This window comes from Desmodus rotundus, chromosome 12 (assembly GCF_022682495.2).
Source record: "Desmodus rotundus isolate HL8 chromosome 12, HLdesRot8A.1, whole genome shotgun sequence".
NCBI lineage: Eukaryota > Metazoa > Chordata > Mammalia > Chiroptera > Phyllostomidae > Desmodus > Desmodus rotundus.
Window position 1 is genome coordinate 70,943,889 of NC_071398.1, and position 285,725 is coordinate 71,229,613.

The 285,725-nt window shown below is 45.3% G+C and overlaps 10 protein-coding genes and 1 long non-coding RNA gene across 26 annotated transcripts; 7 read left to right on the forward strand and 4 right to left on the reverse strand.

Annotated features, from left to right (window-relative positions):
• Positions 1-20,868: 20,868 nt before the first annotated feature.
• On the forward strand, positions 20,869-28,131 carry THEM5 (thioesterase superfamily member 5). The gene is made up of 6 exons (XM_024575577.4): positions 20,869-21,160; positions 22,073-22,274; positions 23,362-23,500; positions 27,151-27,261; positions 27,512-27,636; positions 27,950-28,131. The coding sequence occupies exons 1-6, from the start codon at positions 21,038-21,040 to the stop codon at positions 27,982-27,984; spliced, it is 735 nt and encodes a 244-aa protein (XP_024431345.2). The 5' UTR covers positions 20,869-21,037; the 3' UTR covers positions 27,985-28,131.
• A 5,494-nt stretch (positions 28,132-33,625) lies between these two features.
• On the forward strand, positions 33,626-36,245 carry C2CD4D (C2 calcium dependent domain containing 4D). Its single transcript, XM_053915463.2, has 2 exons — positions 33,626-34,050; positions 35,022-36,245. The coding sequence occupies exon 2, from the start codon at positions 35,107-35,109 to the stop codon at positions 36,160-36,162; it is 1,056 nt and encodes a 351-aa protein (XP_053771438.1). The 5' UTR covers positions 33,626-34,050; positions 35,022-35,106; the 3' UTR covers positions 36,163-36,245.
• A 5,126-nt stretch (positions 36,246-41,371) lies between these two features.
• On the forward strand, positions 41,372-63,168 carry RORC (RAR related orphan receptor C). Of its 2 annotated transcripts, XM_045183095.2 has the most exons (13): positions 41,372-41,483; positions 43,504-43,538; positions 46,139-46,296; positions 54,284-54,369; positions 54,676-54,817; positions 56,041-56,553; positions 56,784-56,905; positions 57,833-57,965; positions 58,131-58,238; positions 58,403-58,513; positions 59,673-59,782; positions 60,269-60,310; positions 62,614-63,168. In XM_045183095.2, exons 1-13 carry the CDS (start codon positions 41,403-41,405, stop codon positions 62,773-62,775), a joined length of 1,803 nt encoding a protein of 600 aa, XP_045039030.1. In that variant the 5' UTR covers positions 41,372-41,402; the 3' UTR covers positions 62,776-63,168. The 2 variants fall into 2 exon arrangements, with proteins under 2 accessions (XP_045039030.1, XP_045039036.1); XM_045183101.2 differs by lacking the exon at positions 60,269-60,310.
• Positions 63,169-63,415: 247 nt separating this feature from the next.
• LINGO4 (leucine rich repeat and Ig domain containing 4) lies at positions 63,416-69,873 on the forward strand. Its single transcript, XM_071220021.1, has 2 exons — positions 63,416-64,894; positions 67,235-69,873. Exon 2 carries the CDS (start codon positions 67,251-67,253, stop codon positions 69,099-69,101), a length of 1,851 nt encoding a protein of 616 aa, XP_071076122.1. The 5' UTR covers positions 63,416-64,894; positions 67,235-67,250; the 3' UTR covers positions 69,102-69,873.
• Positions 69,874-71,377: 1,504 nt separating this feature from the next.
• LOC112315293 (uncharacterized) lies at positions 71,378-78,389 on the reverse strand. 2 transcript variants are annotated; one of them, XR_002975879.4, is made up of 4 exons: positions 78,136-78,389; positions 73,945-74,051; positions 72,882-73,010; positions 71,378-72,184 (listed from the first exon to the last, which is right to left on the reverse strand). It is a non-coding gene; the product is annotated as an uncharacterized lncRNA (long non-coding RNA). The 2 variants fall into 2 exon arrangements; XR_008425833.2 differs by having other exon boundaries at positions 78,055-78,389.
• A 164-nt stretch (positions 78,390-78,553) lies between these two features.
• TDRKH (tudor and KH domain containing) lies at positions 78,554-99,097 on the forward strand. Its single transcript, XM_024571967.3, has 14 exons — positions 78,554-78,660; positions 90,760-90,908; positions 91,683-91,789; positions 92,403-92,592; positions 93,301-93,440; positions 93,553-93,874; positions 94,732-94,892; positions 95,286-95,458; positions 95,891-95,955; positions 96,228-96,379; positions 96,613-96,714; positions 96,960-97,056; positions 97,240-97,329; positions 97,520-99,097. Exons 2-13 carry the CDS (start codon positions 90,785-90,787, stop codon positions 97,290-97,292), a joined length of 1,686 nt encoding a protein of 561 aa, XP_024427735.3. The 5' UTR covers positions 78,554-78,660; positions 90,760-90,784; the 3' UTR covers positions 97,293-97,329; positions 97,520-99,097.
• Positions 99,098-99,589: 492 nt separating this feature from the next.
• OAZ3 (ornithine decarboxylase antizyme 3) lies at positions 99,590-105,263 on the reverse strand. The gene is given in 8 exon segments (XM_024575545.3): positions 99,590-99,838; positions 100,579-100,664; positions 101,168-101,343; positions 102,120-102,194; positions 102,196-102,256; positions 102,533-102,682; positions 103,524-103,546; positions 105,159-105,263. Coding segments are annotated over 6 exon segments (561 nt in total). The 5' UTR covers positions 102,553-102,682; positions 103,524-103,546; positions 105,159-105,263; the 3' UTR covers positions 99,590-99,695.
• A 65-nt stretch (positions 105,264-105,328) lies between these two features.
• MRPL9 (mitochondrial ribosomal protein L9) lies at positions 105,329-109,457 on the forward strand. Its single transcript, XM_024572668.3, has 7 exons — positions 105,329-105,515; positions 105,689-105,845; positions 106,308-106,432; positions 106,638-106,688; positions 107,698-107,799; positions 108,288-108,371; positions 108,486-109,457. Exons 1-7 carry the CDS (start codon positions 105,366-105,368, stop codon positions 108,618-108,620), a joined length of 804 nt encoding a protein of 267 aa, XP_024428436.3. The 5' UTR covers positions 105,329-105,365; the 3' UTR covers positions 108,621-109,457.
• Positions 109,458-121,203: 11,746 nt separating this feature from the next.
• On the reverse strand, positions 121,204-130,112 carry RIIAD1 (regulatory subunit of type II PKA R-subunit domain containing 1). Of its 4 annotated transcripts, none has more exons than XM_071219820.1 (5): positions 130,028-130,112; positions 129,497-129,573; positions 125,246-125,292; positions 123,913-124,143; positions 121,205-123,426 (listed from the first exon to the last, which is right to left on the reverse strand). In XM_071219820.1, the coding sequence occupies exons 1-4, from the start codon at positions 130,109-130,111 to the stop codon at positions 124,073-124,075; spliced, it is 279 nt and encodes a 92-aa protein (XP_071075921.1). In that variant the 5' UTR covers position 130,112; the 3' UTR covers positions 121,205-123,426; positions 123,913-124,072. The 4 variants fall into 4 exon arrangements, with proteins under 4 accessions (XP_053772041.1, XP_071075921.1, XP_071075920.1 ...); XM_071219819.1 differs by having other exon boundaries at positions 121,847-123,426; positions 124,016-124,143; XM_071219818.1 differs by lacking the exon at positions 121,205-123,426 and adding an exon at positions 128,496-128,793 and having other exon boundaries at positions 124,102-124,143.
• A 4,816-nt stretch (positions 130,113-134,928) lies between these two features.
• On the forward strand, positions 134,929-148,486 carry CELF3 (CUGBP Elav-like family member 3). Of its 11 annotated transcripts, none has more exons than XR_006653148.3 (14): positions 134,929-134,986; positions 135,760-135,865; positions 137,080-137,162; positions 142,050-142,098; positions 142,533-142,661; positions 142,785-142,864; positions 143,915-144,058; positions 144,219-144,360; positions 144,588-144,737; positions 145,076-145,141; positions 145,352-145,477; positions 145,717-145,860; positions 146,767-147,723; positions 148,396-148,486. XR_006653148.3 is itself a non-coding variant. In XM_024571701.4 (13 exons), the coding sequence occupies exons 1-12, from the start codon at positions 135,721-135,723 to the stop codon at positions 146,892-146,894; spliced, it is 1,383 nt and encodes a 460-aa protein (XP_024427469.1). In that variant the 5' UTR covers positions 135,025-135,720; the 3' UTR covers positions 146,895-146,904; positions 148,396-148,486. The 11 variants fall into 11 exon arrangements, 4 of the variants coding, with proteins under 4 accessions (XP_045039008.1, XP_045039000.1, XP_024427469.1 ...); XR_008425794.2 differs by lacking the exon at positions 134,929-134,986 and having other exon boundaries at positions 135,026-135,865; positions 146,767-146,904; positions 147,315-147,723; XR_006653140.3 differs by lacking the exon at positions 134,929-134,986 and having other exon boundaries at positions 135,026-135,865; positions 146,767-146,904; positions 147,328-147,723.
• Positions 148,487-154,551: 6,065 nt separating this feature from the next.
• On the reverse strand, positions 154,552-238,017 carry SNX27 (sorting nexin 27). The gene is made up of 12 exons (XM_024575532.4): positions 237,590-238,017; positions 205,135-205,366; positions 185,734-185,926; positions 181,181-181,245; positions 179,519-179,623; positions 175,973-176,051; positions 173,171-173,334; positions 169,286-169,375; positions 160,197-160,346; positions 159,740-159,868; positions 159,273-159,332; positions 154,552-158,375 (listed from the first exon to the last, which is right to left on the reverse strand). Exons 1-12 carry the CDS (start codon positions 237,895-237,897, stop codon positions 158,328-158,330), a joined length of 1,623 nt encoding a protein of 540 aa, XP_024431300.1. The 5' UTR covers positions 237,898-238,017; the 3' UTR covers positions 154,552-158,327.
• Between the last annotated feature and the right edge of the window lie 47,708 nt (positions 238,018-285,725).

Consider the following 285,725-nt stretch of genomic DNA (forward strand, 5'->3'; position numbering starts at 1 on the left):
ATTTGTCAGTGTATTTATATTTTGAAACAACCATCCTTCATAGGTACTGGGTTTCACTCTCTTTTAAATTTCATTACTTTTTGCACTGATTTTTAGTGTCTTTTTCTTCTTTTCATTTTGTTTGCTTTTCTTACTAGGACATTTAAATTATTTCTGTGTTTTTTTTTTTAACTCTTCTGACAGTCCTGTATAGACATAACATGATTTTTTTTTACAACTATTTATGATGTATCTCCGGTTTAGTAAGATTATTTTTCTTTTCATTGTATGAAGGAATGTTTTCATTTAAAAATTTTTCCCTCTTCTCTGATGTATTGGTTGTTTAGAAGCATGATGTATAATATTCTCATAATTTTTGTTGTTTATTTGTTTACCTATACTTGAATTTTAGTTACCACTGTGTTCAGAAACAATACTGATATAATTTCAAATGTTTTGAATTTTTCGAGTCTTGTTTTGTCACTTTGTAAGTTACCTATTTTGAAAATATTCCATCTGTGCTGAGAAAAATGTCAAAGTGCAGTTTTTGGATGAAGTGTTCTGAAACTACATATCAAGGCAAAATGATCTAACATGGCAATTAAGGCCAGTATTTTCTTGTTAATTTTTAAAACACAATATTTTAAAATAAAAATACACTTTCCACATTTAACTACAAAAAAATAACACTGTAGGATCATTGCTTTGTAGCACTGGATATGACTAATAAAGAATTCAAGAGGCAAGTTTGCTACTTTCAAGCCACATCACCTATTTGTGGCAATTCTAGATTTGACCTGAAACTGTTCCTTATCGATCCACATCATTATAAAGTTTAGAAAGAAAATTCAATGAGAGGGGGAGAAAGCTGAAAAAAACTAGGGAGCTTTTATCATGTGTTCTCACCAGGTTTTCACTACTGACTTTGTGTAGTAGAATCTCCACAGTTTGGCCTCATGTCCTCTGTATTGCATAGGTTAGTGACATTGAATTTGAGGGTGAAGGACACCAGGACAGGGCAGGCAGTTTTATTGGAAAAGAATAGAAGGTCCACACTTTAAGACAGGATTGAGTTACACTGAAATTTCTGCCAGGTCTGCCTCACCAACAACTCAAATTCTTTTTCCCCCAGACAAATTTCTGGAAATATGAGGCCTTTCTGCTGGACACAAAGGTTACACACATTTCAATGTCCGATGACTTGTCATTCTGGTCATAATTTATACAATGTTTCCAGCTGCAGAGAAGACTATAAAAATAACATCTGCAACTAAATAGAAAAGTGACTTCAAATAATTTCTAATGTGACAGTCTGACCCTCTGACTAAAACTTCATATTAGGCTTGTGTCTGCATCTTTTATTGAGTTATGCTACGTGTTACAGAAAGTAACACAGGTAGCAGGTGTTTTAAATACTAGGTACATGAATGAACTCCATCCAAAATCACTCCACGTACTCTGAGTTGGCCTGGTGTTTCTCTGCTGCTCCCAGAGATCTCTAATCTGTCACACCAAAAACCAAAACTGGGACCAAATACATGGCACCATGCACTTTGGACAGGTTTATTTCCAAGAGCTTCTCCAAAATCACAATGACCACAGGTCAGTGACCATTGAGGCTTGTCATAGGGGAAGGAAAATTCACAAGATGAACAGACACAGTGGGTCAAGCAGTATATTTTACAGTCCAAGGCCCAGAGAAGCACCTGCCATGTCTAATCCAATTACATTTACACAATCTATTCAAGGTTTCCTTTCTACCATGAACTTGTTTAGAGAATCCAAATGAATCTCAGAGAGATGAGGGCATATTTCAAAGATAGAAGCTGGAGCTGGGCAGTGTCACCTTGTGCTGAGGAGCAAAACAGTGCTCACTTAGCAACCAGTCTCTAGGAGATATTTTGGATGGTGTTGAATGTCAGAGAAGTGAACAGGTAGGTAGTCATGGAAACAATGGTTCTGCTTGAGAAGATGGTATTGTGGGCACTACAGAAAACTCTGGTTTTAGGCTTTCTGAAGGTCCTTCCAAATGCAAGCCTCAGCCAAAGCAAGTTGATGTGCTCTCCACACTAAGAGAAACAAAACAGAACTTAAGGAACACCACCAGAAACCACCGAAAGAACCAGTATCTGGTGCTCACCCTGAAATGTCCAGTTTTTGAGGGACACGAAAGCTTGAGCTAAAAAAAGAATTTGACTTAGAAAAGTACAATTTGAGATGAGTTAGTTGGGTGTACTCTTCAATTATTTCCTTCAAATCATTATATTCCCTGAGGAAAACATACCTATTTGTGACAATGTCATTACCCCTCCCTGATGGTGGCTAATTTTTTGCATGCAGCCTAATGTTGAATTGATCATTCTTTTACATTTAAACCACTCAGAAGGTGGAAGATGGCGGCGAGATAGGTGGGAACAGAGTTAACTTCCCCCTGCACCTGGGTGAAACACTTACCCATTCTACTGAGAAACAAAGCGAACAGCCAAAAGCAGCCCAGCGTTTATGAAGATAGGAGACCAAAAAGTACAGAGGACACTGAGAAAACAGAAGGTAAGGGGATTGCTTCAGGACAAAAAGGTCCCTGGGACCAACGCGGGGACCAGGGCGGCGGCAGCCCCAGGTCCGCCCCTCGCAGGGCCTGCCACAGGACTCCTGGGAGAGAGCCGGGTTAATGGCCCCCTCCCCTGACAAACAAGGCCTGAGCAACACTGTGAGAGACCTGGTTGCCTGAAGTCGCAATGAGGGGAACAAGGACGAAGTGGTAAACCCAGGGAGACTACAAGCGTGGGCACTGGCTGAGGAGAGTTGAAAGTTGGGCCACATGGGATCCTGACCAGGACAGCCCCCGGACTAGCTGGAGAGGTGGGCTGTGTGAGAGGACAAGCCCTTCCTTGCATGGAGGGAGCCACAGGATTGAGCAGGAGGATTTTTCCCAAAAAGAAAAAGACCCTCTGGGGCATTTTGGGGAATTCCCCTGCATCAACAGCTCCAGTCTCCTCTCCACCCTGCCACCCATGGGGACTGTGCATACCTCATCTCGGAGGGAGCTGAGACTACAGGCACCAGGGAGAGTGCGGATCAAGGAAGGCTCTGCACGCACACCCATATCCTGGAGAAGGTCTACCATAAAAAAAAAGAGTGGGTAGAAGTTGGGAACACCAGGATTCCTCCTGGATGAGGAAAACCACCGACAAAGGAAACACCAACAGATAAGAAGAGAAGAAGGTGAAGGAGGGAGGGGAAGCCACACTAAGTCAACCCAGGACCGATCTGAAAATACAAATAAATAGTGAAGAAATACTAAGAACAAACAACTGAATAAGAGCAAGAGAAAAGCCTCAAAACCTTGTACACACGGAAGAACCAGCTCCAACACAACATGCCCACACCTGCACAACAGAAGAGGTGGGGGACACACTGACCCTCAGATAACCAGCTGGTGGGAAAGACCCACCAAAGAAAGACCCAACAAGAACCAAAAACCAAAGACATACACAGAGCCAACATAAACCACAGCCCAAGATCAGTAAGATCGGGAGATCAAGGAGACTGTACACTAAATCTCACAGGTATTCTACCACAGAAGTTTACACCAAGAACCCAGGGGGTCAGAACAGAGCAACTTAAGAAGCAGAGGCTAACAGGAAGAGTCTCACAAACAATGGGAAGACAAAGAAACAATCCCCAAATGAAAGGAAAGGGGGAAGTCTCAGAAACAATGCTGAATGAAAAAGAGGCAAGTCAACTATCAGATACTGAGTTCAAGGAATTTGTTATGAGGAATCTTAATGAGCTCACACAGAATTACCAAAAACTGCAGGGAAACTACAATGAACTCACTGCAAACTATATCAACATGAAAAAGGAAATAGACACTATCAACAAGGGCCAAGAGGAAATGAAGGATACAATTTCGGAACTGAAGAACATAGTAGAAGGAATCAAAATTAGGCTCGATGAAGCAGAGGACTGGATCAGCGAACTGGAGGACAAGGTAGAAAAAAACACCCAGAATGAGCAAGAAAAGGAAAAGAGGCTCAGAAAGAATGAAGAGGGGTTAAGGGAAATGCAGGACAACATGAAACACAATAATATCCATATAATAGGGATACCAGAGGAGAAGAGGAAGAGCAAGGGATAGAAAACCTGTTTGAAAAAGTAATGATGGAAAATTTCCCTAATTTGATGAGAGACAAAGTCACACAAATCCAGGAATCACAGAGAGTCCCAAACAAGAGGAACCCAAAGAGGCCCACTGCAAGACACATCATAATTAAAATGGCAAAATTCCAAGACAAAGAGAAGATCTTAAAGGCAGCAAGGGAAAAAAAAGGAAGTAACATACAAGGGAGCCCCAATAAGGTTAGCAACTGACTTCTCAATGGAAATGCTCCAAGCCAGAAGAGAATGGCAAAAAATATTCCAATTAATGAGAACCAGAGGCCTGCAACCACGACTACTTTACCCAGCAAGGCTCTCAATCAAGATACAAGGCCAAATAAGGAGTTTCCCAGACAAAAGAAGTCTAAAAGAATACACCTCCACCAAACCAGCTCTGCAAGAGATGCTAAAGGGACTGCTTTAAGGAAAGGAAGGAAAAGAGAAAGAGAGAGGAACACAGGTATGAAAAAATGGCAATTAATAACTACCTATCAATATTAACCTTAAATGTAAATGGATTAAATGCTCCAATCAAAAGACATAGAATAGCTGAATGGATAAGAAAGCATGACCCACACATATGCTGCCTACAAGAGACCCACCTCAGGACAGAAGACCTACACAGACAGAAAGTGAAGGGCTGGAAACAAATATTCCAAGCAAATGGACAGGAAAAAAAAGCAGGGGTAGCAATACTCATATCAGACAAAATAGACTTCAAAAGAAGGGCCATAAAGAGAGACCCAGATGGTCACTTCATAATACTCAACGAAGAATCCACCAAGAAGACATAAACATTGTAAATATATATGCTCCCAACATAGGAGCACCCAAATACATAAAGAAAATCTTGGAGGACTTCAAGAAAGATATTGACAGCAACACAATTATAGTAGGGGATTTTAATACCCCACTGTCAAAGATGGACAGATCTTCTAAACAAAATATCAACAGATATTGTGGCATTGAACAAGGCCTTGGATGAAATGGACTTAACTGATATATATAGAGCCTTTCATCCCAAAGAAGCAAAATACACATTCTTTTCAAATGCACATGGGACATTTCAAAGATAGACCACATGATAGGACACAAAGCAAGCCTCAACAAATTCAAGAAAATTGAAATGATATCAAACATTTTCTCTGACCATAAGGGACTGAAACTAGAAACAAATCTCAAGTAAAAAAACCCAAAACACTCAAAAACATGGAGATTGAATAGCATGCTATTAAACAATGAATGGGTGAAAAATGAGATTAGGGAAGAAATCAAAAAGTTTCTGGAAACAAATGAAAATGAACTCACAACAATCCAAAACCTATGGGACACAGCAAAGGCAGTCCTGAGAGGGAAGTTTATAGCGATACAGGCAGACCTAAAAAGAATAGAAACAGCTCAAATAAACAACCTAACCATACACCTACAAGAACCCAGGGAACAACAACAAAGACAACCCAGAGCAAGTAGAAGGAAGGAAATAACCAAGATCAGAGCAGAGTTAAATGACATAGAGGTTAAAAGCACAGTTCTAAGGATCAATGAATCCAGAAGCTGGTTCTTTGAAAAGATAAACAAAATCGACAAGCCTCTAAGCAGGCTCATCAAGAAAAAAAAGAGAGAGGATCCAAATAAACACAATCAGAAATGAAAAAGAAGAGACTACAACTATACCACAGAAATACAAAGGATTGTAAGAAATTACTATGAAGAACTGTATGCCAAAAAATTTGAAAACCTAGATGAAATGGACAAATTTCTAGAAAATATAACCTTCCAAAACTCAGTGAAGAAGAAGCAGAAAGCCTGAACAGACCAGTAACGCCGGTGAAATTGAAACAATAATCAAAAACCTTCCAACACACAAAAGCCCTGGACCAGACAGTTTCACAGGAGAATTCTACAGAGCATTTAAGGGAGAGCTAACCCCCATCCTCCACAGATTATTTCAAAAAATTCAAGAAAATGGAAGACTCCCAAACTCGTTTTACGAAGCCAACATCATCCTAATCCCCAAACCAGATAAAGACATAACAAAGAAAGAAACTTCAGGCCAATATCGCTGATGAACATAGACACTAAAATTCTCAACAAAATATTGGCAAAACGCATCCAGCAATACAATAAAAAGATCATACACCATGACCAAGTGGGATTCATCCCAGGGATGCAGGGATGGTACAATATTCGCAAATCAGTAAACATAATACATCACATAAACAAAAGCAAAGACAAAAACCACTTGGTCATGTCAATAGATGTGGAAAGAGCATTTGATAAGGTGCAGCACCCATTTCTGATAAAAACACTCGCAAAGTGGGAGTAGACGGAGCATTTCTGAACATAATAAAGGCCATATATGAGAGACCTACAGCCAACATCATACTCAATGGACAAAAACTTAGAGCTTTCCCACTAAGATCAGGAACAAGACAAGGATGCCCTCTCTCACCACTCCTATTCAACATAGTATTGGAAGTCCTAGCCACAGCAATCAGACAAGAAAAAGAAATAAAAGGCATCCAAATTGGAAAGGAGGAAATGAAACTGTCACTGTTTGCAGATGACATGATAGTGTACCTGGAAAATCCTATAGACTCCACCAAAAAATTACTTGACCTAATAAATGAATTTGGCAAAACAGCTGGATACAAAGTCAATACTCAGAAATCAAAGGCATTCCTGTATACCAACAACGAAACATCAGAAACAGAAATTAGGAAAAAAATCCCATTTGATATAGCAACAAGAAAAATAAAGTACCTAGGAATCAACCTAACCAAGGAGGTAAAAGACCTGTACTCAGAAAACTACACAACACTGAAGAAAGAAATTAAGGAAGACACAAACAAATGGAAGCATGTACCATGCTCATGGATTGGAAGAATTAACATCATCAAAATGGCCATACTACCCAAAGCGATTTATAGATTCAATGCAATCCCTATTAAAGTACCCATGACATATTTCACAGATATTGAACAAACATTTCAGAAATTTATATGGAACCATAAACGATGCTGAATAGCTGCAGCAATTTTGAGAAAGAAGAACAAAGCAGGAGGGATCACAATACCTGATATCAAACTGTATTACAAGGCCACTGTAATCACAACAGCCTGGTACTGGCATAAAACCAGGCACATAGACCAATGGAATAGAACAGAGAGCCCAGAAATAAACCCAAGTCTTTACGGTCAATTAATATTTGACAAAGGAGGCAGGAGCATAAAATGGAGCAAAAATACCCTCTTCAACAAATGGTGTTGGGAGATCTGGACAGCTACATGCAAAAAAATGAAACTCGATCACCAACTTACCCCATACAGAAAAATAAACTCAAGATGGATAAAAGACTTAAATATAAGTCGTAACACCATAAAAGTCCTTGAGGAAAACATTGGCAGGAAAATCTCAGACATTGCACGCAGCAACATCCTCACAGACACATCCCCTAAAGCAAGGGACATAAAGGAAAGAATAAACAAATGGGACCTCATCAAAATAAAAAGCTTCTGCATGGCTAAAGAAAACAGCACCAAATTACAAAGAGAACCAACAGTATAGGAAAACATATTTGCCAATGATACCTCAGACAAGGGCCTGATCTCCAAAATATATAAAGAACTCACATGACTGCACTCCAGGAAGACAAACAACCCATTTAAAAAATGGGCAAAGGACTTGAACAGACACTTCTCCAAGGAAGACACACAGAGGGCCCAGAGACATATGAAAAGATGCTCAGCATCACTAGCCATCAGAGAGATGCAAATTAAAACCACAATGAGGTACCATCTCACACTGATCAGAGTGGCCAACATAAACAAATCCACAAACAAATGTTGGAGAGGATGTGGAGAAATGGGAACCCTAGTGCACTGTTGGTGGGAATGCAGACTGGTGAGGCCACTGTGGAAAACAGTATGGAATTTCCTCAGAAAACTAAAAATGGAACTGCCCTTTGACCCAGCAATTCCATTGCTGGGATTATACCCTAAAAACCCTGAAACACCCATCCAAAAGAACCTGTGCACCCCAGTGTTCATAGTAGCACAGTTTACAATAGCCAAGTATTGGAAGCGACCTAAGTGCCCATCAGTAAACGAGTGGATTCAAAAAGTATGGTATATTTACACCATGGAATTCTACTCAGCAGAGAGAAAGAAGGAGTTTATACCCTTTGCAACAGCATGGATGGAACTGGAGAGCATTATGCTAAGTGAAATAAGCCAAGCGGTGAGGGAAAAATACCATATGATCTCACCTTTAACTGGAACATAATAAATAGAAGAAAAAAAGCAAACAAAATATAGCCAGAGACATTGAAGTTAAGAACAATCTAACAACAGCCAGGGGGGTGTGGGGAGGGGACAGTGAGGAGAGGGGATTACAGTAACTACTATAAAGGACACAAGGACAAAATCAAGGGGGAGGATGGAGGTGGGGGAGGGAGGAGTGTTCGGCTGGGATGGGGTGGAGGGATGGGGAGAAAAGGCATACTACTATAATTGAATAACAATAAATTTTTTTTTAAAACATAGCATATGTATATTTTGAAGTTTCATAGATTCTAATTCAAAATAAAATATGAAATGTCAGTAAGGAAAGTGAAACCAAAGTAACAAAGCACAAACCTAACACTGAAAAATCAAAAAGCACTTTAAGCAAGTTTTTTTTATTTTTGCTTTTATTCAATTACAGTATTTAAGCAACTTTTTAAAATAAAAGAAACAGCTATAATATTTCAAAGCGGTTGAGTCTGTGGACATGGAGTAGGGTAGAGGATATACACTGTTTTTTATAAAAATTTTGCTTCCACAAGGCTTGATTCTAAACTCTGTGCAAGAAATTACTTTGATAAAATAAAAACTGATTTTTTAAAAATGTTCTTGGATCATAACTATTACAGTCAAGGGATCCTGATTTTTTTTGTTTAGATTTTTAATTTATTTTTTAGAGCAAGGACAAGGGAGGTAGAAAGAGAGGGAGCGAAACATCAATGTGGAAGAGACATCCATCACACACCCCAATTGTAGTGTTGGTCACAACCCAGACACGTGCCATGATGGAGAATTGAACCAGCAGCCTTTCTGTTTGTGGGACAACACCCAACCCACTGAACCACATGTCAAGACAAAACTGAATTTTTAAAAATAGTGAGAACCTCATAGGGATGTGGGGCATAAAAGAGGAAGTCCACATGCAACACTTGGTATAGTGCAGAGGAGGTGTGCAGTCAATATGCGACATATCCCCAGGGAGAGAGAGAAGTGATCTGCCAAGGACACCCTTGCCCTAACTGAGGAGACAAAACTCGCTGAAACTTGGCTTCTGTTGACCAGGACTAGGCTCTGTGCTCATCTAAGGAGATGCTTAATCCACAACTACAGGGTCTGGCTGGTAGCATCCTCTGCCAGCTCCTCATCTGCCCAGGCTGCCTCAAGAGGGCAGTCCTCTGGCAGCCCATGATCTGTCACAGTGAAAGGAAGTCGGAGCCTGGGCTTCGGAGCTAGATGCCCTGGGTTCAGGTCCTGTATGTTCAAGTCCTGACCTTCTGGGCAAGTTAGGTAGCCTCTGAGTGCCTCCGTTTCCTCATTTGTGAAACAGAGGTAACATGAGTCCTTATTTCCTAGGACCGCCATGGGGGTTAAGCGAGTGAATGAATGCAAAACACACGTTTTCTGTAATTGTCACTCTTACCTTTCAGTTGTGTCTGCACACTTTTGAACCCACAAGAGACAGCAATGTGTTAAGTGTTTGGAGCCCATATATTAAATAAACATAGCTATAGTCAAGGAACTTATAAGCCAATAGGAGATAAACTCAACCTAGAATCTACAGATAAGTGCCTGGTGAGTTATTACAGGAAAGCATTTTTCCAGGAAAAGTAGCCAGTTCTGGTTTATGTATCACCCACCTTTCTGTCTCCAGTAGTGGAATCTTGTCAAGCCTGCGGAGGGACAGGTAGAGCTAAATCACCCTTTTTCTACCCCTTCGCACACCTGCCCCCCTTACTAACGATTTAAGGCATCTAGAGAGTCAGTATGGAGGAGGGGGATTATCTGCATAGAATCCTGGGGGTCTAAAATTCCAAGTTTTAGAATCTTGTCTAGAAGTCCCCAGGTAGCATGTGTGGAGGTGCAGTGGGAGGGAGGAGGGCAGATAGAGGCAGGATCCGTGGGCAAGAGTAGGAAGGGGAAGAGCTTTGTGGAGTCAGGGCCATAAGTTGGCCAGACTCCATAACTAGCCCCTTTCAGCCTTTCAGGTGATGGAATCTTCATGCCCTGGGTGGTCATGTGTGTGACCACAGCTGAAGAACTGTGTCTGTAGAGCACTGTAGCAGTGGGAACCCAGCCCACTGGGTTCACAGGAGCCCCCAGAGGTGAGCCTCACTCTTGGGAGAGGAACTTGCTCTTCTGGCCCCATCCACCAGAAAGTAGTGGTGGCTCTCATCATGGAACCATGGGCGTGCCTGTATGGCCACAGTAACTGTGGAAGAAAGATCGGCTCAGCGGGGAACATGTCTCACTTGCCACAGTGAACTAAGGTTCCTCTGCAGATAGCAGGGCATCAGCCACAGAGATTGGATCCCTCAGCATTCCTCCCTGCTGTTTTTCATGTTAGGAACAGGGGTGCCCTTGGCGTCCTAGGTGGCTCCTGGCTTCTTGGACTTCCTGTAGGAGGACAGGAGGAGCAGCCCTGGGGCAGGGTAAGATATGACTCACCTGCCTGCATGGGGTTGGCTTTTGCAGGTCACCTGTCAGACTTGGGGCATGTTATTTAGAGCAGTATTCACACTCTGAATGGTGTGTGCACAATGACAGATGACGTTAGTGAAAATGAGTGTCCCAGCTGACTCCCCCTGTAACAGTGAAAGGCTCACTCTCTCTGACTCTATCTTAATTCTAGCCTGCGGTTTTCCCCTTGCCTTCATGCTAATAGCTCCTGATATAAATGTGCTAATAATCAGAGAAATTCTGCTTGAGGCTCAAGTTTTTGCAAGAACAGCTCTGCCAGGGGGTGCCTCTCCTAAGGAGGTAGGGAAATATGTACAACATAATGATTATTTATGAAAGATTTGCAGGAGCTTGAAGACCAGTCTCAGATCAGCAGAGGTCAATAGACCAGGGAACAAAGAGATTTAGAGATTTTGAGCTCTTCCTTGGATCTCAGTTGATGCTTAGAAGTCGCATGCCTGTTGCCCCACCCATTCTCCCTTCCCTTAACCTAAAGAGGCCTGAATTCTGGGCTCTCTTAAGATGTTTTTGAGGAAGCCCTAAGACCCCCATCTTCTCAAGCTTGTGCCTTCCCTTACTCTAAACTCTGACAATTTGAATATTGACCTTTGAGGTGTGGGGCACATGGACCTTGAACCAGTAACACCCCTGGGAACATATGGCCGGCCTTGACCTGTGGCAGTTCACTCACCGTCTCCTAAAGCCCTTCCATGCCCTCAGTGTTGTGCTTCCAGAACATGGCCATCTAGCCAAGTGTAGAAGGGGAGAGGGAAGGTAGAGGGCCAGAAGCTGAGGGCTGTCCACCCCCAGGGGGCAGTGATTTACACTGACCTTAAAGAACGTTCTTAATGAACAGGTGGGTGATGGATTTGAAAGCTAGCCTTTGCCCTCCTAAGCCAGTGGTGTCTTCAGTTGCCTTAGGGGAGAAGCAGCGCTAAAGATGACATGCAGAGGCTGGTTATGATGAGGCTGTATCCTTTTATGAGTGAAGCAAAGAGGAATTCACCCATAAGGCTTCTCTGGAGTGGATCACACCAACTGCAGAACAAGGATTATGAAAAAGTAATAGCTATTACTTAAAAACAGTTTTCCAGGCATTGTGTCAACATATCTGCCTTACCTTCTTAACTTTTTAGATACTATTTGATGGCCTTATTTTACAGGTGAGCAAATTGTGTGAGATTAAGTAAATTTCCCCAAATCACACAGGCACCCTAATGAAGTAGATACTCTGATTATTCCCATTTCACACATGAAGAAGCTGAGACAAATCTGGGATTTGCATCTGGGTCCTTCTGACTCTGGATCCCAGGCTTCCAACACCAGGATTTCCTGTCCGCCTGAGATTACAAGCTCAGGCGCTGGGGTGTATTCAAGTCTCGTAGAATAAGTGCTGTGCCACAGAGAGGGACCCTGGAGAAGGCAGAGGTCGAACAGACTCATTTCCTTTGTCACTGAATATTTAAACTGTCTATTTCATAAAGAACAATATCCTGATCAGGAAATTGATAAAGTTTCAATATTAAGGAAAAATTTGAGAGTGGTGTATCATTAGTGTCCATTTTAGGATCAGAAATAAAACCAACCTCTAATATAACAACAATAATAATTTTGTATATGTAAAGGACTAGAGGTGGATGTTATAAAGCAGTAGCTAATTGTCTCTAATTGTACATTATCCAAATCAGGAATACAAATGCAACGAATTTTCTAAGTAAAGAGACAATACTAGGGCTGTTGAGTCCCTCTGAATTAACTTACTGTTCTTAAGAAGATAAATCTACCACTGCAGATAAGGATAAATGTGACAAAAGGTAAAGTACTGGCAACAAGATTCAGGAACAATATCCACCCTGCCCAAATTTAAAATATGAAAAAAGATGCTTCCATAGAGTCACCCAAGTCTCAGTCCATCAGTGACATGCCCACAGACTTCCCTGAGTTTCTGAAGCACTCTGGACGAACAACTGTGAATGGTAGCACTTCAAAGACAAGTAGCAGAGAATGCTGCTTTTACTCCTCTTTTCTTTCATTTTGCTTCCATTTCATCCCTTCTCCCTCACAAACAAAATCTTCTCTCTGGGACTTGCGGCCTCAGCTGCCCCTCCCCCTCATGACTGACCTCTTTGTTCCTATTCATCTCTGGGGCAGACACTGCTGGGCTGTCGCTATGATACAGTCATGGACATCAGCTGTTTTTTTCTGTCCATCCCCTCCTCCCATCTTCTGGTAACAGAACATGCTGACAGCCCTTTCAGGTTTCATGTGATTCTAGTGGGGGAGGAGGACTGCCAGTCACACCCCCAGCACTGGGCCAGGCCCTGGACCAGCTTTAGTTAATCATAGCTCCTCATCCCGCTGACCACAGACACTGGTCCAAGGAGGGGCCACTTACCTAAGTAATCAGAGTCTTTCCCTGGGATTTTTCGTGTGGATGAGAGGTAAGGGAAGTGAACAGACTGAGGTATATTTTATAAATATCACCAATGAGGCTTGATTGAACTTGAGTTTCCTTCTCTATAAGATGAGGAACTTGGACTTGAGGCTCCTGGAGGCACCTCCAGACTCGGTCTGAGGGTTCTGTGGGGCTTCACCTATGGAGAAATCCGAATGGTCCAGCTACACCCTTTCAGAGTGAGGGTACCTGGCAAAAGTGTGCATCCGGGGACATTTCACCTCCATAATCTCAGACTGAAGGCTGTCCCCCTTCTCCTTATCAAAACCTACTTTCGGGTTCCCACTTTAACTAAGAAGTGACATAACAAATAACTGACTACATTGTGACCCTTTGAGGGAATAGTTGCACTTCAGAAGAGAAGCAAAACTTTAAACTATAATGAGTAATGCATGGCAATAACTCTCAGTATCACAATATGTAAACAAGTGTGTGTACATGTGTGAATGTATGTGCATGTGTTGTATCCATGTGGCTCAGTGTGAGTGAGCATGTATATGTGTGAATGTGTGTACCGGCGATGTGCTTCTACATGCATCTCCACCTGTGTATTTGTGCACATGTGTGTCCACATTTGTGTTTACCCCATGTGTGAGCACACCTGTGTGTACACTGTATACACATATATGAGTATGTATGCATGTGTGAGTGTATAAATGAGTGCACACAAAACCATGTGTGTGCTGTGTATATGCACATGTGTGTTTCTGAGTGTGTATGTCCACATCTGGGTGTGTGTGAGTGTGTCTGTGTGAGTGTGTGAATGCTTGTGCGTGCATATATGACTGTGTGTGGTCATGCATAGTATGTTTGTGAGTGCGTGCCTTGCACATGCCTGTGTGTGCACCCATGCACCTGTGTGTGCGTTTAAAGAGCCAGGTCACTGGAGCCGCAGCTGCCAGAGGTGGGGGCAGGGAGTAAAGCACTGTGGTTGGCCCTGGCTGGGTGACTAAGTTGGTTAGAGGGTGGCCCCAATATACCAAGGTTGCCGGTTCGATCCCTCATCAGGGCACATACAATAATCATCCATGCCACCACAACAAAAAACAAAAAATCAATGTCTGTCTCTCTCTAAAATCAATAGATTTTTTAAAAGAATTTTTAAAAAATAAAAGTTTATCTGAAAAAAAGCACCTGGACTATGGCTGGTGTGGCTCAGTGGGTTGAACGTCAGCCTGCCAACTGAAGGGTCTGGAGTTCAATTCCCAGTCAGGGTACATGTCTGGGTTGTGGGCCAAGTCCCCAGTAGGGGGCATGTGAAAGGCCACCAATCAATGTCTCTCTCTTTCTTTCTTTCTTCCTCCCTTCCCCTCTCTCTAAAAAATAAATAAAATCTTAAAAAAAAAACCACTGGGGTGCACAGTGCCCAGGAGCCAGGCTAGCTCAGACTAAGAGAGGACACCAGGGAGGGAGCAAGATTTTCTCTGCACCAGCAAACTCCACACCAGAGCAGCTATGGCATCATTCTTTTCTGAAAAGGCCACCAAGGCACAGTGACAATGCCATGTGCTCAGTGCCCAGCCATGGACAGGAGACCTCTCCCTCAAAGGAGACCACATCTCCCAATCTCCCCTCCCTGCTGAAAGCCAGGAGCCACAGCCTCAGGAAGGAAGGGCCCTCCCGATGGGTTCTTTCGCTGTCTTCATAGACAGAGCCCAAGGCAGAGCCCCAGAGCCAGCCATGCCTGAACAGCTCAGCTTCCAGGAAGGAATCCATGGTCAGGCTTTAATATGAAACTTTTTAAAAAGTTTTGTTTGTTTGTTTGTTTGTTTGTTTCTAGAACGAGGGGAAGGGATGGAGAAAGGGAGAGAAACATTGATCAGGAGAGAAACATCAATTGGTTGCCTCTCCAAACCTTAATTTTGCCAGGGCCCTCAAAGAATGGAATGCCAACGGTGCCCTGCATTCCACAGAGGTATGAAGATAGAGCCTACCAACCCCCAGGGAGGAAGAACCGGTTTTTCAGACACTAACATTTCTGGCCTGTGTTTGGGACTCTGGCAACTCTTGCGAAAGATGAGAAGAATTTGGAGAAGAAAAGTGCCCTCCCCCACACCACTAAGTGGAGGTCGGAGGACTGGCTGCGGAGATGGGAGGTGGAGAAGGGTGGCTACAGGGAGGTTAGCAAGGAAAATTGCCCCCCAAAGGAGAGGGCTCCTAGCTTGGGAGCTGGAGGTGGGAGAGCCCTGGATGGCTCCTCTGTGAGGGACAGGGTTCAGGCTCCTCCAGGAGCCACTTGGGAGCTGGATCACCTAAAGAGCATCTCCCTCCACCTGCTCCCAACACCAGGCTCTGCGCCGTCTGATTATCCTGCAGGGTGCCCCTGGCCTCCGACCTGGTTTAACAGTTATTGACACCCTCTATCAGAGTTTTCAGGAGAGAAGGGGGCTCAGGATATCATGGGGCAGGTGTTAGTCATTTAATATGCTTTTAAAAGGAATGTGACCTTACTTTGTACCCCCAGCTGGTAAAGCAGATGTGCTAGTGGCACCACGTGGCCTTCCCACCAGTTTGGAGAAGCCACCTCCTCAGTGATTGTCTGGGTTTGAGGAAAAGGGGATTTCAAACCTGGCTAGGCCTGTGGGCCCACCCTGAGTGTGCGCGTGCACACACACACAAACACACCCTTCAGGATTTGTCACTTTCTGAGCGTAGAGGTCCTGCCTCTGCTCTTAGGGGTTCACAAATAGGAACTCAGTTCCAGTTGTGGTAGGGGCTCTCCCATTTCTGGGGGCAGCTCAGGTTCCCCTCGTTCCTGGCACATTCTCTGTCCCTGTACGAACCCCTCCATCACTGCAGTAGTCACACTGGCGGTGGCACTCGAAGCCAGCACCTGCTATCAGCTCCCTGTTCCCTCCACACATGGTCCTCTGCCACAGCCCTGCCCTTCCAGGTGGGCACCCCACCAGTCCAGCCACACAGGGCCCCTTTGTGCAGGGTACTAAGCAACCACATTTTCTACCCCCATACTGTGCCCCAGGCTCGGTGAAGACAGCCTTTTCCCTATGTTGGCTATAGTCTGAAGCTCAGTTTCTGCCCTTCCCCAAGCATCCCCATTAATACTTCCCACCTTAGCAATCAAGACCCAAAACCTTAGAAACTAGATGAAGCAAAAACCCTGAGGCCGTGTACAGCAAACCGATTCACTGGCTTCAACATGTAAGAGTTATTTTCCTTTCCAAATGGCCCACCTCAGGTGTTGACGTTGTACATTGAATCTTAGGAAGGTCCCTCCCAATGTGAACCAGGAAAAGACAGCTGATCTGGGGCAGAGAGACTAGATCTGGGCACACAAGCAACAGACTTGGGAAGAGTAATGGGAGGAAAGGGAGCATGTGGCACAATCAGTAGCTTGCAGGACAAGATCCAGCTGGAGATGTTTGTTTTGGTTCATGCGATATTTTTTATAGAGCTGTTGCAACATCTAAAAGTTAGAAGGTTCACATAGAAGTCTGGATTTGGGCTGGCTCTTCTTGAAAAATTAGAGAAGCTGGCAGTAGGCCTGCCCTGCCTCATGGCAGCTCCTGAGTGAGGCTGAGCCAGGGCCGCCTGCTCTATGTACCTCCAGTTTTCCCCTCACTCTCTGTTGTGCACAGCTTCCCCCACCCAGCCTGACTCCTGACCCTTAGATCATAATATCAAGAAACTGAGTTTCCCTGAGGGCCGGGCCAGCTGGAACAGAGTCTAAAGCTCAGCCATGGACTGAGAGACAAATGAGCAGTCTGGGGGCCCTCCAACAATCACCCTGGGTGAGCCTACAGGGCCAGTCTTCAGTAGGGATTGAGTTCACAGAGGACTAAGTAGCAATAGCATCTAGGGAGGACCACCATGGAGGTTCCTTCTGGGTGGGGGCCACCCCGACAGAACCACCATGGAAGTGCAGCCCACCTCAGGGGAGCTCCACCACGTGTCCAGAACAATCTGGGAAGACTAACTGCTATAGCATAGTTGGCCTTGTGAGGAAAGGAAACTCCAAGGAAAGAAGTGGCATGACTTTAGATTTGGGAGCCCGATAAAAGGAAGAAAGGACTGGGACCAAGAAGTGGTCATTGAACCTACCAAGGCCTTGGTTACTCCTGTTGCTTCTCTCCATGCCAAGGAAGTTTCTAGTTCAGGGGTGTGCTAGAGCCAGTTCCTGTCAACTTGCAGGAGCCAATTGTGCACATCTCTTCCCAGCTTCACAGTGAGTGTCAGTGGCTCCATACTGGTAGCTTGAAGTCAGCCACTCTGGGAATATTTACACCACAGAAATTGGCAAATGCTACCAATTAGAACTTCCTCCCTGCAAAGAGTTGGTTGTTAACTATTTACCAGCACATCACTGCTGGTTCTCCTGTGCACCACCTGGCAGGTCAGATCCAGGATGTGCTTCTGGAGACGGAAAGAGAATCCCCCAGACTCAACATTGACCCATGAATCCCAAACTGGAAATGGACCAGGCAGGCAACAAGACTGGCCTCCTCTTTTCTAATTGCTTCCCCAGAGAGTCCAGGTCTGGGGAAATACTTTCTTTTCTCTGACCTGGTTTTGTTTGATCTCTTTGAGTTCACAGAAGGAGAAATGCTGGGGCCAAAGCTCATGTAATAGAAACCACTCAAGGCACTAGCCAAGCACATTCCCATCTTTCTGGGTAGCTGACCTCCCAGTCCATGTCTAGAAATGGCTCACTGTTGCAGGAAGAATCCACAAGATCTGTGAAACAGTGGGAAAAGAGTCAGAAAGGGGGGAGAGTGTTTTCTCCACAATTCTAATGTTTCTCTTCCACGATGGCCTTCACCGGCCTCTTCCACCCTTCTCCAGCTATGCTAATCAGGGCCTCATCCACGGTTTTGCCATCACCATCAGTGTTCTCTCAGATATTTTTTTTCTAATTACCTTCAATTGGCCATACTCTTGAACACATATGTCTGCTCTTCAGTACCACAGATCTGGCCAGACCTTCATTTCTTTTCCTTTCTCTCTCTTGGACTCTCTTCCCTCCCAGCTGGGAGATGATGGTTGATCATCTCAACCACTAGTCAACTCCTTCAGCTCCCCTGTATTTCCCTAGACCAGACCATCCAGCCAAACCTTGGTAATTGTCAACTCAAGGAAAATAAGAGTTACACAAGAAAGGAAATAGAACTATAATATGTGCTAAGGCCCAGAGCAAAATTTACATAACTCATAATGATGTAAATATTTGAAAGTTGATTTAACCAAAAATTGCGAAACAACTAAAGTGGGAGGGTATCTATAAGAAAAATTCTGTGTTTCTCCTTCACTCTCCATGCAACACTTCTGACACCAGATGTGGGGCTTATTCCCCCCATGGCAAGTAATTCTCTGTGATTCCGGCTGGATGAATGTCCCACATTTTAATTGTGACACTAACCAGAGTAAGTGCAGACCCCACAGGTTAAGAGCTCAGTCCCATGACACTGCCCCTCATTTCAGATGCCAACTAAGAGTAGTAGGTCCCCGGGTTACCCACAACTTCTGGCTGACTTGGCTACAAATTGGAGGTTCCCACCATCCCCCTCCTTGGATTCAATCACTTGCTAGAACAGCTCACAGAACTCAGGGAAACACTTACATAGGTTTACCAGTTTATTACATAATAAAGGTTACAATAAAGGATACACATGGACATCCAGATGGAGAGGTACCTAGACCATGGTGTGGGAGGGTCCCAGCACAGGTGCTTCTGTCTCCGAGGAGCTGAGGTTTGCCAACCTAGAAGCTCTACAAACCCCATACTTTTTGGATTTTGTGGAGGCTTCATCACAGAGGCATGATCAATTATCAACTCAATATACAGCCCCTCTCCCCTCCCTGCAGGATGGAAGTGCAACTAAAAATTCCAAGTTTCTGATCATGGCTTGGTCCTTCTGGTGATCAGCTACATTCAGGAGCCCACCCAGAGTCCTCTCATTAGAACAAAAGATGATCCTACCACCCACGGAATTCTAAGTGATCTAGGGGTTCTGTGCCAGGAACACAGGGCAAAGACCAATATATTTTCTATTATTTCCCAGAAGGTGTTACTCCTCTAGTCAGGCGACAAGAGATGGAGATCCCACTGGGATGTACAATCTGCAAAGACGGTCTGGCCATTAAAGGGTGATAACCCAGCTCCCACATGGCTCTGAGGCATGAAGTAAGAATTTCCTTTCCCAGGTACAACTGCTGACTCTTGGGAGAATAGCCCTTGCATCCATCCTGGGCAACCTTTCTGAGATCAGCTCCCAGTCTCTGAGGGCCCTGTGGAGATTTTACTCTCCTTTTCCTCAGACTCCTCTTGTCTCCTCCTCAAGTCTCACCTTCCACATCAAGAATCACACACAGAAGCAGGCAGAGGGAATGAAGAAATACCCAGTACCCTGGGGGCCCCGGGGCAAGCCAGAGGGCACAGAGCGTCAGCTCCAGCTAGCTGCTGCTGCTGCACAGGAATGAAGAAGCACCCTTGCCGGATCTTTGCACTTATCTGGAGATACTTGACCTTCTGCTTTGTATGAAACTCTCTGTTTTAAGTGTTGACAACTAATTCACATATTTTTGGTTGGACCCAGAACCTGGATAGATCAAAAAACTGGTTCCTCCAGTCCTTGAGGAAGTCTCATTCAAAGCTTCATAAGAGATGAGGAAAATATTTGTATTTTGGTCTTCTAAGGCAGCCAAATCCAGAAGGTGAGACAAAACTCTTAAATTTCCATGTTAAATCAGTTTGCTCTTTCAGAACCTGCCAAAATGTCATCACCATTATTATTCTTATAATTCTACATTTGTACAATTCTGACCTTTAGAATATGCTTTATTCTAGTGAACTAGAAACTGGGACTTTTACTTGAAAACGGGCAGTTTTAACTCAAAAGAAGAAACACCACCAGAAGAAAAAAAGTCCACAACCTTGCAAATGCTGGCTGAGCACTGCCCACCCCCACCCCAAATCAAACCTACCTCTTTTCCAGGCTTAGCAGTGACAAAGTTTTCCCTGCCCCCTATCTCTGTGCCCCCCTCACTCTCAGCACTTTCTGCTGCCATCATTCCCTCCCTGGAGTTCCCAAAGCACCAGAGTGCCCTTGCTAAGCTGCTTCCTCCCACATGATTTTCTGTCCTCCCCTCCAAGTCCTTCCCCTTCCTGTCTATCCCTGCTGGGGACCAGCAGGTAGGGGATTCCGCATGCTAATCCTTGCCTGGCTTAGGGCTCTGTGTTGGTTTTTTGAGTCCCAGAATGGTAACAAAGATTTCAGAGCACACACCAACATACACAGACACACTGCCAACACCCTATAATCAAGAGACAGCCTTCCTTTATCTTTGCGGGAATTCTTTTGGGTTCTCCCCCCCAGAACTCCAGGGAAGCCCCCCAAGCCTCCATGTACCCTATACTATTTCTCTATGCTTTTTTTTTTTTTTTTTTTTGGCTTCTTTAACAAATACTTCTTTCTGGACTCAAGCCCTGCTATGCATTCACGCCCTAGCAGCATCTGCCCCTCCCCAAACCCTGGGTGGGGCTAAGGCCCCAAGCACCTATGGGTGTTTCTCAAACCAACCTGGACTTGTCTGACTTCCTGCAGTGGAAGGTTGCTGATGAAAGCTTTGCGACAGAAAGGAGAGGCCTGGCTGACAGCAGGCTGCGCAGCCCCAAGGTGCAGCTGAAAAGTGCTGCTTCCTCAGGAGTTGGCCAGCAGCCCTGCTGCCTGGACCCCAGTGCTCAGCCATGATAAGAAGAGGCCTCCAAGGGGCAGCAAGACTCAGGCACCACAGAGCCCTTCCCGGTGCCCCTGGCATCCTGCCCAGTCTCAACCTTGCCTCAGCATTTGGATCCTCCATGGATTCCCTGGTGAGTTCCTAGCTGGGGCAATGGACAGCCCTTCTCCTGGGGGCCTAGGGCATAAGGAGCACCCCAAACCTCCTCTTCCTAGATTATGGCCAGGGCAGATGGACAGGTGTTGGGGAGCTATTTGATTTGGCAAAGGGAAGATGCTCTTGGGATACCAAGTAGCCTAGATCAAAAACTAAGACCACCAGGACACTGTCGTCCTGGCCTGAATGGTGTGTGGCCACCCAGCCAATCACTCTCTTCCTGTTGCAGCTGAGCTGGGGCATGCCCAGTGGGAGGACCCTGTGTGTGATGTTGGCCAGCCCCTGCACACGGCTTACTGCGCACGGCTGTGATTGCTGCATAAGCATGTGACGCCATAGGGGACCCCTCATCCCACAGGTTGTGTCACGCCTCTCCGCCTCTCCCAGCACTCAAAACCCATTTCAAAGGAGCTACCCTGCTGGGGCAGGCTCACAGCTATGGACAAGCGGGAGTAGTCCCTGAGGTGAGAGGTGGTAACCATGGTCCTCACCAACTGTGGTCAGCCCCTAGGGGAGACAGTCTCTCAGAAAGGGCTCTAGTCTGACCATCAGCTCTCATACTCACAAGCTTGGCAACCTTAACCATATTTCCTCAGCTTCCCCATCTCTACAGTGGAGTTCATCCTGGCGATTCACAGCCTCAAAGAACAGCTCACAGGATTTAAAACAGGATAATTGTCATGCCCAAACCACAAGCAACATGCCCCTAATTGTCAGACCCAATTCCTTTTCTCCTCTTACTTTGCACTTTAGGGTCTCCTAGCCCAGTCACCCAAACCCCCTGCAAGGAAGATGGGCATTTCCCTCAGGTCAACACTGGTGGAAGGGATTAAGGAAGCCACGAATGCAGGAGCACACTAGTCTAATCTCCCTGATTTTTCTCACTCAGGTCTCAAGATTCTGCCCAGAGAAGACAGATTTAAAGGATTATGCCCTTCCCAATGCCAGCTGGTGTCCAGACATGCTGAGCCTGTACCAGGAATTTCTGGAGAAGACTAAGGCTGATGGCTGGATCAAACTGCCTTCCTTCAAGTCCAACAGAGATCACATCCAGGGGCTCAAGCTCCCATTCGGGTTTGCAGTCAACTCGGGTAAGAACTGGCCTGTGTTCATCAGCACAGCTGTCCCAGCCCACCGGAGTCAAGTCAGCCAACACCTTCCCCTGTGTTCAAAGACGCTGGGGAAGGACACTCACAGGCTCCCGACTCTCAGCTAGAAGTTTGTTTTGCTAACTCCACCCCTGGTGCTGCAGGCCAAGGCAGGGAACGAATGCATCCTCTGGTTGTCTGGGCCCCCTCCTCCCATCTGAAAAGAGCTCACCCTAGAGGCCGCTCGGGAGAACTGCCATCTCAGCCCTCCACCCTTCGGCCTCATCCCAAATCCTCCTCCCCCAACCTAAAAGGCTTTAGGGCCCCCTACCCACTGCAGACCTGGCCCACCATCCATGCTCTGTTAGGCCCAGACCCGCTCTCCTGAAACACCCACCCACCAGACTGACAGAGCTTTCCACCTCCATCTTTCTGCTTGTACACGCGCATTGCCTGGGTGCGAGCGAGCGTGTGGCCATGTTTTCTTGTCTCTCATTCATGTGCATGTTTTTCCTGCCCAGTGATGAGTGGGTGGTACGGTACGCAGACTACCCTTGGGTTTATGGCACAAACAAGGCAAGGGCACCAAAATAATTTTTAAAAGAAGTTGGTACCCATCCAAAAAGAATATAGTTGTAGTTGTCTTGGCGGGGTGGGGGGGGGGGGGAGAATATCAGAATTTTGGTGAACTTTCCCACACTTATTTTACTGTTTAGTATTGTCATTATTTTGAATGACTTATACATGAATTACATGAGTTGCGTTTTTTAATTTTCAGTGTATAGAGTCCGTTAAAGTCTTGACCTGACCCTGACCCTGACCCTATGCCCACCCTTAGTCAGGGAACTTCCTGAATGGTTCTCCCTCCAGACCAAGGGCTCCCTGGGGACATGGCTGTGCCTCTGGTCTCTGATGGAAGACTCCTGGGTGTGAAGCCTGGGTGTCCTCTGGTTCTCTCCTTTGCCTGACCCTGTGCCTGACTCAGGCCTTGACCCCATGGTGCTGAATGACTGGCACTCCATCCTGTGCCAGCCCCTTGCCCTTGTGCGCACTCCATTCTCCAGCTGCTCTAATGCCCATCTCTCCCCAGACAAAAATGACTGGCGCATCTTCACCAGGTGCATCCCAGTGGAAGGACAAGGCTACGAGTATGTCATCTTTTTTCACCCATCCAAGAAGAAGTCGGTCTGTCTTTTCCAACCAGGCCCCTACTTGGAGGGGCCCCCCGGGTAAGACTACAGACAAGGCTGAGGTGGAATCCTTGGCTGCTTCCGGGGCTTGGCTCAGCAGGTGGATCAGGCCCTGCAACTGGACCTCTCCCTAAGGAGCTGGGTGGGGTTGCACTAGACCGCAAGGACATTTGGGTCATTTAGTCCAGTCCCATTGTGCAGTTAAGGGAGAGCCTCCTTATCTCCCTCCCAGGTGCAGGAATTCCTCCCGAGTGCAAGACTTTTCCAATAAGAAGGGGTTTGACAAACCACCACCCCTTTGAGAAGGATGTGGTGGACTTGGAAGAGGACAAGATCTGGAGTAAGGAGCCAGGCCTCCAGTCCTGTTCTGCCACTGCTGGCCTTGGAACCCCAAGCAAGCAATTTAACCTCTGGCTTTCAGTCTTCTTACCTAAAACCTGGGGCAATAATATCTACCTACCAGAGTGGCTGATAGGTATAATATCATGGGCTATGTGCTCATCAACCATAAAGCACAAAATAGCTATCACACACCATCTATCCCCACTTCGTGTTTTACCCACGGGCAAACTGATGCACACAGAGGTAAGGTAACTTAACTTGCCAAGGTAGCACAATGCAATCAAGGTCAGATTCAGGACTCTAGTCCAGGAAGTGGGGCTCCAAGTCCATTGCTCTCTCCACTGTACTCTGCTGCCTCCAAACTTGGAAGGGAGCCAGGAAAGACCTCACTCTGGACATAAATACATCCACAAGGAATATCAGGGTGGCTTTGGCTGGGTGGCTCGGTTGGAGCATTGCTCCATACACCAAAAGTTTCCGGTTCAATTCTTGGTCAGGGCACATACCTAGATTGTGGGTTCAATCCTTGGTCAGGGTACGTACAGGAGGCAATGGATCAATGTTTCTCTCTCACATCGATGTTCCTTCCTCACATCGATGTTTCTCTCTCTCTCTCTCTCTCTCTCAAGTCAATAAACATATTCTCAGGAAAGGATTTAAAAAAAAATCATTTTAAATCAGGCTGTCCATAAGCCTCTTGCCTAAGGCTAGTGAACCACCCAGTTCATAATTTTCTACCTTCTTCATCCCAGTTCCTGCTTTGGACAGTCACTGAAGGTTGTTGGGAGTGCTGGAGTTCCTGCAAGGGAGAGAGAAAGGAGAGATAAGAAGCTTCAGGGTCCCAAGGCCTGAGAAGGACCCAATTGTAGTTGGAAAGAATTCAGAGAATTTAGTGGATGTCAGCCCTCCACACGCGGTGGGTTCAGACTGCAGCCCTTGGCACCTTCCATGGAGACACTGATTCCCACACTAGTGCATGCAGACCCCAGAGGACAAGGCCGGAGCCCTGTCCAGGTCAGGGACCCCTCCCTTCTGAAGAGGAAAACCTCAAGGAGGAGGGGATGGGGATGACATGTAGCTGGCTGTTATTAGAGGACCATCCCATACTGAGGTCAGTGTACTGCGGGGATCCAGAGAAGAGATTACTACTGAATTAGAAAACCCAGTTCAGTCTACCCCCTGTACAGGGAAAAATACAGTTCTTACGTCTTTCTCTCCCCTGTGTCTCCTGTGCTACTCACACAGAACGTTCCACTTCTGGCCACCAAATGTGTGGAGGTTTCTCCCCACACCAAGCAATACTCTGGGACACCAGCGAAGTACCCCACAATTTATCTCAATTCCAACACCGTCTACCTGGATAGAGTGTCAGATCCCACAGGTTAAGGACTCAGTCCCACAGGACTGCCCCCCTTCAGACGCCAATGGCAAGTAGTAGGTCCCCAAGTTACTCATAACTTCTGATTTGGCTACAGATCTGAAGTTCCCACAATCCCTTCCTAGGGTTTGATTAATTTGCTAGAGTGACTCAGAGAACTCAGGGAAATATGTTTACCAGTTTATTAAAGGATTTGATAAAGGATACAGGTGAATATCCAGATGAAGAGATGTGTGGGGTAAGGCTTGGGAGGGTCCTGAGCACAGGAGCTTCTGTTTTTGTGGAATTGGGGTGAATCACCCTCCCAGTGTGAATGTGTTTGCCAACCTGGAGGCCTCTGAACTCCATACTTTTGGATTCTATGGAAGCTTCCTCATGTAGGCATGATTGACCATGAACTCCATTTCCAATCCTTCTCCCTTCTCAAGAGAATGGGGGGTGGGGGAAGGGGGCAGGGCAGAAAATTCCAAGCTTCTAATCATGCTTGATCTTTCTGGTGACCTGCCGCATCTAGGAGCCATCTGTCTAACAAAAGATTCCTATCCACCTGGAAATTACAAGGGTTTCAGGAATTCTGTGCCAGGAACTAGGGGCAGAGACCGATCTATAAGTTTTCTATTGTCTCACAAGTACCCATCCAGCCCCTGGCAAGGAGAGGTAGGTTGCTGGCTGGCCAAGAGCCATCCTGCAGAATCGAGGTACTTGCCAGTGGTCCCGGCCTGGCCAGTGAGGACAGGGAGGGGAGAGTGGCAGGTTTATGCTCTTTGGCACCAATTCCTATCTCCCTCTTTCAAGCAGTGTGGGGAGGGAAGTGACCAGAAGTGTATATGAGGCTTTGAAAACATTACCTCAACTAATCTGATAAGAATTTTTTTTTTTTCACAATTCATACTGGAAAACTAGGGCTCAGAAAGGTTTAGCAACTTGCTCCAGATCAAACAGGAGTCACACCAGATGGGTGTGGTTCCATGGTGAGCCTGCTGGTGGGAGGAGCAGATGGTAACCCACGTGGTACAGCCAGGATGCGCCCAGGTCCATGGAAAATTGGAACTCTGCTTTTAAATGTCAGAAACTTGAATCTGTTTTGTGTTATCTGCATTGTAGAGCCAGGTGCCTTTCTATTTTCCCCAACTTAACCAACAATGAAGTAGCATTGGCATAAAGGTCAGTTTACAGAGAGAGAATGAGAGTTTTCTGCACTTCAAATAATGAGACGCTGGCCGCACCCTGTGAAGGGGATCCTGGGCTTTCCCAGGCAGTGCTGCTCAGGAGTCCACTTTATCAGCAATTTATGTCATAAATTTGGGTCATAAGTTAGGTTTCACAGTTACCTGTCTTGAAAATGTGGGCTCAGGCCCTGGCCAGTGTGGCTCAGCTGGTTTGGCATCATCCTGCCAAGCAAAAGGTCGCCAGTCCGATTTGGGGGCGCATAAGAGAGGCAACTGATCGGATTGATGTTTTGATGTTTCTCCCCCACATGGATGTTTCTCTACCTCTACTTCTCCCTCCCTTCCCTTGTCTCTAAAAAAATAAACAAACAAATAATTTTTTTTTTAATTGTGGGCTCAGCACTGGCTATAGTGACTCGTAAGGCGGAGCTGGCCTGTTCATCAGAGACTAAGCCAAACAAGTCTGGGGTTTTCCATCCCCTCTGTGAATACACCCCTCAAATTCTGGCAATTGCTGCCAGCAATTAGGTGACGAATCAGAAAAATTTTTTCCTATTAACTCTTATCAGGAAAAAAAACCCTCTTTTGCTGGTGAAATAAAATAATTGTACCAGTGGTTGCTAACACATGCTGAAGAAACAGTTGATTTTGACTGATTTGATTAGATGGGGTCCAGCTCCATTACCTTTCTTTTCCTAAGAAAGGTAGAGGCAGGGTGGTTCTGCCTCAGGGTGGGGAAGGCCCATGAAACCAGTCCACCCAGCACTGCAGCCTGGCCTTGCTCCCCGCCCCCACCCCAGGTTTGCCCACGGCGGGTCCCTGGCAGCCATGATGGACGAGACCTTTTCTAAAACTGCCTACCTGGCTGGAGAGGGGCTATTCACACTAAACCTCAACATCAGGTTCAAAAAGTAAGTACAGATCCTCACGGTGTTGGCCAAGGTCATGGTCCTTTTAATCATGGGGGGTGGCTGTCCTTGATAGTTGGGGTACAGGAACCCCGCCTGTCTCTCACCTTCCCCAGTTCTGGGAGCTGGCAGATGGGCCCTGAGCCCAGAGCCACTTAAGTCCTTGAGGCAGGGTGGGATGAAGAGAATGATGGGGGATGACAGGGGTGAAGGGGTTCGTGTGAAGGCTAGGCTAAGACTCCTCCTCTCCCAGCTTGATCCCCTTGGGCTCTCTGGCTGTACTAAACATCGACGTGGAAAAGATTGAGGACCAGAAGCTTTACATGTCCTGCATCACCCAGAGCAGAGACCAGAAGATGATCTATGCCAAGTCCTCAGGTAAAGAGGTCCTTCAGCCCCAGGCCCTGTCCTGCCACCACCAGCCCCAGAACAAATGGAAGAAAGAATACTAAGGATCCAGTCCCAAGCTGGGGTCCTGCTTTTCAACCTGGGATTGGGCACCTGCTGTAGACAGGGTGAAGTGAGGGAAAGATCAACTAGGATTTTTTTTTTCCTTTGTGTGATTGCCCAGCTTGTACCACAGGACAGGATCTAGGTGCTGGGTGGCTGAATGCAAATGCTCAGGGCACCCCGCCAAGCTCCTGCCATCTCTGCCCTCATTCCTGCCACCCAGTTCGCCCTTCTCTTGCAGGTGTTTTCCTTCGGCTGCAGCTGGAACAGGAGTAACAGTCACTCTGCCTTCAGGAGAGCCTACCTCTGACTGTCTTACCTGCCTGGGACCCACTGCAGGGCTGGGAGGGCTCCCCAGGGAAGCCACTGATGAGGTGAGGGAGGGGGCATGTTCCTCTGAGCAAATAAAGTCTCACAGCCCCACTCTCAGCCCAAAACCCTTCTGTAGTTGGAAGTCAAAGTCCTTCCAGGGCCTCCCACACACCCACCTTCTCAGTCAGCACCAACGGAAGAGATTCACTGAGCCCCTGCCAGGCACGGGCGTTAAGTGAGGCACTGAGCACACAGCAATGAAAAGAGAGGACCCTGGCCTTGAGGTGCACAACCGTGGGCTCCATCAGTTCTCCCCTCCACCTTGGCTCCTGTCATGGGTGCAGTGTAGACACAAGGGACAGACAGTCAGTTTTACTCTATGAAAGTGATCAAAAAGGCTTTCTAGAGGAAGCTGTTCTTAAACCAAGTCTCAAAAGTTAAGTGGTGTTCTCTGGGCAGGCAGGGGACGGAGGATACTCCAGGAAGAGGGAAGAGTAAGAGCGAAGGCACAGAAGAGTGAAAGAGCACAGTGACCTTGGAAAACGGCAAGGGGTGGCATGGGGCAGGAATTTACGGAAGGAGATGCGGGCAGGGACAGAGGCAGGCCACGGAAGGCTCATAAACCCTGCCATGGTGGTTGAACTTTGTCTTGTAGGCAACAGGGAGCCTTAACTGGGTTTAGGCTAGAGAATGACAGAAAGTTTTGTTTTTGTTTTTTTAGAAAGATGATCCTGGTGGCAGTAGGAGGTCAGTGAGACTGAGGGTGGGGGCTCTTGTTAGGAGAACCTTGCAGGGCTCCAAACTAGAGAGAGTAAGGGCCTGATGGGGGTCAGAGCCATGAGATGAAAGAAATGGGAAATGTTACAGACACAGAGTGCAGGACTTGCCACGACGGTGGATCTGTGAAGGGGAGCCTTCAAGGGTGACTCCAACTTTCTGGCTTGGTGGTTCTAGGTGGCATGATTGGGAGTATAAAGGAGCAGGTTTGAGGTGGGCAGAGATAAGTTCAGTTTCACATGCATTGAGCTTGAAGTGTCCGTGGAACTTTCATCGCATGGCGAGCACCAGCAGGCACCTGGATATGGTGATTTGGCGCTCAACATTGATGACCGATTTCATTTGTAACTCATCAATATAAAAGCTGACATGGAACTCTTGGGAGTGGATTATGCAGAGTGAAAGTGAGGAAGAGGAGAGGGGAATCATAGTGAGGGGAGGAGAGAGAAAGGAAGGACAGGAAAAGGGGTTAGAAAGTTGGGGCAGAGGATGAAAGACCTGCTAAGGAGGCTGAAACAGAACAGGAGTGACAGTCCTTACAAGGGTGAGGTCAGCTGCATCAAAGGCTAAGAGAAGGCAAGACAGATGGAAAGTAAAAAGAGGTCTTTGTATTTGGCCTTGAGGAAGGTGGTGGTATCCTGTGCTAGGAGGTGGGAGCAAAATCCAGATTATGGTGGATTAAAATGCGAGTGGGAATGACAAAGTGAAACTAGATGATTCTTTCTAGGGATTTTGTTGTTGAAATCTTATTTAAAGAAAGAGGTTTGGGTGTATTTATAAGTTGCTTTGGAAGGAACCAGTGGAGAGAGGCTGAAACTCTAGGGGAGAGAGAGGTGTCATCCAACAGAACAGCCGTCTGGTCTTAGAAATGGGTCAAGGGCGCTTTGGAGACAGTAGTCATGGGAGAGCATCAGCACGATTCTGAGACCAAAAGGAAGGAGTGGGCAGGGGAGGGGCAGAACAGGATGGGAAACTGAGAGGGTTCATCCAAGAGTGCCTTGACTTCCTCAGTGAAATAGGAAGCAAGATCGTCAGAGGGGGGAAAGTTCTAGAGGAAGGATAATGAATTGGATAAGTCACTATGAGGACCAGCAAAACAAATTGGCCAAGTACATGTGGGTTGAGCATGCTGAAGGCCCAGCTGCTGGTAGAAAACAGGCACATGGAGTGGCACCAACCTGGGGTAAAAGGAAGTTGTGAGCCAGCTGGCAAGCCCCAGGAGGATTGATGGATAAGTCAGTAAGAACAGTGGTACCTGTGGAGGACAGGGGTGGGAAACAGCTTCTTCCACAGGAACAGGCAGGATTCCAATGAGGCCAGTAGGTAGAGGTGATATCCAGGAAGATGTCAAGGACTAGAGAAGTTTTAAGAAAGACTGGACGGTGGGAAGTAAGAAGTCAGGGTATTTCTCCTCTTCTCTTTGCTTTGGGAGGCAACTCAAGTAGTGGCTGTGTCTCCATGGTTGCAGATCCTGCTAAACAGCCCTCACCATCTTATTTGACTATTTAGCTCTTCCAACACCCCTATAACAAGTTCCCTGTGTTCAAGTCCCTCTGTCCAACCGCCTAGCAAGTGCTAAATTCCTGATCGGGCCCTGACTAATACAGCCAGGCTGCGGATTATCTCAGGTCGGTTTTCAATCCCATTGCTGTGCAGCACACAGATGGTGAGTGCTCTCGTGGGCACCCTTGATTGAAGGAAATGAAAGGAAAGAGGGAACAGAAAGGTAAACTGTCAAAGATTGAGCACAGTCCTGGCTAAATACAAATCTCTGCCCATTTCCCCTTGCACATTCTGCAGCTGAGCCCAGCTGGAGAAAGAACACTACCACGCTGTCCAGTCTCACTTTAAAGTCATGATCGCTACCCTCTAGTGGGACTGTGGTACTGCCCAGTGGCCATCCTACAGTTCCCTGCACCACCCACTCTCCTGCTCTCCTAGGTGACTGCTTTATTCCTGGTCCTCTCTACTCCAGCCCCTAGCACCACCTCTTCTCCGCTGATGACCTTGCTTCCTGTTTCACTGAGAAATCAGAAGCATCCAGAAAAAATAAGGTTTCACACTGTATCTCTCCACCTACAATCTCCACCCATTTATTCTACTGTCTCTCCAGTAACTGTGGGTGAACTGTTCCCACAGCAGACAAGGTCTATGTCTTATGCGTCACACCCATTTCTTCTTGTCTACTCAGGAATATTGCTCCCAAAATTCTCCTCTCTTCTGTGTTATCAATTGCCCTCTTTCTATTGGGTCTTTCCCATCTGCAGAACAAACATAGCATTATTTCTGTCACTGAAGAAGTTCTCTCTTGATTGCCCTTCCCTCTCTGGCCATTACTCCACTTCTCTCTTCTCTGTCAGCAAACTCTTCAAGATAGTTGCCTTTGCTCTCCCTCTTCCTCCTACTCTTTCTCAGAGCCACTGCAGTGTGGCTTTTGCCTCCACCACTCCACCAAATCTGCTCTTGTCAAAGTCACGGATGACTTTGCATTGCTAAATCCAGTGGTCAGTTCTCAGGCCTCATCTTACCAGACCTTGCCACAGCATCTGGCACAGCTGGTTCCTCGTCCTCCCCACCTCTAAATGTTGGAGCACCCAGGATTCAGTCCTTGGATCCTTTCTCTTTGCTACCTACACTCCATCAAGTCTTGTGACTTCAAATTCCATCTAGATTTCTCTTGGTGCCCACATTTATACTTCCTGTCTGGATCTTTTCTCTGAGCTCCAGATTCGCATATCCAACTACCTACTTACTCAGCATCCCTAGTTAGATGTCTAATGGGCATCTCAAATTTAATAAATCCAAAACTGAGCTCCTAATACTTCCCCCTCTCAGTAAATGGCGACTCCATTCTGCCAGTTGCTCAGGCCAAAAACCCTGGATCATTCTTTCCCTTTAGATAGGGATAAGGAAACATTATTGACTTAATCTTCAGAATATGTTCAGAAACTAACTGCTACAACCCTATCCATGTCCTAATCATCTCATGCAAAGATTATTTCAAAAGTCTATCTCGTCTCCCTACTTATGTCCTTATCCCCCTACTTACAGCCACCAGAGCAACCCTTCCAACACATATCAAGTCACATCATCCCTCAGCTCACCACAAGTAAAAGCTGAAATTGTTACAGTGGTTACAAACTGTACCAGTCTGGCCTCATCTTCCCCTCACTCATTCTGTTCCAGCTACGCTGGCCTCTTTGCCTCCTTGAACACTCCAGGCATGCTTCTGCCTCAGGGGCTTTGCATTTGCAGCTTTCCTGCCTAGAATGCTTTACCCTCACAGGTCCTCCCTGCCTCCTTCATGTCATTACTGAAACATTATGTTCTCCAAGTGGCCACCCTGACCACTCTATTGAAAATTGCATACTCTCCTGATACTGTCTATGAGCCTTCCCTACTTTCATTTTCTCCCCAACACTGACTTCCATCCAATATACCATTTTTACCAATTTATCTTTGTCTGTTGTCTTTCTTTCCCCACTAAAGCATAAACTCCATCTGGCCACGAGATTTATCTGTTTCCTCACTGTTGTGTCCCCAGAGTCCGGCACGGTGCCTGCCACATAGAAGGTAGTAAAGAACTATGGGTGAATAAATGAATGAATAAAGACACAGTATCAAGCTCCCTTGAATTCTACCCTACTCTGGACTTCTTATTATAGAAGCCAAAAGCGTCCTTATCGTCAGGGCAGACTGAGCTGGGGTGTCTGTGTTCTCGTACTTTACCGGAAGTCAACCTAACTGATGCCCATGTGATCTCATGGAATCATGCCAGCGCTGAGAGTTAGGTATATTTTCTCCATTTTCCAGATGGGTAAGGTGGATCCCAGAGAGATGAAGGTACCTATCAGAGGTCACACAGCACAGCTAGTGTGTCACAGAGCCCAGGTCCTAGCCTGACTAATGCCAAAGCTGTCATTCCTGGCTGCAGCAGGACACGAAGACTGCCCGCCCCAGACATGACACCAGGGCCAGGGCCGAGCTGAGTCAGGAGCCATGGGAGTGGAGGGCCTGGGGGGTTGCCATGAATCTCCACAAAAGAAATGCTTGCTCCCTCAAAACCCTCAAATACCACAAGTGAAAATAATCATCTCGTTCATTTCCGGCATTTCACACTCTTCTTTGTTGCTGTTTGCACGTTTATTGTCTGTCCCTCCCCTTAGACTCCTCTCCATCCTGTCTACCCACGGCACCTAGCACAATGAATGGAGGAAAGAGGTGACTCAAGTGCCATTCTGTTTAATATCATTAATTCATTTAACAATCTTTATTGAGCACCTACCTTGTTCTAAGCACTGTCCTCATGATGTGTACATTCTAGTAAGATATTAAATAATCACATACATAAATCACAGGGGAAAATGCGATTTCTGCCATAAAGGAAAAGTATGGGGTGCTGGGTGTCAGAGAGAGCCTCCAGGCCTGAAGCATGAAGGGGTAGGGGTCCAGGGAGGGGAAAGAGCCTATGCGAGGGTCCTAAAAAGGAAATGAGCTTGATGCCTTTCAGAGACTAAAGGATGGTGGGTATGCCTGGCCTGCAGTTGACGTCTGTGTCACATTGTCAGCAGTGGCCTGTGCTTCCCAGGCTCTGCCTATGCAGAGAAGAGGGAAGGGGGGACAACCTCCATGTTTACAATTTAACAGCCTTCTACTAAGGAAGTTGTGGACAAGCCTGACCTGGACTACTGACAGTACCGGCTCTTTCCTCAGTGTCTCTATGTTCAGAAATCGTGAGCCTCGTCACTTCTCCTCGGGCCACTGTAACTCAGAGAACTAGTCACTGCCAGTCACTCTGTCTGGGAGCTATTGGGATGGCTCCAGAACTGTGCGACGGGGCCCAAGGCAGGGTTCCAGCCAGGAGGGTTTTGCAGAAGATGTGATTGGTGTGGGCTTCACCTAGGAGGGCTGGGTGGAGCCAGCGCAGCAGAGAGCGTTGTGGGCCACCCCACGGTGAGGGCCACCTCCCTCTTCACTGAAGCCCTCTCCAACTCCCAAGGAGGCTGGGCCCAGCAGAGGAGGTGGGGGCACAGGGCGGGCATGCTGCTAGCAACCTGCCTGGAGGAAGGAGTTAAGAAGGCCGGGCTGACAGCCACAGATACAGAGCGGTGTTTATCCAGGAAAAGAGGTCGTACGTAGGCAACGGGGGCCCCTGCCAGCTCCTCCCAGAAGGACTGGGCTATGGGAGCAAGCTGCTTCCTCATACTCTCAACGCCTCCGGACCAGAGGCCAAGACCCAGCGGTGTCCCAAAGGTGAGGCCTGCACTCTGGGTGCCCGACTCAGCCCGCATGGGCCCAGGCTCCCAGGCAGACCGTCGAAACCCCACGCACGCGGGGGTGCGGTGAGGGGGTGCGGCGAGCGCAAGATGGCAGTAGCCTCCCAGAACCTGCTGGGGCGGGGGGGGGGGGGGGGGGGGGGGGGAGTGGAGAATCAATGCTGCCTTTGTGCTCAGTGGTTTCCTAGGGAGAAAGGAGTGGAGAGTGGGAGGGGCGGCCCAGGCCCACCCCGCCCAGCGGACTCTGGCTGCGGGGGGGGGGGGGGGGGGGGGGGGCCGTGCTGGGGGTGCATCTGCTTCTAGCCTGGAGAGACTCGGGAAGGCGAGGGAGGAACAAGAGGAGGAGGGGTAGGGGTGGGGTGGGGGTGGGGGTGGGGGGCTGCAGGAGGGGGCTGCGGCTGAAGGATGATGGCTCAGACTGGAGAAGCTTGTGCTGGGACAAGGAATAGCAGCCTGGGCAAGGGGGGACGGGGTTCCCAGGGGCTCCAGAGGAGACCCCGAATCTCGGGAATGAGCAGGGGAGAGTTGGAGGTGGGTGAGCCGGCCAAGGGGCACCATGTCTCTTCAGGGTGAATGTGCATATGAAGGGGGTTAAGGACCTGGGCTCCTGTTTATGACGACATACCTTTTGATAAGCAGGTGTTACTCTAGTCTCATAACAGAAGTCTAGAACTCTAGTGGGCGTGTTGGGCTTTCTAACTCTAAAGTGGATGACATTTTTAATACCAATGAGTGTGTACTCCTAAGTCCCAAGGCCTACATCTGAAAATGTGTCTAGCCCCCGGCTCCCTCCATTTCTCCCCGAGCCCCAAGACTTCGACGCCCTTGGATTTTCCTGCTCAAATAGAGGCCCCGTGCGACCCCGGGCGAGGTCGCGGCGGCGGACGGCCTGGTGTTCTTTCCAGCGTCACCCACCTCGGACTCCTCTCCTCTTCTCTCCTCGCCCAGCCAACTCCCCAGCCCGCCACTGAGACCCTGCATTTGGCGCCTCTGGCCTCTCGGAGTTCGCACTTTCATCGCCCCCATCCACCGCATGTGGCTGTTGGAGAAAGCTGGCTACAGGGTGAGGACCGCGGAGCCCGGGACCCGGTGGGCGCCCTGCAGCCTGTTCCCTAAGTGCCGCGTCCCGGGCCCTACCGCACGCGCCTGCCCCAACGTCCTCACCCCCGATCGCATCCCGCAATTCTTCATCCCACCTCGGCTCCCGGACCCCGGAGGCGCAGAACCCCAACCTGCGCGCGAGGCGAGCGGGCGCGGCCTCCCGGCGGCCTGCTCGCTGCCGCACCTGGCGGGCCGCGAAGGCTGGGCCTTCCTGCGGGAAAGCCCGCACACGCGCCGGCGCGAGTCCCTGTTCCACTCGCCGCAGCCCGCCCCCGCCGAGAGGCTTCCCCCGGCACGGGACCGGCTGCACGGCTCCGCCCCGGACCTGCGCCTCTGCTGGGCCCCTGACAGCGACGCGTCATCGCCGGAATCGTCGCCCTTCAGCTCGCCGCGGCCCGGCCCGGGCCAGGCCCGGCCGCCCAGGCCTCACTCGCTGTCCCCGGAGGAGGCAAGCTCCGCCGACACCAGCCCGTACGCGCGGCGCCGCGCGGAACCACCCCCGCCGCCGCTCTTCCACCTGGACTTCTTGTGCTGCCAGCTGCGGCCGACCAAGGAGAGCGTGCTGCGCCTCGGGCCCCGCGGCGGGCTCCTGCGGCTCTCCGCCGAGTACCAGGCCGGGCCCGGGCAACTGCGGCTGCGCCTTGTCAGCGCCGAGGGTCTGCCCCGCTCGCGAGCAGGCCCCGGGAGCGGGGGCGGCTACTTCGTAGTGCTAGGGCTGTGGCCGCGCGTCCGGCCGCGGAGCCAGCGGAGCCGCGTGGTCAGATGCAGCGCCAACCCCATCTTCAACGAGGACTTCTTCTTCGACGGGCTCGGCCCGCCAGACCTGGCCGCCCGCAGTCTGAGGGCCAAGGTGCTGGAAAGGGGCGCAGGGTTGCGCAGGGACATGCTGTTGGGGGAGTGTGAGACGCCCCTTATTGCCCTGCTGCCCCCCTTGGGTGGTGGGCTAGGTCCGGGGGCCTCCTTGGCACCTGCGCATTTCAGCCTGTAGACTGAGACCTTCTCTTCCTCGGGGTCTTTAGTTCCCATTCCTTCCATCTGCCTGGCACGTATTTATTTTTTTGCTAATAAAAAGTCTGTTTGTCTCGAGTGAAATCTATCCACTTTTTGCACCCTACAAACTCTCAGGTCTGCAGCCCACCCCCCACCTCTGCCCTAGCCATACAGGCATGGAAGGAGCCCATTCAGATGGTCTGAGTTGGAGCAGACCTGAAGTAGTTGTTCTCAAACTTGAAAGCATCAGAAAAACCAAACATCAGAAACCCTGGGGTAGCTTGTTAAACATGCAGAGTCCTGGGCTCCATTCCCCAAGAGACTCTGACACTAGTTTCAGTGGGTCTCGACTGGGGAGGACCTAGGGTCCCTGTCAAACAAGACCCCCACCCTTTCAGGGGTCCCTCCAATCACTGAATCACTCCAGAAAAAGTTCTGTGACTAAAACCAACCTAAGCCACCTTCCCCTGAGGGCTCCTAGGAGCTACACAGGGGAAATCAAAGCTCTATTACCCATCCACCTCCCTATATGAGCCACATCTGTCCTGAAGAAAGGTGAAATGTCTGTGTCTTGGGAGTGCCTTTAGGTGTCTTCTCTTTTGCCTGTCCCTTCCACACCTGTGCCACCCTCGGGGGCAAAGCCAGAGCCCAGAGCCAGAGCAGCACTTGGGTACTGAATGACCAAGATATGATGTCCCAGGAATTGAGATCCTGGGCGAGGAGGGGGTCCTACGCGAATGTGACAGCTAAAGATGTCCAGAAAAGGGCACCCCAGTGAGTCGGGGGAGGGCATGGAAGGTGGATGAATGAATGTAGGTCAGATTGTGTTTACCTCCTACCTGAATGTCTCTGACGTCAGCAGTGACCTTCGTATGTCTTTCCACCTTCCTTGGAGCTGGTTCCTCTTGGCTCAGGCCAGGCTTGGAGGAGGGTAGGAGGGAAGGAGGGAGGCACTGAGCCAGCTTCTTTTGCCTTTTCCCTTGGGCCCTTTCTCATTTTCCACAGCACCCTGATCCAAGGCCAAGCCTGCTGGATCCTGATACACCTCCGCGTGTGTAAAGCTAATACAACTCACACACCTCTCCATTCAAACAGCTCCCGAGTTTCTTCTGCTTGCCGAGGTTAGGTTCTTCTGCCCTAGCCCTAGCCATCTAGGCCAGGGACATGGCTTGCTCCAGGTGTCCACCAGGTGGTAGTATTGACCAACAAGATTATCACCAGGCAAAGAACTCTGGTTCCAACAACTTAAGTCATTTATTCTCTCAGCGACCCCCCAGGAGAGCTAAGTACTACCGGGTTCAGTGTGACCTTGGACTTATCTAGTGAGGAGTAGAATTAGGATTCCAACCCAGAGAGTCTGGCTCCAGAGTCACTTCACTATAATATCCCTCAGTGCTAGCTGCTGCCTCCCCACCAAAGGGGACTGAAAGGGGTCTCCTCCTTCCAACCATTTCAGTCTATGAAGGCCACCCCTCAGTCTAATGCTATTTCTAGTGCTGTTCTCTACTTCAGCCCCAAATCTTCCTGCAACAACCATTTGAAAATAGCTGCAAAGAAATGTCGACGTCATAACCTTTGTTCATGCATTTCTCCAACAAACACTGAAGGAGGGCCTGTGAGACAACAGGCATCGGCAACAGCAGTGGTCCAGTCAGACGTGGGGATCGGACAAGACAAAAAATAAATAAGTTAAATGTAAAAAAAATGTAACTAGGTGATATGTTATGGAGAGAAGTGAAGCAAAAAAGGGGCATAGGAAAGAAGAGTCAGATAAAGAGAAGAAAGGGAGGGAGGGAGGGAGGAGAAAGGGACCAAGTTCTTTGTACCAGGTCCTGTATTTTACCTGTGTTACCCAGCTAATTGCCACATGCTCGAATACCCATTTTACTGAGGAGCTAGATCAGAGAGGGGAAGTAAACTTACCTAGGGATCAGCCTGGCTGCAGGGAAGATTGAGGACTGTAGCTCCACCCAGACGCTCACTGCCCCCCGCCACTCAGAGGAGCCTGTGAGGTGGTACTCAAGTCTACCCTATTAAGGAGCATATCACCCAGAATTCATAGCTGTGAACTGTCCCCCGTGATGGGGGCCACAGTGTTCCTGGAGGAACTTCCTGGCTAGCTAACACCACATACACCGCCTGGGGCAGGTGAGGTCCTAAGAACACCTCCCTCAACAGACTGCTCTGGCCTCCAAGCACAAGCACTTTCACAAACACGTGTCAGACCCCATTGTATTGGGGACCAATAAGTGGCAGGACACATTCTTATCCAAGCCTTTCAGTTCCAAAATTCAGAGCTCCTGCTTTTCAACCCTTCCTGAAGTTCAGGGTCCAGGAGCTGGGGTCAAACTCCAGCTGTTCCCTCCACCCACGGTGGCCTTTGTGACAGGAAGGGGGAGGGGTGGAAGCTGTAAGGTCTATAGATGTTAATAGAGAGAGGGTTGTTCTTTTTTAATGGATGAGGGGGAGGGGGTACCGCCCTCTCCCTGAATCACTCCAGTAGGTTGAGGTCTCCCCAGGCATGGACCTCCTAGAGAGGACCCAAAGAAAGCTGGTCTCTAATCATGAGATCAGGCTTCCCAGAGGTGGTGGCCCTCAAAGGGTGGCATAGGGTGGTAGGGCATTCAGGCTGTCCAAGACCCACACACATTTCCCCTTCACAACCCCAGACCCTCCCTAGAAGGACAGGCTTGTGCTAAGCTTTAAGTGGTTTCTGTGGTTTAGGGGTGGGGAGGAAGGGAAAGAGAAGTTGGTGACTGCTCCCCAGTTCCAAGCCACCACCACCACCTCCACCCCCTCCAGGCTGCTTGCCCCCTGCTTTGAGATGCCCCAGCCTGATAAAGGAACTTGGGCATTGTAGGGGGTAAAATGATTCTCTTGATCCCTATCAGCCTCCTCCTTGCATAAGAATATAAAAGTGCATTTGAAAAGGAAACACCCTGCTTTGAAAGGACTGATTCATCCAGAAAAGGGACTGTGATTGGAGCAGAAGGGAAGGTTAGGCATGAGGGGGAACTACCCAAAAGGATGACCAAGGTCCCTTCTTGCCCTGGGGAGAAAGAGCCACAGTCATCCATGTTTAGGGAAGAAAAAGGGTAGAGACGGGAGAATATCTGAGAAGCATGTGACTCACCTAGGCCTAGAGGCCAGGACCCTGTCTTCCAACCCCCTGCCCCACCCCCTCACTTCCTCCCCATCCCACACAGTGTACAAAGTGGCCCAGCTGGGAGAGGCAGCCATACCTGTGGAATCTGGGGCAGGCAGGGCTGCCTGGCACAGTGCCACAGCCAAGTGCCCATTCCCTGCACTCTGCTTGGTCTCACTCTGTGTCCATGACTGGGAGGTCAGGAAGGGCCTGGGACCCAGAGTCACAGAGGAAGTGACACAGGTGCTTAAAGAGAAGAGACAGAGAAAGAAGATTTGGGGAGGACAGAAAACAGAAGAGCCACAGACAGGGGAAGGCTCAGGAAGAGACAGAGAATACTGAGTGGAAGCAAATCCAAGCACCAGAGGGACGGGGGAGCGGGACATCATGGCCCAGCACCCTGTCCCTCTGCCTTCAGCTAGCTCTACTCCTCTGCCAGAGGGTGCTGGGTGGGGTGGTATTTTGGAGAGCTTTGCTTCTTATTTCAAGCCTGCCTAAAGACAGAACCCCAAAACAGACCAACATCCTGTTCTGCGCAGGGAAGTGCGCAGAGATGCGTGGGCCACGCATTTACCAAAGGTGCACGGGGATAGTCAGAGGCTCAAACATACAAACACACACCCTACTCTCCATTCAAGATGGTCCCCAAAAGTTTCCACTCCGCTCTACCTCAATCTCCATCTCCTTTGTCAACCATTTGGGGAGTTGGAGACTCCTCCTCTACTTCTAACCTTTGTCCCTCAAGCTGCAGCCATTGGGAGACTCTGGGAGCTACCCAGGAACAGAGGTGCTGATGGCAGCAGAGTGTGAAGCTCCAGGGCTGGCTAGGAGTAGACTATGGCAAGATGGGAGGGCCCAGAGGGAAGGGACAGCTGCCTGCCCTCTCCACGCCAGGTGCCACGTGCACCAGGTGGGGGGGAGTGGGAAGGTCACGAGGCTGTGGCATGGCCAGCTTTTGCTCTGCTGTTTACCAGCTAGGAGGGAAAGCAGGAGGAGGTGCCAGGGAGCCTCCTCACTGCAGGCTGGCCCCTAGCCAGCTGGCCTGTTGGGTAACGAGGAGAGCCAGGCCCAGCTAATCAAACTCTGGGCCAAGGCTGTGCAGGAGAGAGTGGCATCCAGGACCTGCTGAAGCCTCATCCTGCAGCCCTACCCACCACAGAGCCCTTCTTCGGTGCAGGTACCAGTGTAGGCCCACTCAGCCTAGGGGTCTTCTTCCCCCCAACTAGTGAAGTGTAGCACCTCTCTTCTCTACTCCCCTCCCATTGTTCCTCTGCCTCCACACATTCCCCCAGGCCTTTCCCCAGGCCCCAACAGCCCAGGGGGATGTGGAGGCATCAAGGAGTCCGGGAATTCTAGGGAAGGGCAGTAAGGGAATGGGCCTAAGCAGGCAGAGGCTTCAAGGAACCAAGGGACCACTGGGATGTCTGATCACATCCTGGAGAAGAGGCACAATCCCCCCAGATAAGCCTACCTCTCCCTCCCATCTCCCTATCTCCTGTCATCTGTTGGGGAGAAAGCACTTTGTGATTTTGAAGTCACAAAGACCCGGGTTCAAATCACAGCTCAACCACTTACTGTCCTTTTGCAAGTGCGTTAAATCATTAACGCCTTTGAGCATCACTTAGCTTATGGGTAAATCTGGAGTAATTATGTTTGCCTCCTGGTGGGTGTTGTGAGGATTGAAGAAAATCATGAATTTACATAAAGTACATGGCAAAGGGCCAAGCGCACAGTAGGTGATCAGCAAATGCTAGTCCCCTTCCCTTTCCTTCACCTGTCCTGTTGCTCCTCGAAGTTCCAAAGTCTATTCCTTTGGTCCCTCCCCTTGTCCCCTCCTGGTGCCAGAACGCTCTGCCAGCCACTCCTTTCCCCTGCCTGCTGACGGGCCAGGTGCTCCCTGCCTCCACCCTCCCCCCTCCCCTGGGCCCTGCTCCCTGCCCTCCTGGGCAGCCAGGGCAGCAAGGACGGCACCCGGGGAGTTGCCCCATGGACAGGGCCCCACAGAGACACCACCGAGCCACGAGGGGTAAGAAGGCCCTACACCCTACAGGCAGGTGGAAGGGGCTGCCAGGAGGTTCAGAGAAGAGGGAGAGATGAACTGGTCAAGAAGTGAGGAGGGGAGGAAGAACAAGAGAAGAGAGGAGAGAGATGGACTGTCAGGGGAACACAGGCAGGTGAGACAGAACAAGTCTTGATAGGCGGAAGGAGGGGCTGGGGACATGACAGAGGAGGAGAAATAGGAAACGGGGAGAAACAGGAAATACATGGAGGGAAAAGAAAGGGAGAAGTGAGGAAGGAGGAGACGAGTGGGGTGGGTGGAGGAGGCAGGGGCACAGGCAGGGAAGCTAGATCGAGAGAAGGATTAGAACATGGGCAGACCACCCCAAATGTCAGCGGCCCCTGGGAGCAGTGGGGACACTGCTGTACAGGCTCAGCTGTCTGGGATCGGGGAGCAGTGGCTGGAAAGGTAGCCACTACAATTCTGTTCATTCACCAGTGGAGAAACCTGTCCTGCCCATGAGGATGACAGACAAGGCGGCGGGGAGGAAGAAAAGTGCCCATACCCACTGGCCCAGGGGCATGTGGTTTCACTTCTGCAGAGAATGTGGGGTACTGAGCCCAGGGAGGTAAGGGACAGAGAGTCAGGCAGTCTCTGGCCCTACCAGTGGTCTAACTCAGAGACCCTCTTAGAGCACATTCGATGGCCACACGCTTGGTCAGCTGTGAGCACTGAGGGGAAACTCTGAGTGCCAGGCTGCCAAGCTCTGGGGCCCCCTGGTGGAGGAAGAACGCCACTGCCAGGCATGCAAGGGGGCACTCCCCACCCCAGGACATCACTGAGGTGCAAGGCTGGAGGCCAGAGAGCAATGCCAAGGCGCCACGTCAGAGAGGAAGCTGGGTGGGGCTAGGCAGGATCAGTGGGGTAGGCAGGAGGGGCCAGATGGAACCACTTCCACCCTTAACCCAGCAGGAGCCAGGCCTTCAAGTCCACTCAGCCCAGCGGAGGAAGGCTGCCAGAGGGACAGTGTGGGGGCTGGGGGAGGGAAGTGTCCAGGATGGGACCACAGAAGAGTGCATTCAGAGGTTAGGGGAACTATGAGGGGCATAAGGCAGGGCTGTAGGGTTTTCTGGGACAAAAGACTGGCCCTGTACCCTGTGAGGAGCTGCTGTGCGGATGTAACAAAAGGACCAGGTCTGGGGTGGGGTGGGCCTTCAGGGGCTCCCTAGGTGGGTATTTAATAAATGCTAACCACGTGAATGAACAGCCCTCAGTGATGCTCTAGCTAAGGTTTTCCCCTCAGCAGCTGCCCCTCTGGAGGTCTGTGCCTCCCTACCCACCCCACATCAACCTACCTGTGCTCCCTGCCACCCACCTGCTCTCCACCCAGACAGATGCCACAGAGCAGGTGGGAAGGGAGTTCTTCCTGTGCAGCCTGGTGTGTGGAGGAGCCAGGGCCCGTGGAAGGCGGAGCGAGCTCTGTGCTTGCAGCTCCCCAGTCCTCTTCCTCCATACATCCTCACCAACCTACTCTCAACCCCCAACCTCTGGGATTCCCAGGTGCGTTCAGGCACAAATAAACACCCAAGAGACTTAATGCACATGGAGATTTAACTCTGGCTGCAGTATATTGATTGAGTACCTCTAACGGCCCATGCCAATGGAAGGTTCTGGGAAGAACAGGGTGAACAAGGCAGACACAGTCCCTGCCTCCCCATTGGGCTTACCATCTAGCAGAAAAGCCCCGGTTCACGGGTAATGACACAATTCTATCAGGTAATGCAGTGAGTGCCAGGAAATCAACTGCAAGGTGCTGAGTGTGTAAACACCAGGGCAGGGAGAGAGCACGCACAGCTTCTCCAAGGAGGAGGTGGAATGGGAGACTTGAGCACTGAGGAGAAGTTGGCTAGACTGAGTGGGTATGAGAGAAGGGCATTCCAGGCAGAAGGGATAGCTTGGGCAGCCCCAGAGTTGGTGAGGAGCCTGGTACTCCTGAGGACTGGAAAGAGGGCCAGTATGACTGCAAGGCAGAGAAAGAAGAGGAGGAGCTGTGGAGGATGGTGCCACCTTCTCCTCAGATACCAAGTTCCACTGGGAAGGAATGGTGTGGGGATGTGGGCCTGTGAGCGGGGGGAGTGTCTCTCGGTTCCTGTGGTCTTAAACTGCTGGCTCTGACCCCTCTCTTCTCTCCACAGTGGTCTTCTGCTGGCTGCAAAGAAGACCCGCACCTGTGAGTAGAGGATTGGGGCAAGGACTGGTGCTGGGGTGTGGAGAGATGGCACAGAATCCAGCAAGGGCTGTGGGAGGTTCTCGTAAAGGTATGTAGATGATACAGAGGTGGAGGAGCCATGCAGAGGTGGCCCAGCCTGAAGAGAGGTGGAGCCCAGAAAAGCAGGGAAGATGGGGAGATGAGGAAAGGAGAGAGAGGGGTGAAGAAACCTCAAGATCAGGGCAATGGGAGGAGATAAGGAAGAAGCCTGAAAAGGGGGAACATTGCAAAGAAACCAGGAGACCAATGAAAAGGGAGCTGTGGGAAAAGGCGGGAGAGGTGCTGGACAGAGACACGGGAGGTGGAAGGGCAGGGAGGCAGAGAGGCTGCACCAGGCTTTGTGGCAGTGGAGCCAGGTTTGGTGTTCATCTCTGTGGCTGACACATACTGAGGTGTGAATGAACCTGTAGCCAGGCTGTACAGGGCTAGAGAGCAGGAAAGCCTTCATCTCTGTAGAAAACACAACCGAGAGGGCCCTGGAAGACTAAGGCTACAGCATGTAAGGAGGGGCTAGAGTTCAGGAAGGACTTCCCAGTGGATACTAGGAGTAAGCAGTACGCTCTCTAGGAAACTCTCAACACATCAGATCTGCCCTCCTGGTTTGTGGGAGAAGCTACTCCCCCAGAAAATACACCCACTCCACCTCAGCCCCAGAGCTTATATCCCATCAGAGCCACGCGCACCCTTACAGCTGGAGGACACTTGGGGGAACTAAGTGGGCAGGGGTCCTTGACTTGATGAGGACAACTCTGAGGCAGGAGACACTACCTCTCTGGCCCTCCCTTGAATGGCCCACCAGTTTCTCCTGAGGGCTCGCTCCCTCCCTTTCTGCTGTCAGAATTGCCTAGAACACCCCTACTTCATGTGGAGAAACCATGGAGGGCAGCAACATCACTCTCTACCTGAGCTGGACAGACAGGGGCTGGGGGCCATCCAGGATGCTATATCCTCCTGGGTGGGGGCTTGCTTTGCTCAGCACAATCCTGATCAGTGCTTCGCCTGCCCCTAGCCACAGGGCCCCACGGAAATGCTGAGCAGGGCCCTGGGAGGAAAACGGGTCAAGGACTGACGTGTGAGCTGGGGGAGGAGAACTAGGGACCATATGTGGGTGGGGGCTGAAGGGGGAGTTTCGGAGCAGCTAGAACTGGAAGAGGCTAAACTCCATTCCTACCCTTTACCCCTTACCACAGAAACCTCAGCTAGGGCCACACACCTTTATGCCCTTCTCAACCCACTGGCCCTGAGCAGCCCTCACCCCATGAGTGTCCTCCCAAAAACCCAGGCTGGCAGCCCTTCACCCAATCCAATGCCCAGGTCCTGAAAGCTGAGGAAGGCCAGCAGGGAAAGGCCTGTACCAGGCTGAGGAGCTACTGGAGTTCCAGCAAGATCAGAGACCTCTTAGGAGACTGGACTACCTCACCGAGGCAGAGAGGCCCTGAAAAAGGGGCTCCATATTGAGACAACCCCAAGAAGGGAGAAACTCAGGAGGGACCACCAGACCAAGAGAGGGCCTGATTACTAAGGGGCCCTGAAAAGGGAACCCCCACCCCCAGACTGAGGTACCTCATAGAGCAGATATGAGCCTGAGAGGGCCTCTAAAATTGATTGGCCCCTCAGAAAGACCCCCAGGCCACAAGAAGCCCTCCCAAACTGAGACACCCACAACATCAGACTTGAACCAGAGAAGACATACCATTTCTCAAGTAATGAGGCCAAACTGCCTGAGTTTGTATCCTGACTTTACCACTTACTAGCTGTGTGACCTTGGGCAAGTTACTTAACCTCTCTGTGTCTCACTTTCGTAATCTTTGAAATGGGGATAATGGTACCTGCCTCATAAAGTATCTTATGAGGATTAGATAACCCACATAAAATATTAAAAACCATTTCTGGCACATAGTAAATACCATCATCATCATCATCATCATCATCATCCTAATTTCAAGTTTTGTTCCTAAGAAAATTCCTGATGGACTAAGCCCTCCTATAGATCGTGGGCATTTGGCTGATTATTTCTGCTACTATTATAATTTATTCCCTAGCCCAGGACATACACCGTGTCTGCAGGGAGGCCATGAGCATGGTGGGTGGTGGGGCAGCCTCCAGACTGCGCCTCAGTGGGTACGGCTGTTGGCAGTCCACAGGGTCTCAGGTGGAACATGCCACTACCCCGGGCAGACATCCTGTGACTTACCTCTAGAAACATCCCTGTCCCTGGAGTCACCTGGCAAAGAGGGTCAGGCTTGGGGGTCGTCAAAGGGAGGGGGAGTAGAAAACTGGCCTCAGGCTCATGTGAGCTCCATTCTGGCTCCCCAGCCAGAGCTACCCTGTCAGGTGGAAACAGCTTTTACCGCGTGTGGCTGTCGCATGTGGTTTTGGAATTTTCCAACGCCCCCTGTGATTGGCTGCCCCGCCCCTCACACCCTGCTCCAGGCCCAGATTGGCCACATGGGGCGCCTGTCATCCTACCCACTGCACCCCAGGGAGGGGTGGGGGGTGGCGGGGTGGGGGGGTTGTCACTTGGCCACCTGTGTGGTGCTAGCTTAAACCCCCCTGCCCAGAAGCATTGGGGGAGAGCTGGGTGCAGAGCAACGAGCAGAGGCTCTGCTGAGACGCCTCGCCCCCAACGCTGCTGCCAGCTGTGCCCCATCTCTGGACCATCCCCTGCTGAGAAGGACAGTGAGCCAAGGTGGCAAAGCCCGCAGTTCAGCCATGAGAAGTAAGTGAATGGGGCTACCTGGGAGCAGGGGAAGCCTGGATCCCATAGTCATCCCCAGGCCTTCAGGAAAGGAGGGGTGTCTTGGGAACAAAGTGATCAAAGCTGAATGCTCTCCCCAGGCAGGGTGTGTCCCGGTCAAGGCCAAGGTCTGCTGGGAGATGGGTGGAGAAGCTGAGGAGTCCGCTTCCCCAGGCAGTTCTCTTATGGCAGCGATAGTAAAGGGACTTCTCTGTCAAGAGTGCTGGAAAGGATCTTCAAGAGTAGATGAGGTGTGCTGCCCCCTCACTTTAGAGAGAGACTGAGACCCAGAGAAGCCAAGAGCTCACCTTCACTCCAGATTACACAGCTGTAGTAGACGGAGGCTGATTATTAACAGGCGTCCTGAATGCACTCCCCCGGTTCCCAGAGCGGTGTTGCTCTTTGTGTCGTCAACCTGCCTGGGAGTGGGATGGAAAGGAGGCCGGAGGAGCTGCTGTGCCCTGGAGCAGCAGGACGGTGACAGTCAGGTGAGGTCAGTAGGCAGAGGGGGACAGAACCCCAGCATCCAGGCCTCAAAGCCACCATGCTTTCTGTCTGGACCAGGGAGATGAGGACCAAGTAGAATCCAGCCAGGGTGCCGTGAGTGTGTGGGTCCCCAGGTTCAGTCACCTATTTGATGAGAGGGATCAGACAGTGGGGATGGAAGCAGAAAGCTTCCAGCTTCACTGTCTTCCTAGCTTGGAGCCATGGGCCAACAGCTGGTGGGCAGATATCTGGCCCCTGTGCCTTCTAGCAGAGCAAGGGTGGGTGAATCTGCCAGCCCCCGTGTTCAGGTAAGAGAAGCCAGAGAGCCTCTCAGAGCACTGGGCGAAGGAGAAAAAGGGAAGCTCTGTGCCCCTGTGAACTAAACCCTGAGGCGGCCCTATCCTCAACCTGGGGTCTTTCCACAAGATTCAGAAGCAAGGCCATCTTGGGACCTGGAAAACTCATGGGCTGAGAGTCTAAAGACCAGGTTCTGCCGCCACCTCTGTCACCAACTAGCCATGTAGTCTTAGGCAAGTCATTGGGCCATGGTCTCCTCATCTGCAAGGCAGGGGAGCCGAATTTAAAAATAAAACCAATTTTGAAGAGGCTCCCAGTTCTGAGGGCCCAGCACCAAGGAGAGAGCCCTGGTCCCCGAGTTAGGCACCCCAAGGGTAGTGAAGGACACTCGGCTTTCCCAGAGGGTGGACAGAGAGGAGGAAAGCAAAGGGAAGAGCTCCACATCCACACTTGGGATGGGGACCCCAGGGCAGGTATATGAGCTGGGGTGGGCCAGGAGGGGCGAGGAGAGGGGCCAAAAACTTCCGCAGGACGAAGGACCCCTTGGAGTGTCAGTTTCCCTTCTAGCTTCTTCCCACTAGCAGCAAAGGTTAGCAGACCTGTCTTCCCAGTAGTCTCAAATCAGCAAATCCACCCTAGGAACTAATGACTAAGTGTGCTTCAGTGTCCAGCAGGTGGGCAGGAGTCCCCGGGACTGGGTGGGGAAGACACTGGGGCACCTCTACATGACACCCCCGCACAGCTCCAGGAAGGAGAGGGGTTTCTGTGCCACTGGTCCTTCTCAATTGGACATCTCCGGGTATCTCATAGCCCCATCTTATCTGACTGTCCCCTCATGAGTGTCAGCCACCACCATGCCCTTGGGTAACAGCTGGGGCAAGTTGGAGCACTGAGGACTTGGGATTGTGATGAACCCAAAGACCAAGGAGCAGAAACAGACAGAAATAGAGACTCAGAGGCCCAACTCAAAGGACAGAGATTAATGTGATTAATGTAACACATGGGAGACAGCGGTGTCCTGATGGAGATCTAAATGGAGAAAAACCAGAAGAGCCAAAACCCTGTGGAACAGAACTGGAGTGCAGAAGACAGACAGGCACACAGCCTCGGGGAGACACAGCGGACAGCACGCCCGCAGGACAGGGGAGACACTGAGTACCGATGGGGTCTAGGAAGGTGGAAAGTAGGAGGCATGGACTTTACAGAGTTTTTGGAAGGATGGTTCAGGCTCCCTGCTCCTAAGTAGAGAGGACATGTCCATGAGCCAAAAAGTCCCCAGCCAGCCAGGAGGGCGGCCAGTCATCTCACTGAAGCCATGGCCAGCGTGGAGCCGATAGGCATACGGCCCTGGCGTTAGGTCTGGATGAGAGGAGGGAGGATGAGGCATACAGGTGGGCGACAGGTGCCTGCCTGTCTTCACTGTACCTGATCTTTCTCTGGTCTGGTCATGCTAATGAGGAGCATGGGCCAAAAAGATGTCCAATCCCCAGGGTGCCACAAATGTCACCCTGAGCACCAGCGCCACCTGGCTTTACAAAGGGCCCCTCCTTTCTTGCATCACTCCTGCACCTTCCCCTTTCCTCTCTTCCCATTCCTAACAAGGATCCCAAACATCCCCTACCCCCCCCACCCCCAGCTCAGGGCTCCCCAGCCTGTCCCATCACAATGAGACATGGGTGTTGGCATGGCCGCCCCTCCCAAGTGCTCCCTCCCCCTGCTCTACCTCTGTGCCCCTGACTCAAACAGGGAACAGGGACTTTCCCCTGCTGCAGAGCTCTCCAAGAAAGGCAGCCCTGGGGTCTCCTCCTATCCTCCAGGGCTAGTCCACTCCTTCTGCTGCTGTGACACTGCCCCTTCCCAGGCTTTGGACTCAGAAAGGACAGAGATGTATTTTGGGGGAGGGATGGTAACAGGGCAGGGCCTTGGGCAACGCAAGGGTCTTTTGAGTCCTCATGGCCTGGCGGAGCGGCTGAGGCCTCTGGAAAGGAGATGTAGCCCTGGAGGCAGGGGAAGGGGCAGAGTGTGCCTGTCTGGGCTCCCACTCCTCAGACCTTCCTCCTGGTGATTCATGCCCTCCCCCATTCACTGGTTGTTTTCACTCAATTCTTTTGTTTCCCCTCCTTTCTCCTGTCCCAGACTGCGGGGGTGGCGGGGGCACAAGGAGGGGGTTTCAGGTGGCTGGCTGTCTTTCGTGGCTTTTCAAAGCCCCAGACTCTCCCTCGCCCACCTGAGTTTTAGCTTCGCTACTTTCTCAGCCCTGGGATCTGGGTGTATCAGCAGAAAGTTCTCGCTATGGCTGGGGGGAGTGCTCGCCAGGTAGAACTGCTTTTCTCCTGACCCCCACCCACCCCTCCCCCTCCTTCTCCCCTGTGGTGGTACCCACCACCTGTGGTTTCCAGCTTTGCAGAAGCTGCGGGAACTGAGAGCTGAGAAAGGAGGGAGGCTGGTGACAGGCTGGGGCACACGGTGGACCACCTGTGGTCTCCGTGGGGAAGGGGACTGAGAGTTTGGGCCGCAGGGAGAGGGGTGGGTGCCTAAACTAAGAAAAGAGACACGTTCATTCATTTCTGCAGAGAGGTCTACTGAGATGTATGAAAGCCAGTCCACACCCCAACGGAGCTGTGGTCTTCAGAGGAGTCCCAGATCAGGAGCTCTGCTGGGATGGGCGAGCTGTTCCACCTGGACCTCAGAAGCCTGCCCCTGAGAAATGGGTAAAGGCAGAAGGAGGCTGACACCACAGAGGAAGAGCTGGGACAGAGGGAATATTGTCTCTGGATCTTTACACTAGGCATGAGTCGTGGCCTTAGTCCATGAATGTCCTCCTTGAGTTCTGTTCCTAGCCCACCCCCTCACTTCCCACTTTCCCCTGTAGCCAGTAAGCAACCTATCCCCTATCCCATTCTCCTCAGTGCATTTGGGCAGCTCATCCTTGTAAGGTATATAGCTAAGTTGTTGAGGACACTGGCTCTCAACTTAGAGACCGGGCTTCAAATGCCTGATCTGCCACTTCTGCCTATGTAACCTTAGTCAAGCCATTTACTCTCTCCTGGACTCAGTTTTCTCATCTGTGAAATGGGGGCAATACGAGTAGTATGTACTTCACAGGGCTGTTGTGATCATTAAGTGAAAAATGTATACAAAACCTGGCACAGAGCTACAATTCAGCCAGCACTTATTTCTATGGTTATTACTCCTCTTTAACCAACCTCCACTGGAGAAAAGGAGACAGAGAAGAGAGGGAACGCCCAGCTCCAGGCTGACAGAGCACAAAGAAGAGATGAGGACCCCAGGTTCCTCTGTCTGCATCCATTCTCCACCAGGCTGGGGGTGGTTCTGGGGTTTGAGGAGAGAGATCCCCCAGGGTTGCAGCCCCCACTTTGTGTCTACCACTTCCTCTCTGTGGCATAGGGCACCTGGACGGGGGGCCCAGTGCTGGCTTCGTAGGGTGGCACAGGACCAGCCCTGGATGCATTCAAAGAGCGGTATCAGTGAATCTCGCAGCTGTGAAAAGGGTGAGATTAGAGGAGGTTGGAGGGAGGGGCGCACAGACTACTTTGTCTCTACCAGTGTTTCCCCAAGAAGGATGTGCCCATAGGAAGTTCCCTGGTGATCCTTCAGTGTCCAAAGCAATCCCGGAGAGATGCATTTTATTTTCCTACCACTGCATCAGAATGACGTTGCTAGAGGTCACACTGGATGATGGAGAAGATACCAGAATGAGCTAGGGAAGAGACCGCCAACACCACCTTCACCCCCCAGTGGCAGCAGCCTAGCCCAAAATCAGGACGAGGGAGGAAACTCTTACCACTCAAAAGTGTAGGCTGAGGCCCAGAAAGCTTGGGCACCAACCAGGAGCTTGTTCGAACGTGGAATTGGGGTGCCCACTCAGACCTCCCAAGTCAGGCCCTGCATTTTAACAAGACCCCTAGGCGATCTTGTCTGAGACAAAAAGGGCTAGAGTCATCCAGGCACTAGCTGATTTTAGGAGACTACGGGCACGTGTAGGCATTTCTCTCTCCTTGGAATGCGAGGCTTTCCTTTGATGGGCCCTGGGACACAGTGACAGAGAGACACTCAGATCTTCCCGAAGCAGGAGTGCGGGCAGGGCTGCCGTGGGAGTCGTGCTGCAGGGCTTGCCTAGACGTTCCTGACCTTTGCTCGATTCTAGTTCCTGGCACTGTCAGGCGTTCAGATGGCAAGTTCCTGGCAGGCCAGGCTCCCAGGCAACAGTTTGAGTAATCCTGTGATTACTCAGCTCCCCCTCCCCAATCTGGGTTCCCAGCACCTGCTGCTTCAGGGCAGTGGCTCAGGGGGTAGGTTTAAAAGGTGAGGTATCCCAGGTGTTTTTCAATTCCTGCTGCCCCCACCGCCACCTCTGCCAGTCCCCTTCCCGTCCTCTGCCCTCCCCTCCCCTCCTCCACGGTCACACTCATGCACACCGGGACTTTCTCTTTGAGGTTTTGGGTAGATGGCATCAAAGGGGACACCAGTGGCAGTGGGAGGAGGGAGACGGACAAAGGGCCTGCCCACACTGACAGGGCCAGGACATGAGTGGGTTCTCTGTGGCCCTTTGGCCATCTCTCCATCTCTGGGTCTAAGTCTTAGTTAACCTGACCCTCTGGCTTGGACCCTCTGACTGTGTCTATCTAGCTGGGTACCTCTGTCTTGGACTACAGTTGGGGACATGGGAGAGTGGCTGGCCTGGTGGCTGGGGTCCTAACTCAGACATCCCCTAAACACGGTATTGTAAAGGGGGCCTGTGGCTGGCCACATTGTCCCATGAGAAGGGTGAGGTCTTGGCGACACTGTTGTGAGGTTCTTGGGACCAAGACCAGCAGTAGGTCAGGCGTCGGGCAGGGGCATGTGTCTGGGTCACCCATGTGGTCAGCACACACACGCACACGGATGTGGCTCTGGGAGAAGGGAACAGGCAGGGAGGCCTGTGGTTGACGGTAGGGCTGGAGCCTGAGTTCCCACTGTGGCTTGGCCTAATCTCCCTCCCGCTTACTTTTTTGGGTGACTCACGTTGGTTTCTCCCCTCTCTGGGCTTAAGTCCACTGAGTAGAGGGATACCACAGTGTTGGGGGGAGGTGTTGAGGAAGGGCAGACTGAATGGGGTACAAGAATGTCCACCCATCTCAGATGCCCACAGGCTTTCTTTGCCCTCAGCTCCAGTCAGAGGTAACAGGCATGCACAGTGCTTTCCACAGGTGATAGCATTTAACTGTACTACCTGCAATCACCCCAGTCACAGCCAATGGTGTTTTTATCCTGATCTTACCAACGAGGGAACTGAGGCCTAGAGAATCTAAGGGACTGGACATGCAGGTGCACCTACATTTTCTGCCCTTTTTCTAAGTACTCGAATGCCTTTTGTTCTCTCTTCCCCTCCATGCACTCCAATCTGCTCTGAATGTACTGGAAAGAACCTGAAAAGCTCACTTCCCGTCTGTCCTGGATGATCAGAGATTGCTGTGTGGGTGTTCAGCAAGCAGGTTGGGCTGGGGGGCTGGGGAATGGAGCCCTAATGGAGGGTTTCGTACACCCATCCGCCCTGTTCCCCTTGAGGAGGCAGCTGTTCACTGTGACTCACCTCAAGGCTGGCCCGAGGGGAGGATGGTTCAAGGACTATGGAAACAACGTTTCAGGGAGTGGTGTGCAAGCCCTGGTCACCCTTCCACCTCACCCTTCAGGCCCTGCACGTGACCGGGGTCTAGGTCTGGGCCAGAGAGGAGCTCACAGGAATGTGGATTTGCCCTACAGGCAGGCTGCCACTTCCTCTAACCCCCCGGGGGGAGGGTGAGTGGGAGACGTGTCAGAGATGAGTAGAGGCCTCAGTTCTAGGGCATTTTTCTGGCCCACTCTGCCCCAGGCCTCCCCTTCAGAGGGGAGGCAGCAGGCCAGCAATGGCAGAGAGGAGAACCACATGCCTCTGAGAGTGAAAAAAACCCCTGAAGTAGCAGGAGTCTCAAATCTGCGCGGCTGCCCTTGGAAGATGGACTGGAGGCAGGCCAACTGCTGGTCGCTGAAACTCAGAAGAGAGCTGTGGGCATTGACCGGGACAGGGCGAACCAGAGGCAAACACCAGTGAAGGCAGGGCAGTGGGCACAGCTTCCAGTGAGCTCAATGGGCAGGAGGGGGTCTATCTCCCAGTTAACAAACACTAACACACAAATATGCATGTGTGCAGGCTGGCTCAAGCAGACATGCCTGTTGGCTCACAAATCACATGGACTTTTCATGTGTACACAGACACACTCAAATATGCCCAGTGATATGTGTACCCCAAAAGCAGTGTACACAGAACAGCATAATGGAAAGCTCAGGGGAATTGAAATACAGACCCAGCTCTGGGACAAACTGGCTGTGTGAATCTGGTGAAGGCTGAAAGAGATGGTCTCAAGTCCCAGGCAGTGGCTAACATTCGTGATTTCTGTGCATATAGTTGAAGACAGGGGCCCTCGTGTGCACAGAAGCATACTCACTCTAACGTGCCAATACACACAGGGCCTCCCCCTCTCTGCTCAGAGGGCCAGGAGCCCAGGAGGCCCATTTGATTCTTTCCCTGGCTCTCAAGAATCTAGCAGAGGTGGCTTGTTTAGCCCCACTCTCCTGCACTCCAACTGGCCTTCCCCCTACCCTCTGTGGGCCCCACCCTGTGGAGTCTGTCCGTCCCTGAGCTTTCACTGCCCAGCTGAGTGAAGAGACAGCTGGCATCTCTACCTGGCTCCCAGGTGCCCTCTGTCTGGTTCACCACATCTTCCCACCATGCCCCATACTCTGCCCATGGGAGCCCAGCCCCAATGGGGGAGGGTGGCACAGAGGAAGCCCCCTGGGCGGGAAGCAGGTGTTTCAAAGCAGTGAAGACTCCTAGGCCTCCAGGAGGGAGGGAGGAGGCAACTGGAGCTTTTCAACTTGAAGGGCTGAGCAGGTGGCTTCTCTGCAGCTGCTTTCTCTGCCCCTGTAGAGCTAGTACAACTCCCAGCCTCCCCACAAAACAAAAAACAGCCTCCACAGACCCTTTGCCTAGCAGCATTTAGCACTTCACATCTTCCATTTTGCAAGGGGGACAGCAAGCTGGAGCCGGGGGGTGGGGAAACACCGTGCCCCTGTACCAACAGCCCAGGAACATGGGGTAGGGTCTAGTAAAGACTCCTGGGCTAACCACCTGGTCTCTCTTTTTCAGCACAAATTGAAGTGATCCCTTGCAAAATCTGTGGGGACAAGTCATCTGGGATCCATTACGGGGTTATTACCTGTGAGGGGTGCAAGGTGAGCACACATGTGTACACAATCTCCCAGAGACAAGGAGAGGGGTTGGTGGCCTCTGACCCCAGGGATGGGCTCCTGAGGCAGCTAGGGTGGTGCCTCACCTGGAGGGGCCCGCACACGGCGGGGTCTTGCCTTAAGTTGGGGAAGTGATAGCTGGGCAAATTGCAGTCATGCTAAGAAGTGGAGGAGAGAAAACTGGCCATAGGGGCTGGGAAAGCTGGGGCCAGAGCCTATGGGCCAGAGGGGCTCAGCACTGACCTGGGCCCCGCCAGGATCAGCAGCCAGGTCTCCACCTGCCTTCTCCAGGGCTTCTTCCGCCGGAGCCAGCAGTGTAATGTGGCCTACTCCTGCACCCGGCAGCAGAACTGCCCCATCGATCGCACTAGTCGGAACCGATGCCAGCACTGCCGCCTGAAGAAATGCCTGGCACTGGGCATGTCCCGAGACGGTGAGGCCATGCAGGCAGCCCCCTGAGCTTTCCCTGCAGGCTTAGGGAGCAGTACGAACGCCCTCTGGAGGTCCACTTTCTGTCCCTCTCTGACAGGCCCTATCTCTTCCACTGTCCAACATGGGGGTGGGCAGGCCACCCTCATTAGAGCTCTTTACAGTCCCCAACTTTAGGAACCGCCAGAACAACCCTCCTTTCCCCAAGGTCCCCAAGTCTTCCTTTTCTTCTCCTCGGGATGGATTCTCCTCACTCTGCTCTCCACAGCCCAGAAATCATCCAGGTTCTGCCTCTTTCCCTCCTGCCCCATCACTCTAGTCCTAGCCTATCTTCCTTCTTGGCCCCCCACCCCTATCCTTGGACACAGCACTATGACAGGAATGGTGGCCTGAGAACAACCCAGAGGCGGTGAGGATGGGGAGACCGCTGTTCTTGGTGCCTTTGTTCACCTTGCTCACCCACCACCTCCTCACGCGCCCCCCTACCCCTACCCCCTACCACAGAGGGAACCCAAGGCGGGGCTGGGGGAGGCATGAGGTGATGAGGAGCCAGAAGGAGTCTGTCAGCACTTTTCAGCGCCCAAAATAACAAAGTGAAAGGAAATACACAGGGGTGCAAGGGGCAGGCGGGGCGAGGGGCTGTGCCCCCACACCTGGGAGGGGTTGGTGGGAGTGAAAAGGCAGGAAAGAGAGAGCAGAAGAGGATGTTCAGAAACAAGCCGCGGAGCCTGGGTTGGGCTGTGGTGAGTATCTAGGTCACCAGGGAGCCTGCAGGCCTGACCACAGGGAGACCTGTGTTCTCAGCTCTCCTCTTCCTCCGACCCTCCTAGAAAGGCGAGGTGACCCCAATACAGCTTGAGGCCCCCTACTCGACCACCCCTAACCCCAATATCAGGAGGCCAGAATTCTCAGCCTAGACTCATTGCTTAAACTCTGCCACATTTCGAAGCTGGCTTCAAGCTAGGAGAGTTTGCTCAGGAGACCAAAATGTCTGGGTTGGACAGAGCCCTGAAGCAAACAGGAGAGATAGAGGTGGGGGCGGGGTGGGGGGTGTGTCTTGAACAAAAGTCCCCTGAAGGGAGGTTCTCAGGCAAGACCTGAAAATATCTGCTTGGAGTCAGCGATTCAGCTCTTCAGGGTTAATCCCACAATAATCAAAGTGCCTGTCAATTCTGCCCAGTACCTGTCCTCCTGCCTGAAAAACTCCTGATCCCCAACCTCTTTCAGCTGTCAAGTTTGGCCGCATGTCCAAGAAGCAAAGGGACAGCCTACACGCTGAGGTGCAGAAACAACTACAGCAGCAGCAACAGCAGCAACAGGAGGAAGTGGCCAGGACCCCTCCTACAGGGGCCCAAGGGGCAGACCCCCTCTCCTGCACCTTGGGGCTTCCAGACGGGCAGCTGCCTCTGGGCTCCTCACCTGACCTGCCCGAGGCCTCTGCCTGTCCCCCTGGCCTCCTGAGAGCCCCGGGCCCCAGGCCTTCCTACTCCAACAGTTTGGCCAAGGCCAGGCTCAACGGAGCCTCATACCACCTCGAATACAGCCCTGAGCGTGGCAAGGCTGATGGCAGAGAGAGTTTCTATAGCACAGGCAGCCAGCTGGCCCCTGACAGATATGGACTTCATTTTGAAGACCCCAGGCATCCTGGGCTGGAGGAACCAGGACAAGGCCCAGACAGCTACTGCAGTCCCAGTTTCCACAGCACCCCAGAGGCACCTTATGCCTCCCTGACGGAGATTGGTGAGCAGCTGAGGCGGCAGAAGGGGTGGGGAAGGTGAGGGGGGCTTCCAAGAGAAAGGCCCTAGTAGGCACCCCACGTTAACCAAACATGAGCCAAGGGAGTTGAGGGGTCTTGGAGAAGGGATTGAGGGGGAAGCAAAGCAAGGGTAGGCCAGGCAGAGGGGTGCGTTTCCTATGTGTAGGGTAGGAGCTGGCTGAGATGGAGCCCATGCCTTCTCCTCTGGCCCCAGAGCACTTGGTGCAGAATGTGTGCAAGTCCTACCGAGAGACGTGTCAGCTGCGGCTGGAGGACCTGCTACGGCAGCGCTCCAACCTCTTCTCCCGGGAGGAGGTGGCTGGCTATCAGAGGAAGGTGAGGCCAGGGGACCTGCCTGGAGGGAGGACATCCCACCACTGAGGAGTCCAGAGATGGCTACTGCCTGCACACTATGCGGGCTGGGGCAAGGCTGGGTATCACAGATACACACAAATGTGCACACGCTTCAAAGTGGGGGGTTGTGTACACCCCAGCAGATGGATGAGAGCTTTCCCTGTGACCCTGCCTAGTAACATTTTACTCGGTCTCCATTACCCCAGCTTGGCGCACTGTCCTTCCTCCTCTGTCAACCATAACAACAGCCAGAGCCCTGATTACCATTTGTTGAAAGAACACCCCTTCTCTGCCAGGCACTGTGCTAAATGATTTTTTACATTGTCCTTGACCCTTATGACAACCACCCTATGAGGCTTGCTTGTATTTCTATTTTTAACAGACCGGGAAACTGAGCTCAGAGTGGATAATAGAGTCACTCCAGGTCACAGAGTGGAGGAGCCAAAGGCAAATTCAGGTCCACTGGGCTCCAAAGCTTAGTTGTCTCTCTATCACACTCTGACAATATCACCTGCTCTAAAAACACTCATTTGGCACTGAACTGTTGCTCCTCTAGGTTATTAAAACCTTTGGGTATGTCCTTTTGGGGAGGGGGGTCAGAATGTTCTTTTTACTTCAACAAGGTGCAAACTCTTTCAGGGAAAAGCTGTATCTTAGACTTTTTATTCTCCTACAAGAGCTCACTCAGTGCCAGCAGCTGGTGGGGGCTTAGTAACTGTGACCCAATGACAAGAATTGCCCCTGAGTGCACATTTGTGCTAAGAATAGGCTAAAATGGCCAGCCGTGTTGACAGAATGAGGGACTTCAAAACCTACCTCCCGCAATTTGTCAGTCCGTGCTCCCAGGGGCTTGGAGCGGTCACCAGGTCTTAAAGAGGGCTACAGTGGGACCCTTCTCCTTCCCTGCAGTCAATGTGGGAGATGTGGGAACGCTGTGCCCACCGGCTCACCGAGGCCATTCAGTACGTGGTGGAGTTCGCCAAGAGGCTCTCAGGCTTTATGGAGCTCTGCCAGAATGACCAGATTGTGCTACTCAAAGCAGGTGCCCAGGGAGGGTGGGCAGGCCTGGAGGGAAGGGGGACAGAGTGTGGAATGCAGCCAGGCTGAGTGGAGGGAGGTGGTTAAGGAACCAGGACACTGAGGGGAACAGAGACGGATGCCTGGCTTCTTGTGACGCTGCACCTGCACCTTTCCTCCCCTCTCGCAGGAGCAATGGAAGTGGTGCTGGTGAGGATGTGCCGGGCCTACAACGCTGACAACCACACAGTCTTTTTTGAAGGCAAATACGGTGGCGTGGAGCTGTTCCGAGCCTTGGGTGAGGCTCGGGGGGAAATGAGAGAGAGGAGACGGATGGGTCCAAAGCTTCAAGGGCACCCTCTTTTCTGGGCAGATTGCCCCCTCTGCTCCAAACACCAAGAGGGTGGGCATCCTTGGGCACGTGGTCTCACCCAGCTTGCTCACTCTTTCATTTCTTCTCAGGCTGCAGCGAGCTCATCAGCTCCATCTTTGACTTCTCCCGCCTCCTGAGTGCCTTGCATCTTTCCGAGGATGAGATTGCCCTCTACACAGCCCTTGTCCTCATCAATGACAGTGAGTGTCCCTGGGCTAGGGTAAGGGACATTCAGCTACTAGGGGTACGACAATTATTGAGGAGTCTGGACCTTCCGATGTGGTTAAATCTGGGAAATTGCTTTAAAGAGCCTATGAGGCCACTAAAGCCCAAAATTGCTGTCAAATGAGTTACAATGAAGATTCAGAGGAGCCTGAGAGGGGGAAAGGGCAGCACAGGTGGAGTTGGAGAAGTGGGGAGATGTGAGGATGAGGGGAAGTGAGCCACTTCCCTGAGAGAAATGAGTCTGCTTGTGCATCCAAGTCAGTCGTGCCACCATGGCGCATGCTGGAATCACCTGGCGAGCTTTAAAAAGGATTGCTGCCTGGGTCCGATCCTGGAGACTCCAGGGTTATTAATCCGGGGAGCAGCCAGAGCACCCGAGTTTTTAACAGCCTCCTGCAGGTGGTCATAATGTGCCAGCAAGCCTGAGCTCCGTGCAGACTAACTTTAAGCCTGTACGCCATCATGGCAGGACTCCGGAGTCCCACTCCACCAGCAGGGAGTGGGCTGGGCTGGCAGAATGGTCAGCATTCAGAAAACCTGGGGAAAGGGGTCGAGCAACTATCCTGAGTTTGCAGACCAAAGTTATCAGTCTTCTGGCTCTGCCAATGAGTAGAGACCTAACAGTATTCCTTAAACTGGAAATAAAGATTTAAAAGATGACTTCCAGCTATTTTGCGGACCCAGGGCAAAAGGTGGCTTGTCTGTTTCAGTTGGCTATAGACTGATAGAGCGGCCCCAATGCTGGCCTAGGCTTCATGAAGGCCACCTCCTATCTGAAGCCATCCTTGGCCAGGGGACAGGGGCTCTCTTCCAGTCTCTTTTTTCCCCCATGGCAGAATCCTAGTGGCTAGCATTGGATGGATGATGGGAAGTATCCAGAGTACCAGAGAGAAGACAGCTTGGAGAGGGGAGACTGGATGTTCTCATCCCTTTCATCTCTCTCCCCAGTTTTCCTTGTAGCCAGCTAGCCAAGCCCGAGGCCCCAGAACTAACCATTATCAAATTGACATACACATACGCACACACACTCAGCTGAAAGACCTAGCACAGATGTCAAAAATGGTACACTGTTTTGGTGGAAGCTAATGTCCATGGTATTTCTTGTTTTCACTATGGTCCCATCCCTTCCTTCAGGTCGGCCAGGGCTCCAAGAGAAAAGGAAAATAGAACAGCTTCAGGCCAATCTGGAGGTGGCTTTTCACCATCATCTCTGCAAGACTCATCGCCAAGGCATCTTGGCAGAGGTAGGAACAGTCCCCGGGGTAGAAGAGGCCAGGCCCAGCACCAGAGCTGTGACATCAGGGCTTGTGCAGCCCAGGGTCTGAGGGTACAGAGGAACATTTGCCATGATGCATTAGAGAGATTGCAATAGCACAGGAAATAAGGGAGCAGGCAGTCACTTCTATGAGCTGCGTAAAGCTGGAAAGTTAGAGAGCCTGGAATTGGAAGGGACCTCCAGGGAGCAATTCAGTTTAATATAGCCAACACTTACCCAGCACCTGCTTGTACACGGCACTCTGGAGTGGAAAGATACAGAGATGTGTCCTTATCCCCACTACAAGTTTTCTATCTGCTGTGAAGGAGAGACTCATGCACCAATAGCTCTAACATAGAGTAGAAAGTAATATGTGATGGAATAATAATGCAACGAGCAAAGTGCCGTTGCAGAGGTGCTCTCTCATCCTCAGGGCGGCTCTGTCAATAGCACAGGTATTAATATCTTCCTGTAGGGTCACGGAGACTTAAGTGACTTATCCAAGTTCACACGATTGGTAAGTGGTAAATGCGAGATTTAATCCCATGCTCTTTCTACCATATCCCTATATCCCTATGCATTTCTCTGATAGGAAATATTGGGGAAATGTTAGAAGAGCATAGAACAGGATTGAAAATAATTTGGGGGTAAATGCAGGGAATCATAAATGCTTCCTAGAGAAGGTGGCACTTAAACTAGGCCATGAAATAGGTAAGATTTCAACATTCATGGGAGTGGGGCAGGCATTTCAAGTTTAGAGAATAATATGAACAAAAATAAGGAGACAAAATAATGCCTGTATGGAGAATATAGTTCATGGTACATTTTGACTGAAGTGTAAGATCAGAATAGATTGAAGGAGGCAGGAAAGTAGCAGAAGACAAGCTTGAAAATTAGGTCAGGGAGCAAATCAGAAAGGACTTTAAATGACATATTAAAGAGTAAAGGCTTTATTTCTAGGCAATGGCAAGCCCCAAGGGCTAGAGGGATGATATCATCAGAGCTATTATTTAGGCAATTTAATTTGAAACCAGTGTAAAGGAACCACTTATGTAAGCATTCAAGCTACGAGCCCTTGCTATGTGCCAGGCATCGTGCCCGGTGCTGAAGATACAGCAATGACTTAAACAGTCTCTGCCCTAAAGAACTTCGGGTCTGGTAGGACAGATTAGGAGGGGGAGAGGCTGGGACCTGGGAGAGCAGTTGGAAGCAAATCTAGTTAGATCCGCCTTCAGAATACATCACCTCCTACTGTCACCCCACATGCCACCTCCCTCCTCCCAGCAATCAATTTTCACTTGGCCCATTAGAGAGACCTTCTAACTGGACCCCTGCCTGCTCTGCCCTTGTCTGTGCTGTGTCGGCCACACAGCACTCTTCTCAGCACCCCTACAGGTGCTCATCAGGCTGAGAAGCAAATCTAGGGTCCGTGTCCTGGCCTACTGGCCTCGCGATACGACTCCTGACTTCTTTCCCCACCTATCTCCCTCCACTGCCCTCTCAACTACCCAGTCCACGGGCCTCCTTGCTATTCCCTGAACACGTCACACACAGTTGTTTCTCTGGGCTTTTGTACTTGCTGTTCCAGCTGCTGGAAGGTTCTTCCCGGAGCTTTCTAAATGGCTTGCTCCATCCCTTCATCCTGAAAAGGTTTTCCCATAACACCTCATACAAAAAGCCCCTCATCCTGCTTTATTGTGCTTTAAAACATTCTCTGACATATTATATATTTGTTTATTTTCTGGATCCTTCACTAGAATATACGTTTAACAAAGGCAGATATTTTATTTTATTCATTGATGTATCACCACAGCCCATCCCAGTGCCTACCTGAGTAAGTTCTTAACAACTATTTGTTGAATGAATACATGAATGAATGAAGCTATTGCAAAAGCCCAGGCAAACTCAAAGTAAAGCAGTATAAATGAAAAGACAATGAACTCAAACTCCTCCATGACTGCCCCTTTCCTGGGAAACTCAGATGGGTAGAAGGGGGTGGGGGTAGCTGTGATAGGTATTTTTAAACCTCACTTGCTTGTAGAGGAAACTGTAGAAGATAAATGTCTTTCTCAGCCTTTCTCCAGTGAGGTCTCCTTCTCTCTGTCTCGTCATGGGTCTCTGGATCTTTTTCATTCCACCTGCAGCTGAGTCCTGGCAGTGTTGGGTACCTGCTTAGAAACTGTTCAGTTCAAACAGTTATTGAGCATTTGCAGAAGGGGGGTGGGGAGGGCGGAGAGAGGGAGGAGAGAGAGATAGAGAGAGAGAGACCGAGACACTACCCAAGGAGCTTAAACCTGGGGTGAGAAGGCAGACAAATTAGATCATTTTTCTAAAATGGGATTTGAGTGCTACGCGGAGGAAGGACCCCTCACCTGGGGGGAGGGAGGGCTAGTTAGAGAAGTATTCCCATAGGAGGTAACAATCAAAAGTAAGAATTAGCCAAGCAAAGGCATTCCAGGCAAAGGGAATGGTATCAACTAAGGCAAAGAGTCATGTGGCAATATGTAAACCAGAGAGTCATGGAATTTCACTATTATAAGAGCATAAATTGTGAATTAAAGGCTTTCTTTTAAGAGTGGCAGGAATATGATCGGGGGTTTCACCCAGAAAACATGTACCTGGCCCACATGAATGTACCCTTGCCTCCACTTTCCTGACACATACCTACCCTTAGCAGTGGGGGCTGGCTGCTCCACAAGTGCCAGGTGCATAGAGAGAAAGCAAGGAGGGTTACCCTGGACCAGGAAGGGTGAGAGGACTTCGTTGCTCTGGGGAGAGCCATGAAGTACTGACCTTCCTTCCCCACTAACCCATCTCCAGCTACCACCTAAAGGGAAGCTTCGGAGCCTGTGCAGCCAGCATATGGAAAAGCTGCGAAACTTCCAGCATCTCCACCCCATTGTGGTCCAAGCTGCTTTCCCACCACTCTACAAGGAACTCTTCAGCACTGAAATCGAGTCATCTGAGGGGCTCTCCGAGTGACCTGGAAGAGAGACTCCTTTCCCTTCCCAGAGCCTGCTGAACCATCTCCCTGGACCCCCTCCCACCCTCAGCCTTTTCCTTTCCCATGCCCCCTGGAGGGTGGACCTACCTGCTCTGTGGGACTGAGCAAATGCTGAGACTGGTTTTCTGCCCACAGGCCTGCCTGGCAGTGGGCCAGAGCCAGAGGACAGGGATGGAGGAACAGCTTTGTTCCTCCAGCCTCAGCTTTGTTCTGTCCTCTTTCCCATGTCCCTCCCCCCAGTTTCTGGAGGGGGGTGGGAAAGGACCTCTAGGAGGACCACGGTGTCCTCAGGACAACAGGGGGATCCAGGACACCCTGAACGAATGGAACTCAACTCTGAGCTCAGAAACCAAGAATAAGCCTTTGAAATACCTCATTGCATTTTCCTGTGGGCTTCAGCAGAGGGAGAGGCATCAAGCTCAGAGACTGGTGGCTGGAGCCCAGAAGGACCTGCAGAGAACTTGAATCTGGATCTTTAGATTTCCTGCCTTCTCCCTTCCTCCCAGCTCATCAAGGAAATGATTAGGCACCCTGCTCTTTTCCTGGGGTCTTAAAAAAAAAAAACTGCGTACATGGACAGTGAGGGGCTGGGGTAAATTTTTTCAATGGGATTTGGGTACAGGATAGGGGCCGGGAGCATCACAGACAGAGAGAGAGTTAGAACTCAAACCTCTTAAGTGCACTTTAAAAATAGACGTTAAAGGTTAGCACAAATCTGATCAGTGCACGTCCACATACAGGTGAAACACACACTCAACCTGCAATCACACAGCTCTACAGACACACTTGATCTGACACACTCTCTGTCCTCCTTGAGGTCACGGCTCAGGAGATCTTCAGGAAGAGCGCCAATCCTAAGGGACTCAGAACATTCCCATGGTGCCCCACCCACCAGCCTTAGACCTGGGGTGCTCCAAACTCTATCCCAGCCCAGCTGTCTCCTATCACGAGAAAATCCAAGAGAAGCAGAGTTGGCTGGACACTGATCAGTCAGAAGGCCAAGGACAGACCCTGGAGGACTGTGGAGTCCCTGCTCTCTGGCCCTGCTCTGCTTAAGGAGAAAGGAAACAGACGCAGTTCTGCCACTCAGCACCGGGAACCACCAACTCCAGCAGGGAGGAGGCGCTCCTTTTGGCTTTAAAAAGAGCTGTGAGACCTCTGCTGAGGGATTAACAGCAGGTCCTGGGTGGGGGTGGGTGGGGGTTGGCTGGCAGGGGAGGGGTTAGTTGGGTAAACGTAAACCCCAACTCGTGCCATTCTTTATAAAATAATTTTAAAGGCAAGAGGTGTGCGTGTCGGGGCAGCCTCCAGTGAGATTACCTGCACACTGCTCTGCAGTCTGGTTCCTGTGTGGGGACCCAGATTCTCAGCCTAGACCCACCAGTGTCCGTAAGGAACCTAGCCCCCACTTCCATCATCCCTCCTGAAGCTTGGGAGCCAGTCCGCAGGAGCCCCCATAGAAGGAGCCTCAAACTCCTCTCCACAGCAGGTGTTCTGGGCTGAGAACTTTCCCCACAAATGATACCCACAGGCGACATTTACATTGAGAGGTTACACAGAATTATCCTGCCTCTGGGAGATTGAAAGACAACCCTAAGGAAGGTGCTTGGTCCCAGAGCTCCCCAAAAGGGAAGCAGGATGTCCAAGAGACCCTTTGGAGCTGCCCAGCCGCTTCTACTGCCCCGACCCGACCCCCGAGGGGCTCCAGAGCCGGCCCCCCTCCCTCACTCGCCATCCTCTAGTGGTGCTTGCTGCAGCCCTCCCTGGTTGCTTTATTTATTTATTTTGCACCAACAGGGTTGCTGCAGACTCATTCTCGCCTGGTTTAAAAAGAGAGAGAGGAAAAAAAGGAGAAATGCTTTCTGGCTCTTTTTCTACCTCGGTCTTGGCAGCAGCGGATGCAGCAGCGACAGAAGCAGCAGGCAGACAGGAGGACAGGAGGACAGGCGGGCAGGCGGGCAGGCGGGCAGGCGGGCAGGGGGGCAGTGGGAGTGAGCTCCCGGGGGCGGTGTGAGCCAAGGTGCAGCCTGAATGGGACGGGCCCCCAGCCCCGGACAGATGCAGCGCCCAACTTGATGCAGCTCCCCAGCTTCTCCGGTAAGTGCCCCCACCTCCTGTCCCAGCCCTGTAATTGCCCTCCTCTATAACATTCTCAGAGAAAAGGCCAGACCCGTGTGCTTGTCAAGGCTAGAGGATTTGTGGCCCCACCCCCACCCCAACCCCAGCCAACCATTGATCCTGGCCCCACAGGACTTTGATGGGAAAACTAAGATGTCCCAAGTGCCCCTGGGGTCACAGACTCCAAGGAGACCTCTCTGTATCTCCCCAGTGCTCCCTCTACCTCTGAGAAGGGTCATCTGGCCCCCAAGTCAGTGTGGATATTCCAGAAATCTTCCCTCCAAAAGCCCCCTCCCCACACAGGTCCCCATGCCTCAATCAGGGCTGCTTTAAAGAGGATATCCAGATTCAAATGTGTCTCTGGACTGCAACATAGAGACAAAAGAAACACCCTATTCCTTTAGGGGATGGTGCCCCAGACCCCAGCCGATTTAAGGAGAGAGAGAGAAGTGATTCTGACACCTATTTCTTCCTGCAAAGTGGCCGGAAGCCAGTCCTGTAGCCATGGAGATTGGCAAGGGAAGTTTGTGATTAAATTAGCCACCTTATATATAAAGAAAAGGGGTTGGGCCCAGATCCCCCAGCCCCTGGCTCAGGAGGCTTTGGGAACTAAGAAGGAAGTCACAGCAGTGGGAAGGAGGGGAGCTGGGCTACATGCTTCACTGCACTTTTCTCGAATGCAGAGCAAAAAGGTTGAGCAGGAACTGCAGCAGTGGTGATAAAGGGATAGCTGTCAGGTGGATTTCCCAGAACAGGCACAGGGGGAATGAGAGAGGCTGGGGCATTTGTCTCCCCAGAGAAATCTTAGCATGCCACAGATACCTGTTAGGTTGGGACAGGGACAGGAGGAGACTGGCCAGCAGCCTTTGTCTGCCCCACGCCATTCTCTCTCTTAAGCCTCAGAGTAGCGTCCTACATCCCTCTGCTGTTCTGGCCTCTTTCGTCAGTTTCCCAATTCCGACAGCCTCTGAAGTACTATGGGATAGCCGCTACAACAATCCTAGAGGAGGGTACAGAGTGGGAAGGAAAGGACTTCTCCTCTCCAAATCATACCACCTCTTCATCTGTCCCTCCTAAGTTCCATGTGGGAGAAAAGGAGGCAAGTAGTAGGAAGCTAAGCCTGTTAGGGCCCAGAAAGCCTGAAGCCTAAAAGCCCAAAGGTGACCAGGATCTGCAGCTGGAAAGAAACCTGGGCATCCTGCCTCCCTTTAGTCATCCCTTGCCAATTGCACACCCTCCCCTCCCTGGGGGTCCCTGTTTGCATTGAGCAGGATGAGTCACGGGGCCTCACCACCTTTCTCCTCTGTCACCTCAGTCAGTGTCCAATGGTCACTGTAGTCATAGTCTTCCTGAATTTGTCCAGGCCCCTGGCACCCAGAGACACACTTTCAGTGAACAGGCTGTGCATACAACCTGCGTCCAGGGATTTGCTGTGCCAGCCAGGGGCTACCTTGCTCCCACCCACCATGTCCAATCAGGTGCTGTCTCTCCATACCTGTCCATGCCTCCCTGGCTCACAATCGGTCTCTTGTGTATTGCTCAGGCAACCGATGCCAAAAGGGATAAGAGATTCCCTCACATTCACACACTGGACTTGAATCAAAACACTAGGAAGGAGGGACATAAGAGAAGTGTAAGTCTGAGGACCCAACAACAAAGCTCCAAACTTGGGCATCTCCTGGGTCCCTCACATACTCCAGCAGCATCTGGGGAACATCTGGAGGACATCTGGGGAGATTGGATCTTGCTAGTCCAGGCCCTCAAAATCTGAGCCAGGCTGGAGGAGGGCAGAGAGGCAGTAAGAGGAGATGGAGGGGCTAAGGCCTGCAGGGTTCCCAGCCTTGGGCAGCTGACTCACAGTGAGGCCTCTCTTCATTCAGGATCCAAGGCTATGATCCCACTGAGCATTTGACAAAGCTACAGGTAGAGAACATGAGAGGAGAAGAGAGGGACAGAGCAGAACTTGGGGAGAGCACGTATCAGGGAGAAGGGACCTGAAGCATTTCTGGATCTCATAGATGTAGGGAAAACCCCATTGCAGGGAGACTCAAAGTTACCTCCTACAGCTTCCTGTCCAAGTCCCAGGCCTACAAACCTCCCCACAGAAATCAGGCTTGACTAGGGTTCTATGAGTGAGTATCACTTGACCTGAAGGCACCTAGGGCCCAGAGGAAAGGAGAGATTCCCCAAAGAAAAGCTGCTGGAGGCCCCAGGGAGGTACACACCAGAATTCCTCCTGGTCTATGCCCCATTTCCCAGCAGTGCTGAGATGGTTTCTCTCTCTCTCTCTCCCCGCCCCCAACCTCCTCTGCTCGAAAGAAGCCCAGGGAAGTCTATGATCACCCTGAAGCCACTTTCCAAAAAGGTCCATGTCATCATCTGTTCCAGGATTGAAGAGGGAATGGCTGCAGCCACAGTAGCCCCAAAGCAAGCCTGGCCCCCATGGCCCCCTCTCCTTTTCTTGCTCCTCTTGCCTGGAGGGAGCAGTGGCAGCTGCCCTGCCGTGTGTGACTGCACCTCCCAGCCCCAGGCAGTGCTCTGTGACCACCGGAGGCTGGAGGCCGTGCCTGGGGGACTCCCAGTGGACACTCAGCTCCTGGACCTGAGTGGGAACCGCCTGTGGGCGCTTCAGCAGGGGATGCTCTCCCGCCTGGGCCTGCTCCGGGAACTGGACCTCAGTTACAACCAGCTGTCCACCCTGGAGCCAGGAGCCTTCCATGGCCTACAAAGCTTACTCACCCTAAGATTGCAGGGCAATCGGCTGCGAATCATGGGGCCAGGGGTCTTCTCAGGCCTGCCTTCCCTTACCTTGCTGGACCTCCGCCTTAACCAGATTGTCCTCTTCCTTGATGGAGCATTTGGGGAGCTGGGCAGCCTCCAGCAGCTAGAGGTTGGGGACAACCACCTGGTGTTTGTGGCTCCTGGGGCCTTTGCAGGGCTGACCAAGCTGAACGCCCTCACCCTGGAGCGCTGCAACCTCAGCACAGTGCCTGGCCTGGCCCTGGCCCGGCTCCCAGAACTAGTGGCCCTCAGGCTTCGAGAACTGGATATTGGGAGGCTGCCGGCAGGGGCACTCCGGGGACTGGGGCAGCTAAAAGAGCTGGAGATCCATCACTGGCCAGCTCTGGAGTCCCTGGAGCCTGGGAGCCTGGCTGGGCTCAATCTTAGCAGCCTGGCCATCACCCGCTGCAATCTGAGCTCTGTGCCCTTCCAGGCACTGCACCACCTGAGCTTCCTCAGGGTCCTGGATCTATCTCAGAACCCCATCTCGGCCATCCCAGCCCGAAGGCTCAGTCCCCTGGTGCGACTCCAGGAGCTTCGATTATCCGGGGCCTGCCTCACCTCCATCGCTGCCCATGCCTTCCATGGCTTGACTGCCTTCCACCTCCTGGATGTGGCGGACAACGCCCTTCAGACACTCGAGGAAACAGCATTCCCTTCTCCAGATAAACTGGTCACCCTGAAGCTGTCTGGCAACCCCCTGACCTGTGACTGCCGCCTCCTGTGGCTGCTCCGGCTTCGCAGCCGCCTGGACTTTGGCACATCCCCCCCTGCCTGTGCTGGCCCTCAGCATGTCCGGGGGAAGAGCCTGAGGGACTTCTCAGACATCCTACCTCCAGGGCACTTCACGTGCCAACCAGCCCTGATCCAAAAGTCTGGGCCACGATGGGTCATAGCAGAGGAGGGGGGACGTGCTGTTTTCTCCTGCTCTGGGGATGGAGACCCCGCCCCCACTGTCTCTTGGATGAGGCCTCCAAGGGCTTGGTTGGGAAGGGCTGGGCGAGTAAGGGTGCTAGAGGATGGAACGCTGGAGATCCGCTCAGTGCAGCTACGGGATAGAGGGGCCTATATCTGTGTGGTCAGCAATGTCGCTGGGAATGACTCCCTGAGGACCTGGCTGGAAGTAATCCAAGTTGAGGCACCAAATGGCACTCTCTTTGACCACAACATTACCATGCCAGGGGTCCCAGGGCCTTTCTTCCTGGACAGCAGAGGTGTAGCTATGGTGCTGGCAGTTGGCTTCCTCCCCTTCCTTACCTCTGTGACCCTCTGCTTTGGCCTCATTGCCCTCTGGAGCAAGGGCAAAGGACGGGTCAAGCATCATGTGACCTTTGACTTTGTGGCACCTCGGCCCTCTGGGGATAAGAACTCTGGGGGTAACCGGGTCACTGCCAAGCTCTTCTGACCTTAACTTTCATGCTGGGGACCCAGCCAAGCCAGCTTCAGATACCAAAAGGGAAGAGAACCAAGGCCACATGGACCAGAACCCCATCCCAAGCAGCACAGGCCTCCCACACCTCCTGCCTGCACTGTTAGCACAGCTCTGATGCCTCCTAATAGAGAGTCTGCCTCATGCTTTTGCAGTCTGAGGATAGCATTGTTCCCCCTTCCCAGAGGGCCCCTGGGAGCTGCAGATCTAGACCTTATAGTCAGCCCAGCCTTCCCCTCCATACACAAAGCAGGAAACACAACCAAGGCTCCAGCCTGCAAGTCTAACCATCAGGCTTCCTTTAAGTACACACACTTACACTCTGTCATAACCAGTACCAACTGCCAACCACAGCTTTAAGATTATTTCAGAGTGAAGTGCCAGTTGCTTCTTGGAATCTTTGCTCCTCAATCAGGTGCTGTCCCTCTCTTTTTGCTTTGTCCCCTTCTCCAGGCACAAGGAACTAGGGTCGAGGGCCTCAGGCTAAGGAGACGAGGGTTTAAGTGTGGAATGGGGGAAGACAGACTACACACGGGCGCTGTGTCTGCATGAGCCCCCACCACCTGCCTCTGTCACACCATTAAACCTGCTGCCCAAAGGCCATGACTGTAGCAGCCCAAACCACATGTGATTTCTGGAGTTTTCTTTACTTCAGACTTTTCGTGCCCCTCATTGCTGTCAAATCTCCCCCTTCCTGCCCTTCCTGCCTGCCCATTGAGCGTGTAGCCCAATAGCCTGGCCTGCATCTAATAAACAGGGGTTTATGCAAACGTTGGCCACCCAGGCCTGGAGAGAGCCTCACTCCTGGCCCATTTCAGTTTCCACCCCTTCCCCACACTCTCCGACTCTAGGGTTGGAGGAGCAATACTCCATATCCCAAGGGATTCCTCTGCAGAAATTCCAACCCAGGACACCCAGCTCCAACCCTCCCTTCTCATTCTTGTTGGGATCTGCCTATCATTACTGTGTCTCAGATCCCTACTGCCCTTGAGGGAAGGCAAGAGGGGAACTCTTAGGCTGGGGTGGGGTGGAGGGATGAGGAGAAAATGCAGACAATTGTAACTGAATAAAAAAAAATGAAAAAAAAAAAGAAAAGAAAATGACTAACAAAAGCAAGAATCTGCCCTTGTCAAAGGAGAGAGACCCAGAACACAGCAGGACTGGGCTTGGAGGAACAGGGGAGGAGGGGCACTGAGCGCTTTAGTGAAAATTAGAAGAGGCAGCAGCAGGAATGTCTCCTAGTTCACTTCCACTACCCTTCCCCCCTCCCTCCCTTGTTTAATGCAGCACCAGCGGGAAGCCCTCTCTGGAGAGAGGGCACTGTCTGATGGAGACCTCTGGTGCAGAGGCAGGTAGGAAGAGGAGATGCTGACTGCCTCCAAGTGTGCTTCAAATAGAGGGCAAAGCGGAGCCAGAAAAAGTAGAGATGCTGAGAGCTCAAGGGAGGGCAGCCCTGACATCATCAGAAGGGGAGGAGTGAAGGGAAAGGAAAGGAACAGGGAGGAGGGGCAGAGAAGTGGAGGCCACACAGCCCTGGAGGGCTTCTCTGCATCATCCACCCTCAAAAGCCCCCACCTAACTTTAACTAACAATCTGCAAGCATCATGACCTCCTAGCTAATTCCTGCCGCAGAGATTTTGGTCCTGAAAGACCACTCATTACTACCCCCAACAAGTGGGAGGACCCGGCACCAGGAGGACACAGCAAGACTTCCCCGCCAGGCTAGTTTCTCAGTAGGGGAAGGTGGGAAGCTGTGGGTGGGGCCAGAGGTGAAAGTGAGAACCCTGGGTTTAAAGACTTGAGGCTGGAGAATCAATCTTGAGAAATAGGTGTCCCTGAGCCTCCAACCCTACCCCCACCATGCACACACAATTCTCCTTGTATCCCAGCCACCCCCCTCTCCAGTTTATGAGACACCAGAAAGCCTTCCCTGGTGGGCACAGCCCTCCCCCTCCTCTCCAGATTCTCCACCAGCAGTTTATTAGGTTGGGACTTGGGGGTGCTCGTGTCTCTCACTCTAGCTGTCTACTCTGCAATGCAGAAAAGAGCGGAAGCCGCGCCGCTGTTCAGAGAAATCTCAGAGAAGCCCCCTGAGGCGGCGGGGAACAGATGACACAGATGGTGTGTGTCTGGAGCAGGAGATGCTGCCGCCTGAGTCCCAGAGTCTCCGGGGCAGCGCTGCCCAATAGAAATAGAATGCAAGTTCAAATGGCCTAGTATCACATTAAAAAAGCAACAAGAAACAGATACAATTCATTTTAATACTATATATTTTATTTACCTTAACCCAATGTACCCAGGCTATTACCATTTCAACACAGCAATATAAAAATTAGTAATGAAATATTTCACACTGTTTCATCATATTAGGCCTTTGAAATCCACTGTGTATATTACACTCACAGCCCATTCCAATTTGCTCACTACATTTTCACCAGAAATATCTTTTCGGTATTTAGGTTTCATAAAATTCAGTGTTGAAAAAGTTGACTCACACATCCGAGCTGTTCCAAACATATTAAAAGTTTTCCAATAACTCAATCAAGGGCTGGGGTTCACATTGACATTAATTATAATGAAATCAATGTAAAAGGCCACTCCTCAACTGCACTAGCCATCTTTCAAGTGCTCAATAGCCACAAGTGGCCAGTGGCTGCTGTATCGGGCAGCACAGCTCCAGACACTGCACCGGGGCATAGACGAGGACCTCCTCGGTGGAGATGGGCAGAGTATCGCTGCAGAAACACACTCAAGCTAGGGGAAGTGCCTGGGAAGCTGCGCCCCGCTGCCGCCCCGCATCCTCCTCCTCACACAGCTTCTCCAGAGGCGGTCAGTGAAGCCACACTGCTCTGAGGAGCACTTCCGCAGCCGGTACAATCAGCAAGCCAGTCCTCGTGGCACCTGTCTGGGAAGGCTGCCCTTAGTTCAGGTGCAGTTGTCCAGGCTGGTGCGTGTGTACCAAGTGTGTGAATGCAACCAGGGCCATGCGCAGCTGTGTGCATGCGTGAGCACATGCAGGGACGTTATGGTCTGCATCTTTGCGGCAATCCAACAGAGCTCTCCCGGGGGTGAGACGGAGGTGGAGAAAGGAGAAAAATAACATTGATTGAGGGCCTATTCTATGTCAGTGGCTTTATCTTTGTTTTCTTATTTAATCCTCACATCAACCCCATAAAATAGGGCATCTTAGCTGATAGAACTAACAGTCAAATAAGGTAAGTAAATGCTGGCGTATACAGGGCTAGTTAGTAAGGGAGCTGCATTCGAACTCAGGGCTGACTCAAAAGTCAAATGCCTCCACCATACTGCTCTTCTGTTCTGGTCACTGCATGTTCTTATGACCCCTCCCCCGTGGCCTCTCAGGGGCTGGACCTGCCCAGGGAGCAAGGTAAAATCCAGGGGTCACCATCCACCCCACTAGCTCAGAACAACTTTTTTAGGGAGACTGGGGTCAGTTGTTAATCCTCAACTTCCTTCAGTAACTTGAATGCAACTGATTCAAGAAGCTGAGGGTTGGTTGGTTTTTACTCTCAGTCCTCTCACTCAATGTCCTTGCTGCCTCTGTCCCAGGGACCAGCAGAATGCAGCAGAAATTCCAGGGATCAGATGGACTGAACTGAAATGCCTGGCTGCCAGCAACAGAGGTTCTCATAATTAAAAACAGAGGTTGCAGTCCTGGCTGGTGTGGCTCAGTTGGTTGGAACATTGACCTGTAACTGAAAGGTTGCAAGTTTGATTCCTGGTAAGGGCACATACCTAGGCTGCAGGTTAGATCCCTGGTCCAGGGGGGTTGGATCCCTGGTCCAGGCACAGATCCACAGTCTGGGAGTGTGTGGGAGGCAACAATTGATGTTTTTCTCCCTTCCTCTTTCCTTTCCTCTCTTGCTAAAAAGCAATGAAAAGAAAATGTTCTCGGGTGAGGATTAAAAACAAAAACTAAAACCCAAAAAACCCCAGAGGTTTCAGATTTCCTAGGTCCCTTTCTGGGTTCTAACCTCAACAACCTCTTAGTTACTGAGAGGCTGCTCAGGAATTTCTCATATGGTGGAACAATCTGTGAACTGTGTCAGATTTGAGGGAGATTTGACTCTGCCCACCTCCTGCCTACCTCTGCTGGACAGAACCTTCCGGAGGTCATTCCATCCACCCTCCATCTACCCACCCCCTTCCATTTCAGATACGGTGTGCCCTAAGGTGAGAGAAGTTTGGACCCAAGATACTCTGGCAGCATTTCAGCACTCCCCATGATGATCCCTGATATTTTCGTTTCTCAATTTCCTTTGCTGTGCTGGGTCCCTGATTCAAGGGATGAGAAGCCTGCAGGCAATGACCGTCAGCTTATTTTGAATCAGGAACCCCTCTGAGAATACCTGGTACAAGCTATGAACAAAAACGTTTATACATTGTCTACTGTCATCCTGAAGTCATCAAAGAGTCCACAGAATGCAGGTAAAGAACTTCTGCTGTGAGAAGCCTCAGGTAGCAGGAGAAAAGCTGAGGACGTAGGCTGCCTGTGCTCCCCGGAGTCCATTAGCGGCAAGGAGAAAAGGCTGGGAAGGACTATGGTGTGAAGTAGGTAACAGCACAGGTAAGAACAGATGGTAGGATGGACTCTGTAAGAAAACACTGTTACCTCCAGCTGCTCCCCTCTCTGTCCCCCTTTTCCCACCAGCATCCATCTCTCAGAGAGAGGCAGGCAACTTTGGGTGGGACTTTTGCTCTAAGAAGTGGGTGTGGCCCTGGCTGGTGTGGTTCGGTTGGTGGGAGCATCATCCAGTAACTGAAAGGTGAGGGTTTGATTCCCAGTCAAGGCACATACCTAGGCTGCAGGCTTGGTCCTCAGTTGGGTTGTGTACAATCCCTGGTCCTAGCAACAAATCAGTGTTTCTCTCTCACATCAATGTTTCTCTCACTCCCTTCCTCTCTCTAAAAAGCAAGGGGAAAAATATTCACAGATGAGGATTAAAAAAAAAGAAGAAGTGGTGATTAGGCTAGAGAGCACTGAGACCAGGGACTGCTGAATCCTGGTCCTCCAGACTCCTCTGTAAGAGGAATTAAGTAGGAAGACAGCTGGATGGTGGTGCCTGGAAAGGCTGAGGAGAGCGTCTCTCTCCTAGGACACCTGCCACAATTCATCAATCTGATCTAAAGACTGAAGAGTAGCGCCAGCATAATTTCTGATACTATGGCCCATGCTCCCAGTTGCCGGTTTCTAGTGAAGAGCCTTGAGTAAATGGGGAGAAAAGGCAGATGCCTATAATGGGCAAAGGGAGTGTTCTGTTTTCCAAAAACTCAGACAACTGAATATCACTTGAACAGATTGTTTGTATGTTGTCCAGGAAGGGAACTCTGATCATTCAAGGCTCTGGAACCAGGGTACTGTGTTTGAGAACCCCTCACTGCCCAGCCCTCTAGCTAAAGTTTCACAGTTTGGCTTGTTGAGTGGAAACACCTGCCCATGGAACTCTCTAGGCAACCCAGACTTTCCTAACTAGTTCCACCTACTGCCTCCTGTGTTCTGTTCAAAACACCCTTCAAGGAAAGAGAATGGACTCTTTGAAACTGGAGATGAAAATTTAAAAATTATAATTCTCCCAATGCCAGCCTTTCACAGTTTAATCTTTCAATCCTGATTTGGGCTCTTAGAGGGGGAATTACCATATTTTGCAGACTATATGACACAGTGGACCATAAGACAGACCTAGGTTTTAGAGGAGGAAAATAGGAAAAATTTTTTGAAGTAAAAAATGCGGTCCTGCTCCTGCCTCCTGTGACCCCACTCCACCACTGCTCCCCCCTACAGAGAGCCAGGTAAGCTACATTCAGACCATAAGACGCACCCCTATCCCCTCCCAAATCGGGGGGGGGGGGAGTCTTATAGTCTGAAAAATACGGTAGATGACAAATCCCAAATACACAGAGACTGGAAGTCTGGAATCATCTCACCTAAAGTTATCCCTTCTACTCCTCAACCTCCCTATGCAACCAATTATTTGAAGTTAACCTTCCCTCAAAAAATTTCCAGGAAAACTGATTATACCTGCTTTATACTACTCTGATTAAGAAAATCCCCCTGTGGTTTAATTTTTAATTTTTAATCCCTCTTTTTGGACTCCCATTTCATTTCCTGTTTTCTGCCTGCCACCTCCCACTGGAGCTGGAAGATGACGGGCCCATAAAGTAGGTCCGTACTTTTTACAGCAACAGTGGACATTCTTCCTTGGGTCTGAACGAGTCTTTTTTAACGATAAAAACAGCTATAGCAATTAAGGCACTCAAGAACCTAGGAATAATTTAAGAAATATGTAAATTTTATATGACAAAAAATTCAAGACACTGACGAAGGGACATCAATGACTTAAACATGTATACAGGAATATTCTGCACAGTAATTCTCCCTTAGGAAATCTAAAAATATGTGTTCTGATCAAAATAGCATTAACAGTGCACTGAAAAGTAAACTGTGCGATATTCCCACAATACGCTACTACAGAGTAATGAGAATGAATGAACTAAAACTACACACAACAATATGGCCGAATCTCACACCAATAATGTGGCACAAAAGCAGCCAGACACACAGAATACACACTATATGATTCTCGTCATATACAAAAACAAAAACAGGAAGAACTAGTTTCTGCTAGTGGGAGTCAGGGAGTCAGTAGGGTGGCTGTCCTTAAGGGGAACAGTAGTAACTGGGAAGGGACAAGAGGGTGACTCCAGGCATGCTGTACTGTTCTGTTTCTTAATCTGGACATTGGTTACACAAACGTATTTCACTTGTGAAAATTCATCAAGGTATACACTTTTCACTTGTGCACTTTTCTATATGTATATTGTGTATCAATTTTTTAATTATGGTAATAATACATAATGTACATCCATTCTTAAAAACAGTAAGAAACAGTGGAACCTTGGTTCTTGAACTTAATTCATTCTACAAAACTGTTCAAGGAGCTATTTGTTCGAAAACTGAATCTCCTTTGTTCCCTGACAGACACATGACTGATTGTACAGGTATCATCGTGAAAGGGCTGTCGGGTAGAGAATTAATACCTTTTTTGTGTGAAAAACTTGGTCGAGAACAGAATTGGTCAAGAACCAAATTGTTCAAGAACCAAGTTGTTGGAGAGCCAAGGTTTGACTGTGCTAGAATATGAATGAAGAGATCAATGAACATGAAAAACTCCAAAATAGGCCAAAATTCATATGGCTGCTTGAGTTTTATAAAGGTAGCATTCAAAAACAAGGGAAGAAGTATGGGTTATTCAATAAGCAGGGTCAAGTAAAACAAACAAAATAAAGTTAGATTTTTCTATCTCCCACCAAAATAAATTCCAGGTGAATTCAGTATTAAAATATATAAAAAGACACTATGAATGTACTTATGAAAAAACAGAGTAATTTAAAAATAATCTTAGGTAATAGGAGGCTTTTCTAAATATGATATGAAACCCAGAAGTTATCAAAGAAAATGATGACAAATTCAACTACATAAAAATAAAAAAATATTTACATAGCAAAAAGTCACCATAAACAAGGTAAAAATACATAGGACAAACTGGGAAAAGAAAAATATATTTATAACTTACACAAAGATAAAATATTAATATATGAACAGAATTTACAGAAAAATAAAATACAATTGCCACTTAAACATATTAAAAGATGCTCAACTGTATAATAAGAGAAATTAAAATTACAATGAGATACCATTTACACCATCAGACTGTCAAAAATCAAAAGTTTAATAACACACGGTATAAGCATGTTGATGGGAGAGAAAATTAGTAAAACTTCCGTGGAAGGCAATTTGTCAATACCATCTATACTTACCAAAATCCTTTAAAATGCTGCTGGTGGAAAGAAATGAGAAAAAATCTTCGTGGGAGGAGGGAATTTACAAAATTGCATGTATCCAGATAAAAAAAAACAACACACAATGCTCTGACCTAGCATTTGCAGTTCTAAGTATTTATTATACAGATATGCAAAAGCCAAATGAAATATACTTGGGTATCAATATTAATGGTAACGTGTGGTTATATATATTAGTATATCCCTCAGGCTTACTATGAAACTTACTATATGAGGCAGATACATCTGTACTGCTATGGAAAGACATCTAAACTACATAAAAAGGAAACTGTAAAATAGTTTATTATCGACTAGGTAAAAATACATATGCATGTTTACTATAGAATATCTTGTGAGAAGTCACAAAAATTTGATAATATTGGTTGCTTCCGAGGGAAGTAAGACATTCATTGTAATAACCTTTTTCCTTTTGAATTTTGTAGAATGTACACGTGTTACTTCTTCAAAACATATATATTTTCAGTTAATACAAAACGAGAAACTGATCACCAAAGGCCTCTCTCTAAAGATACAATCTTGCGGTCATTCAACGTTCACTGAGTATCACGCGCCAGAAATTGTGATAGAAGCTGGTGGAGGCGCCCCACCCCTGGTCCCAAGCTTAGCCCTTAGCGCTGGGCGGGGCATGGAGCCCGAGAAGGGGCGCGGACCCGCTCGCTGTGCTACCAGGGGCGCAGAGGCCGAGACCTGGCCCAACCGTCCCTAACGTTCCGTGACAAACGGCGGCTGGAATGCACTCTTCCAAAGCAAACCGCCGCTTTCGAAAAACCACCCCCTTTTTCGTCCCCCACAGAAACGGACCCCTGAGCCTGTCGCCGGACCCGTTTCCCTCAGTCCCCAGGGAAGGGCAGGCCCGCAGCTCCCTTACCACCCGGCGCTCAGAATTCGGGTCCTTCATCTTTCCTGTGGTCACCTCCCTCATCGTGTTCCTTCACAGCAGGCCCTGGCTCTCTGCTGAGCAACAACTTCCCCTTGACATTCTCTTCATCTCTACGAAGCCTATTTTTATGTACAAGCCCCCGCACCCCCCCAAAAGTTTTCTTGTCACCTGATCCCCTGTCGCGGTATGGGGACCGATCGAGGCAAAAGATAGCAGAGCAAACAAGTAACGGAGCATGGCCCATCATACTTTTTTCCCAACGGTCACTGGGTTGTGGGGTGACACTGGCTTTGTACAAATTTTGACACGAAGGAGTGGGTCAAGCCCCTATCTCGCACCTCGACCCCAGCCACGGAAGCGCAGGTGTTTTCCCCCAAGGCTTAAGAGAAGGAAGCCTCTACGGTAATTGGCGTAGAGGCGGGCAAGGAGGACTCCGTGAAACCTCTAATTGGCTGTTTAATTCTCAGCAGGTGCACTCCTCAATGAACACAGTCTGCTTTCGGTGGACCGGCCTTGAATCCCATCCGGGTAATTGGGTTTCAGCCCTCCGCCGGCGTCGCTCAGGGGCAGCCCGCTGCGGGATTGGTTGTAGCTGGGAATGCCATTGGTCGGGCTGCGAGTCGGACCTTGATTGGTGCGCGTGGGCTGCGGAGGCGGGGAAGTGGCGGCCGGAGCGAAGTCCGCGGGGCAGCGAGCGGGCGTGCGAGTGGGAGGAGGCGAAGGCAGCTGGGCGGAGGTGCGAGGAGGAGGGCGTGACGGCCGACTCGGAGAGCGGTAAGGGCGGCTAGCGGGAGCGGAGGTTGGGGTTTTGGAAGAGCCCGTCTGGGGGCGTCCTGGCACCGAGGAGCCGAAAATGTGTGTGGGGCTGAGGAAGGGAGGTGTCCGAGGGCCCTGGGCGAGGGGCGGCAGTGCGAGCGCCGGGTGGTGAGGCGCTGCGGGGACAACTTTATCCATTGGAGACCAATCGGCTCCAGAGAAGATGCTCTGGCCCAGGGGTAAGCCGCAGCGACCCGGTACGAGAGGTTTTGCCAGTTCTGACTCTTCCATGGATTGGGCCTTTTTTGAGAACCTCCATCAGTTGCTTTTTATTAAAAGCAGCTTTTTATTTTGCCCAGCCTTTTCTTTGATTATCTCCAATAGAATGACTGCAGTCAGAATAATAAATGGAGAGTGGTGGTGGCGGTGGAGTATTTGTTTCGCCGGTTTCCCTCCTTACTCCGTAATGCAGATACCACCGTGGGTTTTGGCTGAAGACTCCTGTGCCAAAGTTACATTTTTATAGGCTCTTTTCTCAGCTTCAGAGAAATGGATTGAGGCTTTTTCACTCACTGATTTAAAAATAAATGTAGCAAGGATGAGGACATTGAATGAGGTACTTAAATTCAACAGGCCTATTGACACGTTTTAGGTACTTTGTGGGTTCTGGTTATTAGGAGATACACTGGAATGAGAGTACTGGAACTCACAGTGTGATTTGACTTCTATGTTTTTGAAATGATAATATGGAAGTAAGCCTTAGTTATTCATATCAGATGGTTGTTAGCAGCTGTTTAATACAAATGTCGGGAAACTTCGAAGTTTCTGCCTCTACTAACACCCATCATCTAGCTACAGTTCCCACCTCGAAATGATCCAAGGGTCTCCTCTTCACCCACTTCCCCCAGGAACTATGGCCTTAAATTCTGATCTGCTCTTCACATTCAGTTTGAAGTAATAAAATCAAACACAAGCCAGCAGTCAGCATTATACAATTTTCCCCATTTCCATCATATTTTTCCCATTTTTGTTTCCTTTTCCTGAAAAGAAACAACAGTGTGAAAGAATGTCAATTGTAAAAGAAAAAGAAAACTACTTGATCAATCATTATGTGAGACGCCAGCTGATAACTTAATTAACAAAAACTTCACTTGTAATATCCGGAGAGGAGTTAGTAAAATTTAGCTTTTTGTTCAAATAGAAGTCACCCAATAAGTGTATTCTTGTCACAGGTATTCATCTTTCTAACACACATACCCCCCACCACCAAATCATCAATATTCTCTGCCTCAAATACCACTGTCTACTAGGTGCTCAAATCAGAAACTTGGTAGCCAGCTTCTTGGCTCACCCTGTAATGCTTCCATAAATCAATTGCTAAGTCTTAATGTATTCTACCTATTAAAACTTGCTAATCCATCTACTTTTCTCCATCTTTATCACTGATACCTGGGCTGGCTTCTGAATTAGTCTCCCTACCCCCACTGTAGCTGTCTTCAATTCATTTTCACTACAGACACAGCCTTCAGTCAAAACTTTCAAGCAATGCATGTGTTCTGGAGGAGTATTTGGAGTACTCTGGAAGCCCATGACAGTGAGACCTAATGTAGTATAAGGGTCAGGACTGAGGATTTGATTGCAGAGCCAGAGGAATATCAGATACTGTTTTGCCCTGATCCTGACAGTTTCCGAACTGGAAAAAACAATACTGTTAGTTCTGTGAGTCTCCTTCAAGAGGTGCCATTGGTGACTGGTCTTCAAACCACATTGCACACCACATTGTGTGGAAATCACTTATTTGTGTGATCCTTAGGGAAATTTCTGTCTCCCTGGGCTTCAGTTTTCCCAGTTGTACCATTATTAGTGGAATCAGATAATCTCTGTGGTCCCTTTCAGTTCTGAAGTTTTATAGTTTCTTCATCCCATAAACGAATTATGGCCAGAAACGTGATATTAAAGGCAGACAACACTGGAGTCCTGATGAGTTACTGCTCTTGTTTGCAGGGCTAGATTTCTTTCAGTTTCCCTAACCTTTTGACACCTACAGACTGTTGTCTGTCAAGATAGGACTTTCTTTGCTTGATAGGAAGCTTAATAAAGGCAGCTACCAAGTCCTCTGAGCTGTTTTATCTCCAGGGCCAAGCACACAGTGGATAGTGTATATTTATTGGTTTGAATGCACAAGATAAATAATTTGTATTTTAATGGGGTGGTTTTCACCTGTGTACCATCTAAGAAATAAACCTCTTAAGTTCTAGTTCCAGCTGTTGCATTAACCTATAATTGTTGTATTAATCAAAAATTTATAGCCTCTGCATTACATGTAATTTGTTGTTTTGGTGTTGACCTTTCCTACTAGGCTGAGTATTTCAGGGCAGGAGTTCTTGTGTCCTCAGCATGCTCAGCCCACAACAGAGAGCTAACACTGTTTAACTGGGGCATATTAATAGTGAAGACAAGCTTTGCATTTTAGGGACCATATGAGAAAATATATGAAGTAACCAGTAGATAAAAGAACTGAAATCTTTCCTAGAGACCCTGAATAAGCCATTTCTTAACATAGGAAATTGGCAGTTCTTGTGGCTCAAGAGTTATTTAAGCAAAAAGTGGCCTTTATGAAACTGAGCTTGTTTCCTTTCATTTGGTATTGGGTTGGGCACAAAGTTTGTTTAGTTTTTTCCATATGATGGCTCTAGTAGTGCTTAGTTGTTTTTAACTTCATTCAAAAACAGTTTTGTTACATTGTGTTGTGACAGCTCTCATATCAGCATGCATTTAAAAAAACTAATCAAAAATGGTGAATATTTGTGCAGCCATTTAAATATTGAAGATGGAAGGAAATACACAACATTTTCAGTGTATTATGCTTTATTATTTCAAGAAATGTAAAAACGCAACTGAAATGCAAAAAAAGGTTTGTGCAGTGTATGGAGAAGCTGCTGTGACTGATCGAACATGTCAAAAGTGGTTTGAGAAGTTTCTTGGCACTCTTGACATTTTGGCCAAATAAATCTTATGTATTGGAAGATGCTTAGCAGCACCCCTGGCCTCTACCCAGTAGAAGGCAACAGTGGGAGATAGCCAACATACTCAAAATATCCAAATTAATAAAGTTATTGGTGAAAATGAAAAATGTGCCTCTTATTTTATGGAAAAAACCATACAGACTTTTTGGCCAACCCAATATATAAAAAGATGTTTACATACTACTACCCAAACTTTCACAGAAAGTTGTTGAAAGGTTTTATTTGCAGCTTAGTTGGGGGAGGGGAGGAGAGAGTACAGTAACTGATTTTTATCCAGTTAGGGTAGGGAAGGAACCTCATACCTCAAGCAAATAATCCTACATTAAAACTCAACCTTTTTCTTCCTACCCACTAAAAGGTGGCTGGGTGAGGGGGTAGAGCAGCCACACTTTCTCCAGTAGGTTTATACTCAGTCTCTAAAAGTGATGTAGTATACTGGATCTACTTACTGAGTGAGTAATTGCCTAGAATAACAAGACACTTGTAAAGAGTCCCTCACCAAGCTGATAAAACGAGGTTTTGTTTTTATCTTTAGGCCATGAGTTGAGCAAGAGAGTGGATTAAACTTGGTTAAAACTATTGACTAGAAAAAATAGATTTGGGAAACTTCTGGTAGTTCTCTGATGACCTTCATTCATTTCTGCTGGTCAGTAAAGCTCTGAGGCCAGATGCAAAACTGGGCCCTCTGACTGACAGTAGTTAGAAATTCACCTGTCGTTCCTTATGTGGTTTTTATGTGCTCCTCAGAATGAGATTTCTGTGCTAGGTTGTCTCCTTTTTCTCATCACCCTTCCTGGGAGACATTCAGGAAAAGCACTAACAGAACCGAAGTTTTATTCTTAAGTAGGTCCTTTATTAATAAATATGTTTTTAGGCTTACTAGGATACAGTCTTTTTTTTTTCTGGGATATCATAATTATGTGGGTTGAATTTTTGTACCTGGAGGCAAATTGTAGCATCAATTACATTTTCTAGCTCATTTTAAAGCAAAGCTTGTTAAAAGCCACATTGTGTTTTGTTCTACTAGATTGTAATATCTGGAAATAGACACTGTCTGTAGTCTTTGTTTTGTTTTGTTTTTTTACCACCTACAGTGTTTTCCAACAGTATTTATTCATTTTTAACTGAATGTGTTGACCAAAATAAAAAATAAAGATACCAGAACTGTTTTGCTGATAGTTTAAAAGGAGGGGTGGGGATGCTTCCAGAGTCACTTTAAAAGGTTGATACTATGCAAATAACCCAGACTCTGGGTAAGAGGTCAGGTGAGCTTTTTAATCATGTGTACTCTTCTGCAAAACTGGGATTAATGTTTCCTGTTTTACAGGGCTATATGAAGATTGAATAAAGTAATGTTTGTGAAATGCCTGGTGGCATAGTATCTACTTAATATATATGTCTTTTCATCTTCGTGTCCTTAAGTGCCACAGTAGCATCTAGCACATCTACGTAGTAAATGTGGTTGAACTGCATTGGTGAAGCCAGTGGTTTAGAGACAACAGATAAACCATTGAGCTAAGGAGAAACTCACCCGATATTGGTTTAGCTAAGGGAAACCCCAGAGACTGCAAAGCGGAGACTGGCAGAGCTGAGACTTAAAGGAGGAATAGGATTTTGCCAGGAGTTCCAGATGGGCTAAGGAGTAAGACTAGGAAGACAAGTGATACATGTCAGAGGAAGGATACATAAGAGAGCACGTCATATTCCTGTAGTGGAGATGGGTTTAGAATATAATGGTAGGCAGAGATCCAATTACAAAGAACTTTTATGCCACTAATAAGTTCACATGCAGGCAACAAAGTTGCTAAGAGGAAGTTTATTCATTCATTGAACAAATGATTTTTTAAAATTTTATTTGTTGTTTGACTTGAGAGAGAGAGAGACATCGACATCGATTTGTTGTTCCATTTATTTATGCATTCATTGGTTGATCCTTGTATGTGCTCTGAACGGGGATTGGACCCACAACCTTGGTGTATCAGATGACACTCAAACCAACTGAGCTACCCAGTCAGGGCTCAAAAAATGGTCATTGAGTGGCTACTGATTGGTAAGCACTGAGGAAGGAAAAAACATACTCCTGCCCTTGTGGAGTTTACATTCTAATGGGGAGATAACCAAAATGAAGACCTCACAGGTCATTATAATGACTTTGGCTTGTAATCATAGGGACATGGGAAGCCACTGGAAGGTTTTGAGCAGATGAATGATGTTATTTGATACTAATTTTTTAATGCTGTGTTGAAAATAAACTGAATGGGAGACTCCTGATCAAGATGGCAGCATAGGTAAACACAAACAACCACATCACAATTACAACTAATATATAGAACAACCATCACTCAGAACTGTCAGAAATCAAGTTGAATGGAAATCTGACAACTACTAAATTAAAGAAACCACATCCATCCAGACTGATAGGAGGGACAGAGATGTGGTATGGTGGATAAAAATTCAGGAGGGATATCTCAGGAGCAAGAGGTCCGAACCCATACCAGACACCCCAGCCCAGGGCTCCAGTGCCAGGAAGCTAAGTCCCCATAACTTCTGGTTGCAAAATCCAGTGCAAATTAAGTCAGTGGAAGAAAGATCAGGAGTCCCAAGCAGTTCCCCTTAAAGAACCCAAACACAGACTTGCTCAGACTCACTCCCTCTGAGCTCCCGCACTGGGATAGCAGCTTGAAAGGCACCAGTGGCATATAGGGAGGAACTGAAGCAAAACAGGAGCTGGAGGATAGCTTCCTCCCAGACAGAATGGTGAGCAGAGGCCATTGTCCTTTTTCTGAGCCCTCCCTGCAAAGAGCTACAGAGCCAGCAGGATAGTATCATATCTGAGATTCCATCAACCTGGCTAACACTGTTTGTCCCACCCTGGAGATCCCTTGAGACTCTATCCCACCTGACTTAATGGCCCACCCAAACTGTTAACTATGACTATTCCATTTGACTGGTGGTCTTGTCTCATGCTTCACAACTTCCTAAATCTTATCAAACAAATGACAGCCAGCCCCCAGCCCCCATACCTCTTGCTAAGTGGCCCCAGGCCTGCCACTAGCAGCAACGAACCTAGATAGCTTGGCTTTGCCTGGGAATCTCCAAGCCAAGCACAAGTAGCAGCCATCTCAGATTGCTTTATAGCTCATGCAGGGTGGCCCTGGGCAGAACACAGGTGGGGACTGAACTTGGCCTGCACCACTTAGGAAACCCCAGAGTCTGCACACCCAGTCAACAGCTACAGACCATGTCAGAGCACCACCACCCTGCCCCTGCACAGCTGATCCTCCACAAATGGCAGAGGTTGATGGTCTATGGACACAGTCAGTCATTATAGCTGACTGGCCTGGGTAAATCCCTCCCATTAACCTGCCAACAGCAGTTGACACTCAACTACAAGGGGAGGCTATACTCAGCCCACAAGAAGGGTGTACCTAGAGTATCCAAATAGGCTGATAGGGGAGGCTGTGCCACTGCCCTACAGAACACCTACTACATTAGGCCACACTACCAAGACCGGGAGTCATACCAGCTCTACCTAATACACAGAAACAAACACAGGGAGGCTGCCAAAGTGAGGAGACAAAGAAACATGGCCCAAATGAAAGAACAGATCAAAACTCCAGAAAAAGAGCTAAATGAAATAGAGATGAGCATTCTATCAGATGCAGAGTTCAAAACACTGGCTATAAGGATGCTCAAGGAACTTAGTGAGGACCTCAACAGCTTGAAACTATCCAGTCTGAAATGCAGGATACATTAATTGAAATAACAATTTACAGGGAAACAACAGTGGAGTGGATAAAGCCAAGAGTCAAATTAGTGATTTGGAACGTAAGGAAGAAAAAAAACATTCAGTCAGAACAGCATGAGGAAAAAATTATCCAAAAATATATAAGGATAGTGTAAGCAGCCTGTGGGACAACTTCAAGCTTTCCAACATTCTCATCATAGAGATGCCAGAAGGAGAAGAGAAACAGCAAGAAATTGAAAACTCATTCGACAAAATGATGAAAGAAAACTTCCCTAATTTGGTGAAGGAAATAGACATGCAAGTCCAGGAAGAAGAGAGAGTCCCAAACAAGATGCACCCAAAGAGGCCCACTCTAAAACACATCATAATTAAAATGCCAAAGCTTAAAGATAAAGAGACAACCTTTAAAGCAGCAAGAGGAAAGCAGTTAGTTACCTACAGGGGAGTTCCCATGAGACTGTCAGCTGATTTCTCAAGAGAAACTTTGCAGGCTAGAAGGGACTGGCAAGAAGTATTCCAAGTCATGAAAAGCAAGGACCTACAACCAAGACTGCTCTATCCAGCAAAGCTATCACTTAAAATGGAAGGGCTGAAAAAGTGCCTCCTAGACAAGGTAAAGATAAAGGAGTTCATCATCACCAAGCCACTATTATAAGAAATGTTAAAGGGACTTACTTAAGAAAAAGAAAAGATCAAAACTATGAACATTAAATGGCAATAAATACATATCTATCAATAATTGAATCTAAAAAACAAACTAAGCAAACAAGAAGAACAAAGATGTACTCATGGATACAGAGAGCGTTTTGATGGTTGCCAGATGGGAGGGAGGTGTGGAGGAATGGGTGAAGAGGTGAGAGTATTAAGAACTAAGAATAGCCCTGGCTGGTGTGGCTCAGTAGATTGAGCACTGGCTTGTGAATCAAAGGGTTACTAGTTTGATTCCCAGTCTAGGGCACATTCCTGGGTTGCAGGCCAGGTCCCCATTAGGGGGCGTGGGAGAGGCAACCACACATTGATGTTTCTCTCTTTCTCCATCCCCCTCTCTAAAAAGAAATAATAAAATCTTTTTTTTTTTTTTTAAAGAAGTAAAAACAAGTAGTTTAGAATATCCATGGGGTTGTAAAGTACAGTACAGGAGGTGGAGTAGCCAAAGAACTTATATGCATGACCCATGGACATGAACAGTGGTGTGGGGAATTCTTGAGTGAATGCAGGGTACTTTGTGGAGGGGGACAAAGAGGGAAAAATTGGGACAACTGTAATAGTATAATCAATAAAATATAATTAAAGAAAAACTTAATGGATGGGAGTTACCATTTACTGAGGTGGCAAAGACAAAATACAGAAAGAAGATGAGATCAGGAACTCAGTGTTGTACCTGTGAAGTTTAAGGTACCTAAGAAACACCAAATAGAGATGTTTCATATGCAGGTGGATAAAACCATTGTTCAAGAGAATGGTCCTACTGGATCTATGAATTTGGGAGTTTTCAGCATATACGTAGGATTTAAAGCCAAACCGTGCATGAGACTTGATGAGATTACCAAGGAAATGAAGTGGAGAGCAGAGGGCAAAGGATGGAGCCCCAGGGCACTCTGGTGCTTAGAGATTAGAAAAAAGAGAAGGAACCCAAACATGACACTGTTGGAGCAGCCAGAAAGTGAGAAGGAAAGCAAAGAAAGTGTGCTGTTGTGGAAGCCAAGAAAATGTTTCAGAGAAGAGGCAATCACCAGCTATGCCAGCCACTGGGATAAAATGAGGACTGAGAATTGATCGTTGGATTTAGCAATGTGAAATCATTTACTTCAATAGGCACTATGAGAGTGTATTCAAGGAGAGAAATATGGAAGTATTAGCACTCTTGAGTTTTCCTATCACAGGAAGGAAAGAAATGAGAAGTATTTGGAGGAAGAGTTGGAATCAAGAAAGTGTTGTCTTTAAGAAAGAAATAATAGCATGTTTAGCATGTTTGTCTTCTGATGGAAAAATCCATTAGAGAGGAAAACAGTGATGCAGGAGAAGGAAGGAGAGCAGTGTTGGTGTAGTAACACTTTTATGAGGGACTTCAGTGCTAAGAGCAGAGACAGTTCATACATGGCTACAGAAGAGAAGATAGAATGTTTAGGCACAGATGGAGGTAGGTGGGTAACGTGGTGGAAGTTTATTTTCTCTGAATGCTCTACTTTCTCAGTAAAATAGGAAGCAAGGACATCAGCTGAGAGGATGGAGAAGGTGGTACTAGAGATTTGAGAAGGGATGGTCTGGAAAGGTGAGAATGTATATAGAATAAGGAAACATAGTGAGGGATGTTAAGATTTGCTTGGCAGCAGAATGAAGATACAGTGTCAGTATTTGACTCAGTCACTTCTTTTTTTAGTATATATTATTATACTATTACAGTTGTCCCAATTTTTTCTCCTTTGCTCCCCTCCACCTAGCTCCCCCAACTCCCTCAGGCAATCCCTACCCCCCACTTAGTTCATGTCCATGGGGCATGCATATAAATTCTTTGGCTACTCCATTTCCTATACTGTTCTTAACATTCCCCTGTCTACCTTGTTCCTACCATTTGTACTTCTTAATCCCTACACGTTTTCCCCATTCCCTCCTTCCCCCTCCCAAATGATAACCCTCCAAATGATCTCCATATCTATGATTCTGTTGCTGTTCTGCTTGTTTGCTTAGCTTGTTTTTTAGATTTAATTATTGATAGTTCTGAATTTATTGCCATTTAATGTTCATAGTTTTGATCTTTTTCTTTTTCTTAAGTAAGTCCCTTTAACATTTCTTATAATAGTGGCTTGGTGATGATGAACTCCTTTATCTTTACCTTGTCTAGGAGGCACTTTTTCAGCCCTTCCATTTTAAGTGATAGCTTTGCTGGATAGAGCAGTCTTGGTTGTAGGTCCTTGCTTTTCATGACTTGGAATACTTCTTGCCAGTCCCTTCTAGCCTGCAAAGTTTCTCTTGAGAAATCAGCTGACAGTCTCATGGGAACTCCCCTGTAGGTAACTAACTGCTTTCCTCTTGCTGCTTTAAAGGTTGTCTCTTTATCTTTAAGCTTTGGCATTTTAATTATGATGTGTTTTAGAGTGGGCCTCTTTGGGTGCATCTTGTTTGGGACTCTCTCTTCTTCCTGGACTTGCATGTCTATTTCCTTCACCAAATTAGGGAAGTTTTCTTTCATCATTTTGTCGAATGAGTTTTCAATTTCTTGCTGTTTCTCTTCTCCTTCTGGCATCTCTATGATGAGAATGTTGGAAAGCTTGAAGTTGTCCCACAGGCTGCTTACACTATCCTTATATATTTTTGGATAATTTTTTCCTCATGCTGTTCTGACTGAATGTTTTTTTTCTTCCTTACGTTCCAAATCACTAATTTGACTCTTGGCTTTATCCACTCCACTGTTGTTTCCCTGTAAATTTTTCTTTACTTCACTTAGTGTAACCTTCATTTCTGCATGGGTCTTTTTTGTGATGTTGAAGTAGCCAAATGAGTTCCTTGACATCCTTATAGCCAGTGTTTTGAAGTCTGCATCTGATAGATTGCTTATCTCCATTTTGTTTAGTTCTTTTCTGGAGTTTTGTTCTTTTCTTTCATCTGGGCCATATTTATTTGTCTCCTCTTTTTGGCAGCCTCCCTGTGTTTGTTTCTGTGTATTAGGTAGAGCTGCTTTGACTCCCTATCATAGTAGTATGGCCTACTATAGAAAAGCACACTGGTAAGGTGGGTGGGACAGAGCTTTAGGTAACTGCCGGGGCAGGGCAACCCATGTGGCTCTGTGTGGGGGAGGGCTCAGAGTGGGGACAGTGCCCCTGCCGGGCCGTTAGCATTTTGTCTGGGAGGAAGCTGTGTCCCGGCACTAGACCTGATGCCAGACATTTCCATTTCTCCCCTTTGATGCTGGTGCCCATCCAGCTGTTGCCCTGGTGCTGAATCCCAGAGGAAGTGAGTCTGCCGAAGCCCTAAGTTTGTTACACACCCTTTAGGAGGAGACTCCTGAGAATCCCATAGTTTCTTCCACTGCCCCAACCCCTACTGGATTTTACAGCCAGAGTCATGGGGACTTACCTTCCTGGTGCTGGAACCCTTGGCTGAGTGGTCTGGTGTGGGGCTGGGATCCCTTGCTCCTGAGGTATCCCTCCCAATTTTTATCCACTACAGGTTGGTGAGGGACCACCCATCCCACATTCCTCCGTGCTTCTCTGCACCACGTGTCTATGCCTCTCTGTGTCTCCACCCCTCCTACCCATCTAGATGACTATGGCTTCTTTAATTCCTTGGTTGTCAGATTTCCATACAGCTTGATTTTCTGATGATTCTGAGTGATACTGTTTTGTAACCTAGTTGTATTTTTCCTGTGGTTGTGTGAGGAGGTGAGCCATGTTTTACCTAATGCCTCCATCTTGACCAGAAGTGACCCTATGACTTCTTACTCGCCATTGTAAGAAGGCCAGTAAGAAGACCATTACAATGGTCTAAATGAGATTTGATAAGCTTCTGAATCAGTCCAAGTGCAGTGTTTTAGTGTCATTAGCCAGTAAGGAATAACTGAAGCTGCAGGTGTGTGTGAAATCACCCAAAGAGAGCAGAGTGACAATAGCAGTGGATAGAGGACACAGGAAGACAAGCCCAGGACTCAGAAGGCCCCTCCAGTGAAATAGGAGAAACCCATTTCAAAAAAAAAGAAGGAACAGAGGTAAAATTAGATAAGGCTTATACATGCCATCTAGGTTGATTATCTGGGAAGTTGTATTTTTGGTGGAGCAGGGCAGAACTCCCCTTACACTATTCATTGAGTAGCAAATAGAAATCAGGAGTATAGATAGTGAACAAACACTCTACTTCCAAGAAAGATAAGTAGAAGTAGCAAAGCCCACAACTAAGCCTGGAAAGCCACTCCCAGCAGAGACAACAGGTTCAGGAAAGGCCTGGAGGCATAGAAGGGATCATACATGAATTTTAATCAGTGTGATATAAAAATCTAAATATATATTTTAAAATATTTAATAATTTTTTTGTTTCTTTGTCTTTGAAAACCGTGATCAATGTGTAGTTCTACTTGGGTGTGGGGGAATGAAGTATGCCTCTATTTAGCTATATGTGTGTGTGTGTCCCTTAGCTAACTTAAAAAAAAAAAAAAACCTAAGACCTTTTATGTGATAAAGATTTTGAGACTGCTCAGTCTCTTAAAGTGGAAAAGTAGGCAGAAGTATTCTCTTTAATAATAATAATAATAATAATAATAATAATAATAATAGAATGTGTTCCTGTGTCTCTCTGCCAGTTACAAAGGAATTGGACGAAAGTTCCTTATTTTCCCTCATTTGCTTATTTCAGGATGTAAGTCAGAGTACAGCAGAAAATGTCCACTGAACGGTCTTCTTGGACAAATTTGTCCACTGTTCAGAAGATAGCACTGGGCCTCGGGATCCCAGCAGGTGCAACAGTTGCCTATATCCTATACCGCAGATACAGGGAAAGCAGAGGTATGTGAATCCCACAGCACATACAGAAATGTTCAGACTGTGTTCCAGCTTTGTTGAATTGAAATGAAAATTGTCCTTGCCAGACCAGGGATCATTTGTTGGGATGTAATTGGCTTTCTCTGAGGGGTCTTTGAGACTATGGAAACTATATAGTTTCTTCTTTTCTATATTCTTAATGTGAAGCTATCATCACTTATATGAAACTATCATTTCTATGAAATGAAGAATTCATTTTATAATTCTATTGATCTGTTCCCTTCAGAAATTCACGTTGCAGTGGGTTCTTTTTCTTTTTTAAAATATCCATACTATTCTCATCTTTTTTTATATGTTCCTTCTATTTTGTTGTTAGGAGAATGCTAACTGTGGGGTTTGATTTCCCCCAGAGGCTGAACATAGAGAAGACGACCTAGAGAAATGATTTATGTACAAACAAGAGAAGTTCTGAGCCTAATGGACTCCTTGGGCAATTTCTAGCCTTTCATTCTTCTCCAAAAGAAATAGTTTGCCTAAAATCCAATACTTCTTGGTTACGGAGCCAAATGTGTTTCCCACTTTAACATCTGAAACAGTATCCCAGAGAGAATGCTCATCCTCTGGTCTTTGGGGGGGTCCTTTAATTCCCACTCAGATGCTCCTTCTCCTTGTCATTGTGCTTAAGATCCTCAGTGTATCTCTTAGATCAGCATGTCTGTGACGGCTAGATTCAGGGGAGGGCTGGCATTAGCTTTAGGTGTTATCTAAGTTTGATCTGATGAGCCATGATCTGTGCAGAAGAGCGTCTGACGTTTGTTGGGGAGGATGACATCGAGATAGAGATGCGAGTGCCCCAGGAGGCTGTGAAGCTCATCATTGGCCGGCAAGGAGCCAATATTAAACAGGTAAGTGTATGAGCCAGCAGTCTGCTTTCCCAGAAATTGGTTCTACTTTTCCTTCTCTGCCCCCATCCCATAAAACCCACCCACAGTATGTATATTTTAAAAAGAAAAAATACAGGAACTTTTTAACTAATATGCTGTTTACCTTCTAGAAATAAGTACTTCTGCTCCCTAGAGAATGGATGACTTAGCTTGAAATGGGGGTTTTTGATTGGATGTATCTCAGCTTGGTATAGCTTGAACCATTCTTTTCTACTATGGAATTAACAAATTCTCATTAATTGACATTAAATATTGAATTGCTGCCTGATTCTTACCATCTTTCATTGTTCAGGTGGGGTGTCAAAAAAGAAAAATACTTGATTCTCTAACCCAAATAACATTAGGAAGAAAGAGGGTTCTAAACACAAAGAGAAACTATTTTAAATTAACTGCTATTGGGGGTTGCCTTTGTCACTAATTTCCTTCCATAAGTACCTATGAGGAATGTGTATAACATCCTGATTTTGCTGATAATTGTGTCCATTTCCATCTACCTTCCACGGGTAGGTTTAGGGTGTCCTTAGCTAAAGGGGAGCTCTTCCAGAGCATATTGTATGTATCCTTTTCTCTGCAGCTGCGGAAACAGACAGGTGCTCGGATTGATGTGGACACAGAGGATGTAGGCGATGAGCGGGTGCTGCTTATCAGTGGTTTTCCTGTTCAGGTGTGCAAAGCCAAAGCAGCAATCCATCAGATCCTGACAGAGAATGCTCCAGTGTCTGAGCAACTCTCAGTTCCCCAGAGATCTGTGGGCAGAATCATAGGTACCACTGGACAGCTTCCTTCTTTTTTTTCTCTACCTTTCCCTTTCTTTCACACCTTTACAAGGGTTTTTCTTGGCCTACTTCCCCTTCACTTTGCTGAGGGGAAAAAAGAAGGACATGGAGACCAGAGTTTTATTTTTTTACAGAGCTGTTGGTAAAGCAAAATCCACTACTTTAAGAAGTTGTATGATCTGAACTTTACAAATAGGTTCCAAAAGGGTTTGGGTAAAGTTACTGACCTCATAATAGATTTTAAAGGGACTCAGGATGTTCCTGTTTTCCCAAATCTTTCAAGATAGTGCTCTAGAGAGCACCTGCCATGCTTTCCTCTAGAGCGTTCCTTATGCTGCTGTTAGAAGCAGAGAAATGTCCTGTCCTTGGTCCAATGGTTCACACACCACAACTTGTAGGATCTCTTCTAATGAAATGGATGTAAAGTATGCTGAGTGGTCAGAAAATGGAAATAATATGAAGAAGTTAACCTAGCTAATGTTAGAGTTTAAATAAAATGGATAGAGCAAATAATCCAGAATTATTCTTCTTACAGTAGGGATTTCAGTAGCTCCTGCTTTCCATTCAATATTTTGCATTCTGTTCAGTTTGAAAATAGGAACTGACTCTCTTCTAGTGTATGCAAAATAGTGATTTCTCTGGCAGTTAAAGTTGGCTAGGACAGAAGGACAGGACTTTATGTATTGTTCAATGTAGGGAGAGGTGGCGAGACGATTCGTTCTATCTGCAAGGCCTCTGGAGCCAAAATTACCTGTGACAAAGAATCAGAGGGGACATTACTACTATCAAGACTTGTAAAAATCTCAGGAACACAGAAGGAAGTGGCAGCAGCCAAGGCAAGTAGCTGGTAGACTTAAATCATACCGAAGAGTGAAAAGAACCCTTTATTCCACCCTTGGTCAAGATATCTGGCCACATAGCCATCATTCCTTCTCTTATTTTCCACAGCATCTGATACTAGAGAAAGTTTCAGAAGATGAAGAGCTTCGGAAGAGAATTACTCATTCTGCAGAAACCAGAGTTCCACGCAAGCAGCCAATCAGTGTAAGAAGAGAGGAAGTGAGAGAGTCAGGTGCAGCTGGAGAGCCAGCTCTATGGAAAAGCTCTGGTACTAGCAAGGAGCAGGCTTCACCACTGGCAGTTCCTCCCTGCAAAGGAGGTGGTGACATGGTTGCTATAGGGCCAGAAGAAGGTTCCTGGGAGAAACCTAATGGTGACAGCTTTCAGAAGCCTGGAGCCCAGAGCAGTCCAGAGATGTCCATGTTTGAAAGTATGTAACAGAGGGAACCCATAGCTGTATGAAAGATAGAAATACTAGCTTAGATAACCCAAGATTGGAAGCAATAAAAAATAATTTCTATTTTCTTGACTAATAAGTTTCACCATAGATACACCTTTCTGGTAATATTTTACTTGGATTAGTACTGAAGATAATATTCTTCTGAGTACAAACCAGCTAATTATGGAAAACAATGTGGGACTATGCTAGTTCACAGGAAACTAGCCTGTGAGTAATATCAAATAATTAATTTACATTATATTTTCTCCTAACATACTCATTAAACAGGTAAAATAGTCCGCCCAATTTTTTTTTTTTGCTTGTCTCGTTGTTTTTTAAACTCATCACTATTCAAGAAGAATTAAAAGGCTGTGAGCTCTCTTTTTCATGCATAGGTATGGGACAGGCAGGGGCAACCAGGGCCCCTGAGAGGTTCACAGACTTGTCCAGGGTCACATAATGAGTCAGTGGAAGAATGAAATCTGGACAAGCCCACATCAGTCCATGTGTCTTTGCTGGGCCATGCTGCAGCTAGCATATGGAGGATTTACCGTCATTTTACTTGGTGACTGATTTGAATACATGGCAGATGACTAAGAATGTAAACTCTCTTATTACTCAGTTACATAGGAAGGTACAGAACATAGCTTAGTACTTCTCTTCAGGATGTTCTTGTGTGGTTCATCCAGTTGTTCCTCCAGCCACTTTTAAAATGGTAATAGCCACTTGGTGTTTGTCCCTCTCACCCCTGATACAGTCTCCTCATTCTGACCAGAGATGATTCTGATATTGTTACCATATTAGATGGTGATAATTCTGCAGCTTAACTTGCTTATCCCTGTGTTTAGTCCCCAGTCCTGACTTCAGTTTCCATGCTGATGAATTCCTGGAAGTCTACGTCTCTGCTTCTGAACATCCTAACCACTTCTGGATTCAAATCATTGGCTCTCGAAGCCTGCAATTGGATAAGCTTGTCAATGAGATGACCCAGCACTATGAGAATAGTCTGGTGAGGGACAGGACTGAATTTGATGAAAAGGGGCTTATCCTTTTCATTTGTGGTATATTCTCTTCCTTTCCTGTGGAGCAACAACTCATTCTTTCTTCCTTCTGATATTGCCTGTTTATGTTTTAGCCTTCCCCCCTTTTTAAAAAAGATTTTATTTATTTATTTTTAAGGAAAGGGTAAGGGAAGGAGAAAGAGAGGGAGAGAAACATCAATGTGTGGTTGCCTGTCATGAGCCCCCCCACTGGGGACCTGGCCCTCAACCCAGGCATGTCGCCTGACTGGAAATCGAACTAGCAACCTTCTGGTTTGCACGCCCACACTCAATCCATTGAGCTACACCAGCCAGGGCTAGCCTACCCCTTTCTAACTACCCTCTTCCTGACTCGTGTGTAGCCTGAAGACTTGACCGTGCATGTGGGAGACATTGTAGCAGCACCTTTATCTACAAATGGTTCCTGGTATCGAGCCCGGGTGCTTGGCACCCTGGAGAATGGGAACCTAGACCTCTACTTTGTTGACTTTGGAGATAATGGAGATTGCCCACTGAAGGACCTCAGGGCACTCAGGTCAGTGTGGAGGCTGGAGTGCCAAGTTTTTTTTTTTTTAAGATGGGGAGGGAGGTAGGAAGAGAGGGCGAGAAACATCGTTATTAGAAACAACAATTAGTTGCCTTCCATACATGCCCCAGAGGACTACACCTGCAACCCAGGCATGTGCCCTGACCAGGAATCAAATTGATGACCTTTCAGTTCATGGGACAATGCCCAACCAACTGAGCCACTCTGGCCAGGGCAGGAGTGCCAACTATTGACTCTACCCTGGCCACAGGGTGTTGAGCTAGCTGTTAGCGCTTATCATGGGGGGGGGGGTGTTGGTTGGGAGAGCCTATTTACATAGAGCAGATTATCTTCTCCCACTGAGGTAGTGCTGTCTGGAACAAGGAATGTAAGAAGGCCCTTCTGGCACTAGGAGTCTAATTTCAATTTCTTTCACTTTAGGAGTGACTTCCTAAGTCTTCCATTTCAAGCAATAGAGTGTAGTCTGGCACGGATCGCCCCCTCAGGTAAATTGGTCACGACACCTATTGACCTTGCCTCCAAATAGAATAACTTTAATACAATACATGGGAGTTCTCACATTCCAAGGCTTTTTGAGTTCAAGGGGCTCGGGTGTCTTTTCCTCACCAGAACTAGAAATCAACAGCCAGAAACTTGCGTAGCCGTCAGACATAGGTGCCTTCTGGAGTAGAAAGAGGTAGTTCTAATTCCAGCCAGGGTATAATCCCTCCCGTCAGCACTGTCCCCTTCTTAGGCTTTCCCTACAATCTTTTGCTAGGTGAACAATGGGAGGAGGAAGCTTTGGATGAATTTGACAGACTTACTCACTGTGCTGACTGGAAGCCTCTGGTGGCCAAGATCTCTAGCTATGTCCAGACTGGTATCTCAACTTGGCCCAAGATCTACTTATATGATACTAGCAATGGGGAGGTAAGATTGAAGTTCAACTCATTGCTCACTGGCTCTTTAGTATATTTATAGCCTCATTTACTTTTTCTTTCCCAGAAACCCTATCTGATGTTACTTCTACTTCATCAGATCCTGTTTACCATCCCAGCAAAGGAATGTCCTTCAAGTATCAATCCTAGCTCTTCTGCCCTGTTTCCTCAGATATGCCCTTCCTTACGGAGAGAACATCATTCCCTTTTTATTTTTCTCCTCAGAAACTTGATATTGGATTAGAATTAGTTCGTAAAGGATATGCAGTTGAGCTTCCTGAAGACATGGAAGAAAACAGAACTGTCCCAGACGTGTTGCATGATGAGGTAAGTGAGCTATTGCAGTCATTGAGGGTGTCTCTTTGGGGCAAATCTCGTGCCTTAAGAGACATGAGGACTTCTAGTCATGAGACATTTTGTAGAGCTTTTCTGGCTTATCAGAGGAGGCACTGTGTCTCCCTTCAGCAACCAAACTCAACTACCTAGACCAGATCTTGTGAGCAAAACGACAGAGTGGCCACTTCTTTCCCACTAGCCAACACATTCTTTTTCTCTTGTTTACATCCTCTCAGGACACAGAAACAGATGTTTCTCTCAGCAGCATGCTCACTGAGACCAAAAAGAGCTCTGGAGAGATAGCAAATACCCTTTCCTGCCTCAGCTTATCAGGTACAAACAGCCTTTCTTCCCTTAGAGCATCTTTGGAAATTACCATTTTTCAGTCAGTCTCTCCAGACTGGGGAGCTCGTTAAAGCTTACCTCGAGCAAGGTGATCATTGAGCATCCCTGAGCCTCAGTGGCAATGCCTGCCAGATCCGGGCAGTGTCTAACTTTCTCATTTCTGCTATGTAGAAGCTGCCTCTGTGTCTGGTGACGACAACCCTGAGGATGACTACTTAATCTGAAGTCTGCTTCAGCTGCCTCAGCCATCTGCTCTGCTGTGTGAGTGGCGCTATCATCTCTCTGTAGCAACAGGAAAAGGAACAAGGGTGACAATGGGGGCCTTGCTTTACTCTCTTCCCCCTGGCCTCTCTAAATAGTTCTTCTCTGCAGCTGTTTTCCTATAACTTAACTTGCTTTCAGACCAAGCCCTTTCAAGCTTTTTTTGTCTTTGTGTGTTTGTTTTTGACAGGATTTGGTGCCTGGAGAGAGGAGCCTATGATGAAGAGATCTATGCAGTTCTTCCTTTATTACACAATATGGTTTGCTGTGGACCAAATGCATTTTCTCCTTCCAAGGGATGACCAGAAAGAGTGTGGGGTAGAGGGAGATACTCCACCCCACACCAACCTTCCTTCCAGTGTTTGAATACTGCTGCATTATGTCCAGGCTGCTCGACATCTGGCTTGTTCCCCTCAGCCAGTCCAAATGCATACTCCTGCTAGGCTGTGTCCTCTTTGAGGCTGGGAAGCTGCCAAAGTTTGGTTGTTGGAAGTGATGATTCTGCACACTTCTGACTCACCTTCTCAGGTGACTCTGGTGAAGGGAAGTTTTTGAGTGATAAATTCAAAGACTGCAGTTGAGTCAGGAGGCAAAGGCAAAAATCAGCATATTTGTATTAAAAACCCTTAGGAAATGGGAAGGAGAGGATGCTGCCTCTCATCCTCAATTGCTGATGCTATTGGAGACAAGTGTTTTGAAAACAGTGTTCTGTCTATTTTTCTATACACTTTGGTTAAAATATAAGGAAGGGGAGAGGCAGCTCAGGAAATATTCTAAATTGCTAGTATAGCATCTATAAAAAAAAAAAAAATATATATATATATATATATACACACACATATACACATACCCCTGGAGAGAGAGAATGCGTATAGTTGTTTAAAGTGTTTGGGAGATTCTTTGCTGAATAAAGTTCTCAAAAAATTATCTAAAACTAAATACTGGTTGAATCACAAAGTGGAAGCAGGCCTATGGGTGTCTTCTGATCCTAAATCTCGTGCTAATTGCGAATACCTCACATGGAGGGGCCCATCTATGAACAAGCGTTCCTCCCACATATTCTTTCCCTAAAGTTTCCAGGAACAACTTAGGTTTGCGCTATGTGGATAGGACCCCACCTAAAGTTTGGAAGAAAATGCCTGGATTAGTATTCTAGAAACCTGGGTGTACAAATAGATCTCTGGACTTTAAGGAGCCTGTTTCTCTACAGCCTCTCTCCACTTCTGACAGTATGGTGAGGATCCAGGGAAAACTGTAAAGGTACTTGAAAGTAAATGTAAATATAATATGGGGGGTAAAACAATGACAAATGAACATTTTTTAAAGGATCGGCAAAGTAAACTGGAAAACTTGAAGTTAGCACATTAGAATACCTTTTTTGAAAAATCTGGGAATGAGTGATCTAGGTCTGTCCATATACTACATGGCACCTCTATATTGCCATTGCGACAATTTTCAAAATTTATTTTCTCAGAAAAATCTCAGTACCAGTTAGCAGACACACTCCCATGGAGAAGCAGCTCTAATGAGCAGTCTTAGAAAAATCAATGAAGGGCTGCCATTGACCTTTCAGACCTTGGCTCAGCCCTGGAATTGGAGCCATTCTACAGCAAGGTCACGAGGTCATTTAACCCCATTTCCTCAGCTCCTCAGCCTTTACTGTTAAGTAAAGAGGACCCGTAATATAAATCATAAGACTTACTGCTGTGGAAAATGACTGCTGTCTCATTCCTAGCTACAGTTTACTCCTATGTATAAAAGTTTGTTCCTTTAATGTGGCCTTTAAGTCTTGTCAGTTTACATCCCATTCTGATGGGTTCCTCCTCCTTCAATACAACCCTGTACTTTCCTGCTGCCAGGAAAGCCCTCTTTTGTGCTTCCTACTTGTTATTATCTCTGTTGAAATCCCTGAGTCAAAGCTGTGGGACCCATGTGCCTTCTCTTTTCTCCACATCCAAAAAGAGAAGGGATTAGCACTTGTCTCCAATTTGAACTGAAATACATCAGTGAAAGTCTCCCAATAAGGCTCAGTTCTTGCTCCTGGCAGGTGCTCAGTAAATGGTTAGAATAAATGGGAAAATGAGTTTGGGGTGAGGGGAAGGTAAAAGGACCCTAAAATCCTTGGGTTCCTTTCCTCTTTATTCAGGTCCCTCTGATCTTTTCAGTCATTAAACATTTCCTACAGTGAATTCAGCTCTGAGGGCCCGTGTTCCACTCCAGCTGATCCCACCTTCCCCCCAAGAAACAGTGAATACTTGAGGATTGCACTACCCTTTATTCCTAGGATAGAAGAAGGTGTCTCGAATCACATCCTGGGTCTCATGTATCAAGGCCCCCAGCCCCTCACAGAGCAGGAATAAGCGTGTTCAGGGAGGTTCACTGGGCAGGTGGTCCAAGTCCCTTTCAAGGGGATACACCATAAAGATGGCATTGTTCCAGGGAGGGAGGGCAGGGTGACCTGGTCTGACCAGCTCAAAGCCCATGTAGCTGAAGGCCCGTAGTAGGGCACCTGTGAAAGAAGAGAACAGATTGGACACTCTGAAACTCAGTACCACTGTTCCCCCAGAGATTGGATTTTTCCATTAGGGGAAGGCTGTGGGGAGAGCAGTGTAATGCAGGCATCAGGATGATGTGCTTTGGAGTCAGACTTTAAGACTCTAACCCTGGCTTTAACATTTGCTTTGCTTTGTGACATCCTATGAACTAGCCCTTCTGAACTTACCCTCATTTGTCCAATGGGGATTACAGAACCTTCTTCACAGAATTTAAACAAGATGTTTACGAAGTGCCTAACACAATGATGATACTGTAAACTCTTCATGTTTTGACTTATATCCAACAGAGTATCAAGTCCTTGAGGGACAAGGTTGTAGTTTCTGTAACTTGTGCTTCAGCATCTAGTTAAATATATTCCTGTCCTGGCCTTATGGGCCTTATGCCTCACCCTTTCATAATGTTGGTGTTGAATATTTGAAATCCTTTCTGTCCTACCAGACAAATTCCTTGAATGGATTCTGTGTAATTTCACTCGTGCTCTTTTAGTCTGGCTTCTGAAATCTATCTGCAGGGACTTCCTAATAGTCCCTTCGTACCTTGAACAGAATGCTATGTACTTTCATTTCCTTGGTGGGGGTAGCCTGGAATACTTGAGCATGCCTTTTTAAAAAGGGACAAGAGGGTCTCTTAAAAAGCAAAAGTCACTATTGGCTGCTGTTTCAGCACAAAGGACCAAGGACAGCAGAACTTCACCTCTGTCATTCCGGTTGTTTTGGAAGTTTACAAACACGGAGTCCACATTGGTCTTTTCCTCCACGTACTCCAGTGTGGCAGTCAAACTAGGAGCCAGGGAGAAAAATCACGGTTAATGAAATGTTTAGCGAACTCAGAATCCAAAAGAAATCTTATTGGTCAGTTTTTGCTAACCCAAGCCATGAAATGAAAGTTGCTAAACTAGTTTTGATAGGTTTTTCTCTGAAACCAAGGGGTTATGCACTATGAGACTGGATGGGATCTGAGGAGAAGGGACCACTCTATAAAGTCATCAACTGGAAAGCATGTCCTATTCAACTGTTTATGGATCCTCACTTCTGTGTTTCTGACTCTGAATTCAGCAACCTTCCATGGGCTGTTATCCCTTGAACCCCAGATCCAGGCTGGCTCACAGGCCTTTCTGCATGCCAGTTCAATGGTTTGACTCTATCCAGCTCCTGAGTCAGCTCTTACTGGTTAGCAGCACGCCCTGCTAACCAGTAAGGGCATGCCCATCATATCTGATGAAACGATAAAAGAGTGAAACCCCAACTCTCTTCCCTCCCTACTCCCATCCAGGCTCGGTCACCTTTCCTGGTTGCCTTGATCCAAGGCCCGATATGGGATATCCAGGAAGAGTCGATGGTCACAGAGAAGGCCGTGCCAATGAGCAGAGGTCTGGGGTGTAAGGCGGAAATGGAAGTCCAACTGCACTGGGTCCTGGTCGGGTAGAGGGTCAGTAGCCAGCACCGTCAAGTTCCCAGCCTGGAAAAGGAGTACAAATGAGAGTAACAGTCTCCTGCTTTTTAGTGCAGCGTGCAGCTAGTACTTACATATCAGATCTCAGGCCAATGTGGGTGTCAGGAAACAAGGAGGGGGCTGATGGAGAGCCTGGGAGAACTGAAGACAAAGTCTTACCTATATATCATTTAGCCCTAAGACCTAACTCCATCTCTGTCACGGAGTTCTCCTCAATAGCAAACATCTGAAATCTGGATTCAGATGTCATTGCAAGATTAATTCCTGCTAACCTCAGCTCAGGGTGCACTATCCCTTTAGAAACTGACATTTACATCAGAAAGCTTATTCTTTAAACAAAGCTGTGCCATCTGTTTACTGTCTTACTGATAATACTCTTCCACTTTTTTCCATCAAATGAGTTTACTCACAATTCTCCCATTTCTCATCTATAATGCAAAGGTCACACACAAGCAAGTTATTGCAAAATGATACAAGGGCAAGTGCAGGAGGTCTGGGTTCTAGTCCAAGTTAACATCTGAACAGCCTTCTGTCCTCCAAGTCTTTTATACAGTCTGCTCTTTGTTCCCACTTCCTCTTTTCCCGTCCTACTTTTCATCACCACCTTAAGATCTCTGGGCCAGAATCCTTATCTATAAAGCAAGTAGCTTTTACACATGAGCTTTGAGGTCTCATCTTGCTCTTTCTATGATTTATTTTTCCAACTAGCTAATGTTCCTTCTATACAAGGTATCGTTACAGAAGGCGTGGGACTGCCCGGCACCGACTCACAGTCCACTTACCGAATACAATTCTTTAAGCTGGTCGTGGTCACCCTGCTCGGTGCTTCTGCCCATCTGGGGACCTACTAGGGACTCAGGAGCACTGAAGACAGGAACGGGGCCGGAGTGTTAAGTCCTCCCGTTCCTTATAAGTGATGCTGGTTGGGAAAAAGAGGCCCAAATTAGTTTAAGTCTGAGATGGGGAAATCATCATAACTTCCAGGAACACAGGACCAGGCTCTGGCATTATTTTCTTTATCTTCCCTAGACCAGTTATTTTCCAAGCCAGCCAGTTGGAAAGATTCTTAAATTCCATGCCAGCCTTTCACCCTACTTTGTTATTATCATCTCTTGCCACTGGAGAAGTCCTTTCAAATTTTTATACTTCCTCACAGTCTACATAAACAACTACAAGTAGAGATGAAAACAAGTACCTTTTGTAACAAGGCAGCATTTTCTCCCGGAGGGTGATCCGGTATTTGTAACAGTAGAGATAATAGGCGTATGGTGACCAGATTGGGTAGAGGTAGTTCCGTGTTTTTCCCCTCTTGATATAAGAAAGGGAGTAGAAAGAGGGGTGCAACCTGTTACAAGGCAGTTTCTCAGTTCAGTGCCTCCCTGTGGCAAAGTGAGGTTCAGAGGTGAGTGACAAAGGTTTAGGCAACCTGGTGCCATTGTGACCTGGTGGGCATTATGACATGGACAAGTAGCCAGCCTTTATGTCATTTCAGGACTCAGCGGCCCCCCATCTGACCCTTCCCCTTTAGCTGAGTATGCACTTCCCAACTGGATCAGTGGTAAACAGCCCTGCCTGAGTATTTGTTGTGCCCACCCAGCCTGCCCCCGACAACACACACACACAAATGCCCCCTCCCCTAAGTTTCTGCAACTAAAGAGTTGGTGTCCAGGGGCTGACCTGTTTGGTTCCCGGCTCCTATCAGTTCAGTATTTTCACTGTCATTCCTACCTTTAACAACTCAAGGTTGCTACACATGTTTAAAACTTTCTAATTGCCTTATAGAGTAGGAATTGCAAACTAACTGTCTCCAGGGGTCCTGACAGCTACAGGAAATTAGTGGAGCTGCTGGTTGGGGCTGTAGCAAAATGGGAAGCTCACACCCTGTCTCAGGCCGACACAACTCAGCTCCCTCCATCTAGTTGCCGTGCAGGAATGCAGACTCTGTGGGGCAGGGTGTGATTTTTCAGCAAAACTGGAAAGACAGATTGTTGAGGTAAATTTCTCCAATTTTTTTAAATTGAGTTAAAAAATTAAAGCGATTTTAAAAAAGAAACATTGTGAGTAAAACTTAGTTCTGGGGCCACCAGTTTGAGACCTGTGTATATTCATTCATCCATTCAACAAATACTTACTGAGGGCCCATGAGTCAGGCACAGTAAACAAAGATCCCTGCCCCATGGACATACCTTCTAACAGTGAGAGAACAAACCTAAACAATAAGCATAAAATAATTTAATATGTTAGAAGATAATATTCTATAAAGAAAAAATAGAGCAGGATAAAGGAGGATCAGGAGTGTAAAGGGGATGGGGGCAGGATGCAGTAATAAAAGGGTGATCCAAGTAAGTCTCATTGAAAAGGTGACATTTAATCGGAGTTGAAGGAGGTGAGGGAGGGGTAAGAGCATTCCCTCCATGCCTACACCACGACCAGCGCAAAACTCTAAGGAGGAAGTACAACTGGTGTTTTCAAGAAAGAGAAAGGAGGCCACTGGGCAGAGCAGTCAATGCTCCCCGATTCAGTGTTTTCCTCACTCCCTTCTCCCTGTTTCTTTTCGGGGTAGGGACGCCCATTGCACTGACAGATAATGGAATGACTTAGGTGGACTGTAGGAGAGGAGAGGGAGGTGAGGTCAGAGAGTTATCAGACCAGATCACATATGGCCTTGTAGACCATTATATGGACTTGTTTTACTCTGAGTAAAGCAGGAAGTAATTTCAAAGTTTTGGCTGGAAGAGTGACATGATCTGTTTTATGTTCTTAAGACTCTGACTGATAGAAACTGCAGAGCATTAAAGTGACATTTGTCAGGAAGGCTATTGCAGTAATCCAGGCAACGGGTAGTGTCTTATTCCAGGGGGGAGCATTGGAGGTGATGGGAAGTGGTAAGATTCTGTAAGCAGCTTAAAGGCAGAACCCACAGAATTTCCTAGTATATGGAAGAAGTTGAATCCTAGAACTGAAAGAATGGAGTTTCCATCAACTGAGATGGGAAAGGCTCCAGGTGAGGCAGTCTGGGGCAGGGGAATAGAGATTGGTTTAGTTTGGAGTATGGTAACTTTGAAAAGTCCTTTAGGCATGTAAGGGCAAGAAAATAAGCAGTTGGATATTCAAGTCTGGAGTTTAGAAATCTAGGATGGAAATAGAAATTTGGAAGTCACCGGCATAGTAATAGTACTTTTTACACCATGAGACTGAATGAGATCGTCAGGAGGTTACATATTGAGAAGAGTAAAGATCCAACCACTGAGTCCTGGGGGCATTCTAAGAAGGGAGAAAAGGTGAAATCAGCAAAGGTGACTGAAGAAAACTGGTGTCCTGGAAGTTAAGTAAAGAAAGTATATTAAGGAGGAGGGACGGCTGGTCAAAGGCCATTTATGGGTCAAATAATATGATGCGCCGCACGTCTTTCCATAATCTCCTCTGCCAAACAGACCTCACTAATTCCATTTATCAGATCTTCTCTCCAGTACTGAGCCCCTCCATGGTTTCCTTTTCTTATGGCTTATCTCCCTTAGGATTTAGGATTCTTTAAATACTAGCTTAAATACCGCAGTTGTAAAAACCAGAAGACAAATCCTGGGTTATCATAGTATTCCAGCGGAATTCATCCTCATCCTTTCACCACCTTTTTAGGTAGATTTGAAGTAAGTAAAGGTGAGAGCGGCAACTCCCTTCCCTCAGTATCCAGTTTATCAACTGTCAGAACTGGAAGCTACTTCAGAGAGCTGCACACAGCAAAGCCAACAGGGAGACAATGTCTCTCCGTGTCAGTCCACCTAAGTCATTCCATTATCTGTCAGTGCAATGGGCGTCCCTACCCCAAAAAGAAACAGGGAGAAGGGAGTGAGGAAAACGCTGAATCGGGGAGCTTCGACTCGGATCTCTGGCCTCCCAGCCACGGCGAGGCAGAAAAACCACCACGTCCACCCCGCACGGCGCCCTCCCCTCAGGCGCGCCGCGGGCACCCGCGGGGGCCTTCCGTGAGCCGGCGCCGGCCTCCTCCAGGTCCTCTCCGTGCCGGGAACATGGCGGCCCCCATGGCCGGCCCGGGCCCGGCTCTGCTGCGGGCTGCCGCTGAGCGGCTGGTGCAAGGAGGAATCCGGGTGCTGCTGCGGCCGCCGCTCGAAGGGAGGACCCCCGGCCCAGAGCGCAACTTCAGCCTCTCTCACTGTCGGGTGAGGACCAGGTTTGGGTGTCGGGACCCTGGACTCTGTTTGGGCCCTGTACGCCGGAGTCTCGTTTCTGTGGGCGCGCTGATACGTAGCGGGCCCTCCTGGAGGGGCGGTGGGCTCGGGGACCCTGGGGCCTCTGCGTGAAGACTTGCTCAAGCTCCCTGTCTGGCCGCCAGAGCACGGTCATCGTGGAGCGCTGGTGGAAGGTGCCGCTGGCCGGGGAGGGACGGAAACCGCGCTTGCACAGGCGACACCGCGTCTACAAGCTGGTGGAGGACACGAAACACCGGCCCAAAGAGAACCTGGAGCTCATCCTCACGCAGTCGGTAGAGGGTAAGGCCCGGGCCCAGGTACTTCAATCTCAGGCTGGTTCTGCTTTGCACCAACTTTTTCCCCGTCCCGTCCGCTCAGCTGTTTGTTGCCCTTTCCTACTTTGTGGAAAAAATCAGCTCTACATTTGAGACGAGAAAGCCATAAAAAAACACTACGATTGTGCTTTGGCCTGTTGCATGGAAAATTAGGAGTGCAGGGACATCATTGAGTGTGTGGGGGTGGCGGAGAGGCCTGCGTGCCACAGATACGAAATCCAGTGATAGGACAACGCTTCGCTTTGTACAGGGAATATTAAGTTTCTAAATCAGACCCTCAAGAAACGAATTAGAAGTCTCTTAAATGTTGTTGCTACCGAATAGTAACATTTCTTCTAGGAGGAATAAGAACTGAGAGATGCGAGGGGCTTCTGTCTTTGATCATCTTCTCTAGAGGTACTGACCCGTTGTCTGTTTGCTTTGGCAGAGCTTGGAGTCCGGGGTGACCTGGTTTCAGTGAAGAAATCAGTGGGGCGTAATCGACTGCTTCCTCAAGGACTGGCTGTGTATGCATCCCCTGAAAACAAGAAGTTATTTGAAGAGGAGAAATTGGTGAGCTCAAAGAAATGCACAGGGAGGAATAAAACCTTAAGATTTTTTCTAGCAATGTCTGTCCTTTTTGTTTAATTTGAAAATGAAACAAGGACTAGGAGTTCAGAAAACGAATCTATGCTTAGTACAGTTAAGAGTTTATTGTTATTTATTATGAACTCGCTTTTGTTTTTTTCTTCTTTCCATCTTTAATTCTCTTTTCTAGCAAAGACAAGAAGGAAAGTTAGGAAAGATCCAGACCAAGGCAGGTGAGGCGGTGAGTACAAACATATAAAGTCTTTATTTATTATCCACAGGAGTCACCAACCTCTTCTTGAGAGGTTCTTTGATTTCCTTGAAGTCTCTTGATTCAGACACAAGGGGAGCAAAAAGGGGAAGATTTGTAACCTCGATAACTGGTACTCTAGCCTCCTGGGAAATCCTGGCCTGTTAGGTGAAGTGCCCTAGCCTACTGCGTGAGGCCCCAGTCTGGGCGCCAGGGGAGCCATGGAAGAGTGTGAGATGAAGGCTCTGTCTCGGGGCTATTTTCAGACAAATTAGAGAGAATGTAAATACATGCCAAGTGATCAATAAACTCAAGATAGTAAATGATAAGAATGACAGGGACCAAAATGGATTCGGGTGATTGGACAGGGCTTTTTTTCCAGATGGGATTGAATTAGGCCTTGTGGGATTGGTAGGATTTGGTTAGGCCAGGAAGGTGTAAAAGGTATTCTTAAGGGAGAGAGAGTATAAGAAAATAGTTAAAGCGTGCTTTAACACAGAAACTAGACTTAGTCCAGCTAAAGCAGAGGCCTTGTAAAGTATAATATTAGGTAACATGGCTGGAAAGGGGATTGGGGCAGGATTTACAAAACATGTTGAATCCTCAGCTAGTGAATTGATACTTTATTCTGTGAGCAAGGAACAATCATTAACGGGGGAGGGGTGGAATTAAAGCGCCAAAAGTATTGGGTTAAAACAGTCTATGAAAGTCATTCCATCCTGAGATATACCAGTGGCCCCCAATGACACAGAAACATGGCCTGTTTCTCCTTCATTAGGAACATCTAGGTATAGTGGACATTCTCCTCCAAAGTGTCACAAAAACATTTTTCCACAATATCAGCCTTGACATAAGAATGTCCTTTCTCTTTGCCATTCATTTTCTCACCTGTCTTGGCTGTGAGGCAGAAATTGTGCCCTTTTCTTGAGCTCTCAGACCTTGTGCCTCTTGCTAACATGATTCCAACTCTAACATATCCCCCACTTACAATTCCTCTCAGACGGTGAAATTTCTGAGAAGCTGTCACCTGGAGGTGGGGATGAAGAACAATGTCAAATGGGAGCTAAACCCTGAAATAGTTGCCCGCCACTTTCTCAAAAATGTGAGTGTCCCCATGTACTGTACCACTGAGGGTGGCAGCTACCTCCCTGCGTTCGGAACAGGTGTGCATCCAGCTGGAGTTAGGGAAAGTGTTCTTGGGTGGTTTGCAGGGGTGTGGGAGGGCTGAGTAAGAACTAAGGGAGGTCACATAGAATTTGAAGACAAATAAGAGATGGTATCATGTATTTCCTGTCCAGCTAGGGAAAACCTGAAGAAATGTGGCTCACTGGAGAATTTTTCTTTTGTGAATGAAGTAATCTTGGTCTCTCGCCCTTTTTCTCTTTGTGAATCCACCTCCCTTTCTGAGAAATTAGGACTGAGTTTCTCTACCACTATCTGTGGAGGTCTGTGCCCTCCTGTGGGATCAGCCAGGATAAACTTCCCAGTTTTGTTCATCTCTGTACAGGAAATTCTAGAACCCTCTTTATGAGGTTGCCTAGAGTGGCAGACATACAAACAGAGCTCCTTTTTCTGTGATTCTTTTTCCAGCTGGGTGTTGTGGTAGCCCCACATGCATTAAAGTTACCAGAAGAGCCCATCACACGGTGGGGAGAGTATTGGTGTGAGGTGACGGTGAGTGTTCACGAACTAGTTCTTTTTTCTGGCAGGGTGAAAAGCTGGGATTGGGTGCTGTTAGCTCTGATCTGCACAACTGATCTCTGGGGATTCCTGTTCTTGTATCTACAGGTAAATGGCCTTGACACTATAAGGGTACCTATGTCTGTGGTGAACTTTGAGCGGCCCAAGACCAAAAGATATAAGCACTGGTTAGCCCAGCAAGCTGCCAACAGAATGGCCTCCACCAGCTCCCAGATGATCTGAACCTACCCGCTCTCCCTCAAAAGCAGCAAAGCAGAATCTGAGGCACCGTGGAGCAAAGACGGGCCAGCTCTGACCAAATAATTGAATTTTAGAGAGCACATGGGGACATTGGACGCAACTGTATATGCAGTTTCACATGTATATTCATGTGGAATTCATCATCTTGCCATCTTCACCTTCCACTGTTACCACATCTAGCCCTGTTCGAGTAGTCCTGCTCAAGGAGTACCAAGCTGTAGATTTGATAAGCTGAATATTAATAGGCTAAAACAGTCCACATCCTATTTCCTCTTCCTCCACTGGAATTCATTGGGACAAATGGAAGAGCTAGCTATTATCTTTAGTCCTTGGCTCATCCTCATCCAAAGTGAACGAACATTTATGTCTCAAGAAGAAATAAAGAGGTTGTGTTCTTTTTAGGTGTTTACTGTGCTTCAGTAGCCTGGGGACAGGACATCCACATTGGATGTCCTCTTGAGCCACCAAGGTTTGCTACGAAAAAGGAAGAATAGGATACATTTGCAGGCTGCAGTTGCTGTGGGCAAGTTACTCAGTGAGCTGTAAGTCTCTGGCCTTAAAACTTGCTATCATTAGGTATATTGATACAAGTCATCAATATCAACATGCACAATGGCCCTGGCTGGTGTGGCTCAGGGGATCGAGTGCCAGCCTGTGAACTAAAGGGTTGCTGGTTTGGTTCCCAGTCAGGGCACGTGCCTGGGTTTTGGGCTGGGTCCCTAGTTGGCACACAAGAGGCAACTAATTGATGTTTCTCTCCCTCTCTCCTTCTCTCCCCCTCTCTCTAAAAATAAATATTTTTTTTAAAAAGTGGAACAATGAATTAATGTCTCTTTCTCTCAAATCAAATACTTTTTTAAAATAAATAAATAAATAAGCACAATGGATTCTACTTTTCTGAAGCAATCTAAATTAAAGCCCAAGGGTAATTGCTGGGGAAAATGAAGCTGGGATGAAAGAAGCTTAAAAAGGAAACTTCTGTTTTGTTTCTTGAACCAGCCACTAAGATTTCAAACCAAACCAAAGTTAGGATGGGGACTGGTGGTATTATGGAATGGGTACCTTGAAAAGAGGTGAGGAAGTAGTTCTGCATAACTTTGAGGTCCCTTAATGGGAAAAATACCCAGCTGTTGAAAGTGAATTATGCTAGTGTCACTCAAAATGAGGGGTCACGCAATTTAGGAAGGGTAAAGATGGGACGTTGACTCTTGCTGTCCTTAAGCAGGGCCTACAGAGCTTGGTTTTTGTCAGACTGAGTTAATTAAGCTACCGCGCAGACAATTAAGCACTTTCATCCACATGAAGCCATCTCAGCTGCACTGATAACTACCCAGGCTCACACTTGCCAGAACGCTGTAACTGAAGTCTAGCACTGGTATTGTTTGAAATTTGCCATTTCTATGATCCCCATCCCTACTGTTACTGAAATGGAAAGCTCACTTAACACAGTATCTTTCCACACCACCACCACCATCACCATCGTGAAGTCTCTGAGATTGAGCAACAGGCACAACATTCCACACAACTAATTTCAAAGTGCTTAGATACTTGTCATAGGCCCTGGCTGGTGTGGCTCAGTGGATTGAGTGCTGGCCTGCAAACCAAAGGGTCTCTGGTTTGATTCCCAGTCACGGCACACACCTGGGTTGTGGGCCAGGTCCCCAGTAGGGGGCATGCTAGAGGCAACTACACATTGATGTTTCTCTCCCTCTCTAAAAACAACTAAATAAAATCTTTAAAAAAGAGACAAGTTCTTCCTGTTAAAAAAAATACTTGCCATAGGGTGGAGATTTGCATGCAGGAAGTTTATTGAGAATTTTCTGGGTCAACACCTGTGTGGGAGAGAAGGAAGCAGGATTGGGTAGAGGAAGAAGAGCTGATAATCTTAACAAAGATTTCAGTCAATCCCACAAGGTCAAGCTAGGATGGATGGCTGTGCAGAAATGTGTATCCTGGTGAAACAAATGGCCAGACCAATATACCCCACATTGATGGGAAAGGGGCATGACCTGGAGTGAGGGGAATGACTCCGGCAAAGGTAGTTCCCAGAGGGGAAGCCAGATGGGAGCTATCAGTATTCTCGGCAGCTGGGGAAATCAGTGCTTCAGTCCTGAAGGGAGGTTTCTGAGCAGCACACCACAGTTTCCACTTTAGTCCACCTCTTGCACTGCTCCGATCTATTTGCTTTGTAAGTTCTAGAATGATCCCTTCAGGATTCTGATGGGCCCTGTTTTCTGGGAAAACTTGAAAGACAAAGGTCTGAGCCACACCACAGACATCTTCTGCTGTTGTAGTTTGTCTTAAGCCCGCAGTTGGTACTTACCATCTCCCTCCTAAACTACCCATTCTAGATTCCTACCCGCAGCCCCTCAACTTGAACTTCTGCTGGTTGGAATGGGTTACCTGATAAGGTAGCCAGTCATCAGGCCTTTCTCAGACTATGGCTGTACTTGTCCACTTACCATCAAAATTAGGCAAAGGAGAAGCCTAAGTGGATGGCCTGGATGCCAAATATTGTCCTTCCCTGTCTATATTGTGTAACAGCAGCCCTGCCTCCTGATTTTCACAGTCAGTTCTGCCAAGATAGTGATTTCTTTCTTTACCTGCTTGTCTTCTTGGTAGTGATCTGAAGTAATGAGGTGGCAGCCATAGCTTAAAGTTTAGTGACTCTGGGTGTATCCACTGGTGGAGATATTTCCCTTCTGGGAATTAGGACTTCTAAATCCTCAGAGCCCAGAGTTGGGATAGGAGGCAGTGTCCCCCACTGGGTCACTTGGACTGATGGTAATGGGGGGCTTTGCTTATGTCCAACTTGTTTCTCAGACCCATATATTTTACTTAGGAACATAGCACTATAGGATGGCTATTGATCCAGGGCATATACTGCATCCGGGAGCATGGTTCCTCATCTGTACAGAGTATCATCAAGATGGCACCTCAGCAGTGCCTTCAACAGGCTGTTCCATCACTCTAGGTGGTATGGTATGTGATCAGATCGGTGGACCCCATGCTTATGTACCCAGTGCTGTACCTCCTTGATAAAATGTGGGTCTTGTGGTCCAATGCAATGTTATACAAGATCCCAGGCTACTGGATCAAATATTCTGTAAGCCTTTAGCAGACAGGAAAGGCAAACTCATAGCCCTAATATATATCAATTCCAGTTAAGATGGAACACTGCCTCTTCCAGGGTGGCAGGGATTCGATATAATCAACCACCAAGTGGCCAGATGGTTTCTCTGAGGAAGTAGTGACATCAGGGGCTTAGTGTTGGTTTCTGTTGCTGACAAGTTGGACATTCACAGCAACTGTAGCTTGATCAGCCTTATTGAGTCCTTGATGTTGGGCTCATGCACAGCTTTCGCCATGGCTCCTCCATTCATACACCCATTGTCCCCTCTTCAGGTGCCAATGACAGAGACTGGCCAATATTGATTGGCTAAGTCATTCAGTCTACTTGGTGGTTCAGTGTCTCCTGTGGTGGATGTTCTCTGGTGGGAATTAACATGCAGTATAAAGATCATCACACTTTGTACCCATTCTTAGTTGAATTAAATGCCTTTTCCTCAAACGTCCTTGTCTTCAGATTTCCATTTTTTTCTTCTAACAGGCTCCTGAACAACTAGCAGAGCCATTCACCATTGCCCGTGAGTCTGTATTCTTTCTTCAGCCAAGTGTGCTGCCTGAAGCTCTACCCATTGGGAAGATTTCCTCTCACTGCTGTCTTTCAGGGCCACTTCTACATGGGGCCATAGTACCTCTACAGTCTATTTTCAGCTTACTTCCACCTTATAAGACAACCCATACATTAACCAAGCCAGCCTTTTCCCTCTCTTGTCATCTGATCATAAGGGATTACCGCTGCTCTGTGTGGTGATAGATATGAACTGAAGGAGAAGCATTGGGGCAATAGTGGTGGTTGACTGGGGGGGTCTGGCCACCTGCTTATGCAGCTTGCTTTTGTCTTCCAGCTCTGCTTGTGCCCAATTCAATATGTATCATTTTCATCTTATGAAGGACTGCTGAGGGACCCATCCATACAAGCTTATGACTGTGAGTCTGACAGAACCCAGGTTATAATAGGCATTTCTGGCTACATGATCACTTTATGTCCCATGGCCAAGCACTTTTTCTCAACTAGGACAAAGTAACATGACAGCTGCAATCTTTTGAAAGGTGTAATACTCTTTCAGATGGCATGGCCTTATTCTAGAACCATTGGGTCTATGTGTGACTTCCTATTAAAGCTTGCTGTAAACAGCATGTGGCATATGTTCCATCACTGACATCTTCAGTTGAATAGATGTGCCATTTGTACCACAGTCTGGACCTACTGCAGAGCCTTTGCTTGCTCTGGGTCTCACTCAAAGTTGGCAATCTTTTGTGTCCCCAATATATGTGTCAGTGCCATATTCCCAAGTGTGGAATATGCTATCTGTAGACCTGAAAGAGGTTTACCAAGCATTGTCTTCCCTTAGTAGCGAATTATGAAATTTCCCCTTTATTTTGGAGGAAACGTCATGGCGTGGTCCAGACCATTGGACCTCTAAAAACTTCACTAAATATTTGGGGTTTATGTACTACCATTTGAACAATGTTTATCCTGCCAAGGCCTCCAATGTACTTGCCACTTCTTGCTTATCCTGTGCAATTAGCATGATTTCATCAATATAGTAATGTGATATTTTGTGGAAAGTCCAGATGATCCAAGTTGCTTCAGATTATATTGTGACGTGAGTAGGAGAGTTTATATGGCTCAGGCACAGGAATATGTTGGCTATCTCCCACTATTGGCTTTGAGTAGGTAGAGGCCAGAGGTGCTACTAAACACCTTCCAAATGCATAAGACAGCCCCACAGCAAAGAATTATTTGGCCAAAATGTCAAGAGTACCAAGAAACTTCGCAGACCACTTTTGACACATTCAATCAGTCACAGCACCTTCTCCATAGAATGCAGAAATCTTTTTTGAGTTTCAGTTGTGTTTTTACCTTTCTTGAAATAATAAAGCATAATACACTGAAAATGTTGCATATTTTTTTCATCTTCAACATTAAAATGGCTGCCCAAAAATTTACCAATTTTGATGTTTTTTTCAAATGCATGCTGATATGACAGCTGTCACAATACAGTCTGACAAAACTGTTTTGAATGAAGTTAAAGACAACTAAGTGCTACTAGAGCCATCTTACAGAAAAAATATAACAGACTTTTTGGCCAACACTTCAAAAATAAACAACACACTTCCAAACAATCCATGGTTCAGTGGGGAAGTCTCAAGGAAAATTTGTTTAAATACACTGAACTGAAAAAACTTAAAAAACAACATTTCAAAATTTGTGGCACACAGCTAAAGCAGTACTGAGGGAAAACTATAGTACTGAATACATTAAAAAAGAGGAAAAGTCTCAAATCAGTCATATAAAGTCCCACCTCAAGAACCTAGAAAAGGAAGAGCAAACTAAACTCAAAGCAAGCATGAGCAACGAAATAATAAAGATAAGAAAAAGAATAGAAACCAATGGAATTTATAAAAGAAAACAACAGAGAAAATCAATAAACAAAGAGCTGGGTTTTTGAGAAAAAAAATCAATGAAATTGACAAACCAGTACAAGACAGGCCCCCCAAAAGACACAGCTCTCAGAAATGAAATACAGCATATCACTAGAGGCCTTGCAAATATCAAAAGGATGATAAGGGAATACTAGGAACTCTATACACATAAATTTGACAACTTAGACAAAACAGACTAAATCCTTGAAAAACACAAATTATCACAATTATCCCAGTATGAAATAGGTCATCTGAATAGTCCTGTAACAATTAAGGAAATTGAATTAATAATTTAAAACTCCTATTTCTCCTCCACCAAAAAACTCTCCAGGCCCAGATGGTTTCTCTGGAAGATTCTGTCAAATGTTTAAAGAAGAATCAACACTAATTCTATATAATTTCTCCCACAAAAAAGAAGAGGAGGTAATACCTCCCAATTCATTTTATAAGGCTAGTATTACCCTGAAAACAGCAACAGTACAAAAATGATAAGTATAGACCAGTATCTCTCATAACTATAAACACAAAAATCCTTAACAGAGTCTCAGCAAATAGGTGTTAGCAATGTATAAAAAGATTTACACACCAAGCCCAAGTGGGATATTCCAGGGATGCAAGTCTGGTTCAATATTCAAAAATCAGCCCAGGTAATCTACCATATTAACATTCTAAAGAAGAAAATCACGTGATCATGTCAATTGATACAAAGAATCATTTGACAAAACTCAATGCCCATTCATGATTTTTTTAATTTCAAAAAATAGAAATAAATACAGGGAAACTTCTTCAGTTTGACAAGAACATCTACAAAAAAGCCTGTGGTTAATATTATACTTAATGGTGAGGGTCTGACTGCTTTTCTCATCAGATCAGGAACAAGGCCAGTATATCTACTCTCACCTCCCGTATTCAACGTAATGCTAGCAGTTCTAGACAGCACAATACAGCGAGACACGGAAGTAAAAGGCATACAGATCAGAGAAGAAAAAATAAAACTGTCCCCATTTAGAGATGACATGATTGTCTATGTAGAAAATCTCAATGAATATTTAAAAAAACTCCTAGGAATAAATTCATACACACACACACACACACACACACACACACCCCCGATGTGGACACCAAAATTAAAAATACAATACTGTTTACAATTTCTTTTAAAAGTGCTCAGGTATAAATTTAACAAAATATACATGGGATTTATATGCTGAAACCCGCAATGTTAATGAAAGCAATCAAAGATCTAAATAAATGGAGAGACATACTCTGTTCATGGATCAAAAGATTCAACGTAGTAAAGATGTTACTTCTTCCCCAAACTGACATACAGGCTTAATGTAATTACTATCAAAATTCCAGAATTTTTATGTAGACATAGACAAGATTGTCCTAAAATATATATGGGAGGTAAAGGAACTAGACTAGCTAAAACAATCTTGAGAAAGAGCGGAGTGTGAGGAATCAGTCTACCTGATTTTAAGACTTCTTGTATAGCTACAGTAATCAATGCTGTGTACCATAGATGAAGGAATGGACACATAGATCAGTGCAACAGAACAGAGATCCCAGAAACACACTCACGCAAATATGCCCAGCTACTTTTGGACTAAGGCACAAAAGCAATTCAATGGAGGAACGATGGCCTTTTCAACAAATGGTATTAGAGCAATTGGACAGCCATAGGCAAAAAATGAAACTCAACCTGAGTCTAACACCTATACAAACATTAACTCAAAGTGACCACAGGCTTAAATGTAAACTGTAAAACTAAAATTTTCTTCAATAAGAGAAAATCTGATTAAGATCTATGATAGTCAAAGAGTTGTTAAATTTGACGCTAAAAGCATGATCCATAAAAGGAATAATGAAGAATTTGGACCTCATCAAAACTGAAAACTTTTGCTCTTCGAAGCCTATGTGAAAAGGATGAAAAGACAAGCTACTGGGAAACAGTATTTGCAAACCACGTATCTATCCAACAAAGAGCGTTCTCTTCAGTGTAAAAAAGAACTCTCAAACTCAGAGTGAAAAATTACAATCCAATCTGAAAATGGGCAAAGGATTTGAGCATAAATTTCACCAAAAAAGATATAAAGAGGGAAAATAAACATGAAAAGATGTTGCCATGGCTGGTGCAGCTCAGTGGATTGAGCACGGGCTGCAAACCGAAGGGTCGCCGGTTCGATTCCCAGTCAGGGTGCATACCTGGGTTGTGGGCCAGGTCCCCAGTGAGAGATGAGCGAGAGGCAACCACACATTAATATTTCTTTTCCTCTCTTTCTCCTTCCCTTCCCCCCTCTCTAGAAATAAATAAAATCTTTCTAAAAATACACCACATGAAAAGATGTTCAACATAATTAGCAATCAGAGACCAGAAGGATCTGCTTTAGATTCCATGCCACCTGTGGCCTGGGGTCAGAAATTTGACTTCTGTCCATTGTGCTGGGCCTTAACGAGAGCTTTCTTGAGAAAGTATTAAGTTGTCAGTCTCACACTGAATAGTCCTAACCTCCAACATGGAAACCTTTTTCACCATCACGCCTACGCTTGTGATGACCTCCTCAGTGACCATTCCTTGTGCCAGGTCAAATTGGTCCCGATACTTCACTGAAATAATAGCTGCTATCTAAGAAAGCCTACTATGGGCCAGACATGATTATGGAGCCCAGATATGTAATGACAACTGCTGGGAACCACTTTGTGTGGTATTGGAGACTGTAGCCCCGCACAAGCGAGGCCTTTAAAGAGGCCTGTAAGACTTGACCAGAAAGCCAGGAATGCAGAAGGCAGGCATGACCCGATACTAACATCGAGGGTTCCCACGGGAAATCAGGCCTGAAGAATGCATTGTACCCTTTGAAGCTTGCTTTGCTTTGTATGGCTCTGTTGATATAAACCAGACGTTTAAGTTCCAAGCAAAAGGAGTGAAACACACCTTAACAACCATCTGGCGTCAGCATGTCTAACAGACCCTGACCTGAGGCAGATCTCTATGTTTCTTCAATTGTTATCTATACATAGTGTCTGTTTTCTATGACTATAGCCTTTGGACTTTGATTGATGAGCTATGCATGCATGCTGTATACCCCGGCACATACCGATGCCAATAAAAGCCACTTCGGAGAAGGGCTCAGGGCATTGTCCACTAGAGGGAATCGCTAGCCCCTTTTCCCCCAGACAGATTGTGTCTGGGCAGACTCATTTCATCTGCAACCGGGAGGACTCCGAGGGACAGGGGCAGGGGACAGGGGTTGTCTCCCTTCAGACAACCCTCACAACTCCACAAGGGACCTGCTCTCCTCCTTTATAGAGAAGTAAACTCAGCAACAACAGGGGTGGCTTAAGAATGCTGGGAGTTCATTGTTTTCAACAAGCATTTAGTGAAAGGCTGACATATGCAAAGCACCTTTGGTTCTTTTGGATTCAAGCTGAATTTTCCTGTGGATGGTGAAAAACTTTAGGGTTTTCACGTTCGTGTATGCACACCAACCTGCTCCCGGGGAGATGCTTTTACACACCCAGCATCGGCATCCTTAGAGCTCAGTCATGTGCAGGACGTATAAAGGTAATATCTAGTAGCAACCCCCCTTTTACAGATAAGAAAGTCAAGGCCCTAAGAGACTGTTAAACACGAAAGTCAAAGTGAGAGAAGACATCAGAAAGAATTTCCTTGGAGGAAAAAGAATTGCCGTTCAGATTTAATAATGGGGAGCTATTATATTAGAAGGTAACTTGGTGCCTATAATTCCAATTCAACCGTTAACATTCAGTTCCCATGTGGGGGCCCCTGTTACAGCCACCTTCTTGTCCTGTCCCCGCCCCACCACCACAGTGCCAGTCAAGTGCCCTTCCTCTGTATGCCCATAATGGCTTGGTTGTTTCTTACCATTCCACTTTTGAAACTGTTATAATTACGTATGTATTCGTCTTCACTCCTTGAGGAAACAATGTGTTTTATTCCCAAAACTTTGCATTCTGAGTACACAATGTGCCCTAATAGTTGTTGAATAAATGAGCAAATAAGTGAATGAGTAAACGAGTGAATGAATAGTCCACCTTCTGAGGTTTCTTCCAACACTCTTGAGAAGGGGACATCTAAGGAGCTCATAAAGCAGCACTGGCCAGAGATAAGGCCCTGAATTTGGTAACTTGTGAAGAAACTTACTATTACAGGAATCTGTAAATTTCTGAATGTTTTCCCACTCTTAGCCCTGTTTCTCTTCTTCCTGCTGGCTCTTCACACAGGCACTCTCCAGGTGTTGTATCCAATTCTGTGGCCGTGCCCAGGAGAGGGCAGCAGAGGCCTGCCCAGCTAGGAGGAGAGTGCCTTGCTTTCCAGATGCTGCCCTTCCTTCCCCTCCTAGAGCAGTGAGAACCAGGCAGTCCTTACTGCCGGCTGGCCTGGGAGTGAACAAGCCTGAGGAGACCTGCTCTCGCTGGAGCTCACATTCTTGGAGCCACAGGCAATGATGAGAAAACGAACACACACGACAATATCGGACACTGTTGGGTAAAACAAAACAGAGTGATATGATAGAGAATGCGGGGGGGGAGTTTAATTAAATACTTTAAAAATGTCTGGGGACAGTTACTTCAGCTGGCTCCCCAGGTAAAGACTCTCGGAAAAAGTGACAGGAAGCTACCTAGGATACTGTTGGTTGGTTAACTACTCAATTTCCCAGCCTCCCTTAAGGAGGGAGGGGCCTTGTACACAGCTCTGGCCAATGAGATGTTAGTGAAAGTTGGGAGAGGGAAGCTTCTGCTTTCCAGAAAAGAACAAGAACTGGCAGAGTCCCTTTCTGGTTCTCCTGCCCCTCCATGACCATAAAGGAGAGCGAGGAAACTGAAGAGAGGCCGGTGCTGAACAAACACCAGCAGCCACCACCTCCACACTTGCTGTGTGAGGAAGGCAAACCCAATCTGCCTAACAGAGTCCTACTCTTAGCAGTTTTCTCTTCCTTGCCGTGTAGAGCACCCCAGCTGGGACTGACAGCCCTGTGAAGATTGGGGCAAGAGAAATCCAGGCAGAGTTCAAAGACCTTAAAGTGGGAATGGCTTCAGCCTGTTTGGAGGAAAACAGAAAAGACGGGTGTGGCTGGATGCAGCGTGGGGTGGGGGAAGACAGATAAAGTCAGAGAGGTGGAGGAGGTCTCACAAAACTTAGTAGCCCCTGGAAAGTCGTCTGGGTTTTATTCTGAGTGGATGACAGGCTGCTGAAGGGGTGAGCAGAAGAGTGACATACTCTGATTTAGGTTTCTTAAAACATCGTTCTGGCTCTAACTCTAACATGGAGAATGAGTCAGAGATGCCGGTGGGCAGACACTGCTTGGGGGCTGACTTAGCTGTTCCTACTCTTCTTTTCTCTTGCCATCTTTTGCTCTAAAAGCTAGAGGAGTTAAAAGTTCCCTTCCCTGGTCTCGGTTGCACTTGGGGCAAACCATAGGACCCTGTGAGACATAGGTAGGGAGGATTTTCAGAAACCTTTTCTTTCCTGATAAAGGGGGACAGACTCAGCTGGTGTGGCTCTCCTTCCTTCTTCCCACGGGGAGGACAGAAATGGCCCCTGGGCGTGCAGAGGCCCTCCCGGAACTGTAAGGCCACACAGGCTGGCAGTGAAAAGACAGAAGGCTGGTCTAGGTACCGGTCTACATCATTAAACATGTGAATCTTGTTTACTGCCAATGGTTTCATTAGGTGAGAAAAAGAACCCCCTATTTGCATAAGGCACTATAAATTGGGGTTTCTGTTACCTGCAGCTAAATATATTCTCAACTTACATAGTGGGGACAAGAGTCAGCAAAGAGACCAGCTCAGACATGAGTGATGTAGGTAGAAATGATGGTGGCCTAGACTATGGCAATTGTCTTTGAACAGGACTTTCTATTCTAACCTCGGTTTTCTCTAACTAGTCTTCCACAGTATGACACTTTGTAAATACAAAGTTTTCATCAATTCCCCTTGGCTTGAAATTCTTTGCTGGCTGTGCATTGACTATATGATGAAAAACAAAACTTGTTTGCCTAATATACAGTGCCCTTTGTGATTTGTCCCCACTTTGTCTCCCACCACGCCCACTTTTGCATTTTACACACCCCCAGAGGACACACCCCTAGTGAACACTCCCACATGCTAGGCCCCATCCATTCTCCATCCCTAATCCAACTCAATGCTCAAGGAAGTTTAGTGGCTTGGCCAAGACCACACATCTAGCTAGTAAGTGGCGGGTCAGAATTTAAACTCCGATCTGATTTCAAAACAAATTAGAGCTTCGTTTCCAAGAGGTCTGAAGGCAGGTGACTGCTGGGCTGTCCAGGTGCTCACAGATGCTGTTGGGGTCTCAGAGCCTTCTGCTCTTCCCTCTCCACCACTTCTGAGGACTGGTTCTCACCCTCCTGCTTGTTGTCTCATGGCCTTAGATGATTGCTCAGCTCAACCTCACATTCAGGTTCAAGTCAGGGAGAAAGAGAAGAAAAGGGAGGGCTACATCAGCTTAATCTGTTACAACCCCTTCCTGTATTTTTGTTATAAAAGCAAAAGCTTTCCTAGGAACCCCCAGCACACTTACCCGTAGCTAGCTCATGGAAATATGGCTTCCCCTAGCTGCAAGGGAAGCTGGGCAACTGGGGAACGTGATTGCTGTGATTGGCTTAGATAAATAGAATCCACCACTTGGGATAGGGCCCACTGCTGTCCTCAGCAAAATTGGTGTTCTATAAGCAAGGAAATAAGGGGTAGTGAAGATGAACAGGCGACAAACAGGACAATTAAATTCCTGACTCCTGCTCAGCAGAAGGGAAGCACTGGGGTACCCTGACTGCCCCATATCTCCCCCTGTATCTGCCTGGCAAATCCTTTCTTACCCATCACATGCCAGTTTCCATGAGCCTTCCTTTACTCCTTCAGGCACACCTGGTGTTCTTTCTTCTATATTTTCCTGCATTATGTATCTACTTCCATCACAGGTATATAATTGTCTTCAAAGCAGCAAATAAAATGTGAGTGCTCAATTACACAACCACTCATTCTCCCCACGAATGCATACCGAGAGCTTGCCATATTCCAGACACTGTGCTAGGAGTCAGGACTTTAATTGTGGCCAAGTCTGATTTTTGAATTTAAACTGCCCTGATGGAGCGGTCAGTCTAAAAGGTGAGATATGTAGACAGTTAAGGTTTGGGGGGGAAAGCAGTCCATCTCCCAGACCATAAACCACTGCGTGGACCTCTCTGCCTCACTCCTGGAACCCAGCACACTGCCTCACACAAAGCAGATACACGATGACTGCTGCTAAATGCGCTCTTTACTCAGGAGGGCTTTGAAGTATATTTTATTTTTTAATCTAATCTTTATATTTTTTCCATTACCATTTAGTACCCCTGTGCCCTCCCCCCAGCAATCATCACACTGCTGTCCATGTCCATGAGTCCTTTCTCCTTTTTGCTCCATCCCTCCACCCCCTAACCTCCCCGCTTCTACTGGCTGTCATCCTGCTCTCCATCTATGAGCCTGTCTCTGTTTTCCTTGTTAGTTCAGTTTGTTCATTAGATTCCACACATGATGAAACAGATATATTTTTAAAGATTTTATTTACTGCCCTGGCTGGTGTGGCTCAGTGGATTCAGTGCGGGCCTGAGAACCAAAGGGTCGCCAGTTGGATTCCCAGTCAGGGCACATGCCTGGGTTGCAGGCCAGGTCCCCAGTAGGGGGTATGTGAGAGGCAACTACACACTGATGTTTCTCTCCCTCTCTTTCTCCCTTCCTTCCCTCTCTCTAAAAATAAGTAAATAAAATCTTTAAAAAAAAGATCTTTATTTATTGATAACATCTTTATTGAAAAGATCTTTATTTATTTATTGAAACATCAGTGTGTGGTTACCTCTCACACGCCCCCTACTGGGGACCTGGCCTGCAACCCAGGCATGTGCCCTGACTGGGAATCCAACTGGCGACCCTTTGTTTTGCAGGCCCACGCTCAATCCACCGAGCACACCAGCCAGGTGATGAAATACATTTTAAATGAAATGCATTTCTTCTGTCTCCCAGGAACTCCCGCCCCCAAAGCAGGAGCCATTGTACCCTCACAGTATTAAATCATGCACTCAAACACCTTGAAAAACACTTTGCTCTCTCCCCACACTGGTTCAGGTTGCTTCTCCCAAGAAAGGTCCCAAGAGTGTCTACTATGAAACAGTCCCGTCAGAGGCCCTCGGTGGATGATTTCGGCTGAAGACTTCATTAGGATTTTTGAAACAGAGCCATAGCTACTGATGTATGATTCTGAAAGCACTTAAAATAATGCCTCAGGTTTGTACTCCAAAGCTTATTATGTGTAGTTTTTAGTTCTCTAAATGCCCTAATTTGTTGCCCTTTCTACTGCAGCTGAGAACAAAACAGACAGAGATAAGGTAAATGCAGTCTCTGCTTTCGCTATGCTTCTGTTGCCATGGTGATGTTGACAAGTGACACACAGATGACAGGTCCTTCACACAGTGGAGCCAGTGGGTAGTGGAGGCCAGGCAAGACATAAAGGGGCCACATCCATGCCTCCTGGCCTGAAGAGGACTTCCTAAGACCAACTGGTCCATTCCCGTGCCTCTTGGCTGAAAACCAGATGGATGGGTGGCTTGTTTCTAAAAATCCTCAAGAACGAAGCCTACCACCTCTTTGAGTCACCTGTTAGGCTCATACTTCACAGTATTCATTGATCCTGAATGGTTTTCTATGTCCAATCTCATTGTCTTCTGCTGTCCTTCCAGCCCAATTCCTCTTGTTTCTATCTTAATAAGTTAATCATCACCTGTATACCCAGAACATAAGATAAGGAAAAATCAAAAGCCACTGTTGCAAGGTGGACTGTTTCGGGACCACCACGGCCAGCTGTGGTCCTCAGGGTCCCCACCGCTGTTCTTTCTTCCAGTCTTGGCTCTGCAGTGGGTGGCCTGAGAGGTGGGGAGTACACGTATTGAGGCCCATGTGGAAACATCCACCTGACCTAACTGAGTGGCCCATGAGCTGCCACTGAGAGGAACAGGCCCACCGCCTACCAGGTCAAACTAGGGGCAGAGCGGCCTTCCCACGAGGGCTGTCTTTCTCCTTCTGAGTGAGATAAAGCAGAGAGATCAGGAAGGTCTGTTTTTAATGAGTATCTTTAAAAGCCTTTGCAAAGCAGACAGAGCCCAAGGCAGCTTGAAAACCCACACTGATAACAACAGGACTCTCTCACTTCCAGATGACCCTGCAAAACAGAAATGGTTCTGCTAAATCAGGAGTGTGGCTTTTTCCCACCTCACATTAAAAAGAGAAAAAAATCCCAGCCATCAAAATCATTTCAGAAATCATCCTGCCTGTAAAATGCGGGATGGCCCCAATGGCCTAGCCTGGTTTGAAGGGGAGGGGAGCAGGAAGTGCCCAATCCACGGGGCAGTGAGGGAAAGCGCTCTCACCCTTTCCAGAAGCCCTGTCTGCCCTTACCACGGAGGACACAGGAAAAGGCGGAGTAGGCAGGAGCAGTCGGAGAGCAAGGTCTTGACACTAGCAGGCCCCGCCCCTGTCTCCGTATCACTCTCTTTCCCCTAACTACTCCCATCTCTGTTCCCTTCATCCATTTCTTCAGATTAAGAAGACAAATGTCTCTTCCTGCCATGGACACACTAGACAAACCCTGGGCCTCTCTTCACAGTCCCTAGTCCCCAGAATAGTGTCAAGAAAACTAAACACTTGCATGAACTCTTCTCTTTGCTTTCCTTCACACCCTGGGCCCAGAAGCCAGTGCTGAATTCACAGGAGTAAAGGAACGTCTGTCTCCAAGTGAGGTTAGCACCCACCCCCAGGCTGGATGCTTTCTGGTCTCTTTCAACAGCAGAGCATCATGATTTTGCTAATTAAGCCGCTTTCTTCTCCTTAATTAGCTGCTTGTGAATCTTGTTGGGAAGTCTTGGATCCGTGAAGTAGTCTGGGATAAGAATCAAAAAGAAGAAATCATCTAAACCTAAGGGACAAAGACTGAGGGGGCGGGAAGGGTGGGGAGGCAGGTACTCGGCTAAAAAGTTAGGTTGGCTTGGTCTTTGCAGAAATGTTACTGGTGGCCCCACTTTACCACCTCATATGAGATGTCACAGCGAATCCTGTGATCACTGCCCCCCTACTATTCCCCTCCCCCAGCAGTCTGAGCCTGCCAGCTCCAGCGAGCCAGAGAAGAGCTTACACAGGAGGGCTCCTGCCCCTCCATACTGGCGTCCCACAGCTTGCTGACGCACAGGGAGCCATCAGAGGGCTGAGGGAGCCTCTGGGTTTTCTGCTCCCAGCCCATCTTGGGACCCAAATAAATGCCAAGTGTTATTCTCGTCTCAACTCAGCTTGCCAACTCTTGCCTCTGAGATATCACTCCCTCCCTGAAAATATCCTCTCAGAGGAGAGCCAGGCTCTAGGAGAATGACGACAGAAGAGGGTTTTTATACACCCAGCATAATGTAAATCAGAGACAGCATCTGCTGTGGCAGCAGAAACACTCTTGGATTCAGTTAGAAATGGTTTGAGGTCGTAACCAACTTCCAAGGGCTAACAGGACCCAGGAAATCATCCAGCCCCTTCTCTTCCCTCTAAATGCCATTGACCTTAAGCCATCTCCGGGCAGCGGAGCCCATTAGAGTCACCCAGGGAGCCTTTAAAACTGTGGAGGCCAAGCCCTGCCCCAGACTAATTAAATAAAAATCTCTAGGGTGGGCCTGGGCCTCAGTATTTTAAAAGCTCCCCAGGTGATTCTGATGTGTATCCAGGGTGGAGGGCCTGCTTCCAGATCCCCAGGGAAAGAGTTTGGGGAAACTCAGAATTCTTAACCCTCACCATGCGGAAGTTCTGCCTCATTTCTTATCTGTCCTTGTTTTGAGGAAATGACAACGGACAAAATAGCCTTCTAGAGAAAGTTCCCTTGGGGGACACAGGGTGAAGGCATACCCCAGAATGTGAGGAGAATCCCAGCTTGTCAAGGCTAAATTCCCAATACTACTCCTTGTGCTGGTTTACCAAACACGCGCAAAGGACACTGCCTTACTCACCTGCAGCGAATTCTCGGATGTTGTCTGGCCTCTTCAGGAACATTTCTCTGAAAGACATTAAGGGATAAGGACAGGATGCAAAGCAGGCTTTAAGGCAGGCCGTGGCCGCGGGTCTGGGACTTTCAGAGCTGTTGCGCTGAAGCCGAAGGAAGCTTGTCATGTGTTCAACAAACACATTCACAAAATCAGAGACCTCGCCAGGGGTGGGCAGCAAAGATGAAGAGCACGCGGCCTCATCCTCGAGGGGTGGTGCGATAGATACGCAACCCCACAACCTTCTGAGTAAGTTTAACCATGAATTTCCACAGGGGGTGGGACTAGAAATACAACAAAACAAAGCTGAAAAGGTGAACTTAAGAGGGTTGGTGGCCGGCCCTCCAGTCCCGCAGACAGACCCTACGACAGCACCCGCAGCCCCAGTGCCGCTGGGAGTCAAAAACGCCTTAGCTCGTAGAGAGTTTCATGGTTCATAAAATACGTTCACAAACACCATCTCAATTAGCAACAACTGGTGAATGACTGTGCCATTTTACATATAAATAAACCAAGCCTTCAAAAGGTTAATCATTTGCCCAAATTCCCAAAGTGAGTAAGTAAAGGAGACGTGCCCATGTTTTCTGATTCCAAGGCCAGTGTTCTCCCCCAAGTCCTCATGGCCATGGCTGCCCGGCCTCTCCAGCCCAGATGGCCTTGCTGGCCCAGAGAGCCCCTGCCCCTCAAGCATTAAGAATTTTGCTTCCCTTCTTCTCCCTCAATTCAATTTGAGAATTAGTGAGCACACACTATGTGTAAGTAACTGCACTAGATAAGAGATTGGTGTGTATACACACACACACACACACACACACATTTTTAAAAATCTTTACCTGAGGATATATTTACTGATTTTAGAGAGAAAGAGAGAAACATTTGATTGGTTGCCACCTGCTCGCAGTCCAACCAGGGATCAAACCCACAACCTAGGTATGTGTCCTGACCAGGAATCGAACCCGCAACCTTTTGTGTATGGGACAACTGAGTCACCTAGCCAGGACATAAGAGACTGATATATTTTTAAATATAAACTGAGGCCCCACCTCAAAGAAATTACAATCAAGTAAAAGGGAATGGGTAAATTCCCCAATGTCCAAAAAGGCCACCTCCAGGAAGTGCTACAAGAGCCGGTATTAGTGTGCTCAGAGATCAGAGAGAGAGAGAGAAAGGTTACTGAGACCGGGACCCCAAAAATCTCCACAGAGCAGTGCCACCTGAGAAGACCCTCGAGGTGCACACGGGATGTGGTGCAGGACAAGGGCTGAGGGACAAGAGCATTCCAGACCCAGGGAAGCCCCAAGAGCAAAAACCCAGAAATGAAACAGTCTTGTGTTCTACAGATGGTGAACTCCCCAAGGATAGGTACTGGGTCACTCAAGGAGTGGCCATGTCCCTGCAAGAGGTCAGTGGAGTGATCAGGGAGGTTCGGTCTGGCTGGAGTAGGCGGCACAAGAAGGGAGTAGCAGGAAGTGAAGGAGGCTCTATAATGGGCGCCATGAAGGCCAAGGAGAGACATTTATACCCAATTCAAAAGACAAAGGCAATGCATACAGACTGGCCTAGGCCCACAGTGGAATGCAATACGGAAGAGAGAATGGGGATCTACAAGATGCCGTTGGGCAAAAGCAGCCAGACACCAGAGAGTACAGGCTGCAGAAATCCATTTACTTCAAGGCGAAATACAGCTGCACTACTAGAAGTCGGGGTGCTGGCCACCTGTCCTGGGGCTTGCTTCTAAACAAGGGAAAAATCAGATAATTTTTTACTAGGAGGGGCCACAAAGGGCCTGAGGTGCTAGTCAGGTTCTATTCCTTGCTCTGGGTGTTACTGCCACATGCGTAGTCACTTGTGAAAGTTCATCCAGTTTAGGATGTGCCACCTTTCTGTGCTTTGTATTTCAACAGAATGCTTAAAAAAAGAAAAGCAACGGTGTAGATCCACTGAAGATTTTTCCAGCCAAGGAAAGCTATGATCAGTGCCGTGTTGGGGAGGATTCATCTGCCTGGGTATTTACAAAAACATTTAATAAAACCTTTCTAAAATTTCACGCTTTTGCTATCATAGCTCCAGCCTAAAATCTGACCTCTCTGGGTGCCTAAAGTAAGAAAGATCCCTCCTCTTGCCGTTTTGTAGGTTCAAAATTCAAGGTACCAAGAGTTCTGTACACTGTATTAGTACAGGCTGGAGGGCTGTGGCCGAGCGGCCATAAATCACTAGGATCAGAAAACCCAACTTGGGGGGCTTGCTTCCCAACAAAAACAGTTCAGAGTCTCCGGTGGCTTGGAGTGAGCCTAGAGCAGAGACCTGCACAACAGGTGAGGACAGGTGTGCTGCCCAGGATTGTGTCCCCTCTTCTCCCTCCCTCTTTTTCACACGAACGACAATCTGAAGCATCCAGTCCAGACAAGGTGCTGATTCTGGTTCATCCTGGCACCACCCAAAGGAAGTAATACTAACGTCAAACAAACAAAAGCAAACTGACCTTCAAACACTTCCTCTCCCTCTCCCACCTCCACCCCAGGAAGAGAAAGGGCTAAAAGGGGCCAGAAGGATTTCAGGTAGGGGAGCTTCAGGGCCTGCAAAAGGAAAAGCCTGCTGTCCTGGGGAGGGGGGATGATAAGGAAGGAAAGGGAAGATGCCTGGGGCTGTCCCTCTGCAGCCGGATGCAGACGTCCAGCTCTTGGAAACTGTTTCTGGAACAGAAGTAGGGCCATCCCTGACATGTGACTGAAAAAACACCCTCTTCACCACCCCAAAGGATTCTAATCCTTTTGTGGACAACACAAATGATGATTTAGTTCGGGCTTTTAACCTCTATCTCCAAGCTCCCCCGCTGGAATCATTCCTAGTTCTGATTGCAAGCTCCCCAGGATAGGAAGGATGTCATCCGTATTTCCCTTTAGAAGAAAAGGTACAAAAACTGACGGCCTGATCCCCAGGGCTGACATTGGCAGAGGACCCCCTAACCTACCTTTTGCCCAGGCTTTACCAGTGGCCCAAATAAAACCAACCTTCACAAACAGGTTTCAATTTGCCCTTTCTCTCTCCCCTCCTGCCCTCTGAGAACCTGCGGCCACTTGGAGAAAGGGCCAAAATTTAAAGAATGGTGAAATCCAGGAAAAACAAAGAGGCCTGAGAAAGAAAGACACCTCTCCAGGTGTGCTTTTGAGAGAGAAAGGAGAGCCCCATGTCTGGCCTCCCAGCTCCATGTTCTTACAAGAAAACACAGTGAAAAGAACAGGAGTTTGGGTCCTGGTTCAGCAACTCGAAGAAGGCACTTCACTTCTCAGACCTTAAATAAAAAGCCTGTAAAATGGAAGTGATAATATACTATCTTTTGTACAGTCGCTGGGAGGATCAGCAAAAGTGTACCAAGATGCCATCACTGTGTGGGCACTGGGGACTCAAAAAGTTTCCACCAGCTTAGAGCTTCAGTCCAGGCAGAGAAACAGAAGGTGGACAATGCAATTGCAACGCTGTGTGATAACTTCTGATGCAGGAAACCAACACAGTGCCTGCAAACGAAAGCCATTATTACGATTTAAACCTTGCCTGTGTGTCTATAGCCGAACAGTATTTGAGGTAGCTCTATTATTTTCACCCATCGCTGCTCCATGATGTTTCCCCCTCAATTCTTTGTCTTTCGTGCCGTGAGACTTTTCTATCAAACGCATGCCATAGGGAAAGGCAGCATGGGGGATGGAAAGAACATGCACCAGGATATCCTGGAAAATGGTCTTTTCTCCAAGACTTACCGAAGAGTGACTCCCAACTCTTGGAGTCTTTCTACAACTATGTTCTCAAGTAGGGAAGGGCCAGACATCTGAATTTGTTTAAAGTTCTAGTGAGCTTGTTAAGCTTCTCTGATGGAGAATATTTTATACCCAATGGCTGCCCGTTGAGTTTCTCAATGCCAGTTCCTTATTCCAAGTGTCACAATGTATATAGGTTTCCTTACAACTACAATGAATGAATATTAGTACTTTTGAAAATTTAGAGATAACTGGAGGAAACCTCTAGAGATAACTCAAGAAACCACTGGGTGTCACAAACCCAGAGCTGGAAAAATCAAACCTCAGGATATTTTGTAACGTTCAGATATTTTGTAGAGGAAGCAATGGGGAGAGCGAAAAGAAAGAAGTCACTCACACTCATCCATCCCCAGGTTTGGTAAACTTTTCCACTAGTTGCTCAAGGCCAGTCTGGAATAGTACCTACCGGAAAAAATCACTTAGGAGCAACTCCACTTCTTTGTGGGCCCTTAGGTACTTTTCGTTAGCAATCCGAGTCTGAATCTGGGGACAAGAGCAAAACGTCACGCTCGATCAGGAGGCAGATTTCAGGGTTGAAGCCCTGGAGGCGTGAAGGACTGGGGAAGCAACGTGCGCCTTACCCGGGTCTTTCCGCTGGATGTTTGAAAATGTAAGCCCTGCCTTCTTGGAAATCAACATCCATCTCCATGCTGCCTCCTACGCAAGCTTAGGAGACTTAACTAAGGTCGGGTCTCCATCGTCCGGAACTCCTGGTTTGTGTCGAAATTTACATATCCGGCAGTAATCTTGGTCCATTTCTTCGTGCAGATCCTAGTTTTAGTTCTTCCTGCACTTTAAGGGATTCACCGGGGTCCCCCCCGCCAGCCTTCTGCCCCTTAATCTGGTACAGGGTCCCCTCTCGGGGTCCTCCTCCCTGTCTGGGTCCTTATCCTAGGAGAGCTGCACTTAGGTGGAGGCGAGGGCGGGGCGCACCCACCTTGAAGTTGCGCAGCTGCTCCAACTGCGCCGGGCTCAGCGCCCCAGGGTCCGGCGCCAGCAGCCCACCCGGCTGCATCGCCATCTTGTTGCGGTCGTCAAGGCGACGGGCCGCGCGGGTGAGGCCCCGCCCCCGGCCCCACCCCGCCCCCAAGCCCGGCCCTCTCCAGCTCCCAGAGCAGGCAGAGCGCAGCAGTGTGGGGTGGCTCGGAAACTGAGTGAGCGCTGGAGGGTTAGGTTTTCCCCAGATTTGGTGACTGATTTCCCGGCTTGACTGTATACGCAATGAGCCCTTTTTCTTGACTTCACCCAACCTCAAATAGTTTTTTTTCTTAGCTCTAGAGCAAAACTGGAAAGGAATTCCTAAGGCAGAATCTGGTTCCTGACCCTCTCTTGGGCGAAGCTGGATGAAGGCTAGTAGTAGGGAAAGAGGATCCAGGCTTCTTCTCTTACCGCCCACCCAGAAGCCAAACCCTTCCTCTGTCCTGTAGACCCTTAATACCGAACTGTAGGATTCTTAAAACAACATGAAAGCACCCCACAGGATGGAGGGAACTGATTTCTGCAAAGGAATAAACGGTCTCAGAGTAAAAATGCTGGAAAAGACGTGGGGAAACAACTTGCCAGAAGTCTCCCCTCTTGGACTGACTTTCTTGTGTAGATTAACCTGATCCTCATAAATTCTAAATTATTTCCCCCATTCCCAATTCAGTTGGAGTGGAGAAAGGCAGTCGATCTTCAAGATGTGTTCTTCTAGTATCTACTTAAGAAGGGAAGTGAACGATAAAGCAGAGAGCTGAAATAACAGAGGCCTGGAATGGGGAGGAGCCTGTCATCTCTTGTATGTGGGCGCTGAGGTTCTACACCCCCAGGGGTCATGCCCAGCAGAGGTCTTCTGCCAGCCAGCAGCCAGCCAGCCAGCCTGCCTGCAAAGTGAACTGAAAAGGGAGGCTGCCTTTTCAGATTTGGGAATAACCGCCCACAAAGCAAGGAAAAAGCCTGAGAAAAAAAGCCCTGCATTCGCCCATGGCCTTGGAGGAACCTCTCAAAGGTTGGTTGCCTCTATCCTTCTTGGCAAAGACTAAGGAAAAGAAGTAAAAATGTTGGTAGTTCCCAAGCCAGGAAAAACCCAGAAGAGACAGATTAGGTAGTGGGCTACAGGCCTCTTCCCAAGAACCCCTTCCATTGGTTAGTAACCATTTTGGTTGTTTGTGGTTTTTAGGAGAGTTAATAGAGTGAGAGGTAGATAAGCTGCCATCTGTCAGAAATGATTTTTTTTTTTCAGGCAGGAGCAGAGATTAATCAGAGGTGACAGTTCCTGTTGGCCAAGATCTGCCTCTCCCCACTCCTCTGTCCCCCAGAGAAGTTGGTGGTGGAGCCTCCAGAGCTGCACGACCCAGTGAGTGTGGTCGCCACCAGCTACTTGTGCCTACTGAACACTTGAAATGTTGCTGTAAGTGTAAAATATACACTAGACTTGAAGACTTAGTACAAAAACAATGTAATGTACCTCATTAAGAGTCTTCATACTGATTACATGTTGAATATCTTAGATATGTCATAGAAACATGTTGAATAATATTTTGGATATATCAGTTAAATAAAATATATTATTAAAAGTAATTTTACTTGTTCTTATTTTTTTAATGTGGCTAGTAGAAATTTTTTAATTACATATCTGGCTTACATTATATTAGACAGTGCTGGGCTGGCCCAGCCAATCTACCCCTGCACCATTCTCTCCATTCCCCGCCTCCATACAAAAAATAATTAACACCCCCCTTCTGCTGGTCTGTGATTTTCTTGTGCTTTGAAAATCACTGAAGCCTTTCTTGACGGGTCACTTCCTAGTGCCCAAATCCCAGATTCCTGTGCATGTAAGTGAGAGAGGCTATTTTCAATTCCTCACGACATCCCAGTCCTCACCACTGCGCACTGTGTCGGCCTCCTGTCTACCTCTCCATCTGAGGGAAAGAAAGTTATGTTACCAATTCTTTGTACTCTGCGCTGCAGAAGTCTTCGCTCTGTTCTCAGTCAGTGAGGGCAGCAAGTATTCGGTGACTAGCCACTCTGCCCACACATACCACCACTACATTATGCCCTTTTTGAAAAATATCCCAATTATTCAGCATTTCTCATTTCCTAAAAATCTAAAATGAGGCGTGAGTTCTCCCTTTATAAAATCAATAATCTTTTTTGTGAGCCAATGTCACCGAAATAAATTCAATTTTTTTAAATAATTTTTTTTGTGGAGGGCAGCTTAGCACTGAGTGCAGAGGAGAAAGAAAGAGGGTGAGCCTGAAGACAGTGGATGGAGAAAGTACCTTGGGGGAACTAGGGCTTTGAAGCCTCACTTCCTCCTGGAGAGCAACTCCCCAGAATGAGCCTCTGAGTCATTGGGGGTTCCCCTACTCTTTACCTCACAGGGCTCCCCTCCCTCATGGCCTGAAGGAAAACAGAAATGTGCCCACAGTCATCCAGCAAAGAGGGCCTGATGAGAGTGCCCACCTCTTCTCCCCTAAACCCTACTTCTCCTCTCAGACTGAAATCTTCCATCTGACCACAAACTAAGAGAAGGATTGGAGGCATCATGCTGCCGGCAGCTGACTCCCCAGTTGCTGACTGGGAGGAGGAGTGAGGGGAGTTCATTATAATTCATTTTGGTGAATGTTTAATACTTCAATTAATATGATTAGCCCCAAGCCTAAATGAGCAGCAGGGCGGCAGATCTGCTGACAAGACACAGAGTAATGAGATCAAAAGGGCAGTGGGGTCTCCCCGGCTCCATCCTCAGAGGGCGTGATCTGTTTATCATCTCCATAAATACCAAGATCAGATTAGAAGCAAGAAAAAATGCACTGGGGGTGAAGGCGGTGAGTGGAAAGTTACTTTCCAGATAGATGTGTTTGCATTCTTGATTCCCTGGCACTGTCATCACATGCTCTGACCACCCAGCCCTGGGTCCTCTACCATCTCCCCGCCCCCAACCTTAGGGGACCCTACTGGGAGGAACTGGGTGTCCATACAATGAAGTATAATTATGTCTATACACACACACACACTCAAATATACACACCCATCAGAATGCGGCTGCAGGCCATAGGCACCCACATTAAGGAAGAATGGAAAGTGGTCTAGTGAATCAAGCAGTAGAAAGAAGGACATTGGAAAGAAGGACATCTCTCATTCAGGGCTCAAATGAAGTCAGAAGAAGAACAAAGGCCAGGCTTAATCACTCTCCCCATTCCCACTAGGAACTTTTGATGTGAGAGAGAAAGGCGTGGTTTCAGGAGCCAGGCCGCCTGGCTCCAGTATCAGCTATGTCTCTTTCTAGCTGCATGAACTTAGGCAAGTCATTTACTCTCTGTGCCTTGATTTCCCATCTTTATTTAGAGATAATAATTGAACCTACACCACAGGATGGTGCTGAGCTTTAAACAGGTTAGTAAACGTACAGCAGTGGGAACAATGCCCGGGGCACAGTGAGCACTGTCTAAGTGCGATTACTACGACTTCCTTTCCAGAAGAGCAGCCCGCTGGCCGTGACAGCTGAGGAGGGGGCTGCTGGGATTCAGTGGGGACATTTTTCAGACACGCCTGCACCACTGTGGAGATGTTAGTCCCACTCTGGGGTGAAGAAGGGAATGACAGAAGGCGGTGTGTTCCACAAAAGCTTTCAAGCCCTTGTTGGGGGGCATCTGATGTCAGGCACGCCTCCTGCCCCGTTCAGGAGGTTTGGCGTCAGCAGGCACTCCCTGAATTGAAGAGGGTGAGTGGGCTCAGTGCATGGAGGGGCCAAGCTCCCTCGAGATTATGAAGCAAACCGATCATCCCTAATATCATTGTATAGGGGAGTAACGGCCCCCAAAGGTGCGTCTCCCACCCCTCTTCACTACCTGACTCAGCTAGAGAGTCCCACTCGAGGAACCTAAGGGGAAAGGGGGACAACGGGGAGAAAAGAAAGAAGCAATTGGGCTTCCTTGGCCCTAAAGGAGAGCGTGACAACTATGGTTCTTCCAACTGAAGGAATCGAGCCTCGACTCTGTCAGAGGTTCTTTGCATCAATCATTTGTTTATTCGAGAAATACCTGTTAAGCACCTACTACGCATGATCGACACTGCTAACAGTAAAGTGCTGAATTAAACGTCGTCCTGGGCTTCAAGGAGCTTTCAAATGAGAGCCGCCACCGTCACCACCGCCTCCCTGCCCACGCACTCGTACACACAAACCCCCCAGAGGGAGAGAAGGGGGCGTCGGCAAATGCCAGCAAGATATAGTTTTTCTTGGTTTCTTTTCTGGAAAATATACAGTCGTCTCTCTGGATTCATCTCATTCGGCTCTCCCCTTGCCTGCTCGCTTTCCATCTCTCTTCTTTGGATCCCTTCTGCCCTTCCCCCCTCACCCCGGGCTCGGTGACCTGCTTCCCTCCCCAGTTACACATCCTTCCACCCCCACCCCCCGCCCTGCCCAACTGCTTTTATCCTATTTTCTTTCCCCTGGGTTCTTTCATTGACTCCCCAGTCTCAGTCTCCCCAGATGCCGGCTCCCCTCTTTTCCTCCCCCCCCCCGTCCCCTCTCATGGGGGTCTTCTCTTCCAGCACCGGGGACAGCTCCAGCCCCCGGAACAATGAACCCCACCTTAGGGCTCGTCTATAAATTCTCCATCTTAGTGCCTTGCCCAACTCGTGACTGGGGAGTAAGATGGGGGAGGGGTTCTTATCAACGGGACCAGCTGCTCTGCTGGGGGCGGGAAGGGAGTCAGGGAGGAAGGAGATAGAAAGAGGGCGTGGCTCTTGTCTGGATTGTGCGTCCCTCTTCAGGGTAGGGAATTTGTATTCCACCCCTGAGACTGACATCACTGATGTCAGGGGAAAGAAGGTGGGAGTGGGGAGGGGGGTGTGGAGGGGGGAGGTTTTTGTTGAGGAGAGCGCGGCCGGAGAGCAGAGCTCCGGGACCCAGGTGACCGGGAAAGCAGACAGCCCCAGCAGCGGGAGCAGCCAGCAGCAGCCCAGGCCCGGGGACTGGGGTGGGGGTGGGAGGGGGGCTGAGGGGAGGACTTGAAGGGGGGCGGCAGGGCAAAAGGGACCCCTGGAGCCCTGCCGCCATCAGAGATCAAGCATCAGGCATCAGGGATCTCCGGACCCAGCAGAAGGATCAGCCACAGGGGAGGTGTCCTCTCAGGGAAGCCAACGAGAGCTCCACCTGCCCCACATCAGGAGTGCCCCCCCATCTCCCACCCTCACCCCACCCCCACCTCCGTGCTGGCAACCACATCAGGCCCCTAACCCCTCAACCTCCATCCCCATTGCCCTCCTCAGGCTCTTCCCCACCTCCAGCTCTCCTCTCAGCCCCCAGTTCACAGCGCCCCTGATACCGCCCTACCCTGCAGGTCTTGGCCACACTGACCCCCATCCTGGGATATTTGCCAAATCTCTGGGAGGAGATCATTTGTTTGGGCTATGCCCCCTGGTGGCTTGACAGTGCCTGCCTAGACCCTTGACCCCTAGCCCTCAACTCCCTGGTCTCCTTTGTGTGAGAAGAGCTGCCCCTCTGCTCAGCACTGTGGTTGGGGGCCCAAGGGAAAGCCGGCCCGCTGGGCCCCTGGCGCCCACCACTTGCCTACTTGCTGGCAGCTCCCCCTGGCCTTTGGGCCTCTCCCCGCTCCCCTCGGCCCCTCCTCCTGGGCCGCCCCAATGAAGGAGCCGGATGCCATCAAGCTGTTTGTGGGGCAGATCCCGAGGCATCTGGAGGAAAAGGACCTGAAACCCATCTTCGAACAGTTTGGTCGGATCTTCGAGCTGACTGTCATCAAGGACAAGTACACTGGGCTGCACAAGGGTGAGGGGTCAGGCCAAGCTGGAGAGGCTTCAGGGAGTGGGCTGGGAGGGTGGGAGGCTGGGAGGCTGCGAAGAGGGTGGAAGTAGCTGGAGGGATGGAGTGACTGGAAAGGGCCGATCTGGAAGGAAAAGAGTTTCTGGGCTGGGAAGTGTGGTGGAGGAGTTAGAAAAGGACTTAGCTAGGATGATCAGGGGACCCGGATGAAGAACTATGGAAGGATTCTTTGGGGGAGGAGTTGTCAAGGGGGCTGCAGAGATGTGGATCCCAGAGATAAGGGGGTGAGGTCGTGGATGAACTCGGGGAAGGACGGAGGAACAAGAGAACTGGTTTGGGAGATAAGGAGCTGGGCGGCTGTGTGTGTGTGTGGAAGACTGAGAGTCTTAGTAGCCTCAGATACTATTGGGATGGAGGTCAGGACACAGGGTCACTCGGCACCCAGCCTGGAAAGAGTAGACATGGACTGAGCAGGGGAGCTCCAAGACGAAGGAGAGGCACCTGGGAAGCAGGGTGTGAAGGACAAGGATTGGTGAAGATCTGGGAAGTGTGGGGGGCTTGAAAGTTAAGAGCTGGAGGCAAAGAGAGGATGCACCTTAGGCCTGTCCAAGTTCTGTGTGGCTCAGCAGGGTCAGGCCCAGTCAGAACTTGGAGAGTTCTAGGCACTGGGGTCAGAAGGATCACACTGCCTTCTCCTACACGGGGACTTCCACTGATGCTCTGCCTTCCCCTTCTCTATTCTACTCTTAACCTTCCATCTGCCTCCCAGAGAGATGAGGAAATAGGGAAAATGGGAGAGGAAAGGGGTGATGATGACCAAGATGGAGAGAGGTGGAGGCAAAGAGAAAGGGGAAAGGAGATCAGCTAAGAAAGAGAGGAAACCACACCACATGCACTTGTCTGGCGATCACATGCCCCTTCTCCCCCCCCCCCCCCCTCCACAAAGCCCATCTCCCGGCAGCCCCAGTGCTCTCCTGCTCCTATCACCACCACCGGTTAAGCCTCCTGGCCTCTGGGTCTCAGTTCCAGGCTCATCAGTCTAGAGATCCCCTGGGCAGAAGGTCTCCGCTCTCTGAGACACTTCCCCACCCCAGCAGGTAGAAGGTGGCAAGAAGTAACAAGCTTCCCAGACCTCAGTCTCCTGTGGGGGGATTCCTCTTAGGCAGGGGAGACCTGGGACTCACTGCCCACCGGGTATCTCTGTCCCTGCCCCTCCTTAGGATGTGCCTTCCTGACATACTGTGCCCGCGATTCAGCCCTGAAGGCCCAGAGCGCCCTGCACGAACAGAAGACGCTTCCAGGGGTGAGTCCCGGCCTATCCAGGGCCAGGGGGCTGCGAAGGGCCTTAGCAGAGCTAGGGGGATCAACACTTTCCCAAGACACTGAGTATATTTTCCATCTCCTCTCATCACCGGAAGTCCCTGTCTCCTTCTAGAACTCTTTCTTGCTGTAGATGCATGCATTTCTTCTCACCTGGAGAGAAGTGGTTAGTGGAGGAAATGTGACCTTTGCAAGGCATGAATGCAGCCCCCTCTCCACTTCCCACCTGCCTTGGGCAACCCTTCAAGGGAGGACTAGCTGATCAGGAGGCAGGGGGAGAAGCCTATGGACGTCAAGTGAGGGGCAGAGTGAGTAAGAGGCACCAGGCTCTCTTCTGTGGCTCTGGGGGGAAGTCTGTGAACTGGAGGAGGAGTGCCTGCTGCCCGAGATGGGCAGCTGGGGCCTGCTGGTCTGGCATCTCTGTGCTGGCTTCTGAGCTTGGACAGGCTCACCTCATGTCACCCAAGAAGAGAAGACTGATGGAACAGGGCCATAGGGCATTAGGGTGCAGCAGGGCCTGGGTAGGTCTGGGCTGGGAGAAAGCCTGGGGGCAAGCACATCCTTGTGGAGAATCAGGCCCTAACCCACCAAGTGTGGCCTCAAACCTATAAGGTCAGAACTCTTGGTCTCTTCCTCTCAGCCAGCCTTGCAGATTGCCCCAGGCCTGGGTGGCACAGACACCTGCCCCCACCTCCCTTACACCACCCCAGGAGGAAGTTGTGCCATTCACTTTTGCTCTCTATCTTCTTCTGTTGCCACTAGCACAGTGAACCCCAGGAAGTACTTCCTGAGAGCTAACTCCCTCCACCCTTTCAGCAAACATTTGCTAAGCACCGCCTGGGTGCTGGAGACACACCTGTCCCAGCCTCTACTCCTCCTCCCGAAGGAAATGGAGAGTGGGCTGATTATGCATCTCTTCCTGGGAAGGCAATTGACAAAAGAGATGGGGAAAGAGGGTGGGGGATCTAGGGAAATTAGAACTGCTTCAACCACTCCCAACTTCTCTCTGTGGCCCTCAACCCTGAGTACCACTAGGCAGCAAATCAACAGCCAGCTCCCTGCTGTCGCCCACTATCTGATCCTTGTAGGTGATGAGGCAGCTCAGGACAGCCATTGCTCACAGAATTAAGGTCTGTGCATGTGTGTGAGCAAGCTTGGAATCCCAGGAGCACGTGCGTTCACACATGCACACATGTGTGGGCAGCAGACAGCCAGGTGTGTGGGTGTGGGCCCACGCATCCCTGGGATGCCTGGTTCTTATCGCTTCACATCGCAGATTTCCTTTCTCTCCCTTTTCTCTCTGGCAGCCCCCACAAATCAACAGTTTTCACTCCACTGCTGTTTCTCTGTCTTCCTGTCATCTCCCCATTTTTCAGAGCCCCTGTTGAAACCAGAGGGGTGAGGGAGACTGCAGCTGGGGGTGGGCACAAGCCTCAGGGCCCTCTGGGCCAGCTGGGGTCTGTCCCCCTCCAGCTGCCTGTGTGGCTGAGGCAGAGCTCTATCCTGGGCGTGGAAAGGCACTGCCTCCCCTTCCGGAGGAAATAAGGGAGAAGGCACCCCAGTTAATGATTGCTTAGCCTTGCCCCCAAGCTCCCAGGTGAGGCTGTCTTTCCCGCTGTGGCCCTTGCCCTAGAGAGCAGAATGCAGAGGGACCTCTAGTAAGAAAGGAGGGGTCCCATCCACCAAGTGGGGCCCTTGCTGGAGGCTTGGGGGAGCTGACCAGGGAAGTCTAGGGAGCAGATAACTGTGGCCCTTTGTGTCCCCAGGTCTTTACCTGCCGTCCTGGCATCAGTTTCCCTCAGACAATGTGTGTGTGTGTGTGTGTGTGCGGTTGAGTGTACGTGAGTGTGTGTACACAGTGTGCCAGCTCTTGCACAATTGTGTTGGGAAGTTCTTCCTGCTGTCCAATCCGCATGCCCTCTTACTGCAGGTTTTTTTTAATGGGGTCATTCAGCCTTCTCACCTTTCTCCCCATCTTTGTCACTCCAGAACCTGGAAGGTGCCACCATATTAGGGTGATGCTTCAGGCTTCAGAGAAAAAATGGGGGTTGGGCCTATGCCTGTCGAGCTCCACTTCCTGTTTCTCCCCTAAGAGTACCCAGAAGCGGCTCTGCCCCAGGTCCCTGGGCTCTTCCTATGAGCAGGGTGTGACCTCCTGGAGGTGGTGGTATGAGGGACTCCCTCTGGCCTGCCTCTCCCTCTCTACTTGGGCCAAAATCCCACTCTGGGGACATAGGACCCCCATCACTTATCTTGAGTGGTGGACTGTGGCCCCATAGAGAGGACCTGTGTGTGGTCTGGGACACTGGGTGCAAGTCTGGAGCCAGGAGTGGCAGGGTGCCAGGCCTGTGCCTTCAGGAGGTAGAAGAGCTATTCTTGGAAGTGGGATCTTTGTGAGGATAGCAGCCTTACAAGTGACCCTGATGGTCAGAGGGGTCTCAGTAATACTTTGTTGGGGTATAAATAGCCCCTTCTTCTTTGGGAGGCCCTCAGGGAGGGCTTATCACCTGGCGGGTGGTAACTAGGGAAGAGAGGCACCCAGGCTGGGTTGCTAGGTAAACAGGGCCCAGCTGGACTCAGGGGAGGGGGCAGGTGTGCCTGAGCCAAGCTAACAAAGACTAGCTTTCCCACAGGAAGTGCCAGGCCAAGAGGAGGAGGCTGGCAATAGGGCACTGGGGACCACCAGGGGAGGCAGTCTGGGAGGGAGTGTGGGGGAGCCTTCTGTCGGTGTGGTCTGCTCTGTGGCCATACACTCGTGTGCCTTTGTGCAAATCCATATCAGCTGTGGGTATTTATTGATGCGCTATTTTGGGGCCTGGGAGCCTGTGCAGGGAGGACCGGCACCCTCTCTCTCCAGCCCCCCAGGCTCCCCATCCCCAACTGGAACAGTAAATCCCCAGGGGCCTCTTGGGAAGGAGTTAGTGGCCAGCGGGAGAATTCCCTGACACTGCGACCCTCGTTCTAATTCTCCTGTGTGTGTGTGTGTGTGTGTGTGTGCGCGTGCGCGCTCCTGCTGAGGTGCCTGTGAGGGGACTTCTGATTGCTTGGGTGACAGTACAGAGCAGAAGGAGGGTGCAAGTCCAGGAGCCTGAGTGTCTGACCCCACTCCTCGCTACCCACACCATACACACTCTCTCTCCTGAGGAGATTGAACCTCAGATGGGATAATCCCAGACTGGTGGATGATAAAGCTGGAGGAGATTGGAGGGAGGATTTGTGTGGCCCCCTCCCTACCAGCTGCTCTTAGATCCAGAGATGGGGGGAGCAGGGGAGACCCATCGGTTGAGGTGGGGCTTAGATTTGATCCAGGGCTGGAAATCCCCAACCAGCAGAGTCCAGTCAGACCACTGGCATACTGTGATACCCAGGAAGAAGGCCCGGTGTGTGGGGGGAACTATCATTTCCGCCCTTCTCTGTGTTAAGTGAAGACACACAGCTCTCCATGCTGGAATACTAGAGCTGAGGGGAACCTGGCCCAAGCCCACCTGATCCAGCTGTTTGATGGATGAGGAAGCTGAGGCCCTGATTGAGAGAAATGACTTGTCCAAGGTCACCCAGCTAGTGAGTGCCAGGGCCAGTCTTGCAAGTCCAGCACCTTCCCTGAGGGGAACTTAAGCTCCACCCTCAGAATGTAGATGAATAGTTTCTTTTGTTCGTTTGTTTTTGGTCCCTGGAACCAGGACCAAAAGATGAGGGGTGACCAGGTGTGGCGCCATTGGTCTGTCCTGAATAGCAAAATATTTTCAGGCACGGAGGACTGAATCCGTGCCCTCCCTCTCCGGTTCCTAAGATGCCCCCAACCCAGGATAAGGAAATCAACCTGCAGGAGTCATTCCCAAGTCCTCTGGCCAGAGTGGAGAGTGGAACTGGCATGCCTGTGTTTCCACTGGAGGCTGAACAAAAGGGAGATGTCGCAGGAGTGGGGGAGAGGGGACAGCTCTGGAGGACTTCCGGGTACAGGGAGAATCATGAAAGAGCACGGGACAGCAGTCCTCCTCAGAGCTGTCTCAGCTGTGAGACACCAAGGATTTGATCTGGAGGAGGAAGGCAGAAGGGGCAGTATGTCCCCCGCAGGGCCAGCTCAGCATGCCTCCCTCCAGGAAGCTCTTCTGGGCCCCTCCCCCACTCCCAGCCCCCACCAAATTCTCCACCCCCAGCATACCCTGTTCCCACCCCCTTCCCACTCCTGCGGGTGTGTGGAGCAGCAGAAGTGATGACGTCACCACGGTCGCCAGGGCGACGGGGAAGGATAAATCAGGCTGAGTGGGCGGTTGCCATGGCGTGCATTCTCCCGTTGCCACGGAGACTGGGCATCTGCTCCCTTTGTGCTGCCCGAGTGCCTTCCCCCTGGGGTCAAGGGGTGTAGGGGGGCAGAAGGAGAGACAGACACACCTCTAGCGGTCAGAAGGAAGTTGGGGCATCTGTGGGGTCTCCCTCAGTCTGGAGTCTTTCTTGGCGCTTGGTGATGGGTGGCCCCTGTTGCTCCTACTGTGTAGAATTTAGGCCACTCTTGTTGAATAGCCCATTGGTTGGGCTCTATCTCAGGACCCAGGTCCATTCTTGCCCTCAGGAGAGCAGCACCTATTCCTGGCTAAGTCACCTGGGGCCCCACTTGAGCCTGGCGCCATGCCCCATGAGCATCCTCTTCTACATCCTCTCCTTCCACAGCCTCTAATCCTTGCTGGTCCTAATCCTGAACAAATTTAGGCCCCTTCCCTTCCTTCCTTCCCACCAACAATTTAGAGGGCTGGAGAAACCTCTTGGTCCTGGGGTTTACTCCCTCTTGCTTCTCTGCAGGTCCTGGCCTGTGGAGGGCTCTTGGGGTGCTCAGAGGAGGTCCCCAGCAGTTGCCTTCTCTTCTTTCCTTTAGATGAACAGGCCAATCCAGGTCAAGCCAGCTGACAGCGAGAGCCGCGGAGGTAGGTTCTGTACCTCTAGACTCAGTCCCTTTCCCTCGTCCTGCAAGCCCAGGGCATGGAGTAGCTGTGGGGCAGCCTTTCTTGAGGAAGAAAGTCAGAATTCCGAAGGGTTCCCAGTCAAGGTTGGCACAGGAATCAGTGTGGCCAGAGGGGATGTGTTTCAGCCCACCATTGGGATGGCAAAACTGAGGCCCAGAGTGGAATGCAAGTCCTTCAGAGCTGGGATGAGCCCGCCATGTAACTATACCCAGCCCCCAACCATCACATCTTTCACACCCAAAAGCCATTGGTCCCCAGAGTGAAGGGCTTCTCAGGAGCTCCAGGGAAGAGCTGAAGGTAGAGGGTGGAGTCTCTGCCCATCCCAAGCTGGGATAGAGCTGAAAAGCAGCCGGGAGGCCCTAAACATGCCCTTCCTCCTGTGCCCCATCCCCCAGAAGACCGGAAGCTCTTTGTGGGGATGCTAGGGAAGCAGCAGACAGATGAGGACGTCCGGAAGATGTTCGAGCCTTTTGGGACCATAGATGAGTGCACTGTGCTGCGGGGGCCGGACGGCACCAGCAAAGGTAGCCCATGCCACACCTCCTCCTCGCACCCTCCTGCCCCCGCACTGATTTCTTGGGCAGTGCGGACTGTTGGGGCTCAAAGGTGAGCACTCATCCTTTCCTCCTCTCCCTTGAATTCTCTAGGCTGCGCCTTTGTGAAGTTCCAGACCCACGCCGAGGCCCAGGCGGCTATCAACACCCTCCACAGCAGCCGGACTCTGCCGGTGAGCCCTCTTCTCCCCACGCCTCGCCCACAGGCCTCTCCAGCCCCTCCTGGACCACCACCAGGCCTGGCTCAAAGCGGGCAGTCCATTCCCGACAGAGTCTTTGAATTTATTTGGAAAGAATTTTCTGGCAGAATAATCCAACCTCTTAGAGACACTTTCACATTTCAAATGACATCTCCCTACCTCTTATCCCCTGTCCCTGTCCCTCACCCTCAGTCCAAATGCCCTCACCCTCCTCTCCTGCCTCCTCCATCCCTCAGCCCTCTTCTGGTCTCCCACCTCTTCTCCACCTTCCCATACCCCCTACCCTCACTGGCGGGGTGTCAGCACACTTGCTTAGAGGCCCCACATGCCTGCTGCACATTTATTCTGCTGCCCCCACCCATGAGCAGTGGGTCAACTGACTCTACCCATGGGGTGGAGAACAAACATGTAAACCACGACTAGCTGGCTCCCAAGGAGGCGAGTGCCCGCTAGCTTGAGGCTCTCAGCAGAGGTTCAGCGGGGACTGAGCAGGGACTGAGCAGGGGCTTGCAGCATTGGGTAGAGAAGTGCATTCCAGATTCTAGGCTCTACGACTATCCTTGCAGATAGTTCCAGTTTGGTTTTTATTTGGTGCAAGCTGGTATTAAAATCTGAGGCTGCATCCCCTGAGCGTGAGGCCTGGGGGTGGCGGCAGGAGTCCAGGTAAGGGGTGGGGTGGCAGCAAGGCATGATTGCTGAGATTAAACTCTCTGTGGCTGACCCACCCTGGGGAGGATGTCTGGCTCCAAATCTTCACGGAGAAGCCAGGCACGCTCTCTGCCTTCTGGGAGCCCCTTCTCTTTTCAAGGACATGCCTTCACACTCCTCCGCTCTTTCTAGGCTCCCGCACATCCTGGTGCAGGGGGAGGGAGGGATTAAGATCTGCCCCTCTGACAGGGGCGCACTGACGGCTGTCCTCTCAGAGGCCAAGCCATGAGTGGTGGACTTGAGCCAGGTCCCAAGGGCTCTGAGGAGGAGAGACCCACCTCTGTCCCTCTGTCCGCATCTGGGGCCCATGCGCAGGGTGCCTCGTCCAGCCTGGTGGTGAAGTTTGCTGACACAGAGAAGGAGCGAGGTCTCCGCCGAATGCAGCAGGTGGCCACCCAGCTGGGCATGTTCAGCCCCATCGCCCTCCAGTTTGGAGCCTACAGCGCCTACACCCAGGCCGTGAGCACTGCCCCGGGGTGCTGGCCCGGCCCATCCTCTCTTCTCCTGGCCTCCTGGGTCCTGCCCCCACCCTCCCAATGCTAAGGCCCAGGGTTGGACAGGGAGCGAGGCCAGGGCACAGGGGGCCTGGCCCCACTTTCCTCTCTTGCCCTGCCCCCAGCTGATGCAGCAGCAGGCGGCCCTGGTGGCGGCTCACAGTGCCTACCTCAGCCCCATGGCCACCATGGCTGCCGTGCAGATGCAACACATGGCTGCCATCAATGCCAACGGCCTCATCGCCACCCCCATCACCCCATCCTCAGGTAAGGTCTGGGTTGGTGGGAATAGGTCAGGTCAGGGAGCTACTGCACGGTGGGGTGGGGACTGGGGCACAGGGCATGGCTCAGGGAAGCCTTGGGGTCCAGGAAGAGCTCGGGGTTCAGAAAGTAGCCCGCATCCTTCCCCCTGCCTGCAGACTTGTTGACTGGTTCTCTGCATTTGTGTGTATGTTGGCTTTTCTGCTCTGTTTCTGTCGCTTTCTCCTCCCCAGGAACCAGCACCCCTCCTGCCATCGCTGCCACGCCTGTCTCAGCAATCCCCGCTGCCCTGGGTGTCAGCGGCTACAGCCCAGTGCCCACCCAGCCCGCCGGGCAGCCTGCCCCTGATGCTCTGTATCCCAATGGGGTTCACCCCTACCCAGGTGGGGTTCTCTGCTGCCCACCCCTCTCCCAGCAACCCTCCAGCCACCACTCCCCTTGCCGGCAGAGGTGACACACCTCCCGTCTCCGGGCTGGGGGTTATAAGGCTTTCTCCTGCTCTGTCACCTGGGCAGGGATGTTCCTTTCCCTTCCCAGCTAGGGAAGCTGAAGCGCAGAGAGGCAGAGGGACTTGTGCAGGGCTGCACAGCCAGTCAGACCGAAGTCTTGCTAACGCCAGGCTCTGTGCATGTCTGCCCTCTCATCTCATACCCGAGCCCACAGGAGGCTCTCCTCCCCACCTGCCAGCCTCTGCTCTCACAGTTGGTGCTGCTCTCCCCAGCCCAGAGTCCCGCGGCCCCGGTGGACCCCCTGCAGCAGGCCTATGCAGGGATGCAGCACTACACAGGTGAGGAGCCCGCCAGGCCTGGCCCAGGCGGGAGGGATGGCAACATGGAAAGAGGCCTGGAAGCTGGGTCTGGATTAGCTCCTTCTCTGACATCTCTCAACCCTGCCAACTCCATTGCCTGGGTCAGGGGTGGGGAGGCAGGGCTGGTAGGGAGGGCTGGGGCCCTGGGCATCTCAGGAACCCCAGTAGCTCTCTATCTCGCTACCCTAGCAGCCTACCCGGCAGCCTACAGCCTGGTTGCACCTGCGTTCCCGCAGCCTCCTGCCCTGGTTGCCCAGCAGCCCCCACCACCCCCCCAGCAGCAGCAGCAACAGCAGCAGCAGCAACAGCGAGAAGGTGTGGCCTGGGGCCCAGCAGGGAGCCTTTGGGGACTGGGGTACCCTTGTCATGGGCTTGGGACTCTCTTGTGCCTGGTCCAAGTCCAGCTTTGGCCTCTTGGGTGGGGAAGAAAGGGAGTGGGGTCTAGGCAGCTGAGATTGCAGGGTCCTCCCAGGACCTGCTTTCCCTGGAGCCCTTGCTCCTCAAGTCTGTTCCCCAGTCACCCAGCTCTTACTTTTGCCTCTGCTGCCACCCAGGCCCTGATGGCTGCAACATCTTCATCTACCACTTGCCCCAGGAGTTCACTGACTCAGAGATCCTCCAGATGTTCGTCCCCTTTGGCCATGTCATCTCAGCCAAAGTCTTTGTTGACCGGGCCACCAATCAGAGCAAGTGTTTTGGTAAGACTATGATGACCTAAAAGATAAAATATGGCACATTTCTGCCAAACTCCAAATGAGGACAAGGTCTGATACATTTTAAGGCACTTTACTTAGGTTGCAGTGTGCCCAATATTTGGAATGCACATTGTCCAAGAGTCCGAAAATATTTTTCTTTATTTTTATTTATAGATTTGGGGGGGAGAAAGAGAGAGAGAGGATGGGATGCAGAAAGACAAACATCTCTTTGTTGTTCCACTTATTTATGCATTCATTGGTTGATTCTTGTACGGGCCCTGACTGGGGATTGAACCTGCAACCCTGATGCATCAGGATAATTCTCTAACCCACTGAGCTAACCGGCAAGGGCTTTTTTTTTTTTTTTTTTTACACACCTGATATCTTATACCGACTGCTGCCCAGACCCACCTCTTCTCCAGAAAACTACAGGTCCATCTTTTCTCCTTAAAAACCAGTCAAACCCGTGCCCCATGACGTCTGGAAGAAGCTCCAGAACGGGATTTTGGTTTCCAAAAGGAAGGCTGAGGAGCTGGGTTCAGTTGTCTTCAGGTCTTTGCCTGCAAGACTGCTTCAGGGCAGAAAGGGCCCAGTCTTGTCCTCCCTGCTTCAGAGGTCATTTAGAGTCTGGAAGTGTTGTTTTCAACAGGCAGGTTGAGAACCACCCAGGCTGAGGAAGGGGCTGTCCCTCAAAGAATGCTGAGAGGAATGTCCCAGGGTGGGAGGGTGGCTGGGCTGCATTCATTCACTCCGCGCGCATCAGTCAGCAACTACTACTGAAGGCCTGCTGTGTGCTGGGCAGTTTTCTAGGCCTTTGGGGACCTGGAGGCAGTAGGGTGGTGCTGGGGAACCAAAGCGCACGGGAGAGTGAGGTGGGGCTGGGCCAGCCTTACTCCGTTGTCACCTCAGGCTTTGTGAGTTTCGACAATCCAGCCAGCGCCCAGGCTGCCATTCAGGCCATGAACGGTTTCCAGATCGGCATGAAGCGCCTCAAAGTCCAGCTAAAGCGGCCTAAGGATGCCAACCGGCCCTACTGAGGGCCCCCAGGTGGGTCCTGCTCCTGTCCTGTGACCTCCAGCCTCCACACACCGCAGCCAGGGCCTCACTTGGACTGCCTCCACCCTCTCCCACCAGCCTCAGGGTGCCCTGACTCTGGTTGTTTTTCCACCATCCAAGTCTTTTCTCCTCCCCCCACCACACACAGCGACCCCAGAGAGAGCCAGATATTTACATATCTGTGTCCACTCACCAGTTCTTCCCCAACATCTGGTCTCATTTGTCTCGTCAGCGTCCATGTCTATGTCTCTCTCTGGCTTTCTTTTGGGGGTGCGTTGGAGTGGGAGGGCTTGAGGGTTCAAAGGGCTGGTTTAGGCTACTGGAGGGTCATAGAGTCCCCGGCCCCTGGAATATCTATTCTGAGAAGTAGGGACATCAGATCCTCGGTGCCTGGACTCCAGGTGATTTTCTTAGGCGGCAGTGGACCCATGGGACAGTGGAGAGTGCACAGAACAGACCAGGGGGAGTCCCAGCCTCAGGCCTCTCGGAGCAGCTTTGGCTCAGGTGGAGGCGGCTGAAATGCTGGACTGCCTGTGAATTGCACTGAACAGGTCCCCTCCACCCCACTGCCTGCCACCACCCCAACCTCATGGCCTAGAGCTGTGAACTTTGGTTACTTTTATGTGTAATCTCCTTTGGTCCAAACCCCTGAAAAGATACAACCCCAAAACAATACCCACATTTTCTGTTTCTCCCCCTTTCCCCCCAATCCTGGCTGCTTAACTCCCCCCACCCTGGGGGCCCCCAGCCCAGGGCCCGTGTCCATTGTCGGCCGAAGCCCCCATCCCCGGACCCCCGCTCCGGGCCCCTGTAAGTTGCATGGAACAAGCGTGTTGTCTTTGGAGCCACTTGTTTGTTATTTGGGGAGGGGGCTGTGGAGGGAAGCGCCCCCCAGCCCAGGGTCAGGGCCGGGGGCAGCTCGCGGGATGTGCTTGGTTAGTAGTGGTTGGTGACCGTGGTCTGTGTTTTGTGCATTTCTCTCTGGCTTTCTTCATTCCTTTCCAACGAGGAATGAGGGCCCAGGGGTCTTACCCATGAGACTCCAGCCCAAGCCCAGCCCTGGGCTCTCCCTGGCCTGCTCTGCCCTCCCTTTGCCGATGGCCCTGCTCTCTCCTCAGATATCTGTCCAGACATGGCACCCCGCTCTTCCTTTCTCCGAGTTCTCTCTGCCTGCCTGTTTGCTGTCTCATTTCTTTGCCTTTCTCCCCTCTACTCTCTATCGTCTTTCTTTCTTTTTCTCATGGGCTGTTTGAATATTTCCTTCCTAATATCTTTGGTTTCTCATATCACCTGTCCTCACTCCCATCTCCTCCATCCCTGCCCCTTGTCCAATGGCTGAGGGGTTGGATTGTTCCATTTGGACTGAGGCATTTCTGATGACCTACCTTCCTGAGCCACTCCAGCTACCTCTTCCCCCGAGCCCGTGACCTGCACCGGCTGTTGTCTTCCCCATGGCTTTACCCATGTTTCCTTCCTTCACAGGTCTGGAGATACCACGGGAAGGGGCTCCTCACCCCTTCTCCCCACGCCTGGCCCAGCCCTTTCTGCACATCTGCCCTGGGCCTCAGTTGGGCTCTGGGGCAAAAGCTGCTTCGGGGCTCTGGGGCACAGGACACCGGCCCACTCCCACCACCCTGCCTCTCCTCAAGGGCCTGTCTCCTCCCAGGTGCCCTTTTGGCCTTTGTGAGGGAGCAAGGAACAGGCTCGAAGGCTCCAGGGTATCTGCCTTCTGCTGGGGCTCCTTTGACGGGCTTTCTGTGCCCAACTTTCACCCGCCTCCCCCACCAAGGGGCCTGTTCTACCCGTGCAGCCCCGGAGGGCAGCAGAGGCCTCCCACACGCTCCTCACCCCACCCTCATCCCAGCCTTTTCCCCACATTCGGGGATTCTCAGAAGCTGGTTCTCAGACTCCCTGCCACCCTCAGCTAGAGATAGGATATCGCTGAACCCTGGGCTCCCAGCCCTAAAACTCACTGCCTCCCCCAAGGGCCCCCTCTAAGGAGGGTGTGGGGGAGCCCTGAGGGCTGCCTCTCTGCCAGACAGCCACAGAGACCCTCCTCCTTTCGTGAGGAAAAGACCTCCCCGAACCCCTGAAAATGTTTACAGTCTCTGCTGGTCCCCTCCACGCAAATGCCACCACCAGCCGTGCGTTATCCAGCCCGGCCCGCCCGGACGCTGCCATCTCTCTTTCTGGGAGTTTAGACAATGTTCCCCTTGGATTTTTCCTCTCTTGATTTCTCCCTTTGCTTTGGGGGCGGTAATTGGGTGTTTGGGAGGGGGGAAAAGGGGGAGGGATAAAGGGGTTTATTACCTGATCATTTTCTTTAGGAAGAGGTTTTAGGGAAAAGAGATGGGGTGGGGGTGGGCGTGGTACGGGAAGATTGGGGAGTCAATTTCAGACACTTCTCTATGCTTATTTATTTATTGCATTTTACTTTTAAAGAGTTCGTCTTTTCTGTCTAAATAAAGAAAAAAATTAAAAACATCAAATAAGAGTCCTGGAAGGTTGAGGGTAGGGGTTTGTGCACATGGGGAGGAGGAGGTGAAGAGAACAAGGGTTTTTGGATTTTTTTAAAGAGTTTATTTATTTTTAGAGAGAAGGGAAGGGTGGGAGAGAGGAGAGAAACACTGATGTGAGAGAGAAACATTGTCTGGTTGCCTCTCACAGCGCGACTGGGGACTGAACCTGCAACCCGGGCTTGTGCCTTGACTGAATCAAGCTGGCAGCCTTTCACTTCGCAGAACAACGCCCAACCCACTGAGCCACACCAGTCAGGGCGAGAGTGAGGTTTGGGAGGGAAAACTACCAGCAGGACCAGCTCTTGCCTTTGAGCAGTGTCCTGGCCTCCACCCCCTTTTGCCATCTGTGGGGCTTACTTCTGCCATGCTCTGCAGAGCTGGACACTAAGGGAAGAAAGGAGGTCAGCAGGCTGTCCTGTATCCGGCTCTGTCCCTCTGAAGGCTGATACACAGCCTCACATCCCGACCTTCACTCCCCCCTTATTCACGGAGGTGAGCTGTCCCTGCACTGGCCAGTGGGGATACTGGGAGCTAACTGTACTACCACCGTTACTAAGCATTTACTCTTAACATGTATCCCTTCCTTTAACCTCTCATCAACCCTGTGAGGCAGGAAATAATTTTACCAACAGGGAAATGGAGGCCCTGGAGGGTAAGCAACTTAGCCAGTCACGAGTTGCAGGGGTGGAACCCGGTGTGCCACACCCCCAATCCCATGATGCTCTCCTCTCACAGGTTCAACTACCTGTTCTTTGACTTGAGGCAAAAGTCCCAAGAAGCATCAAGCAGACTGTAGCAGTGACCCCATCAAGGAGAAGGTGGACAGAATGAGCCCTAAGTCCATCCAGCTCCTAGATTCTTCTCTGCCTGCATTAGGGCTGGGTGCAGGGGCTCACACAGGTGTAGTCTTTCTGACTTCACGGCATGTGGGCCATTTGCTTCTAGGCAGCTACCTGCTACCCACCTCATTAAGTTCCTGCTTATGTTCACCTTCCGGCAGCCATCTGGCCTCAGGCCAGAGCTGTTTTGTGAGAGGATGAATAAATCAGCACAACTCACTCCTCCTCGGCCCCATACTTTGGTCTTCTCTTAAACTGCCCAGAACTAAGAATAGTTTAAAAGAGAAGCAACACACGAAGTTCTATGGAGACCTATCTGTGGAGGCTGTTTTAGGAAGAAGTCTCTTGGATTGGTAGAAATCAGGGGCGGGACCTTACTCAGAAGGAAGAGAATCCAGTTAGGATCTTAGCCAAGTACACGGCACCTGAAGTCTTAATTAAAAAGAGATACAGGTGTTTGTGTGTGTGGTCAGAGTCGGGAAGTGTGTGTCGGGGGACAGCAGGAGTCGGTATCAACATCGTTATTTTCCCCTTTAGCTGTCTCACTGTGGCCTCGCAGTTTCTGGGTCAGGACAGAAAGACTGAAGCGGGGAGGGTCTAGTCTACAGGGCACCTCTGAGTGATTTCCCAGCTGGGCTTCTCCCAGGACCTGGGGGCCGGGATATAGCAAGCTTGGGCCGTTTCCTCCTCCCAGGCACCCTCCCAGATCTTGGGCGGCCCCTCCCACAGACACAGAAGACTGACTACACTTAGGGTCTGTCGCTGCTCATAGCTGTCCCCCTCCCAGCAAGGCTGCGGCCAGCTTTTCTCCAGAGAAGCAGCAGATAATTGAGGTTGAATGATGGGGATGAGGGAGACACAGAGGAGTCTTCCGGAGGACACAAAACAACTTTTGGGCAGGGATTCTCTCAGGGGTGTCCAACCTGCAATCTGCAGGCCACGTGTAGCCCAGGATGGCTGTAAATGCGACCCAACACAGAATCATAAATGTACTTAAAACATTATGAGATTTTTTTGTGATTATGTGTCAGCGTATTTAATGTGTGGCCCGAGACAACTCTACTTTCAGTGTGATGAGGACATCCCAGCCCATCTGAGACAGAAAAGGAGGCTCCCAACTTGCTTCTTATATCAACATATTTTTCAAACATATTGGTTTAAATATAGTAGGAAGGGTATGCTGGATAGTTCTGCTAGCTACGGAAGTTCACTAACACCTCTTCTGAGCAAAAGAGGCCTCAGTAATAAAATGGGACAGCAGAGGAAATAGGAAATGATGAAAGCAAAATGAAACTCAGCACCAGTTTCTCCTGAAATAATGAAGTTACTGCTCAAACGTTAATGGCAGCATAAAGTGGGAAGGGAAGTTAAGTCCCCGAGGCAGAAGAGTGGAGCTGTCAGGTTAATCGTAGGGACTTGGAGAAGCCTTCCAGTTACAGAAACAAAAAGGCACCTAGAAAAATATCCTCAGTCAGGGGGCCTACAGAGATTGACAGTGTGGGCGGGGCAGGGAGCCCTGGAAACTGCTCCACGCATTCCCGTTCCCCATCTATCAGAGCCTCGAAATATACAAATGTCAGGCAAGAAATTCCCATTCCTTGGGGTCCACCCCTGTGGTAGCTTGAGCACCTCAGCCTCTCTGACTTTCAGGGATGCCTTGGTCTTCAGTTCTCCTGGTACAATTTTGAAGCCTTTCACAGCTGTAGCTCCTTGGATTGTGACTGAAAGAATCACCACCCATGGCCAAGCCTCACTCTCTTCTCTGTATCTAATGACTTGAGTGGCCCTGATCCAAGCTCCTGGTTCTTAGAAGATTCTCATTCTCAGGCACCTTTTCTGGTTGATTCCCCTCGGTCAGCTTCCTCCCTGTTGCTGCCCATAAACGGGGTTCCCCACAAGTATATTATATCCTCTCAACTGCTTGATAAAAAGGACTCCCAACGTCGCTAATGTTTCTCCTGAACTCCGTTTTGAGCACCTTCCTCCTTCAGACGTCCTCACTAGTGAGTAGCACCAGCACGTGCCCACTCAAGCCACGCTTTGATCACACCCTTTCTCTCACGTCTGCTACCCAATCCACTGCAAAGCCCCACTGCTTCTCCCTACTCATGTCCCCCACCAACACTGTCCGCCCCCGCTCCCCCAGAGGCCTGCAGTGTCCTCCCCTGTCTCTGTGTCTCCCCTCCTGCTCTCCTACAGCCTGTTCTCCACCGAGAACGATTATCTTCTACAAGTTCGTTCACACACACTTACTGGTGCTCTCCTGTTCACTACTGCATCACCACCACCCGAAACAGCGTCCAGACCATTGGACGTGTCAGCAAGTGATCAAGAAACAATTACTGGACATCTAGTTCTCACCTGGGCCTAAATCATATTGTGGACCTCTCAGGTCAAAAGCTAAAATATTTTCTCTCCCAAAGTTCCCTTATATATTTTGTCACCTACACATGAAACCTGGGGACTCTTTTAGTCCTCTCACATGAATTTTGTTATCAAATCACAAGAGATTCACCTTCTATAATTTTTCCCATACCCACTTCCCTCCTTTCAATGACTGCCTCCTCCAGTACTCACAGCAGTCTCTTAACGGACCTTCTGTACCTATTCTGAAACAGCAATGTTTCTAAACTGCAGCTGATTAAAAACAGAAGTCTGGTTCTCTTCCTTCTTCCCTCCATTCCTTTCTGTTGTCTGTCTTTGTAGAGCACTTCACCCTGGCAGCCAAGGCTCTTCAAAGCCTTATCTTCCATTTTATTACTACACGGTCTCCAAGTTCTAATCCAACAGGGCTATTCAGTGTTCATCTGGGCAAGTGTGACCCCTCATTCCCAATGACTAGCGTCGGGCACATATGGCTCAGTCAGGTTTGTTAAACGCTTGCTCGTTGAAAACTGGCTCACCCTCCTAGGGGTGTCCAACCTCTTGGCATCTCTGGGCCGCACTGGGAGACGAGGAGTTGTCTTGGACCACACATTAAATACACAAACACTAACGAAAACCGGAAAGTCTCCTCATGTTTTAAGTAAATTTAGGATTTTGTGTTGGGGCGCATTCATAGCCGCATGCGGCCCACGTGCCGTGGCTCGGACGCCCTGCGCCTAAACAGCTGACCTTCAGCAGCACTTTCTTCATGATGGTTTCCTTAACCGCCCTCTTCTGGAGGGTCCTCTCCCTTTGCTAGCCGTGACAGGACTTAAACCTCCACTGCTGTGGACTGCGGTCTCTGTAAAATCTGGAAGTCGGCAGGACAGTTCTGGCTCTGTGTCGTCTCTGTGGCGTCTCTGACACGATGCCCTGCACCTGGCAGGGACCCATTAAATCAATGTTTACTCACATTAAGTTCCATAATTCTAAATCCGGAGTTTCACTTTCTACTTCTCTATGGATTCTTGAAGGAAAAAGTCTTCCCCCATTAGGGTGGTAATATCTGTCAGATTCCAATTACGCAACATTGATGGCTGGCTAAGACCCAGAACAATGTCTCTCCCTAAACTGCAAAACAAAATGTCAGGCTCACCCTTGCTCTATGGTCTTCAACCAAGGAGCAAAAGCCCATGGTCAGGGGTTATAAAAACAATAAAAACAGAAAGGTTTATAAAGATAATAAAAGTGTCTGACCTAACACAAACGCTGAGCTTTCCCAGGGCAGATTCAGCCCATGAACGGATAATGCACAGAAAGGAGCAGTACTCTTAAGAGCAGGTACTCAGGCCACAGCCCCTGAGGTTGCGCTGCGAACGTGAAGAACGGGAGTGCCCGTCATTCTCAGGGCGTGGGTGGTGGAGGCAATGCTGCCGCCAGACTGCCTGGTGCTCTGGGGGCACGCGCCAGGGGTCATGTGTGTCTTTCGTTCTGTTTCCAGAGAGACGTCTCCTGAGTCATTTGAAAAATGACACTGTCTAGACATGTTGTTGGGGGTTGGGGGCCTAAGATGTGTCCCAAGGACTCTGCTAGGCTCTATGTATAAGGCTGAGGAGTCCTGAGAACCCACATGGATTTGTGCCAGCTGACAGAGTCAACCCTGGGATCTGAGGGAGGAGGAGGGATCTGCAGAGGAGCCACTGAACACAGAACATGAGACCACGGGCCTCCCAGCTTCTCCTTTTCTCACCCTTCCCCATCGCCTGCCCTCAAAAGACTGCCTCACTAGTTACTTGGGAGAGCTGGTTAAATGTGCCTTCCCATTTTCAGACTGACCATTCTAACGCAAATCTCAAAGGTCCCTTTTTACTTCTTCCCACACAACCCAAAGGACTTGTAGTCTAGGAAACAAAGAATAGTTTCATCAATAAATCAATTTATTTAAAAGAATATGTTACAATTAATTACACTAAGTGACATTACCAAACAATTTTAGAGTGGTTAGCTCTAGAACAAGGAATGAAAGAAACACTGTTAGCCATTATGTGTCTGTGTATTTTCTCTTCACATTTCTTAAATCACAAATAAAAAGTACAAGATACTGCAGTGAAAATACAATTAAGAGTTTCTCTCAAATAAATTAAAAGAGTGCATGGCCTGGGGAAAACTGAAGCCCAGCTCACTGGCTTAAAAAAGGGGGCATGATATAAAATTGGTGTCCAACTTCAGCAGTCAGCCATGTGCCTTCACCCTGTACCTCTCGCCTCTTCGATTGGAGCCCTAAGCTTCCCACACACCTGCTGCTGTCCTGGTGTGAGGCCTGGCATGATGTGCTCAGGTTTCGAAGAGGAAGATAGGAGGTGGGACTGGAAGATGGGGTCCTAAAGCACACCCACCACCTCTGTTCTCTCTCAGCATTCAACCACACCATCCTCCCTCCAAAAGGAAGCTAATGGGACACAGTGACTCTGGTGCAGGAACCCAGCAGCATGTTGGGAGTCCAACGGGCCAAATGGTTTCCACTGGTGCATCAATCCAACCAGAGCACAATGGAGATGAGGGAAGGCACAGCAGTCCCTCCAGGTCTGCAGAGTTCAGGTCACCCAGGATGCAGTTCCTTTTACGAAAACTGCCTCCAAGGAGCCAGACCCACAAGTAGGCAAATTCTGAGATGAGAAAGCAGCATCACCTCCTGTCAATGCCCTATACTGCCACTCCAAGCACTGGGTTAGGAGCTACAAGAGGGGATAACCCAAAGCTACTGGCCTGGGTAACTAAAGGATGAAACCAGGTGGGCCAGCATAGGGGTGTTGAATATATATCTAATTCCTCCCTGAGAGCTCTGTCCAGGATTAGGAGCTGTCCTGAGCACTCACCAGTGCTGAGCTTAGGCCTAGGGCAAGGGGAGGGCAGAAAAATGGAGAGCAGAATAAAAGTATAAAGAGCAGAGAGCCCAAAGCATGGCCTAAAGGAACCTTTCCACAGGGACAGGTTCCTCAGGGCCTGCATTTTCTCCTGATCCATAAAAAACTCGAAGCTTTTACCAAAAAGGATTGAAACTGAGTGTGGAGGGGAGGACCACAGGAGACCAGAAAAATTCTGCTGGCTCTGCTGGGGCAAGGCAGGGGGAAGGGGGAACCCTTCCATTTCCCAGAGACAAACTGCAATTGAAGCCTCCCTGGGCAGAACCCAGGACTAAGAAAGGAAGCAGGGATTAGAGAAGGGAAGTGTGGAGCAAGGAGGGAAAGGAGTGTCACACCAACAATGCTTCATGCAAAGAAGAGCTGGATCCTCTGGAGCTCCATAGCCAGAGACCTCTGCTCCCATAGCAGGAGGCCTGCTATGGGTGGGAGAGAAGGCACTGTCCCCTGGGGCCATCCCCTACCTAGCTGCAGCTGGGTGCTTTGTCAGTGGTACAGCTTCAAGTAGGGGCTGCTCCTACACAGATTCTGCCAATACAGTACCTACCAGGGGGCCTTCACCCAGTCTCCAAAGCGCCAAGTGAATTCTATGCCGAAAGGGGACAGAGCAGCATCTACCCACTCTAAGGGGCCTCCTCACTACGTCTCATACCCCAAGGTCAGCACTTGGGCTGTCGCATGGCCTCCTGGACTTGGTCATTCCCAGCCCACTCTGAGGGAACAGGGGCAAATTACTGCTATTTTTTATAGTTTGAACAAAACTGGTGTCAAAAGCCTCTTTAGCATTTTGGAGTGGGAAATCATCCTATCTTCTTTCCAGAATCCTTTGGCTCATTATTAAATTCGTTTAAGCCAAAAGAAGTTAAACCTCTGTCAATGCCTTCAAATTAGGGATCACTCTCTGCAACTATAAACATTCAGCATTCATACATTTTGCACTCTGTGATTTCACCTGGGTTCGGAGAAGGGGAGAGAAGACAGGATATCCTATGTGATCCTATGCTCCCTTGGGGGCAAGCGGCTGCCATGGTAACAGAGTGAGAGAGAGAACGAGGCCTCACAATGAGCTGCGAAAACAAGTTACAGAAAAAGAAACTTCAGCCACCCCAACACTGCTCTGTGGAGTGGACTGCAACCAACTACGGCTGCCTCCCAGTTACACAAGGCAGAAGATGCCACCCTATGGAGGTTTTTGTTTAGAAGGTGGAGAAGGGAAAAAGAAAAGAAGGTTCAAAGATGTGTTTCAGTTGCATCTGAGCCTGACTCAGAGGCCCCCTGTGCAGCATCTCAATATAGAGCCTGGGGGCTGAGAATGCTGTCCTGCTCTGGCCGCCCGGGACCCTAATCCTGGGCTGTGGCTCTCAGGTCTCCAAAGGTCTAAGTGCAGGTCAGATGAGGAGCCCTTTAAAGGACAAAAAGGTTTTCCTTCGTCTCTTTTTAATTAAAAGTTGAGATCCAACCCAAATCAACTATATTCCTACTGCTCCTTCCTGGGTCTTTGGCTGGCTGGGGGGGGGGGGGGCTGCGGTTTGATTGGCCCAGATCACTGACCCATGCCAAGTTTCCCCAGGGCCTTGGGGTCCTGTCAGATCCCTCCCTACAAGCTGTTTAAGGAAGTCACAGAGAAGGTAACAGTTATGGGTGGTTATTGGTCACGAATTGAGTAGGGAAAAGCTTATGTACATGGGGCATTTCTTCTTTGCTTTCCCTACCTAAGCCCAAATTTGTGCCTAAAGGTATCAGCTTTAACTCTGGTCCCCAGTACCATCCTTGCTTCAGAAAAGGCAAGGAAATAGGAAATTAGGACCATGAAATATTTCCGGTTCCAGTGGCATCGACCTCCTGAGCCCACCCTCCCCACACTCCCGGCTAGTTGAGGGAAAGCATACAGGGGTCCCAGTGAAGCAGGAAAATGCAGAACATGGGCAGAAAGCCATGAGTGGGAGGGGTAGAGATGGACCGGGAAAAAAGGTGTCTTGGAATTAAGAGTCCACACCCAGTGTGTAGATTCTCCCGCAGCCCTGCAGCCCTGCTGCCCTGGAGGCACATGCCCCTCTCCTCCCCAACGTCCCTTAGAAGATAACGAAACTATGCTCCTTGCTCCTCAGACTCTGCGGTAACCCATGAGCCAGAGTCTTCACTCAATACAAAAAGGGGGGAAAAAACCCAAGCAGATTGTAAACTTTTCGAGTCCTTCATGAGGAGAGGTATTTTCCCTGTAATTTTTTTTCCTTTTTCAAGTTTGTTTCAAAACAAAGAGAGCAAGAGAGAAGTCATGAATTTTAGTGAAAGGTGTGTAAAAACACAAGCTAAAAAAGGTACTGCCATCAATATGAAATTTAAAAAGAAATATATATGTATATACGTGCAGCTAATTTGTATATATATAGTTTTTACATACATACATATATATGTCTGAACAGTGCAAACGGATGGAGTTCATAGTTCCAGTTTAAAAATATAGTACAAGGAGAGTCTGTTGGCATGAGGCCCAGGTGAAAGGACAAAGATACCTTTGGCGAGTTGGTTGGGCTTATTTCTTTTCCAATCTTAGCTCAGTTGACTCCTGGTGCTGACCAAAATGCTGTTTTCTACCGGCTCGATTCCAGAGACATGAAATTCAGGATTATTAATATTTAGATTAGGGCTTTTGAGTATAGTGACTTTTTTCCTTTTCCTCTTCTTTTGTGTTAATGGTTACTCTGTCTGACGCGGGAGACAAAAGGGGTAAGAGGATGAAGGTGAAGAGAAGGGGCAGGGATAAGGAACGGCTAGGTGGCCACATCCCTCTGCTGTGACCTTGCCATCTGGAAAATGTTCTGAAAGGAAAAAAAAAAGGAAAGAGTTATGGGGAAGCCTCAGGTGTCCACATTGCCTCCCATCTGGAGACAACTGCTCAAACAGAATAAAAAATATACGACTGGATGGCTCGATCTGATTGGCCTCTTTCCCAGTATAACTTCCCATCTAGAATCGTGGCCTTTTCAAAAAGCTAGAAGGGTCCTTGGCTATTCATCATCTAGCTCAGTCTTCCTGTTTTACATATGAGAAAAAACAAGAAAACTGGACTCTAGTGAGACTGATTTGCCCAAAATCACAAGAGAAAAAAGCCAGGAGAGAATCCAGGTTCTTCCTGCTATACCAGGAATATACATTTTCACGTTCCTGACTCTACCTGCTGAACCTCAGAAACATTTTCTTTGAGACTAAGTAGCTAATTATTCAGAAGCTTCCAAATTCTGCTCCAGCACCAGCACATACAGAGCCATAAAGCAGGAGAAAACACCTGCCCCCCCCCCCCCCCCGCCACCCGCCATGTTCTTGCTTAGCCTGGACAGACTCTGTTGTGACTCATCCAGTGAGGGCAGCTAAAACCCGAGCACAGCTGCCCTTCTGGGTCAGAAACAGCAACAGCATGGAGGGTGATTTGATAAAAACAGGCGGAGGAGGGTCCATGAAGTCATGAGAGAGGGCAGAGCCTGCAGCCAGAGGACATCCTCCAGACAAGGGAAGAAGCAGGGCTTTTTACGGTCTGCTCAGCACCCAAAGGCTAACTCGCTCTGGAAGAGCACCCTGGCTCACATGGGATAACCCGCGGAACTAACAGTTCCAGATAGACAGAGATGAAGGTGAGGGTCCCAGGTCATTGGCCATCGGCCTATACATTTAAAACAAACAAAGATGTAAAAAATCAATTGAAGATTGTTTAGAATTACCTCTTTTCTCCACTTGAGCTCACAGAACACCCTCTCGAAGCATTCATGCATATAATTGAACTGAAAAAAAAAAAAGAAAGAAAGAGAAACAACATAGCAACACTCATTGACTTCTCAGGACCAGGTACTAAAGGGCCATGCCTTTGAACTTCTGCCCCCCAGTCATCCCATCTTCCACACTTGCTCAGTTTAGAGAAAAGCCCTGACAAGCCCCACAAAACCCAGGCCTGGCTCATCTACTATTCTCTGGCTCCTTCTAGTGGTAACTGTGAGTCAAGCAGGATGGGAAACTGCCAATCCTAGCCAGGCCTCAAGGAAAGACAGGAAGAACCTGGGGCTCTAGAATTCAAACAGTTTAGATTTCAAGACCACTGCTATCTCTGCAGCTCTCTCCAATGAAGCATTTAACTTAAGAACTTTAAGCCCAATCTACTTTCCCTAAGCATATTTCCCCATCTACTACTCACATATGGTGTGAAGATTTTCACCCATCGAGGCTTCTTCTCTCCTCGTGCGTATTCAAAACAGAAGGCCATTCCTTCTTCATCTGTATCCCATCGCTGCATCTCATCCCATTCAAATGCGATTACCTGGTTCTAAACAAGCGAGAACAAGAGTGTTAAATTTCAGAATGCTGGGGGGCTTAGGTAAGATGGTTCTGAACCAGGCAGCAGAAATGAGTGGAGATGTCTGATCATTTAGGGGAAAAGACTGTGCAGAAGAATACGAGTCAGTGTAACACGTGAAAGTGAGGGTCAGCGTGAATCCAGTGCCCACTTATCCACCCCAGTCAAAACAGTTTTGACTCCACTTTTCCTCCACCACCACCAACCACTCCCACCACCTGTAAGGAACTAACATGAAGCATGCGAGTAACAATGTGTCCCCAGTGTTCCTAGCTGCAGCCCCATGCTGAACTCTCACCTCCAGCTGTCCTTCTTCAGTGCAAGCATGAAGTTTAAAGTGCGTGATGCTGATGGCTGTGATAACGTGCCCCTTCCTCCTGGAGTCACAGGCACAGTGGGGGAAGATGATTTCATTGTAGCCCTCACACGTTCTTAGCATGTTGAGGTACTAGAAAAAAAAAGGAAGGGAAGATAGTGTTGCTATGGAACTAGAGCTGCCAAGATGGCACAGGAACACAGAGAATCCCCTCCCCCAACAACCCAAAGACCTTGCCTCGGGTCTCACGCCCATCCCTACGTGGGGACAGGACTCCGAGATGATCCTTTATCCCACGTCCAACCTCCAACCTCCCCTTTCTCTACTTAAAAGATAACACAGATGAAGTCAGCAGAGACATGTAGCCCAAACTGCTAGGACTAGAGGGGACTTACTATGCCCCTGACTCTAATTTCACTGGACCTAAGGGATGGGAATTGAATCTATTCTTACAATTAAGAAAAGGGGCTCTCCCTGCTTCTACTGAGTTGTGTGGAGGCAGAGGCTCGGGTGCGTTCAAGATTCGGCTCCACCCATAACCCACTGCCAAGGAGGAAGGCACTGCGGCTGGAGGTGTAATGGACTTTATGAGAGGTGCTGAAGACCACCCTCATCCACAATGGCCAAGCGTGCAGAACTTGCAAAGCGGCCAAAGCCTTAGGTAAGTGCCAAGCCCACCTTTGTGTGCTCGCATCCAACTGTGATGAGCCGGGATATGTCAAGTTGGTGGAGGCCCTTTGTGTCAACCTAATTGAGGTAGATGACAGTAAGAAACTAGGGGAATGGGTAGGCCTCTGCAAAAGTGACAGAGAGGGAAAACCCCGTAAAGTGGCTGGTTATGGACTATGGCAGAGTCTCAGGCAAAGGATGTCATCGAGAGATTCCAAATGCAAGAAATGAACAAACGAACTTGGTGTTTGTTTCAAGAAAAGAAGAAAAAAGAGAAGAGAAGAGGAGAAGAGAAGAGAAAAGAAAGGGGCTAATGTTTCCCCCTATCTCTTCTCTAATCAGAGGTCACAATGATCTCGGTGTTGATGATTAAGCTACCTGAGACTTTAAAAACTAGCCATTTTATAGAAACCCAGAGTTAATATGAGACTTGTGTAAGGCCACAGGTAACAGTAAGTGGGAAGCCAGGTTTAATTCTTGGTCACCGATCCTTTCTCTATCACTAATTCCCAAATCAGCCCCACCATCCCTTAAAAAGCATCTAGACCAAAATCAAGTTACATGTAGGACCCTCACAGGTACAATGCTACAAGCCTAATCCAGAGAGGTCTCTGAACTTACTGACTGTTAACTCAGCAATTTGTCCCTCCTTTTCTATAATTAAGGCCGGCCTCTCTTTCACTCAATTCACTATTTTAAGACAAGAGAGTAAAAGAAGACAAGTGGGAAGGAGACTAGAAAAGAAATAGGGAAAAGATGATTAAAAAAAGGCTCATGGACTCTGACCTGGTTTCCTCTCAGGGAATGTCTCGAAAACAAGCAAACAACTTCGCATATAACACAGGAAGAGCAGGGCACATCTGGCGATGTGTGTGGAGTGTTGGAGAGAAGACAAAGGCACAGCACTCTAGTAGTTCAATTAGAGGGGCAGGGAGATCAGACTATAACTGGAGAGTTGCCTTCTGCCTTATCAAGAGAAAAGAGAAGGACAGGGGCACAAAGAGGACCCTAGGCAACCTCAGGCTGTGGTACCAACGAACAGCACCTAAGCCCATTGCTCCTGGCATCAGGGACTGGCTGGGTACGAAATTGCCCAGGGAAAAATCATACCACATGCTCCCTACTTTCTGTTTATTTCTGCTTAGGTAAAATAGTAGCAACTTCAAAGGGGAGAAAATCATTAAAGACTAGCAAGAACATAGGGGCAGGGTCAATTAAGAAGTGTCATAATACTTCCTTTGCATAATTTTTCTTCTCTCATTTCCCGTTCCACCACTCTGTTCCATTCCCCTTTATCTCATCCTTCCTGAATCAGTGATAAATATGGATACTGTTTAGCCTTATTATTGGCACTATGAAGAGAAAGTAACCCCCCGGCCACTGTACTTTGATAAGCATGACAGGCAGTGTTACTGAAGAGAACTCCTATGGGGTTACAAGAAGAAGCAAAGACTGGGGCAGAAGCAGTACATGGCGGGGTGATCAAGAGCCTGGGCTTGAATCCTGGCCCCATCACTTCCTAACGGTTGGGCAAGTCATTTGAACTCAAGAAAATTACTAAATCCCAGGAGTCTCAGTTTCATCTTCTATAAAAAGGGAAATAACTAGACCTACATTACACAGTAATTTGCAAGCATTGCAATATTTAGCACAGTATTTAGTGCATGATTAGGTATTCAATAAATTATATCTTAAAAAAATAATTTTAAAGGCTCTGTTATCCTTTGCCAGAGGGCTCAACTATTTTCTCTCTCAAGAAAGACCCCAGGCAGAGGACCCTGAGGCCAGGGGCTCCCTCTCACTTTGCACAGCTTCCGGGCCTATTTGCTGCATTGATAAGCAGCTTGACCCTGGGCTCAGTGGGGAGGCGGTTCTGTATTCATACCACCACCCAGCCCAGAGCCAGGGATCCATTCGTAGTTTTTGACAACTAAGCATTACTCTTCTGTACAGAATCCAATAAAAACTTCTTGTATACCCTGGTCAGTATAGGCATACAGGAAGTTGGTTGGGTGTTGTCCCACCCACAAACCAAAAGGTTGCAGGTTCAATTCCCAGTCAAGGCACATGCCCAGTTGGTCTCCAGTTGAGGTGTATGCAAGAGGCAACCCATCGATGTTTCTCGCTCCCCTTACCCACTTTCCACTCTCTCTAAAAGCAATGAAAAAATATCCTCAGATGGGGGGGAAGGGAAGAATACCCTGTGAAATGATATGTATGGAAATTACTTTTAAAAACTCCAGGGAAGAGAACCAAGATGGCGGTGTAGGTAGACACACTGCGCCTTCTCGCACAACCAGAACTGACAGAAAATCGAAAGGCAAGGAAGTCCAACACCAAGTAGATAAAAAAGAAACATTCATCCAGACCAGTAGGAGGGGCGGAGAAGGGCAGCCAGGGTAGAGAGGACTCGCGTGGCCGTGGCGGGACCAAGACTGGTGGAGTGTGGGACGAAAGGGGCAGGCAGTCCGACCACTAGCAGACCCTGCGGCCCCACATTCGCACACAGATAAACCGAGAGGGCCAGACTCAGAGTGGCGGAGAATGGGGCAGGCAGAGCGGCGGGTAGCACCCCGCGCCCCACACTCTCGCACAGATAAACCAGGACGAATGGCGGGGAGCGAAGCAGACCATGCAACCCAGGGCTACAGCGCAGGGAAATAAAGCCTCAAACCTCTGATTGAAAATGCCCGTGGGGATTGGGGCGGCAGCAGGAGTGACTCCCAGCCTCACAGGAGAGGTGGTTGGAGAGACCCACAGGGGCCTACAGTGTGCACAAGCCCACCCACTCAGGAACCAGCACCAGAGGGGCCCAGTTTGATTGTGGGTAGCAGAGGGAGTGACTGCAATCCAGTGGAGAGTGGACTGGGCACCACTGCTCCATCTCGGACCCTCCCCCACGTACAGCATCACAGCCCAGCAACCAGCATTACCCCGCACCGGTGAACACCTAACACCTAAGGCTCCGCCCCTTTAAGTAAAAGACACACCAAGACAAAAAAAAAAAAAAGCCCAAATGACAGAACACTTCAAAGCTCCAGAAAAAATACAACTAAGCGAGGAAGAGATAGCCAACCTACCGGATGCACAGTTCAAAATGCTAGTAATTAGGACGCTCACAGAATTGGTTGAATTTGGTCGAAAACTAGATGAAAAAATGAAGGCTACGCTAAGAGAAACAAAGGAAAATGTACAGGGAACCAATAGTGATGAGAAGGAAACTGGGACTCAAATCAATGGTGTGGACCAGAAGGAAGAAAGTAACATCCAACCAGAAAAGAATGAAGAAACAAGAATTCAGAAAAATGAGGAGAGGCTAAGGAACCTCCAGGACATCTTGAAACGTTCCAACATCCGAATTATAGGGGAGCCAGAGGGAGAAGAGGAAGAACAAAAAATTGAAAACTTATCTGAACAAATAATGAAGGAGAATTTCCCCAGTCTGGCAAAAGAAATAGACTTCTAGGAAGTCCAGGAAGCTCAGAGAGTCCCAAAGAAACTGGACCCAAGGAGGAACACACCAAGGCACATCATAATTACATTACCCAAGATTACACAGAAGGAGAGAATCTTAGAAGCAGCAAGAGAAAAGGACACAGTTACCTACAAAGGGGCCCCCATAAGACTGTCAGCTGATTTCTCAAAAGAGACCTTACAGGAAAGAAGGGACTGGCAAGAAGTATTCCAAGTCATGAAAGGCAAGGGCCTACATCCAAGATTACTGTATCCAGCAAAGCTATCATTTAGAATGGAAGGGCAGATAAAGTGCTTCTCAGATAAGGTCAAGTTAAAGGAGTTCATCATCACCAAGCCCTTATTATATGAAATGTTAAAGGGACTTATCTAAGCAAAAGAAGATAAAAAATACGAACAGTAAAAATGACAGCAAACTCACAGTTATTAACAACCACACCTAAAACCAAAACAAAAGAAAACTAAGCAAACAACTAGAACAGAAACAGAACCACAGAAATGGATATCACATGGAGGGTTATCAGCAGGGGAGTGGGAGGGGGAAAGAGGGGGGAAAGGCACAGAGAATAAATAGCATAAATGATAGGTGGAAAATAGACAGGGGGAGGGTAAGAATAGTGTAGGAAATGTAGAAGCCAAAGATCTTATAAGTATGACCCATGGATATGAACTATAGGGGGGGAATGTGGGAGGGAGGGGGTGGGCAGGATGGAGTTGAGTGAAGGGGCGGAAATGGGACAACTGTAATAGCATAATCAATAAATATATAAAAAAAACTCCAGGGAAAAATGTACATGAGCGAGACAAATGAAATATGAATAGCAGAAAGCTGAAGGCTGCTGAGGCTGGGTAATGGGTACCTGGTGGCTAAATGTATTACTATTTTCAAAGATTTTATTCATTCATTCATTCATTCATTCATTCATTCATTTATTTTTAGACAGAGGGGAAGGGTAGGAGAAAGAGGGAGAGAAACATCAATGTGTGGTTGCCTCTCATGCGCCCCCCTACTGGGGGACCTGGCCTGCAACCCAGGCATGTGCCCTGACTGGGAATCAAACCAGCAACCCATTGGTTCACGGGTTGGTGCTGAATTCACTGAGCCACACCAACCAAGGTTCAACTTCTTTATATATTTGAAAATTTCTACAATATGTTAGAAAAGGAAAGTGCCCTGCAACCAGGCTTGCCTCCTAACATAGTCATCAGAAACTCTCTTCCTGCTCAATAAGTAGCAAATTCTGCTCAAAGATGCTTAAGAACTCTGCAAAGGCCAGTAGGCGTCACACAGCCTTGAGACTGGTTCTGCTTGTGTACTTCAACAAAAATGGCTTACATATATCTGCTCAAGTTCTCTTCTTTGAGAAGCACCACTACTGTTTTAAAAAAAATTTCTGCCATATTCCTAATTGGGACTTTACCATATATATTTTTTAAAAAGAGAAACATGCAGACAAGGGAGAAATTAGGGAAAGACATCAGAAGAGGTGGGGAGGTCAAGATGGAGGCACAGGCAGACACGGCCCACCTCCTCGCACAACCACACCAAACGTTCAACTGAAGTGTGGAGCAGCCATCACTCAGAACCATCTGAAATTGAGTTGAATGGAATTCTGACAACTACGGAGTTGAAGAGACCACAGGCACCCAGACTGGTTAGAGGGGCACAGATGCAGAACAGGCTAGGCCCACATCCGTGCGTGGTGGATAAAGGTTTGGGAGGAATTTCTCAGGAGTGAGGAGTCCCAGCCCCACACTAGGCCTCCCAGACCAGGGTTCTCTTGGAGAATGACACACAACCTCACCTACTTTGCCTCACTCCCTTTTGAGCTCCACGGGGTGACTGTGTGAAAAGCACCAGTAGGACATGGGAGAAACAAGTATCTGGCATCAAGGAGAGCAGAGGCCATTGTCCTTTTCTGAGCCTTTCCCCCACAGAGCCAGAAGTCTGGTGCCATATTTAAGACTCCATCAACATGGCTGACACTATTTGCCCTGCCCTAGAGATCCCCTGAGACTCTGCCCCACTGTTTTTTCATATGAATGGCTGGTCTTCACTCATGCTTCACAACTTGCTAAGTCATATCAAACAAGCAACCGCTGGCCTCAGTGAGCCCCTGGCCTGGAACTAGCAGCAGCCAGCCTAGATTCACAGCTTGGCTTCGCCTGGGAATCTCTAAGCCCACTACAAGTAGAAGCCATCTCAGATGGCTTTATAGCTCAGGCAGGGTGGCTCAGAGTAAAACACAAGTTGGGGCTGACCGTGGCCTATACCACACGGGAAACCCCAGAGCCTGCGCACCCAGGGGGCAGCTATAGACCACATCAGAGCACCATCACCCCGCCCCTACATAGTTGATCTTCCATGAAAGGCAGAAGGTGTTGGTCAGTGGTCACAACCAGTTCTTGCAGCTGACTGGCCTGGGTAATTCCCTCCCATTGATCTGCCAACAGCAATCAAGGCTCAACTACAAGAGGAGGGTGTACTGAACCCACACAAAGGGCACATCTGAAGTACCCAGCTTGGGTGGTAGGGGAAGCTGTGCCACTAGACCCTACAGCACACCTACTAAATTAAGTGACACTACCAAGACATGGTTTCAAGGTAGCTTTACCTAATACATAGATACAAACACAAGGAGGCTGCCAAAACGAGGAGACAAACAAACATGGCACAAATGAAAGAACAGATCAGAACTCCAAAAAAGAACTAAACAAAAGGGAGATAAGCAATCTACCAGATGCAGAGTTCAAAACACTGGTTATAAGTATGCTCAAGGAACTTAGTGAGGACTTCAACAGCATAAACAAGATCCAATCAGAAACAAAGGATACACTAATTGAAATAAAGAACAATTTACAAGGAAACAACAGTAGGGTAGATAAAGCCAAGAATCAAATCAATGATTTGGAACACAAGGAAGCAAAAAACAACCAATCAGAGCAACAAGAAGAAAAAGGAATCCAAAAAATGAGAACAGTGTAAGCAGCCTCCAAGACAATTGCAAGCATTCCAACATTTGCATCATAGGGGTACTAGAAGGCAAAGAGAAAGAGCAACAAATTGGAACTCTGTTTGAAAAAATAATGAAAGAAAACTTCCCTAACTTGGTGAAGGAAACAGACATGCAAGTCCAGGAAGCACAGAGAGTACCAAACAAGATGGACCCAAAGAGGCCCACACCAAGCCATATCATAATTAAAATGCCAGAGGTTAAAGATAAAGAGAGAATCTTAAAAGCATCAAGAAAAAAGCAGTTAGTTACTGACAGGGGAGTTCCCATAAGACTGTCAGCTGATTTCTGAAAAGAAACTTTGCAAGCTAGAAGGGATCGGCAAGAAATATTCCAAGTCATGAAAAGTAGGGACCTACAGCCACGATTTTTCTACTCAGCAAAGCTATCATTTAGAATTGAAGGGCAGATAAAGAACTTCCCAGAGAAGAGAAAGCTAAAGGAGTTCATCATCACTAGATCATTATTATATAAAATGTTAAAGGGACTTACTTAAAAAAAGAAGACCAGAACTATGAAAAATAAAATGCCAATACATACATATTTACCAACAACTGAATCTAAAAAATAAACTAAACCAACAAGAAAAACAGAGAATCATGGGTAGAGAATGTTTTGATGGTTGCCAGATGTGAGGGGAGCATGGGGAGAATGGGTAAAGAGGTGAGGTGATTACGAAGTACAAATAGGTAGTTACAGAATAGCCATGGGCATGTAAAGTACAGTATAGGAAATGGAGTAGCCAAAGAACTTATATGTATGACCCATGGATATGAACAATGGTGGGGGTATTGCCTGAGGGAGAGGGGGGTTCTGGGTGGAGGGGGGCAAAGCAGGAAAAATCAGGACAGCTATAATAGTATAATCAATAAAATATAATTTTTAAAAAAAGAAGAAGAGATGGGGAGCTCTGCGTATCTTGAACTCTCTCTTTGTGACTTCTACCCAGGGTCTTTTATTTTTGATAATTTCCATTTTTGTATTTATAGCAGATACAAATTGAAAACTAATTTTAAAACACTTAAAGAATATTCTAGGCACCCTCTCCAACAGAATTTTCTATGACGATGAAAATGTTCTATATCTGAGCTGTCCAATACAGTAGCTACTAGCTACCCAACACTTGAAATGTGTGTGACTAATGCATCTGATGGATTGAATTTTAAATTTTATTTAATTTAAATACACTTAAAATTAAATTTAAATGGCCACATAGGGCTAGTAACTATCAAATTGAACGGTACAGCTCTAGGATTTCATACTAACCAAAAGCACTACTGAGCATAAATGTTTAAGCAACTGCAGAGATTGAAGTTGTAGAAACAAATGATTTTGTAACTGCTAAGTCACAACTAAAATAATTTCTGGGGTACATATCCTACTATCAATTCTTACAGAATCTTATCTTTGTCATATTAGATGTTTTATACATCCTTTGTTTAAAACTTTTTCCTATCAAAAAGAATTCCATTTGGTTATTATTAGTAATAAAGGTATTTACCTACATATAGCAAAATAAGCTCTTTGTGTGTTAAAAGAACACAATGGACTTTATATCAAGGTCTATTTCCCCCTCCTTAAAAAAAAATTTTTTTTAAATCCTCACCCAATGATAAGTTTACTGATTTTTAGAGAGAGAGAGGAAGAGAGGAGAGAGAGAGAGAGAAAGAAAAAGAAACATTCACGTGAGACAGAAACATCAACTGGCTGTCTTCCGTACGCACCCTGACTGGGGATGGAGCCCGTAGCCTTCTGGTGCGCAGGACGATGCTCCAACCAACTGAGCCACCTGGCCTTTTTTAATTAGTTAAGCTACAGACCAGGTTGCAACATCTTTCGAAAATGAGGGGAACAACACATTTAAGAGATAAGAAAGGACATTTTTATAAGGAGATTATGAGGCCATAAACCTACCATGACCATTTTCCTTTGTTCATGCAGCTTCTGTAATTGGTAGGACTTTTCCTCTGCTTTGATGTACCCTTTTTTCACGTCATCGACAGCCTGTCACCAAAACAAAGGCAGGGAAGAAAGAAACGTAAAAATCATCGTCAAGTACATTCTTAGTAAAAGGAGACACAGATTCATTTTCTGAACAACCCTCACCCAGCGGACCACCATCATCACCAGTGCACTCTGCCACACGGGGACATTTACTGGGATAAGCAGCATGTCAGTATGTACTTACTCAACGACTGATCTGGACATGTGAGCAGTCTGGTTTCTCATGGTAAGAGATTTAAATTTTGGTTAGTTGATACATGTGAAACAATAGAGAACACTAAAAGACGGCATATCATACTGGATTACAGGCAACAATGAAGTAGCAAAAATATGTGGTATAGATAATAAGATATATGCAGTCAGAACACAAGAGCTTATTGTTAATTGTAGTTATCAAGAAAGGCTTAGTTGGACTCCACAGCATGAGTTAAATAGAAGAAAATACTAGCTGAAGTCAGGAAACAGGAATGAGTTTGAGTTTAAGTGCATTCAGGAGACAGATGTGCCTGATGTGAATAAAGGGTTTATATTAAGGGACAATAAAAGATAATGCTGGAGGGGTAGATTAACAGATTGGAAGGATCCTATAAAGCAGGCACAGGATTTAGATTTAAGGACAGTAGAAAGCTAAAATAGCAATAAAGGAATTTTCTTTTGAAAGACTGATTTGCATATGAGTGTCAATGAATTAAGCTAAGGAGACAGCAAGAGAGACATTAGAGAGACTCAAGATGTTGTTATATTTTAAGCATGAAGTGAAACAAGACCTTAAACTAGGGGGGCAGCAATTAGAAGAGAAAGTGATACATCTGAGACCATGAACACACACACACACACACACACACACAATCCCCAATAGGACTTGAAACAGGCATGAAGGTATCTAGGTATGATATAATATGCTAATTCTAAACAACTGCTGATTCGGCTAAACGAAATATGCATCCCTTTCCTAAACTCACTCCACCCCAAGAAAACGTTTAAAATCTAATGGAAGGAAAATCATCATTGGGAGAAAAAAAGAACAGAATCATTTGTCCAGGGCATTCAGAATCTGACCTCAACGAATTACTGCAAGGATAGTTCTACGCTGGCACCAGGCAGGGGCCCACTTGAACTCTTATTAGAAGACTGCCAACTTCCTTAAGGTAGAAATCATTCCCCACAGGTTTTTTAAGGGAAAAAAGCTATTTAACAGAATGAGTTCAGGACTGAAGTTGAAAGACTAGTTCAACTTCTAGGTCTGTCACTTACCAATACACACTTGAGTAAGTAACTTAAACCCTCTCAGTCTGTAAAACAGGAATAATACTCATCTAATGGGTAGACAACAAAATGAGATAATGGATGTTAAGTAAAATATAGATAAATAGTTACTACTGTCATTGCCATTAGCATCATTTAGCTGTTAATTTCTAAGAATGTGGATATTAACATGCTGCCTGGGACTGCCCAATGGAAAGATTATGCCCATTTCCCCAGTCCCAGCCATAGAAATGAGGGCTTACTTGGGCCCAGAGGAATACAGTCACGAGGCGGGGGTGGGGGAGGGATGCCCAGTAAGAACAGCCTTACAACGTCCTAAAGAACTTGAAACCTGTTTTTTTAACCACCAAAAGACTTGACTACTCCAGGCCAAATTAAACCAATTATTGAAAAGCTGGAGAGAAGTAAAAAGGGGAAACAAACAAATAAATACTGGTCTATCTGTTTTGTTTCCCATGTTAAGGGGAATGGCGTTCCTGATGACCAAACAAAAACGCTGCATTTGTTTTGTCCTTGCCCCAATACCTAGAACCGTGTGTGACTTGGAACAGCTCTTAAATATTTGAATATTTCCCCAGGGCAGCAGTGCGTCTGAGTGAACATCCACCGCAGCAACTCTGAGTGAACTATTTTCACATGGGGCAGTAAAAACGTTCTCTCCTCTCCTCTCTCAATTTCTAATCAAGATTATATTACTTGACTAGTCCTGAGTAGAAGACAAATATCATCACACTAGAGTCCTTTTTTTCTAATTTAAATTATTTTTATTTAAGTGGAAGATGTACATACTTTTTAAAAATAACAATTATTATTAAAAGGCTCCTAATGAAAACAGCACCTCGGATACCACAGCCTCATTCCACAGAAGCAACTACTCTTAAGCACTTTACCAGTTTCTTACATGTTCCTTCCATAATTCTAAATGTCATGCTTACACTAATAATTCCAAACTTACCAATTTTAGGCAATATTGACTTGCTTTCTTATATCAAACACTCCTACTTCCTCTTCCTGCAAACTCTCAATAAAAATTAAATCACTACTCAGTATATATTACTGTAATAAATACATTATTGTAAGCACATAAACATCGTTCACAACTAAGTCATGTACTGTACTATGACTTCCTTTCTTGTATATATATATTTCTCTGATGTTAACTGCCTGATTTTTTATGTGTAACTTTCCATGTGAGTCTCTCTGATTCTTCCATAATAACCAAACACCAAACTCCTCTCTGCAGACATTCATCTTGTAAAAACTGTTGACAGTTCTCACCTGCTGTCTCCTTTCCTGTTTTCCATCCTTGCAGGTTTATGCCTGTGGAATTCTATTACTATTAATTTAGCAAGCCTTCAAGAAGGAGCAGCCTAAATATGTGTTCAGTCTGCCAGGTTTAGCCAGAATTTAAATACTTCCTACCATGAATTTCGATCTTATGAATCTTTTAAGGAAAAGGCTCCTTATCATTATTATTATCTAATATTTCATCAGCTCTAGGGTATACATTTTTTCATATTTTATCTTTTCTAAAATCAATAATACATCAGTTTAATTGTTAACTCTTTTCTCTTTCTCAACAGCATGTAAAATAATAGTGCATCTTATTATCAATGGCATCCTGGAACTGATGAAATACATTGGCAAATTATCCACCATGAAATATGATACAAAAAAAAGATACAAAAAACCCCCTAAAATTAAGTAAAGGGAAAATTTTAATATTATTTTCCAAATGGCACAACTGTTTAGCTAATCAAGCAAAAAAATCATTTGAACCCTTCTGCCCTGTTGGGGATGGACAACAGTGCAGCTGCGTACGGAAAACAGCACGGCAGTTCCTCAAAACAAACAGGCCAGTCACAAGAAGACAAATACTGTATGATTCCACTTACATGATCAGAAAACAGATCTCAGCAAAGTTATGCTGAGAATACATCCTATGCAGAGCCTGTACTCGAATCAGATATTCTCACTCCTATTACAACAACACAAGACTCTGCTACACATTCACTATAGAGTCATAACAATATAAACACTGAATACTGATCTAACAAATACCATAATTTGCCTATATTAGGAAGATGGGAGAGATAAAAGCAATATAGCCAAGTTAAAGCAGACATGGAGGTAAATATAAAACAGAACAAAAAAAGCTAAAAGAGGTGAAAAGCAATTGTCTTTGTTGAGAGATGAAGCTAAGTGGGGGTAAAGAATAGTTTTCATAATAACCTGTGAACTATTTGATGCTTTAAACTCTATACAGGTATATTTTGACTAAAAAAATTTGAAATGGTATACAGCCATAATGCTCATTTTCTGTTGTTAAAAAAAAATAAATATATCTTCAGGATATCTTCACTTCTTAAACTTATTTATCTTCTGTGAAATGAGCAGATTTTACAACTTTATCTAAGATCCAAAAGGCAAAGCAGGTTACCCAAGGACTCGCAGTAAATTGGCAAATTACCCACTCCATATAAACAGAAAACAAAAATCAGGCCTTTCCAGGAAGATCAATTCACCCACCTGATGAAAGAAGTAGGTAACAGCAAGGTCATTGTCATTTAAGAGGATTTCTTCTTCTGTTGTAAAAAGCCACTTTCGAATGGTCAGGCAGGTGCCTGGCACAGCTGATGTGTAATTCTGGACGTAGAGTTTATGAGGAAATTCATTAGGTGCCAGCTTACGTACTAAAGAGAAGACAAAACAAAGAAAGCTAGAGTGAAAAGATATACAAGGAATTTCCCTAGTGTAAACTGCAGATAAGGTATAAACAGACAGGTGAAGAATGGCAGATTATCATTAACCAAAAGAGCAGTTTAGATCCACCATGGAGCTCTGCCTTAGGATGACAAAACAACCATTTGTCCAGTCAAATCTATCCCTTCTAACTATGACTGTGGCCGGTCATCCTCAAACTGACTGAACTCTATCACCCGAATGACATGTCATTCAGGTAGCATGCTGACACTGATGTACTACAAAGTCAATTAAAATATCTGATCCATTATCTGTTAAATTACAGTGATGTCCACTGAATATCTTTTTTAAAAAAATTCTCACTCGAGGCTATTTTTATAGATTTTTTTTAAGGGAGAGAATAAGGGAAAAGGGGTACAGGGGGGAGAGAGACAGAAAGACATCGATATGAGAAAGAAACACTAATTGGTTGCCTCCCATACACACCTAGACTGGAGATTGAACCCACAACCTTTTGGTGTATGGGATGACGCTCCCAACAACTGAGCTACCCAGCCAGGGCTCCACTGACCATTTTTAAAGCAAGCATCTCCTCTTACTCAGCTATGGTGCATTCAGAGTCTCTCATGTGGCAATTCTCAATGAACTGCTTTTATTGTTAAGAGTTGAAAGGCTCTCCCCACCCAACTCCCCAACTCTAAGACATTCATCAAAGTGAAAAGTATCTTCTGAGTAAAAGTACTTCCTCTCTCTAACAATGCTGATGCAGAATAAAACACAGCCACTTTTAATTTCTACATTGCTTTTCTTTGGAAAGGCTCAGTTTTTTTCTCTTGATGTTTACTTGGCTTTAACACTACAAAAGACAGATTTAATTTCCTATTTTATTTATTAACTAAAGTTTAGAAAAGGATAAGATTAGAATCTGTGTCATGGTTCCCTAGCAATCCTTTGTAACATTTCTCTCTGCCTAGTTACACTGTAGAGAGTTCAGAAGATACAGAATAGGGACATGGCTCCTTCGGGGGAATCAAGTTGTTCTACACTGACCTGGTACAGAAAGACAACCCAAGTCGATCAACTCTCTTCCCTTTTTTGGGATGTCATTTCCGACCTTAGCCTGTGTGTATGTGTTGGGAACCACCCTGCCTGGATTCAGAAACTGTAACCCCCCATGGCTAGGCTGTGTAAAAAGGTCTTAGCCGACATAAGCTGCTAAGGAGACAAAAACTTATCCCCTCTCTCCTATGACCCTGCTTGGCCCCTGGAGGATGGCGGGATAGTCAATGGAGGCACAACCTAAGACAGGAAAACAGGCACAGTCTTGAAGGGGCCACCAGGGAAGGACTTAGGGGACTTTAGAGAAGCGGTGATGAACCTCCACACCCTCAGCTTTGTTACAGCCAGAGTCCTCATTCTATCTGTAAGAAGTCTCCTAATCTCTTGGCTGCTGCACTTCCCTTACTTAATGCCCAAAACAATGCTGGAAGCGGGTGTGGCTCTGTGCTGGAATAGGCAGTACCCAGGGCGATCAGGCCTGAGAAAGAATGCATACAATCCTATGAAACCTGCTTTGTTAAGAATGCCCTCAATTTAAACGTTAAGGGTCCAAGCATAAAATGAGTTTGTTTCTCAAAGTTTTATAGCCCTTTGGCATCACTCTATATAATTGACCCTGACCCAGAACAAGCCCTTCCAGTTCTTTGAATGTTATCTATTCCTTGATCATTACTGCCTGACAATGATTGATGAGCTTTATGTATATACCCTGTTATTCCTAGGCTAACTAAACCCAATAAAAGCCCATTGAGAGAGAGACTCAAGGGCTTTCTCCTCTGAGAGACTGGACAGCCTTTCCTCCCCAGGCAGATCATGTCTTGGTAGGCTTATTCTCATCCGCGGCAGCCGGGGGAGCTCTGTGGGACAGAGCCCCCCCCATGTGTGTACATACATATATGATGTGGAAAAGACCCATAAATGGTAGGAAATAAACTATAGGGAATCTGTATCATTCAGAGGAAGCACTCAGACTTTCTCCCCTTTGAGGTCTCGATGCAACCAGTGTGACCAACGATGCCTAGCTTTCACAAAACAACATACAAGACAGGCTTCCTGTCATGACGCAATAAAATTTCCTAGGAAAAGGCTACCTATTTACAAAGAAACTTCAAGACATACATTCAAGCAATGGTTTTTAGGAAATTTATCTCTAACTCCTGAAAACAGAAACCTATTCTTAAAAATTTGCAAAAAGCATAAAGTATACTATTGTAAAACAAATTGTTGCTAAATAGAACATCCCCTCTTTTAAAGGCTGTTTTCACTGGAATATATTAATTTTGAACCTCTGATTTAAAAGAAGCTCATGCAAGTAGCTGCTTCAGCACAGGTGCAAGTAACGTACACTTACAGAAGAGGAAAAGGATCAACAGTGACCAGACCACCAGACTTGGACTGAATGGGATTCGCTTGCTCTGCTTGTCCTAATAAGAATCCCCCTGGTCTGGAAGATATTCTTCTCTCAGCAAATATTAATAGTTTCAGTCTAACAGCTTCTAGGAGCTTCAGTCTGACAGTATTAGAATAAAATACCCCCAACACAATTTAATATTAGCCACTGGCACTTACCAAAGGAATGATTGATCACTTCAAATAAGGCAAAGTAATTCACCGTCGTACTGTCCATGCCCACCTTTGCTGCAATAGCCTGAGGTGTAAACAGGATAGATTAGCTTCAAACAAAACTAAATCAGACAACGCTGTGGGAAAAACTGATGTGCGCACAGGAAAGGGAACGAGAGGGGTTTTGCCATTTTGGTTTCACAGAAACTAAACTCATGGTCCATGACTATTCTTTGCATGTCTGTATATATGCTCACATACATACATACGCATGATAGGAAATGGAAAACAAATACCTGTATTTGATCCAAACAGCTATGATCTCTAAGTATGAGTCTCTCCCTCCAATTCAAGTGGATAACAGTCTCTCCTTAAATATCAGCATTCCTCTCTGAAATATAACTTCAGCCCACAAGGGTCTTTTTGACAGCACTTACAAAAGTGCTAGGTAAGAGCAGATCTTAAGAAAAATACAAATTCTTAAATATCCGTCTTGTACATTCAGCCTACATTTAATACAGGCTGTTAACGTGCACAAGGTCTGTATCTCTGGTTCTTAAGCTTAAAATACTATCTATCAATTTTGTTCACACTTCCCAAATTATTCTACTGGTTAATCATTAAACGGAAAACCAGATATTGTATATCTCCTGGTGAGAAGCAATATGAAGTATGCAGTACCAATTATGAAGTATTCTTATCAAAATAACTGAACTCAAAACGAATCAAATCTCCAGAGAAAAATTCCATTTATAAAAAATATAAGGAGGCAGCCCTGGCCAGGTGGCTCAGTTGGTTGGAAAGTCATCCCATACACCACAAGGTTTGGGGTTTGAATGCCAGTCAGGGCACATACTGAGGTTAAGGGTTCGACCCCCTGTCAGGGTGCATACGGGAGGCAACCAACTGATGTATGTTTTTTTCTCTCTCTTCCCCAACCTTCCTCTCTCTCTAAAATCAGTAAACATATCCTCAGGTGGGGATTAAAAATAAAAAAAAAACATTTTTTTAAATGATAAGGAAACAGAAAGACATACTAAATGACACAAGTAGGTAAAAGAAACAAACAGATAAATTTAGAATGTGGGACATCCCACAGCACACAGACCCAATTTCTGCAATAAAACAATGACATGGAAAAAAAGTTGGAGGAGAGAAGAGAGACTGCTCTCTTCTAAAATAAACATAAAAACCAAATATGATATAAATACCTTATTTAGATCCAGATTTTAATCAACCAACTATAAAAATTTATTTTTTGATAATTGGGAAAATTTGAGTGTCAATTTGTTATTAGTTAATACCAAGGAAGTACTGTTAATTTTTTAGGTTTGATAATGGCATTGTGGTTATGTAAGAAGAATACCTGTATTTTTTAGAGATGTATACTGAAATACACACAGGCCCAATAACATGAAATTTGCTTTAAAATATTTAAATAAAGGGAGAAAAAGAATATATCACGCAAATGTGGAAAAATCTTCATGACTATTAAATGAATGATGAACAGATAGAAGTTCATGGTTCTGTTCAGTTTTCATGTATGTTAAAAAGGTTTTTACAATTAAAAGGGGTGCGGGGATTAATCAGAACCACTATCACCGAGGAGTTCAGGCCAAGATGGAGGCGTAGGTAGAAACCCTTTGCTTCCTCACACAACCAAAAGGATAACAACCAATCTAAAATCAATAAACAACCAGAAGTGCCAGAAAATCAAACTGCATGGAACTCCGACAACCAAGGAATCAAAGAAAAAATCAATCAGAACAACCAGACCCGTAAGAACCCATAGCGAGGCAGGTGGGGCCAGCTCAGAAAAACCACAGAGAGGTGGCAGACCGCGAGGGAGGGCTGGCTGAAGGCAAAACTGAGACTCAGAGTTGACTGTGGACTACGGCGGTTGCCAAGGTGGGAGAAACTGCCAGTCTCCCACGAGAGTTCATTGGAAAGTGCACTAGAGACGAGCAGGCAAGATGCACTGTTCCCTCTCTGGCCCCTCCTGCACAGGCAGCACCGCAGCGCAGCAAAGAGGGTTGCCCTGCCCTGGTGAATACCTAAGGCTCCGCCCCCTTACAAGTTAACAGGTGCGCCAGGACAAAGACATGTGGCCTAAATGAAAGAACAGAGCAAAACTGCAGAAACAGAGCTAAGCGATGAGGAGATAGCCAACCTATCTGATGGAGAATTTAAAGGTTGGTATCAAAATGCTCACAGAACTGATTTGAGCTTGGTCGAAAAATGAAAAAACAAATGAAAGACACCCAAAATGAAAAATAAAGCAGAGTACCAACAGTGACAGGAAGGAAACCAGGGCTCAAAGCAATGATTTGGAACAGAAGGGAAAAATAAACATCCAACTGGAACAGAATGAAGAAACAAGAATTCAAAAAAGTGAAGAGAGACTTATGAACCTCTAGGACAACCTGTAACGTTTCAATATCTGAATTATAGGGGTTCCAGAAAGAGCAGAACAACAGCAAGAAATTGAAAACTTATTTGAACAAATAATGAAGGAAAACTTCTCCAATCTGGTGAAGGAAATAGACTTCCAGGAAGTCCAGGAAGCTCGAAGAGTCCCAAAGAAGTTGGACTCAAAGAGGAACACACCAAAGCACATCATCATTAAGTTACCCAAGATTAAAGATAAGGAGAGAATCGTAAAAGCAGCAAGAGAAAAGGAGACAGTTACCTACAAAGGAGTTCCCATAAGGCTATCAGTTGATTTCTCAAAACAAACCTTGCAGGCAAGAAGGGGCTGGGAAGAAGTACTTGAAGTCAAGGAAGGCAAGGACCTACATCCAAGATTACTATATCCAGCAAAGCTTTCATTTAGGATGGAAGGGCAGATAAAGTGCTTCCCAGATAAGGTCAAGTTAAAGGAGTTTATCATCACCAAGCCCTTATTGTGTGAAATGTTAACGGGATTTATCTAAGAAAAAGAAGATAAAAAATATGAACAGTAAAATGACAACAAACTCACAACTATCAACAAGTGAACCTAAAAGAAAAGAAAAACAACAAAAACAAAAAGTAAGCAAACAACTAGAACAGGAACAGAATCAGAGAAATTGACATCATATGGAACGATTTCAGTGGGGAGGGGGAAGGGATGAATGGGGGGAGGTACAGGGAAGAAGAAGCATAATTAGTAGGCATAAAATAGACAGGGAGAGATGTGAAATGGTATAGGAAACAGAGAACTCAAAGAACTTATATGTACAACCCTTGGACACGAACTAAGGGTGGGGAGAATGTTGGAGGGGCAGGATGGAGGGGGGATAAAGAGGGAAAAATTGGGAAAACTGTAATAGCATAATCAATAAAAAATACTTTAAAAAAGGAACCACTGCTACCTAGGATATATATTGTACCTTCTTTAAAGGAGGACAAAATAATTTCACATTAACAATAATAATATCAACAATAGTAGCTAACGTTTAATAAACTTATGTGCCAGATACTCCAAGCACTTTTTATGTATAACTCATTTAACCCAGTTTCCTTAGCTTTGAACCATGCAATGTCAAGTCTACTTGTTCAAGTTTATCTTACCTGATACACTTGGTCTGTAGTACTGTTCTTTTTAACCCTGACTGTAACTGTTGTTCCATCTGGTAAAGCTACTCTGAGCTCTACGTCAGACACACCATTGTAGTTCTAGGGAGAAAAGACACAGAGAAAGATTTATAACTCAGTATTCTTCATTCTCCTAGTAACACACTAGCTAAACAACAACCTAAACATGGGACAGAAAGAAAGTGAATTCTAACGAAAATGGGAGAAAAGATACCTTTTAAGTCAATACATTTACAAGTCATCAAACTGACTTTAGGGTGCAGCAGAAGTTAATCTTCTGAACAGGGAGAAAAGAAATATGTTGAAGTCAAAATGTTCACATTTTAAAACAGGAAATGTGTGAAACAGTCTAGGTCAAACACAGATGAGCTTTTTGGCCTATTTTCAAGCATCAAGAACTCACAAATAAGAAAAGACAAGTGAGAGCAGTAGTTTCAACCAATACTCTCTGAGCTCATATGGTTAGGCATGTTAGACTGGCTCGGGTAGTCCCTAGATTCCTGTCTGATTCCTGAAATGATCACGACACCTTTGAAAGGAGAATGGACGATACTTAGGAATCAGTTAGTCTGATGCCCAATATTCTTCTAGCAAAGAGTAAACAATTCTTATCCTCCTTAATTCAAAAGAAATCCTTCTTTTTTACTGCTTCTGATGATTAACACATTCCTCTAACAGATTTTTTGACTTTGTAATTTTTATTAGAGAGGAACAGTGATTTAAGAACAGGTCCATTGACATTTACCATTTAAAAAAACAAACAAACTATTCTTTGCCTAAAACCACCCTAAGCATTATTTTGTTAAGGCCCATTTCTGCAATAAAGTTATAATCTAGATGTGAGAAGTCATATTCATATAAAATAATCTGTGGATAACACACTAATATAGTATCATCAGATATTCATTTTTCTATCTGGTAACACTTGCTAATTTATTAAGCACCTACAACATCCGTGACACTGTGATAGGCACTGGGAATACAAAGATGATGAAGACTTAGTTCTTGTCCTGGAGATCTCATGCACAGTATGATGACCACAGTTAACACTGTACTGTGTACTGAAGAAAGGGTAGATCCACGTGTTCCCCGACAGGAAGGAAGGAAGGAGGGAGGGAGGGAGGGAGGGAAGGAAGGAAGGAAGGGAGGGAGGGAGGGAGGGAAAGGAAAGGAAAGGGTACCCAGGTGGTAAATATGTTAATCAGCATGATTGTGGTGATCACCACAATGTACACATACATCAAAATATTAAGCTGTACATCTCAAATAGATACAATTCCTGTATGTCAATTATACCTCAATAAAGCTAAAAAATGATTTAGCTCTTACCTACAGGTGGCTCAAACTAAAAATATAAAGTAATACTCTGATTATATGTATCAACATCAGAGAATGAGATAGCAGCAAGGTGGTAACCAAATGGCACTGACTGCCAAAGTTCCTGGTGGAATGAAATATCAGTGACTTCAATAACAGGGAAGGCTTCAAAGAGAAGGCGGACCTAGCACTAGGTCTTGAAGGATAAGCAGGACATATAAAAAAAGGGAGTTGAAAAAACAGACATTTGCTATAAATGATATCTTTAATTTATTTTCCCCCAGAATGAGCCAAGAGGCCACTGCAGGGGTAGTCGCTTACCTCATCTGATTCCGACAGGAATTCTTGCATGATGTCACTCTCACCGATGACTCGTATTGAGCATACTGTAGAAAAGAAAGATAGAATCTGGCATGAGGCTCTAAAAACAAGACTATAAAGTCAAGTACACATCAAGGTTTAAGTGTAAATGAGTACCAGGCAATGCTGAGGTAGTATGTCATCCCTAACATATGATATTTTAAGACATGACAAACATTCCTTTACATATAAACTAGAATGGGGGAATAATAGAATGTATAAAAACATAGCTTACAGAAAATATTAAATATAGCCAAAGGAAGTCACCCAAAAACGGAGGAATAAAAGTTCAGTAAATCTAACTTTGTCATCTTGTGCAAACTATTAACAAGCTATACAACAGAGCATGGGTAAGCTCAATTAGAAATAAACTAAACACAAAATTGATATACAAAAGGAAAAATATCTACTTGGCCTAGAAACAGGCCAGCCAGACCATAAACATTTTTTTTATCAAAGTAATAAAAGTTAGAGGAGTGGGGAGGGGACAGTGGGGAGAAGGGTTTTCAAGAACTACTATAAAGGACACATGGACAAAACCAAGGGTGAGGGTAGAAGCAAGGGAGGGAGGTGGGTTTGGCTGGAGTGGGGGTGAGGGGTGGTGGAAAATGCAAACTGTAACTGAACAACAATAAAGTACTTAAAAAAACCCCAAAGTAACAAAAGTTTATTGTAGACTATCTGCAAAATACAGCAAAACATTAACAAGGAAAAAAACATTAATTTCGTCATACCCAAATAACCACTAATATTCAGCATGCATGCATCCTTCCAGATTTCACTCTTTATATTTGTGTATTTTTTAAAATTATATTTTATTGATTATGCTATTACAGTTGTCCCAATTTTTCTCCCATTGCCCCCCTCCACCCTGCACTACCTCAGGCAATCCTATTTTTCACGTCCATGGGCCATACATGTAAGTTCTTTGGCTCCTCCATTTCCTATACTGTCCTTTACATCCCCATGGCTCTTCTGTACCTACCTATTTATACTTCTTAATCCCCTCACCTCTTCATCCATTCTCCCACACCCCTCCCGTCCAGCAACCATCAAAATGTTCTCTTTATCCATGATTCTGTCTCTGTTCGTCTTGTTTGTTTAGTGTTTTTTAAATTCAATTACTGATAGATATGTATTTATTGACACTTTATTGTTCATAGTTTTGATCTTTTTCTTAAATAAGTCCCTTTAATATTTCATATTATAATGGTTTGGTAATGAAGAACTCCTTTAGTTTTTCCTTCTCTGGGAAGTCCTTTATCTGCCCTTTGATTCTAAATGGTAGCTTTGCTGGGTAGAACAATCTTGGCTGTAGGTCCTTGCTTTTCATGACTTCGAATATTTCTGGCCAATCCCTTCTAGCCTGCCAAGTTTCTTTTCAGAAATCAGCTGACAGTCTTATGGGAACTCCCCTCTCGGTAACTAACTGCTTTTTTCATGTTGCTTTAAGGTTCTCTTCTTATCTTTAACCTCTGGCATTTTAATTATGATATGGCTTGCTGTGGCCCTCTGTGGGTCCATCTTGTTTGGTACTCTCTGTGCTTCCTGGACTTACATGTCTGTTTCCTTCACCAAGTTAGGGAAGTTTTCTTTCATTATTTTTTCAGAGTTCCAATTTGTTGCTCTTTCTCTTTGCCTTCTGGTACCCCTACCATGCAAATGTTGGAATGCTTGAAGTTGTCCCAGAGGCTGCTTACACTACCCTACATTTATTATGGATTCTTTTCCCTTCTTGTTGTTTTGATTGGTTGTTTTTGCTTATGTTCCAAATCATTGATTTGATTCTCAGCTTTATCCATTCTATTCTTGTTTCTCTGTATATTGTCTTTTATTTCAATTAGTGTATCCTTTGTTTCTGTTGGAACTTTTTATGCTGTTGAGGTCCTAAGTTCCTTGAGCATCCTTATAACCACTGTTTTTAACTCTGTATCTGATGGAATCTGATGGATTGCTCTTCTCCATTTTGTTTAGTTTTTTTTCTAAAGTTCTGATCTGTTCTTTCACTTGGGCCATGTTTCTTTGTCTCCTCGTTGTGGCTGCCTCCCTGTGTTTGCTTCTGTGTGTTAGGTGGAGCTGCTATGACTCCCTGTCTTGGTAGTGTGGCCTAATGTAGTAGGTGTCCTGGAGGATGCAGTAGCACACCTTCTCCTATCACCCAAGGTAGGTCCTCGAGATGCGCCCTTCTCACAGGCTTGGGGACACCCTCTTCTTGTAGTTGAGCCTTGATTGCTCTTGGCAGATCAATGGAAGGGATTTACTCAGGCCAGTCAGCTTCGAGGACTGGTTGTGACCACTGACCACCAACCTTTGCTGTCCGTGAAGGATCAGCTGTACAGGGATAGGGTGGTGGTGCTCCAATGTGATCTGTAGCTGTCCACTGGGTGAGCAGGCTCTGGAGTTTCCCATGTGGTGCAGGCCAAGCTCAGTCTCCGTTCATGTTCTCTCCAGGGACACCCTGTATGAGCTATAAAGCAATCTGAGATATCTGCTACTTGTCCTGGGCTGGAGATTTCCAGGTGAAGCCAAGCTGTGCATCTAGGCTGGCTGCTACTAGTGCCAGGCTTGGGGCCACTTATCAAGAGGTACAGCAGCTGGGGGCTTACTGAGTCAGATGTTGCTTGTTTGAGAGGATAGAAAGTTGTGAAGCTTGAGCCAAGACCAACCATTCATATGGAAAAGTCATGCTTAACAGTTTGTTTGGGCCCATAAGTTGGATGGGACGAAGTCTCAGGGAATCTCCAGGGTGGGGCAAACAATGTTAGCCAGGTTGATGGAGTCCCAGATATGGCACCCAACTGCCGGCTCTGTGGCTCCGTGGGGGAAGGACTCAGAAACGGGACAGTGGCCTCTGACCACCTTTCTGTCTGGGCCAAAGCTGTCCCCCAGCTTCCCATTGAGGCCACACACTTCAGTTCCTCCCTGTATGCTGCTGCTGCCTCTCATGCTGCTATCCTGGTGCTGGAGCTCAGAGAAGTGAGTCTGAGTAAGTCTGTGTGTGGGTACTTTAAGGGGAACTTCTTGGGACTCCAGAACCTTCTTCCACCAATTCTTCCCCACTATTTTTTGCAGCCAGAAGTTATGGGGACTTATCTTCCTGGCACTGGAACTCTGGACTAGGGGGCCTGGTATGGGTTGGGACTCCTTGCTCCTGATATCCATCCCAAATTTTTATCCACGTGAATGTGGAACCAGCCCATTCTGCCTCTCTGCCCCTCCTACCAGTCTGAATGGATGTGGTTGCCTTAATTTCGTAGCTGTCAGACTTCCATTCACCTTGATTTCTGATGGTTCTGGGTGGTGGCTGTTCTATTATTTTAGTTGTAATTGTGAGGTCGTTGCGGGAGGAGGCGAGCCATGTTTACCTATGCCGCCATCTTGACCAGATGCATCGAACCTAAACATTTAAAGCCACTTGAGGGTAAAAGGGTAGGTAATTTGAGTATTAAGCTGAGCAGATCTCCTCACCTCACTAATCTGAACTGCAAAACAACAACAAAAAGAAAGGAGGAAAGGAACAAGGAAAGCAGGCAAGTAGGTAGTTAATTGTCTAAATCTAAGAAAGTTAATTTCCTGACACTCTCATGAGGATGGCAAATTACACTGATGATTTTACTTCATTTTATTTAAAAAATACATAACATTTCTTATTTCTCAAGGGCTATTTTAGAGTCCACTCCATGTTAGAAAAAGGCTAAAAACAAATGGGGAAGTTTCACTATTTCTATGGGGGGAATAATTTTTCTTCAGGGATAAAAATCTCTACCAAAGTTTAAAAAAAATTCAACTAGGTCAATTAATTCTTACATAAGGACACAGAATTATTAAATATCACATAGGACCAGAATTCTATTAAATTAGTATTTTAAAGAAAAATCAACTGCACAGATAGCAAAGCATGTTAACTCTATAATGTAGTAAAGCAAGGTCTCCTCTGAGCTACAAAATGAACCATCTTATTTCTGTCATTTCACCAAACTGTCTAGATAAGCAAATGTTTCAGCATCTTCATCCACAGATTCCTTATGTACTGTTTGGAAGTCCTGAGATAACATGTAAGTTTAAATACCTATAACCTGGTAGAGCAAGATTATCTACAACTCAATAAACCTATCGATGGAAACATGCAAAAGGAGTAAGGAATTTTCAAGTAGGATACGCCAGTGAATCACTTATTTCCCAAATCAATTCAGCATGTTGATGAGTCAGTCTGTATGTGTTTGCTGGAAAATAATATAACCCTATAAGTAAAGGTCCTTAATAGATCAAAAACTAATGATAATTTTTCTATTGTTGTTATGTGCTCAGTGGGTAAATACAATAGGCTATTAATCACTGTACTGGACATTTCAGTCTTGGCTTCAAAGCTCAGATCATTCAACACCCATGGTCAGAAACGTGACTTACTTTCACTACTGTATGTCGGGAAACTTCGCCATGCAGTTTAGGAGTTGCAACATATACCTAGACCCTATGTCTACTCGAGATAGTAGAGTTTTCATAGGCCGGTTTACCTTTTTCTAGATATTCTTCCAACCCTCGCCGCCGGGCATCTAATTGCTGTTCTGATAAAGAGAATGGCCACTTCCCCGGAAGTCGGGGAAATGTAAAGTTGGCAAACTCTCTCTTCAGGTTCTGGTGTAGGATGGCAAACTCCCGGTACCGCTTAGAACACAGCTGCCTCCCTGCCATGTAAACATTGTATACCTGGTAAGGGCAGAGAACAAAAAACACCCACTTACTACAAATTAAATCACAAAATCATCAAAAGTCAGACTCAGATTGATATTGGTGAGGTATATTCTACTACACCCCTAACAGAGAATATGTTCAAGGTTATTGTAAAATTAAGACTTATTTTTAATAAACATGGCAGCAATTATACAAAAGAGGGCTACTCCCTTAAAAGGGGCCACAATCTTATTTTTGCTATGAAAATTACCTCCAACATACAATTTAAAATATCTTCACAGGCAATTATCAGCTTTTAAAGGTAGATTTTATTTTCAGAAAGCTGTAAGTCATTCAAAGCCAATGTGGTAAATACAGGGAATGAACAAGCACACAAATTTGGAGAGAGATGTAAAAAGCTAGGGTTAATTTTAAAGCAATGTCATTGATATTTATGTGTGGCCCAAACTTCCAAAGAAAATATCTACAGATGATATAAGCAATAGTGGCTTTTTTTTGTTATCAGATGGATTTTTGTAAAAACTCTTTTCCTGAAGTCAGGTCACCCTAGTTTTGCTGTTCTCCCTTCCATCAATAAAACAGGGTTAAGAAGAAATTAAAGAATAAGTGTACTTAAGAACCTCCTCATAATAATGTTATAATCCTCATGAAGAGATGGGTAAAAATTGTTATCTATTGTTTACAGAGGTACGCCAAGCTTCTAGAACAGGACCTGGCACACAGTAGGCACTCAGCAAATGTCTGATGAAGAAATGAATATTTGCATCTGCAACTATGTGGCCTTATAAAGAAAAGAGGTGGAATGTATAATTGAAAAACATCAAATGATCCAAGTTACTTTGTATTTTCAGAACATATCAAATAATGCAGAGATGGGTTTAGCAAAAATCATTCAGAATTTTAAATGTATTCAAAAACAGGTCATCTATTCATGTAATCAAGAGTTAATCACTGAGAACATATATGCCAAAGCCTTTGCTTCAAGTTCAAGGAGAACCTTTTCCATGCTTCTGTGATTTAGGAAGCATGAATTAAATGCAAAAATAAAATAATTTATTCATTCAACTCTCCTCTCCCACAACTCTCCTCTGATAATTCCTCCCCCAATTAAAAGCAAAGCCTCTAATCTCTATCAAACATGCTCCAGGGATGTCTATGATTCTGATCAATGAGTTTTCTTCCTGTGATTATCATGCAAATTTGTAACTCATTGTAATGGATGACACATATCACCAAGTATTGTCATCACTGCTCTCTCCTAAAGGCAGGTAATCTCGAGAGAAGTCTCATTCAGTCAATCTGGTCTTGTATACTTACTTCTCCAACTAAACTTTCCAAATTTCTCAGGAACATCACCATTCCTGTGCTTAAAAAGCAAGTCCACAACCCTACTGGTGTTATAAATCAGCCTGAGTGCCTCACACAAGGAAGGAAGGTAGGTAAAACTAGCTGGTGACATTGCTGGTTCAAAGATACTCTCCAATGTCTTTTTCCAAGATAGAGTACAGTAGGTCTTTGATAATGCACAGGCTGCGTTTCCTCAATGGTAATCACTTGAGTGATCTTAAGTCCAGTAGAACAGTTCTTAGAGTAGAAAGAACTCTACAACGTGAAAGGCCTTTGTGACAATTTCAACAAGAAACCCTAAAATTGATTCAACTTACAGTTTCTTCATAAGGTGAGAAGAGTAACGTCAAAGAGCCTCTTAGCCCACCCCCCATTTAAATGTGAAGTCAAAGGAAACAGAAATATAAATAGGATGCCTGCCTGAAAGTTCAGTAACGCTTTAGTGCAGGTAGAAATGGCTTCCACAAGACTCAAACCATTTTTAAATTAACTGTACTTAGCAAATACAGTTAACATACCGTACAAGAAACATACAAAAGGAGATCATAACAGAGACTGCTTTGTTCTTCACTTGTCCTTAAAATTAACTAAAATCCATTAGTATTCATATCCTTGGTTTGGACATGCTCATTTGGAAAAAAGGGGGAAAAAAAAAAAAAAGACTGATTCACTTAGTTCCCGCTGAGGTCCTCTGCCTAAAAATCATGAATATACATGGCCCATGAGAAATACATAGTCTCATTACAAATGAGAATGTCCATCAAAAATACATTCTCTGAACTTGAAGGGGAACATAATCAAATCGGAACTAACGATATACCCAGGCAGGCAGTGGTTCTGGACTATTTCCATCTTAATTTCAATCCTCAGACTGGTTTGTTCATACATGGAATTAGATGAGTTTAGTCTAGCTTGTGAAAGTACATTGAATTTAAGGGTCACTGGTCATTCTCTTCTCCAAATGACCATATCCTATAAAACTTCAAGTTGGAATGTTCAGACTGCAAAGCCAGCTGTTTGAGGGTAGCAAGTTTCAGCTGCCTTAACATATTCTTTGTTTAGTTAAAACCCCAATAAAAGAAATGGGATTAATTATGGGTGGGGAAAATGTAAAACTTCTCTGATCAGTGATCTAAATTTTGCTTCTATATTCTGCAAGTCAAATTTGCAAAATTCATCTTGGAAATAACTTCAATATTTCCCAATATGTAAATGTTAAAAATCCATGCCATGCCATTTCTCTCTCTATCCTCATGACGTAGTTCTACAGAACGAAGGCCAGAAGATGGTAACATACATTCTTGCAACGAGCACAAATCACTGTAGGGAAAGCAATTCTGGTAATATCTGAGCTTCACAAAAAAAGTGAAATCCCAGATGTCAGATATCTTTTTTGGTTGTTGGTTCCTTAACATGCACCTACAGATTTCTTAAGGCTTTTAAATGGTGATCTCCCATATGTAGACTCTGAATATTAAAATGTTCTCATTTTCTCAAACCTCTAGTAACCAACCCACAGCAACTGTACCACTGAACACACAGAAGAGAATCCCCTTATACAATCCAAAAGTAATTAGAAAAAAAAGTAGAAAGATGACAGTTTGGTTATGGCAGTATCACCCAAGTTCAGCTTCCGAATGTCAAACAGACACTGAACTGGTCCATGCTGTTGACCGTAATATACAAAAAGATGAATCTTCTTTGTACGGTATGACCAACAAATTGTTTCCAATGCCACCCTGCGAATTCATTTGTTTTTAGCTGAAAGTTCATCTTCAAAAGGACACGTTCCTTATTTGCCATTCACAAACTGCTTATAAGAGCAAAAGGTGATAGAGCACTCAGCTGATTTCTGGGTGAAATCCACGAGATCCTTAACTAAGAAATTCTTCCCAAATGCTGAGGTATTTATGTAGGCTCCTTCTTGGAAAGCAAAAACCATAAAGACAACAATATGCTCTCAAATGACTTAGGTTTATTGTGTGTGCATGTGTAATTTTCCCTAACGTGACTCATAAATGGGCTCTGTAACTTTTTCTTTATTTGGACCTCTGGTGTACAGAACTAGAGTAATCACAATCCTTGGTTCATAACAGTCTCATTATGATGAACTCTTTGTTTGAATATTTGATTAGTTATTTTTAATCTTACAAAAAGTAAAGTAAAAGCTAAGACCTTTACAGTAACAATTCTAACCAGATAGTCTCTCTCCATCCCGTCTGCCTTGCTTCCCTAACTCCCCAAATTACTTTCATACTCAACCATGTTCATCATTCCCTTGCTTGTCCTTTTATGGTTTTTCCTGTATTCACATGTAACCCTTAAGATTTTATTTTTTATTTTAATTTTAAAAGGTAGTTTAGTTTTATAAAAAGGTTACATGCAGAATGAGACCACTTGGGACTTACTTTTTTCATTAGTCTCATCCACAATGTCATATATCTTTGTGGTTTATTCTGTTGTATATAACACTTTATTGTTTTGCTTCCTAAAAATCTGTTCTTCCATTACTGGGCATTTGGGCTGTCTCTGTGTTTTAGTCTGAACAATGCTACGTACATTTGTACACAAGCCTCCTGAGGTACATGTGTAGGAGATTCTCTTAGCTGTGTACCCAGGAGTGGAACTACAGAAGATTTAGTCTAAGGAGATGATGCCGACTGTAATCTAAAGCAGGTGCATCAGTTTGTACTCCTTTCAGTAATATCAGAAAGATCCTATTAATTTTTGCCACTGAAATGGGTGCAAAAAAATTTCTCACTATGGTCCTAATTTACATTTCCTTAATTACTACTGATGTTGATTATTCCTTCATGTATCTATCGTCCATGTGAGTAGCCACTTCTGTAAAAACCCTATTCATATGTTTTGCCCACTGCTATATTGAGTTTTTGTGCTTTGTTCGATTGTAGAGCTCTTTCTATGTTCTCGATATAATTTTTTCATTTGTGTGTATTGTGAATACCTCTTCCTAGTGTATAAATGTCTTCTCACTTTAGAGTATCTCAATTTCAAGAGTCCAATTTATCAATATTTTTATGAACAATGCTTTCTGTGTCTTAATTTTGTTATCCCCAGAATCTAAAAGGTATTCACCAATACTTTTTACTAAGAGGCTTTATATTTTTATCACTTAAGTCCCTAATCTATCTGGAATTGATTTTTCTATACAGTATGAAGTAGAGTTCTATTAGTATTACTTCAAAGACAAGAATTTAAAAAATTTTTAATTTAATTTTAGAGAAAGGGGAAGAGAGGGAGAGAAACATCAACATGACAGATCATCAACTGGCTGCCTCCCACAGGTCCCCAAATAGGGACCTGGCCCACAACTCAGGCATGTGCCCTGATCAAGAATCGAACTGGCAGCCTTTCGATTTGCAGGCTGGCGCTCAATCCAGAGTCACACCAGCCAGGGCAAAAGCCAAGAATAATTAAAATAAAGTTTTACTTGAATTACCACCCCCCAAAAAATATCCTGCTCTTATAGGGCAATCTGGGAACTTCCGGGTGGTTGGTAATTAACCTCTCACTGTAAACAACTAGAAAATTGGACACGATACAGGAAATAACTATTTTCAGACAGCAGGCAGCAAAAAAACTGTGATCCATGAGAAAAGAGAGACAAACAAGATGAGCCCTATCATAACCTAGGCTTTCTACTTAGAGGTAACTCCCAAACTGTGACAGAGCCAGGAGCCCCAGATCAGAGATCAGCAACTTCACTGACTTGAGAAGACAGAAACTGGAGTTCAGGGAGGCCAAAGCAGCTAGAATTTGCAGGACAGAGTACAAGAGAGGAAGGAGCTAGAGACAAAGCTCCAGAAACCTGCATAGAGTTTCCTTGAACTTTGGATGAATAACAATATGAAGACAGAACTATTATCAGGGCATACTGTAAAATAGATAATTCCTATTGTTCAAAAAGGGTCTAGAATCATTTGACTTCCCTCTAGCCAGAAGAGAGGCCTCCCTTGAATCTGCATGGTATTCAGAAGAGAATTCAAAATGGCCATGCTTTAGGAGTCGGGCTAAATTAGTTCTATACTAAAAGCTACTTTAAACTCACTCTAAAAGAGCTTTAAAACACACCTCAAAAGGGTCAGAGTAATCTAAGTAACTTAGCTTCATGCCAGGAAAAAAAAAAAATCCAACACTCTTTAAAGGAATCTAACACCCAATAATAGTAAATTCACAGTCTGCAATGTCCAATGAAAAAAAAAGGAGCATAAAAATTTGACTTGCAACCAGGAGAAAAGTCAGTCAGTAGAAACAGACTCAGAAGTGACAGACACAAAGAGAATTAGCAGACAAGGACACTAAGCAGTGATCACAGGGTGCTTCTGCTTCTGTTTAGCACTTACGAAGCTGCAGGAACAGCAATCCCACCCCAGACATAAGAGAGTTCCTGCTCACTTGCATGTCTTTTCCATGGGCCTCTTCTGCTAACAAGAATGACTAGGGGCAGGACAGGAGAATAGAGACAGTCTCCCTTGGTAGTCTGGGCATAAGGAAGGTGACTGACAATCGTTAGGGAACAGATACAATATATCACCCACTTCCCCCCAGACCCTTCTCTTCTAACTAAGCAAAAGCCCTAATACTTGGGGGATGGCAGCGAATCCTCTCATTCAGAGGACAAATACAAAGATCTACTGCTTCTGGGTAAAGAGCAAAAGTAACAGAAAATCAACAAGGAAAAAGTGGCCTTAAATGACAATTAGACCAGATGGATTTAACTGATATAATTAGAGCATTTCACCTCAAAGCAGCAATAGAGTACATGTTAGGCCACAAAACAAGTCTCAGTAAATTTAAGAAGACTGAAATCACATTAACCATCTTCTCCAATGGTATCAAACTAGAAATCAATTACAAGAAAAATACTGAAAAACACACAAACACATGGAGGCTAAGTAACATGTTACTAAACAATGAATATGTTAATGATGAGATCAAGGAAGAAATGGAAAGATACATTGAGATAAATGAGAATAAAAACACACCAATCCCAAACCTATGCGACACAGAGAAAGCAGTCCTAAGAGGGAAATTCATAGCAATACAGGCCTATCTCAAGAAACATGAAAATCTCAAATAAACAATCTAACCTTACATTTAAAGGAACTAAAACAAAACAAAACAAAACCCACAACAAACAAGGCCCTACATCAGGAGAAAAAAGGAAATAATAAAGATCACAGCAGAAATAAACAAAAGTCTTAAAAAAAATACCAAAAAAAAAAAAAAAAAAATCAATGACCCTTGGCTAGATGGCTCAGTTTGTTGGAGTGCTGCTCTATACACCAAAAGGTTGTGGGTTTGATTCCTGGTTGGGGTACATATGGGAGGCAACCAACTGACGTTGCTTGCTCTCTTTCACAAATCAGTAAACATATCCTCAAGTGAGAATCAAAAAAAGAAAAACAACAAAAAACCCCAATGAAACCAAGAACTGGTTCTTTGAAAAGATAAACAAGATTGATAACCTTTAAACACACTCATCAAGAAAAAGAGAGAGGACCCTAATAAATAAAATCAGAAATGAAAGAGGAGAAGAGACAGTCACCACAGAAATACAAAGGATTTTAAGAAAATACTATGAAAAATTATATGCCAACAAATTGAACAATCTAGATGAAATGGATAAATTCCTAGAAACTTACAATATTCCAACTCTGAATCAAAAAATCTAAACAGACCAATTATTATCAACAAAACAAAATCAGCAATAAATAAACTAACAAACAAAAGTCCTGGACCAGATGACTTCATAGGTGAATTTTATGTGACAAACATTTAAAAAATGAACACCTATCCTCAAAGAATTCCAAAAAATTCAAGAGAAGGGAAGACTCCCAAGCTCATTTTTATGAGGCCACAATTTTTTATTCCAAAACCAGACAAAGAAAATTATAAGCCAATATCCCTGATGAACAAAGATGTAAAAATCCTCAACAAAATATTAGGAAGCAGAATTAAGGAATGCATTAAAAAGATTACACACCATGATCAAGTGAGATTGTTCCTGGAATCCAATGTTGGTTTAAGATCCACAAACCAATTAATGTGATACACCACATAAACAAAATAAAGGATAAAAAAAATCATATGATCGTATCAATAGATCAAGAAAAAGCATTTGACAAAATCCAACATTCATTTATAATAAAAACTCTCAGCAAAGTAGTAATGGAGGAAACATATCTCAACATAATAAAGGCCATATATGACACACAGCTGACATGCTCAACAAGAGTAAAGCTAAAAGCATTTTCCTTAAGATCAAGAACAAGACAGTGTTGCCCACTTTTAGTGAACATAGTTTTGGAAGTCCTAGCCACAGCATTCGGACAAAAATTAATTAATTAATAGCATCCAAATTGGAAAGGAGGAAGTAAAACTGTCATTACTTGTAGATGACATATTATATACAGAGAACCCTGAAGATTCCACCAAAAAGCTACTAAAAATGACAACTGAATTCAGTAAAGTAACAGGAAACAAAATTAATATTTGAAATCAGTTGCATTTTTAAACACCAATAAATCAGAAAAAGAAATAAAGAAAACAATCCCATTTATAACTGCATCAAAAATCAAAAATAAAAAATGTAATACCTAGGAATAAATTTAATCAAAAAGGTAAAACTCCTGAACTTGAAAAACTGCAAGACACTAAAGAAACTGAAGAAGATACAAATAAATGGACGCATATACTGTGCACATGAATAGAAAGAGTTAACATTATTAAAACGTCCATACTACACAAAGCAATCTATAGATTCAATACAATCCCTATCAAAATACCAATGCTATTTTTCACAAAACTAGAACAAATAGTCCAAAAATGTATGTGGAACCACAACACACCCCCAACAGTAACAGCAATCTTGAGAAAGAAGAACAAAGTTGGAGGTAGCATACTGTTTTATTATCAAACTATACTACAAGGCTATAGTAATCAAAACAGCATGGTAGTGGCATGAAAACAGACACACAGATTCATGCAACAAAATATCACAGAAATAAAACCACACCATTATGGTCAATTTATATATGACAAAATATGCAAGAACATAAAATGGGGGGGAGGGAGGTGCTGGGAAAATGGACAGATACATGCAAAAAGAAACTTATACCACCTTCTTACACCATATATAAGAATAAACCCAAAATAGATTAAATGCTTAAATGTAAGACCCAAAACCATAAAACTCCTAGAAGAAAACATAGGCAGTAAACTTTCTAACATCTCCCTTAGCAATATTTTTTTCTGACATATATCCTCAGTCAAGGGAAACAAAAAATAAACAAATGGGACTACATTAAACAAAAGAAGATTTTGACAGCAAAGAAGACCATTAACAAAATGAAAAGAGAACCTACTGAATGCCGGATGATAGATATTCATTAATGATACCTTTGATAATGGGTTAATACCCAACATTTATAAAGAACTCATACAACTCAACACCAAAAACACCAAACAATCTAATTAAAAAATGGGCATAGGACCTGAATAGACACTCTCCAAAGAGGACATACAGATAGCCCATAGATATCTGAAAAGATGCTCAGTAACACTAATCATCAAGAGAAATGCAAATAAAAATCACAATGAGATATCGCCTAATGACTGTCAGAATAGCTATCATTAAAATCACAAAAAGTGTTAGTAAGGATGTGGAGAAAAGGAAACTCGCCTGAACCATTGGTGGGGTTATAAATGGGTACAGCCACTATGGAAAACAGTATGGAAGTTCCTCAAAAATTAAAAAAGTAGAACAACCTTATGTAACCCAATGATATTACTTCTGGGTATATAGCCAAAGGAATCCAAAACATTAATTTCAAAAGATATATGCACCTCTATGTTCACTTCAGCATTAGTTACAATAGTCAAGATATGGAAGCAACCCAAGTGTCCATCTACAGATGAGTGGATAAAGAAGATGTGGTATATATGTATAATAGAATATTATTTGACCATAAAAAAGAACAAGATATCACCATTTGGAGCAACATGAATGGACCTAGAGGGTATTATGATAAATAAGTCAGACAAGAGAAATAAAATAAGTCATTTCCCATATAATTTCACTTATATGAGAAAAGTTAAGAACAAAATAGAAACACTCATAGATTCAGAGAACAAAGTGAGGGTTAGCAGATGGAAGGGGAGTAGGGAAGCTGGGTGAAAAAGATGAAGGGGTTAAGAAATATAAATGGTAGGTGTGAGGATGGTGGCATAGGTAAACACAGCTCGCCTCCTCACACAACCACATCAAAAATTACAACTTAAAACAACCATCACTCAGAATCATCAGAAATCGAGTTGAATGGAAGACTGACGACTACGGAACTGAAGAAACCACATTCATGAACACTGGTGGAGGGACAGAGACATGGAATGGGCCGGTCCGACATCCCAAGTGGTGGATAAAACTTCAGGAGGGATATTCCAGGAGTGAGGAGTCCCAGCCCCATACAAGGCCCCCCAGCCCAGCGTGCCAGTGCCAGAAAGGCAAGTCTCCACAACTTCGGGCTGCAAAAACCAGCGGGGATTGAGTTGGTGGAAGAAACTTCTAGAGTCCCAAGCAGTTCCTCTTAAAGAACCCACACACGAACTTACTCAGACTTACTCCCTCTGAGCTCCAGCACCAGAGAGGCAGCTTGAAAGGCACCAGTGGCACACAGGGAGTGTCTGACATCAAGGTGACATCTCCCTCCCAGACAGAAAGATGGGCAGAAACCATTGTCCCTTTTCTGAACCCTCCCCCAAGAGAGCCACAGAGCTGGCCGGTAAGGGTCATATCTGAGAATCCATCAACCTGGCTAACACTGTTTGCCTTGCCCTCAAGATGCCCTGAGACGCTGGTCCACTCAAGCTGTTAACAGTGGCTTACAGTGTCTTTTCCATATGAATGGCCGGTCTTGGCTCATGCTTCACAACTTCCCAAATCCTATCAAACAAGCAATAGCCAGCCTCAGTAAGTCCCTAGGTCATGACCCTTTGCTAAATGGCCTCACCAATGGAACTACAGCAGCCAGCCTAGATTCACAGCTTGGCTTGGACTAGGAATTTTTCAAACGCAGCACAAGTAACAGGCAACTCAGGTTGCTTTATAATAGCTCATGCAGGGTGGCCCCAGGCAAAACACAGGCAGGGGGCTGACCTTGGCCTGCACCACCAGGGAAACCCCAGAGCCTGTGCACCCAGGGGACAGCTACAGACCATGTTGTAGCACCATGATGCTGCCCCTGCACAGTTGATCCTCCAGAGAGAGTAGTGGTTGGTGGTCAGAGGATATAGCCAGTCCTCACAGCTCACTGACCTGGGTAAATCCCTCCAACTGACCTGCCAACAGCAATCATGACTCAACTACGAGACGAGGGTGTACTCTGCCCAAAGGGTGTACTTCAAGTATCAGTTTGGGTGATGGGGGGGAGGCTGTGCCAGTGGACCCTACAAAATACCTACTATATTAGGACATGCTGCTAAGATAGGGAGTCATAGCAGCTCTACCTAATATGTAGAAACAAACACAAGGAAACTGCCAAAATGAGGAGACAAAGAAACATGGTCCAAATGAAATAACAGGTCAAAACTCCAGAAAAAAAACCTTAACAAAATGGAGATAAAAGCAATCTGTCAGATGCAGACTACAAAACACTGGTTATAAGGAGGCTCAAGAAACTTAGTGACAATCTCAATAGTATAAAAAAGATTCAGTCAGAAGCAAAGGATTCACTAATTGAAATAAAGAACAATTTACAGGGAAACAACAGTAGGGTGGATGCAGCCAAGAATCAAATCAATGATTTGGAACATAAGGAAGCAAAAAACCACCAATCAGAGAAACAAAAAGAAAAAAGGATCCGCCCTGGCTGGTGTGGCTCAGTGGACTGCGCTGGCCTGCGAACCAAAAGGTCACCAGTTCCATTCCCACTCAGGGCACGTGCCTGGGTTGCATTCGGGCCAGGTCCCCAGTAGGGGGCACTCAAGAGGCAACCACACATTGATGTTTCTCCCTCCCTCCCTCCCTCTCTAAAATTAAATAAATAAAATCTTAAAAAAAAAAATAGTCCAAAAAAATGAGGATAGTGTAAGCAGCCTCTGGGACAACATCAAGGGGTCCAACATGTGCATCATAGGGGTTCCAGGAGGAGAAGAGAAAGAGCAAGAAATTGGAACTCTATTTGAAAAAATAATGGGAAAAAAAAATCCCTAATTTGGTGAAGGAAATACACATGCAAGTCTGGGAAGCACAGAGAGTCCCAAACAAGATGGATGCAAAGAGGCCCACTCCAAGACACATCATAATTAAAATGCCAAAGGTTAAAGATAAAGAGAGAATCTTAAAAGCAGCAAGAGATACGCAGTTAGTTACCTACAGGGGAGTTCCCATAAGGCTATCAGCTGACTTCTCAAAAGAAACTTTTCAGCCTAGAAGGAATTGGCAAGAAATATTCAAAATCATAAAAAGCAGGGACCTACAGCCAAGATTGCTCTACCCAGCAAAGCTATCATTCAGAATGGAAGGGCAGATAAAGAGCTTCCCAGACAAGAAAAAGACTGGGGGAGGGGGGGCTCATCATCACCAAATCATTATTAATGAAGTGTTACAGGGACTTATTTAAGAAAAAGATTGAAACTATGAACAATAAAGTAGCAATAAATATGTATCTATAACAATTGAATCTAAAAAACAAACTAAACCAATAAGAACAGAGACAGAATCATGGATACGGAGAGCATTCTGATGGTTGCCTGATGGGAGGGAGGTGTGGTGGAATAGGTGAAGAGGCAAGGGGATTAAGAAGTACAAATAGATAGTTACAGAATAGCCACAGGGATGTAAAGTACAGTACAGGAGATGGAGCAACCAAAGAACTTATACGCATGACTCATGGACATCAACAATGGTGGGGAGATTGCCTGAGGGAGCTGGTGGTGCTGGGTGGGGCTGGCAAAAGGGGAAAAACTGAGACAACTGTAATAGCATAATCAATAAAATATAATTTAAAAACCAACGGGTAGTTGTAAAACAGTCACAGGGATTAAAGTACAGCATAGAGGTACAGCATAATTTATCAATAATACTGTAATAACTATGGTGATAGGTGGGTACTACAATTACTGGGGAAATCACTACATAAATTATTTAGTTATCTAAGTACTATGCTGTACACCTGAGACTAATATAAAATAATACTGAATGTCAACTGTAATTTAAAAATAATTTTTTAGGATCAAGATAAGAGTAAAAGCAAAACCTCTTACTCCTGGAAAGCACAGGGTGGGGAAAAAGTGGATTTATAGATGTTCATATAGAAAATAATACAATGATTAATAATACAAGAATAAATTCTGTTTTGTGTACTCATAAGTGTAAACCTACTTTTGCTCCACCCTGTATCTTAGGCCCAGGTTCCTATCCTGATCCTGTAGCAAAGATCTGCTATAGCTTGGGGAGGGACAAGAAACTCTCAAGACTAACCATAGATAGAGGGCTGACTGGCAGTGAGGAGGAAGGTAAGAAAAACTAAGAAAGCCTCACCCCATGACATAAGAACACAAGCCCTGCCTAAGCCTGAGTCTGAACCAGGAAACACAGAGCCAATCTATCTCTACCACAAATCTAGCCCAAGTAAATCTAACCCAAGTAAAAAGCAAGAGCAGTCTACTAGCTGGGTAGGGACCAGAGTGTCTGGGGTTCAGGCATGTAGGGTGGCTAAAAGCTGAGAGGGAGTGGAGAACAGATCACTAAGAAAAACCCTCCAACTCCAGCCGCGACTCTAAGTACAATACAAGGCAGCCTGTTGTTAGAAGGATTTAAAGCCTATGGCAAGATAAAGGTATTGATCACCCCTGGCTAGCACGACTCAGTGGACTGAGTGCCAGCCTGCAAACCAAAGGATCATGGGTTCGATTCCCAGTCAGGGCAAATGCCTGGGTTGTGGGCCAGGTCTCCAGTAGGGGATACACAAAAGACAACCACACATTGATGTTTCTCTCCCTCTCTCCCTCCCTTCCTCTCTCTCTAAAAATAAATAAATAAAATCTTAGAGAAAATAATGTGACTGGCATAAAAATTAACTAAATCACATTTATAAAAAAATATATTGATTGCCACAACAAAACCCAAATTGAGCTTAACTCATTTCTCTAACAGAAGAAAACGCTTTCCCACTTTTAAGTTCAGTCTCCAATGCTCTACACATGATGCCTGGCTTTCAGTCATTATTATAGGACAGAAGAACAGACAAAATAAAACCCACTCATGTCAAGAGATAAAGCAGTCTCCAACATACCCAGGTGTTGAAACTATCAGGGAATTTAAAATAGCTATGATTATATGTTAGAAGACCTAATGGAAAGTGTAGACAACATGTGTGACCAGATTGGGAATTTCAGGAAATAGAGAACATTAAATAGAAATGATAGAAATAAAAAACATGGTACCACAGTTGAAGAACTTCTCTAACAGGCACATCGGTAGACTGAATATAGCTGAGGAAAGAATCAGTTAAGTTGAAAACAGGGTAATAAACATAATCTAAACTCAAACAAAAAGAGAGGGGGAAAAATAATAATAGAATACTCAAAGGCTTAAGGACAATATCACACAGTCTAACATACCTGTACTTTGAATCTCAGAAGGATAAGAGAAGAACAAGGCAAAAGAAATATTTGATAACATACTGGCTATGAATTTTTTTTAATAATAAAAGAAAGAATGGTAAATAAAAGACCCATCAAGTTTAGAAAATTCCAAGCAGGGTAAATACAAAAAGACTGGAGTGACACTGTAAAAGGCTGAAAGAAAAAACTATCAACACATAATTTTATACTCTGTAACAATATCTTTCAAACAAGGTGAAATACTTTTTCAGGCCAACAAAAGCTAAGAAAATTCACTGCACGCAGATCGGCACTACAAGAATATCAGTGGAAGTTCTTTAGGCAGAAGAAATATGGAAAGTGGATTTACACAAAGAAATGAAGGACATCAGAAATGGGAAGTATGTGGTTAAAAGTAAAAAAACTCCTTTTTCATTTTTAATGTCTTTATTATTTTTCTTTTTTTATTGTGTATTTTCCATTACCATTTACTCCCATTATACCCTCTTCCACCTCCACCCATCCAATATCTTTAATTATTTAAAGCAAAGATAACAAAGTATCATAGAACTTACTACACATATAGAAGTAAAATGTGTAACAACAACAACACAAAGGATGGGAGAAGGAAATGAAATGTACTGTTGCAAAATTCCTATAGTATAAAGGTAATACTTATAAAGATGTATACTGTAAACCTAGAACAACCACTAAGAAAAAAAACAACAAAGTACATCTAATAAAATAATGGTAGAGATAAAATGAGATCATTAAAAAATACCCTATTAATCTAAAGAAGGCAGGAGAGGAACAAAGGAAATAAAAAATCACATGAGACATAGATAACAAAGAATACGACAGTAGATTTAAACCTAACTATATCAATAATTACACTAAATGTAAGTACACAATTAGTATATACACACCAAATAACAGATTGAGATTACCAGACCAGATAAAAGCAAGCCATAACTATATGCTGTCTCAGAAACCCCCTTTAAATGTAACTATATACATAGGTTAAAAGTAAAAAGGATGGAAAAGATATCCAATGAAAACAATGATTAAAAAAAAACCTGAAGTGCCCTGGCTGGTGTGGCGCAGCGGATTGAGCGCCAACCTGCGAACCAAAGGGTCACCAGTTCAATAAAGTCAGGGCACATGCCTGGGTTGTGGGCCAAGTTCCTCGTTGGGGACATGTGCAAGGCAACCAGTTGATATATCTCTCACACATCGAAGTTTCTCTCCCTTTCTTTCTCCTTCCCTTCCTATCTCTCTAAAAATAAATAACTAAAATCTTAAAAAAAAAAAAAAAAAAGAAAGAAAGAAAGAAAGAAAGCTGAAGTGGCTGTATGTTACTATCAGAAAAAGACTTCAGAACAAAGAATATTACAAGGGATAGATAGATATTTCATAATGTTAAAGGAGGTAATTCATTAAGAAGTAATAGCTTCATGATACATAAAGAAAAAACTGATAGAACTGAAGAGTTTATTCAGGTTTTATTGTAGAAATCCCTATAGACTAACCTTCCCAGTGATAACAATTACAAGCTCTGGACAAAATAAAACCAATTAATTAGCTGAGAATTCTGAACAGTAAACTAAAAGCAAGAAGATGAAGAAGGGATTCAAAACATGGAGCATTCCACAGGGTAGAGGAGTTTCCTGCTTTTATGGGGTTTTGCCCTCATAGTGAGCATCTAAGCTACAAAGTAGCCTCACTTAAGCAACAAAAACTCTGATAGAAACCCTGACATCTTTCTGGCTAGAGGAAAACAGGAAGAATTCTGGAGAATCATGGTTGCCACCAGAATGAGTGGAGAACTCAAGAGGAAAGAGAACCAAAGAAGAGAATCCCTTAATTCTGTGAATCAACATGCATCTTGGGCTGCTCCCTCCCTGAATGATATATACACAGGACTGGCTCAAAGTAGCACAGCGAAGGCTGAAAGAAGTGAACTGAGACTCGAAGGTGGCACAGCTTACAGTTAATTGCCAGACAAAACTAAAACATCAACGTTCTTCACAGGAATATCACAGAACCCAGAATCTACACACTATAACATTCACAATATCCAGGATACCATTCAAAATTACTTGTTAGACAAAGAGCCAGGAGGATACGCCCCATTTTCAAGGGGGAAAGACACTAAACAAAGGCCCATCACAAAAAGATGTAAATACTGAAATGTTCAGACATACAATCAATGGAACAGAATAGAGTACAAAAATAAAACCACATATATATGTTCAATTGATTTTCAACAATAATGACAAGGTATTTCAATGGGGAAAGGATATTCTTTTCAACACAAGTTCATGAAACAACTAAATGTCCACATGGAAAAAAAAAAAGAACCTTATATCATATGATACACAGATATTAACCCAAAAAGGATCACAAACCTAAACATAAGAGTGAAAAATACAATGTAGCCACTTTGGAAAACCATCTGTCATTTTTTCAAAAGATTAAACATAAGATTTACTATATGACCCAGCAATTCTACTCCTAAATAAGTATGTGTAAGAAATAAAAACATTATCCACACAAAAACATGTACACACAAGCTCAGAGCAGCATTATTCCTAATAGCCAAAAAGCAGACAACCCAAAAGCTCATCAATTGAAGGACAGATAAATCAAATGTGGTGTATCAATACAATGGAAGGTTATTTGGTGGAAACAAGCAACAATGTGGCTAAACCTGGAAAACACATATGATTTCGTCTATATGAAATGTCCACAAGAGGCAAATCTATAGAGAAGAAAGAAAGCAGATGAGCAAGTTACCTAAGGCTGGTGGGAACAGGGGTATGGAGGATAATGGCTAAATGGTACGGGGTTTCTTTTTGAGATGATAAAATGTTCTAAAATTGACTGGTAACGGTCGCACAACTCTGTGAACATACTAAGAACCACTGAACTGTACAATTAAAATGGGCAAATTTATGGCCTGTGACTCATATCTCAATAAAGTTATTACAAAAACAGAGAGCTAAAACTATAAAACCTTTACAAGAAAACAAAAGTTTTGTGTCCTTGGGTTAGACAGATTTCTTAGAACACAAAAAGCACTATTCATAAATGAAAAAAAAATACCAAGTGGACAAACTGACAAAATTTAAAACCTGTGTTCTTTGAAAGACACTGTTAAAAATAAAATAAAAAGGCAAGCCACAGATTGAGGAATATTTTACAAACCATCTACCTCATAAAAGGCTTAAATATAAAATACATGAAGAACTTTTACAAGGAAATATTAAGACAAACAACTCAATTTTTCAATTGGGCAAAAGAGCTGAACAGATACTTCATCACAAGAGATATAAGAATGGCCATTAAGCACATGACAATAAACTCAACATCATGAGTCACCAGGCAAAAGCAAATTAAAACCAGAGCGAGATACTCATTGGAATGACTAAAATTTTTTTAAAAAATGAAAATACCAAGTGTTCAAGATGTTATGGAGCAACTGGAACTCTCCCCTACAGATGAGAATACAAAAATGGTACAGCTTCTTTGGAAAACTGTCTTGACAATTTCTTACAAGGTTAAACCTACACTTACCACATGACCTTGCAATTTTATTTCTAGCTACGTATGTTTTCAAGAGAAATAAAAACATATGTTTACATAAGTACCTGTACATTAATATTATTTCATGGACGCTTTAGTTATAACACCCCCAAACAGAAGCAACCTAAACGTGCATCAAGTGCATGGATAAATTATAGTAGATCCATCCAATGGAATACCATCGGCAATTAAAAACAAACTATTAATATATACAACAACATGAATTAATCTTAAAAGGACTACACTAAGTGAACAAAGCCAAACACAAAAGACTTCATATGGTCATTTATTTGACATTCCAGAAAAGGCAAAATATGAAGACAGAAAGTTGATCGTGGTTGACAGGAGTGGTGGTAGGTGGAGAGGACTTGCTGCAAAGGGACATGAGGAGCCTTTTTGGGGTGATGAAACTGTCATATATCTACATACATTTATCAAAACTCATGAAACTTGACTTTAACATAGGTGAATGCTAATGCAGGTAAATTATGCTCAATAAAGTTGATTTCATAAAAAATTAGTAATTTCATTCCTTTTCTGAAGTCTACAGTGATTCCCAAAGTCTCAGGTAATTCCCAAAAGGGTCTTAACATCCAATCTGCTCTATCGTAGGACCTGGCCTTGATTTCTACTATTACATGCCTTATGATTCAAAGTACAGCATCTCTGAAACACAAAACACTAAATTTTGTGTGTATGCTTCTGAGTATCTGTACGCCAGGCTGACACAAAACCTACGTGCTACTCATCTCCAGCTAAATTACAGATACAATCAAACATTATTTGATCCTTCTGGAAATTTCTGGCTTCCTTGCTTGCTTTTCTCATCTCCCCACTAAAAAAAAATCACCGTAAGTATCTAGTGGCTCGTTTCTATATAGGGCACAAATATCAGTGTCAGAGACTGAAACTTTAATTCAGCAGGTCAGCTTTAAACACAGGTAGTCTGTTCGCCAATATCAAGCAGAACTCATTGCATTTTTTACAAAGGCAAATAAAGCATAGTGCATCCAAGAGAAAAATTAGATAGACTGGACTATCCATGGCAATTAAGATTTGAAGAACAAACAAAGACGTTCAGAAAAAGGGCTGGCACATATCACCCAGAATTCCAAGTGGGCTTTTCTGCATATCTGCAACAGCAACGGAGTGGAAACAGATAAAACAGCTCATACGAATTGCATTTAGAATATAATTAGGATCTTGGGAAAAACCAGAGTTAATCATTCACACAGGTATTTCCTGTGTGAATGAACAAGGTGCGGAGAGGAGGACAGGGCATTTGTAGGTTCTGGAGTGGACAGACTGTATATTACATGTTTCAGAAGACACCACCTTTTGAAAATAATCTTACTCTATAGCTCTACAGAGTCAACAGTGAGATACGGCAACCAATAAAAGAACAAACAAACAAACAAAACTTAAAACCGTCTGGAATAATATGGAATTATGCTTAAGCTGAATAGGACCCTTCACTACTGCCAGCCCCCCCCTGCAATAAATCAGGTTCAGTGTCTTTTACTTATGTGTAAACCCATCTTTCTGGTAGGCAAACTGATCTATGTTGTAATCATTTATTCTGGTGTTCTATTATATATCATAAATGATAATACTGGAGGAAACAAAAGCTAGATGTTTGAGGGTCGAATTGGGCTGACACTCACCACAAACTTCTCACCATTCTGCTCCACATGTTTGTATGTGGGGACCGATATGGGCACTGCTTGCTTTTCTGTGTAATCATAAAATGATTGTCCCAACGAGTCGTCACTGGGATCTAGGTTATCTGCCTCGTGAGGAGGCACAGATAACACAGTCAAGATCAATTCCTTCTCGCCTGCTCGGATCAGGTCCACCACCTGCTTGTGTGTCGCCCCCTCAACATTCACGCCGTTCCTAAGGGGAAAAAGGGAAAAAGACAATCCCATAAACCAGAAGGGTCCAAACACCTTGTATCTCCACCCTCCTGCCCCAACTCCAGTGTCACGTAGAATGAACCCTAAAATCAAAAGATTAATCTGGTTCCAGAAGAGCTACTTATGTTCTTAAATATCATAACATAAAAGTGTGTGTGAACTTATCATGGGGGGGAATGGAAACAGGTGAGAGGACCTACCCTTCCTCTATGCTAGAATCCCACACACAGCTTCAAGAAAACACAGAGGAAGGAGGGTGAAGCTAAGGAGGAAACAAAGCTTTTAAAGCTGAATATCCAATTCCCTTATGCTAACTAATCATGTGTATGATGCAAAGTGGCTTTTAATAATCCTGCCATTTGAACTGTTCTTTGTCCTTTTTAAATCTCCTGGAAATCCTGTCAAAACAAATTTTCCACAAAATGCATTCTCTTAATTTGTAAAGACTCAAAAAATATGATTTAAGATAATTCTTTTAGATTTATATCTGATTTCTTCGCATATCTTCAAATTAGTCAATTTAATTTTCCTTTATGACAAGTTTCATTATGTTGGGGCTTAACTGGTATATATCTTCATACACACTAGTTTCTTCTATCAATCGCTTCTTTTTTAAGGCAATGAGATAACCTCTGTAAAATTTCACTGTCTGACCCAACTTTCTTTGTTCTCCAAATCACTTTTATTAATCTTTTAGAATTCTGTTTTTCTGCTCTGTGCTATCTCACATAAAGCCCTGTGTTTTTAGTTCACACTAAAAAATACACATCTAAGGCTAATAGTAAATCAACCTACTCATTCTCCTTCCTGTTTCATTGTGTATAAAAGGCTGAAACTAGGAAAAGTATGAGGTTTGAAAGAACGATAATTTTGTCAAAAAAGTTGCTGAGTCTCACAAAACTCACTCAGCAAACCCAACTACCTTCCCAGAATGCTGACCCAGCCTGCTGTCTCAGCAAAAACGATGAGGCAGCTAGCTGACCCAGAGGTTCCCTCCATGGCTGTCCCAAGAGAGTTTAGAAATACATACCTGGCCTTCAGTCAATTTGATAAAATCTTTTCTATTCTTTAAACTTTTTCACTCCTGTTCCAAACCATTAGGGCATTTCCTTCCTCACAATGATGCTAAGTTTAGTAATAAGTCTTCTACAAACTTTTCAATCACTGGAATTGTCTCGGTTAAGAGTCTGGTATCTGAAACATCCATTTATACAAACAGAACAGGCAAGAGATCACCCAGCCAGCCCCCTTCCTTATTTTGGGTTTAACAATCTAGCTAGGAAATTCAGCACTCCTGCCATTTCACAACCTAAATAACTCACACACACACATATATCAGTAATTTTACAACTGGCTAGCTCTGGAAGAAAATAAAGAGCTCCTTCCAGTGATGGAAACTTGGGCTTTTAAAATTCGGATCAGATCAGACTAGTGACCAAGTAAAAATGGTGAACTCTGATCACAAAGAGGGATGATTTAAAAAGGAAAAAAAGAGGCTTTGGAGATAGGTTTACATAGGTTCAAATCCTGACTCTGCCTTTTAATATGAGAATTGGTCTTGACCAAGTTATTTAACCTTTTTTTAGTGTTGCTTTCCACATCTGTAAAATGGGGACAATAGTAAGTCGCTAGCAGGGTTCTTGTGCAGATTAACGTAAAATAAAACATAACTTGCCTGAACACTCACATCAGAAGGTTTAAAAAGGAAAGAAGTACTATGTACCACCTGTTTGTTATGAAGACCTTTTGGATAAAGGAGAATGGAAACCTAAAGTTGGGATCCTCAAAAGATTTCATCTAATTCTTTGGTCTTGGTAGTAGTTCTGAGAAAATGTTTTGCTAGTTGAAGAAATAAAATTGAAAAAGCAAAAGTTGGAAATCATCACAGAAAATTTCATCTATCCCTAGGAATCTTATCAAGCTCACAATGCTCTTGTTAATTTTTTTTTTAAAAACAAAGTAGGAACACTAACACTTTGAGATGGAACAAAACATCCTGGATACTAAAACAAGATTTTTATGTTAATACAATTTTATGAGATGCATATTTATAAAAAAAAAAGTTTAAGAACTGATGCTCAAATCTTACTTTTCAGCTCCCTTATTTTTTTTTCTATTAAAGGATTTTTAATCTGGGCTACTCTATTGATAGGGTCGGAGGTCAGTGAACACCTACAAAATCTGTATGTAAAATTGCACTTCTGTGCACAGATGTATTTTTTCCCTGGGGAGAGGATCCACAGCTTTTATCAGCTTCAGAAAGGAATATGTAATCTCCAGAAAGGGTTAGAACTACTGCTTCCAACGCACCTCCACTCATTCAGTTTTCAAATTAGAATACGTCGCTCCTTGGGTCACTCACAGAAAAAAGCCCTGAAAATCATCAGAGAAACTTAAGTGAAGCTTAAGAGCAGCCTAAGCAAGCTACTCCAAGAGCAGCCAGGGAGTAAGGGAGCTTGCTTAGGCTGCACTTCTGTATTAGGAAGACCAAGCTTCAAATTGGCTATCATCCCTAAAGCCTCTTAAAAATAAAAGACAGGAGAACTACCATTGTCACATTCTAAACTTCTAAACACACTCGCTAGTATTTAGTTGGTTCAACTACAGAAGGAATGCTGTACATTCCACAATTTAATATACAAAGCTGGAAATTCCTTCATTCTTCAGAGAATGAAATGAAGTTAGTAAAAACCCCAGGGTGTCTGATTTCAAAAAGGGCCCTCCCTCCTCAAGAATTAAGAGGCCTTTACAGTCATGAAAATGTTTATATGATATCCTCTTTTTCCACAAGAATGCTACTATACCAGGCTCAAACTAGGTGTGGCCCAATTCCGACAATTCTGAAGACATAGTGAAAGCAAACTATCCAACAGAAATTCTGCAGTAAAAGGAATTTTCAGCAGCACAGACTTACAGTTCAAAGCATGGGTTCTGGAGTCAGAGATATTTGGATTTGAATACCTATGTGCCATTTAACAGATAAGACATTATTCAATCTCACTAAGCCTCAATTTCCTAATCCGTAAAATGGGGCTAATAACACCTACAGCTATCAAAGTTGTGAGAACTAAGATACAATAAAGCTCTAGAGAACACGGTAACCACTCAATAAATAGTAATTTTCACGTGATAGTATTTGTAGGACTTGTGCAAGCAAGTTGGTAGTATTCAGGCCTCCCGGTAATACAAACCACCAACTTCCCTTCCTTTCTTATGTCTTTGCAACATGATCTAGTTGGAATTCATCTGAAAATAAATCATTGAGCTCTCAACCACTGATAATAGGGACCACAAGATGACCACTGCGCCAGAGAACCACCAAGTCCTACACCACACAAAAGCATCTACTGCCCAGTAAGTTCTACCCATATAGGCTTCTTCCACAAAGAAAGGCTTTAGCTTAAACACACTATCAAATTTTTACAACAGATAGGTGATTAAATACAGCAAATGTTAATTATAGAATAGATGACAGGTATGCAAATATTTCTTGTACAATTCCTTCAAGTACCCTGTATGTTTGAAATTTTTAATAATAAAATATGGGTGGGGGGGGAAAGGCTACCAAAAAACTCCCAACAATCCAATAAAATTTTATTTCCTTAGGCAACTAAATGATACTCTATTTATTCTGTGTCTTCAGCACTGTAAAGATACCTTTGACACTCAATAAAAATTCTCATTTTTTACATAAGACCAAAATTTGGCCCATTTGGAAAAGACTTTAGCTGGCTAATGGGAGTAGCTTTTAAAGTGGACTTTTAGTCACCTAAATTTAGCCAGCTGAGGAAATTGCAAAGCTAATATAAACACTCCCAGAAGCAGGAAAAAGCTAAATAGTTAGGATCTGTTTCTGTGTAGTGCTTGTAAAGGAAGCTATATATAATGAAACTAGACATGGATGGAAATATGACAGAGCCAATCATCGTATGTACCACAAGAAAAGGCCATGCTAAGTGGTAAGCAGAATATTATTCTGACCCCCTGTGACATTCAAGAAAGTAACTAGGGTAATTAGTCCCTCAGAAGCAGCCTATAAAAAATAAAGAATGCATTCCTATAACTGCAAACAGTAAGATATACCTTTCAATTTTGGAGATTAAAACACAGTGCAACATGTCCACAAGAAGAGTTCAAACAGAAAAGAATGACAAAGCCAAGTGTTGCTAAGAGTGTGGAAGAACTAAATTCTCAGACATTGCTGATAGGAACATAAAGCAAAAACGACCTGGCAATTTCTTATAACGTTAAACATACATTTACTATATGAACCCACAATTCCACTCCTAGGTATTTACCCCAGAAAAATGAAAAGATGACCACACAAACAACTGTAGCTGAATGTTCAATGAAGGTTTAGTCACAATAGTCCAAAACTGAAAACAGCCAAATGTCTATGAACTAAAGGCGAACACTTAAACAAACTGGCATATTCATGCAATGGAGTATTACTCAGCAACAAAAAGAACCAGACTACCAACATCAACGTGGATGAATCTCAAAAACACACTGAGCAAAATAAACGAGACCAAGCCCTGACCAATGCAGCTCGGTTGGTTGGGTGCTGTCCTGGGAAGAGAATGGCCACCAGTTCAGGTCCCCATTGGGGCACATGCCTGGGTTGTAGGTTGGGTACCTGGCTGGAGCGTGTTCAGGAGGCAACCAATCGATGTTTCTGTCCCTTTTTCTCCCTCCTTTTCCTGTCTCTAAAAATAAAATCTTTTTTTTTTTTTTTAAGTGAGACAGAAAAGAGTCTGAATGGGTCTCTACTTTTGTCCAAATTCAAAACTCTACAATTAAAAACTATACATTTGACTGAATTTAAATTAAGCCTCAATGAAGTTGATTTAAAAATAAACATTATTATATAATATCCTTATTTATAAATATAAACTAGTAGTCCATCAGCATGTACCATAACCCTTATTCTACTGTTAGATTACTCTTAATTTTCTTTTTGCTTTTATGAACGCTGTTATGATGATCCTAGGAGACGGACCCCACACGTTATCTGCAGCATGAAACTGCTGAATTTACAAAGCACGTCCTTTTTCCTTCACCTCCCGTATCTTCATGAAAAATAAGATAAACATTGAATATTGGGTTGGCCAAAAAGTTCACTGGTTTTGTTCAGTAAGATGGCTCTAGTAGCACTTAGTTGTCTTTAACTTCATTCAAAACAATTTTGTTAGACTGTATTGTGACAGCTGTCATATCAGTGTGCACTTTAAAAATCAAAATTGCTTAATTTTTTAAAATTTATTGATTATGCTATTACAGGTGTCCCATTCCCCCCCTCACTCCACTCCATCCTGCCCACCCTCTCCCTCCCACATTCCCCCCCTATAGTTCATGTCCATGGGTCATACTTGTAAGTTCTTTGGCTTCTACATTTCCTACACTATTCTTACCCTCCCCCTGTCTATTTTCCACCTATCATCTATGCTACTTATTCTCTGTACCATTACCTCCCTCTCCCCTTCTCACTCCCCTATTGACAACCCTCCATGTGATCTCCATCTCCATGGTTCTGTTCCTGTTCTAGTTGTTTGCCTAGTTTGCTCTTGTTTTTGTTTTAGGTGTGGTCGTTAGTAACTGTGAGTTTGCTGTCGTTTTTACTGTTCATATTTTTTATCTTCTTTTTCTTAGGTAACTCCCTTTAACATTTCATATAATAAGGGCTTGGTGATGATGAACTTCTTTAACTTGACTTTACCTGAGAAGCACTTTATCTTCCCTTCCATTCTAAATGATAGCTTTGCTGGATACAGTAATCTTGGATGTAGGCCCTTGCCTTTCATGACTTGGAATACTTCTTGCAAGTCCCTTCTTTCCTGTAAGGTCTCTTTTGAGAAATCAGCTGACAGTCTTATGGGAACCCCTTGGTAGGTAACTGTGCCCTTTTCTCTTGCTGCTTCTAAGATTCTCTCCTTCTGTGTAATCTTGGGTAATGTAATTATGATGTGCCTTGGTGTGTTCCTCCTTGGGTCCAGTTTCTTTGGGACTCTCTGAGCTTCCTGGACTTCCTGGAAGTCTCTTTCCTTTGCCAGACTGGGGAAGTTCTCCTTCATTATTTGTTCAGATAAGTTTTCAATTTTTTGTTCTTCCTCTTCTCCCTCTGGCACCCCTATAATTCGGATGTTGGAACGTTTCAAGATGTCCTGGAGGTTCCTAAGCCTCTCCTCCTTTTTCCGAATTCTTGTTTCTTCATTCTTTTCTGGTTGGATGTTTCTTTCTTCCTTCTGGTCCACACCATTGATTTGAGTCCCAGTTTCCTTCTCATCACTATTGGTTCCCTGTACATTTTCCTTTGTTTCTCTTAGCATAGGCTTCATTTTTTCATCTGGTTTTCGAACAGATTCAACCAATTCTGTGAGCATCTTGATAACCAGTGTTTTGAACTGTGTATCTGATAGGCTGGCTATCTCTTCGTCACTTTGTTGCATTTTTTCTGGAGCTTTGAAGCGTTCTGTCATTTGGGCCATGTTTTTTTTTTTTTTGTCTTGGCGTGTCTGTTACTTAAAGGGGCGGAGCCTTAGGTGTTCCCCGGGGCAGGGTAACACTGGTCACTGCGCTGTGACACTGTATGTGAGGGAGGGGCCGAGAGGGAGCAATGGCGCCCGCTCCACTCTCCACTGGATTTGAGTCTTTCACTCCACTACCCACAATCAAACTGGGCCCCTCTGGTGCTGGTTCCTGAGTGGGTGGGCTTGTGCACGCCCTAGGCCCCTGTGGGTCTCTCCAATGACCTCTCCTGTGAGGCTGGGAGTCTCTCCTGCTGCCACCCCAACCCCCACGGGTGTTTTCAATCAGAGGTTTGAGGCTTTATTTCCCTGCGCTGGAGCCCTGGGTTGCGTGGTCTGCTTCGCTCCCTGCCGTTCACCCAGTTTATCTGTGCGCGAATGTGGGGCCGCAAGGTCTGCTAGTGCTCGGACTGCCTGCCCTGTTGGTGCCACACTCTGCCAGTCTCGGTCCCGCCACGGCAACGCGAGTCCTCTCTGCCCTTGCTGCCCTTCTCCACCCGTCCTACCGGTCTGGATGAAAGTTTATTTTTTATTTCCTTGGTATCGGACTTCCTTGCCGTTCGATTTTCTGTCAGTTCTGGTTGTGCGAGGAGGCGCAGTGTGTCTACCTATGCCGCCATCTTGGTTCTCTCATCAAAATTGCTGAATTTTTGTGTAGCCATTTTAATACTGAAGATGGAAGAAAACACATGACATATTTGGTATATTATGCTTTATTATTTCAAGAAAGGTAAAAATGCACCTGAAACACCCACACACAAACGATTTGTGCAGTGTGGACAAACTGCTGTGACTGATCAAATGTGTCAAAAGTGGTTTGTGAAGCTTCCCACTGGAGGTTCCTCGCTGGACCATGCTCCGGGGTTCGGTAGACAAGCTGAAGTTGAGAGTGATCAAATAGAGACAATAACTGAAAACAATCAACATTATACCATGTGGGAGACAGCTGACATACTCAAAACATACAAATAAATGAAGTTATTGGTGAAAATGAAAAATATGTCTTTCATTTTAAGGAAAAAACTAAATGAACTTTTTGGGTGAACCCATACTTCCAAGTCTTACAACCCTATTTCATGGAATAATGAAAAGAAAATTAAGCCAGTTTGTTTTTACCCTTATTACTGCTTTCACTTTTGCCCTAAACTCCCATAAACAACAGGACACATATTTTGAGCCTGCTATAGTTAAGAACCTCAGCAACAGATGATTATAAAAACTCAAGCCAAAGAGCAAAAGTCCCTCTCTCAAGTTTATTAAGCTATAATGTGAGAGACAAAAGTCAAATTCACTAAACACTAGATCAATACCATTGTATTACAGATACAATTTAACCTTTGTTTTTTAAGAAGTCCTAGATTCCTCTTGTTAAATTTTTACACATTCAAGTCTATAAAAAATTTTCTTCTGACAGAGTATTTGTTCAGCCAAATATATAGTATTAAGATATCCTTTAAAGATGCTTCAGTACATCATGCAAATGAACTATGTAATTCTTTAAAAATATTATTAAGACTATAAAAATGGAAAAGTCCATAGATTATATTAAATACAAAAAAAGACAGACTATAAGTTGTTTTAGGGTTTTTTACATTTAAAACATAAAATATTGCTCATTGACTGCTCTGGGGACATTGTGGGGGTGGAGGGATCAAGCAAAGAAGAAAAAAAGAGAAAGAACTCAAGGACATGAACAACCGCGTGGTGACTTCAGGGGAAAGAGTGGTGGGTGGAGGTGGAAGAGTGTATGGGGGATTAATGATAATGGAAAAATACAAGAAATAGTAATAAATAAATTTTTAAAAATATTGTTCATTGTGATTATGAGCACATACAATTTTTTGCCCCCAAAATGGACAATATGTGAAATATGAAAACAGTTGAGTTACAGTGATTGGTAACTTAAAAAAATTAACATAATTACATAGTTATAGAAGTTTAACATAGTTGTTACAGCTTTTCAATTACACAAAACTTTTACAACAAATTCCCTACTTTCGGCACAAAGTATTTTCTTGGGAATCTGGTGAGGCTCTGCAAGTTGGAGAAAAAGAGACAGACCCCTGACACATCAGAAGAGAGACATTTCCTTTGACTTTTCACTGGTTTGTTGCCCATTGTTGGGTCCAGCTCTACCAGACTCTAGATTATAAAAACACGGACCGCCCTACTAAAATGTGAAGATATGCCCTTTCAAATTTTGCAGTTAAATATCTGACTGGCTAAAGTTGGCTCCTTTGCCTCTAACTCTGTCTTGCTATCTTACTTAGGCAAACAATCAAATCAGAGAATATTTTTTTGACTGTCTTTGCAATCATGCAGTACTTTGCCCTTAAACTCAGGATGTAAGATTCAGATATACATAGGCAATAAACATAAGGAAATTAAGTTTGAATGTGTCTGCACAAAAGTACTATTCTGGAAAACCAAACATTAAGAACTTGCAGATAGCCAACAGATATATGTAAAGACTCAATGTTCACTAATCATCAGAGAAATGCAAATTAAAACCGCAATGGGGCCCTGGCTGTTGTAGCTCAGTGGATTGAGCACGGGCCTGCGAACCAAAGGGTTGCTGGTTTGATTCCCAGTCAGGGCACATGCCTGGGTTATGGGCAAGGTCCCCAGTAAGGGGTACTTGAGAGGCAACCATGCATTGATGTTTCTCTCCCTCTCTTTCTCCTACCCTTCCCCTGTCTCTAAAAAAAAATCTAAAAAAAAAAAAAAACCCCGCAATGGGGTATCACCTCATACTTGACAGAATGGCTACTACCATCAATAAATCCACAAACAAGTGTTGGTAAGGATGTGGAGAAAAGGGAACCCTTGTGCCCTACTGGTGGGAATGCAGTTTGATGCTGCCACTATGGAAAGGAGTATGGAGGTTCCTCAAAAAATTAAAAAGGAACTGCCTTATGACCCAGCAATTTCACTTCTAGACATATAGCCAAAGAAACCCAAAACACTAATTTGAAAGAATATATGCATCCCTATACTCACTGTAGTGTTATGTACAATAATCAACATATGAAAGATACCCAAGTGCCCAACAAAAGATGAGTAAATGAAAAAGTGATGGCACATACATACAATGGAGTATTACTCAGCCATAAAAAAGAATGAAATCTTACCATTTGCAACACCATGATAGACCTAGAGGATATTATACTAAGTGAAATAAGCTAGAAACAGAGAAAGACAAATACCATATGGTTTCACTTATGTGTAGAATTTAAACAAAACTAAATGAGCAAACAAAAGTGAAATAGACTCACAGATGCGGAGAACAGACTGATGGTTGCCAGAGGGGGAGGCAGGTTGGGAGACTGGGTGAAAAAAGTGAAGGGCTTAAGAAGTACAAATTGGTAGTCACATAATAGTCACAAAGATGTAAAACACAACACAGACAATGTAGTAAATAATATTGCAATAACTAGTATGGTGCCAGGTGGGTACTGGAAATATTGGGGGGAACACTTCGTAAAGTATATGATTATCTAACAACTATGCTGTACACTTGAAACTAATATAAAATAATACAGAATTTAAACTGTAAGTAAAAAATAAAACTTAAATTTAAAAAAACATTTTAGAATTTTGATTTAGAAATAACATTTTGCATCTTACATTCCAGACCACCTACTTTATTGATAAGAGAAATACAACTAGAGAAATTAATTGGCCAACGGGTTCTAAAATATATGAGTTTTTGTAAAATACATTTTATTGATTATGCTATTAGATTGATTATGCTTTAATGTCACATTTTTTCTCCTCTTTACTCTCCTCTGCCCTGCACCCCCACTTCCCACCATCATTCCCCCTCACCACCACTTAGTTCATGTCCATGGTAGGACATGTAAGTTCTTCAGCTTCTCCATTTCCTATACTATTCTTAACCTCCCCCTCTCTATTTTGTACCTACCACTTATTCTTCTTATTCCCTGTACCTTTTCCCTCATTCTCCCTCTTTCCCCTCCCCACCGATAACCCTCCATGTGATCTCCATTTCTGTGACTCTATTCCTCTTCTAGTTGCTTGCTTAGTTTGTTTTTGTTTTTGTTTTTGTTTTAGGTTCAGTTGTTGATAGTTGTGAGCTTGTTGTCATTTTACTGTTCATAGTTTTGATCATCTTCTTTTTCTTAGACAAGTCCCTTTAACATTTCATATAATAAGGGCTTGGTGATGATGAACTCCTTTAACTTGACCTCATCTGGGAAGCACTTTATCTGCCCTTCCAATCTAAATGAGAGCTTTGCTGGATAGAGTAATCTTGGAGGTAGGTCCTTGCCTTTCATGACTTTGAATGCTTCTTTCCAGCCCCTTCTTGCCTGCAAGGTTTCCTTTGATAAATCAGCTAATAGCCTTATGGAAACTCCTTTGTAGGTAACTGTCTCCTTCTCTCTTGCTGCTTTTAAGATTCTCTCCTTATCTGTAATCTTGGCTAATGTAATTATAGTGTGCCTTGGTGTGTTCCTCCTTGGGTCCAACTTCTTTGGGACTCCCTGAGCTTCCTGGGCTTCATGGAAGTCTGTTTCCTCTGCCAGATCGGGGAAGTTCTCCTGCATTATGTTTTCAATTTCTTGCTCTTCCTCTCCTCCTTCTGGCACCCCTATGATTCGGATTTTGGAACATTTAAAGTTGTCCCAGAAGTTCCTAAATCTCTTCTCATTTTTCTGAATTCTTGTTTCTTCATTCTCTTCTGGTTGAATATTTCTTCCTTCTGCTCCAAACTGTTGATTTGAGTCCTGGATTCCTTCCTTTCACTGCTGATTCTCTGTATATTTTTCTTTATTTCACTTTGCATAGCCTTCACTTCCTCCATTTTGCAACAATACTCAACCATTTCTGTGAGCATCCTGATGAGCAGTGTTTTGAACTCTGCATCTGATAGGTTGGCTACCTCCTCATCACTTAGTTCTTTTTCTGGAGTTTTGATTTATTCTTTTATTTGGGCCATATTTCTTTGTCTCAGCACACCTGTTATGTAGTAAGGGGCGGAGCCTTAGGTATTCAACAGGGTGGGGCAACCCAGGGTGCTGCGCTGTGGTGCTGTATGTATGGGAGGGATCCGAGAGGGAACAATGCCACTTGCTCCGCTCTCAGTCAGCTTTCAGTCACTTCCCCCACTTCCCGTAAGCAACTTGGGCCCTTCTGGTGATGATTCCCAGGTGTGTCAGCTTGTATATGTTCTAAGACCCTGTGGGTCTCTCCAACAAACTCCCCTGTGAGGCTGGGAATTTCTTCCACCACCGCAATTCCCACAGGTTTTTATAGCCAGAGGTTTTGAGGCTTTACTTCCCTGCGTTGGAATGCTGGGCTGCACATTTTGTCTTGCTCCCCAGTTGTTCCTCCTGGTTTATCCGAAAGCAAATGTGGGGCCGCCCACTCTGCCAGCCACCACCTTTCCCACTCCCTCCTCCAGCGGCCACCTTGCCACGTGTCCTCTCTGCCCACACTGCCTGTCTCCGCCCCTCTTACAGGTCTGGATGAATGTTTCTTCTTTAACTCCTTGGTTGTCGGACTTCCATGTAGTTTGATTTTCTGGCAGTTTTGGTTGTTTTTTGTTTTTAAATTCATTGCTGTCCTTCTTTTGGTTGTGTGAGGACACAAAGTGTATCTACCTACGCCTCCATCTTGGATGGCAGTCCTGAGCATTTTCTAATAAATAGCTAATCTGGTCAACAATTTAAAAGCACAAATTATCTACATTACTTTTAACGTTGCCCTGACTTGGCATCATCTGTGGACCAAAAGGTCATGGGTTCAATTCCCAGTCAGGGGACATGCTTGGGTTACAGGCCAGTCCCTGATTGGGGAACATGCAAGAGGCAACTGATTGATGTTTCTCTCACACATTGATGTTTCTCTCCCTCTCTTTTTCTCTCCCTTCCCCTGATTCTAAAAAATAAAATCTTTTAAAAAAAATAAGTAAATTACTTTTAATGTTAACTTATAGCATATGAAAAATGAGATGACTATATAAATAAGAAAAATCCTTCCTTTTGGAAAGGAATTTTCACTGGTAATGTGCATCTAAATGTTCATTCATATTTCAACTCAAATGGCATTACTGAGCATTTATCCTAAGGAAATCATCGAAATGTGAGCTCCATGAGGGCAAGAACTTTACAATGGTAAGTAGACCTCTCAGGTAATTTAAAAAACAAATGAAATAATCCTGAAATTCAGAAAAAGTAGGCACAAACATGTTCATCATTATTTAGGTTGTTTCCGAATTTGTTATTTTTTTTTAAGCCAACATTAGGGGATAAATGGTCATGAAAATTACAGCCCAACAATCTGATTAACTATAAAGCATCATTTTAAATTATAAATATGAACAAAATAATCTAGAAATGTTTCACCCCATGTTATGTCAAAAAGTGGATTATAAAAATGCAACATCTAAAATATAACATAGGAGAAAATCTAGGTGATGTTGGGTATGAAAATGAGATTGCAGATACAAAAACAAAGACACAATCCATGAATGGAAAACTGTTGAGTCTTATTAAAATTAAAAACTTTCACTCTGTAAAAGACACTGTTAAGAGAAAGAAAAATAAGCCACAGACTGAGAGAAAATACTTGGAAAACACATACCTGATAAAGGACCTGTATCTAAACTATACAAAGAACTCTTAAAACTCAACAAGAAAACACCTCAATTAAAAAATGGATGAAAGATTTGAACAGACACCTCACCGGGAAAGACATATAATGGCAGATAAGCATATGAAAAGTTACTAAACTTGAATAACAATAAAAATTTTAAAAAATAAAAAAAATTTTTTTAAAGTTACTAAACATCATTCATCATTAAAGAATTGCAAATCAAAACAAGATTATCGCTACATACCTACTTGAATGGTTAAATTTTTTTGAAAACTGTTAATTAGCAAATATGCTGTAAAGGTGTGGTGCAATAGCAACTCATTCAGTTTTGTAGGAATGTAAAATAGTACAGCCACTTTGGAAACCAGTTTGGTAATTTCTTAAAAAGCTAAACATAGCCTTACCCTAAGATCCAGCAATCACACTCTTGGGTATTTACCCTATAGAGTTAAAAACTTAAGAGTCACATAAAAACCTCCACATGGATGTTTATACCAGCTTTATTCATAATTGCCCCAAACTGAAAGCAACTAAGATGTCCTTTATATGTGAATGGATAAATAAACTGCAGTACATCCAGATAAACAATGGAATATTCAGCTGGAATAAATAAAAATGAGCTATTCACCCTGGCCAGGTAGCTCAATTGGTTATAGCATCCTGATACGCCAAGATTACAGGTTTGATCCCTGGTCATACAAGAACCAATCAATGAATACATAAATAAGTGAAACAACACACTAATGTTTCTCTCTCTCTCTTAAATCAATAAACAATTTTTTTTAAAAAAAATGAGCTATCAAGCCACAAAAAAGACAAGAGGCAACCTTAAATACATATTGCTAAGGGAATAAAGCCAATATGAAAAGACCATATACTGTATGATTCCAATTATATTCCACTGCAGAAAACACAAAGATCTGTGTGTTGCCAGGGGCCTGGAGAGGGGAAGAATGAGTAAGTAAAGCACAGGGGATGTGGGGGACAGTGAGACTATTCCGTATGATAATGAAATGGGTGCACAATGCATTTGTCAAAACCTACAGAACTTTACAGCACAAAGAGCAAACTGTAATGTATGCAAATTTTTTAAAAATCGGTTAGTAGGTTGGGGGAATCCCAGACTGTGATAAGAGAATCTAACTGTATTTCAAATGTATTTCAAGCAACCTCACTGAAGTGGATGGGGGGAGAAAGCACAGACCTAAGTAACTGGAAGTGAATGAATTCTGCAAGGCTAAAGGCAAAAGGGACTGTACATAAGTGCTGTATTCATCAATAAAGTTATTTCCCACAGGGTACACATTGCTATACATGTATATTGGAATTGAACAATTAAGTAAATAAATGGTGGATGTGGGAAGCCAAGTTTCTGGCTGTCAGTGTGGAAATATACAAATCAGCAAGGGGTGGGAGTTGAAACAACCCATATGGTAATGCAGTAAAGCCATAGACATCAGTAAGAACTCATGTTTAACTTAATACAGATACAAATGGTTACATACAGAAATATTTATAGATACATGTACATGGTGGGGCAAAAGCAGGTTTACAGTTGTTCCTATGGAAAACAATACAATAATTAATAAATAATAATATAAGAATAACCACACCTAGAGTCCAGGTCTTAGTTTTAATACTATTCTCTAATAAAAAGAAACAGCCCTTTGGAGAAATGGCTGATTCTAGGACTGAGGCAGGAAATACACGGATGAGCCTTGATCATTTTGTAATTCCATAAAGTAAGGAAGTACTCAAAAATGAAATGAAACCAAAACACACACTGATAGGGATACGGTAAAAGGGCACAGGAGCCAACTGAAAGAGCTACCGATGGCAGAAGCTAGAACAAATGGAACAACAAAACAAAGCAGCAGTATCACATTATATATCCCAAAATGTAAAATAAATATCCATGAGCCCATACTGATATAAATGACTGAATAAATGAATACATGAGCAGAAGAGATGTTCTTCTATGCTGAATTCCAAAACAATTATATAGATACTATACTCTAAAGGAGGGGAGCACAAACCCCAATCCTTAAGTGTGGGCTGCACACAGTGACTCCTATCCAAAGAGTAGAGTATGAAAAGGAGGGAAGGGATACAGAGAGTAACTTTACAGTGGATAAACCTGACAAACGCCACTTCAGCCAGATGATCAAGATCAATAGTAAGTCATAAATCATGACAATATGTGTCCTTGCTCTGAACAAATGAAAATGGTACTTCACCTCTGTGATCTCCATCCCAAGTAAACCAAAAACTCAGTCTAATCATGAAAAAAAATCTGACAAATTCCAATAGTCAGGCATCCTATAAGATACCTGACCAGTACTCCTCAAAACTGTCACGGTCATCAAAAAACATGGAAAGACTGACAAGCTGTCACAGCCAAGATGAGCCTAAGGAGACCTAACAACCAAATGTAATGTTACCCTGGATGGGATCCCGGTGTTCATCAAAAGGTTAAAAACATCACAAAGACATCACAAAGGTAAAAAACTAAGGAAATCCCAATAAGCTAAGGGCTTAGTTAATAATAATGTGTCAACATTATTGTGTATGGTGGGAGTGGGAAAGGAATATATGGGAACTCTCTGTACTATCTGTTCAATTTTTCTGTAAATCTAAAACTGTTCTAGAAAATAAAATCAATTAAAAAATTAGATTATAAGTTATATATAAAAGTACAACTTCATCTTCATAAAAAATGTGTAAATAAAAAACAGCCAAAACACCAAAAGTAGTTGTGTTATGGCGTTAAGATGACGGGTGAATATTCTTTTCCTTTTCCTTGGTCTCCAAATTTTCTCTTAACATATTTATGTTACTTTTATAACTTAAAAAGTGAATTTTATACCACCACACACCTATTAGAATGGCCAAAATCCAGAACAATGACAACACCAAATGCTGACAAGGATATAGATTAAAAGTAACTCTCATTCATTGCTGGTAGGAACACAAAATGGCACAATCACTTTGGAAGACAGTCTGATAGTTTCTTACAAAATTAACATAGTTTCTTACAAAATTAACATACTCTTTGCCACATGATCCAGCAATGGTACCCCTTGGTATTTAGCCAAAGGAACTGAAAACATGTCCACACAAAAACCTGCACACAGATGCTTATAGCAGCTTTATTCAAATTGCTGAAACTTGGAAGCAACCAAGATGTTCTTCAGTAGGTGAATGAATAAATGAACTGTAGATCCAGACAACGGAGCATTGTTCAGCACTAGAAAGAAATGAGCTATCAAGCCATGAGAATACACGAAGGAAACTTAAATGTGTATTACCAAGTTACAGAAGACAGTTTTGAAAAGGCTATATACACTTTATGATTTCAACTATATGACAATCTGGAAGAGTCAAAAGTAGGGAGATGGTAAACAGATCTGTGGTAGCCAGGGCCTGGGGAGGAGAAGGGTTGAAAAAGCAGAGCACTGGAAATTTTTAGGACAGTGAAACTCTGTGTACTATAATGGTGGATACATGTCATAAATGTGTCCACACAGAATGTATAACACCACGGGAAGACCCTAAACTAAACTACAGACTCTAGATGACAGTGATGTGTCAGTGTAGGTGCGTCAATGGTAATAAATATACCCCTTGGTGTGGGGGGGATTTATAACGGAGGAGGCAATACATGTCGTGGGGGCAGGAGGTATGTGGGAAACTTCTGTGCCTTTTGCTTAATTTTGCTGTGAACCTAAATCTACTCTAAAAAAAGAAAGCCTGTCAAATTTGTAATGTATTTTAAAAATTAAGAATGAAACATATATATACACACATATATGTATGTGCACCTCAAAGTGGACCTACCTGTTGTCAAACACTAAAATTCACGATTCCTTGGTGAATAATTCAAAATAAGATAGAGTAAGTTATTTTTCTGCTATGAAAATCAAACCAAGATCTGAAATTTTCAAATCAGAAAAGTGCCATAGCTTTAAACAGTTAAATAGTATCTTATTTTCACTTAGGAAACTAGATTCACAAAATAATTCCACTAACTGCCACTTATCCCTATTTCTTCCCCTGTCCACCAACTAAAAAAAAACAAGAAATACTTGGCCTCTCTTCAGTTATGATTTAATGTAACCATTTTCTAGCCTGAACAAATACTAAATAAATACAACTGAGCAGAAAACTACTACTAACCAAAGTTGTATGTTCTCAAAATTACAAATAGTGTGCTTTCTCTTCTTGATTTTTTAAGACCATAGTCATATACTGTAAAAATTGACAGACTATACCAAGAAAAGAGAATATAAAAAAGTAAAGTGTCTTGACTCAAACTATAGCCAAAAATTAAGAACAAAAAAAAATTCATCTTATTCTAAGCCTCACCTTTAGCAAATGAGGGGAAACAAATGCCAACTACATGTAGACCAGATTAAATGATTTCCAGCTGTAGTTCAAATCTTTTGGTGACTTTTTTTAAGTATCAAAAGCAAAATCAATATTTATACCAATATTTAAACCACCTACATCCAGAAATTTAACACTGAGCAAAAGAAAGTATTAATGACAATGAAGTACAGCCTTGGCAGGGCTGAAAGATTGTGGAACTATGTCCATTAGCATCTGGTCTTCCCCAAGAGGAAAAAAGGGATAAATAACTTGTCAAAAGAGCTGCTTACCATCACTCCAACTTGTTACCCTTAGCTGGGTGTTCTAGTGACAAAGAATGCTGCTGGAGGTAGGAAAAGTACAAATAGGCTTATCTTTCAACCTTAATACCTCCAGCTAGAAGCAACAAGGGTTTATTACTTGGGAAGAAGGAGTGCTAGATTCCTCAAACCTTTAATTCCAAGGCAATCAGTTTACAAATATAATCTACACAGGTAGATTTATTTCTAAATAAATGAATGATATTTGTCATTCAGGTAAAAAGTATACTAAGGCTTAAGGCTTTAAAATTTTTTTAAATAAATATAAAATTACATTCAAGCTATTCAGAAGAAAAGTCCATTTGTTTTAATCATCTATAAAGCCAATGTAACCACTGGTCACCAAGAATAAAAACAAACTTGTTCAGTTCCCTCCTAATAGAATACAAAATTCCAGTCTTAGCATTTTCAAACAGCCTCCCATAGTAAAACTAGTAAGGCTATAAACCTGTGTTTTAGGTGCCAGGACACACCTACTTTACACCTGTTGTCCTGGCATAATTAATGGGCCCTTTCCATTTTCAGAAGTGTCAATAAACTATACAGTCCTAATTTTAGTGCATTTTGTATCTGGAAGATTTCTATTAGGATGCACATAGTCCCTGGGCGCTTGCATTTACTAGTGTAGAAAACTAAGGGCAAAGAAGTGCTTTAGGGGACTTGGAGAATTGCTCTAAGTTTGTTCATCCAGTGGGGTGGAGGAGCTGGGTACCATCTTCATTATCTCACCCTCCCCAGGTCTACTCCAGTATTGACATTGGCTGTTATCTGCTGGATTCCCCACCAAATCATTAATTTTCCAAGGGCAAGGACTACTATGTATCATTCAGCTTTCTATCCCCAGTGTCTAATTCCGTGTTGGTCATATATAGTAAGCACTCATTACAGATTTCCCCCAAATGAATGAAAAAACATTAAGGCTAGCAAACAAACATAATAATGGTTTCTCCTCATGCACTTGCATAATCTCATTCCTTATTTTTAACATTTATACTAGTGTCACTATTTAGAGGGAAATAGTAAAAACATCATGCAAGCTCTACATTTTCAAACTTTAATATTAGTGATCATTTTGCTTTCTATTATAGGAAGTAGCAGAAATAATGCTTAAGAGTAAAATCTGGCACTTAATTATGTAAGCAATTTCAAAGTAAAGTATGTTCCTTATTCCAATATATTAGAAAGTAAATTGTTTCATTAATTTTTATATATAACACTAATTCCAAGGATAGTATAATAAGGTAAGGAAAATAAGAAATAAATATGTTGACATTTAAAAAGCAATCTTTATTTCAAGTGAATTTTGGGAATAATCTATTGTAATTACAGTTTCATACCATGAAAACTAAACACACCACAATTAATGAAAAAATGTAAGCACAATGGATTTCCTCATATGATAGAGGCTAAATTACCAGTAAGGCCTTACAAGGTTCTGATACTAAAACTATAAAAACAACAACTTACTTTGTTTTGATAGGATTTATTTTTCAATTTTTGTCTTTAAAAACTTGATCAGCATGTAAGACTCTATAGTTCTATTCAAATGTAAGGCTGAATGTGAAAATGGGTTACTTTATACTGTGGGATAATAAATGTTAATTATGGATGAGAGAGTTGTTAATAGCCATAATGGTTTCCCTAACCTGTGTTACTCACTTCCCTCCTATGTACAACCTTAGTTGGCATGTCTGGTAAATTACCAAAGAAGAAATTTTACTTTTTAAATTTCTATTTCCCTACTATTTCTGAATTACTATATAATGTGATTAAAAGAATAATTCCTTGTGTGATCTGGTAATTTTGTTCTGGGGTGACAGCCTGTACCCTGAACTTAATACCCATTTCCTAAATATCCATTTAGTCTCTGGGGGTATTTTAAATTAGTGTGAAAAGAACTGTTAACCTATCATTACTACTAAAAAAAAAAAAAAACAACCCCAACAAACCAATTCAAAATACCTTCCGCTGTGAAAGACAGTCTTTAAAACTTAATAACAAGAGATATACTTTTGAAGGGATAGGGTCCTTTATCAATCAATCAGATATCATCCTTTAATTCAAATGTGGGCAATTTCTTTTGGAGGTAAGGAACACAGACTACAGTTTCTGTAAATTGTAGTCTATTTCAATATATTGAACAAGAAGAAAGGTACATAAGACCTTTTCTGATTCCCCAATATAAAGGATAAACTGGATAGGACAGAGAAACCTAGAATAATCTATCAGGACATAACTCATAAAGGAAAACTTCGGTGTCATATTTCCTTAGATTCAAAACACCAGGTAAAGAAACTCATTGCCAGCCCTGGCTGGTGTGGTCACTTGGTTGGAGCATCTTCCCATAAACTAAAAGGTCACAGGTTCAATTCCCAGTCAGGGCACATGCCTGGGTTGTGGGTTCAGTTGGGTTTGGTCCCTGGTTAGGGCACCTACAGTTGCAGCAATCAATGTTTCTCTCTTTGTGGGGGGGCTCTCCCCGCAGAGGCCCCACCCTCACCCCCTCTCCACCACAGATGAGAATAATTCCACCATGACATGATCTGCTTAGGGAGGAAAGGTGGCCAATCTCTCAAAGGAGAAGGGCCTTGAGCCTGTTCCTCAGTGGGCTTTTACTGGGTTCGATTTGCACAGGAATACAGGTAAAGCTCATCAATCACTGTCAGGCAGTAAAGATCAAACAATAGATAACATTCAAAGAACTATGAGGGCTTATTCTGAGTCAGGGTCAGATAGCTAAAGGACTGTAAAACTTTGGGAAACAAACTCATTTTATGGTGGACCCTTATCAGAAAGCTGAGGATATTCTTAGCAAAGCAGGTTTCTCAGGATTTTATGCATTCTTTCTTAGGCCACATCATCCCAGGGAACCTCCTGTTCCTGCCCAGGGCTGCACCACCTTCCGCATTGTTTCAGGCTTAAGTCAGGCGGGGGAAGTAAGGCATCCAAGAGATTAGGAGACTTCTCACAGACAGAATGAGGGCTCAGGCTATGTCAAAGCCAAGGGGTGAGGGTCCATCACCCCCTTTTTCTATAGCTCTCCAAGTCCTTCCCTGAGGGCCCCATCGTGACCATGCCTGTCTTAGGTCGACCCTCCCTTGAGGAATCTTACCCGTCCTTGGCTAACCAGTCATCCGCCCGGGGGCCAAGCACGGTGAGGTAAAGGGGACAGAGGTGGCGCCCCTGGCAGGAAGATAAGCTTTGTCTCCTTAGTGGTTTATGGTCCCAAGGTCTCTTTACTCAGCCTTAGCCATGGGGAGTTACAGCTTCTGAAACCAGGCAGGGAGGTTCCCAACATCTCTCTTTCTCTCTCCCTCCCTTCCCCTCTCTCTAAAATCAATAAGCATGTCCTTGGGTGAGGAGAAAAAAACAAGAAAAAAAAGAAATTCACTGCCCTTTCCAAGTAAAGACAAACATAGGTTACATATCTTGAGAAAACAGGCCCCAAAAGTAGTTTTTTAACACTACCCAAATCAAAACAACCATAGTACTGGGTAAAAAGAATTAAGTAACCCTGCAATGGTATATTTAGTAGACAAACTACACTGATGACAAATTACAAACATAAGAGATGATTAAACTGTTGAGAAAAATGGAAGAAATTTCCAAAACTTTCAGAGTTCATGTCACATTTTCCAAGATCTCTAAATATTAAGTTAATCAATCTCCCAACTTTTAAAACATATTACAACTAGACATAGCTACAACTAGACAAACACACGGATATAAAAGTACTGTAGTATTTGGGGGCTGGGGGAGACAACTTCCCAGTTATTCTCACTGAATAGTTCTGTAAGGGTAATCAGCCTTCTGAACGCAGCTGGGAGAATATCCACACAAGCAGCTGACTCTCTGCAGACTGCTCTGTTACTTTTCCAAAAAGAAGTAAATTAATTACTTGTGTTTCAAGTCCACAGAATACATAGATGTCATTCTAGTCTTCATGGAGGTCTGACATTAGAATCTGCAGTTTCAGATATTTAAGCAAAAACAAATCTTTTTTGGGGGGAGGGACTGGTTCTTTATTTTAAAAAGACACTTGTCAATTTTCAGTATCAAAATAGCTGCACTACTGGTTTCTCTTTCTCTCAATCGGCCCCCAAAGAGACCACACCAAAGGAGAGGACATTTTAAGCCAGGAAGCTGCAGGATGTGAACCTAACAGATCTCACAGAAACCTCACCAATAAGGGGGAGCAGGGTAAGGAAAGAAACTTAAAAGATTATCACACTGCCAGCCCAGAGCTTTCACAGCCAGATGGGGTGACCAGTGCACCCCAACCCCAAAGAAGCAAAGTTTCAAAATAATATAAAATTTAAAAACAGTTTTGTACATAAACTATTCAAGATTTCTCCAGCACTAACTGAGGCAAAGCACGAGATGGCACTTTTACAGACATCACCTTCAGACCCAGAAAAGGGTGATGACATGATTTTATACAGCTAAATCAGTGGCAAAAACAATTTTCTTTCTTTCAAGGAGGCATGAGAGCAAATAACGGGTCACTTCAACATATGGGGCATGCGATCCATTCTGTGAACCACTAAGAAGGGGTGGAGATGGGGCAAGGACTTGCTGTCACACAGAGAGGTCTCACCATTTTAATTTGTTTGGTCACTTCTGTTTAAAAAAAAATTGCCCCCGAACACCTTAAAGCTGAAACCTAAATATCACTTTTTTTTTGATGGGGGGGGGGCTGACTCCTCCTGGAATCACCTTTCTGGTTTGGCAGGTACTCTGCACAAAACAATGACCCCTCATAGTGGAGTCTTTCTCTGGGCTCTGTTTGGCTCTCAATAAGGTAGACCCTTCCCTATTTCCATCCTCTATGGAAGAGGCAATATGGATGAAGTTGAAAAATTACCTTCTAAGAGTGAGAAAGGGATTAGACTGCTTGAGAACTGTGGAATTATTTGGAATGAAAATCATTTTTTAAACTTTCAGCCAAGATAGAGGCATAGGTAGATACATTTTGCTTCCCTGCACAATCAAAAGAAGGATAACAACAAATTGAAAAACAAAAAAATAGCCAGAACTACCAGAAAATCAAAATCTGACAACCAAGGAGTTACAGAAGAAACATTCATTCAAGACTGGTAAGAAGGGCAAAGACAGGGATCTGGGAAGGAGAGGATACACGGCAAGGCAGTGGCTGGAGGACCAGCTGGTCCCACATTTCTATGTGGATAAACTAGGAGGAACAACTAGGGAATGAGACAGACCAAGCAACCCAGGAATCCAGCGCCAGAAATAAAGGCTTAAACCTCTGGCTGTAAAAACCTATGGGGATTGCTGCTGTGAGAGAAACTCCCAGACTCACAGGAGAGTTCGCTGGAAAGACCCACAGGGTCCTAGAATGTACACAAACTCACCCACCCAGGAATCAGCACCACAAGAGCCCAATCTGCTTGTGGGTACTGGGGGAAGTGACTGAAAACCAGCTCAGAGCCAACCAAGCAGTATTGTTCCCTCTCAGGCCCCACCCCTCCATAACAGCACCACAATGCAGCAACCTGGGTTGCCCCACCCTGGAAAATACCTAAGGTTCCACCTCTCACTACATAACAGGTGTGCTGAGACAAAGAAATATGGCCCAAATGAAAGAAGAGATCAAAGCTCCAAAAACAACTAAGTGATGAAGAGAGAGCCAACCTATCAGATGCAGAGTTCAAAACACTGCTCATCAGGATGCTCACAGAAATGGTTGAGTATTGTTGCAAAATGGAGGAAGTGAAGGCTATGCAAAGTGAAATAAAGAAAAATATACAGAGAATCAGCAGTGAAAGGAAGGAATCCAGGACTCAAATCAATAGTTTGGAGCAGAAGAAAGAAATAAACATTCAACCAGAAGAGAATGAAGAAACAAGAATTCAGAAAAATGAGAAGAGGTTTAGGAACTTCTGGGACAACTTTAAATGTTCCAAAATCCGAATCATAGGGGTGCCAGAAGGAGGAGAGGAAGAGCAAGAAATTGAAAACATAATGCAGGAGAACTTCCCCAATCTGGCAGAGGAAACAGACTTCCATGAAGCCCAGGAAGCTCAGGGAGTCCCAAAGAAGTTGGACCCAAGGAGGAACACACCAAGGCACACTATAATTACATTAGCCAAGATTACAGATAAGGAGAGAATCTTAAAAGCAGCAAGAGAGAAGGAGACAGTTACCTACAAAGGAGTTTCCATAAGGCTATTAGCTGATTTATCAAAGGAAACCTTGCAGGCAAGAAGGGGCTGGAAAGAAGCATTCAAAGTCATGAAAGGCAAGGACCTACCTCCAAGATTACTCTATCCAGCAAAGCTCTCATTTAGATTGGAAGGGCAGATAAAGTGCTTCCCAGATGAGGTCAAGTTAAAGGAGTTCATCATCACCAAGCCCTTATTATATGAAATGTTAAAGGGACTTGTCTAAGAAAAAGAAGATGATCAAAACTATGAACAGTAAAATGACAACAAGCTCACAACTATCAACAACTGAACCTAAAACAAAAACAAAAACAAAAACAAACTAAGCAAGCAACTAGAAGAGGAATAGAGTCACAGAAATGGAGATCACATGGAGGGTTATCGGTGGGGAGGGGAAAGAGGGAGAATGAGGGAAAAGGTACAGGGAATAAGAAGAATAAGTGGTAGGTACAAAATAGAGAGGGGGAGATGTTAAGAATAGTATAGGAAATGGAGAAGCCAAAGAACTTATATGTACAACCCATGGACATGAACTAAGGGGGGGTAGAATGCTGGCAGGATGGGGGGTACAGGGCAGAGTGGAATAAAAGGGAGAAAAAAATGTGACAACCAGAATAGCATAATCAATAAAATATACTTTAAAACAAAAAACAAAAAAATAACAAAATGACAATAAAAATAAAGTTAAATAAAAGTATTTGGACAGTCAAAAAATTTTTAAATCATTTTTTAAAAGATGTTTTACTAATAATGGAAGTTTCTTGAAGAAGTTCACATAAAGGTACTCAAATATAGTTCCTTACTCTGCAACTTTTAATACCTTGCATAGAGATGTATGTCCTCCATTATGAGAACATTATTTAGTTAGCAGAAAGCAATAAGTAATAAACCAAAGAGACTACATACACACTACTTAGTATTTGACTAATATAAAACCACAAAAAATTTTATAGTACTCCTCATATTACTGAGAGGAAACAAAAATTCAGTTTGTAGTCACCATCGATTCTTACTTATTTAAAGGATCTTTGTAGGAACTTTGGTTTTGAAAGTAGACCACAGGTATAAATCTTAGTACTGTATTAAGTTCAGTCCTCTCAACTGCCAACTACATGCTGAACGCAGAAATAAAAAGATATAAATTAAAGATGGCATCTTCACAGCAAAGGAGCAGACTTGGAGGAATAGTTAAAACGGCGCATCACAGGTAAGGGGTAACACAAGGTGGCGTGCAGCATATCAAGATCAAACTTACCAACTATAAAAACAACAGTAAGTTCAGCCATTTAAAAAATAAGAGAAAGAGCCCTGGCTGGTGTGGCTCAGTGGATTGAGTTCTGGCCTGCGAACCAAAGTCATTGGTTCGATACCAGTCAAGGCACATGCTTGGATTGCGCTCCAGGTCCCCAGTGGGGGGTGCATGATGTTGTTTCTCTCATTGAGAAACACACTGATGTTTCTCTCTCTCTTTTTCTCCCTCCTTTCCCCTTTCTCTAAAAATAAATAAGAAAAATCTTTTTTAAAAAATAACTCTTTAAAAAAATAAATAAAAAAAATAATTTTAAAACAATAAAAAATAAGAGAAAGAGAAATGAATATTTGAGAAGGTGGATTGGGTTGTGAGGTGAAATACATATAAAAATGAAAGGCAGCCAGCCCCTCACCAGCTGTTCCCAGCTCTGAGTGTTAGAGCTCAGTTGTCCTTCATTCCCTTCTTTATATAGTACAAAACAGCCCAAGAGACTAGATGCTCTGAAATTCTTCTAACAGTAGTTTTTCTTTGGCCTTGGAAAATATTCAACCTCTTTGAGTAAATAATTAAATAAAAGCTAAATTTTCACAGGGAGTCCTGGGTACTAACACACATACAACTATATTCTGACCTCAAAAACAGAATAAAATTCAAACTTCTTAGCACTGCATTCAAAGTCCTTTTTGATCTAACCTCAAGCACAATTGTCTACAAACAGCAATTTCAGGTTCCTTATAGGTATCCTAAGAACTTTTCACATCTCCCTTCCAGTTTCCTGAGCCAAAAATCCGTCCCCCTTCTCTGCCTACTGAAATTATATTTGCCCTTCAATCACAGACTTAAAAGGCCTCTATGACTTATCTACCCATCAATTTTCTCAAGCATATTCTCTTTCTTCTAAACTCCCATCGTTTTTCGTTTATCTCCATTATTTCATTTGCTTCGCACACAGTAAACTGCTTACACATACCTTCCCCATGCAGTGTAAGCCACTCAAGGGCAGGGATGCAGGCAATCTATGACTTGCACAAGCCCAACAGCACTTCACACAGTTTGTGCTTAATTGTGGAACCAGACTGAGTATGAGGTGATATTAGTGGGCCAACCTCAGAAAAGTGAGGCCCCAAATCATTGTTTTTCAAACAGTGGATCACAACCTAATGAGTCATGAAGTTTCTGTAGTGGGCCACCACCAGCATTCAAAAAAACAAAACCAAAATAACCCCCCCCAAAACACTAAACAGACTAAAAAATACCAGAGGGTATGCATGATACCAGGAAACACAGTTTTGTGAAACTTGTTTCTGATTCTTTTTTGTATTCATATTGGGTTGTAATACAAAATGTATCTCTTTCTGTGAATTGCAATTAAAAATATATTTTAAAACTGCCTGAATATTTTTTTCCAAAAGTGGGACCGGAATTGTGCCGCCCATATATAGGCTCTTAATGGACTGCCCAAGTGAAGCACAGAGAGGTCATCTATGTAACTGACCGCTGAAGAAAAGAATGACTATAACTCGCTCTAGCCTAAACCACCACAGTATCCTTTATGCCAGCAATGCCACCATTTAACAAATGAACTCATCACAGATCACGTTTCCAAAGTACTGTGCAGTGATCACAAGTTATCATACACGTCTGCTTGTCAACTGAGTCTCTGCTTATTTACCAGATCATAACAATTATTCCCAAAGAGACTTACCTTAAAAATATAGTTATCCTTGACGGCACGGTAACAAACCCTCACCTGAAACTAGTCAGCGGTGGATGGAAGGAGAACTGTTCTTCACAATAACTTATTTGACCCAGTCAAATCTTCGTATTACCAACAAAAGATCTTTTCCCTTCACAGCCATGTTGTAGAAGTGATTTCCAAGGAGAGGAGAATGCTATTTTCTTTCTTTCTTTTTTTCTATTCTCAAATTTAGTTTTATTTATTTGCCACCTCAACTATCTATGGAATTAAAAGATTTTCTTTGGGTTACAACTATGATTGTCATGCTCTCTTTGCCAATAACCAATAGATTAAAGATAGCAACAAGTAAGGGCAAAGAATGATTGCTTTGGTTCCCTATCACCCACTTAATTTAACAACAGAAGAGACAGGTAAGTAAAAATATAAGACAATTACCTTTCACAGTAATAGAACCAAAGCTCAACTGCTACCCAAGCTAACAGAGATGAGACTGAATTTTAAGAATTTTAAGTGACTTAAATTCTTGATCATACAAATTCCCTGATCAAAAACCATGATTTCAAACCATTTCTAAAAACTACCTAGAAAATCTGAGCCAAATAGAGTAGAATTCAGCTACAAATTCTACTCTAAGAGAAAGTAGCCCTCGAGAAAGTATTTAGCAGTCAGTGTTACATGAATCACACTTAACTCATGAAAATACTTCTTACGGCAGCAACCTCTTTTTATTGAATCATTTTCAAACTTCACATAAAGGAAGAAAAAAAAGAATACCCATGAGATATTTGTAAGTTATTAAAATAACTTTCAATAGTCAAATACATGCTGATAGGAGACTAGACTTTGGGTGGTGAGCACACAATACAATATACAGTATTGTATATTGATGATGTATTATAAAATTGTATACCTGAAATTTATGTTATTAACCAATGTCATCCCAATAAATTAAAAAAAAACCTCAATAAACAAATTTATTTACATATGCATGGCTTTCATTTTTCTTATGGTTTAATTTTAACAAGGTAAAGTTGATGGATATATTATCCTACAGCTATAGAGGAAAAAGACATAGACTCTCTGCCTAGCATAAATATAGTATCATAATTTTGAATGGTTGCAAGCCAACCTTAGGAGTCCATGCTTATAAAAGCCCACAATGCCCCAATGCCAAAGAGACAAAACAAACCAGCCAACAGACAAACATAATCCCTCAAAAATAACAGACAGTATCACATCCATAACCACTGCACACTTAAACCCACCTAAAGGCATCTCTCTAGAAATCAATCAAAAGCCCTTGGAACTGCTTTAACCTTAGGAAAATTAACCTGAAGTTAAATGTTTCTTCACATACTATATAATTAGTGCAAAGACATACTTATTTTGGTTCTATTTGTTGAAAGCATCCTTCACTCATTAGCCTCCAGGTATATACACATCAAAGGGAAGACACTCAATATATGTTATACACTGGAGAGGAATTACAAGGTGGAAACTAACATTGCTAGTCAAGAAAACATTCCATCTGCCGTAAATTTAGAGCCCAGAGGGCTTGCTCTTACTCCAGTACCAAGCCCTCCAATATGACTCTTTCCCAAACTAGTCAGTATCTAGTCAGTTTGGAAGGGAGAAAGGACAAACTGAACCACAGTGAATTTAGTTTAACAACTGTTCCAAGAATCAACGAGGACAGGACCTTGGTAAAGACTAAAATACAAAGAAATTGCTCTTCCTTTTGCCCAAGCTTATATTGCCTTAAATCTCAAGTTACTCTGTTCTTTTACACCTCTAACAGTTGTCTGAACAACTGCAATATATGAAAATTGGAATAAAATTGTGCACAGGAGGAAAACATCTAAAATAGGAAAAAGTCTTGGTTAAAAAGGCAATTATCAAGGTCCATACATCCACCTATGACTTCATACAAACTACATCTACATAATCATCTAACTATGCCTAATCCTGACCCCACTTAGCACTTCATCAATTTACAGAGCTTTCCTGGGACAAAAGAGGTTAACTTAAGGAACCTGGGTGAGAGAGGAAAAAAGCTCTAAGGAATGCTGCCTAAAGAAATGCTTTAGGAAAATCAGTATCAACCTCACCAAGATCAACAAGTAGCAGACACAGTTATCCCTGAAGAATCATGTCTGTTTGCTCGCTGATTTCCTTCTCTCACTTGAAAACCTAAGGAAAAGATGCAGACTTTGTTTGGAAGAGGGGAAGGAAAGAAACTGTATGAAGCTGACCCCTGAAGGTGGAGGGTGGGGGAACCAACCTCTGTGTATTTGAAAATGCACATGTAACTTTTGACTTGCCAAGAACTTAAGTTTTCCCTCAGTGTCCTTGCGAGTTCGGTTCCAGGACCCTGATCCCCCCAAGGGATATTAAAATCTGAGGTTGCTCAAGTGCCCTGTATAAAATTGTGCAGATCAATGCATGCAGCCAGCCCTCCACACCTGCGGATTCCAACGGCAGAATGAAAACAGTACAGGTACTTACTGCATATAAATGGACCTATGAAGTTCAAACCCATGATGTCCAGGGTCAACAGTAGTTGAGGTCTCAGGGAATTTAACTACTAGCTTGGTTTTGTATTGCAACTATCACTATTTCCACTACAGTAGCAGAGAAGCTTCAAAGATTTTGGAAATCAAAATACAGTTGGAAGGTGAGAAACCAATGTCAAGATCATTACAACCTTCCACAGACAGGTTCTTTAAGCAAAAAGTGTTCTTTTGCCCTGCCCAATAAAAGAAACAAAGTTCTCTACTCACCACGAAGGATGTGCCAAAATGCAATGTTTTTCTGTGAAGAGGAACAGACCTAGGCTGGAACCTGGGCCTGAGCAAACCCTGTCCTAGGGGATCATCTGAGCAAGCCCTTCACAGTACCTAGTTTACATCTGAATTCTGCTGCAAAAACCACAATAAAGGCAAGAAGCCAGCAACTATGTTAGTTGGCATATATATATATATGAATGAAATGATCAATCACGTTAGCTGTAGTCTTCTACAAACTTATTTTAGTTTAGTTCCTTTAGCCCCTGCAAAGAGTAAATGACTTAGAACTTTATAATAATTTTATAATTTTAAATAAATATTTTATTTTTATCTTCACCCAAGGACATGCTTATTGATTTTAGAGAGGGAGAGGGAGAGGGAGGGATAGAGAGAGGGAAAGAAACATCAATGTCAGAGAGAAACTTCGATCACTTGCCTATCACATGCTCCTGGATCAGGGACTAAACCCACAACCTAGACATATGCCTTGACCAGGAACTGAACCCGCAGCCTTTCAATTTACAGGACAACACTCCAACCAAGTGAGCCACACCGGCCAGGGCAATAAAAATAAATAAAAAGCTGGATCCAAAGTTGACTCTCAAAAGGAAAGGAAAATGAAAATTCTAAGTGATTCTATCGGAAGAAAATACCAGCCATAGAATTTGAGTTATTTAGAAAGAAAAGAATAGGTGCCCCAGTACAAAGCAAAAGGTCACTATTGCATTCTATATCTGAATGCCCTTACCACCAAAAGATTAAAAATATTCTGTTAAAGTAGGACATTAAGGGAAAAAGAAAGCATCTATTTACAGGAAGGACAGAGGAAAGTTAGACTAATAGCTCCAAACACTTGCTTTTGTGAGCTACTCTTCTTTGAGGTGGAAGGTAAGAGGAAATAAGAGTGAGTGGATACCACAGAATGAGATCATCAAGGATAAGGGCAGGAGGGGGCATAGGTGAGTAAGGAAGCATGAGCTCTTCCATATGCTCATCTTCAAGATCCTATTCTCTTGGAAACCTCGAGGAAACCTACTGTTTTACTACAGGAAAGCCTGACGGTTGTGAACATCATAATTAAAATAACATTTCTAGAAAATGAGGAGCACTTCATGAGAGCACTGAGGGAGAGGGCGGAGGAGTGAGAAAAAGAATACACAAGATAGGTTCAGTAAGCAGAAGAGAGACGCAGCGCTGAAGACTACTGAGAGGGGGATGACGAGAGCACACACCGCCCACCAGCCAGCCAGCCGTCACTGTATGTATTTTAATACGACGTACAAAACCACAGATGTAGCTCCCGGACGAAGGTTGTGGAGGAGGGCCGCACGGACACCAGAGAGAAGGCAGCATCTTGCCCCGGCGTTAAGGGATGCAGGAGTGCACAGGGGGAAGGGACTGCAGTAGGCAAGAGGACAGATTATAGCAGCAGAAGGAAGCTAAAAAGGACAGGAAAGAAAGCAACCTAGAGGCGAGAAAGAACAGGGTGAAAGTCAAGCATGGGATCACAAGAGGATAGAGTAGGAGAGGGAATGGCGACAGCACGCGCGAAAACGTGGGGAGGTCAAAGACCCAAAAGGGGATTGTAATTGTAGACTGAACCCAAAGTACGCGTGTGGCGCAGGAGTGAACACGGGGGACAACAGGGATGCGATGAAGACACTAGACCAACATCATGGTGTAATATGGAGACTACTGTGAAGAGAAACTAGAGTGTCAAAGCCCCCCGCCCCCCAACCACCGAAAGAAAAAACAAACAAACCCGCATGCAAGAGTCTGCAAAGAAGGTAAACTAGCAAAATGAATACAAAAAGGGAGGGAGGAAAGGGGCACCCTGAAGGACAGAAAAACGTATAGGGGGTGCTTGCCCGTAAGGAGAGGGTAACTAAGGAAAGAAAAAGGAGTCCGTGTGGAGGGGTGAGGTTTCCCGAGGAAGAGCAGAAGACCACTGGCGGTTCTGCCTGCTCGGGCGAGGGCCGAGGACGGTCCCCAGGGGCTGAAGGGCTGGTGGGGAACAACTACGCTGCCGCAGATGAGGACTTAAGGAGGACACACGGTGAGGGGGTCAGAGGAGATGCTGTCAGTGGGCAGCAGAAGGTTTATCAAGAGCAAAGCGAGGGGCGGCGGGGAGCGGTAAGCTAAATGCCCAAGGGGGAGGCAAAGGGGTAGAAAAGACGCCAAAGGAATGCGCCGGGGGTAGCAGCGGTTGGGCGTAGAGAGGGACATCCACTGAAGAGCCAGGGGAGCGAGGTGGGAGGTGCAGAGGGCCGGGGTGTGGGAGGTGAAAGGGTCAGCCCCAGGCCGTGCGAGGCCAGAGGCCGCCGGGGTCCCGAGGGCAGGTTCAGGGTTGGGGGAGGTGCGGCCTGAGGGTGACAGGGGTAGAGGGGAGGTGCGCGGACCCGCGGAGGGGATGGGACGGGGTGCGGGGGGGCAGGGGGTAGCTCGGATACTCACACCTCCAGAATGCGGTCCCCCTTGCGCACCCCGGCGCGATCGGCCGCCCCCCCTGGCAGCACGGCGCTCACATGCTGCAGCGGCGCGTACAGCTCCCCGTTGATGCTCCGCAGCTGCCCGCCCTCGCTCACTTGGCCCCGCACGTTGAAGCCGTAGCCGGACTCGGACTTGACGATGCGCACGACCCGCGGGCCGCTGCCTCCTCCGCCGTTCCCGGCGCAGTGGAGCCCAGACCCCCCGCCACCGCCGCCACCTCCGTTCCTGTGAGGGGCTGAGGGGTGAATCCCTTCCCCGTCCTCGTCCGCCATCTTGGAGCAGGCGAGCTGTGTCCCCGCCCCCTTACGCCTCCACTTCCCCCCTCCTGCGCGCTCGCCCTCGTCGGCAGCGGCGCGACCCCCGCGCGCGTGCACGTGCTGCCGGCCGCACGGTCCGAGTGGCCCGGGAGCTGCCAGCGGAGTTAAAGGGAAGGCAAGGGGGCGGAGGGAAAGCCGAAGGTGAGCGGACGGTTGTGCACTGTGGAGCCTCCTGGGAGATGTAGTTCGTGGCGCGCGGGGGGGCCGGGAGGGTGCTGGGCCCAGCGGCAGCTGAGTTTCATAACGCAAGTTCGCGAGCAACGCCTGCTGGAAGTTGTAGTTTGTCTTTTAAATTCTTAAGTGTTCAATCTGTTGGGTGGTGTGAGTGTGGCAGATTGATTTAACTGTTGATGTGGTGCGCCTTCCCCCCCCCCCCCCCCCCCGCCACCCCGTCTTATTTCATAGACTCTAAAACAATAATATTAAGACAGGTTAACGTTTGTGATTCAGTACAGTCATAAATTACAACAACTTACTTCCTCAGTACTTTACTGGTTCACACATATTATTTTATTTCATGGCCCCATCAACCTCATGAGACTACTGGATCACGAATTAGTTTCTCTACTTCACACCTTAGGAAACTGAACCTTAGGGTGCCCAAAGTCATCCAGTTATTGTGTAACAGGAACTGAGTACCAGTTATGTTTGTGCAACTTTCTTTTCCTGTATTGTAATTACATAAAAACTATGCCCCAAATATACAAAAATATGTATAGAGAGAAGACACTATGATCTAGGTGATTTAAAACTAGATATTAGAGTAGCCATGTAATTTCAATTGCGCAATGATTTTTGAAGGTACCTTTATTTCTAATTCATTTTGTTTTCCCCAACAACATAGTAGAATTACTTGGAAATGGCAGCAACTGATGTATTTTCACTACCTACCCAAACACAAACAACAGATAGTGCACAAAATGCCTGGGAAAAGCAAGTAAAAAGCAAGAGCAAGAGCAAAAATAATGTAAATAACTTAAGGATTAACACTCAAGTCTGGCATTTGATTTTGCCCTAGTGACAGTCCAATAAATTAGTCTGTTACTGTTTCATGGGTGTTGATAAAAGACACAAGATTCTTGGATCAGAGACAAAGGACTCATAACATGGGAAGTAACATAAGCTTCAGCATGTTTGTCAATTCCTCTTGCTCCTAAAGTTTCACAGGGATGACACAAAGGGCCCGGATGAATGCTTTGCCCTTGGTAGATTTGAGTCAAGGCTAAGGAACGCTGAGCTTTGGGAGCCTGCTGTTTTATAGGAAGAAGTAAGCAAACCTGTTCTTTGCCCTGGAGGAAGACATTACTTCATCCCTTAGATACTCAGTATAAACACAACCCTAAGAAATGACCCTAGGAAAGAGAAGCCTTGCATTCTAGGCATTCCCAGGAAGATGGGTAGAAGCATGAAAGGCCCTTGAAGGACCATCTGCCTCAATATTACCATGTGCCAGACACTATGCTAAGCCTTTGACATACATAATCTCATTTAATTCTCACAACCCAATAATATCCCTATTTTACAAATGAATAGACAGGTATAGAGAGGTCACAAAGCCAATTAGCAATGAATCCAGGAGAAGCAACAGAGATACAAAGTTAAAAGAGTAAAAGTTAACTTGCAGAGGTCTGATGATTTACAAAAACAACAAGAAGCCCCCTGAAAAGAATTTGTGAACTATGGAAGGATTTCCAGGAATTGCTCAGAGGAAGGTAAAAAAAAAAAAACAAACAACCCAGTAGAATAATTAAGGCATCTAACAAAATGAGGGATGAGGATTCAATGTTATTATATTAAAACATAAAAATTACTCAGTAGATTGAGTACGAGCTGCAAATCAAAGGGTGGCCGGTTCAATTCCTGGTCAGGGCACATGCCTGGGTTGCGGGCCAGGTCCCCCAGTGGGGACCATGTGAGAGGCAACTACACATCGATGTTTCTCTCCCTTTCTTTCTCCCTCCCTTCCCCGCTCTCTAAAAATAAATAAATAAATAAATTTTTAAAAGAACATAAAAATTAATGTGACCTTATAACCAACCTAATGAAGGATTTCAATTAGTTGCACAAATATAGGAATTAATAAAAGTTGGAGCAAGAATTGTGCTCCAAAATAATGACATTTTGGTTGAACATGAATCATTTGGTTTGAACTTACCCACTAGAGCACAACATCAGAAAAAGGAAAAAATGAGCTTCCACTGAAAGTTTTTTTAAATTTGTTTATTTGACAAAAATGTACTGAATGCCTACTCTGTTTTAGGGTCTCTAATAGTAACTAGAGATTCAAACATCAGTAAAATGACATCTACGCACTCCAAGAAGGGCAATGTGACACGGTGACACTTAAGTGGGTTCACATACTCCTTGATCTAGGGGTTCCACCTTCAGGAGTTCATTCTACTCTCACATGTGCACATGTGTGAGATGACGTTTTTGTGAAGTTAGTAATTGCAGTATTGTTTGTATTCACAATGGATTGGAAATAACCAATGTTCATTGGTTAAATTATGATGCATGCCCAACAAAAACTGAATAACTAAATAAAGAATAAAGAAGCTCTTTATGTACCAAAATGGAATGGCCACAAGGATACTGTACATAATTAAGTGACAGGGAAGTGCAGCACAATCTGTAGGACACGGTACCGTCTTTGTATGGAAGGGGGGACTGTAGATGTGTTTGTGTCTGTGGAAGTATTCACAAGAAACTGGTAACTTTGTCTCTGGGGTAGAGAACTGGACAGCAGAGATGGGGATGGAGTGGAAGGGAGACTTTTGTAATTTCTGAATTTTTTGGACAGATGAATATGTGGCCTATTCAAACAATACAATATATAAAAGCATTTAGAAAGGATCAGATTGGAAGAAAAGGTGATCGGAGTGTCTATATCAGAAAATAAGCCCTGGCTGGTGTAGCTCAGTGGATTGAGTGCTGGCCTGCAAAGCAAAGGGTTGTTGGTTTGATTCCCAGTCAGGGCACGTGCCTGGGTTGCAGGCCAGTCCTCAGTAGGGGGTGCGGGAGAGGCAACCACACATTAATATTTCTCTCCTTCTCTTTCTCTCTCCCTTCCCCTCTGTCTAAAAATAAATAAGTAAAGTCTTAAAAAAAAAAAAAAGACATCATGAGGTCTTGAGAACTCACGAGAGAATTTAGCGAGAGAGTCAGCAGGAAAAAAACACAATTATAACACAGACCTTGGCACTCCTGAGTATTGAGAACTGTGATAGAAACCTACATAAGTGACTAAGAGTGCACATAGGAGGGGTCTTCAAAATGAAACAGTGAAACTGAGTAATCATAAATGAGAAGAGTTAGTAAGGCAGAGAAGGATAGTGGTGGAAGGGCATTTCCAACAAGGGGAACAGTGTATTCACACAGAAATGTGGAACAATGTGATGTGGTGTGAAAATAGCAAGCAGTTCAGTAGGACTGGACAGCAGGAATGGGAGGAAGTGGGCAGGGGAGTCAACAGGGGAGGTGGGCAAGAATCAGATCTGAAGACATTCAATACCATGCCTAGGAGTTTGAATTTCATTCCTATTAGGCACTTCTAAATGCTTTTAAGCAAAGCAGTGGTATTATCAAATTTGTGCTTCAGAAAGTTCATTCTGCAGTAAATTTGGAGAACAAAATTAGATAGAGAGACCAGTTAAGAAGCAATTGCAGTGATTCAGATGAGAATTGATGAAATTCAAACTAGGGCAGTGGTGATGGGAGGGGAATTCCCTGGAGAGAAAGGATGTAGCCAACGGTTAGATCTCAGGCATGAGGGTGGGGAGGAAAGAAATGTCAGACAATTCCTGACTTGATCTGTGATTTCCCCAAGACCAGGCATGAAAAGGAAGAGGAAGAGGTTTGCGGAGAGGATAATGAGTTCAGTTTTGGGTATGTTGGATTTGAGGATCCTGCAGGAGATCCAAGATGAAATCTTCAGCAGTGGGTCGGACACGTGGGAGAAAGGGAAATGGGCCAGAACATAGAATTGGAGAGCCATTGGCTCTGGGTTATATGCGGTGGCAGATTAGAGTCCCAAAGCAGAGTGTGTAGTGAGACGAGAGGAGTGCCAAGGCCAGATCCCAGAGAATGCCCCTCCCTCCATGAGAAGACTTTAAGAGAAAGAGGGTTGGGTGAAAGGGGAGTCAGAGAGGTGGGAGACCCAGAGAGAGAGGGGTCTTGGAAAGTGGTGAAGCTGCTTTTGGAAATAGAACCTGGAGATTTAGCAGAGCACTTCCCATCCAAGAGCTTGTTTAGTCCTCACAATAACTTGAGACAGAAGCATTCATAAGAAGCTTGGCTCATATAACCAGCAGGCCCCAATCATACTGCTTGTTAATAGCAGAAATGAACCTTGAACCCAAATCTTCTGGCACCAAGGCACTACACAGCTTCCTTTCAGTTAAAAAAAAAAAAAAAAAAAAAAAAAGGTTTCTCCTACCCTTTGTGATGTATGAAGTCAGCAGGTTTTAATTACCTTTTTGTGTAGGAATTATTTAGGTGAGAGACCCCTCCCTGCACCTTTGCTCATGTCCTTAGATCCTAGGCCTCTTCTCATTCACTCTTTGCTGGTCTAAATTCTACTCGTTCTTTGAACTCTAGCTTAAAGTCTGTACATAAAGCCCCCCCTGAGGATTCTAGTTCACTCTGACATTCCTCTTTTCTAAATTCTTTCAGCAAATACACCTTCCAGTGACACCCCCAACAACCCCTCAGGCATGTCATGTGTAATCTCCTCCCTTATGTCTGGGCAAGACTTGTGACTTGCTTCCAGGCAATAGAATATGGCAAAGGTGATGATGTGTCACTCATATGATTACAGTCACATTACATTACACTCTTTAGCAGAATGGAGCAAGAGAGTCTCCTGCTGGCCTTTAGGAAGAAAGCTGCCATATTGTGGAATGCCTATGGAAAAACCTCCAGGAACTGAGAATTGCCCCCAGCTGACAGCAAGAAAGGAGGACCCTCAGTCCTACACCTGCAAGAAATTCTGCCCCCAAACACGTGAACTTGGAGGATACTAGGCTCCACTAAGGAACACAGCTCAGCCAACACCTCGATGGCAGGATTGTGAGACCCTGCAGACAGCCCAGCTAAACTGAACCCAGCCCTAGCCAGGTGGCTCAGTTGGTTAGAGCACCGTCCCATACACCAAAAGGTCATGGGTTTGATTCCAGTCAGGGCACAAGGTTGTGGATTTGATCCACAGTTGGGGTGCGTACAGGAGGCAACCGATAGATGTTTCTCTCACTCTTTCTCCCTCTCCCCCCGACCCTGCCCTTTCCTCTCTCTCTAAAGTCAATAAATATATCCTCAGGTGAGGATTAAAAAACAAAACAAAACTGAGCCTAGACTCCCGACCCACAGACACTGAGATAATCCATGTGTGTTGTTTTAAGCTGCTAAATCGGCAGTAGGTTGTTACATGGCAGTACGAAATGAACGTAACTCCTGTTGCAGTTGTGGTCAGTGCCACTCCGTTTAGACCATAACAATTCAATAGTTTTACTTTTCCAATCTGAGCAGAAGTGTCTTGAAAATGAGGAACTTGCCACCTGTGACTTGTGCCCTCCAAGTGTATGAGAAGCACAAGCGAAGGAGCTCAACAAATGTTAATAGAATGTTAGTCCTGCAAAGGACCACAAAGGGGCTAATAACACCTGCTGCATGGGGACATTGTGGGGATCAAATGAGTTATGTGGAAAACACCTAAGATAATGCGTAGCACAAAACTTTTAATAATACTTATTAAATAAGCATCACATCTAGCCCTATTCCCTCATTGTGCTGATGAAGAAATAGCTCCCTCCACACCACCATGCAAGAGAAGGCCATATACATAAAAGAAAGCTTGCTGGGTAGACTATAAGGAATAGTTACTACAGGGCTGTGGCCAAGATGGAGGTGTAGGCAGAAACCCTTCACTTCCTCACACAACCCAAAGAAGGATAACAACCAATCTAAAAACAAAGAACAATCAGAACTGCCAGAAAATCATTTGCATGGAAGTCCAACAACCAAGAAGTTAAAGAAACATTCATCCAGACTGGCAGCCGGGATGGAGAGGACGTGTGACAAGGTGGCTGACCACGTGGATGATCCCACATTCCTTTGCAGGTAAGACAGAAGGAAAAACTGGGGAGTGAGACAGACCAGGAAACCAGGGTTTCAGTGCAGGAACCTAAAGACTCAAAACCCCTCGCTGTAAAAAATCTGTGACGGTTGTGGTGACATAAACTCCCAGTCACACACAAGAGCTTCTTGGGGAGGCCCACGAGGTCCTAAAACATACACAAAACTACCCACCTGTGAAAGGCACAATCCGCCTGCGGGAAGCAATGAAAATGATAGAAAGTGAGACAAGAGCCGAGCAAAGCAGCATTGTTCCCTCTCTGGCCCCCTCCCCCACAGAAAGCACCACATCGCAGTGACGTGAGTTGCCCTGCCCTGGTGAATATCTAAGGCTCTACCCCTTATATGTAACAGGTGTGCCAAGACAAAGAAATATGGCCCAAGTGAAAGAACAGATCAAGGCTCCAAAAATAGAACTAAGTGATGAAGAGATAGCCAACCTATCAGGTGCAGAGTTCAAAACACTGGTAATCAGGATGCTCACAGAATTCATTGAGCTCGGTCACAAAATGAAGAAAGAAATGAAGGCTACACAGAGTGAAATAAAGGAAAATATACAGGGAACCACCAGTGAAGGGGAGGAAACCAGGAGTCAAATCAACAACTTGAAACAAAAGGAATAAATAAATACCAACTGGAACATAGTGAAGAAACAAGAATTCAAAAAAGTGAGGAGAGGCTTAGGAACCTCTGGGACAACTTCAAAGGCTCCACGATCTGAATTATAGGGGAGCCAGAAGGAGAAGAGGAAGAGCAAGAAATCAAAACCTATTTGGACAAATAATGAAGGAAAACTTCCCCAATCTGGCAAAGGAAATAGACTTCCAGGAAGTCCAGGAAGCCCAGAGAGTCCCAAAGGAATTGGACCCAAGAAGGAATGCACCAAGACACATCATAATTAAGTTACCCAAGATTAAAGATGAGAGAATCTTAAAAGCAGGAAGAAGAAAGGAGTTCCCTACAAAGGAGTTCCCATTAGACTATCAGCTGATTTCTCAAAAGAAATCTTACAGGCAAGAAGGGGCTGGAAAGAAGTATTCAAAATCATGAAAGGCAGGGACTTACATCCAAGATTACTCTATCCAGCAAAGTTATAATTTAGAATGGGAGGGCAGATAAAGTGCTTCCCAGATGAGGTCAAGTTAAAGGAGTTCATCATCACCAAGCCATAATTGTATGAAATGTTATAGGGACTTATCTAAGAAATAGAAGATCAAAAATTATGAACAGTAAAATGACAAAAAACTCACAACTATCAACAACTGAACCTAAAAATACAAAAACAAACTAAGCAAACAACTAGAACAGGAACAGAATCACAGAAATGGAGATCACATGGAAGGTTATCAGCAGGGAAGGGGTAGAAGGTAGCTGGGGGAAAGGGTACAGGGAATAAGAAACATAAATGGTAGGTAGAAAATAGACAGGGGGAGGTTAAGAATTGTATAGGAAATGTAGAAGCCAAAGAACTTATATGTATGACCCATGGACATGAACTAAGAGTGGGGGAATGCTGAAGGGTGAGTAGGTGCAGGAAGGAGGGGGATAAAAGGGAGAAAAAAATTGGGACAATTGTAATAGCATAATCAATAAAATATTTTTAAAAAGAAGAAAAAGAACAGCTTCTATAGCCCTGGCCGGGTGGCTCAGTTGGTTATGGCATCATCCCACTGTGCCAAAGTTACAGGTTTGATCTCCAGTGAGTGCACACACAGGGAGCAACCAATGAATGCATAAACAAGTGGAACAGCAAATATTTATCTCAAAATCAATCAATAAATTAATTTTTAAGAAAAGAATAGCTACTATAATCTACCACAGGTTTAACCTAAGTGAGCATTTATATCTGCTTAGTGTGTAATTATAATTATGTTAGTTTCCTATCAGCATTCTGTAGTTGTAGAATTTCAAAGCCCTTCATCTCATCATCTGCGTACCATGTCCTTGTCTTGCACTTGGCCACACACCACTTCTCTGACTTTGGCTGGATTTCCCCTTGGGGAGAGGATCTCTGGTTCTCACAGCTACACTGGCTGGCTTTTTTCTGTCACTCCCTTCCTCCACACCTTGCTGTCATGTTTCAAACCGCCATTCCTAACTGATGTTCTTCACTCACCTTCCAGTTGTGAATCCCTAGGCCATTGTCCCTCTGTGAGTTACCTGTGTCACTCTTCATTTTTCTCCATGCCCCCCCTTTTCCCCTCAAAATCAAACTCAGTTTTCCAGGCGTCTTGTCCTAGAAGTTACCTCCCAGAGCCAACATTTCAGAAATAATGCAGTAGGTTGGGAGGTCTCATGACAAGAGGAATAGGGATCCCATGTCATTAGCATTATCCAGTTGAAAAAGGTGGGAGACTTGGGTCCTCTGCGTTGGTTCCTGTTTAGCTTTGATTCTTAACATTTCTTTTAATATGCTTTTGGCTGCAAGTACAGAAAATTCAAGTGTTTTAAACAATAAAGATTTCACATAAGTAGCAAGATTAATAGTGGGTGTTCCAGAGTTAGTTAATTCATCAGCTCATTCATACCATAAAGGATCCAGATTTCCACCATCTCTGTCCTCTGCCATCTTCACTGTATTGTTTGGATCATTTGGCTAGTTCCTCTCATGGTGGCGAGGTGGCTGCTGAGATCCAGGCATCACCTACACACTTGGCCACCACATTGAAAAGCAGGAAATGGCAAGTTTCTTCTTATGTCTGTTTGTAAAAGCAGAGAAACCCTTTTTGTTTTTATTGTATTTTATTTTTTAATTTGTTGTTGTTCAGTTACAGTTGTTCCGCATTTTCCCTTATTACTCACCCCTACCCCATATCCCCTACTCCCACAGTCAATCCCACCCCATTGTCCATGTCCACGAGTGTTCTATTCATCTTCTTTTGCTTTCCCCTTCCCCCATTATCCTCCTTCCCCTTCCCTTCTGGTCACTGTCAGCTTGTTCTTTATCTCCAAATCTCTGGTTCTATTTTGCTTATTTGTTTGTTTTGTGGATTAGTTTCCACTTGCAGGTGACATCATATGGTATTTTTATTTCACTGCCTGGCTTATTTCACCTAGCATAATGCTCTCCAGATCCATCCACACTGTTGTGAAAGGTAGAAGTTCCTTCTTTCTGCTGCATAGTATTCCATTGTGTAAATGTACCATAGTTTTTTGATCTACCCATTTACTGATGGGCATGTAGGCTGTTTCCAGCACTTGGCTATTGTAAATAATGCTGCTATGAACATTGGGGTGCATAGATTCTTTTGAATTGGTGATACAGGATTCTTATAGTCCCAGCAGTGGAATCACTGGATCAAAAGGCAGTTCCATCTTTAGTTTTTTGAGGAAATTCCACACTGTTTTCCACAGTGGCTGTACCAGTCTGCATTCCTACCAACAGTGTATTAAGGTTCCTTTTTCTACACAATCTCACCAGCACTTATTATTTGTTGATTTATTAATGATGGCCATTCTGACTGGTGTGAAGTGGTATCTCATTGTGGTTTTAATTTGCATCTTTCTAATGGCTCGTGATGTTGAACATTTTTTTGTGTGTCTCTAGGTTCTCTGTATGTCCTCCTTGGAGAAGTGTTTGTTCAGGTCCTCTGCCCATTTTTTAATTGGATTGTTTGTCTTCCTGGAGTGGAGTCATGTGAGTTCTTTATATATTTCGGAGATCAAACCCTTTCCGAGGTATCAATGGCAAATATGTTTTCCCATATGGTTGGTTCCCTTTCCATTTTGTTGATGCTTTCTTTAGCCATGCAGAAGCTTTTTAGTGAGAAAAGCTTCTAGCTTTTAGAAGCCTTGCATCAGTCTTCTCTCATGTCTCATGCATCAAAAGTATACCCCCTGCTGATCCCCTAAACCAGTCATTGACAAAGGAACTGAAATTACTATGGTTGATTTGAACTAATCAACACTCCTGGGGCTAAGAGTAGCCATTTCCCTATGTGCATAGCTTGCCAGTGAATCAAAAACAAAACTGGGGCTCTGCCAAAAGAAAGAAGGTGGGAGGGAGGGAGTATGGGGAAGATAAATTTGGATTAAGCAGCCAATTGTATCTGATGTACTTACTTTTCTTCAACTTGCTTTCTCCAACTATAACCTAGAGATGGTGACACCTACTTACTTCATCTATCTGTGGAGATACTTCAAGAAATAAGATTTTGAAGGGCACACTTATGAAAATATTTTAGTTAGACAACAGTGAGGCAAATGCTATAGCATGGATGGTCCTTGAAGGCACGTTATGTTAAGTGAAATGAGTTGGCTGCAGAAGGACGAATATTGCGTTCCTCCTACATGAGGTTCCTGGAGTACTGAGACTCTTACAGAAAGTAGAATGTCGGTTGCGGGGGCCTGGGAGGATGAGGAAACGGGTGGTTGTTGTTTAATAGGGACAGAGTTTCAGTTGGAGCAGATGAAAAGGTTCTGGGGACGGATGACGGTGATGGTCACACAGCGGTGTGAATGTGCTTAATGCTACAGAATTGTATGCTTGCAATTGGTTAAAATGATTTCACGTTGTGTACATTTCATCACCACAAAAAAGTGAATAAGACAGTGAAGCTATTTCAGATATAGTGAACAGGAATCGTGCTAGACTTGAAAACTGTACAATATAAACTCATGGTTCCAGTAACTGGAATGTTGAACTTTCATCAATGTTAACTTGTGGAGGGTAAGTCCTTCCAGCCTCAGCTGTCACTTCTCTCCCCGGCATGTACCATCTCCCACTCTGCTCTCTCCTTAAACCCATTGTAACAGGGTGCAGCTGGGGGGGGGGGGGGCAAATAGGGGTTTGAAATGGGGTCCAGAACTCCGTGTCCAGGAAATATTAGAAAAATATATATATATAGGATGTCCTCACCCCCACAAGTCTGAGCTGGGGAATGGGACGCATGGAGCAGGGCCATTGACAGATGCTTTGAATAGCAAGGGTTTTGCAGTTAACCTCTAGAATGGTCATTTAACACATCTATAACCTTTAACTGGTTTCATAGATATGTTAAACAGCTGTGGCCATGCTTTGAGCCAGGGGGATGGGAGTGAATTCAACCCATGATGTAACTGGGAGGCTACTCCCCCTGGTTACAGAGCCTGCGTGAGAGCTTGGAGATGATTGGCTCCATGCCACAGAGCCACACGTGTCCGGACTTACCGTGGCAGCCCAGTAAAGCTGGAAAAATATGGGAATGTTGGCAGCTGTGGCCAATTGTGGGAGGAGTTGGAAATGGTGCAGCAGAGGGAGATTGGCACTGGGATTTAAACCCAGGCACGGCAGCCATGGGGCGCCTTTTTTGGGACCACGCAGCTTGAGAAGAACCACGGACTTCTATTTCTTTTTCTGAGATACGATACCCGGAACTGGGCAGAGGGGGAAGGAAGGACTGTGCATTTGTGGGTATTCTAAAGGACTTTGGGATCTCAATGAAGACATTAAGTTATTGCTCTTAAGTTTGTATAACTCTTTAAATAAATAATCCCTTTCCTTTTCACCAATCTCTGGCATTAAGAGACGTCTTTCCCTGGCTGCAGACAAGGCGAACCTAGTAAGGGGTGGGGGACCCCTGGAGCACAGGGGCGGGTCCATTTGGTAATAGTATATTGTCCCCCTCCCCCGGCTCTGTTCTGTAACACCATGATTGTTTTGACCAAAGTGCAGAGCAAGACATTCCACCCAAAAAATGCCCTGCAAAAGGAACTCTCTTACAGAATAGAATCAACTGCCACCCCCAGCGACGTTCCTCTTGAAGGTTACCTGCAGTTGTCTTTGTTTCTGTAGGGTAAGTGGAGGCAGCCTGGCTTCCTCACCCAGGTGTCTGGGTAGCTAAGGGAAGCAGTGTTCCCATAGGAGCCTGATGACCAGTGTTCTCATAGCCTTGAGACTGGGTCCGATAAACTGTTCCCATAACATAAAGTGGGCTGCCATGCGCAGAACTATGTTATGTTATGTAATGTTCTGGCAGTTTGCCGGCTTTGTTCCCCTCTAGTACTTAAACAGGTAGGGACTCCCTGCTGGGGGCAACGGTGATGAGACACACGCAAGGGGACAGGTGCCACACTGGGTGCCATGCTGGGGAGCAAGGGCCATGACATGAGACATGCAGATAGACACGCGGCTTGCAGCGTGCTTGGCTCGCCCACCCATGAATAAAGGCGTGCCCGACATCCCAACGGCTCCGTGAATATTTTTCCATCTGCACAAAAACCATGAACCTGCCTGGCCTTGAAGGGTGGCAACACAGTTTCCTAGTCCTCTTTCAGTACAGCTGGCTCTCCCACTTCCATGCCATGGGCCTTGGGGACAAGGAGGCAGACAGGAGACTAGGAGCCAGAGAGAAGCACAAGCACCAGCGGGTGTTGGCAGCTTTTGCAAAGTCTATTTACTGACAACACATATGTACTAATATTTACCAATTCCTCAGATGTTTGCCAATGAGGCAAAGCTGTGAGGAGCTGTGCAGAGAAGTGGCAACCGTGTATCCAACGCCAGCACCCCTGCACGGTGGGCCAGGTCATTCCACCTGAAGCTACCAAAGCCCACACACCCACCCCATGCTTGGTGCCCAGTGCTGAGTTCTTTCACATAATCTTGAAATCAGGGGTCTCTATTCATATTTAATCTCCTCACTCCAGTCTATTCCAAACAATGTCATGGGTTATGAAGATCTTTAACATGGAACACCCACCACTCCCTTGAATTTACATCCCAGGGTTAGTCACACTATCTCAATGTTTCTCCTTACATGTGACCTTCTGTGATTAAAACAGAGTCTAGGCGGATGGTGTCCAACGAGAATGATGTGTGGCCTCCAGTGCACAAACACTGCATGTTAGCCACCAGGCCCTCACTGTCGGTTTCTGATATGAGGCAAGAGCCCCGAGGCTCCCTCCAGAAATGATTTTCTTTTGTTCGGTGATCCTGGTCAATCACCTCACAAAACACCCTGCTGTTTACAGGAAAAGGAATCCATTTTTGCTCAGCCGGCATTGACTGAGTACCCACCACGGGCCAGGCACTGGGCCAGGCCTGGGGACACAAGACAAAACATCAGCCCCTGCTCTTTAGGAATTCTTGGGTCTGGGGGGGAGAGGCAGATGTGAAAACAGTTACTCTACAGTGTGATAAGTTTTGTACCAGCTGCTTTGGGAGCACTAATGAGGAATGGTTAACTTTCGGGGAAAGACTTTACCAAACAGTGTCATTTGAGTGGGGTTTTGAAGGATGAGCAAGAGCTTGCTAGAAGGGTAAGGCAAGGTGATGCCTTACCTGGCTCATGGGATCCGTGTGTTGTGGCAGTAATGGACAAATTCACACGGACTACAGAAATCCTGTGGAGAAAAAGGGATGGCATGGCCACTCTCTAAGAAAGAGAGAGGGTGAGAGCCCGACCCACTGGATGGGCTTTTATTGCTTTTCTGGGCACATTACATTGAGGAAGATCCTCATTTACTATGCACAGGTTGCTGTAGGTGATTACCTTTTACAGATAACAAAGGAAAGAATGTTGCTAATTACTTTAAAGAGAAGGATGTTACAGATCAAGGGGGAAAGTGGTTGAACTGGTTACACTCCATACTTGGGAGGTTTAGCACAGACTTTAGGAAGTTAAAGATACTCAGTAAACATTTGCTGCCTCAATCCAAGGTGAGGGAGTTTTAGCAAACCAAGTTTCATAGCAGCCTAGGTACAATGCAGGCCTGATTCCCCACGGGAGAACCTGTCTGTGGGCGTGAGTCCTGTATGCCCGACCTCGCTCCCCACTGGTTTTTCCTGGTGGGGGCTGGGCTACATTTCCCATGCACAGAACGTTTCCCTATAGCAGGGGAAACAATTCCAGGCAGAGGGAACAACATAAGCAAAGGCAGAGAGGTAAGGAAGTTAATGGTGTGTTTTGCAAACAACTGGCAATGCAGCAGAGGTCCAGAAATGGGGCTGGAGAGGTAAGACAGTGAGCAGCTTAGTCCCCATCATCATCCCTCCATGGCCCTGGGGGATATGGGCAAAACAGATTGAAGATCTAGCTCACTTGCTGGTGAGTCACTACATCTTTCTATATAGTTTTTGTTCTGCGCGTGTTCCAGGTCTTTTGCAAGATTATAATCTACTAATGGGAACTGTCTTCTCAAGCAATCAAGGTTTTTTTATATGAGAAAAAGCTCTTGGACAGGTCACCTGGAATCTTTGGGCCATTGTGTGATCTGAACTGCGGTGTTTGCTGATTAGAACTCTGAGGAGCCTGATATTTGAAGGAGGGAACAGGGCTCAGAGAGGTGGAGGGCGTACCCAGTCTCATCACAGCAGGATAAGCCAGGCCTGCGCCCAGCTCTTCTTTCCACCCTTGCTGAGCCCCCTCTCCTTCCTTTCATACCCTTCAGGTGCCCAGGCTGCTGATCTTCATTCAGTAAACATATGATAATTCTGGTTATTTCATCCTCTCCAGGAAAAAAAATAGTATATGGCTTGGCTGGGCTTTCTGGAAACTTCCAGAACCAATTCTCTCCAGGGTAAGGGCTTACTAAACAGGAGCAAAATGAACTAAAACTTTTCAAGGAACTCTAGGAAATGCTGGTCTACCACAGGAGGCTTACAAATGAGTTTTTAAAATAATCTCTCAGCCTGCCTGAAGGCAACTTAAACTAAGACAGGGATATATTTTTCAATTTTTTCATAACATATTTACTCTCCTACAATCCAATTTCTTTTTAGTTCTGGTCTTTTACCTTTCCAGTACTAGACTTAATTTGCAAAACTGCTTCTCTGTCTCACCCCAACTTGGCTGGCTGCCCTTTGCCAAAGCAGTGAGTTTGTGGCCCTGGCTGGTGTGGCTCAGTGGCTTGAGTGCCAGCATGTGAACCAAAGGGTTGCCGGTTCGATTCCCAGTGAGGGCACATGCCTGGCTTGTGGGCCAGGTCCCCAGTTGGAGCTGTGTGAGAGGCAACCACACATTGATGTTTCTCTCCCTCTCTTTCTCCTTCCCTTCCCCTCTCTCTAAATAAATAGAATCTTAAAAAGAAGAAGAGGAAGAGGAAGAAGAAGAAGTGAGTTTGTGATGGACAATAGCAAAACTCCAGGGACCCAGGCCAGGTCTGAGAAGAGAACCTGCTTGTCCTCTTTTGGGGCCACTTGGCCACCTGACCAGGTGCTTGAGGGCCTGCTGCCCTCTTGTGGCTGCAACCTGTGGTGCAGTAGTTCTTAGCAAATTTAAAAAAACCCTCTTGTTTTCAGGTCCACTGGCTGACTAAATGTGCTTTGGTCATAGGCAACTCAGTCCCACAGCCTCATTCTTAATGCCGTGACCTATAACCTCACAGGTGTGGCGATGGTCAACACAGCCATGTGTGAGGGTCATATGTGTCACGTCTGGCACACTGACAATGCTAATTATTGTTAGGAAACATTTTTGAGCGTCTAATTTGCTAAAGGTATAGGTTAGGTTCCCTTGCACTCTGCCCCCCAGACCCAAGTCATTTTAGAGCTGAAAGAGACCTTAGTCCACCCCCATATTTTGGCTATTTTTTTTTCTAAGAGAAGGAACACAAGGATCAAAGAGATTAAGTCTTGTAGTTGAGGACATACCCTAATTAGAGAAATAGCCTGGAATGGGGCCCCCTCATCCTCCTGAGAAAACAGGGAAGGGAGAGGAAGAGGCAGTTGTTATTTGAAATTTAGAAAGACATAATGTTTCTAAAGTGTGGCAGACTGGGTGAGGCTGGGTAAGGCTGGGTGAGCTGAGTTTCTGGCTGGACGGTGGGCTTCTCTCCATCAGTCAGTGACCCCTCCCTCTTCTGCTTCCCAAGCAAAGCTGCTTCGTAAGTCCGCACAGGCCTTGGATAATGACCATCTCTCCTTTTTTGGAACACTTTCTTATGCCAACAACACACCTCTGCGGTGTAGGAGATCGGGATTCAAACTTCAACCCTGAGTAACTCGCCCTCTCATCCCCACTTCTGGGCCTCAGTTTTTTCATCTGCAAAGTGAGGGAGTTGGATTGGATGCTCTCTAAGGATTCTCTTAGCAGTGATAGTCTATGATTGTTTCCTTTTGGTCTACAAATATTTGTTGGCACTATTAGACTGGGCACAACTTGAGGGGGGAGTCTAGCTTTTCCTCTTCACATCCCCAGAGCCTAACCCTATATCTTTAACAAATTAGATGCTCATAAATATTTCCTAACAATAATTAGCATTGTCAGTGTCTGCTGTGTGCCAGACATGCTGTGTGTGACCCTCACACATGGCCGTGTTGACCATCGCCACACCTGTGAGGTTATAGGTCAGAGCATTGAAAATGAGCCTCTGGGCCTGGGTTGCCTATGACCGGGCCCTGTTTCCTCTATACATCCCTCCTGTGCCCCTTACTTACTCCATGTATTAATTTCCCCATCTGTGAATGGGAACTAAATGGCAGTGCCTGGCACACTGTAAGTACACAGTAAGTGTGCTTATTAGGTAGACGTTATTACCTTCATTTTATGGAAGTGGACATTAAAGAGGAGAGAGAGTAAATAACTTTTCCAAACCAGCAAGGGTGGTAAATGACAGATCTAAGATTATGAGCAAGATCCAAAGCCCAGGCTGACTCTGTAAGCTCAATGCTACACCACCTCCCTGTTGTTGAATGGCTAACTAAATACAAGAATGAGTGAATAAGTGAACGAAATTCTTCACTGCTGATGGCAATGCTAATAGTTGGCATTTGACTCTTACATGGGGAGGATGTTAGTATTGAGGATCTGCCTCTTCCTCACTTTCTGGAACAAACTGAGTAGATTAAGACAATTCAGAAAAAGAAACAGAGGCAAGTACCCTGTTCAGCAAAGAAGAATACAGGTTTCTTCTGAAATAATGAGGGCTTACTGAGCATGCTCTTTGTGGCAGTACTAGTGTCGGGCACCCTGACCTTTAAGTGCTTGCAATCTAGTTAAGGAGAAAAATATGCAGTGCCTAGATTATGTTATAATTATTACATCCCAAAACAGGGTGAAAAAGATTATTTGTGTTAATTGAATTCAGAAAGGAAACACACACTACAGGCTTGAGAATTCTGGGAAGGCTTCCTGGAAGAGGAATTCAAGCTAAGTCTTGAACCATGAATAACTTTCTTTGATTCTTTTCTCTCTGTCTCCTACATCCAATGGGTTAGTCACAAAGGCCTATCAGTTCTTTCCAAATGACTCTCACACCAGCCTCTTACTTTCCAGTCCAGTGGCCATTATCCCAGCTCAGTCCCTCATTACTTCTTACCTAGAGGCATCCTAACAGCCTATTAACTTGTCTCTTTGCTCGCAGTCTTTTTTTTTTTTTCAATACACACTATCCTCCTCTTTTGATTAGCCTTCTTAGTTTATCATGTCACTCCTATGATTCATTAATTCCTCCTTTCAACTAATATTTTTGAGCATTTACTGTGTCCCAGGCACCATTCTTCTATGTACTAAGGATTCAGTGTTGAACAAGACAGGCAAGGAAGATTCCTGCCCCCTGGAACGTACGTACTAGTTTCAAAACACTCTGTTGGAGACCTGCTGCTTTCAAGATTAGAGTCCAGACTCCCCTGGCAAGGCCCACCTTATTCGTCTCCCCCTCCCCGCAATTTCCCACCTCTTTCCAGCGGGATTCTTCAGCTGGGCTCTCTGCCCTCCACACATACCACCGTTTTCTCCATCTCCTTAGCCCAACCTGCAGAAACCATTCAGGGCCTAATTGGAGCTCCAGTCCTCCCCACCTTCCTCTGGTCTCCTCTGATCTCCTCTGACAGCACTGTTCGCCTCTTTCCTGGTAGCACTTCACCTGTTACATTGTCATTCACCTATTCTACCTGGTGGTGTTTTCCTCCCGCCCACCTGACAAGATTGCAGGCTGCTGGAGCGCTGCAACACTGTTCTATATTTTTCTTTAAAATTTTTTAAAAATATGTTTATTGATTTTAGAGAGAGAGGAAGGGAGAGAAACATTGATGTGAGAAAGAAACATCAATTTGTTGCCTCCCATAAGCGTTCCGACCTGGGATTGAACCTGAAACCTAGGTATATGCCCTGACCAGGAATCGAACCTCCACCTTTTGGTGTACAGGATGATGCTCCCACCAACTGAGACACACCAGCAAGTGCCGTTCTGTATTTTTCCATCCTGGCCTCCCCTAGCACCCGGCACAATATTGTGCAAATAATAGGTGTTTTTTCCTTCCCTCCTCCCCCTCTTCTTTGTTTCTTCCTAACAATAACTCTTAACATCTGTGAAGCCCTTTACAAAGTGTTTTCATGAACATTATCTTCTATATGCAGCACAATACCCTTGTATCAATTATCAGTGAATATTTAATGGATGAATAGGTCAAAAAAGAAAGGCATTTCAGGTGAAGGACGGAACACCAGCAAACACACAGATTCAGCAATGATCCCAGCATGAACAGTGGGGGAGCACAGCCCTGCAGGAAAGAGGAGCACGAACACTGGAGAGAATTTGGAAAATGAAGAATAAAGGTAACAAAAAGCAAACAGAAAAACACATCCCGCCTCACTAATGTGGTTAGCGATTAGGTGCCTATCTTTCTTTTCTTCTTTTCTTTTCTTTCTCTTTCTTTCCTTTCCTTTTTCTTTTCTTTTCTTTCTTTCTTTCTTTCTTTCTTTCTTTCTTTCTTTCTTTCTTTCTTTCTTTCTTTCTCTCTCTCTCTCTTTCTTTCTTTCTCTCTTTCTTTCTTTCTTTCTTTCTTTCCTTCTTTCTTTCTTTCTTTCTAAAATACAATGTTATTGATTTATATAAATACAGTCATTGGCTTCTTATTCCAGCAGTTTGTATTATATTTGAAATTTAAATATACTTTATTTTATTAAAGTAGAGTTGACATACAATATTTTATTAGTTTCAGGTGTACGACATAGTGATTCCACAGTTATAAACCCCATGACGTGATCCCACGATAAGTTTAGTGACCATCTGTCACCACACGAAGTTATTACGTTATTGACTGTGTTCCCTGTGCTGTGCATTACATCCCCGTGACTTATTTTATAACGGAGAGTTTGTACCTCTTAATCCCCTTCACCTTTTTTTAAAGGATTTTATTTATTTTTAGAGAGAGTGGAGAGGAGGGAGAAAGAGAGGAAGAGAAACATCAATGTGTGGTTGTCTCTCCCGCGTCCCTACTGGAGACCTGGCCCACAACCCAGGCGTGTGCCCTGACTGGGAATCAAACCAGCAACCCTTTGGTTCACAGGCCCACGCTCAATCCACTGAGCCGCACCAGCCAGGGCCCTTTCACCTTTTCATCCTCATCCCTTCCCTAGTGGCAAACATCAATGTGTTCTCTGTATCTAGGGGTCTGTTTCTGTTTTGTTTGTTTTTTTTAGATTCCACGTATAAGTAAAATCATATGGTATTTGTCTGTGACTTATTTCACTTAGGATAATGTCCTCTAGGTCCATCCACGTTGTTGCAAATGGCAAGACTTCACATTTTTATTGCTGAGCAACATTCCATTGTGTACAGGTACCACATCTTCTTTATGCAATCATCTGTCGGTGGCCACCTAGGTTGCTTCCCTATCTTGGCTATTGTAAGTAATGCTGCAGTGATCATAGGGCTACACATATTTTTTTTTTGAATTAGTGTTTCAATTTCCTTGAAATCCCCAGGATAAATACCCAGGAATGGAATTGTTGGGTCATATGGCTTGCAACCTACTTTATCCCACCTAATGTGAAGGCCTTGAATGCAGGCCCACACTTGTCTTGCTCACTGTTATAACACTACCTGAATCCTCAGGCCAAGGCACAGCGGCCTGCACAGAGTAGGCGCTTAATAAATATGTGCAGAAAAAAGCATATAAACTTTTATCTTGACAGTGGTCCAGAAGGAATTTAGTATTTTTATCAATTTGTCTGAGCTGTCCAATAAAAATGTTCCCTCTTCCTCATATTTGCCACTGATTCCTTATTCTTTTGGCTTTCTTCAGTTTTTTAATCCATAAGTTTTACATTGTTATGAATTAAAATATGTTCCTTTATGACCTTCATTTTTTATTTTTAATCCTTCTAAAATGTATTTATTTATTTTTAGAGAGGTGGGGAAGGAGGCAGAAAGACAGGGAGAGAAACACTGATGTGAGAGAGACACATCCATCAGCTGCCTCTTACAAGTGCCTGGATGGGGGACTGAACCCTCAACCCAGGCATGTGCCCTGACCAGGAATTGAACCGGCAACCTTTTGTTTTGGTGGATGACGTCCAAACAACTGAGCTACACTGGTCAGGAAACTTTGGTTTTTTTTTTATTGAGATATAATTGACATATACCTTCGTGACCTTCAATACTAAAATTCTGAATGGTCTTCTCTCAGATTGATATTCAATTGTATTTTCTGAAAGGTTTTCTTAGGCTCCACCGAGAATAAACCCAATCGGCCACAAAATTAGGCAGTACTCAGCTTTATTTGGGGTTTGCATTCCCCAACGAAATTCTGCGGCCGGGGACAAGAGGCCGGCTGGAGAAGTCCTCACAAGCAGCGAATATGGCGGGGGAGTGGGGGGGGCTTTATACACCAAAACTCTGATTGGCTCCCCTTGTGGGCCAGGGATTGGTCTCCTGGAACAAAGCCGCGATCCATCATTGGTGGCTCCCCTAAGGCTCCGGCTGTCAGTCGGATATCCCCACCCATCCTGATATTCTGACATCTTTGATAGGGTAAGGGGCGGGCTTAGGTTGCCAGGGGGATATCCCCGCCCACCCTAACATTTTCTAGTTTCTCTACAGTTAAGTTGTAATATGTAATTTACCAGAATTTATTTTAAGTGTATGGTCTGAGGTTTGAGGTTTTTGGTTTTTGTGTTTAACATTTTAACCCACTGCTGAAGTATGTTTTACCCCATTGGTTGCAATGCTCCCTTTGCCTTTTAAAAATACTTATAAGAAATTGGGTCTGTTTTGCCTAGCCATTGTGTTAAACTGACGTGTAAGTTTTATAATGTTTTACTTCTGTCAAAGCTAATACTCCTCCCAATTAAGCTGCCTTCAAAAAAAGTTTCCCATCTTTCCTATTTATTTTTCCAGATGATTTAAAAATAATTATATCTAATTTTAAGAAGACTCTATTGGGATTTTTACTGTAATTACAGAAAGCCTAAAAATGCCAGGGTGGGCGAGGGATATCCCCCTGGCAACCTAAACCCGCCCCTTACCCTGTCAAAGACGTCGGAATATCAGGATGGGTGAGGATATCTGACTGACAGCCAGAGCTCCAGGGGAACCACCAATAATGGATCGCGACTTTGTTCCAGGAGACCAAATACCTAGCCCTCGAGGGGAGCCAATCAGAATTTTGGTGTATAAACACAGCCCCCCCCAGCCATATTCTCCACCGGCAGGGACTTCTCCGACACTCCTTGTGGACCAGAGGATTTCGTCCTCCGAGAGCGCAAGCCCCAAATAAAGCTCTGTGCTGCCTATTTTTGTGGCTGATCGGCTTTTATTCTCGGCGGAGACTAAGAAAACCTTTCAAAAAATAAATTAAGGAGGAATTTTTAATTTATAATTTTAACTTTGCCATCCAGGGAAGTTTTTCTTCATATTTCTCAACAAAATAGGGTCACTTTCTTCATGTAGATCATTTACCCTCAAAGAAAGCTTATTTTTAGGTATCATATATTTTAGGTTGTTTTCTGATTGGGACTTTATGGATGGCATTCTTTTGCTTCTGAGCTATCTCCCTGCAAGTACCACCCACAGGTCTGAGCGACTCCCTGTGGCGCCAGACAAGTCAAAACTGCTGCTCCTTCCACACGCAAACGTTCATCTCTTTGAAGACCGCTGTTGTGTTGCCTGTCAGCCTCCACCTGTCCTGGCTACACAACCCGCTGATAGGAGGACAACTGTAGTTGGGAAAGACTCAAACGGCAGTGGTGAGGAGGGCAGATTTGGGGCAGGTTAGACGAGGGGGCGGACAAGTGAGAACTGGCTTCTGCGGTAATCCAGGTTTAAAGACTGGCTAAAGTGAGTCTGTAAAGGGGACCCCCTTACGGATGGAAGAACAGGGGGATCTTCACAGTGGGGAGGACAGGATGGAGGGGTCTGCGGGTTTCCAGCAAATTAGCCCAGTGACTCGCACCCAGGCCCCGGGTCCGAGCTCCATGGAGGCAGAGGGCCGCTTATCGCGGGATGCAGGTGTCCTGCGGGGTTCAAGGGACAGCGTGGGCACTCTCTAGGCGAGAGAGGGTTTCCGTGCCCCGAGAGAGCCTCCGGGAGAGCCCGAGGTCTGGCAGCAGAGGCTCCCATTGCCTCCCCGGGCTCCTACCATGGGGCCTGGTCCTGCTCACCTGGGCCCAGGTTCGCCGCAGGTGAATGCCCTTTGCGGACACCAAGGACAGGAGGCCGCCGATGCCTTGACAGAGAAGGGGGTTCAAGCTCTGGGGGACTGAGGTCGAAGCGGTCACACTCCCTTCTTTGGTGGTTCAGCACAGACTAGAGGGTTGAAGCCGCTGGGTCAAAGTCTGCCCCCTCAGGGCTGGGTGGGGGAGTTTCAGCCAAAGCAAGGCTCTTAGCCACCCAGACTTGGCGCAGGTCTGACTCCCCATGGAGAACCCGTCCGTGGACGTGGGTCACACCGGCCCGGACCCACTCCACCTGGCGCGGAACCGTGCCCAGCACCCCGTCCTGGCCCCAGGTCCCTAGTTCTTCCCTGGCAGTCTTCCTCTGGCGGGGTGGGAGATGGGGTGGGAAGTGTGAGCCACGGGAAAACGCGAGGTCCTCTGGGTTGCGGGAGAGCTTCCAATTCCACGGACACGACCCTAGGGACCCTGTGAACCTGGCCTGATATGTCCAGGGTAGGGCTCGTTGCCCCGAGGGAGGCTTCTGATGGGGCTGCCTGCCCTGGGCCTGCCGGGCCAAGTCAGGGTCGGAAACCTGCCAGCCGTGGCTCTGACAAAAGCCATCTCCTGGGGGCCTCCCCCCTGTTCTTCCATCCGTAAGGCAGTCCCTTATTCTCACTTTTCATTAGCTCTTTCCACTCCCTGTGTCCTCCAGGTGACTTGGGTGCACACTTCACCCCCTCACCTGCAGGACCAAGCTTTCCATTGCACTTCTCACATCACTGCAATTCCCCGATGGACTGTCAAGAATTTTTCCTTTCCTCCCTGAGGCTGCAGTGAGATCTGCTTATAGCATCCTTTATCCCTTGTTCCAGGCCTAGAGGAGAAGTTTAATGCTAGGCTTGTGGAATGCATGAGTGCACTAACACCCCTTAAATCAGCACGTTGCTTGAAACCCTGGAACCACATATGCAGCCTGCAGTGTGGAGGTTCCTCACCAGCCAGTTCCTGAAAACAGCACAATCTCCTTCAATTGTGGGTGGGCGTGACAGGAACAGAGGGAAAGGGAAATGCAGGTCCTGTTAGAGTACCTCTCTGCTCCTTCGAGAAGGTGGGAGCCCCACTGACAAGTATTCAAAATCCAGACTAAGGCGTCATGCCAGGGAGAAAGGGGAGGGAGTGTATTAACACCATGCTCAGAAGTTGTTAATACACAGAAGTTACAAAATTTGAGGTGTAGACCTATTCTGAAATTGTGTGGCCACAAGTTTTGAGCCAGCCTGACTACCCTGGGCCATGAAGCCCAGGATCTTGGTGGCACGTCTGGAGCCTAGTAGGATGGTGTAGGGTTAGTGGAGAGAGTCTGGCTTCCTCACCCCGGTGTCTGGGTCATGAAGGGAACCAGTGTTCCCATAGACTCGGAGGGGCCTAGAAAGCAGTACTCTCATAGCCTGAGACAGGATCCGATCAACTGTCCCCATAACATGCGGTGGGCTCTCCTGTGCAGAACTTTGTTATGTTATGTAATGTTCGCGCATTTTTCCGGCTTTGTTCCCCTCCAGTACTAAACAATTAGGGGCTTCTCACCAGGGAGAGACAGGCAAGGGGACAGGTGGCACAATGAGTGCCATGCTGGGGAGCAAGGCCCACAGCATGACACATGAAGATAGAAATGCGGCTTGCAGTGTGCCTGGCTCGCCCACCCGTGAGTAAAGGCAGGCCCGACATCCCACTGGCTCTGTGAACATTAATCCATCTGTGCAGATACCATGGACTTGCCCAGCCTTTAAGGGGTCACAACAAAATTGGCTTAGTCGTCCAGATTCCCTCACAGAATGCCATAGAGCCGGCACCCCCAGAGGGGGCTTGGATTGGCTGAGGACCAACAGGTAGTATTAGGTGGCCAGGCTCCTGGAAGCTTCGCCTCCCACCCCTGACTGACCTACGTCCATGATGCAGGGACACAGTGACAAAAGCCCTGTGGGTGGTGGGGAAGACCTGGGAAGAGCCCAGTGCTGAGGTGGCTGTGATGGCCGTAGGCTGGGTGTTTCTTTCAGCTTCGCCAGGGGTGACTGAGACAGAGACGACACTTCTCAAGGCAGTGGAATTCCCAGAGCCCAGAGAGGGAGCAAGTGCCTTGAAGCCTGAAGAAGAGGAGACTGCACTTCCCTGATGCTGCAAAGATTCACAAACACCGAGGCAGACAGAAAAAAAGCCTTGAAGGTTTCAGTCTGGGTCCTGGGGTAAAGACTCTGAGCAGGTGAGCTGCTGCAATCCCTCCCCCCTCTCACATAAGCTATTCAGGGGGAAAGGATTGGGGGACAAGGAACTGAGTTCCCTGAGGGCAGCAGCCTTTGGTTCCTGGAGGTATTTGGGTGGGGGGACGTCTTTCCCTCCCCTGCTCCCCACAGACATGGAACACAGTTGCTGAGAGTGACTGGCCAGAGGGCCTGCCAGGGCTGGGCGCTCTGGGGAAGCCAGCAGCCAGCCCCCAGAGAGCTCTGCTCCCAGCACCCTGATCACAATGGGTGGGGACCCCTGTGGGCAAGCAGCTTCTGCAGCTGTGCCTGTGGGTCAGGGCTGAGCTCCAGAGGCTCAGCTCTCCAGTGATGTTCCAGGAGGCAGGGGGGCCATGGGAACTATTAGAGGTGGCAGCGCGACCTGGGAGGTTACTGAATGCAGGCTGGAGGTGGCACCTGGAAAGCCCACTGATAGGCCACCAGAGAGCCATGGTGGTGGCAGCTGCAGGCCAGAGTAGTGCCTGTCCCAGAGGCCCCAGAAGATGACAGTGGCACCTGGAGTCCCAGAAACAGCGGGTAGGTGACCTGAGGGGATGCAGTCGAGGTGCCAACCACCAGAGCCCGCGGGATTGGTGTGCACTGGTGCTGCACAAGGGCAGCTCAGTGCCCACTCAGATGTGTCCTGTGTGGACCTAATTTATCTGTGCACACCCCGGGGGTGTGTCCCCAAAAGGCCCATCCTGTGCTTTGAAAGGACCATTCAGCTGGGCCAACCTCCCAACAAGAGGGAGGAAATGTCCTGCTGGACCCTGTGAGCTACATGTGCATGTGACACAGCAAGGCTTTTGGGTGGGGTGCGTGGCAGTGAAGGGACCCTATAGTCAACACTTGGGTTTCTGGTCCCAATAAGGAAGGAACAGAGGTACTTTCCTCCTTGGTTGAAAAGCAGTTGGCTGCAGTTTATGCTGCCCTGTTGGCCACAGAGGCTGTACCAGGACATGCTGCCCTTGTGACAGTTAGGACCACTCATGCCATTGCAGGGTGGGTCAGAGCCTAGATGGCGAGGCCTCATAGTGGGTCGGCTCAGACACCCGTATTAGCTAGGTGGGGTGCTTCTCTGCAACAAAGCAGTACTCTGTCCACTAGCCCTTTGCAGGTTGAGCTACAGGAAGTAGGTTCAGTTAATAAGAAAGATTATTTAAGCATTAGGTTAATGGGCCATTGTCTTTTCTGTTGTTTTCCTCTACTTTACACAAGCAAATGTTACCTGAAAAAGACAGTAAACAAAAGCATTGGACACATTGAGGGAAGAGACACAGGGAGATAGAAAAGAGAATGTAGCAAATTAGGGTTTGTGGGACAGCAGATACTTTTAAAGATTTTCCAAGGCATAGGGAACCACTTAGTGGTGGGAATAGAAACAGCTTTTGAAAAGATTCAGATTCTTTATCTTGTGGGTTCCTATCACTGAGTATGTCCATATGGTTAGAATCAATTTACTTAAACATACCAAGATGTTAAATATGTATTCTTTTGTAATCAACTTTACTTAAATCATAGCAATATGTTGAATATGTAATAGTTACCCCCACACCTTTGTTTCCTAGTAACATAAAAATCCCTTAATATCAAGGTTTGTAATTCTTGTCCCAAAGAATTTTGTGATTTTTTAGTTGAAAGAAGTCCAGACATGCACAGAACAAGACTGAAAGCATGACCCTTGTCCAGCAGAGACCCCTGGTCTAACACTACCGGTACCAGGCCAATCCATTGTAATTACACTTCTGATATCACAGATGAGCTAGCTGAGGTTCCATCTACAGAACAGAAGCATCTCTCTTTTTTTTGATATATTTATTGATTATGCTATTACAGTTGTCCCATTTCCACCCCTTCACTCAACTCCATCCAGCCCACCCCGTCCCTCCCACATTCCCTACCTATAGTTCATGTCCATGGGTCATACTTATGAGTTCTTTGGCTTCTACATTTCCTACACTATTCTTACCCTCCCCCTGTCTATTTTCCACCTATCATTTATGCTATTTATTCTCTGTACCTTTCCCCTCTCTCTCCCCCTCCCAATCCCCTATTGATAACCCTCCATGTGATCTCCATTTCTGTGGTTCTGTTTCTGTTCTAGTTGTTTGCTTAGTTTTCTTTTGGTTTGGTTTTAGGTGTGGTTAATAACTGTGAGTTTGCTGTCATTTTTACTGTTCATATTTTTTATCTTCTTTTTCTTAGATAAATCCCTTTAACATTTCATATAATAAGGGCTTGGTGATGATGAACTCCTTTAACTTGACCTTATCTGAGAAGCACTTTATCTGCCCTTTCATTCTAAATGATAACTTTGCTCGATAAAGTAATCTTGGATGTAGGTCCTTGCCTTTCATGACTTGGAATACTTCTTGCCAGTCCCTTCTTGTCTGCAAGGTCTCTTTTGAGAAATCAGCTGACAGTCTTATGGGAACTCCTTTGTAGGTAACTGTGTCCTTTTCTCTTGCTGCTTCTAAGATTCTCTCCTTCTGTGTAATCTTGGGTAATGTAATTATGATGTGCCTTGGTGTGTTCCTCCTTGGGTCCAGTTTCTTTGGGACTCTCTGAGCTTCCTGGACTTCCTGGAAGTCTATTTCCTTTGCCGGACTGGGGAAGTTCTTCTTCATTATTTGTTCAAGTAAGTTTTCAAGTTTTTGTTCTTCCTCTTCTCCCTCTGGCACCCCTATAATTCGGATGTTGGAACATTTCAAGATGTCCTGGAGGGTCCTAGGCCTCTCCTCCTTTTTCCGAATTCTTGTTTCTTCATTCTTTTCTGGTTAGATGTTTCTTTCTTCCTTCTGGTCCACACCGTTGATTTGAGTCCCAGTTTCCTTCGAATCACTATTGGTTCCCTGTACATTTTCCTTTGTTTCTCTTAGCATAGGCTTCATTTTTTCATCTGGTTTTCGAACAGATTCAACCAATTCTGTGAGCAACTTGATAACCAGTGTTTTGAACTGTGCATCTGATAGGCTGGCTATCTCTTCCTCGCTTAGTTGTATTTTTTCAGGAGCTTTGAAGTGTTCTGTCATTTGGGCCTTTTTTTTTTTTTTGTCTTGGCGTGTCTGTTACTTAAAGGGGCAGAGCCTTAGGTGTTCCCCGGGGCAGGGTAACACTGGTCACTGTGCTGTGACACTGTACGTGAGGGAGGGGCCGAGAGGGAGCAATGGCACCCGCTCCACTCTCCACTGGATTTGAGTCTTTCACTCCATTACCCACAATCAAACTGGGCCCCTCTGGTGCTGGTTCCTGAGTGGGTGGGCTTGTGCACACTCCAGGCCCCTGTGGGTCTCTCCAACGACCTCTCCTGTGAGGCTGGGAGTCTCTCCTGCTGCCGCCCCAACCCCCAAGGGGATTTTCAATCAGAGGTTTGAGGCTTTATTTCCCCGCGCTGGAGCCCTGGGTTACGCAGTCTGCTTCGCTCCCAGCTGTTCATCCTGGTTTATCTGTGCACGACTGTGGGGCCGCGGGATGCTACCCGCTGCTCTGCCTGCCCCGTTCTCCGCCACTCTGAGTCTGGCCCTCTGGGTTTATCTGTGTGCGAATGTCGGGCCGCAGGGTCTGCTAGTGGTCAGACTGCCTGCCCCTTTCATCCCACACTCCACCAGTCTCGGTTCCGCCACGGCAACACGAGTCCTCTCCGCCCTGGCTGCCCTTCTCCACCCCTCCTACCAGTCTGGATGAATGTTTCCTTTTTATCTACTTGGTGTCAGACTTCCTTGCCTTTCGATTTTCTGTCAGTTCTGGTTGTGTGAGGAGGCACAGTGTGTCTACCTATGCTGCCATCTTGGTTCTCCCAGAACAGAAGCATTTCATATATTTAGGAGATCAAGCTAGATTTTCACTTGCTGAAAATTATAAATCCTAAGTGTACGACAACTTCTGTTTAGTTTGGGCTCTCCCCAAGCAGAAATGAGAGAAAGACTTGCATGGAACTTTATCTGGGTGATGATTCCAGGAAGCCAGGAGGGGAGAAGGGACAGTGAGACAAGGAGGGAGGAGAAGCCAGTAGAAACATGCAGTTTCTCAGTTGTTGCAGGAGGGGCCAGGGCTCTGATTCTTCCGGGATCTCTCAGGATCGCCCATGTGAAACATGCAACCCGAGGCATTTATTTATCCCCTAGTTTCTGACCCCATTCACTGGAGATGGGCCCTGGAACTTATCATTGTCTTCAAAGGTCCTGGCTGTTCTTGTGCACTGGCTTAGCAGGTCCCTCAGCTTCAGAGAAAGTCCTAGAAGAGAGAACTGGAGTGATCCATGGTTTGGACTTGAGGTGGAAGGAGTCTGAGGCCACACAGAACTATCTACCTACCACAGCTGTGGCTGCAGTCAAGGTGGGCCAAGGAGAAGTCATAGAAGAACTTGTTATATACCACATCTTCCCCTCCTCAGAACCACTTGTCATCATATTAAGTTCATTGTCAAAGTACCTTCAATGTGGTGGCCACACTCTCTGAAAAAAGACTTTCTACAGGAAAGTAGTGGAATAAGAAGCTCTGGCCCCTGCTGTGACAACTGGTCCTCAAGCCCCAACTCATATATTCATCAACTCTCTGCTCCACCACCCATTCTGGATTCCCCCCTTCTTTGACCATATCAGCTGGTCTAATTTATTTGCCTGGCACAAGATCCAAAAAGCGCTGATTTGTAGGCAGAAAATAGAGACGGTGGATGAGCTGTCCAGAGACAGTAGACTGGCTCAATGAGGCAGTGGATTGAAAGAGAAGGGCAAGGAGCCAAAAATAGACTCTCAAAAGACATCTACATTGTCCTGACTAGGACTCACCCCTTTCAGTCCCTAAAAGAAAACAACAAGACAAAAACCTGGGGGAAAATAGAGGCAGGGGGAGGGAACTATACAATAGAAGTGCAGAAATATCACAGAAGTCGCTGGAAGAGTGTCCATCACATGATTCCCTTGTTCAAGGCGTGAATGTATTTCTTCAGTGTTTCCTATAGGGCATGACACCGGTCTTGGCTACACAGTGGCTATAACTGCTAAACAAAGGAATGTATGAATAAATGTAAATGTCTCATTCAACCCTTGAAATTTCTCTATTACACGTCTTTCTCTTTTCCTCAGGCAGTTAATAAATAGTTGAATAATTCCCCTGGGAAGCAATGGAATTGTAATTGGTGATGGAAACACATTTTGGTTCAAATCCCAGAATGACCACAACTAGACTGGCCAGGACAGTGTCCAATAAAAGTTCTTTCCCCTACCTGCTCCCTCTCCTTTCCTTGAGAATTCAAGTACAGCAGAGAAAAGGCTTCCCTCCAGGTGGTAGTTTTATCTCCCAAGATGGTCATATTTTTAAATTACTGCGTACAAAGGATAGGGAGTTACTAATTCACAAGGATGAACTAAAACAGGCTTCACTCTATAGGAATATTTGAGCATGGTGGTGGAGCCAGGTATAGATATAAAAATAATGGTAAGCATTATATTTCTAGGAAATAATTCTTTCTAAGAGGTGGGTAAAAACAGAGATTTTTCTGAAGGAAGTAGCATTTGAACTGGAGAATTTCAGTGAGAGGCAAGGAGCAGCACAGGTTGTGCTCACAGTGTAAGGAGAGGTTTATACAAAGTTGGGAATCTATTGAAGAACAACAGCATTAGAGATCCAATAATGTAACAATTCATTGTTTTGCTCTTGCCTTTAGGAGCTTCCTTCAAGTTGCAAAAGGAAATAAATCAAGTGCACAGACACACACAAAACAGGACTCTTCCAAAAAGGAGAGATTACATCGTTTTGGAGATTCTTCTGGCTACACAGTCCCCCTGTGGAATCCCAGCTAACAAGAGTCCTGAATCGCTCATTGGAATTGAATAAATAGGGGGGCTTAGCAATAGCAGAAGGTGAGGGGTTCAAAAAAGAAAAGAAAAGAATATGATCACTAAGAAGACAGGAATTAGGAGGTCCTGCATGATCTAGGTTCAGTATCAAATTGCATGGCTTCTGTGTGCTCCAGTTAACTTTTAAATAAAATAAGACCTACGTGAAATAATGGTTAGGAATGACACTAGACGAAGAATGTACCACAAGCGAAGCACAAAGTATCTATGCTCTAAATTATGTATTTAATAAGTAAGTGAAAGTGTGTCCGCAGTATTAAGTGTTTTCAGCAGAGAGCATTCTCCCGCTGGCTGCAATGATAGACCACACACTCATTTTCAGCAGACCCACTCCCAGGTTTTCATTGCAGAAAACCAGGTTGAAATCTTCCTCCAGCAAAAGCACATAGACTCACCCCGGCTAGTGTAACTCACTGGACTGAGCTCGGTCCTGGGAACCAAAGGATAGGTGATTCGATTCCCAGTCACAACACATGCTTGGTTTGCTGCCCGGCCAAGTCCCCATTAGGGAGCATACCAGAGGCTACCACACCTTGATGTCTTTCTCCCTCTCTTTCTCCTTCTCTTCCCCTCTCTCTAAAAATAAATAAATAGAATCTTTAAACCCTGACCCACCCTCCAACGAAAACATCACTGATGTTGCGTGTGGGCACTGCACGTGGTGAATGCTTGATTTTTTAATTCCATTTGAAATGACCAATCATCCAAACAAAATATTAACAAAGATATTGTGTCACTGAACAATACCCTAGATGAAATGGACGTAAATGATATATATAGAGCTTTTCATCCCAAAGAAGCAAAATACACATTCTTTTCAAGTGTACATGGAACATTTTCAAAGATAGACCACATGATAGGACACAAAGAAAGCCTCAACAAATTCAAGAAAATTGAAATCATATCAAGCATTTTCTCTGACTACAAGGGACTGAAACTAGAAACAAACCCCAAAGGAAAAAACCCAAAACACTCAAAATCACAGAGATTGAATAGCATGCTATTAAACAATGAATGGGTCAAGAATGAGATTAGGGAAGAAATCAAAAAGTTTCTGGAACAAACGAAAATGAACTCACAATAACCTAAAACTTATGGGACACAGCAAAGGCAGTCCTGAGAGGGAATTTCATAGCAATACAGACCTACCTTAAAAAGATAGAAACATTTCAAACAAACAACCTAACCCTATGCCTACAAGAACTCGAGGAACAACAACAGAGACAGCCCAGAGCAAGTAGAAGGAAGGAAATAATCAAGATCAGAGCAGAGTTAAATGACATAGAGACTAAAAGCACAATTCTAAGGATCAATGAATCCAGGAGCTGGTTCTTTGAAAAGATAAACAAAATCTACAAGCCTTTAAGCAGGCTCATCAAGAAAAAAAGAGAGAGGATCCATATAAACACAATTAGAAATGAAAGAGGAGAGATTACAACTGATACCAAAGAAATACAAAGGATTGTAAGAAATTACTATGAAGAACTGTATGCCAAGAAATTGGAAAACCTAGGTGAAATGGACACATTTCTAGAAAAATACAATTTTCCAAAACTGAATGAAGAAGAAGCAGAAAGCCTGAACAGACCAGTAACACCAGATGAAATTGAAGCAGTAATCAAAAAACTCCCAACACACAAAAGCCCTGGACCAGATGGTTTCACAAGAAAATTCTACAAAGCATTTAAGGAAGAGCTAACCCCTATCCTTCACAGACTATTTGAAAAAGTCCAAAATAATGGAAGACTCCCAAACTCTTTTTATGAAGCCAGCATCATCCTAATCCCAAAACCAGAAAAAGACACAACAAAGAAAGAAAACTTCAGGCCAATATCGCTGATGAACATAGACGCTAAAATCCTCAACAAAATATTGGCAAACAGCATCCAGCAATACATTAAAAAAATCATACACCATGACCAAGTGGGATTCATCCCAAGGATGCAAGGATGGTACAATATTCACAAATCAATAAACATAGTACATCACATAAACAACAGCAAAGACAAAAACCACTTGATCATATCAATAGATGTGGAAAAAGCATTTGATAAGATACAGTACCCATTTCTGATAATAACACTCAGCAAAGTGGGAGTAGAGGGAGCATTCTTGAACATAATAAAGGCCATATATGAGAGACCTACAACCAACATCATACTCAATGGACAAAAATTTAGAGTTTTCCCACTAAGATCAGGAACAAGACAAGGATGCCTTCTCTCACCACTCCTATTCAACATAGTATTGGAAGTCCTAGCCACAGCAATCAGACAAGAAAAAGAAATAAAAGGCATCCAATTGGAAAGGAGGAAATGAAACTGTCACTATTTGCAGATGACAGGATAATGTACATGGAAAATCCTATAGAGTCCACCAAAAAACTACTTGACCTAATAAATGAATTTGGCAAAACAGCTGGATACAAAGTCAATACTCAGAAATCAATGGCATTCTTGTACACCAACAATGAAACAGCAGAAACAGAAATCAGGGAAAAAATCCCATTTGATATAGCAACAAGAAAAATAAAGTACCTAGAAATAAACCTAACCAAGTAGGTAAAAGACCTGTACTCAGAAAACTACACAACACTGAAGAAATTAAGGAAGACACAAACAAATGGAAGCATGTACCATGCTCATGGATTGGAAGAATTAACATCATCAAAATGGCCATACTACCCAAAGCGATTTATAGATTCAATGCAATCCCTATTAAAGTACCCATGACATATTTCACAGATATAGAACGAACATTTCAGAAATTTATATGGAACCATAAACAACCCCGAATAGCTGCAGCAATATTGAGAAAGAAGAACAAAGCAGGAGGGATCACAATACCTGATATCAAACTGTATTACAAGGCCACTGTAATCACAACAGCCTGGTACTGGCATAAAAACAGACACATAGACCAATGGAACAGAACAGAGAGCCCAGAAGTAAACCCAAGTCTTCACGGTCAATTAATATTTGACAAAGGAGGCAGGAGCATAAAATGGAGCAGAAATAGCCTCTTCAACAAATGGTGTTGGGAGATCTGGACAGCTACGTGCAAAAAAATGAAACTCGATCACCAACTTACACCATACACAAAAATAAATTCAAGGTGGATAAAAGACTTAAATATAAGTCGTAACACCATAAAAGTCCTAGAGGAAAACATTGGCAGGGAAATCTCAGACATTCCACGCAGCAACATCCTCACAGACACGTCTCCTAAAGCAAGGGACATAAAGGAAAGAATAAACAAACGGGACCTCATCAAAATAAAAAGCTTCTGCATGGCTAAAGAAAACAGCATTAAGATAAAAAGAGAACCAACAGTATGGGAAAACATATTTGCCAATGATACCTCAGACAAGGGTCTGATCTCCAAAATATATAAAGAACTCACACAACTCCACTCCAGGAAGACAAACAACCCAATTAAAAAATGGACAAAGGACTTGAACAGACACTTCTCCAAGGAAGACATACAGAGGGCCCAGAGACATATGAAAAGATGCTCAGCATCACTAGCCATCAGAGAGATGCAAATTAAAACCACACACAGAGTGGCCAACATAAACAAATCAACAAACAAATGTTGGAGAGGATGTGGAGAGAAGGGAACCCTAGTACATTGTTGGTGGGAATGCAGACTGGTGAGGCCACTGTGGAAAACAGTATGGAATTTCCTCAGAAAACTAAAAATGGAACTGCTCTTTGACCCAGCAATTGCGCTGCTGGGATTATACCCTAAGAACCCTGAAACACCCATCCAAAAGAACGTATGCACCTCCATGTTCATAGCAGCACAATTTACAATAGGCAAGTACTGAAAGCAACCTAAGTGCCCATCGGCAAATGCGTGGATCCAAAAACTATGGTACCTTTACACAATGGAATTCTACACAGCAGAGAGAAAGAAGGAACTTACACATTTTGCGACAGCATGGATGGAACTGGAGAGCATTATGCTAAGTGAAATAAGCCAGGCAGTGAGGGACAAATACCATATGATCTCACCTTTAACTGGAACATAATCAACAAAAGAAAAAAGCAAACAAAATATAACCAGAGACATTGAGGTTATGAACAATCTGACAATAGCCAGAAGGGAGTGGGGAGGGTACAGTGGGGAGAGCAGTTTACAGGAACTACCATAAAGGACACAGGGACAAAATCAAGGGGGAGAGTGGAGGCGGGGGAGGGAGGTGGGTTCGGTTGGGGTGGGGTGGAGGGATGGGGAGAAAAGGCATACAACTGTAACTGAATAACAATAAAAAGTTTTTTTAAAAATCTAACTCAAAAAAAGAAAAAGGAAAAGAAAAAGAAATGACCGAGCAAAGGCAGCAGCACCAGTGTGCGGAAGCGGATTGGCCCATCGTTGCTCATAGCAACCACAACCAATTTGGAAGCTACTTTGGTGGAGAGCAGAAACCAGAGAGTGGAAAACAGGTGACGGCCAAGGAGAGTTTGAGTTTGAAAAGGGACTCCAAGTCTAGGAGGCTGCACGGGAATCCGACCCTTTGAGGGCTGTGTTTCGTTTTGTGCTGCCAAGGTGAACGTCCTGCGTGGGTCCGGGCTACCGCTGCGGGCGTGGGGGCGACGCGGATTTCTGCCCCAGGGTACAGGCAGGGGATTCCTGTGGGATTGTGCTCCCTGGCCCTGCAGGTGCAGCGGACCGCCCCCTCCCACCTGACCCAATTGGAGAATCTGGTCCTGGTGAAGCTGTGCTCACACTAGTGTCCCGAATCCCTGTTCCGTCATGAAGTCTCACTTTGGGGATCAGTGTCCAAGTTTGTAAGGTCGAAGAATTGGAGATCAGCAGCTATTTCCCGTAACAGGAGCCAGTGGCTCCTATTGGATATGTGGACCTGGGTCCTTTGGTGCTTGGAGGAGATGCCAGCTTGGGTTTTGGTCTGGGTGGCTGCGGGTTTGTGGACAAGAAAAGAAGGGTTCTGTGAAAAGTAACCTCACAGGGTGATTCAATCATAAATCACAAATTGGGCAGGTCATGGTGCGTACTCATGCTCTAAGCCTGTAACTTCTTGTGATAAGTAAGCCCTGTTCACTGTTTCTGTGTGCCTAAGTTAACCCAGCTTTGAAATGTGCCTTTTCAGACCCCTTCTTCTGATACCCGACTGCCATTTCTGACAAGAAAGAGAACACTTAATCTTAATTACCCTGTAATCTGATCCTGGCACTACTACCTCCCATTTCCTTGTCATCTTCCTTGCACTGCTTCCTTAATCTCAAATGCACAAAAAATCTGCACACTGTTATGCCCCAAATTTTTATTTCAGTCTGTTGAGACCTTGCTTCCAGGTGCATCCCTTGTTTGGCTCAAATAGATTTTTATAAAAATTCTCTACAGGTTTTTGGACTTTCTTTTTTTATAATAATTTAATGTATTTTTACCATTACCATTTAGCCTCTTTACACTCCCACTCCCTGCAGTCACCACCCTGTTGTTGTCCACGTCCATGAGTCCTTTTTCCTTTTTGCTCAATCCCTCCACCCCTTAACCCCTTACCCCGTAGCTATCAGTCTGTTCTCTATCTATGAATCTGTATGTATTTTGTTTGTTAGTTCAGTTTATTCGTTAGACTCTACATATGAGTGAAATCATATGATATTTGTCTTTCTCTGACTAGTTTATTTCACTTAGCATAATGTTCTCCAGGTCCATCCACGCTGTCACCAAGGGTAACATTTTCTTCTTTTTTACAGCCGAGTAGTATTCCATTGTGTGAATGTTCCATAGTTGTCTGCTCATCTACTGATGGACACTTGGGTTGTTTCCATATCTTGGCTATTGTAAATAATGCTGCAATGATCATAGGGGTGCTTGACTTTCTTACATTAACAAGTTACAGGTTCTTGTAGTGAAAGTACATTGTGAATTGCCAGCCTCTCATCTTTAACCCTAGGGTTGGTCCAGGATGGCTGGTTATCAGCCAGATATTGGACAGTCAGAATGATAAATGCCAGGAGGGCTGGTTGCGTACTGGAAGTCTGGGTGATGGATATCTGATGGGTGTGGTGGGTGTATATGTGAGCCTTTAAGGCAGTAATCAGGTAGCTGGAATACATGAGTTATTCAGGGATAATTAGAGTGGATAATTTTGATTGTTAGTATAGTTTGTTCATTAGGTTTCACATATAAGTGAAATCAGATGGTATTTGTCTTTCTCTGACTGGCTTGTTTCATTTAGCATGTTTTCCAGGTCCACCCATGCTGTCACAAAGGGTACAATTTTCTTCTTTTTTATGGCCAAGCAGTATTCCATTGTGTAAAGAGTACCATAGTTGTTTCCTCCACTTGTATAGTGATGGACACTTGAGTTGCTTCCATATCTTAGCTATTGTAAATAATGCTGCAATGAACATGGGGTGCTTATATTCTTTCAAATTAGTATTTTGGTGTTTTTCACATAAACTCACAGAGGTGGAATCACTGGATCATAAGGCAGTTCTATTTTTAATTTTTTGAGGTAACTCCTAATTGCTTTCCACAGTGGCTTCACCAATCTGCATTCCCATCAACAATGCAAAAGTGTTCCCCCTTCTCCACATCCTCTCCAGCACTTGTTCTTGGTTGATTTATTGGTGAGAGCGATTCTGAAGTTGTGAGGTGATATCTCTTCGTGGTTTTAATTTGAATTTCTCTGATGATTAGTGATGCTGAGCATATGCACTCTTTGGAGAAGTATCTATTTAGGTCTTTGCCCATTTGTTAATTGGACTGGTTTGGAGTTTTGGTGTGTTTTTTTTTTTTTGGTGTCAAGTTTTATAAGTTCTTTATTAATTTTGAATGTTAACCCTTATCAGATATATCGGCAAATATGTTTTCCCATTCACTGGATTGTCTTTTAATTTTGGTGATTGTTTCCTTTGCTGTGTAAAAATTTTTTTAGTTTGATGTAGTCCCATTTGTTTATTTTTACTTCTGTTTCCCTTGTGTGAGGAGATACATCAGAACAATGCCCAAGATTTTACTGCATATATATTCTAGGATATTTATGGTTTGGGGTCTAACATTTAAGTCTTTAATCCATTTTGAGTTTATTCTTGTTTATTCTTCTAGACTCTAGAAGATAGTCTAGTTTCATTTTTTTGCCCATGTCTATACAATTTTCTCAAAACCAGTTATTAGTAAGCTATCTTTAGCCAATTGTATGTTCTTGCTTCCTCTGTCAAATATTAATTGACTATAAAGGAATGGATTTATTTCTGGGCTCTCTATTCTGTTCCATTGATCTAAGTGTCCCCTTTTTATGCCAATGCTGTGCTGTTTTGATTAATATGGCCTTATAATATAGTTTGATATTAGGTAGTATGATTCCTCCAACTTTTTTTTCTTTCTCAAGATCACTTTGGCTACTTTGGTCTTTTGTGGTTCTACATAAATTTTTGAAATATTTTTTCTAATCCTGAGAAATGCATCATTGGAATCTTGATAGGAATTGGGTTAAATCTACAGATTGCTTTGGGTAGTATGGATATTTTAATGATGTTAATTATTCCTATCCATGAACATAGACCAAACATAGACCATGTTTCCACTTATTTGTGTCATCTGCTATTATTTTCTTCATTGTCTTATAATTTACCAAGTACAAGTCTTTTGCATCCTTGGTTAAATTTATTCCTAGGTATTTTATTCTTTTTGAAGCAACTGCAAATGGCTTTATTCCCTTAATTTCCCTTTCTGATAGTTTATTGTCAGCATATAAAAATGCAACTGATTTCTGAATATTAATTTTTTGTTCTGCTACTTTACTGAATTCATTTATCAGTTCTAGTACTTTCTTGGTGGAATCTTTAGGACTCTCTATGTACAGTATCATGACATCTGCATATAATGACAGTTTTTCTTCTTTTCTTTCCTTTCCAGTTTGGATGCCTTTTATTCCTTCTTCTTGTCTGATTGCTGTGGCTAGGACCTCCACTACTATGTTGACTAAGAGTGATGAAAGCAGACATCCCTGTCTTGTTTCCAATCGTAAGGGAACACTTGTAGTTTTGAGTATGATGCTGACAATGAGTCAGCATCATATAAATATATGGCTTTTATTATGTTAATGTATGTTTCCTCTATTCCTACTCTCTTGATAGTTCTTACATAAATCTTTGCTGGGTTTTATCAAATGCTTTTTCTGCATCTATGGAGATGATCATGTGGTTTTTCTCCTTTATTTTTATACATGGTATATCACATTTATTGTTTTGTGAGTGTTGTACCACCCTTGCATCCCTGAAATAAATCCCATTTGATCATGGTGTATGATCATTTTGATGTATTGCTGTATTGAGTTTGCTAATATTTTGTTAAGGATTTTAGCATCTAAGCTCATCAGGTATACTGGCCAGTAAATTTTTTTGTAGTGTCTTTATCTGGTGTTGGAATTTGGGTGATGCTGGTCTTGTAAAATGAGTTTGGGAGCCTTCCCTCCTCTTGAATTTTTTGGAATAGTTTCAGAAGAAGATGTGTTAGCTCTTCTCGGAATGCTGGTAAAATTCACCTGTGAGGCCACGTATGGAAGGCAACCAATCAATGTTTCCCTCTCATATGAATGTTTCTCTTTCTTTCTCCCCATTCCTCTCTCTCTAAAAGTGATGAAAAAGAATTTCCTCAGATGAAGATAAAAACAAACAAACAAACAAACAAATAAATAAAAATCCCTGTGCAGTTACACCGAGAAGGGCTTCTGGTGGCTAACTGGGTTCAGATTTGGAAAACAGAGCCCAGCAGCCATTTCTGCACAGAGACCTTTCGTGCAAACCCCATTTCAGGGGGAAACTGTACGAAGATGCCTGCTTCCCACAAGGAGCTGCCTGCCTGGACTATATTCCTGCCATTTGAGTCAGTACTTCTCTAGGAGTTCCAGGAATGTAGTTCAACCAATAGGACCAAGGTTTTCCCCGTTTTACTGGAGCTCTACAGCTCTATCCTCCAGTATGTTCATCAACCAACCAGAGAGGCTCCATTTTGATTGGTCAGGACAGTGATACATATATATTATGTATATAATATATGCATTAGCAATTGTTAACTGTAGGTTAAGGAGTAACAGAATTAAAAGTAGCCTGCGACTCCATTAGAAGCAGAACTAGAAGTCAAAATAGACCATAACAACGACATAAAATTATATTGATGGATGGATGGTTCACCAAGGTTTGTTAACTAAGCCCCAGAGCAGAAGAAAGACCATTGGACTTGGTCCAGAAGCCCTTGGTTGGGTCTTCATCGTGGCCTTGAAAATAGTGAGACCCAGAGCCACACTACATGCTGGCCCCCATGAGGGCCTGTCCTGGGCTGCTTCTCCCCTCACCCTTAACTGTCTTTCTGGGAGGGACTCATCGGCTCCCATGACTTTGATCACCACCCATGAATCACACACAGACCTCTGGGCCCAGCTGTCTCCTGCAGACACAAAACCTTATACGCTCCATAAACTCAACTGTTCATAAAATCCTTATTCTGTCCTATACCTGCCCACATTTATAAAAGCTTTAATGAGATATAATTCACATACCATAAAATTCATCCACTTGAAGTATACAATTCATTGGTACTTAGTATATTTACACAGTTGTGTAACTATCACTGTGAACTAATTTTAAAATATATTTATACCCCAAAAGAAACCCTGTGCTCATAACAGTCACTTACCATTTCCCCCTCCCCCAGGCCTGGAAACCACTAATTTACTTTCTGTCTCTGTGAATTTGCCTAGTCTACATATTTCATATAAACAGAATAATACAGTGAGTGGTCTTTTGTGACTGGCTTCTTCTACGTAGCATAATGTTTTCAAGGTTCGTCAATGTCACAGTACTTCCTTTTTATGACTGAATAATATTCTGTTGTATGGATATTCTACATTCTGTTTATCCATTCTTCAACTGATGATGTTTGGGTTATTTATACTTCTGTGCTGCTATAAACACTTTTTGTGTGTACACGTTTTAAGTTTTTCTTGAGCATATACCTAGGAGTGGAACTGCTATGGTAACGCTATATTTTACTTCCTGAGGAACTGCCAGACTATTTTCCAAAGTGATTGCATCACTCTCACAAGCAATGTATGAGGGTTCCAATTTCTCTACATTCTCCCTCAACACTTGTATTTGTCTATCTTTTTAAATGTATCCATCCTAGTGAGTAGGAAGTGACACTGCATTGTGCGTCTCATTCACATGTCTTCAATGACTAATGATGTTGAACATCTTTTATGTGTGTATTAGCCACATGTATGTCTTCTTTAGAGAAATGCTAATTCAGTAATTGAAGACACTTGCTCATCTTTAAGTGGGTTAATTTTTTATTGTTTAGTTGCAAGAGTTCTTTTTATATTCTGGACAAGTCACCTGTCATTCTGGGGGCTATCTAATCATTATTGATAATGTCTTTTGAAACACAAAAGTTTTTAATTTTGATGAAGTCCTATTTATTTTTAATTTTATTGCTTGTATATATCTAAGAAAAACTGCCTGTCCCAAGATCATGAAGATTTACTCTTATGTTTTATTCTAAATGTTTTACAGTTTAAGCTTTTACATTTAGTTTTAAAATCCATTTTGAGTTAATTCTTTTGCTTCGGCTTATTCTATTTACTTCTATTCATTCTTCTCTCACTACCAGTTTAGGTCAGAACAGAAGTTAATCAAATGAATGGACAATCAAAATAGTTTTATGCCATGTTCAACATAGGGAAAAGAGAATTTCAAGAAAGAACAATGACAAAAATTTAAAATTAAAAAAAAAAAAGAACAATGACAGCAATGGAAAGTGAGGAAGACTGTGGCTTCTTGCTTGAAAGACTAAATAGAGAGTGACCAGTATTCCCTTTTCATCAAATCTAAAGATCTCTGCTCTCCAATATTGATAGCAGGTGAATGAAGTCTCCAAAAAGAAACTTAACAATTTTGCTGAATACATGCTCTGAAAACCAAGTCTCCTCATCAACGCCGCCCCCCCCTCCACTGACACCCTAGAAAACGTGGCTTACTTCCTGCTTCTACTTCTAGATGTGAGAGCTGGGCAGAAGAACAAAACTACATGCTTATATTTCAGAAACTGTAAAAATAGCAACAACTTACACTTCTAATATACTTTATAATTTATTTCATTGGTAGACCTTATTTTTCCCCCACCTATAATAAACAATTAAATCATCAAAAATTTCTAAGTACTTTCAAAATCACACAACCCATTTCTCCCTATCACAAAGTATAGTAATCCCAAAATGATTTCTAATGAACAGACACGTTAGTATATCCACCTGCCTTATTCTTTGAAGCCTGCACTCCTCAAAGCAATGAAATACCAGCCTTTTCCCCAAGGTAGTCTGGGTGCTTACTAAATCACTGGCCTGCAAATATCTGGGCAAAAAAGACTCTGTAATGTTGCCTTGAGTCGTTTCTCTCAGAATAAAGTATCTTTGATCTCTGATATTCTTAGCCCCTTTCCACAACACAATTTGCCATAACATCCTTTCCTTTAGAGCACTCGCCTGAAAATTCTCTAAGTTCCAGCCATGTAGTTGGTGGCTGGCTGATCAGGTGAGCACGAATGGGAATGGATGGGGAGGAGCAGTGAACGGTACCAATAAGTGAATAACTGCAGAAAAAGCTTTGGTATGTATTTAATCTCATCCTACGCCTCAGCTAGTCCTCACATGTGACCGCCTGCGGGAATAGTTTCTTTTTCCCTTTGCCTGCCCTTACTCATGAGAGACAATTGGAAGGGTGGCTCTATTGACCTACCCCGAAAGAAACACACTGTTTATTGCACAAAAATGTAGAGCTGGAAACTAGGAAAGCTGGGTCTACCAGACCTTTCTTGCTGAAAAACGACAGCATTAAAATGTTTTAGTCTTAACTCATCAGAATGTGCCACAGTCAAAACAGCTACATAACTGAGTTTATACAAAGCATAAAAAATACCCACATGAAATCCAATCGCACCAGCAGTGAACAGTAACTTTGAGGTGACCCAGAATTTCAGAGAGTAATAAGAAATAAGTTTCTTAAAAGTATACCACTTACTCATACTTGGATACCTCTGGGCACAGGTTTTGTTTAGTGAGTAAGACACTGGGCTCCAAACCGTCAGCTGCAGTAAATGATGGCAGTTCCAAGCCAACACCCTGTTTTCCGACACAGATTTGTTGAAAATCTGCTTTTGAGCATCTTATTGTTCAGGAAAAGATAACAAAAGAGTATAGGATATTTAGGGGAAAGAAATAGTAAATGCAAATAACAAATAGGTACTGCAGATTATTCTCTCCATCATTTTTATAACGATAATATTAATAATTTTATTAACAGTTTAAAGAATGTCTATGTGTTAACCTATATGTAAAACATTGACTTGTTGACTCTCTGAGATAGGTACCATTATCCTCTCCATTTTATCAGAAATAAAGTCAAGGGACAGAGTGTAACCAGCTGCTAATGGCTATATAACTTCTATGTGGCAGAGCACCACAAGACAGGGTCAGGAACATCCTTAGTTGTGGAATAGCCAAAGAACTGAAACAATCTTTAATGAAATGTATGAATAAGTTATAGTAGGTTTAAAAATGGAATAATATATAGCGACGACAATGAATGAACTACTGTTATACACAGAATGAATCAGCCTCAGAAACATGAGCCAAAGAAATCAGACACAATATAATACACATTGCATGATCCCATTTTTATAAACAAAAACCAAATCAACAATAAGCTAGTGGTCAGGGGTGCATCCTTATTTCATAAAACTATAAATAACAAAGGAAGTGATCACTACACATCCGAAGAGTGATAATATTTGGAAAAAAATTGGTAAGGCACTGGTAAGGTGAGCCATGAAGAAATAGGTTCTGTAAGTGTGAGTTGTGACAGACCCAGGACTGGCATCTTTGTGGAACAAATTAATGTATTTTGGAAGCAGATAGAAACTGAATAGCTGGATAAGATAACAAACAGTATGGTATTGAGCCATAGATCCCCACATGCCGAGTCATCATGTATCTATGGATACTGTTTGAGTTTCCAAACACCTCAAAGATTTGAATTCAGAAGGGAAACTGGACTGAAACCAAACACATAGGTATATGAATTGTACTCTGACACTAAATCGGTTGCTGCAATTTAAGCGTGATGCCAATACTGTTATTAAATATTTGTTTCTTAAAATATTAACCATAACAATGGTGTTCTATTAGTGCCCTCTTGCTGCTCAGTGTTTGGCAGTTCACAAGTAAGGGTAGTGACACACTTGTGAACGAGATTTCCAATGCTTTCTCCCTTAGCACTTCATAAGTAGGGGTAAGAAAAAACTTTAAAAACTCAGAACAATGTAACAATAGCCAGAGGGGAGGGGGAAGGGGTCAATGGGGAGAAGTGTTTTCAGGAACTACTATAAAGGACACATGGACAAAACCAAGGGGGAGGGTAGAAGCAAGGGAGGGAGGTGGGTTTGGATGGGGTTGTGGGGAGTGGTGGGGAGAAAAGGCAGACAACTGTAATGGAACAACAATAAAGTAATTAAAAAAAAAGAAAGAAATAGAAATGTACAGCCTCATTTTACAGAAATATTTTCTCCTTGTCATCTTCTAACTTTCTGCCTTGTGCTCTGAAATAGCAACCGTGTTTGGTGTAGAACACTTAAAAAAAAAAACCTCATTGTCCAGAGTCATTTGGAAGTAAAGAAGAAGGAGAAGGAGGAGGAAGACGAGGAGGAGGAAGGAGGAAGAAGGAGAAAAGAAGAGGAAGAAGCACACCCCGTGTGCTCCCTCTGACTCTCAGTGTGTCCCTTTGTCATTTCCTTCACTATCTACCCTACTGCCACTTCCTCCTCTGCAGACCTGAGTCTAGGTAATTCTTGAAGATTTGCTTTTCCCCGCTTATTTTCTGTTTCTAAATAAGTCCCTTGGGAGAGCTCTACATGTCCATGAAGGGGCATACACTTTAGGGGTGTAGTGCTTTTAAGCATTATATTAAAGGTGGAAACAGTTACAGAAAAAAAGATCAATTTGAATGTAATTTTTTACATCAGTCATGTATCAAACACTGCTAAGTAAATAGAAAAGATATTAAAATAGTTAAAAATATATAACAGTTAAAAATTAATGCCTTAATTATGAAATATCTTTACAAAGTGTTCAACAATGCAAATATCAAATACAAATGTTCAGGGAACATTTCATCAGTCAGGTTCCCTGGGAAACAGACTTGGAGATGGAGGTTTGCAGGGAGGTGGCTCATCAAGGAGTGCTGTTAGGGACAGCACCCTAAAGGAATGAGGGGAGCAGGACTGGGCAAAGGGAAAAGCCGAGCTGGGAAGCAGTTGCATTAGAACCCTTGGCAGGTCTCCAGGGCGCTCTAAAGCTGGGATGGCCCTTCAGGGATGTCCAGGATAAGTTAAGGGGCTGGGCCTTTGAAACGCTGTAGTAACCCATCACAGGACATAGGCTGCCCCCAGGGGAGAGATTGCAAGCTTGGGTGAGGCAGTTCAACCCCCAAAATGCCCTGTGCTTTTAAAATGCAGGTTCCCAGGTTTTGTGCCCTAATCAAATACATCTGGCAAGGATCTGAATTATTTGTTTCAATGTCCCAGGTGATTTATCATATGCAGCAAATGGAGGATGCTGCTTAACTCATTTTTCTATGTACTTCACCATTTATCTTTGTTTCAAAATAGAGCTTTAGTAGCTATGTGTCTGAACATCTGTAACTTAATGCCTTGCAAATGCATCAAAATCAACTAATGTTTTTCTTTAAAAATATCTATTTATTTCAGAGAGAAGGAGGGGAGAGAGAAAGGAAGAGAGAGAAGGGGGGAGAGAGAAACATCGATTTGTTTTTCCACCTATGTATTTATGCATTCTTTGGCTGATTATTGTAGATGCCCTGACTGGGGGGTCAAACCAGCAACCTTGGCATATGGGACAACACTCTAACCTACTGAGCTATGCAGCCAGGCTCAACTAATGTTTTAATAGATCAACTCAGTTCTTATAAAAATCTAATATATTTGGCAATTGGAAGAATAGCTTTGCAATTGGAGATGGGGTTAGCTATTCACTGTTTCTCATAACATAACCTGTGGGATCAATTTCAATTTTCTATTCTAATATTATTTTAATAGAAGCAAATGAGGTCTTCTTTCAGAATTAAGTTTTATTCCATCAACCAAGAAGAAACAACTAATCATTGTATTTCCCAATTTTTCCTGGACTCAAATTAAATACAAACTAAATTACTACATGTCTAAATTTTAATACATGTGCTGTTATTCTTCAAGCATTTCTTCTATATAGGTGTAACTCTAAGCAATCCTTGAGTGATTTGGACTTTGCATTTTTATTTTAGTAACTGGCTGTACCAGTTCTCAGTGTGTTGCCCTTTGGCTAGAAATTTGCTGTTTATTACAGCTCTGCGACAATGGACTGAGTTCTTTTAAGCATTTCTTTTTTATAGTGAGCATATGTTAAGCTTTCTCAATAGAGAGTGCTAGAGAAACACTGCAGGATGAAAGAACCCTCCTATAATTTCCTGCTGCTTCTAGTGCCCCAGCGATGTGCTCAGAATTCACAGTCCCTGGAAACCTGGAAGCAGCTGAACTGCCCTGGCCATCATCTTCCTGGGGTTCTCCCAACAGGGGCTGCTACTCCGGGCTTCTCCCCACGCTGGCACTCCATCTGCATGCCTGGACACCTGGCCACTAGCTGCCAATTGCTTGCACCCCATCTCTGCCTTGAAGGCTTTCCACAGGTGTCTGCACACCTGGCCACTATCTATAGTCACCTCACAGACGCAGAATGACCCAGTGCCCTCTACCAGCTTCAGGCCCATGTGTACAGTCACCAGCCACAGCTCATTTATGCTCTGCCTGCACTGTGGAGGGTTGGTTGCTGCAGACCAGCTCTGGTCCAGGCAACTAGTGAACTTCCCTGGCATCTACTCAGTTGCAATTATACCTTTTCCAATGGGGTCTAAACTCCATCCTCGGAAAGGAGCCGCCTTTGGAATTTGTCCTTCCTTGAGCACCTTTCCTCTGCCCTAGGGTACCGTATGAAGTTTTTTTACGTTATACAGTTACTCTTTTGTTACAGTTTAATCATTCTTTATGTTAATCTTCCACTGTATAAATCGTTGTGTGGTTTCTCTCTCCTGATTGGACCCAGGCTGACACCTACCCTTTAGGTATTTTGATGTACATTAAAAATAGATATAATTTAAAACTCGTAATACTGGGGCTTCTACTTGATATAAAACTAGCTAAAAACTACAGTTTTAAGAAAAATTACTGAGTTCAGGCCAAGATGGAGGAGTAGGTAGAAATGCTTTGCTTCCTTGCACAACCAAAAGAAGGGTAACAACCAATTTAAAAACTAAAAACAACCAGAACTACCAGAAAATCAAACTTCATGGAACTCCGACAACTGAAGAGATAAAGAAGCGTTCATACAGATGGGTAGGAGGCGTGGAGATGGGCAGCCGGGCAGAGAGGGCGAGTGGCAAGGTGGCAGACCATGTGGACAAGGCAGAGGCTGGTGGATCAGGAACTCCGATATTTATACATGGATAAGCTGGGAGGAACAACTGGGGAGTGAGACAGATAGTGAAACCCAGGAGAGTTTCAGCATGGAAAATTAAAGACTCAAAACCTCTGACTGTAAAATTCTGTGGGTATTGCAAGGCAGGAGAGATTCCCAGTCCCACAGGAGAGTCTGTTGGAGAGGCCCACGGGGTCCTAGAACATACACAAACCCACTGTCTTGCAGCCTGTCAGGCCAGGCAGGTTCACCTGAGACTTAGGCAGATGGAAGAAAAGTTGCAGAGCCTTAGGGATGCTTGACATAACTTTAATCAAGGGTGGGCAAGCCACACATGCCGCAAGCTGTGCGCTTAGTGGGAAGCCCCTAACCCCTTATATACTAAGAAGACACGAAGCCGGCAGAGAGCCAAACAAGTTGTATAACACAACAAGATTCTGCACAAGCATGCCCACTCAGGGATATGGGAATACTTATCAGGCCCACTCTCAAGGCCATGAGAACACTACTTATCTCAGTTCCCCAGACACCTGGGTGAGGAAGCCAGACTGCCTTTGTTTATCCTACGATTCACCCCTTCTGGTTTCCTCACCATGCAGTCTACACAAGGATGTCTTCCACGAAGGTCCTTCGGTGAGGAGGGCAGAGCCCTGCACCCATACCCACAACAGCA

What these genes read in the sequence shown, in the direction of transcription:
- SNX27 (XM_024575532.4), bottom strand. Translation starts at nt 237,897, where the DNA reads ATGGCGGACGAGGACGGGGAAGGGATTCACCCCTCAGCCCCTCACAGG. An exon ending in AACAAAGGAAAATGGTCATG is followed by an intron (nt 160,347 to 169,285) that starts GTAGGTTTATGG and finishes TTTTTTTTCTAG; the next exon opens with TACCTCAACATGCTAAGAAC. An exon ending in TGAAAATCTTCACACCATAT is followed by an intron (nt 159,333 to 159,739) that starts GTGAGTAGTAGA and finishes TTTTTTTTTCAG; the next exon opens with TTCAATTATATGCATGAATG.
- THEM5 (XM_024575577.4), top strand. Translation starts at nt 21,038, where the DNA reads ATGATAAGAAGAGGCCTCCAAGGGGCAGCAAGACTCAGGCACCACAGA. An exon ending in CGGGTTTGCAGTCAACTCGG is followed by an intron (nt 22,275 to 23,361) that starts GTAAGAACTGGC and finishes ATCTCTCCCCAG; the next exon opens with ACAAAAATGACTGGCGCATC. An exon ending in CTCAACATCAGGTTCAAAAA is followed by an intron (nt 27,262 to 27,511) that starts GTAAGTACAGAT and finishes CTCCTCTCCCAG; the next exon opens with CTTGATCCCCTTGGGCTCTC.
- MRPL9 (XM_024572668.3), top strand. Translation starts at nt 105,366, where the DNA reads ATGGCGGCCCCCATGGCCGGCCCGGGCCCGGCTCTGCTGCGGGCTGCC. An exon ending in TCAGCCTCTCTCACTGTCGG is followed by an intron (nt 105,516 to 105,688) that starts GTGAGGACCAGG and finishes TCTGGCCGCCAG; the next exon opens with AGCACGGTCATCGTGGAGCG. An exon ending in AGACCAAGGCAGGTGAGGCG is followed by an intron (nt 106,689 to 107,697) that starts GTGAGTACAAAC and finishes AATTCCTCTCAG; the next exon opens with ACGGTGAAATTTCTGAGAAG.
- LINGO4 (XM_071220021.1), top strand. Translation starts at nt 67,251, where the DNA reads ATGATCACCCTGAAGCCACTTTCCAAAAAGGTCCATGTCATCATCTGT.
- TDRKH (XM_024571967.3), top strand. Translation starts at nt 90,785, where the DNA reads ATGTCCACTGAACGGTCTTCTTGGACAAATTTGTCCACTGTTCAGAAG. An exon ending in GGCACGGATCGCCCCCTCAG is followed by an intron (nt 95,956 to 96,227) that starts GTAAATTGGTCA and finishes ATCTTTTGCTAG; the next exon opens with GTGAACAATGGGAGGAGGAA. An exon ending in ATGATACTAGCAATGGGGAG is followed by an intron (nt 96,380 to 96,612) that starts GTAAGATTGAAG and finishes TTTTCTCCTCAG; the next exon opens with AAACTTGATATTGGATTAGA.
- C2CD4D (XM_053915463.2), top strand. Translation starts at nt 35,107, where the DNA reads ATGTGGCTGTTGGAGAAAGCTGGCTACAGGGTGAGGACCGCGGAGCCC.
- RIIAD1 (XM_053916066.2), bottom strand. Translation starts at nt 130,111, where the DNA reads ATGGCGATGCAGCCGGGTGGGCTGCTGGCGCCGGACCCTGGGGCGCTG. An exon ending in CTCCTAAGTGATTTTTTCCG is followed by an intron (nt 125,293 to 129,496) that starts GTAGGTACTATT and finishes AATGTCTTTCAG; the next exon opens with AGAAATGTTCCTGAAGAGGC. An exon ending in CATCCGAGAATTCGCTGCAG is followed by an intron (nt 123,427 to 125,245) that starts GTGAGTAAGGCA and finishes TCTGTTTTGCAG; the next exon opens with GGTCATCTGGAAGTGAGAGA.
- CELF3 (XM_024571692.4), top strand. Translation starts at nt 135,721, where the DNA reads ATGAAGGAGCCGGATGCCATCAAGCTGTTTGTGGGGCAGATCCCGAGG. An exon ending in CCCCATCACCCCATCCTCAG is followed by an intron (nt 144,361 to 144,587) that starts GTAAGGTCTGGG and finishes TCTCCTCCCCAG; the next exon opens with GAACCAGCACCCCTCCTGCC. An exon ending in CAATCAGAGCAAGTGTTTTG is followed by an intron (nt 145,861 to 146,766) that starts GTAAGACTATGA and finishes TTGTCACCTCAG; the next exon opens with GCTTTGTGAGTTTCGACAAT.
- RORC (XM_045183095.2), top strand. Translation starts at nt 41,403, where the DNA reads ATGAACTGGTCAAGAAGTGAGGAGGGGAGGAAGAACAAGAGAAGAGAG. An exon ending in TGCCTCCCTGACGGAGATTG is followed by an intron (nt 56,554 to 56,783) that starts GTGAGCAGCTGA and finishes CTCTGGCCCCAG; the next exon opens with AGCACTTGGTGCAGAATGTG. An exon ending in CCTTGTCCTCATCAATGACA is followed by an intron (nt 58,514 to 59,672) that starts GTGAGTGTCCCT and finishes CCCTTCCTTCAG; the next exon opens with GTCGGCCAGGGCTCCAAGAG.